Source organism: Schistocerca cancellata, chromosome 4 (genome assembly GCF_023864275.1).
Source record: "Schistocerca cancellata isolate TAMUIC-IGC-003103 chromosome 4, iqSchCanc2.1, whole genome shotgun sequence".
NCBI classification, from domain to species: domain Eukaryota; kingdom Metazoa; phylum Arthropoda; class Insecta; order Orthoptera; family Acrididae; genus Schistocerca; species Schistocerca cancellata.
In genome coordinates, this window is record NC_064629.1 from 518,463,878 (window position 1) to 518,752,235 (window position 288,358).

At 40.7% G+C, this 288,358-nt stretch overlaps 2 protein-coding genes across 2 annotated transcripts; one reads left to right on the forward strand and one right to left on the reverse strand.

Annotated features, from left to right (window-relative positions):
• Window positions 1–28,576: 28,576 nt before the first annotated feature.
• LOC126183450 (transforming growth factor-beta receptor-associated protein 1-like) lies at window positions 28,577–193,972 on the forward strand. The gene is made up of 15 exons (XM_049925444.1): window positions 28,577–28,973; window positions 64,181–64,233; window positions 70,309–70,402; window positions 80,200–80,385; window positions 82,295–82,531; window positions 82,685–82,845; window positions 95,794–95,932; window positions 108,011–108,394; window positions 126,036–126,301; window positions 142,407–142,608; window positions 142,737–142,946; window positions 173,475–173,635; window positions 191,108–191,270; window positions 191,409–191,515; window positions 192,055–193,972. Exons 1-15 carry the CDS (start codon window positions 28,899–28,901, stop codon window positions 192,197–192,199), a joined length of 2,583 nt encoding a protein of 860 aa, XP_049781401.1. The 5' UTR covers window positions 28,577–28,898; the 3' UTR covers window positions 192,200–193,972.
• A 33,680-nt stretch (window positions 193,973–227,652) lies between these two features.
• On the reverse strand, window positions 227,653–258,461 carry LOC126183819 (UDP-xylose and UDP-N-acetylglucosamine transporter). The gene is made up of 8 exons (XM_049926071.1): window positions 258,257–258,461; window positions 254,611–254,724; window positions 252,115–252,217; window positions 251,713–251,844; window positions 238,564–238,639; window positions 236,674–236,783; window positions 232,267–232,415; window positions 227,653–229,396 (listed from the first exon to the last, which is right to left on the reverse strand). The coding sequence occupies exons 1-8, from the start codon at window positions 258,331–258,333 to the stop codon at window positions 229,156–229,158; spliced, it is 1,002 nt and encodes a 333-aa protein (XP_049782028.1). The 5' UTR covers window positions 258,334–258,461; the 3' UTR covers window positions 227,653–229,155.
• Window positions 258,462–288,358: the final 29,897 nt, after the last annotated feature.

Consider the following 288,358-nt stretch of genomic DNA (forward strand, 5'->3'; position numbering starts at 1 on the left):
AAACTATATTGTCCATGTATCACACAGAGCTGGTGTTTTACAGTTTGTTACCATAGTTTATCGTAGAGAAACCTGCAAGATGGATGTATGTCATGTGCTGGAAATATATTTCTTACACTAGAATATTAACAGCGCTGCGTTCCACATGACTGATAGATCAGAAACGCAAGCGATCTAACAACATGTAGTTGATTTACGTGAAATGCTTCGAACTCCATCTGTCTGGAGCTCCATCATGCATAAAAATCACCCGTTTCTTGTTCTTCTTAACCTTGGACTATTTCATCACAGCACTTTCGAATCTGTTAGTATACACCGATAAGGCGTGCTAACCTCCTCGACATGGGTGCATCTGGGTAAATCTTGTGCACTTGGATGGGTGAGGACTCGGCAGACATAATTCATTCACGAGACGTGGAATGTAGCTGTCTATTTCTGGTCAGCTGCAGATTAAATCAGTAATGGTGCTGCAGGGCGAGCTGGTCAAAGACAGTGCAGTGAGGCATTGCAGTCTCTAATTTTATCCTAAGATTCCAAGAATGCTCTATGACTCCCATCCACATAGAGATAGATCATAAATTATGCACTATGCTTGAGGTTTAGAAATATGTAGAGTGCTGTCTGGTATGCATTGCTGATTTATGTGTTTGACAATTAACAATGAATGGACGTACTGCACAGTCATCTACCTTCATTCGCAATGATACTCACAAAGTAGAGAAGAGGTGGTTTAGCTATGATACTGAAATTGGGAAAACATGCTGTCACATCATTGGCCGGTGTTGAAATTATTGTAAAGTTGCTAAAATTGTTCACACTATCAACTGTGATGCTTATTATTACAGCACATCGGCTGTGCCTTTTCTGGGGGTTGCTACGACTGCAACAGTCATCGTGTAAATGACTGCAATATGAGTAATCAGTCGAGATGGAATGCAGAGCCATCACCGTGACAGATGAGTTTAAATGTAGACATAGCCAAGTTGCTCTATCTTCCTTCCAAAATTCAAACTTCCCACCAGTAGGTGCCGGCTGCGTTGGCCGAGCGGTTCTAGGCGCTTCAGTCCGGAACCGCGCAAGTACTGTGGTCGCAGACTCGAATCCTGCCTCAGGCATGGACGTGTGTGATGTCCTTAGGTTGGTTAGGTTTAAGTAGTTCTAAGTTCTAGGGGACTGATGACCTCAGATGTTAAGTCCCATAGTGCTCAGAGCCATTGAACCATTTTGAACCAGTAGGGCTTGACATGGGGTGTGGCACTTTCCCACCATCTTGGGTAACGGTATTCACGTCATCAGCTGACATCACAGCAGCCATCTTGAATGACGTCAATCACATCACAGTGCAACATCTTGGATAACTGTACTTTGGTGAGATGTCCTTGTTGTCTGCGATAGGCCATGGATCAGAACTTCTTAATGTCAGTTTAGAACCTGACACAGCCCTTGAAGTCGCGGCATAAAAAGAAAATGTTTGGCAGTGTACAAAGCATGTTAGAAAATAATGTTTCAAACAACGAGACAGGGCCACAGGGGGCGTCTCTTGCGATTACAGTATAGTCTGCGGGATACAATCATCCTCCTAGAGTACTGGTGATAGAACTTTAAACTGGTCTGTGCAGTTGATCAATACCTGTATATTAAATAGGATCATCACATGTGCTTGATGCCTGCACACATGCAGTATTTGGTTTCGATATATGGGAGGAGAGAGATGAGTTAAAAATCTTATCTATCTCTCTAGCGGATGTAGTTAGTTGAGCTTTTATAGTTCATAATTTTTCTTTGGTGGATGGTGCAGAATAACGAAGATAGCATGTTGGGGAGATAGATGTGAATGGATGTGGATGTGTAGTATCTGAATCCAGTTTGGGGATGCACCACAATGCATGCATTTCCACCAAATGGTGAAAACACGGTCCTGTCGCACTAACTCAGGTCGCTCTGTTTCTACATGGGTTGCATGAGGTGGTAGATATGGCTTTCTCCAACTTCTACCCAGTTCCGACTTAAATTGGAACAATCATATGTGCAAAGCTGCTGAAATGGCAGCCAACACAGAATGTGTAGGGACTAACTAAAACCACATTGGAATTTTACTGTAACAGACAGGTTCGAGAAAGGTGACTCGTTTTGAGATATGAGAGTGCCGTAAATATGATTCACTTGTGGCTGTAATCCAACGCAGGTATGCAGTTGAATGGAAGGACTTGGTTCCAAATAATAGACATCATTTCTAGTGGATAGCATAACACTAGAGATCTGAAAAGTTAGTCTATATTTGTTACGACATCAGTCAGCACACCATCTACTACTGTTTGTGATCCTTGTCAATCAGTCATCGCCTATAGCCCAGTGGATATATCACCAAACCTCTGACATGGGATCGAGACACAGTGCGTTACAAATACTGTACAAATATCTAGCTGCGGTGGCGTGAGGGATTCGCAAATACCGGTTGCATACCACATTCCCCAGCAGAATCACTTTCTAAATTGGGTAATTTTATTACGAGATTGCACCATGGGCGACGTGTAAGCACACACTGTTGGTGGTCGCCATCACGGTATTTGTCTGGGCAAAAAACCACCTCATTCAGAGTTAATGTTGTACCTCGATTTGTAAAGCAGATATAGCTTTTAACATGGGTACTTGTATGTACCTGTAGAACCAAGAGTGCTTGTGACAGTAACATACAGTAGTTCTTGGAATCGGGTTTTTTAACATCTGAGACGATTATGTCTCTCTTTCTAAGACACGGTGGTGGCACTCGCAAGAAAAACTTATGAGACATGTCCACACATCGCTGATTCTTTCTCAGTATTATTTCGTATTGTAGACAATAAGTTATTGACGAAGTATTATACTTAGTAGTAGGGTGCGCATGATAGGTTCGCATTTGAGCATCAGGCTTATAAACTATGTGTTTGTGTTCTGACATGTGCAAAGGAGATGACTGTGGAATACTGTGATAGCAGGGGGAAGAGTATTCAAGTCACAAAAATGGTAGAGATATTTCTATTCCCATAGACACTGCCATCAGCAGGATGTATTTCTAATACTTCGCTCATTGTCAGAAGCCATTCACCTGAAACCGTGATCGTAACATTTAGTTGTAGGTACAGGGATGAAATATATATGTGAACGATTTCATAGGTTCATTCTGCCTATGCATGCTTGGTCTGCAGCGCTGGTGACCTGTGTGGGAATGATTCATGTTTCCCATTAACAGTAGGAACTGTCAGAATGAAGAGGCCTGTTGGAGTGTAGGAATTTAGATGAATTAACTGTGTTGTCCTCTAGATGACTCAATAGCGAACTAATACTTAGTATGTGTGGGGTAGCTTTCGTGATCGATGAATAGGGATGTGTGTTTGCGCTGGACTGTTATTCCCTCCCATTAAAATTGTTCAGTTGACTGCTTCTGCACGTTTCGCGCCTTTATTTAGTTGAGGGAACATGGATTGTGGTGTGTGAATCTAGCAGGTGAAAGACATGTTTGCCAGTTCTCTAGACATGAGAAACACCTTAGTTGACCTTGTAAATTATATGGATGATTTGCAATCTGCTACATCACTGACATTGGTATTCGCGAGTGGAAGTATCAGTTTCCTCTATTCGTTTCGAGTTCCCACGCAAAGGCCTCCACAGAAGGGGTATGCGCTAAAGTTTTGGGTTTGTAGGGAAATAATTTCAAGTCTATATCTTTGGAATTATGTTGCATGAGCGTTCGGTAGGATACTGCTGTGTGCCTGATGTCGAGAAGTACCGTGAAAATGGTATAATATTATCGCAAACCATGCGAAAATACATGTGTTCTTGTAATCCTAGAGTCTGGAGAAGCATGTAGAAAAGCAAGCAAGGAAGCAGGTTCAGACCAGAAACAGTAACGCATTTGTGCTGAGGGTGAATGAGCCCAAATTTGTAGAACAGTTCTGACAGTGACTTCGGTCTGCTGAGGACATTCTGGTCACCCATCGGGCGTGGATGACTGCCGACCTCACAGGAAAATATCTAGTGCTAAAAGGGGTATATATAGTGCTGTCTGTCTTCACGGTATATGTACGAGTGATGTAAAAGGGATGATTTTATATGACGCAGGATACGAATTGTATGTTTACTACATCGAGATGGTAGGTGGTGATATTGTGCTGCGTTGGAGATAGGTTTCACGCTCTAATATTCAAGCACCTGTCCTCAGTGGGAGAACAGTGTAATTGAGTAAGAGTCTTTCCGTATTTGACGATATGTAGTGGCACTCAGCAGGGTTTAATTGTCGATACAATACGGCAATCTGTGTAAAATAGTTTTTTGCCTCTGAAAACCCCGTATGCAGAAAGAAAGAATAGGCGGATGGTGCTTCCACACCAGCGGCATCAGTAATTTCGAGAGTAAGTTCGATAAGAGCCAAACATAATGCTCGATTCATTCACAAGACATCCTTTGAGCTGGGATATAGGAGTTTCTACGTAGTGGTGAGAACATTTGTGTATGTTGAGAGCATTCAGGGTAACACATGATGGACGGGGTGCCACGTTAGGACCGCGAGGAAGAATGCATTCGACGTTATTATGAAATATTTTCGTAAACGGGTTCAGTTAGGACAAGAATTTCTATGCAGAGAAGCTGAAACATCAAGAAAGTGGATGTTCTGGGGCACTATACAATTTCCGAGAGTTCGACTTGGTTCATATTTTAGATAGTGACGTAGTTTGAGTATACCAAGGAAAACGTTGCTAGATGCACTTGCAATGGTATGTAGTTACGCGCGCACAATTCGCGGCGTTGCGTCAGTCACGCTGGGCAGTTAAGCACTGTTAGACATGTCTCGCATGTCGCGCTAGGAACAATGCACCCTGTGCTATTCAGTGACGTCATTATCCCCACGTATCGCATCAGCAATGGAAAAAACATGTGCTGCCCAGAGGTGTCTCGTATGTGGGATTGGTGTGAGCATGCATTGGAGTTCTGTGACGCCAGTACAACACTCAGAGGTCTCTAACTGTATACCCGAAACTGAAGCAACTTTCATCTGCTTGCTACAGATAACAGTGGCAAGAGAGCGATGACTAACGCTGGCTTGCATCCAGCACTGGCTTGCGGTGGCATCGGTGTGCTCTGTGAATAGGTCTTCCCTCCCATCTGGTCGCATGAACAATGGTGCCTGCGTGAACACATATTTCGAGAGGAATTTCTCAGGTAGCAAGTATGAAAAGGATATCGCCGTCTCATGTGTCCGGGACCTGAATGGGCATCTGTGCGTCACTAGACTGGGGTGCATCCCGACTTCTGAGTGCGTGTGTGACAGCTTCCTGTGTGGTCCAATGGAGAAAGGGCAGCGGGCAGTGTCTGTGTACGTTGTTTGCATGTCTGTTGCATTATTTTGCGAGTGGGTCTGTGGGCTGCGCTATGCATTATTTGGACAGTTTACAAGTTTATTTCGTGTCTGCACATCAGTGTACTGCATTATTTAGGAGGAGTCTGCATGTCTGTACTGAAATGATTTCGGTCATTTAGGAGTAGTTTGCGTGTCTGCAAAGCGTTATTTAGGAATAGTTTACAGATCTATGGGATGTGTGGCGTGACTCCAAGCATGTCAGAGCCTGTCTTTTGTATCAGTGTGATAAATATACTATCTCTAATATCCATCCCTAAATAAATTGTTCCAAAATAAATAAAGTACACTAATTCCTTACTCTCTCCAGCAACCCAGCACAGGCTGAGTCATTTTTGCGCCATTTTCCCACTTCAGACCACCATCTTGGATTATGTCATAGCAGACCCTCTGGTGTCTGTACTGTGTACTAGGTCAGTTGGAGTCTAGATCTTGTGGTGGAGACACTGCCTGCAAAATAAAAACTTATGTTCAGCACAGGCAGAGTCGTTTTCCCACCATTTTCCCCCACCCCAGACCGCCATCTTGGGTTACTTCATGGAATGGATGACAACACACTCTGGTGGCAGTACTGTGTACTAGGTTAGTTGGACTCCGGACCCCCTGGCAACCACACTGTTTCCCGCCATTCACCCCCCCCCCCTCATCTTGGAGTACATCATAGAATGGACAACGGCACTCTCTGGTGGTGTACTAGGTCAAGACCTCATGGTGAACACACTGTTTCCCGCCGTCTTGGATAACAGTACTTGCGTCATCAGCTTATGTCATAAACGCCATCTTGAATTACGTCACAGATGAGAGTGGCCTCTGGTGGTGGTACTGTATACTATGTTAGTTGGAGTCCGGACCTCATGGTGAACACACTTGATTGTGGTACTGCATCAAATTGTTTACATAAAGACTGAAAATAAAGACTTATGTCCAGCACAGGTCGAGTCCATTTCCCACGAATCCCTAGGAGGAGGTGACAGTTGGGTGGCTTAGGTTAGTGGAGGTGGCCCAACTGCCCTTTCTTTCCTGCCATATTCTTAGGTTAGTAGAGCCCAATTGACCTATCTTCCCGCCAAAATTCAAACTTGGCACTAGTTCCTAGGATGAGGCAGCAGTCAGATGCTTTCGATTAGTGGAGGTAGCCCAAGTGACCTATCTGCACATGATTTTGTTAGGTTGGTAGAGATAACCATGGTGTGACGCATTATCCTGTTGGAATTTGAACTTTCCGCCATTTTCCTGGGGAAGGGGAGGGGATGATGTCATCGCCGCCATCATGGATACATCTGGCAACAATGTTGAGTGCGGTGGGAAACAGCTTTGTCCCAATACTCCTGCTGGCCTCTCTATGTTCTATGCTCTTTCCTTCTTTTCTTTTTTTCTTTATTTGTTTCTGGATACTTCCACGTTTTACCCTCTTCCAACATCTCTGCTCATCATTTACATCAACTGTATCTCCTTGTAGAACATCGGGACCTCGAAGGATACACTTATGTGATGTTACTGTGAACCTACAAAAATTCGGAGCTATTAACATTCTCATGTTTCACAATAATTTTATGCACAAAAACAAAATACATCCTCTTATAGTTTGTAGCATGTACCTGTTAGCACCCTCAAATATACGCCAAATATACATGCAACACAAGCCTCATCGAATATATAAATGTAGTAATAACAGTGTGCATAAGCAGGTGGATAAATAATGGACTTTGGTTTGTATGATTTTCCAAGTATATATACAGACATAGATAATGCAAGCACCTTACTACAGCATGTCAACATCTTTATTAAGGATGATGCTTAACTTGCCTACCATCCCACTGTCAAGTAAATGCACATAAGCTATGCTAAGTGATTTAACTGAATATTATTTACTTGCTTCACAAAATATGCAAGTTTACCTGATTAGTAACACTTTTTCAAGCTCATTCCCGTTCAGCGACATATACAGGTTCTTTATCGTAGCCATACATATCCACATCATCCTCTGATTTGTGCAGGTTGTTTATGGGAAATATTTTCTTGGCACAACCACAGCACACGTTATGACTATAGACAGCCAAGTTGGAAGCACTTACCATTGTTTACATGCACACATCCTGCTAAAGTCGCCACTAGCTAGAATCTGATTTTCGAGACAGAGCTGTTATCTCTCAGATAACTGTGGAACTTTCAACTAAAAGGAAAACCACATCACTTACTATGTTTTGCATGCAATAACTCGGTTTCACATGGAATGTCACTTACTACTGTTACAGCCATGGTCTTCATATCCACTGTCCTGGTTAAAGCTGTTCTTACACATTCTTATTGCTACCACCTCTTTAGTAACATAAACCCAGTATGTAGAATCCTAATGCAAAACTTTGTTTCGCAGAACAGTACTTTTGTTTATTTGTGAGACTGTGCTCAGCAACTCCTGATTCCTCAGGTTTCCAATCTTTCTAATACGTCTGTGATGTTCTGCACAGTGGTCGGAGATGGAATGGATGGACTGACTGATGTAGTTGCTTCTTCACTCGAGGTGGATATTATAAATCATAGGGACCTTGCGGCCAAGTCTGTCCTTAACTAGGAACGTCATGTCTGTTATCTTCTTAGACTGTCAAAACTAGGTAATATTTCTCACCTTCCTGGGATATCTAAAAATGGCAACATTTCTTCTCACTATGTCTCGACAGTGAACTGGAGGTTTGGGTGCATGCTGTTCATGTGTTCAAGGAACCGTTCAACGATATCGACGCTTGATGGCCAAAACATAAACACGTTGTTAATATGGGTATAAAGTGAAGATGTGAGAAATGGAGACAAATTTAACGCACAGTCCTCAGAATATTCTGTTGGCTACTGCTGGAGACAATGGGGAACCTGTAGCAATTCTGTCTGTCGTTTCATAAAATCTGCCGCCATATAAGAAGTAGGAGCTTGTCATAGCATGCCAGAACAACTTCTACGTCTACATCTACATCTACGTGATTACTCTGCTGTTAACAGTAAAGTGTCTGACAGAGGCTTCAATGACTGTCTCCCTACCGTTCCGCTCTCTAACAGCGCGGGGGAAAAACGAGCACTTAAATTTTTCTGTGAGAGCCCTGATTTCTCTTATTTTATCGTGATGATCATTTCTCCCTATGTGGGTGGGTGCCAACAGAATGTTTTCGCAATCGGAGGAGAAAACTGGTGATTGAAATTTCATACAGATATCTTATCTAAATCATTCTACAATTCGTTTTGTTCATCTGATGACTTTAAAAAGACAGTAACTGACAGTCTGGAACCGCGCGACCTCTACGGTCGCAGGTTCAAATCCTGCCTCTGTCATGGATGTGTGTGATGTCCTTAGGTTAGTTAGGTTTAAGTATTTCTAAGTTCTAGGGGACTGATGACCTCAGATGTTAAGTCCCATAGTGCTCAGAGCTATTTGAACCAAATCACGAATCCAGTCGCACAACTGAGGCGATATTCCATAGGCACGCAGTTTGGTTAGAGGACGCTTGTGAGGAACGGTGTCGAAAGCCTTCTGGAAATCTAAAAATATGGGATCAATTTGACATCCCCTGACGTTAGCAGTCATTACTTCATGAGTATAAAGAGCTAGTTGTGTTTCGCAAGAACGATATTTTCTGAATCCGTGCTATGTGTCAATAAAGCGTTTTCTTTGAGGTAATTTGCAATGTTCGAAAACAGTGTATGTTCCAAAACCCTACTGCAAATCGACATTAGTGATATGGGCCTGTAATTCGGCGAATTACTCCTACTTCCCTTTTTGGGTATTGGTGTGACTTGAGCAATTTTCCAGTCTTTAGTCGAAGCGAGAAAGGAAAAGTGGTGCAACCTCCTACAAGAGACGGACATGAAGCACAGCAGTAGGAAGGCATGGAAACTGCTCAGAAGTCTCAGCAACGACCCAACAGAACCACAACCAAATTACAGTCAAGTTACACCTGATCAGATAGTTCACCAACTGCTCATGAACGGAAAAACTAAAAGGAAAATCAGGAATGGCAAAATCAAAAGAAAATTGAACGAGGAGATTAGCTTCCTAGCTCGCCCGTTCTTCATTCAGGAGCTACAAGACGCCATCGACGATTTGAAAAAAAAAAAAAAAAAACAAAAAAAAAACAATAAGGCAGCTGGCCTCGACGATCTGAGATCTGAGCAAATTAAACATTTTTGACCGAGAGTACAAGCATGGATCCTAGAGCTAATGAATAACTGTATTATAACAATGCAAATTCCTAAACTGTGGAGGAAAGCTCGGGTTGTTGCGTTACTAAAACCAGGGAAAGACCCAGCTGAAGCTAAAAATTTTCGGCCTGTCTCACTGCTTTGTCATCTATTTAAAGTGCTGGAGCGAATGATCCTCAAACGCATAGCTGATTATGTGGACAAAGCCCTCATTAACGAACAAGCTGGATTTCGACCAGGAAAATCATGCTGTGACCAAATCCTTAATCTCACACAGTACATCGAAGACTGCTATCAGAGAGGAGAAGTAACTGGGGTCGCATTCCTGGATCTCAGTGCCGCATATGACACAGTTAACCATAAGTTGCTTACCCAGAAAGTGTATAATGTCACTAAGGAATACACCCTTTTTATGTTCGTGCAATGCATGCTACAGAACAGACGCTACTATGTAACCTTACAATCTAACAACAGCTGATGGAGGACACAGAAAAATGGAATTGCATAGGGTAGTGTCTTGGCTCCAATATTATTTAACATCTGTACGAATGACCTTCCAGTCAGCCACCAGACACGAATGTTCATTTATGCCGATGATACAGCAATGGCCACACAGGATAAAACATTTGAACAAGTGGAGAAGAATCTCACAGGAGCCTTAGAAAAACTTGCTACCTATTGCGAAGGCAATAATCTCAAATCAAACCCTAGTAAATCTCAAGTATCCGCCTTCCATCTTTGGAACAAACAAGCCAAACGGAAACTCCGAGTCATGTGTCAAGGGGAAGAGCTGAAGCATACAAACAGCCCAAAATATCTGGGAATAACATTGGACAGAGCGCTTACTATTAAGCAGCACTGTCACAACACTAAAAACAAGGTCTGTGCCAGGAACAACATACTGCGGAAGCTAACGGGTCCATCGTGGGGAGCTCAACCACACGTTTTGCGCACCACGGCTCTGGCGCTGAGTATCTTAGCAGCTGAATACGCGGCGCCAGTTTGGAGGAACTCTGCTCACACTAAGCAAGTTGAAGTCGACGTAAACGAAACTGTACGTATTGCCACAGGATGCCTCAAAACAACTCCCAAAGACAAAATTTATCCCATCATAGGCATAGCACCACCCACTATCCGCAGACAAGTAGCCGCTGGGATATAAAGATCAAAACAAAAGAATGATCCTCGACACCCGATGCATATGCACCGAAAACAACGTGTCTGGCAGAAATCCCGCAGGAGTTTCATTGAAACTACTGAAGAGCTCGCTACCAAGCCCGTTGCAAGGCGGCTATCTCTTTGGGAAGAAATGGTGCCACACTCCACAATGGAACTACTTGAAGAGGGATCTGCAGGATTTCAACTACCTTTTACAACTTGGAGGTCATTAAACCGGCTGCGCACTGGAGTAACTGGATGCAAATCAAACCTATTTAAATGGGGCTACAGTGATAGCGATAGGTGTGAATGCGGAGCAATACAGGACTTGGACCACCTATTGATTTGCCCAGATATATCTATAACATGCACTAAAGACGATATTTTGAAAGTCAATGACAAAGCAACCTACGTTGCTAATTACTGGGAATGGAAGTTATAATTGGTGCATCCAGATAGGGAAGAAGAAGAGTTCCTATTCTATATAATTTTTCATTCGTAGCTATCGTGTTGTGTACCACATGGTATCACGTTGACGCTACTTCCATTCTGTGGATCTTCAGGCTCACGTCCTTCCGTACTTCCTTCCAGTTCCAAGACGGATACTTCGTTTGAACTGTGCGGGGGTTATTTCTTCTATGTCATTTCTGTGTTATGTCATTGGTGATTAAAAAGGTGTTTCCGCAGCAGGGCTTCATCTACGTCACTTGCTCCAATGTAAAGTTTATGAACGTACTTGAGTTGCAATCTTATTGTGTGTAAATCGACTGGCGGCTTCGTACTTTCTGGACGTATTAACTGGAAGAGCATTGCAGTTATGTTTCGTTGAATATTGTATATTATTTGTGAGGTTCGTTTCAGGAAAAGAGCAATGGCCTTTTTTCTATTCAACTCCAACCCTTCCGATCTTGATTTTGTTAGTGTGCTGGGGTCCAGTTAAAAATATTTCCCTTCCACGGGAACCTGCTCGCTAGTGTCATCTTTCTAGCCTGTAATAAGCTTTTGAAAAAAAATACGAGTATTAATAATCTTCATTTTTTCAATCAAGGACACGGCTCGCCAGTTGCTTTCTACGAGGAGAACCTGCATGCTTGCTGTTATTGCTTTCCAATTTGCGGCCGCCACCTTTAGTGAACGCCGGTCAATTATAGAGCCAAGGGTTTTAACATTCTCGACTTTCTGGGCGCAAAGAAGCTAATGTACTTTTCCCTTCATTAATTATAGCACATGATGCCGTGCAGTATATGTCAATCTCCATTTTAATAGTTTCTTAGTCATCTTCACCGCGTATCAGGACAGCACCATTTTCTACATACACTCTGATAGCGAAACATCCACCCGATGAAAATACGCCCGTTAATTTACACAGCAGTCTCAAGAGGAAGGGTTCCAACGAGAAAGCGAAGAGCATCGTTGAGGGTAGTATCAATCTCCTGAGTGGTATTGCTCTCGTTATTTTCTCGCTAACGTCAATTCTTGCTGTGATACCCAGGAAATGTTCTGGAGTACGTGAACTGCTTTGTGTTCCAGACCAACCCTTTGCATGACTTGCATAAGATACGACTGACTGTATCAAACGCTTGAGAAAAATCGACAAACAGTAAGACATCTGTAATAGTGGTTGATGTAGCGATCGATACAATATACCTGATTTCTGTCATCGTGGACATAGTAGTCTTGCCTGGAAGACATGACTTGTGGTTTTGGATGACTTTTTTTGCTCTAAGTTTCAGTCCACTTTTAACTGCCCTGGCTATAGTCTTACAATCAAAATTGAATAACATTATTGGCTGGTAATATGCCAGAACTTGTAATAAAGCTCTTTAGGAAGACCATCTGGTCCAGGGGATTTGTTTGCTGGCGATTTAGTGATTAATTTTAAAACGCCAGCAACATCAATGTCTACCAAAAATTCCACGTTCACCTCTGCTGTAACGTCAAAATTTAGTGTCTGAATCAGTTCTGTCGCCATAGTGTTGCCGGTTGGGATTTCAGAATATATATTTTCAAAGTAATAGTGAAATTCCTGCAGGATGTCGTTTTGAAACACAACTTGCTTACCAGTTTCAGCAGCAATCACCTTGTCAATGAATGAGTGTACACAACTGGCACGATGTATGATAAGATCGAATAAGGATGCATGCATGTCCAAAGGAACATTGCATCGTAATTCAGAATAACGCAGGCACTGCATATCGTATTTATCCGCCGACACCGGGCAAGCGACGTTGTCCGGGAATATATGTAAGTGATGTACGGGTACAGGTTGTAGAAGCATGGTTGACGATATATGGAAGTTGGGTCCGGCTGTGAGTCGTGCACCGATAGCCAAATGGTAAGGCGACCGATCGCGGTAAGCGGGAAATCCGGATTCAAGTCCCGGCCCGGAACAAAAATAATTGTCATCATTCCCTTCTACAGCTGATGGCTATCCATATTCGCAACTGCGAATGCATTTGATGTATAAGATGAGAATATATTTGTGTTTTTGGCTGACAAGGGAAATATCATGATTGTTCTTAATGCTATTTAGTATCATAATAAAGTAATGTCGCTGTTGGAGGATGATAAGTACAAATGCATAAAACTGGCACTACACTGTCATGCAATAGAAAAGCGGTAGAGCTGCTGAAGAATTCGGGTCTACCAGATGTTGTCGTAAAACATCTCAGAACTCAACTTCCTGTAGTTCTGCAAAGAAGGTCTATACCTCTACAGAGAAGGCCTGCTGTTGGAAGCTTTTGTTAGTGCTACTGGTTCTCCCACCGACAGACTAGCCAAATATTTAACTAAGTTAATGACTAAGACAGTTTGTCACTGCAAATATCACATTCAAAATGCCCAAGTACTCATTGAGAAAATCAAACAAACTAGTGTTGGCCCAAAAGATATTTTACTCAGACTGGGTGAGGTGTCTCTGTTCAAAACGTTCAAATGTGTGTGTGAATTTCTAAGAGACCAAACTACTGAGGTCATCGGTCCCTAGACTTACGCACTACTTTAACTAACTTATGCTAAGAACAACACACACACCCATGCCCGAGGGAGGACTCGAACCTCCGGTGGGAGGGGCAGCGCAATCCGCGACATGACGCCTCATACTGCGCGGCCACTCAACGCGGTGAAGTGTCTTTGTATATGAGAGCATGCTGGAAAGTAATAACTCAGAATTTTTATCTGAAAACTCTGAAAGCTTTTTAAATAAAGCTAACATTATTACATTCCACATCTTTATTCTTCATGTCTATGCACATGCAGAGCTCTGCCACTAGAGGCCTCGAAACTGTTGCATGTACAATGGCGGTGTGTAACATAACTATGGTGATGCGAGAGAAGCAGCATACTATAATCGAATTTCCATCCACACATAGAGTACCCTCTACTTCAGCATGAAAATGCCGATAACTCGCTGACCACTGTAGGCACTGAGATGATGGATACATAAGAGTGCCCAGAATACAAACAAAGAGAGCGTGTGATACTCTGGAATTGCTGGAGAAGATTTGATCTGCATGGTGCCAGACAATTACAAATATACTTATACACGACGAACACCAACAGGTTCTTGGACAAAGCACAGACACAAACTGTCCAGGCCTCACACAGACTCAGTCATCACAAGCAAGTGAATCGGTTGTGGGGCCACTTTTATGACAACTTTGGAATGCAGAAAAATGTCAGAACTATGTGCTGGATTCATTGTGGCCAACGCTGGGAACAGCCATGACAGAGAACACCTGAGAAAATCCCAAATTCCCGAGTTACAGACCAGCCAATACAAGACTGTAAATTTCCACCATGCAGTGGGAGATGTGGTCATCCCATTCGGATTCTCATTGTCAGTTTATGACTTATTATTTTCCTTCTCCATGTTGAGTTGATGAATCAGTGTCGATCAGTGCTTGGGACTTCAGCATGTCTGCACATTGCAGCTTCTTTGTCTGACATCTGCGTCACAACACTGCCGCAACGCTACTTCTGTGAAACAACCACAGTGGCCAGCTGATGCGAAAACAGTCCCATGCCTTGCCAAAAAGCTGTAGAACACAGAAGGTGAAATCTCCCAACTAAAAAATTACCTCCCCACAGCTATGAGACGGTCTGCACGCTGTACCGACCTTGCATCTACTATACATGGTGCCATGCAATGAATGACTACAAAGAATGGAGAGGTGATTGAGCCCCCCTCCTGTATCTCAATAACTGAGGCTTCTCAGCGCCCAGTCAAACTAGCCCTGAAATTTGTCTTTGTATAAAGATATTTTAATGAATGTAAATACTCAATGTCTTAACCCTTTAATTAATCTGTTTGAATTGAATATCAATTATTAGTATTCAAAGCATTTTTGTGCCCAATGTGGGGCGATCTCATTAGTGATTTGTTGATTTACTATCAACTGTTTTTAGTGAGAAGCATCTGGACTCAAAAAGTAATCATCTGAAGAACATGTCCCAAAGGAACGGCTATGACTCACAGCACTCTCCAAGAAACGGAAAAATGAAAATATTGAACAATCACATCATGAACCACCGATTGTGTTCCGTTAATTCTGTGGTGCTACATCTAACAAAATAGTCAGAGTCCTGTGTAAAATATCTATTTGCGAACAGAAAAGAAGATGAATGAGATGCTGAGGCTGGTTAAGTCTCAGCTCCTGGATTCCTGGATTTATAACATCACCTGTGAGTGCAGAGGCAACTACATCAGTTTGTCCATCCATACCGTTTACAAATGCTGTGCAGACTACCAAGGACACAATAAAAACTGGGAATTCGAGAAATCAGATGTTGCTGAGCACAGTCTCACAAATAAGTACAAAATACTGTCTGATGGAAGAAAAGTTTTTCCCCAGGATTATACAGAGTGGGATTACGTTATTTTCAGCCATAATGGCTATGTTTCTGGACCATGACTGTGTGGGATAATTATTTATTTCAAGATTCTGCTATCAGTCACTTTTTATTTTATTTTATGCTTAATCTAACATAACATAACGCGTTTCGAACATGTTCTGTTCATTTTCAAGCGTTAATACATACATACATACATAGAGAAATTTTACTTAAAAATAAACAGTCTTAAACTAGATTAGTCTAAGCACTTTGTCGATTGTTTTTTAATTTTTTTACTGTAGCTGCTGGTGTGGCATTTGGGGGGAAGGACGGGGGCAGTGTATATATAGAAATCGAAATCACTGATGTCTTCTGCTGGTTTTCTTCTATGTTGTTGACTATGTATATTACAGCAATTTCATTGTCTTGCTGCTTCACTTGCATCACTGGTGTAATGGCGGATTACGTTATTCAAGAGATCATATAATTAAGAATGTGCAAGAACAGCTTCACCTGGGAAAATGCAGATATAATCTCAGCCATGGATGGAAGCGATGTCTCGATACTTAGAAGAAACAGCGTAATTTGTGTCTTTTTTTAACGCTCCTACTGGAATGGTGGCGCCACCAACACAGATGTTAGCACCATCTATGGCACCGTGACGTAACTGCTGGCAAATTGCAGTCCGTCCATGGGCTATACCAGGCTATGACAGAAGCAACCATGAGACAGTTGCTACCAATAAAGGCTGTGATGGAAATCGTTGACAACCTGAGGTCTTACCTAGAACTGAAGTGGCAAAAAGTCCAAAATATTTTATACAGCAAAATGAATTCTTATAAAACAGGTGCAAGAAACTGTGTCAGTTCTGCTTAGCATTTCAAAATTCTACTGTGATCCAGACATTCCCAGCTTGAGCTGAAACTGATTCTGCTTAATTTCACTAATGCTTTAATCATACATTACCTTGTCATTCAGAATAATCTCGTGAGATGCAGCAGAAATGGTTAAATTATTACTATGTTAGTAAAAACCTTTAGGCAGATGTAATTTGTAACATAAAGTAACATGAACAATGGAGACACCTCTTCAACATTCCTTGTTCAAACATGCCACTATTAATGACAAAAACTATGGATGAACTAAGTTATTACTCAGTAAGTGTAAAATGGTATTAAAATCTGTAAGGACAGTATCTTCTCAATCAAAATGAAATACAGCTTGACATCTTAAATGATGTATTTTGTATTAGCATTTACGTTGCCATTCACTGTTGTAGAGTGGAAACTTCAAATGAAACAAAGTATTTATCTCAACACTACATTTTATATAGAGTTTTCAAGAAGGTTGTCTGCACTTCTGGGAGCTCCATGTGATCTATTTTGACAACAGGCAACAATGTGACAGGTAATGAATTTCGTCAATAGCATTACAAACCCTGTCTCTTTACTGTAGGGTACACACAGGAAAAAACCAAAGAATATGAAATATTTCTGTAGTACCATAAAATGGTGTGAACAGAAACAGTGGGATGAACAGAGGCGAAACTGCCAAAAAGGTTCTATGCTATATTGTCAGAAGTAAAATGGGAATGTCATTCAAAGATTTGTTTGTCTACATTCATAGTGAACCGGTCTAACTCAAATTACGAGTTTCAAGCTTGATTGACAGTGCTGTTTTGTTCACCCTACAACAAACATCTGATGGGATACTGACTTTGCTTACTTAAAAATGTATTTATAAGTACCAATACTAATTGTGTTGTTTTAATTTAAGTGCATGATAAGCAAATTTGCAATCTCATTTAATTAATCAAACTTTTCGTGTTAAAGTGTAGTTTAATTTGTTGTTTAGAAGGCAAATGTTATGTTGGTATTTTCTAAAAAAACAAGGCCAATTAAATATGTTTATTTTAAGACATAAGAAGTCATTTTTAGTCAAGATATTCGAATTCTCTCTATTACTTACAGGGATATGAACTGTAGACTCAAAGACATAATGTTAATACATGATGTTGGTGACTTAATATACACTCCTGGAAATGGAAAAAAGAACACATTGACACCGGTGTGTCAGACCCACCATACTTGCTCCGGACACTGCGAGAGGGCTGTACAAGCAATGATCACACGCACGGCACAGCGGACACACCAGGAACCGCGGTGTTGGCCGTCGAATGGCGCTAGCAGCGCAGCATATGTGCACCGCCGCCGTCAGTGTCAGCCAGTTTGCCGTGGCATACGGAGCTCCATCGCAGTCTTTAACACTGGTAGCATGCCGCGACAGCGTGGACGTGAACCGTATGTGCAGTTGACGGACTTTGAGCGAGGGCGTATAGTGGGCATGTGGGAGGCCGGGTGGACATACCGCCGAATTGCTCAACACGTGGGGCGTGAGGTCTCCACAGTACATCGATGTTGTCGCCAGTGGTCGGCGGAAGGTGCACGTGCCCGTCGACCTGGGACCGGACCGCAGCGACGCACGGATGCACGCCAAGACCGTAGGATCCTACGCAGTGCCGTAGGGGACCGCACCACCATTTCCCAGCAAATTAGGGACACTGTTGCTCCTGGGGTATCGGCGAGGACCATTCGCAACCGTCTCCATGAAGCTGGGCTACGGTCCGGCACACCGTTAGGCCGTCTTCCGCTCACGCCCCAACATCGTGCAGCCCGCCTCCAGTGGTGTCGCGACAGGCGTGAATGGAGGGACGAATGGAGACGTGTCGTCTTCAGCGATGAGAGTCGCTTCTGTCTTGGTGCCAATGATGGTCGTATGCGTGTTTGGCACCGTGCAGGTGAGCGCCACAATCAGGACTGCATACGACCGAGGCACACAGGGCCAACACCCGGCATCATGGTGTGGGGAGCGATCTCCTACACTGGCCGTACACCAATGGTGATCGTCGAGGGGACACTGAATAGTGCACGGTACATCCAAACCGTCATCGAACCCATCGTTCTACCATTCCTAGACCGGCAAGGGAACTTGCTGTTCCAACATGACAATGCACGTCCGCATGTATCCCGTGCCACCCAACGTGCTCTAGAAGGTGTAAATCAACTACCCTGGCCAGCAAGATCTCCGGATCTGTCCCCCATTGAGCATGTTTGGGACTGGATGAAGCGTCGTCTCACGCGGTCTGCACGTCCAGCACGAACGCTGGTCCAACTGAGGCGCCAGGTGGAAATGGCATGGCAAGCCGTTCCACAGGACTACATCCAGCATCTCTACGATCGTCTCCATGGGAGAATAGCAGCCTGCATTGCTGCGAAAGGTGGATATACACTGTACTAGTGCCGACATTGTGCATGCTCTGTTGCCTGTGTCTATGTGCCTGTGGTTCTGTCAGAGTGATCATGTGATGTATCTGACCCCAGGAATGTGTCAATAAAGTTTCCCCTTCCTGGGACAATGAATTCACGGTGTTCTTATTTCAATTTCCAGGAGTGTATTAACAAACAAATCAAGTTCATCAATTTAATGTTACAATATAGTAATTAGAAATATAACAGTTTTCATTTGGAAAACAGAATAACAAACCACAACTGATGCTATGTTTTTTGTTTTTGTACTGAATAAAAATTTTTGGAGACAGATAAATTTCGTTCCTTACTCTCCTAGATTCAAAACAGGTTTTCAGACATCCCTATTTACCCAAAAGACCAATAAAAAAGAAAAATAGTAAGATTAACACGTGTTTCTATTAGCCCTTCTCTGTAGGGTGAATGGAAACACAGAATTGTTATTTTTTATGTTATAAAAGTGTGATCTACGTCCAAAATCTATTTATAAGTTTGAAGTTTGGCACAATTCCTATAGTTCCATATAATTTTGATTTCAATATTTCCTTTTAAGCTTATCAGTTTATCATTTTCAAGTAAAAAACCATTTCCATTCCCCCCATTTTATGGTACTAAATTTTCTGTTTCCATTTGCAGGAACAAAACCGCAAGAGTGACTGTAAGATTCATGGATTATGTGAAGAAAAGAAGTATTCCTCTACTCAATTAAGAGCAGTTCACACTAGATGTTAATGGAGCATCATGTCACGTGACTGTCACATCATGGTGTATTCACACTGGACGCATGATACACCATGTCACATCACATTGCCTCAGTTCGCTGAAGCCCAGTACCAAACGCCGAAAATGAGGCTATAAGGTACATCTGTGATACACGAAATTTGACTGTAATATTGGAATTGAAGAACTAACAGTGATAATATTTATTAATGGCCACAGCAAACTTCATAATCTATGTTCTTGATCAGTTTTGTGTCGTAATCTCCTGAGAAGTGAAACAACATTTTAAAACATCATATATTTGCCTAGCAAAAATATATATTGCCTTTATTACCAGTTTTTTGTCATTCACCATCCATGGCAGGACAAACAGCGTCAATTTTATAATAATATTACCACATTAAAATTAATAAAAATTTCAATTTGAACTATGATACTAAAGTAGGTACTATAAAAGATATATTTAACAAATAGATTACAATACGCATTACAATTACAGTACAATCATGTAATGAAACAGCAGAGTTGCTGCTGTTGTCATTGGTACTGAATTGTAACTCAGATAGACACTGTTCTGTCATCAGAGAAGTATTCTTTTACACTGTACTAAGGTTGCTCTGTTAGTATACACGAAATTTTAGCCCTAAATTGTTTAATTGGTAGTGACTGTATATTCTTAGGCAGAGCATTAAATAATTTTAGGGCCATCATTGGGAAGCTGTTCTGCATCTTAGTTAATCAACATCTTGGCCTGTCTATACTGTCATTATAGAGAGTGCTGTGTTGATGAACTTTATCGCTCTTTCTGTAGAGCCCATGATTTGTCTTTGTGTGAACAAGGTAGTTGAAAATATATTGGCTGAAAACAGTCAGCACTCCTAACTGCGAAAAAATTGGTTTGCAGTGGTCAGTTTTTTTGCTTGAGGTAATGATCCTCATTACCTTTTTTGTGTTAAAAGCACATTCTTGCAACCTGCAGAGTGACCCACAGTAACAGCTTATAGCTGATGTGACTGTAGAACATTGCATAGTAAACTGTTAATAGGTACTGATGTGGTGCAGCACTTTTTAGTTTCCTCAAGAGGATAGGACCCATGAGAGTTTGCAACATACATGTTCAGTGTGCCTTTGCCAAGTTAACTTTGTGTCAACGAAAAAGCCCAGAAATTTATCAGATGCTGCGTCACCTAGTGCTCCAGTATCACTTAGTCTGCATATCATCCCCTGTGCTTTGTTTACATTGATTCTCACATTGTTCATGATGAACCAGGACTTCACCTCACTGAATAGGACTTCTGCTTGTTGAACAGCTTGAAGAACGTTCTCCTCTTTTGAGAACGAAGTTGTGTCATCTGCAAACTAGAAGGTGTGCCCATTGGAGCCAGTGTCATGAATGAAAATTAATAATAACAGAGCCCTATTACAGATCCCTGTGGCACACCATATTTTAACTTCACCTCACCTGATTCTGCTCCTTACAGTGATACAATCTGTCATCTGTTATTTAGGTAGAACAACTCCCCCAATTCCATATGATTGTAGTTTGCTGAGCAGGGCTTTACATAGGGTACAATCAAATGCCTTACTAAGATCACTGAGTACCAGTGCTATAAATAGACTCCTTGTCTTCAAAACCCTGACGTATATTTGTAACTATGTCAAGTGCTGCTGTTGTAATTGTCTTTCCCTTCCAAAAGCCGTACTGTGTATCATAAAAGAGGCATTTATTTATTACTACTGAGATTGGCTGAGCAATTTCGCAAACTACAGTTTTTAAAATAGTACAGGACATGACATAAATATCAGGGCTCCCTGAGTCTTTGTAGTCTTTTATTATTTTGATTATGTGTTTAGGATACACACTCTTCCACATTGCCATGCTGCAGTTATTTCCAAATTTCATAGTTCTGAAGTCAGGAATATCACCTACTGTGCTTTCTACTGTGTTTATAAATTTTCATTAAATTCATCTGGACTGCAAGAATATGAGCGATCCCATGGTGCCTTGCAAGGATTGTGAGCTTCTTCAGCAGATCTGACATTGCTTTCCATTTTTACTTTCCCTACTTTTCTGTGCATCCTTTTGGCATGTAGGTAATCGCAGTATAGTCTGTCCTTGATGCCAATATCTTCACTGGCTCTGACTTTATCATTTAGTAGTTGTACAATGCATTTTATTTTACCTAATCTAGAGGTATACCAGCTGGTTACTTTTACAGTTTTATGTGTGTATTTCGATTTGGCAGTTAGATATAGCTTGGGTTTTAGTGTAAAAATTTCATCAAATTTGGGTTTAAGAGACCAGAACATGGAACTGAATGTATCATTTGGTGCCAATTCTTCACAAATCTGATGCTAGTCGGTAAACGACATTGCAGTTTTTAAATAATATAGATTTTTCTTTGTAATAACCTTACTTCTGAATACGTAATTCGAATGCCAGCTGGAAATTTGTTGAGTACTTACTTAGTTTGTTGGAGCTTCATAATTACTGCACTGTGATCTGCAATCATAGGGTCAACGACACTTACTTTGTAGTCCCAACTATTTACGTTTGTAGCAGCTGTGTCAAGACAGACATCTCTTCTTGTTGGCAGATAACTTTCCACAAAGTCCGTAGCTGCTTACTAATTTCATAAACGCTCTGTCTTTGTCACTGCCTTCCCCGATATGGATGCTGAATTCTCCAAATAAGACAATTTTGCTCTTCCGTGCACTAGATCACACAGACAACTTTCCAATTTGTTAATGAAGTTTTCAACATTGCCATTTAGGAATGGTACACAGACACAACAATTAAGTCTGGCACCCCTAAGGCAACCAATTCTAGATCCAAGTCCACACAGAAGTTTCTTACATCAATTTTCTTGGCACTGAGATCACCATTTGCGTATACAGACACACCATCATGTATAGAAGTTTCTCTACACCATGCATCCACCATTTCAAGATATTCAATATATCCATAGTAATCTGCTTCTTTATGGGCTAGCCAGTGTTCACATATACATAATACATCTAGTCTCACTTCCTCAGGAAACAATTGTAATGTATCGAGTTTTATCCTAAGGAACTGCACATTTGCGCTACCTATAATTAAGCTTGCATTTTTTTCAGTGGTGACATTCCCTTTTCAGTACATACAAACACATCAGACAACATTTATAAGGGAATAAACGTAGCCTATTTATCTTATCAACTATTTTTTCCTTACATAACTACTATTGCCATAAACATCTGTATTTTTCTTCTTCAGCAGGGCTGACATTTTCACATAAAATATTATTCAATGAAAATTGCATCATCAGTTTCTGTTCTTATATATACAAAATGTATGCATCTGCTCTATTGTGTTATTATAAAATCCAAAATAAATTTCGCTTTCAAATACCTGACTTCGCTTATGTATGAATCCTCAATGGAAAAAATATCCAAGCTGTAGTGGAACATTTGCAGTTTAACTCGAAAACAATTCAAAACGATGAAATAAAAGCTAAGTTGGCACAGAAGCACAATATCCATTATTATTGCGTGAGTGAATATGGAGAAAATAGTTTGAATTTCAGTGTTAGTAGATGACAATACTATCAATACTTCCTTCTCAAGAATCCATGACAGTGATGTGACATGCTGCAACATGATGGTCTGTTGACGGCCTGTGTCAGTGCCGCCATCTGAAATACGCTGTGGAATGTTTTGACATCATGTGACATGACGAGATGTGACAGTAGGTGTGAACTGGCCTTTACACTCAGTAACATATGGTTCACAGCTATGTATAAGTGAACGATTCTTAATATGTGCACACTAATTGATATGTTTTACCTAATTACAACATGGCAGAAGATGCAAACGAAAGAATCTGCAGACACTTAGAAGTTCTACGCTCAGAGATCTAGCCAATTCACATTGACATGGCCATCTTCATCATGTAAGAAGCACTGGCCGTCATGACACCATCACATGACAGCACCGTCATGTTAGATTGTGTTCAACTGTCCTGCACATCATGTCATGTCAAGTCAAATGAAGTCACATGGTATCAACTCACATGGCTGTCGTCAACTGTTTTCAGTCTATAACAAATAACAAAAAAAAAAAACAAAGAGTGTGTAACGAAGATGTAGAATAACAACCGATATCAATGACAAACACTGTGATCAAATGAAAGCAGAATGAAACAAAGTATGGAGGATGGGAGCGTGGCTATGTATCAGAAGGAAATGAGCTTGGGGGTCTTCTGATCAACAACAGAGAATACATAAGCCTTCAAAACTTTGTTCCTGAGAAACCTTGGTGGTGCCATGAGGTGATGTGAATGCCACCATTTGAAATGTATTGTGGAATGTTTTGACCTGCTGTGACATGATGTGACAAAATGCAGTTAGTGGCAGAAATGTATCAGCTGGAAGTGCTATTGGGTGTAACATGTGAAATATCTGTCTCTTCATGATCTTTGTGTATGCTAGGAAATAAACAACCAAATATATGTTTGCAGGGAAGAATATGAATACTATTGCTCCTCATTTCACTCACAGCAATTTGAGCTCACCTCTTAGGTTCTTTCCTAGCCACACATGGAAATCAACACATATTCGGAAATTAACAGCCAAACATTTCACTCCTAGCAATTTAAACTGTCCTCATAACGTCAGTTCACACTGAATGTTGTGGCATCATCACCTCAGAGCACCATCATGTCAAGGTGTATTTACACTGTCTGTCATGTCGTGGTGTGTCAAGTCAATTCAAGTCATGTGATCTCAACTTGGATGGCTGTACTCAACTGTCTTTTCGCAGAAATTTCGATCTTCACACAGTAATTTTCAACTTTTTTATGCACAAAATGCAGATACACAATGTAGTAGCTTATATATGTGGGTGCTGCAGTTCTCATTTGTGGAAAATGGCATTTATTGGACTCGAATAATTTGTAGCTTGTAGGAATAGCTTGTATATTCGAGAAGGAATACAGAAGTGCAAAACAACTCAAAAGAGAGCATGGACCCGAAAAATGTCAATATGTGGAACAGAAGGGGAATTTTAGACATTATACAGAGAGCTCAAAGAAGAGGTATCTGCATCTTCTAAGTATTTTAGCAAGCTGAACAACACTTTTTTTTCATTTGCTAGATCGAACTGCGCCCAGAATTACTAAAAGGAACACACTGTTATGAGCTACTATCACAACCAGTGAAAAATTGGTTCGTTAAATTTTAGTTGCCAGTCCATTGTAATTTTTGTGCAATACTCACATCTCCATCAATAACTTTCTTTTTAAGATTTATAGATTTTCTTTACATCTTGTAACTGGACTCTAATAGTTTAATTGTCTTATTTATACTGGGGTTAGCTAGTGAAACCACATGTATATTGACAACTGACGTTTCCTAAACTGCTTCACACACAATCCAGAGAGCTACTTAACAATAAATAAGCCTGCCATAAACATATATTTAACCGAACAACTCTTAATACATTACTTAGCATACACTGCCACTGTTGCAGGGTCTGAAGACTTCAGTCCATCTCTTTATGAAACATTACAAATCCGTGACAACATGCAAATAAATTACACTTACTAATCAATCTGATTCTACCCACAGTACTTTTTCAGCTGCAAGTTGCATCCATATTGCAATGTATTTCATGTCATTTATTATAAAATTATAAATCTTGACAACAGAAAGGAGACAATAAAACTAACGAACATCACAACTGATATCTGCCATGAAAACCACTATCAAAGGAAATATGCCGATGTGTGCATGATGATGTATCAGGAGGAAATGAACTTGTGGGTTACATGATTAACAGTGGATAGATGACATCCACAGCCAAATCCATGGGCCGGCAACCCAGCCATTTGTCCTGGACAACAAAATTTAAGAGTGCCATTTTGGCTGTCAGTGTGAGAAAAATATTGATGTGTTAAATACTCAATGCCAGGGAAATATTACTGTATGCAAGCATAAAATAGAAGTAGTAGTCATGCAAGTGGTTTCCATTGTGTCTGTTATCTACACTTTCATTATTATGGTGATGTCACCCATTGCACAATTGGAGTGTCCGTATGATCTTTGCTGTGTCCTGAGGTGGCGAAGCTTCTCTGAGGCACCACTGTCATGGTTGTGTGGCCTATATTGTTATGTGGCTCATGCTAAAGTGAGTGACAGCTGTATGTCATTGATGATATGGAACTCTCAGAGCATGAGTCCTATTCACACTTACCCATTTTTTTTATAAGCTAAGTGCATCTATATTTTGATAGATATTAGTTTGCCTTAAATCGATTATCGTATTGAAACAATTGGACTTTTAAAATAAAACAAATATTTAATTTATACAGAGAAACTGTTTATTGAATCAATAAACTATTGCATCGAATTTGAATGTGCTCATTCTGTATAATTACTTATATTTTTGTTTTATAAAAATAATTTTTTGAATCAACAATATAAGAAATTTATTAAGTTCACAGCTTTGACAAAACGCGGTTTACAGTAATATATATGAATAAATGAACTAAATGAAATCCGAAAACCAAGAATTATAAAATTGTTTTTAATGACTATTATCTGCTGAAATATTTGTTATTATAAAATACACATTTAATAACACTAGATTTTCTTTACATTCACAGCATATGAAAAATTTTTTGTAGGCCATAAATATATTTCTCTTGATTTTTTGATTATAATTTTGAAGTTATGTTAATTCTCGTTTTAGCTTATTTAGAAGAAAGAAAAATTATAATTTCTTATATTTCTTTTAGCTTCCATTGTTTATGTGTGTGCCTTATCCAGAATGCCTAGAGATCAGAGAAAACTCTGGTTACCTGTACATAAAAAGGGGGCTGTAAAATGAACCCAAAAGTCAAAAACAAATAAACACATTAACAAATTATATCCAGAGTTGTCCTAAAACAAATGACAACTCTGAGAAACCAACATAAAGCACGGTTATAAAAGAAAGTACAGAACAGTGAAAGGATGAAAATGACCAACAAGTGTTTGAAGTTTCTAAATCAATTGGAACTTATGAGATTCTTACTCAGTCATCACCAAATGAAAACACTGAAAAAGTTGACACGGAAAGCATTCTACAAACTTTGAGTACAGATGCAGCATTGTGGCCAAGAGTTTTAGAAGACTTCCAAATAAGTTTTCAAGTGAGCAAGGTCCACCAAAACCATTGTATGATTACTAATTTCTTTCTAAAGACACTGGTTGACATTTTAGAGCAAATTATTATACATGAATTTAAGCAATGCAGAGCATGTTTTACAAGAATGACTAGTGTACACACTTTCACAAAACTACATTTACTGTTTCTGTTGCAAAATACTAGGCTGTATAGTTAGTACTCTTTCAAATATAGGTTTTAAAAGTTGAAAGGACGTCGGCGAAACTTTAAAAGAGCACGAAGAAATTCTAAAATCATAGTGTGACCTAAAAATCGTGGCTAGCAGTAAACCGAAGGATAAAGTGTTGTAAAACTACAGATGCAGACTCTCAAAGAATTATTAATGTCAAAATAAATAGTTGGAATGAAGTTCTTCTGAGAATCATAGCAATTACTAAAATGCTTGGTGAAAGTGGTCTGGCTTTTCAACGTACAAGTGACAAGTAGTTCGAGTACAATAATGGTAATTTCTTAAAAACAGTCGAGTTGCTATATAACTTTGGTCCCATTGTAGAAGAGCACATCCGTATACCGCTAAAGAAAGAAGAGAATGAAGCTCACTCACTACCTTGGAAAAATATACAAAAAGAGATAATAAATCCGCTGCATCGAAACGCAACGTGTCATATTTCTGATGAAATAAAAAAATTCGAATATTTTTCCAAGATTTTTAACTGTACTCCTGACATTAGTAAGATCGAGCTGATGACTCTTGCAATCATATGTATGTTTCAGGCAATAAAATTTAAGCTGATGTTGAAATTACAATTAATGAAAGCTTTTTAGGTTTCTCATCAGACGAAAGATAAACAGGAAAACAAATATCTGATATTACAACTGAAGAATTTAATGACTTGGTTCAGATTTGCAGAGGGTAGAGTTACTACAATGGGTCCAATATGAGGGACGATATAGCAGGAGTGCATTACAGAATTGAACAATATAATTCCTAAAGATTATGTTCTCTATTTGTTATTAACAATGCTGCAAAAGCATCCATGGATGCCGCTAATTTCTTCAACTTTTCTGTTTCAAAAATATGTATTTATTCTTCTCCACAAAGGGGCGGCAATTTGTTTTTTGAAATAACTACTATTCGGACCCTGATAACTTTACAACTTTCTTCTCCAGAGACCTTGATTGTGCCATGATTTGATAGGACAGTCAGTGTGAATGCCGTCATTTGAAATGCATTCCACAATGTTTTGTCAGGATATGACCAGACATGACAGCCAGTGTGCATTGGCCTTTAGGTTCCTACCAATTCACATACCCGGAAATCGCTGCATGTTCGGAAATAAACAGCCAAATATTATTTCATCCTTTGTTTTCTAACCAGGTTGAAATGTAAATAACATGAATATTGAAGAACATACGAGTACTTATATTACATTAATATATTAAAGTCTCAGAATGTATTAACAACGTTAAGATGGAAAATAAAATGAGCTTATAGCGGAACGTGAATAAACATCATTCGACTCTGCGATTCACGACATTATTTATTATGATATACCAATGGTAAGAACATTTTTGTCTTTTATCTCGGTTATTATAGTATCTCTGGAAAGGTTATATAGTTAATGCGCCTTTGACTCACAATTAATGATAAGGGTAAGGTGTTTGTGCCAAATCTTCGATGCAACATTGTCTTGAAACGGCCTACTGAAAAATATAATACAAAACAGCTTAATACGCCAAAACGAATAATGCTTTTGCCGCATCGAGTCAAAGACGGTACTAGTATGATGTAAAAGTCTGTGGCCCAAAACGGAAGCGGTATAATTCTGCCGTTACGTATATTAGCGTGACGTGACGGCCAATGTGAATTGGCCTTTCAAGACTCTGTCCTGCACAACCACGCGAGTTTAATAGGAAGGTTCTTCCCTATGTACTCTATGACCCCATGAAGACTAGTGTCTGTCTGCAGAACAATTTTTTCTTTTTCCGCTTCTGGTGACTAAAGTTCTTAGTAATGTAAGAGGTAATTTTACCGTAGTTCATACGTTGGCTACCCTGTCATATCAGCTGGCGGTGACATTTGTTTGTGATGGAGGTGTAATGTTGTTGTTTGGTTCGTATGTACAGAACCCGGTGAATGTGTCATTTTGTTCTGAAATATGAGTGTGAAAGCATTTGAGTGTACCTCTGTCATAGACTCCTTTCACGGCCCGGGAGACAGCGAAATTTCAAAGGTAGTGTGTCTGCAATCTGTGTGTCAGTATGGTAGAAATTTCAAAATGCTGTAATAAACATTGTTCTTAATCAGGAGAGGGGCGATTGCTACAATTAATACAGTTTTTAGTTTGAAACAGCCATTAGTGTATGCGGTTACTGTTCATTCAGAATACGCTTCAGCTGATTCCATTTGGAGATGAGAAAAATTTCTGCGTCTTTCGCCGCAGCTTTTGTAGTACACTGCATTAGAATTAGTCTACAAGCCACGTATGGAAACCTTTGTCACGAAATTGATAGTATTTGATTATAAATGTATTACCTCATGAAGGCGAAGAGAAGTTACTGATTGAGGTGGCAAAGCCTTGAAGTTCTGACGCATAGATATATATTGTGTTCATGTATATTTTGAGCAACTTCTTTTTGTTGTATTAAGTTGACAGTTCCTATAACATTGTTGAGATGATCCCTGGATTAGTAAATAAAACCTATTTTTTGACTGCCACCTTCCTGTCCGAATTCTTATTTTCTTAGCTCTCCTTAATCACTTGAAGCAACTGATAAGATGCCACTTCAGTTATTTTCCTTAATGATCAAACTTGAATATAGCATCTTCAGTCATACTGCTGAGTGTGTAAATTTACTAGGATAGATATGAAGTGGAGAGGTTGTTGTCTTTATAAATTTGTCCACCCATGGGTAAATAATTAGGTGTTAGAACCTTAACAGAAATGTACCATGGAAAATATTAAAATTGCAGAATTTTGCTGCGCTGTTGTTCCATAAATGGAATGAACACCCAATTGCTAAGCTGGTAATGGCTGTTACATTATCCCTAAAATTAGAAAAATCGAAAGAGGAAAGCAATTTCTGGGCTTAGCAAACAATGCTATACTGTGCTGGTAGATGTCTCAATGTAGCAGGGTTATTCAGTGTCATATTAACAAGTGCTACAACCTGACCCTCTTAAATTTATTTTATGTTAAATATGTGCGTAGTATTAATAGGTGGTAAACAAAACAGTTGAATTTTTGACTTTCAGAACAGTATTGATTCGTTCACAACTTCTAATTAAGCTATAACAGTGAAACTGAGCTCATGCAAAAGTTCTGTTAAAGAGCTTTCATATGATATAAAACGTAATTGGTCGAATATAACTATACAGTTTTTTGTAAAAACATCATTTGAATTTACTGAATTTTGAAAAACTGTGTTTTTAAAATTCTCAAGTATATGTGAAATATACTGTTTTCCACTACATGTTCAGAAAGCCTCAACTTTCAATGAGTGTGGGATCACTATCAAAAGTAATTTTATATTTGTTATGATTCTGTTAAATGTCAGTTACTGTTATTTTACTACCCATAACAATTTTACAAAATCATAGTTGGATTTATTACTTTTGCTACGAAATTGTTCTTTCCATAGAAATAACTGTGTTTTAAAGTGTAGCACTAGCTAAATTAATAACTCAAAATTAATAAATAGACCTACATATTTAAAATATATATTCTAATATGAGCGAAAAGAAAAAAAGATGCTGTATATAAAAGCCGAGAAAAGGAAGAGAGAGTGAGAGAAGTGAGAGAGTGAGAGTGTGTGTGTAACAGCCAGATAACATACAAACAATGGGTCTCTATTGATTGTACATCTCTATAAACCATCAGAAAATCCTCAGATGACTTCTTTTTAGAAATTAAAATGATTTACACAGCTTTTCTTTGTGGTCAGTCAGCAATCAACCTCCCAAAAATATTGAAAAATGAATTTACGGAACATGAGTTCTTGGGTTACCATTGGCCCAACGCACAAGCAACAATTCATACCTTTGTAGCTTATTACAAAGATGGCGACAAACTAGAGCGTGTCTTATCGTGTCTGAATGCCTCACACGACACTTGCTTTGCCTGTGTTCCAATCATACTTGATCGACTTTGAGCAACCAAATTTAACAGATAACCAAGTAAAATATATCACTTCACTGGTGGAGTGTCAGTTCCATATAAACATAGAAATGAATTCATCAACCTAAGTTGTTATAAAGACTTCCACATTAAAGCCCAGTGGCACTTTCAGCCACCTCTTGTGGTAATGGAGCTAATTGTGATGGTGGTGGAACAGTCAAGTGACTGGCTGCCCAAGCAAGTCTGCAACACCCATACACTGATCAAATCATGACACCCAAACAACTTTTATTTTTTAATCCAACACTGGTAAGGCAAATACAGTTTTTTCACCTGTTATAAGCTATTTGTTTTGATGTCCATGTAGATATATGTAATAACACACAGCTGATGAGAATTAAACCTAATATTTAAAACAAATTAATTTTCAAAAGTGTTTTAAAGCACAATCTTAAACATAAAATTACTTTTAATAGTGATCGCATACTCGTGCCAAGATGAAACTTTCAGAATATGTAGAGAAAAACAGTACCTTTCACACATATTTTCCTTTGAGAATTTTAAAAATCCAGCCTTTAAAAGTTCAATAATGATGTATTTATTTAAGAAGTGTATATTTATATACAACTAATTATATTTTATCACATGAGAGCCATTTAAAAGAGCTTTTAAGTGAACTGTTTCATTGCTCTAGCTTAATTAGGAAAGAAGTTATAAACAAACCAATAATGTTGCGCAAGTCAAAATGTCGATTGTTTTTACATTTTTGAACACCCATTACTCAGTTACCTTTAATCACAAAAATGTGAAAAAAATTGTTGTGTGTTTCTATTTATGAACACTACATGGACATTTAATTTCAAATAAATCCAAGAGGTTCAGGTTGAAAATCACACTTTCATTTATTGATTTGATATAGACGTGAAGAACTGACAAATGGTTCACATTACTAACAACACGTAAACATTTGCAAAATAAAATTCAATGAACTAACGGAAATAGGGGTGTTGTGTATGGAAATGTATTTGCTATTAACATCTTCAAAAATATTTGATGACTTATAAAATTGGACTGAAGTGGGAAAATTCAGGGCTGTAGATGTAACTATAGAATGTGTGATGTATATAAGAGGTATGTCACTACATATTCATTATTTTGCCAACTCACAATTAACATTCACCTTGCAACCTCATTTAGACTGTGGACTAAACAACTGTTCAGTCTGTTGTGACAGCCTCATAAAATTAAAATATGTTAGTCTAGTTACAATACAATCCAAAATATTGTTCCTATCAGTGGATTTCCATCTCCACTAAACATATGTGGGTCTAGTAAATACCACCATCTAAGCTACCAGACACAAGAAATGCTATTTTTAAACAAAACAGAGAAACAAGAAGGTCCCAGATGCCATCTGTGTAACACATGACACTGAACTTTAAACAGTTTACCAAGGGCTTTAATTGTGCACTAAACTCATTGATTATTTTCGAAACGAGTAGCCTATATGACAGCATAGGCTACACACGCTCTTTTTCATCAACAACAACCCAAGTATAACATTACTCTTTCCATACACTCATCAGTTTTCTACATTAACACAAAACTGACACTTTGCGGTGGAAAGGTGCCAAACGGATGCAAATACTGAAATCTTTCAGATTCAAGTGGATGAACTTCCAGGGGACATTACAGCCAACAGTGCCATATGACATTTCCATTTCCATGCTTCAACCATAGCAGCTATGTACTGTATAGTGGAATCTTAGTTGCAGTGAACATTGGTCCCTTCAGTGATAAGAGGCTTTTGTAAACCAAGAATCCAAATATTTACTGCCACCGTTGTAAGAAAAGATGACACAACTTTTTTTTTTACCCAGTGCTTCTGCAGTTGTAACTAATTGAAGTCTCCATTATTTGATAATGAATATTCCAGAATGGAAACAGAAAACAAAAGTGAGGGAGGACAGCCCTTTACCTGCAGTTGGCTGGTGGGTGGTGATGCACAGAAAACACCTTGTAATAACTGCGGGATTAACAGCTCATTCAAGATACGGTGATATTTGCTGAGGTGATATGTGTGCGCTATGCACTGCCTGTCAGTCAAGTGTGGGTGAGCAGTTTCCTTTCTGCATTTTTGCTACTAATCATCCATTCAATTTTTTAACTATACATTGTCATACCAAACAATCTACCAAGTTAATAGAATAGAAATTTAGAGCATAATTTGTATCTAACATTGCACCACAGTGCATGTGCGTGCACCCACACACAGTCAATGTAGAGTATGCCCAATTGCTACTCACTATATAGCAGAGATGCTGAGTAACAGATAGGCACAACAAAAAGACTGTCTCAGATAAGTTTTCGGCCAGCAAGGCCTTCGTCAAAAATACAACCCCCCCTAACGCCACACTGCGAGCAAGAGCACCAGCACATGATGAGAGGAGCGACGGGGTGGGGGTGAGGAGGAGGCTGTGGTGGGAAGTGGGAAGGGGGAGGGATAGTAGGGTAGGGGTGGGGGACAGTGAAGTGCTGCTGGGGAGTGCACAGGGATGACATGAAGAGAGGCTAGGGCAGCTATGTGCAGTCGGGAGGTTGGACAGAGAAGTGGGGGGCGGTGGGGGTTGCAGAAAAGGAGAGAAGTAAAAATATTGGATGCGATGGTGGAATGAAAGCTGTGTATTGCTGGAATGGGAGCAGGGAAGGGGCTGGATGAGTGAGGACAATCACTAACAGAGGTTGAGGCCAGGAGGGTTATGGGAACAGAGGATATATTGCAGGGAAAGTTTCCACCTGCGCAATTCAGAAAAGCTGATGTTTGTGGGAAGGATTCATTTGGCACAGGCTGTGAAGCAGTCATTGAAATGAAGGATGTTGTGTTGAGCAGGATGTTCAGCAACAGGGTGGTCCACTTGTTTCTTGGCCCCAGCTTGTTGGTTGTCATGCCCACATAGAATGCAGCACAGTGGTTGCAGCTTAGCTTGTAGATCACATGATTGGTTTCACAGGTAGCCCTGCCTTTGATGGGATAGGTGATGTTTGTGACTGGACTGGAGGAGGTAGTGGTGGGAGGATGTATGGGACGGATCTTGCATCTAGGTCTATTGCAGGGATATGAGCCATGAGATAAGGGGTTGGGAGCAGGGGTTGTGGAGATATGGATGAGTATATTCTGTAGGTTCGGTGGATGATGGAATACCACTGTGAGGTGGGGTGGGAAAGATAGCGGGCAGGAAATTTCTCATTTCAGGGCACGACGAGAGATAGTAAAAACCCTGGCAGAGAATGTAATTCAGTTGCTCCAGTCCTTGGTGGTACTGAGTTACAAGGGGAATGCTGGACAGTGAGACTTTGGTAGGTGGTGGGAGACTGGAAAGATAAGTCACGGGAGATTTGTTTCTGTGCAGTTGTGAGGATAATTATGGTCTGTGAAGGCTTCAGTAAGATCCTCCATATATTTTGAGAGGAACTGCCCTACCCTCTCTCCACCTCAACCCTGTGTGCTTCCCAGCAGCACTACACTGTCCCCCACCCCTACCCTACTATCCCTCTTCCTCCTTGTCCCAGCCTCCTCCCTACCCCCACCTATTCGCCACTCCCGTCATTCACTGCTGTTCCTGCTCGCGATGTGGCTCCAGTTGCCAGAGGCTGTAGTCGTGTGGAAATACTGAACCATACAATGACAACCAAATGTTTTGCCCCATTGTTCAAAATGGTGGTAATAAGCAATGTCTAAATCCAGTATGCTGTTTGTGATGTCACAAACACAGTAAACATGTAACAGCAATTACACATCCCCCCTGCGGGTCCGGGGATTAGAATAGGCCCGAGGTATTCCTGCCTGTCGTAAGAGGCGACTAAAAGGAGTCCATCCCCCTCACGGGGGTAGTTAGCGCCTGCGTCCAGAGACGGACGGTTCCACGACCTATAATTGTGGTCTTTCTGGTTTTTCACTTCTCGTTTCTTCCTTCCTTTTGTTGGTTCCTTTCTTTGCTCTTCTCCACCTCACTGTCTTCCTTACTCTTTCCCTTGACTTCTCCTTGCCTTCTCATTGCCTTTTTCTCCTTGCCTTCTCATTGCCTTTTTCTCCTTGCCTTCTCATTGCCTTTTTCTCCTTGCCTTCTCATTGCCTTTTTCTCCTTGCCTTCTCATTGCCTTCTTCTCCTTGCCTTCTCATTGCCTTCTTCTCCTTGCCTTCTCATTGCCTTCTTCTCCTTGCCTTCTCATTGCCTTTTTCTCCTTGCCTTCTCATTGCCTTCTTCTCCTTGCCTTCTCATTGCCTTCTTCTCCTTGCCTTCTCTGGTCTCTGACTCGGCGTTTGAGACAGTCTGTCCTCTTTCTCCCTCTCTCTCTTCTTTTTCCTCTTCTTCCTTCCTCCCTGTGCGTGCCTGAAGGCCGACCCACGCGTTCGCACGCGTAGCCGGTGACGGGGTAACGCGTAAGTCCCCGCCCTGGGTAGACATGTAAGGCACGCGCGTACCCCCTGGTAAAGGCCAGGCCCGGGGAGGGGTGATTGCCTGAGCTGATACCTTCTGACCATGCCGATTGGTCCCTCCGTCTGTTTCTCGGGAGGTGTGACCTGAGGTGTAAACATTCACCTAAGGCGGGAGTGCCCTCTGAGAGGGTCCCCACAAGGAAGGAGCGCGTCATCGGAGACGCTGGCAATCATGGGGGATTCCTCCGCAATGGATTCTACTCCATCGCTTTCGAATTCTGCCCAAAAACGGAAACGTGACCAGCCACCAGTGACAAAAGTACTACCGCCTGCCCCACAGTTCCTCGTCGTTTCTCGATCTGAGGACGGAAAGGATTTTTCCTCTGTCAACCCTTTCGTTATCCAGAAGGGCGTAGATGCCATAGCCGGATCTGTCAAATCTTGCACCAGGTTGCATAACGGTACCTTATTACTAGAAACTGAGAGTGCCTTTCAGGCACAAAAACTGCTTCAGGCCACACTCTTGTACACGTTCCCTGTCCGGGTGGAGGCCCACCGAACTTTGAATTCGTCTCGTGGTGTAGTCTATACTAGCTCCCTCGACGGATTGACTGACGAGGAGATTCAATCTTTCCTCGCTGAGCAGGGCGTGACGGCTGTCCATAGGGTCATGAAAAAGGTCAACAATGACCTTGTACCGACCCGGACACTTTTCTTGACCTTCGATAGTGTTAAGCTGCCATCGCGCATCAAGGCGGGCTACGAGGTTATTTCTGTTCGCCCCTATGTCCCGACACCTACGCACTGCTACCAGTGTCAGCATTTCAATCACACTCGACAGTCTTGTTCCAATGCGGCTAAATGTGTCACTTGTGGCAGGGATGCCCATGAGGGTGACTGTCCACCTCCGTCTCCTCATTGTGTGAACTGTCAGGGTGACCATGCCGCATCCTCCCGCGACTGTCCTGTCTATAAGGAAGAACGCTGTATCCAAGAAATTCGGGTCAAAGAGAAAGTGTCCACCTCGGCTGCTCGCAAGCTATTGGCTAGTAGGAAGCCCGCGCTGCTCCCAGCGGGGAAATACAGTACTGTCCTCGCCTCTCCTCGGACTACCAGGGAGGTAGCAACCCAGACATGCGATCTGACCTTCAGCACCACGGTCGTCCGTTCGGCCAGTGCTAAGATCGCGCGGTCGACGTCTCCTCTTCCTCCCATCACCCCACAGACACCAGCCCCTTCATCAGCTTCTGCTAAGACGAAGACCCCGAAGTCAGATGCACGGGCCTTCAAGAAGGAACCATCCCGTGCAGACTTTCTACGTTCCTCGACCTCCCAGCCTTCGACCGGTACTTCCACCAAACGTCCTTCCAAAAAGGCTCATAGGAAGCACAGTTCTCCTTCTCCGCCACGGCGCATTTCTTCTCCTGCGCCACCCAGCGGTTGCCGCCCCAGGCCGTCATCTGTTTCGCCTGGCCGCACCGCTGGTAGCCGTACATCTGGCCGTTCACCGGCGGAGGAAGCTCCCCCTCCCGGCCATCCTCCCGAGATGGCCGATGAACCTATGGACCCAATGGACGATGACTGTCCGCCTACTGATAGCGGCGGCGGTGCTCGCTCGAAGCCATGCCCTCAGCGGCCTTCGAGGTGACCCCTTTTTTCATCTTCCTTTTCTTACGATGGCACTTATTCACTGGAATATTCGCAGCATTCGCTCCAACCAAGAGGACTTGAAGTTGCTGCTCCGCTTGCACCGTCCGCTCGTCGTAGCCCTCCAGGAAACGAAGCTACGCCCATGCGATCAAATTGCCTTGGCACACTACATCTCTGTGCGTTTTGACCTACCCCCTGTGGTAGGTGTCCCAGCTCATGGAGGGGTTATGTTGCTGGTCCGGGATGATATTTACTACGATCCCATCACGTTGCACACCGGCCTGCAGGCAGCTGCCATCTGCATTACTCTCCCCACTTCTACGTTTTCCTTTTGTACCGTTTACACTCCATCGTCATCTGCCGTTACCAGGGCAGACATGATGCAACTTATTGCTCAGCTACCTGCACCATTTTTGTTGACTGGAGACTTCAATGCCCACCATCCCCTTTGGGGCTCTCCAGCATCCTGCCCAAGGGGCTCCTTGTTAGCAGACCTTTTCAACCAGCTCAATCTTGTCTGCCTCAATACTGGCGCCCCTACTTTTCTTTCGGACACATCTCACACCTATTCCCATTTAGACCTCTCTATATGTACTCCCTAACTTGCACGCCGGTTTGAGTGGTATGCACTTGCTGATACATATTCGAGCGACCACTTCCCGTGTGTTATCCATCTCCTGCAGCATACTCCCTCTCCGTGCTCCTCTAGTTGGACCATCTCCAAGGCAGACTGGGGGCTCTTCTCTTCCAGGGCGACCTTTCAGGATCAAACCTTCACAAGCTGCGATCGTCAGGTCGCACACCTCACGGAAGTCATTCTCGCTGCTGCTGAATATTCCATCCCTCACCCTACTTCTTCTCCACGTCGCGTACCGGTCCCCTGGTGGACCGCAGCATGTAGAGACGCTTTACGCGCTCGTCGACGTGCTTTACGCACCTTTAAACGCCACCCTACAGTGGCGAATTGTATTAATTATAAACGATTACGTGCTCAGTGTCGTCGTATTATTAAAGACAGCAAGAAAGCCAGCTGGGCTGCTTTCACAAGCACCTTCAACAGTTTTACTCCTTCTTCTGTTGTCTGGGGTAGCCTGCGCCGGCTATCTGGCACTAAGGTCCATTCCCCAGTTTCTGGCTTGAAGGTCGCGAATGACGTCCTTGTGGCCCCTGAGGCTGTCTCCAATGCCTTCGGCCGCTTTTTCGCATAGGTTTCGAGCTCCGCTCATTACCACCCTGCCTTCCTCCCCCGCAAACAGGCAGAGGAGGCTAGGCCACCTGACTTCCGCTCCTCGAATTGTGAAAGTTATAATGCCCCATTCACCATGCGGGAACTCGAAAACGCACTTGGCCGATCACGGTCCTCCGCTCCAGGGCCTGATTCTATTCATATTCAGATGCTGAAGAACCTTTCTCCTGCGGGTAAAGGTTTTCTTCTTCGTACATACAATCGCATCTGGATTGAGGGACATGTTCCCGCATGCTGGCGCGAGTCTATTGTTGTCCCGATTCCTAAGCCGGGGAAGGACAAGCACTTGCCTTCCAGTTATCGACCTATCTCACTTACCAGCTGTGTCTGTAAAGTGATGGAGGGAATGGTTAACTCTCGATTGGTTTGGCTGCTCGAGTCTCGACGCCTACTTACCAATGTACAATGTGGATTTCGTAGGCGCCGCTCTGCTGTTGACCATCTGGTTACCTTGTCGACCTTCATTATGAATAACTTCTTGCGGAAGCGCCCGACCGCGGCTGTGTTCTTTGATTTGGAGAAGGCTTACGACACCTGTTGGAGGGCGGGCATTCTCCGCACCATGCATACATGGGGCCTTCGCGGTCGCCTCCCTCTTTTTATTCGTTCCTTTTTAATGGATTGACAGTTCAGGGTACGTGTGGGTTCTGTCCTGTCCGACACCTTTCGCCAGGAGAATGGGGTGCCACAGGGCTCAGTTTTGAGCGTCGCTCTCTTCGCCATCGCGATCAATCCAATAATGGATTGCCTCCCAGCTGATGTATCAGGCTCCCTTTTTGTGGACGATTTTACCATCTATTGCAGCGCGCAGTACACGTGTCCTGGAGCGCTGTCTTCAGCGTTCTCTTGACCGTCTTTACTCCTGGAGTGTCGCCAATGGCTTCCGTTTTTCTGCCGAGAAGACGGTCTGTATTAACTTCTGGTGCTACAAAGAGTTTCTCCCACCATCCTTACGACTCGGTCCCGTTGCTCTCCCAATCGTGGAGACAACCAAATTTTTAGGCCTTACATTTGACAGGAAACTTAGCTGGTCTCCACATGTGTCATATTTTGCCGCCCGTTGTACCCGTTCTTTAAATGTCCTCCGTGTTCTCAGTGGTATGTCGTGGGGAGCGGATCAAACTGTCCTACTTCGTCTATATCGGTCGATCTTCCGCTCCAAGCTGGATTATGGGAGCTTCGTATACTCCTCTGCACTGCCATCCATCTTACGCCGCCTCAACTCCATACAACATCGGGGTTTACGACTTGCGATCAGAGCATTTTATACTAGTCCCATAGAGAGTCTTCATGCTGATGCTGGCGAATTGCCACTCACCTACCGGCGCGATATACTGCTTTGTCGGTATGCCTGTCGGCTACTGTCAATGCCCGACCATCCGTCTTATCGTTCCTTTTTTGACGACTCTCTCGACCATCAATACGGGTTGTATGTCTCTGCCCTGCTACCCCCTGGAGTTCGCTTTCGTCGCCTCCTTCAACACCTTAATTTTTCACTCCCTGCAACCTTTCGAGTGGGCGAGAGCCACACGCCACCTTGGCTCCAGGCTCAGGTCCGCGTTCACCTTGACCTCAGCTCGCTCCCAAAAGAGGTTACCCCCGGTTCGGTCTTCCACTCCCGTTTTTTGGAACTTCGTTCGAAGTTCATCAACATGACTTTCATTTATACAGATGGCTCTAAGACCAATGACGGGGTCGGGTGTTCCTTTATTGTCGGGGCACAAAGTTTCAAATACCGGCTCCATGGCCATTGTTCGGTCTTCACAGCTGAGCTCTTTGCCCTCTACCAGGCTGTTCTTTACATCTGACGCCACCGACATTCTGCTTATGTCATCTGCTCCGACTCCCTGAGCGCCATCCAGAGCCTCAGTGATCCGTACCCGGTTCACCCTTTCGTACACCGGATCCAACGCTCTCTTCAGCAGCTGGTGGACGTCGGTTCTCCGGTTAGCTTTATGTGGGTTCCTGGCCATGTCGGTATCCCTGGGAACGAAGCTGCAGATGCCGCGGCCAAGGCTGCGGTCCTCCAGCCTCGGAGAGCTTCTTGTTGTGTCCCTTTGTCCGATTTTAGCAGGGTCATTTGTCGGCGCATTGTGTCGCCGTGGCATGCCGATTGGGCTGCACTTACAGACAACAAGCTTCGGGCCTTAAAACCTCTTCCCGTGGCTTGGACGTCCTCCTCACGCCCTTCTCGGCGGGAGGAGGTAGTTTTGGCCCGGTTAAGAATTGGACACTGCCGGTTCAGCCATCGCCATCTGCTGACGGCTGCGCCAGCGCCGTTCTGCTCATGTGGGCACTTGCTGACGGTTCGACACATTTTAATGTCCTGTCCATATTTTAACACACTGCGTCTAGATCTTAACCTGCCAAGTACTTTCGATGCCATTTTAGCGGATGACCCACGAGCAGTTGCTCGTGTTCTTCGTTTTATCAATTTGACAAACCTCTCTCAGGACATTTGATGATGCTGTTTTTTAATCCTATGCCTGTCAGTCTGTCTTTTATCGTGTTTTCCCTTTTAGTTGTTGTTGTCCACTTGTGCCTCGCGGTGCATTCTTAGAGTAGTCAGGGCGCTAATGACCATTGAAGTTGTGCGCCCTAAAACCACAAGAAAAAAAAAAAGAAAGCAATTACACATTATTTATAACAAAATTATTCTGGCAGAGTGATTAAGAACCAGGCTACTGCTCCAAAGAGCTGGGATTTGATACTTGGACAATCCTAGGATGTTTATCTTTTACTTCTTTCACTTCTGGCAATGTTTCTTGATGTGAAAAATGCCAAGCAGCACTGTGATTCAGAGTATATATTAAACCATAAATCCTTCTCGAATTGATTAGGTAAGTCAATTCAAAGATAGAAGTAAGTTAAGGGCATACCACCCCCAAAAATTAAACCCCATTATTTCTTGAAAATAAACAACATTGAATGAAAAAAGAAACAGAACCAAATTAAATACACAAGGGAAGGCTGAAAATGGAAGGAATAAATAGAAAGACTATACAAAGGAAATTGCTTGAAGGCGGGGAAAGTAAGAAGAAGTAGATGAAGAGCACATGGTACATATGATACTGCAAGAAAAATTTGATTGACCACTGAAAGATCTAAATAATAAGAAGTCATAAAGAGCAGACAATGTTCCCTCAGAATTGTGGAGGTCCTTGGGAGAACATACTGTGGAAAAGTACTTCACTTTTTGTGTGCAAGATGAAAGAGACAGATGAAATACTCTGACATACAAGAAGATTATTATACTTCCAGTTCTAGTGAAAGCGGGTGCTGCCAGGTGCAAATGTAACCAAACTATCAGTTTAATAAGCCATTGTTTGAAAATACTGACATAATATTTGCGGAAGAATGGAACAACTTATGGTGACTTGGCAAAGATCAGTTTGGACTCAGGAGAAATGTAGGAACACATGAAAAAATACTGACCCTGAAACTTACCATAGAAAACAGGCTGATAAAAGGCATGCCTATTTTTAAAGCATTTGTAGACTTAGAGAAAGCTCTTGATAATGTTGACTGGATTACTCTCTTTGAAATTCTAAAGGTAGCAGGAATAAAATACAGGGAGCAAAATGTTATTTACAACTTGTGGTGAAACTGACTGCAGTTATAAGACTCCAAATTCATGAAAGGGAAGTGGTAGTCTGGAGGGGAGTGAGACAGGGTTGCAGTCTATCCCCAGTGTTATTCAATGTGGACATTGAACAAGCTGTGTAGGAAACCAAGGAGAAATTTGGAAAAGGAATTAAAGTTCAGGGAGAAGAAATAAAAAAGGTTTTAAGGATTGCTAATGACATTGTAAATCTGTCAGGGACTGCAAAGGAGTTGTAAGGTCTTTTGAATGCAATGAATAATGTCTCGAAAAAAGTTATAAGATTAATACGAACGGGAGTAAAATAAGGGTAATGAAATGTAATTACATTAGATCAGGCAGTGCTGAATGAATTTAATTAGAAAATGGATGTAGGTTGCAATAATTTTGCAGAGATGAATGGTCTTGCTCAGGATAGACTAGCGTGGAGACCTGCATCAAACCAGTCTTTGAACTGAAGAAGAAGAAGAAGAAGAAGAAGAAGAAGAAAGAAGAAAGAAGCAGCAGCACTCTTCTTCCTCAGCTTGCCATCCTTAGTTTCATCACCCTCCTCTCCCCCTTCAAGAGTTGTACTTAGTGGAGATTTCAGCCTGTAAGCCCATGTCTAGTGCTTTGGCCCATATGGGTCAGAGGATAGCTTGTGTGGTGAGTTGAGTGCCACATACAGTGCCTGAGGCAGTGGGATATTATTCAAGCCTGTAAGCTTACCAGCCCACTGCACTGTGTGCTCTTTTTACATTATTTGCCACTTCAATCTGTTGCCCCCCCCCCCCCCCCCCCCCCAAGGATACCTCTTTTTTTGAGTACCTGCTTGGCCACCACAGGGCCTCAGCCCTTGCAGTGCTACTTCCCTTTCCTTGCTGCATGTCTGTCCTTCTACAATCCTTTTTCCTATCTGTCTTTCCATTGTTGATGGTCTTTCTGCACTGAGTGTGCTTGAATCTGATTTGTGATTTTGGACAATTATTTTCTCGCCTGCAGGCATTCAACAACTTTTTGTTCTTAGCTATATGTTCCCCTGGTTAGGTCTGAGTTGCTACTCCTTTCCGAAATTTAACGTAAGTGCAGATTGTGCAAGAAAGTTCACCCAGCATAGTGTACATTCCACATTTTGTGCCTTTCTCTCTTTGTACCTTTCCTTTCTTGCACCCAGCTCAGTTGTATAAGGTTTACTCAGGCACATGGGGCCCTGTCTGAGTGGACCCTTATTCCTTAGCTGCTCGTGGGACCAAGATGGAACCCTCGAAATCATCTTCTTATCCTCCCAGCGGGAAGAGAGTACTGCCTGGGAGTATTCACACCCATTCATACAAAAGAATGAGAGAGGCTAGTCCTCTTGATGATAAGAATACTTTGGACTGCAGTAACAGGGATCATGGACTCATGAATAACAATGTGTTTATGGTGATAATGAGGAAGGAGGGAACATTTGAAAAAGTGTCCCCCATTTATATCCACAAGGGTTTGCAAGGCCTTGCTGTAACATTAAAATCTATAAAATGATAGCGTAATGGCTCATTGTTGGTCGAAACTAACAGGTCAAAGTAGGTAGACCTTCTTAAGAAATCGCAGAATCTGCATGACCATCATACCATCGTTGAGATGCACACCTCCCTCAACTCCAGTAAGGGCATGGTCACATTCCGAGATATCATGGACATGGACATAGCAGAACTGAAGCAAGAATGGACATCCCAGGGAATAGTCAATGTGGAGCAATTAACATGCAGGAATAATGGGGAAACTGAAAAGATTGCCAGTTTCATTGTCACATTCAATTCTCCAACACTGCCTGAACATCTTACAGTGGGGTTCCTTTGACTTAATGTTTGGCCTTACATTACAAACCCTATGTGGTGCTATAAATGCCAGCATTTTGGCCATACAACCATGAGTTATGGAGGTGAAGTGATATGCGGGAACTGTGGAACAGCCGCTCATGATGCTGGGACTGACTGCATGTCCCCGGCGATCTGCATCGACTGCTCTGGGAACCACCCAGTCTGGAGCCAAGACTACCCTGATTTTGCTGAAGAACACAAAATACAGGAGATAAAAGTGACTGAGAGGATCCCCTATGCTGAAGCCAAAAGAGAATATAAGGCAACGAAACCGCCGTCTTGACCACTTCATATTCTTCCATGGCAGATGCTTTGACACAGACGGCGCCTAGTATGCCTGTATCCACTAGAAGCACCTGTACTTGCATGTGTACATGTCAAAGGAAAAAGAGTAAGGACAAAGCAATCTAGGCAGTTGCACCAGGAAACACCAACAACAGTACCACAGCAAGCGTCCAGAAGGTAAAAGAAAAGCGGAGTGCCCCCTTTCCCCCTCAGCCTGGAAAGGACGGGGTGCAGGGGAAAGCTCATAACATTCAGGTCAAAAGCTGTCCCGAGTGCCATCAGATGTCATTCTTTCCCATCTGACTGATGCGGAGGATATCATGGAGTTAGATGCCTTGAATCCAGGCAGCCCCTCCACTCTCCCTTGCTCTTCAAGTGCTTCACCTCCCTGCTGCAAAGATAGGGGTAAATTAAAACCACACCAATGACATGGCTTCCATACTACAATGGAACATGAATGGGTTCAGGACTCATGGAGGAACTGAAACTCCAAGCATAGGCATGTCCCTTGTGATTTTGTTTACAAGAAATGCATTTTAAAGATACAGATGTCCCTGTGCTACAGGGATATACACTATACCACAAGGATGACCTATCGGGGGAAAGGGCCAAGGGCGGTGTCCCAGTGTTTGTCACTAATGCGCACCACTCCTCTGCCCTCTCCTTGGCTACTGACTTGCAAGCAGTTGCAGTTCAAAATCATGTGTGTCAAAGGATCACAGTTTGCTCACTGTGTTTACCTCTGCAATATGCACTAGAGTCTGAGGCTCTCACGGATCTTATCACCCAACTCCCACAACCATTCCTCCTCCTAGGAGACTTCAATGCCCATCATGTCCTGTGGGGCTTGACCAATACTTGCCCTCGGCGTTGGATTTTGGAGGGCCTCGTGACGTCTCATGAGCTGTGCACCCTCAACACGGGTACTCTTCATTTAGACTTCTCTATATGTACTACCCAACTTGCATGTCGGTTTGAGTGGTACGCTCTTTCTGATACATATTCGAGCGACCACTTCCCTTGTGTTATCCATCTCCTGCATCATACCCCATCTCCATGCTCAACTAGTTGGAACATCTCCAAAGCCGACTGGGGGCTCTTCTCTTCCAGGGCGACATTTCAGGATCAAAACTTCACAAGCTGTGATAGTCAGGTCGCACACCTCACGGAAGTCATTCTCACTGCTGCTGAATATTCCATCCCTCATACTACTTCTTCTCCACGTCATGTACCGGTCCCCTGGTGGACTGCAGCATGTTGAGATGCTATACGTGCTTGTCGACGTGCTTTACGCACCTTTAGAAGCCACCCTACGATGGCGAATTGTATTAATGATAAACGATTACGTGCGCAGTGTCATTGTGTTATTAAAGAAAGCAAGAAAGCCAGCTGGGCTGCTTTCACAAGCTCCTTCAACTGTTTTACTCCTTCTTCTGTTGTCTGGGGTAGCCTGCGCCAGCTGTCTGGCACTAAGGTCCAGTCACCAGCTTCTGGTTTGACAGTTGCAAATGACGTCCTTGTGGCTCCTGAGGATGTCTCCAATGCCTTCGGCCGATTTTTCGCAGAGGTTTCGAGCTCCACTCATTACTACCCTGCTTTCCTCCCCCGAAAACAGGCAGAGGAGGCAAGGCCACCTAACTTCCGCTCCTCGAATCATGAAAGTTATAATGCCCCATTCACCATGCGGGAACTCAAAAGTGCACTTGCCCAGTCACGGTCCTCCGCTCCGGAGCCTGATTTTATTCATATTCAGATGCTGAAGAACCTTTCTCCTGCGGGTAAAGGTTTTCTTCTTCGTACTTATAATCGCATCTGCCGCGAATCTATTGTTGTCCCGATTCCTAAGCTGGGTAATGACAAGCACTTGCCTTCCAGTTATTGACCCATTTCCCTTACCAGCTGTGTCTGTAAGGTGATGGAAGGGATGGTTAACTCTCGTTTGGTTTGGCTGCTCAAATCTCGACGCCTACTTACCAATGTACAATGTGGATTTCGTAGGTGCCGCTCTGCTGTTGACCATCTGGTTACCTTGTCGACCTTCATTATGAATAACTTTTTGTGGAAGCACCAGACAGTGGCTGTGTCTTTGATTTGGAGAAGGCTTATGATACCTGTTGGAGGGCAGGCATTGTCCGCACCATGAATACGTGGGGCCTTCGCGGTCACCTCCCTGTTTTTATTCGTGCATTTTTAATGGATCGAAAGTTCAGGGTATGTGTGGCTTCTGTCCTGTCAGACGCCTTTTGCCAGAAGAATAGGGTGCCACAGGGCTCAGTTTTGAGCGTCGCTCTCTTCTCCATAGTGATCAATCCAATAATGGATTGCCTCTCAGCTTATGTATCAGGCTCCCTTTTCGTGGACGATTTTACCATCTACTGCAGCACGCAGCATACACGTTTCCTGGAGCACTGTCTTCAGCATTGTCTTGACCGTCTTTACTCCTGGAGTGTTGCCAGTGGCTTCCGTTTTTCTGCCAAGAAGACAGTCTGAATTAACTTCTGGCGCTACAAAGTGTTTCTACCACTGTCCTTACATCTTGGTCCCGTTGCTCTCCCATTCGTGGAGACAACAAAATTTTTAGGTCTTACATTTGACAGGAAACTTAGCTGGTCTCCACATGTGTCATATTTGGCTGCCCATTGTACCTGTTCCCTAAATGTCCTCCGTGTTCTCAGCGGTACGTCATGGGGAGCGGATCACACCGTCCTACTTTGCCTATATCGGTCGATCGTCCGCTCAAAGCTGGATTATGGGAGCTGTGTATTCTCCTCTGCACGGCCGTCCGTCTTATGCCGCCTCAACTCTATACAACATCGGGGGTTACGTCTTGCGATCGGAGCGTTCTATACTAGTTCCGTCGAGAGTCTTCATGCTGAAGCCAGTGAATTGCCGCTAACCTACCGGCGCGATACACTGCTTTGTCGGTATGCCTGTCGGCTATTATCAATACCTGACCACCCGTCTTGTCGTTCCTTTTTTTATGACTCTCTCGACCGTCAATACGGGTCTGCTACCCCCTGGAGTTCACTTTCATAGCCTCCTTCAGCACCTTGATTTTTCACTCCCTGCAACCTTTAGAGTGGGCGAGAGCCAAACGCCACCTTGGCTCCACGCTCAGGTTTGCGTTCACCTTGACCTCCGCTCGCTCCCAAAGGAGGTTATCCCAGCTTCGGTATACCACTCGCGGTTTGTCGAACTTTGTTCGAAGTTCATTAATATGATCTTCATTTATACAGATGGCTCTAAGATCAATGACTGTGTCAGGTGTTCTTTTATTCTTGGGGCACACAGTTTCAAATACTGGCTCCATGGCCATTGTGTGCTCTTCACAGCTGAGCTATTTGCCCTCTGTCAGGCTGTTCTTTACATCCGCCGCCACCGACATTCCGCTTATGTCATCTGCTCTGATTCCCCGAGTGCCATCCATAGCCTCAGTGACCCGTATCCAGTTCAGCCTTTCGTGCACCGGATCCATTGCTCTTTTCAACAGCTGGTGGACGACAGTTCTCCGGTTACCTTTATGTGGGTTCCTGGCCATGTCGGGATCCCTGGGAACGAAGCTGCAGATTCCACGGCCAAGGCTGCGGTCCTCTAGCCTCAGACAGCTTCTTGTTGTGTGCCTTCATCTGATTTTAGCAGGGTCATTTGTCGGCGCATTTTATCACTGTGGTCTACACTTACTGAAAACTAGCTTCAGGCCTTGAAACCTCTCCCCACGGCTTGGATGACCTCTTCACGCCCTTCTCGGGGGGAGGAGGAGGTCGTTTTGGCCCGGTTACGGATTGGACACTGCCAGTTCAGCCACCGCCATCTGCTGACAGCTGCGCAGGCGCCGTTCTGCCCATGTGGGCAAGTGCTGATGGTACGCCACATTTTAACGTTCTGCCCAAATTTTAATACACTGCGCATTGATCTTGGCCTGCCATGTACTGTGGATGCAATTTTAGCGGATGGCCCAGTAGCAGCTGCTAGCGTTCTTCGTTTTATCCACTTGACAAACCTGTCTAAGGACATTTGATTATGCTGTTTTCTTTTAATCCCTTGCCTGTTAATGTGCCTTTTATAGTGCTGTCCTTTTTAGTTGCTGTTTTAACATTGTGCCTTGCAGTGCATTCATAATTTAGTCTGGGCGCTAATGACCAACCGAGCGAGGTGGCGCAGTGGTTAGCACACTGGACTCGCATTCGGGAGGACGACGGTTCAATCCCGTCTCCAGCCATCCTGATTTAGGTTTTCCGTGATTTCCCTAAATCGCTTCAGGCAAATGCCAGGATGGTTCCTTTGAACGGGCACGGCCGATTTCCTTCCCCATCCTTCCCTCACCCGAGCTTGCGCTCCGTCTCTAATGACCTCGTTGTCGACGGGACGTTAAACACTAATATCCTCCTCCTCCTCCTCCTCCTGCTAATGACCACGGTAGTTGTGCGCCCTTAAAAAAAAAAAGAAAAAAAAGGTGCTCTTCACACATTTCTCTACTACTATTGGGTCATTCTTTGCCATCAATCTCTCTTTCTGTTCTCCTGCCCTCGCTGACTCTGTTCAGTGGAACTCTTTGACGACCTTCATTCCAGTGACCACTTCCCAATCCGCCTTCACCTACTAAATGGCTCACCATTGAAGCTAAGCCCTCAAAATGGATGGTCAGCAGGGCTAACTGGACACGTTTTAGCAAGCTGGCTGTGTTCAAACACTGTGACGGCATCCAAGGATGGGTGGACCACATCACACTAGTGATTCATCATGCCGTTGACCTCTGCATCCCACCATCCTCAGGTCATCTTAGGAGATGGACAGATGAGTGCTGTTCGTGATGCAGGAAAGGTGTGCGGCTCTTCAACATTTTAAATGCCAACCGACAGCAGGCAACCTTAGGGCCTTTAGAGTTATGAGGGTCAAGGCTCAATGTGTCATTAGGGAGACTAAGAAAAGGTCATGGCAAACGTTCCTGGACTCCATGAATTGTTCCACTTCTTCTATAAAGGTATGGGAAGCCATTCGGAGGTTTTCCGGTAAATGCGGCAGTGCTGAAACAGGGGTGCCTCCAAACAACACCCAGAGACATTGCTCTGGCGCTGGCCAAACATTTTGCACAAACTGCTGCCAATGCAAGCCAGGATCCGGCTTTTTGTCACTATCGTGCGAATGTAGAGAGGGAAAAGTTGGACTTCAGGTCCAACAGTTCTGAGGCCTACAACGCCCCTTTCTCGATGTGGGAGCTCAAATTGGCACTGACTGAGATTTGTGACACAGCACCTGATCACAACCAAATCCGGTACTACATGCTTCGACATTTGCCAGTGGCATCAAAGGAAATCCTCCTCGAATGTTTCATTTTAATGTGGCAGACAGGCAACTTACCCAACCCATGGAGGGAGGCAATTCTGATCCCTCTCCTCAACCAGGAAAGGGCTGAACATCTCCCAGTAGTTATCAGAGTATTGCCTTAAAAAGCTGTGTAGGAAAGACCCTGGAGTGAATGGTTAACCATCGTCTGATCTGGCTGTTAGAGACCAGGCAACTCCTTAGCCACTCTCGGTGTGGATTCCGAAGATTTTGGTCCACTGTCAACAGTCTTACCCTCCTACAGGTGGCTATTTAGCAGGCTTTCCTCTGTAAGCATCACTGTATCAGCATATTCTTCGATATGAGTAAGGCATACAATACTCCTTGTAGACACTGTGTTCTCACACAACTGCATCCATAGTACTTTCGTGGCCACCTCCCCATCTTCATACGATTCTTCCTATCTCAGCGGTGTTTTAGGACCTGAGTTGGTGAGACACTGTTTAATCGATTTGAGCAGGAGAATGGTGTTTCTTAGGGCAGTGTTTTAAGTGTTATCCTCTTTGCCATAGCCATCAACAGTATCACATCTACTGTAAGGAGTCCTGTGCAGTGCTCTTTATTTGTAGACAATTTTGCTGTTTTCTGTTCCTCCTCCAGTGTTGCAATGGTGAGCCATCAGTTGCAACTTACAGTGCGGAGGTTAGACGAGTGGGCTGCAAAGATGGGTATCCAGTTTTCTGCATATAAGTGTGTGTGTGTTCATTTTAATCATTTTCATTGTCTTTTTCTTTGGTCTGCCTTGACTATGGGGGACACCAACCTACATTTTAGAGACACAGTGCGGTTTCGGGGCCTCATTTTTGACTCCTGATTTTCATCGTTACCACACCTGCAAGACCTGAAATCCAGAACCCTGAAGGCACTAAACATCATCAAGTGCCTTAGCCACAAGTCTTGCGGAGTGAACAGGGTGCATCTCCTTCAGTTTTATAGGGCTTTTGTGCATTTGCGACTGGACTATGGTTGCACGGTGTATGGGTCAGCGAGGTCCTCTTACTTTCGGATTATTGGCACTGTCCATCATGAGCGGATTCGGCTGGCCACAGGTGCTGCAACCACCACCAGCTTGCTGAACAGTGTCTTGTTAGCTTTGAGATGATCCACTTCAGTGACTTTCTTTCAAGGATTGCTCCATTCAGAAGGTGACTCCAGAGTCAGAAATAGTCACTGAAATGAAGGTCATCAGTAAATTCCCACTAAGAAGAGTCTGTGGGGTCTGTGGCCCAGTAAAAGAGGTCTTTGGCTGAGTACGACGCAGCAGTAGCGGAGAAATGACTGGGATTGCCCGTGTTGTGGATGCATAGCTCCTCAGAGATTGTCTTAAACTTGATTCCTGGAGTGAGGAGATTTCCCTAAATCACTTCAGGTGAATGCTAGGATGGTTCCTGTGACAGGCCATGGCTGACTTCCTTCCCCATCCTTTCCTAATCCGATGGGACCAGTGACCTCGCTGTTTGGTCCCATCCCCTGAACCAACCAACCAACCAACCTGGAGCAAGTAGAATGAAAGCCTCATAATGCATTATGGACATTGAGGTCTCCCAGTAGGATGAATGGCCCAGGGAGTTGACCCAAAAGATCTGTGAGGGCCTTGGAATCTACAGCTTTCTGAGATGGTAAATACAAAGTGCATACAGTGATCCTTTGATCCACATGAACATCAGTGGCAACTGCTTGCATGTTAGTAACTGGATTTAGAGCAGAGGAGTGGTATGTGTCATTGGCAAACACAGCTACCCATCCCTTGGCCCCTTTCCCACTTGTCATCCTTGCAGTGGATGGTGTAGCCTAGTAGTACAGGGGTGTCAGTTAGTTTAAAATGTGTTTCTTTTAAACACAAGCACAGGGGACATACCTGTGCTAGGAGTTTGGTCCTCCACACATGTCCAGAACCCATTGCTGTTCCACTGTAATATGGGAGCTATTTTATCAGTGACATTTTTCTTCCGCCCCGTCTATCCATTGGTGTAGAGATCCTGCAGAGTATGGAGGCTTGGTCTGGGGGTTAGATGGTTATCCAAACAGACTTCATATTCCATTATATCTGGGACCAAATCATTAGAACCATCAGAGGGAATGAGTTCTGTATGGTCTGACAGTTTATGACCTGTCTTCTTCTTCTTCTTCTTCTTCTTCTTCTTCTTCTTCTGCCGATGCGTGCCATTTGGTTTCTTTGCCAGAGAAGACTTCATAGGAACTTCTGCAGCAGTATTAGTAACAATGCTGCCCTGCTTACTAGAGTCTACCTTTTGAGGTGCTGGAAGCTCTACTATGTTGGCATCTGTGGCCTAGTCTTATGTTCTGGGAGAGCTATGGGCACCAGAATAACAGCACCTTTACAGCATTGACAAACACAGATAGCAGTGCCCACACTATCAACCTCTGTTTGTGCAGAGGCATTGGCTTTTGGAATAGGCTTTGTTAGAGGTGAAGCAAATGAAGTAGTGAAAGTGGGAGGCTGCATGGCCTTATAGGACTTTTTGACCTCATCATATGTGACATGCTTTGTTGTTGCGAGCTCCTGTATCTTCCTTCCCTTGAGGTAGATGCTGCAGTCTCTGCTACAGAAAGATGATCCCAAAGAGAATGACACACTTTGGAGAAGAGCAGACAATGCTTTTGTGGACAGCTTTATCACATTTACCATAAGTGGCTTTTCCCTTATAAGCTACAGAGGTGTGCCCGTAGTGCTGGCATTCAAAACAGTACATTGGGTTTGGAACAGAATGCTGCACATTTAAATGAAGGAAGCCGGTCTTGACACACCCGATAAGTACTGGGCTACTAAAGGTAAGATTGAAGGAATCTGTTTTAACCAGTGCGCCATCTACCCATTTCATTATATTTTACATATCAGTGACACTTTTGTGAGCCCATTCATCTCTCAGTTCATTTGTGGCAATTTCAACAATATTTGTGCATGACAGAACACCTTCACTGTAGTTAAAGATGTTGTGTAGCTCCATTTTGATAACATATTCCACAAGGGATTTAGCTTTCTGGAGCCCCCCAGGGGGTCCACAACTCTTTTGTGGATACGTACGTAGCGAGCACGGGACCCCGAGCTAATTTGGCCTTCCTTCCTTTCCGGGCTGCATACCTTCCCTTTCCGCATCCTTCCCCATCCCCCATCTTCGCCCCTCCTCCCCTCACCTCTGGCTCTTTCCTTCCCTTTCTCCCCATCTGGGAGTATGGTTTGTGCCTACGTCCGGAGACGGACGCACGAAAATGTAACGCATTCTTCGCCTTCTTTGCTTGTATGTCTTCTTCCTTCCTTTGTCCTTCTCTTTTCCTTACCTCTTCTCTTTACCCTTTTCTCCGCTGCGGCGTTTGAGACCTCTCTTCTTTCCTTTCCTTTCTCTTTCTTCCTCCCTGTGCGTGTCTGAAGGCCGACCCACGCATTTTTGTGCGTAGCCGGTGACGGGGTAACGCGTAATTCCCCGCCCCGGGTAGACAGGTAGGACACGTACGTACCCCCTGGTAACGGCCAGGCCCAGGGAGGGGTGATTACCCGAGCTGATACCTTCCGAAAGTGCCGATTGGTCCCTCTGTTCGTTTGTCGGGAGGTGTGACCTGAGGTGTGAACAATCACCTAAGGCGGGAGTGCCCTCAGAGAGGGCCCCCACAAGGGAGGAGCGCGCCATCGGAGACGCCGGTAATCATGGGGGATTCTTCCGCAATGGTTTTCTCACCTTCCACTATGTCTGCTCACAAGCGTAAGTATACTGAGTCTCAGCCACAGACGGTTCTTCCATCGTTGCCACAGTTCCTTGTCGTTTCTCGGTCTGACGCAGGTCACGACTTCTCCACAGTCAACCCTTTCATTATTCAGAAAGGTGTCAACGCAATTGCAGGTCCTGTAAAGTCTTGTTCCAGATTACAGAATGGCACCTTGTTGTTAGAAACAGTCAGTGCCCTCCAGGCACAAAAATTTCTGCGTACTTCACTGCTCCACACCTTCCCTGTCCGGGTTGAAGCGCACCGTACTTTAAATTCCTCACATGGAGTCGTTTATACATGCTCCCTCGATGGATTGTCTGACGAAGACATTCAGCACTACCTGTCTGACCAGGGCGTAACGGCTGTTCATAGAGTTATGAAAAGGGTTGACACGAACATCATTCCGACCCGCACTGTCTTCTTGACATTTGACAAAGTTCAACTTCCATCAAAAATCAAAGCAGGCTATGAGATAATTTCCGTTCGCCCTTACGTCCCAAACCCTACGCGTTGCTATCGGTGTCAGCGGTTCAATCACACCAGCCAGTCCTGTTCCAATCCGGCCAAATGTGTTACGTGTGGCAAGGATGCCCATGAGGGTGCTTGTCCACCTCCATCCCCTCGCTGCATCAACTGTATGGGTGACCACGCTGCTTCCTCTCGAGATTGCCCAGTTTTTAAGGATGAAAAGCTCATCCAGGAAATCAGAGTTAAGGAAAAGGTGTCGACCTTTGCTGCTCGAAAATTATTCGCCAGTCGACAGCCCACCGTGCCTCCGACAGGAAAATACAGCACTGTCCTTGCTTCTCCTCGGCCAACAAAGGAGGTGGCCACGCAGACTTGTGACCTCACCTTTAGTGCCACGGTCGTCAGATCGGCCAGCGCAAAGATCGCCCGTTCAACCTCACCACTTTCGCCTGCCCACTCTATGGCTCACCCTTCATCGGGTTCTGCTAAATCTCGAGCCCAAAAGTCAGACACCAAGACTTCGACAAAAGAGCATACTCGTGAAGATTTTTTATGTACCCCAACTTCACAACCATCGATTCCTCCTTCATCTAAACATCATAATTCCAAGAAGGCTACAAAGAAACCCAGTTCATCTCCTTCTCCGCCAAGGCGTGTCCCATCTACAGCACCACCTGGCGGAAATCGCCCTCGGCCGTCTTCTGTGTCGCCGAGGCGCACTGCTGGCGGCCGATCAACCGGCCGATCGCTGGTGGCAGGAGCTGCTCCTGAACAACCTATGGATCACGATCTTCTGCCTTCGGCTGAATGCCATTCCATGCTGTCGGTCGCAAGCTCTGAGCAGTCGTTGAGTTGACAGCAACCTTGGTCACATTCCTCCATTTTCTGTTCACCCTATGTCCATTAACCACTGGAATATCCGCGGCATTCAAGCCAATCAGGATGAATTGTCGATCCTCCTACGATCCTACTCGCCGGTCATCTTCTGTCTTCAGGAAACAAAGCTGCGTCCCCATGACCGCTTTGTTCTCCCTCATTTTCAGTCCATCCGATATGATCTCCCCTCTGTTGAAGGCACTCCAGCCCATGGAGGACTCATGATTCTTCTCCATGATACTCTCCATTATCACCCAATCCCCTTAAACACTTCCTTCCAAGCTGTCGCCGTCCGTCTTTCCCTTTCTGGATACACGTTCTCTCTTTGTACTGTATACATTCCATCGTCCACACCAATGGCACGAGCTGATCTCCTTCATCTTCTTGGTCAGCTTCCACCCCCCTATTTGCTGGTTGGGGACTTCAATGCCCACCACCCACTTTGGGGATCTCCACATCCTTGTCCATGTGGCTCACTATTGCTAGACGTCTTCCACCAAGCGGATCTAGTTTGCCTCAACACTGGGGTCCCTACATTTTTGTCTGCCTCCACGACACATTTATCTCATTTGGACCTCGCGGTCGGTACTGTTCCGCTGGCTCGGCGCTTCGAATGGTTCGCCCTTGATGATACACACTCGAGTGACCACTTTCCATGTGTCCTTAGACTGCAGCCTCAACTGCCATATATGCGCCCGAGACGCTGGAAGTTTGCCCAGGCCGACTGGACACTTTTTTCGTCTCTAGCGATATTCGATGACCATCACTTTCCCAGCGTCGACGATGAGGTCACACACATTACCGACGTTATTCTTACAGCTGCGGAACGTTCAATACCACGCACCTCCGAGTTGCCCCGGCGCCCCCCAATTCCTTGGTGGAACGAGGCATGCCGTGACGCAATATGTGAGCGGCGACGTGCTCTCCGCATTTTCCGCCACCATCCTACTTTGGCCAACTGTATCCGCTATAAGCAGTTCCGAGCGCGATGCCGTCATGTCATCCGCAATAGCAAGAAGGCAAGCTGGAAATTCTTTATTAGCTCATTTAACACCTTCACTCCCTCCTCGGAAGTTTGGAGTCGGCTTCGACGGTTCTCAGGCGCGCCTAGTTTCTCCCCGGTCTCTGGGCTCACTGTCACGCATGATACGTTAGTGGACCCCGTCTCAATTTCTAACTCATTGGGTCAGCACTTTGCTGAGATTTCGAGCTCTTCAAATTACCCTCCAGCGTTTCTCCCGAAGAAATGTGCCGCGGAAGTGCGACCTCTTGCTTTCTCCTCTCAAAATCACGAAAGCTACAATACTGTTTTCTCCATGCGGGAACTCCAACATGCACTCTCTTCTTCTCGCTCCTCTGCCCCAGGACCGGATGGTATCCACATCCAAATGTTGCTGCAATTATCAACCCATAGTCTGCGTTACCTCCTTCGCCTTTATAATCGCATTTGGACCGACAGTACTTTTCCCAGACGATGGCGGGAAGCTATCGTCGTTCCTGTTCCAAAACCTGGAAAGGACAAACATCTCCCCTCTAGCTATTGCCCCATTTCTCTCACGAGTAGTGTCTGTAAGGTTTTGGAGCGTATGGTGAATTATCGTTTAGCTTGGTGGTTGGAATCCCGCAGTCTTTTAACACCTGCCCAATGCGGATTCCGAAAGCATCGTTCTGCAGTTGACCATCTTGTTGCTCTCTCCACTTATATCATGAATAATTATCTCCGGTAACGCCAAACAGTAGCAATATTTTTTGATCTGGAGAGAGAATACGATACCTGTTGGAGGACAGGTATCCTCCGCATACTGTTCTCTTGGGGCTTTCGAGGTCGGCTGACCCTTTTTCTTCACGAATTTATGGCAGAGCGCACATTTAGGGTGCGGGTGAACACTACTCTCTCCCGTACTTTCTCCCAAGAAAACGGGGTACCCCAGGGCTCCGTGCTGAGTGTTGTACTGTTTGCCATTGCCATCAATCCAATTATGGATTGTCTCCTTCCTGATGTCTTGGGCTCCCTCTTTGTGGACGATTTTGCAATCTACTACAGCTCTCAACGAACCAGCCTTCTTGAACGATGTCTTCAAGGATGTCTCGATCGCCTCCACTCTTTTTCTCCCAGTAAGACCGTTTGTGTTAATTTTTGGCGACGTAAGGAGTTTCTTCCGCCCTCCTTACATCTAGGTCCTGTCAACCTTCCATTTTCAGACGTCGCTAAATTCTTGGGTCTTATGTTTGACAGAAAACTGTGCTGGTCCTCCCACGTTTCCTATCTTTCGGCTCGCTGTCTGCGATCCCTCAACACCCTCCGTGTCCTGAATGGTACCTCCTGGGGAGCGGACCGAGTGGTCCTTCTCCGCCTCTATCGCGCCTTAGTGCGCTCGTAATTGGACTACAGAAGCATAGTCTACTCCTCTGCTCGGCCGTCTATTCTTCGGCGTCTCGACTCTATCCACCACCGTGGATTAAGGTTAGTGTCTGGAGCTTTTTACACCAGCCCTGTGGAAAGCCTTTATGCTGAGACTGCTGAACCTCCGCTGTCCAATCGGCGAGCAGTCCTTCTGAGTCGTTATGCAAGCCATCTGTCTTCCATGCCTGCTAATCCAGCCCATGACATTTTTTTTGACGCCTCCTTTGATGTAGGGTATGCATCTACATCTACATCTACATCTATACTCCGCGAGCCACCTTACGGTGTGTGGCGGAGGGTACTTATTGTACCACTATCTGATCCCCCCTTCCCTGTTCCATTCACGAATTGTGCGTGGGAAGAACGACTGCTTGTAAGTCTCCGTATTTGCTCTAATTTCTCGGATCTTTTCGTTGTGATCATTACGCGAGATATATGTGGGCGGTAGTAATATGTTGCCCATATCTTCCCGGAATGTGCTCTCTCGTAATTTCGATAATAAACCTCTCCGTATTGCGTAACGCCTTTCTTGAAGTGTCCGCCACTGGAGCTTGTTCAGCATCTCCGTAACGCTCTCGCGCTGACTAAATGTCCCCATGACGAATCGCGCTGCTTTTCGCTGGATCATGTCTATCTCTTCTATTAATCCAACCTGGTAAGGGTCCCATACTGATGAACAATACTCAAGAATCGGACGAACAAGCGTTTTGTAAGCTACTTCTTTCGTCGATGAGTCACATTTTCTTAGAATTCTTCCTATGAATCTCAACCTGGCGCCTGCTTTTCCCACTATTTGTTTTATGTGATCATTCCACTTCAGATCGCTCCGGATAGTAACTCCTAAGTATTTTACGGTCGTTACTGCTTCCAATGATTTACCATCTATGGCATAATCGTACTGGAATGGATTTCTGCCCCTATGTATGCGCATTATATTACATTTATCTACGTTTAGGGAAAGCTGCCAGCTGTCGCACCATGCATTAATCCTCTGCAGGTCTTCCTGGAGTACGTACGAGTCTTCTGATGTTGCTACTTTCTTGTAGACAACCGTGTCATCTGCAAATAGCCTCACGGAGCTACCGATGTTGTCAACTAAGTCATTTATGTATATTGTAAACAATAAAGGTCCTATCACGCTTCCTTGCGGTACTCCCGAAATTACCTCTACATCTGCAGATTTTGAACCGTTAAGAATGGCATGTTGTGTTCTTTCTTCTAGGAAATCCTGAATCCAATCACAAACCTGGTCCGATATTCCGTAAGCTCGTATTTTTTTCACTAAACGTAAGTGCGGAACCGTATCAAATGCCTTCCTGAAGTCCAGGAATACGGCATCAATCTGCTCGCCAGTGTCTACGGCACTGTGAATTTCTTGGGCAAATAGGGCGAGCTGAGTTTCACATGATCTCTGTTTGCGGAATCCATGTTGGTTATGATGAAGGAGATTTGTATTATCTAAGAACGTCATAATACGAGAACACAAAACATGTTCCATTATTCTACAACAGATTGACGTAAGCTAAATAGGCCTATAATTATTCGCATCTGATTTATGACCCTTCTTGAAAATGGGAACGACCTGCGCTTTCTTCCAGTCGCTAGGTACTTTACGTTCTTCCAGCGATCTACGATAAATTGCTGATAGAAAGGGGGCAAGTTCTTTAGCATAATCACTGTAGAATCTTAAGGGTATCTCGTCTGGTCCGGATGCTTTTCCGCTACTAAGTGATAGCAGTTGTTTTTCAATTCCGATATCGTTTATTTCAATATTTTCCATTTTGGCGTCCGTGCGACGGCTGAAGTCAGGGACCGTGTTACGATTTTCCGCAGTGAAACAGTTTCGGAACACTGAATTCAGTATTTCTGCCTTTCTTCGGTCGTCCTCTGTTTCGGTGCCATCGTGGTCAACGAGTGACTGAATAGGGGATTTAGATCCGCTTACCGATTTTACATATGACCAAAACTTTTTAGGGTTCTTGTTTAGATTGTTTGCCAATGTTTTATGTTCGAATTCGTTGAATGCTTCTCTCATTGCTCTCTTTACGCTCTTTTTCGCTTCGTTCAGCTTTTCCTTATCAGCTATGATTCGACTACTCTTAAACCTACGATGAAGCTTTCTTTGTTTCCGTAGTACCTTTCGTACATGATTGTTATACCACGGTGGATCTTTCCCCTCGCTTTGGACCTTAGTCGGTACGAACTTATCTAAGGCGTACTGGATGATGTTTCTGAATTTTTTCCATTTTTGTTCCACATCCTCTTCCTCAGAAATGAACGTTTGATGGTGATGCAGGCCGCCCCTCCTCCCTACTACCACCGGGAGTCCGCTTTCGTCAACTGCTCCATTCTCTTTCCTTCCGCTTTCCTAAAACCTTCTTGACAGCTTGGGGTACAGCACCGCCTTGGCTCCGTCCCCGGATCTGCCTGCTCCGAGACCTTTGTCGATTTCCCAAGGATGGTACCCCTTCACTTGTTTATCGTCGGGCATTTGTTGCTCTATGTGCACAAATGACGGACGCCCTATTTATTTACACCGACGGCTCGAAAACATCGTTAGGTGTAGGGAGTGCCTATATTGTTGGTGACACGCCAAATCACTTTCGGCTTCCCGACCAGTGTTCAGTTTATACTGCGGAGCTTTACGCTGTTCTCCAGGTTGTCCACTACATCCGCCGCCATCGGCAGATACAGTACGTTATCTGCTCCGATTCTCTCAGCTCTCTCCTCAGTCTCCAAGCTCTTTACCCTGTGCACTCTCTGGTCCACCGGATTCAGGACTGTCTGCGCTTGCTCCATCTGGGGGGCGTCTCGGTGGCGTTCCTCTGGCTCCCGGGACACGTTGGTATCTGCGGAAATGAGGCGGCCGATATTGCAGCCAAGGCTGCAGTCTCTCTTCTTTGGCCAGCAATTCAATCGATTCCCGTCACTGATATCCGGAGCGTTTTATGTCGTCGTGTTGTTCATTTATGGCACGCGCATTGGTCGACACTTCCCCAAAATAAATTGCGGGACGTGAAAACTCTTCCTTGTGCTTGGACCTCTTCCTCCCGAACGCGTCGTCGGGAGGAGGTAATTTTAACTAGACTCCGGATAGGACACTGTCTTTTTAGCCATCGACATCTTTTAAGCAGCGATCCTCCCCCACTCTGTCCCCACTGCTCTCAGCTGTGGACGGTAAGACACCTTTTAATTGAGTGCCCCTATTTTAATCCATTACGCGCCCGTCTACAGCTGTCGCCTGATATATCGTCAATTTTAGCAGATGACACGCGCTCGGCCGATCGCGTTCTAGAGTTCATTCGTGCCAGTGAAATGACGTCAGTCATTTGAAGTTTTTTTTTGGGACAACCAACGCCCTTCTGTAGTGGATTTTTAAGCCTTCCTTCTGCTTTTAGTTTCTCCAATTTTATGACTTTCGTTCCCACTGCTGCTGGTTTCTGTTTTCGGTTTTTTACTGCTTCCTAAGTCACAGACCGGACGCTAATGACCATAGCAGTTTTGCGCCCTAAAAAAAAAAAAAAAAAAAAAAAAAAAAAGGCTTTCTGGAGGTTTGCCACTTGTTGGAAACTAGAAGTTTTAACCAACATTATCTCAATTCTCAATTGCTTAACAGAGTTTAAAGTGACCGAGCACCATCTCAACCCTTTTGAATGTAGAAAGGTGAAACTTTCTCAAAGCTGCCCTCTTTCCTTGTAACTATTGAAACAGAATTCCAACAGCATGTATTCTGTTATTATACATGGAAACACCCTGTGTTAGGAGGACTGGCTGCATGAGCCATCTTTTTAGGTTGGATGTTGTTATCCACCAGCAATACACACATTCTGCTGGGAATTGAAAGGGATAAGTTCGAGGGTCCCATCTCAGTCCCATAAGCAGTTAGGAAAATAGGGATAGTCCACTCGGAGCAGGCCCGATATGTCTGGTAAGAATTATACAATTGAGGTGTGGCATTTTACCCAGATGTTTCCCACTTACAACCATTCCACCTCTAGTTGAGTATCTCATCGACACGCAGCACACTTTGAGACTTAGGGTTTTATATACGTTTTGACCATACTTACAAACTAGTTGGTTAAGCCAAGATCCCCATTCCATGTGACACACAAAATTTCATCATTGTGCCACATGGTGGTTGCTGAAGCAGGCTCAGAGCTTACAGGTACACAGGATTGGTGGTGCTCACCAGTCTCTCCTAAGGAAACCAGGGTTTGCCAAACCCATACCTAGCAAATGAATGCTGGTGGGGTGCTTGCAATTTAGGACACCTTGGGGCCATGTGTGGCTTTATCACAAATAGCATGGATGCGGAAGGTGATTTAGTACAGCCTTAATGTGTGGTGCACCAGTCTCTTGCCTTACTTAGTAGTTTTTACTCTTCAGTGATTTCATAATTGCTTAAATTTCTTCCTTTCCTATTTCTTGTATCTCTATCGTGTAATTGTGTGTAACTCCAGTTTCTAAAAGTACTGCATATTTGCATGCACAAATCAAATTTATACTTGGCGGTTCTGTAACTCGAATGTGCCTGTCCTACCTATTATAATACAGCTCCTGTTTGCTTTTGTATGGAATTAAACTGCATTTAGCTAACTGAACTGGCTACTTATTACTATATCATTTATGACTGCAAAATTTGTCATGTAAATAGGCAGTCAAGTAAAATAATGAATGAATGGATGTATACATGTGTTATAATCATAGTAAAGGTGCTGAATTATTGGGCACAAAATGGCTTGGGTGGAATAAGCAAATAGATTATGTGAACACAAAATTATATAAGAACTGTCAGTTGCTCCATGTTCCGACATCCTACAATAAGGAGTAAACTGTTGGTAGTAGTTACTATGCATAATCTTAGGCTCACTTAAAGTGTGAAATTACATTTAGTGTTAGCTGCAGTCATACCCTGGCATTCTGTCATGAAGAATCATCACATACACAAGAATCATCAGACATGTGAAGTATATTACACATACATGCCAAAATTAGATCACTGTTGGGTGAGATAAAAGTCAAGAGTGTACAAAATAGTTTATAAATGCAGTGAGATGTATGGTTCATATCATAAGAACAATTTCTCTCCTGCCTCAACATCAACTCCTCACCACCTCACTCTAGTCTGATTAATCTATTTACTAATTTACGCTGGTAAGAGTTTAATATACACTGCAGAACACAATCAAAGGGTCACTTTTTTTGAAACCCCACAACTGTCTCCCATTTTGACACCAAAGTTTGAAATTTGGCTCAAAGGTGCTTACAATCTTCCTCTGTAGTGGTGCAAAAGAATGGCATTCTGCAACATCATCCTCAGGCTCAGCAATGCATCCATATACCAGGATGTCGACATATGCGAAATAAAAGGCCAGAGCTCAGAAGTTCATGTGAGGTGAAGGTGAGTTAATAATGTCACATTGGTATCCTACAATTCTGCCTAATGCCACCATGAACGTGTTACACAGCGGAAAAGTCATCACACCCTCTCTTGCCCACATTTCACTCCTTCCTTTGGTGCCTATGTGATGGAGCTCAGGACTGCAACATCCAGTGTTGAAATCATGCAATTTTTTATGGGTGGTAGGGGAAAACATTTCAGACATACCAGTGCTCAGAATCCCCATGGAAATGCCTCAGGAAATGACGTAAAGGACATCACTGAAACTACCCCTTCCCTAGGGGCATTCATTCCCACACATTTCGTGATCGAAAATGACAATTTGCAGTGTGGTTCTTGACAACTTTGGACACTGCTGAGACCCCAGATGATTCAACCTTTTATTAGGAATGTTGTGGGGCTGGTTTCCCATCGGATGTGATCTGACCCTATTGGAGTGTAGTGCAGCTGAGGGTGTTGCTGAACTGAGTGCTCTTAGAAAGACCTTTTGCCATTTTATTTACACACACTGTGATCACACCACAGGAGGGCACAAAACAGGAGGGCTGAAAAAACATAAACACCATTTTCTGCTTTGGATCACACTCTAATTTAATCAGATGGTTCTGAATGGTCCCTGGCTATTCCACCCTGTATACCCATGCAAAAATTGTAGTCCCACCCCAAAGGGGTCAGATCGCATTAAATGGATTTACAGCACCACAGTGTCCTTAGAAAGGGATTGAATAAATTGGGGGGGGGGCGGGGGGCATCAGCAGTGTTGAAAGTTGTCAAGAATATCAACCGCACTTTGAAATGTCATTTTTGACCACGAAATGTACAAGAATCAATGCCTCAAGGAAACGAGTTATTTCACTGATGCCATTTATTCCACTTCCTGAGGCCTTTTCATGAGAATTCTGAGTGGCAGTGTGTCTGAAGTGTTTTCCTCGACCAGACATGAGAAAACTGTGTGATTTCAAGGGTGGGCATTGTGATTCTGACTTGCATCACAGAGGCGTTGAAAAATGGGATGAAGTGTGTGTAAGAGGCCGTGTGATGATATTCCTATAGTGTGATGTTTGCAGTGGGTTTGGGTAGAACAGTGGTGAGATTTGGAGCCAATATGACATCATTAATCCACCTTACACTTCACATGAACTTCTGAGCTCTTGCCCCTTTTTGTATGTGTCAATACCTAGCTGTCTGAAGCATCGCTGATACCGAGGGTGACATCAGAGCTGCCACATATTTGTACCATTACAGAGGAAGATTGTAGGCACATTTGAGCCAAATTTCAAACTTCTGCTTCACAGTGGGAGAGAATTATGGGATTTTGAAAAAGTAATTCTTTAATTGTGTTGTACAGTGTAGTGTACGGACCTGTGTTTATCAGAAATTGATGCATTGATAGCGAGTTAAGTGTGGCAGTGGAAAGTGAACCTGTGTTGGGACACATTGTCCAATGCCATGGATTGTGGAAGGACCTAAAAAGTCTACAGATACAATCATTCTAATTCCAAAATTTCTAGCAAATTAGTCATGAATATCTGACTTTTCACCTGACACTTTACCATTGGTATACTCTAAGAAATGCTGAAAAATCACTAATGTTCAAATAATTTTGACAATTTAATGTTAAGAGAAGATGACAAGTACATTGTCACTTCCCTCATATGTATGTTCTAAGCCTGAGACATGGACAATGAAGTATGTAATTGTTTGGTACATAGTTTCTTTTAATTTTTTAATAACTTTTGATGCGAATGTGAAACTTCATTTTATGGTGTATGGTTCATGATTTAAATGTTATGGATTTCTCTAATTATACTCTTTAATTTAAAAGGTCTGTAAGTGTGCTTGTAAAAGCATTTCATCACATGTTGTGAAATGGATTACAAGAGATATTTTCATGTATTGCAAATTTGTACTGAGTGGGAAATATTCTTGTTGCCAAAATATTTGCATAAACATGTGGGCAGTTGTTTATTGGTTTTATTTGTGAACTTTGTCATGCAAATGCTCCTATTGGACTTTTGAGATAATTATTGATCTCTTTATTTTGCAGATTGAATCCATAGAATGCTGTGGCAAAGATCTTTACTTGGGCACGACTGATAGGTAAGCAATAGATTTTCCACATTTCAAACCTAGATTCTTCTTGTAACCTCTGCGCCAGTGTGAACAATCCATTACTAGTCCTCGGGTGTTTGCATTTAATATATCTTAATAATTAATTACATTATGTGATATGTATATTATGTATGAAATTTTCAGCTGCACAGGACTCATTCTACCTGTTAATGTAGTGAAGTGGTGGTGAGAAATATTTGTGGTTGTAACAGGCAGAATACAGTACTGATTGAATGTCAGTCTCTGTTTTCCCTACCACTCTCTCCTCAGTGATCCAAAGTACAGAATTCTGGTCTGTGATATTGTGGTTTTTAGATGATTTCTTACATTGGCTTCAAAAACATGGTACCATATCTTCATTTCTCCAAGATTTGTATATTTCAAGATAATCGCATAAAGGAATTTTAAAAACTGCCAGAGTTAAACTGAGTGTTTTTATGTCTTACAGTAATAAAATTAGTGTGGAAGATCGCAGTTGGCTGGAATGCTCATGTATTATGGGCAAGTCTCCTCTCCTCCATCATGTTTACCATGTGCTTATTCTCAAACAGTCCTAATAACCCATTTTGTTAGTTTAAACTATTAGAACAACTTTTTTGTGAACTTCATACAACGTCAGCCATGATAATTGATTGTTTAGCCTACATTTAAGAAAATGCAACATAATTTGAGCAAATAGCAAAAAGGTAGCATATAATTTAATTAAAGCATTATGATAAAACATTTAGCCAGTTACATTAATAAAACACCTTGGCATAACACAGCCATGAAAAGGTCAGTCACCATTTTGAAACTTAAAGAGATTGAAAGGCAGCTGTCAGCCAACAGTGATCATTCAGATGTATGAAACTGACAGCTTACAATGCACTATCTTCCAATATTGTTAATTTCTGATTTGCGTCAAGTCATATAGACTGTAGTAGCTCAAAGAAGACTTTTGTATTCTGTGAAAAGCCATTTTTGAAATTCTGAGAACCTGCCTTCACAGAAGATTCTAATAGTCTGTTATTTCAACACGAACACACATTGTACATGGATCAAAATGACAATGAGAGGAATTAAGACACACACAATTATACAAACTTTAGAGGAGAGAGAGGTGTTCACCACTCTGTTACATTTGATAATCTACACGTGTTCGTTAGATCGTACCAAATGGAAAGCATCCCAGTTCAATTCCCCACATCAGCTTCAGCATTTACTGCTCCCCGCTGGCTCCACCAACTGTGCATCACTTGCCTAGCACATGTACCTCCCACCCCTCCACCCTGGATTCCTAGCTGGGAAACTGGCTGCCTCCATCTGAGCCACAAGCCACCCATCCCCAATCCCTTTCCCTGCCTCCCACCTGTCTCGTCCTCTGTCCACTCCATTGCATTTTAAAAAAGCAAGAGGGACATTAGTAGGAGAAGGAAGGCAAAAGATGATTAAATATGCAAATGACAGAGCAATGTTCACAGAATCAGAGGAATGACTGCAATGTGTGATAGAGAGGACATTAAAAATGAGAAAAGACAGTGGAATAAATGTAAGTACAGGAAAAACCAAAATGATGAAAATTAGCAAATATGAAGGTACCATCAAAGTATCATTCAAAGGAAAATCCTTGGAACAAGTGAAACTTTGAAGTATTTAGGAAATTTGGTGATGGATAGTGTAAGCTGTGTGGTGGAAATGAACAGACTATCTATGGGCAGAAAGCTTTTGAAAAAGATGAAAGCTTTATTGACAGCAAAAAAGATTCCCATTGAACTATGAGACAGATTTGCAGAGTATTTTATTTGGAATGTGGTCAATCACAAACAATTGAAAAGAAGAAGAAAAATGCTTTGGTAACTCTGAACTGCATTTCTGGAGAAAAATACATACAGTGAAATAAGACAAGATTGGACGAGGAATGAAATACTTGAAAAAGGGGAAAGATAAGACAATGAGTGGAAATGATACGAAAGTGAAAATATGTTGCCTCGGACATACAGTGTGAACAAATTGCCTGCAGTGAAGAGTCATCAAAGGTAAGAGGAGAGGAAGGAGGAGGCTGGACATCATCAAAAAGGAGTGGAACAGAGGACTGGAGAAGCAGAAGCTCATAGGAATGACTTTGTTAATACTTATTCAAATAAAAATTCTTCCAATGCTGTTCGTGTGTCGTATCAAATTAACAATTTCCAAATGGGGCAAAGGGCTTTAGACACTCCACTGTGAGCTTTAACTCAAAAGTGTATATTTAACAGTAACAGAACACTATGTCTCTTAGAAAGTGTTCTTGATTATGGAATGAAACTTCATTCAGCAGCAGAATGTGTGCTGATTTTAAAATTTGTGGCTGATTAAAACTGTGTGTCAGACTGGGCTGGAACTGGAGACAGGTGCTCTACCAACTGAGCTATCAAGGAGTGATCCACAACCCACCCCACAGCACTACTTCTACCAGTACCTTGTCTCCTACCACCCAAACTTCTCAGATGCAGGACAGTTACAATGAGGTTTGGAAGGTAGGAGACGAGGTACTGGTGGAAGTAGCACTGTGAGGGAGGGTCGTGAGTTGTGCTTATCTGTGAAAGGCAGTGGTCTCAGGTTTGAGACCTGGTCTGCCACCCAGTTTTAATGTGCCAAGAAGTTTCAAGTGTTCTGGATCGCAAGAAGGATAGACAGATGTATGTCTCATGACCAATGTATGAGCACAGGAAGTTGGAGTTCCTGTACATCACACACAGTGGCAAATGTAGGTTATGTGACTTGTGGTGCTCTTTTTACTTTATTCATTTTTCTTTTTTGTCAAAATCCTGGCCACCAAAATCTCAAATAAGAGCTGGGAGAATGTATGACATTGTTAGTTTACTGATGTCATCCAGGGTGATGGACCTGTTGTAACATGCAGCATTTGTAATGTCTCTGTCACAATTAATGCTAAGTGTCAAAGGCCTTTAGACAGCACATGGCAAGCACTAAGGGTGCCAAGAATAAGAAACTACAATGCGGCAATGTGTGACAGTAGTTGATTGGTGAGACACAGGCATCTTAATGTTCAATAAGTAGAAATAATTCTTTTATGACACAGTGGTGGCATTCCTACTATGTGGTATTTCCCTTCCAAGCTCAGCAATCTCATTATGAAATTGTATTTGGGTGGTATGTCAGAAAGTCTGTTCCCTGTGAGATTACTTTAAGAAAATTGTATCTTCAACCTTTATATGTAAAAAAAGTGTCACAAATCATCTGATGATCTGGTGTATTTTATTCTAGTTGAAACCACTTGCAAGCAGAATAGATATGTAATGAATATTTTAGTGGGACCCCTGAATGGAGAAAAAGTCAAACCCATGTGTCTGTTAATTTGCTTTCATATAAAAACAGACAATACTACCTTATGAATGGTTTGTGTTGTGGCCTGATGGAATAAAATATGATTGAGTATGATTAGTGCTTACATATCATCCTTCTTACCAATTGCTTGCGTTTTCAGTCTAAAGTCTGTGTTCTGTAAGTTAAAACACCTGACCTAATTGTCAAGTTTGCAAGATGTTAAAAGAAGATGACTCATTTGTGAACAAATTTGTATCTTTCATTGAGAAAATCATTATAAAGGAACCTACCAGAATACAAAAGTACATTTGAATTAAAACACTTCCCTTAGCATCTTCCTATATCACATAAGCTTGGGGAAACTTAATTGGAATCAGTATTGTAGATCTGTAATATTTTTCAGGCTATATGCAGATTTTTAGATGCTTTGTCAGATGATTCTTCAGCTGTAAGATAGATGATAGAACTAGTAGGAGTAAAAGAACTGCATGATGATTATTGTCATACACTGACACTCCTTCGTGACTTCAGCCATGAGTACAATGGAGGAGAATTTTGAGAAAGAATCCCAGTGAATCTTAGTGACAGTAATGAAGGATGTGTGTAAAGGTGTTGATAAACAGCAAATCTTAGGCAAAAATTGTGAAGGCGAAGATGTAGCAATTAACAAGAATAGTGCTTGCTGTTTAAAAACAAAATCCACATATATTGTGTCTGTTGATGTAAGACATACCTTTTCTATTTACGAATATTTTCTGAGGTATTGCAGCTGCAATCTTACTCAAAAAATTGTTGAAATGTCCAATTTTGTTTGTTTCAGTAGTTTTTTGAGTGACTGATAGAAGTAAGTCAGTGTGTTCAGTGATGTGTTTCAACAGATTTTTCAGTGCTTGAGTGAACTGTTTCAGGAGTTTTGTCATTCAGTTACTTGGAAAGTGGTAACTGAGAAGGGAGTAAGACAGGGCTGTAGCTTATCCCCAATGTTATCCAATTGTAAGCTGTAAAGGAAACTAAGGAATTTGAAAAGGGCTTTAAAGTTCAGGGAGAAAAAATAAAAACATATAGGTATGTTAATGGCATGGTAACTCTCTCAGAGATGGCAAAGGACTTGGAAAAACAGTTGAACAGAATGGATAGTGTCTTGAAAAAGATGATAAGCTGCATATTAATTACAGTAGCTTAAGAGTAATGGAATGTAGTCAAATTAGATCAGGTGGTGCTTAGGCAATTAGATTAGGAAATGAGATACTAAAAGTAGACAAGTTTTGTTATTTTGGCAGCAAATAAGTGACCAAAGCCAAAGTAGAGAGGATATGAAATGCAGACTGGCAATAGTAAGAAATCTGTTTCTGAAAAAGAGGAATTTATTTATGTTCAATTTAAATTTGAGTGATTCTTTCCTGAAGATATTTGCCTGGAATGGATGATAAACAGTTCAAACAGTAAGAGCTCTTGAAATGTGGGTGCTACAGAAGAATGCTGAAGTTTAAATATGTTGTTGTTGTTGTTGTTGTTGTTGTTGTTGTGGTCATCAATCCAGAGACTGTTTTGATGCAGCTCTCCATGCTACTCTATCCTCTGCAAGCTTCTTCATCTCCGAGTACCTACTGCAACCTACTTCCTTTTGAATCTGCTTAGTGTATTCATCTCTTGATCTCCCTCTACAATTTTTACCTTCCACGCTGCCCTTCAATACTAAATTGGTGATCCCTTGATGCCTCAGAACATGTCCCACCAACCGATCCCTTCTTCTAGTCAAGTTGTGCCACAAACTTCTCTTCTCCCCAATCCTATTAAATACCTCCTCTATGTGATCTACCTTCTAATTTTCAGCATTCTTCTGTAGCACCACATTTCAAAAGCTTCTATTCTCTTCTTGTCCAAACTATTTATCGTCCATGTTTCACTTCCATACATGGTTACACTCCATACAAATACTTTCAGAAACGACTTCCTGACACTTAAATCTATACTTGATGTTAACAAATTTCTCTTCTTCAGAAACACTTTCCTTGCCATTGCCAGTCTACATTTTATATCCTCCCTACTTCAACCATCATCAGTTATTTTGCTCCCAAAATAGCAAAACTCCTTTACTACTTTAAGTGTCTCATTTCGTACTCTAATTCCCTCAGCATCACCCGACTTAATTTGACTACATTCCATTATCCTAGTTTTGCTTTTGTTGATGTTCATCTTATATCCTCCTCAACATAACAGTGTCATAAGTTCATAAAAAAAAAGTCACGATGATGTCCAGAGTTCATTCACAGTAGATTAGCACTCACATGGTTTCACAATGCCACTGAAATTAGTGTTGCTTTTCTGATTCATCCCAGTTGCCATAAAATATTAAATGTTGTCCCATTTCATACGAAACTAATATAAATCAACAATTATTAATGTTCACACCTAATTTCCTTCCTCCAATCTGTGATTATGCACATCACACTCTCCTGCAACTTATTCTGCAGCTTCCCTCAGACCAATACCAAAGTGCCAAATCAATAGGTGTCATCCACTCCTATGTTGAGATGATGAGGCATTGCTGTGCAACCTGTGGGCTTAAGAACTGTATCAATATTTGTAATCTCACAAGTTGTGTGTGTGAAAACATTTTACAGCTGTTTACCCTAATGAATTACATCAATATAAATTGTTTGACTAATTTTTCTAATGAGCTTTGATTCTTGCTTTGTTTTCATTGTTATGTGGAGTGACTGTTATTGAAACTTTCCCATTTAACTCCTTTTGCAGTTGCATCATAAGTTATGTTTTGGAAGAAAAATACCAGGAAAATGGTAACATTGTGTACAACTGCAGGAAGGTGAAACATAGGAATCTTGAACAGGTTTGTATCAGCAACATTGTTAACACTTTCTGTTGATTAATTACTATTTATTTGCAAGCTTTACTATCAGCAGAGGGGTATTAATGTACTGTGATAAACTTTCCAAAACTTTCAGTTGTTTTGTGGCACAAAATATGGACCGTATTGTAGTATCAGTTCTTAGGCCCATACTGTGACAAGTGCTTGAGAAATATGCAGACTACTTAAGCTTTGTGTGTGTGTGTGTGTGTGTGTGTGTGTGTGTGTGTGTGTGAGGAAGTGTAGCAAGAAATATGTTCAGTTTAAATGAGTAGAGACAGGTGGAAAGTAAAATGTTTTCTGTTCAAGAGAAGGCACAGTATTCATCTTGGGACTGGCCAGAATGAAATTCACACATAATGTTTTTGGACTGATCATTATCTCATCATTCAGAACAGTTTTCTACATCGGAAACAGCAATTTCTGGGGGTGTTCAACCACAATGGTGACAACACGTAAACTAGTGTAGTACCCATGACGATACTATTGTGGAAAAGTAGGTTGTATAAGAAGATGTAAAACTCTATGCTACTATAAACCCTAACACTGTGGATATGGAACTTACAGAGGAGTGGATGGGGAAAGAGGGGGGGGGGGGGGGGTGAGGGAGGAAATGCAGATGTCAGTGCAAATAACATGAGATGGACTGAAACTGGTAAATTTGATTAGAGTCCATGGGCACATAATTTTGATTTTTATCAGTAAATGATGTCAGTATACCATTCATCAAGATATCTTTGTACTGAAACAGTAGGAATATCCTCTAGGACAAACACACTGTCCATTAGTACAGCAGAACGTGTTCTGTTTGTTTGATGATCTGACAATGTAATGACTCAAATGTACAGACTATATAAAACTACGAACCTGGAGATGGCAGCTCATCATGCAAATCTGAGTATAACGGAGGACAGTTGTGCACATTTTTGAAGACATGTAGGTGAGTACAGAAAATTGCAGCATCAGTGATTCATGAGTCAGATAGTGTTTAGCAAAAGGCAATGCAGTTCCTGAAAGGAACTCTGTTGAAAATATTAAAATAGACCGTGTTGTCACTTTGTGTAGTTCCAATCGCATCTCCCAGCTGTGGCAACATGTAAAGCAAACTGGACATAATATTAATCTCCCCCCCCCCCCCCCCCCACACACACACGCGTTATATTGTTATATTACACACACACACACACACACACACACACACACACACACATATATATATAATCACTTTGAAAGGGTCATGTTGGAGCACTGTAGGGGTTCTAGAACTCTTACCAGCTGTGCATGTGATACTCCACCTCGATGTGTAACATCCAGGGAAGTGGTTTATATGTGCCAGTCAGTTGTATGGAATCAGTGCAGTAAGGTGTGGAGCCATCACAGAATGAAGCTGTTATGTTTCAGACATGTCTATACCACACCACAAATGAAGTCACCTGATTTGTTAATGTATCAAAGTGAACTGTCAATTGTGTATGAGGTATGGTGTACCAACTGCAGCAATTTAATGTGGCATGAGACTAGGTGCCTTAAAAAGATCCTAATCCTCCGAGAGTGGATAAGAGTGTTACACTTTGTCAGGGACAGTTGGTTTCAAAGCTTATAGGAATTTTTGCTTTAAGTTGATGCATGTCCATCTCAGCTAGTGTCCAAGCTAACTTTGCGAAGGAAACTGCATGCACTGGGCGTTCGGAGTCAGGTACCTTGCAAAAGGCACCTTGCATTGATCACTGCGGTACATTAAGCTGCATGCCTTCAGTGCACAATACAACACAGAAACTGGGTGGTTACTGACTGGGAGCCAGTAGTGTGAAGTGAAGAGTTAAAATTTTGTTCCATTGCAAATGATACAGGGTGTCAAGTGCATCAGTGGCCCAATAGGTGTGGAAGGTGCAGTTCGGATCGGAGTCAGTTCTGTAATGTTTCTTGGGACCACCCATTCATGTTACCTTGAATATGAACCTGGCTGTTTATTTTAAATTCCTTGACTGCCAAGTGTTATCCTTTCTTGCACTCAAAGAAAAAGGTAATTATTAATTTCCTGAAACTGGCATGTCTGCTGTTTTGACTACATTACAGAAGTTTTGCTGGGAAGCTGTAAGAGCTGTCCATACAGTCCCAATCTCTCATGATGTGATTTCCACATTTTTTGAGCCCTGAAGAGAGACATTTGTAGCCGTAAGTTTGCTTCAGGTGAGGAAGTGTGTCTCTTCGTACAACTGGGGTTCTTTATGCAACTGCAAACATTTTTCTACAAGGCATTAACAGTCGTGTCTCACACTGGGCTAAATGTTTTAATGGTTATGGTGATTGCTTTCAGAGTAAAAAACAATTTACTTACTTTTTTCCATCTGCCTCATTTTTATTTGACTGCCCCCTTATACATAAATGCAAATATTAAAAAGAAATGGTAAAATGCCCATGACGGAATATGATATACAATTTACAGAACAGTAGTTAACAATTGTAGGGCGTCAGGTGAAAGATGAAAAAGTCAAAAACGTAATTTTTCAGGAAAGTCTAATAAGCCTTTATTTTTATTGTTATATTAAAAATTTATTTGAAAAGACTCTAATAGTTTACTAACAGGATTCAGTATATCTTTATAATACACATATATGAACGAGGACAGCTTTAGGTACTTTCAGTGCGGATGCACCCTGCAGAACTTCGTGAATGCTATGAGCAGTGGGGTTAATGGGAGGGCCACTACTTGCACATTATGGGTTGAATATTTGTGTCAGCTGTGAAGTGTGTCAGTATGGCTGAGGCAATTGAGACAGCCATTCTAGAGAAGCAGAACACCTAGGTTCGAGTCCAAGTCGGGCATAAATTTTCAGCCTTCACCACCCATTTATATCAGTGCCTGTAGGCAGCTGAAGACCTGTTTCTTGGAAATTGTATCTTTATGGCTACTGTATCACCAGTAGTGTCTGTTCTGTTGGACATGTCGGGCAGAGCAAACACCACATTTCAATATATAACTTGAAGTAACTTGCAACTAAAGAGCACTGTTCTCCCCTCAGTCACATATATAATTCTCAACAATACATGGGTACTTAAGTCACTTATGTAATATCTCAAAAATGTGTGGTATTTACAATATTGATATAATTAATATTTTGTGTTATGTGCATGAAGAAAAATTCATAGAGAATTATTTATGCATGAAAGTGTGCTCAACAGAAAATGTGCGTATTTGACATAAATTGTTTCATAGAATGCAAAGTCTTTGTGTTAAAGTTTGTAAAATACGAATTATTAACAATTGGTTCTGAAATAATTTTCTATTAAACAATGTCTGCACCTAGTAGCTGAGTGGTCTGCACAACGGAATGTCATATCTAACGGCCCGGGTTCAATTCCTGGCTGGGTTGGAGATTTTCTCCGCTCAGGGACTGGGTGTTGTGTTATCCTTATCATTGTCATTTCATCCCCATCAACACGCAAGTCGCTGAAGTGGTGTCAACTCGAAAGACTTGCAACAGGTTACCCGACAGGAGGCCCTAGCCACACAGCATTTCCATTTCCATTTATTAAACAATGTAATTATTTTGATTACCAATAATTACAAATGTTTCTGCACAAGAATTACATTTTTTAGTTGTGGAAGTTACTTTGTACTTTATATTATACATTACTAAACAGTCTTGATATTTCTATGCTGATGTGCTGGAACCTTTAAAATGATAATTTTATATGAAAATAATTGCATTACAAAATTGAGTTAATATTCCTTTAAATTTGACAGTTTGTTTTAGCTAAATGTAAACTTGTAGACATTATTAAAAATTATTAAAATTTGTGATTGTGTTGATGACTGTGTGTTTAGAATGAGTCAATATATAATCTACAGTTCTTCCATACAACATTACATAATGAATAATAAATTTGAAATTTGGCATACAGTAGTAAAATACTCAAAATCAAGAAATACATTAAAAGCTGTGTATCACACAGTCCAATATCATATTAAAGGCTGTTATGTTATACAGTGTCCATCGTCTTTCACCATTCATGGTGAAGTTAAAGCAAAACTAGATAGATTGTAAAGTATGAGAGTAATATCCTTATTTATTTATTTATTTATTACTTGTTATTAGCCAACATTTGTTGAAATAGACAGTTTTGACATTACATTTGATAGTGAATCTAAAATTGGGAAACTATGTACATTCACGTTACATTACATGAGGATAAAGAGCTATTCTCTACATTATAATTCCTTAACATCATAGTTACTCTCTACTACATTCCAATTCCTTTACATCATAGATACACTTATCAGCTAACAATTTGTGCAGCTGCTTCTTGAAGGCATCACCTTGTAGGTCTTTCAGTGATGGTGGTAACTTGTTATATAATTTTAATCCTGTTTGCTTAAAGCTACTTTGGACCTTAGACAGCCTAGTAAAGTCTACATCAAGATTGTTTTTATATCTGGTATCATGTGAATGAACATCTGTTCTGGAAGGTAAGGTATGTATTTGTTTTTTTATGGAAAGAAGACACGTTTTTATATACAGAGAAGGTAATGTTAAGATGCTAAGTTCCTTAAAGTGCTTTCGACATGATTCTTGGCTTTTTGTTGTCTAGCCAATGAGCAACACCCATGGTAGTATCTTAAGAAGCCAAATGGATCACTTTGAATTTGTGACCACTTCAAGTCTTCCATTAATACTCAAGCTAATGTAGGTATTTATCTAATTGCTTGGACAGAGTATTTGTTGACAAAATTAGTTGGGGGCCCTTCTTTCTCCAAGACAGATCTCACTCATGCCTATTTACAATTACCTGTAGATGATCAGACAAGACAGTTTTTAGTGATTAAAACACAATTTTGCAGGTATTTTTATAAGAGACTTCCATTTGGGTTGCAAGTGCCCCGCAATATTTCAGAGATATCATGAACAACTCATATGAGGTATCCCTAATTGTGTTAATGATTTAAATGGCTTGTTAATTACTGGGGCCACTTGGGAGAAGCATCACCAAAACCTGTGAATGTTGTTTGAGCACCTTCTGGTCTATTGTATGCATTGTTGCTCCTTTGAGCCAAGTGTAGAGTACCTAGAACATACTTTTGGTAAAGAAGGGCTCATACCCACACAGGATCATCTGGATGCTATCAATAACTTAACAGCTCCAAAATAACTCAACTGCCATTATTCATAGGTAGAGTTCATTATTATGCAAAATTCATTCCCTTCATGGCCCAGATATAACTGCTTAACCAATTGTGTATAATAATAAAAAAAAGGAAGAAATTAAATTGGTGTGGTCATAAATGTGTGAGGAAGCTTTCTTACAATTTAAAAAGTGCCGTAAGTCTGCCACCTGATGTCGGGAGCAATGTTCAATCCAGGCAAATTCTCAACACTTTGCACTGATGACTCAAATTTTTTCATTGCTACAGTGCTGTCCCATAAAAATGCCAATGGCATTGGAAAGCACATTGACTTTGCATCTAAAACATTAAATGTGGCACAATGAAACTATTCGCAAATCAAGAAAATGGCGTTGGCTATTGTATACAGCATCAAGAAGTTTCAGGTCTCCCTCTGTGGTACCAAGTTTCACCTAATCACTGATCACAAGCCCTTCATTTCACTATTTGGCCCCCACTTAAAACTTCATGATAAGATGCCACAGCAGCTACAATGGTGGGTGTTACTCCATAGTAACTTTAACTACAAGATCCATTATAGGCCTACCACATAGCGTTCAAACATGGACACTTTCCTTCTCGTATTGTGGCTCTTATACAGAGTTTGACAGGCACAAAGCCAATCAGCAACACACCCTTGATGAATTCCGAATTACAGTGTGTAAAGTAGCAACAGAATCAGTCCACAATCTACTGCTCTGCAAGATGTCTGCTGTACAGCTGGATTAAATGCAACTGATGGGGCCATATTGTCAGCCATGGATGAATCTGAACGATGGATGTTAATTCCACTCATTCTCCGCTCCCATGTACTGAAGCTCCTCCACACTGCACAATGGATAACATGCAGAATGAAATTAATATTGCAACATTGTGTCTGCTGGTATGGTGTTGACATCACCATAGAACATATGGCCGGAAACTGCCAGACCTACTCCCACAACCAATTAGCTCTGCTGCAGCATGTCAGCCTTCAACCATGCTCTTACTACCCCTGACAAAGAGTGCCTCTATATATATATATGTCTCGCACAACTAGCAACCATATTTCTCCTTGCACCTTGCAATGGTCTGGAAAAATAAAAATAATAATATATATATATATATATATATATATTTTCCAGACCATTGCAAGATGCAAGGAGAAATATGGTTGCTAGTTGTTGGTACCCTCTCTAACTTCCCATATGTGGCACAGATGGCTATTGCTACCATCACCACCACTGACACTGCTGCCACCGCCATCAGAATGCCTGCCCAGCCCAAATATCAATACGAAAGAGACCATGGAGATACTTGTGCTTCGTACCATAGCTGCAGCTTGCTTCCACTGAGGGCACCATTGCCACCATGTGTATATCATGTGGGCTCATCCACTTATGTGACATAGTCTAATAATGCTGTGCCCCACACTTGTCTGCCAGTTTTCACATTTCTCTGAAGCCTTCAGTATGCACCAATACAGTAACTGACCTTCCCTTTGTTTACGTTTTTCGAACCGGATCACTCCCTCAGCTTTTCCTTTTTTTTTTCCCCCCTCCCACACTTATGATGACTTTTGCTATGCTGTGGACTGTGCTTCTGGCTGGCCACTTACTTTGGGAGCTCTGCTGTCATCAACATACAGGGTGAATCATAATTAATGGCATAAATGTGTAGAGTTGAAAGTACACGATAGTAGAAGCAAAAAAGTCTCAATAAACATAGGGTCAAAAATGCATACCTTAAGAGCTACGAGCAATTTTTCATCTTCGATACTGTGAAGCAAATCTCTTCTACTGCGGGCTCTTTGCTTTCCATATGTTGGGAAATAGTAGTATGTACCAAAACAAGAAAAAAGTGCCCAGCAAACATTTGCTCTAAAATGCATACCTTAAGAACTATGAGCACGTGCTCATCTTCGCTACTTGGAAACAGAACTCTTTTAATGAAAAATTGCTCATAATTTTTAAGGTATGCATTTTAGAGCAAATGTTTATTGGGATTTTTTTTCTCGTTTTGGTCCATACTACTACTCCCCAACATGTGGAAAGCAAAGAGCTTGCAGTAGAAGAGATTTGCTTCACAGTATCGAAGATGAAAAATTGCTCGTATCTCTTAAGGTATGCATTTTTGACCCTATGTTTACTGAGACTTTGTTGCTTCTAGTATCGTGTACTTTCAACTGTATGTGTTTGTACCATTAATTATGATACACCCTGTATAAGTCATATGTTTGGTCTCTGTCTCTGCATCACCACCAGTGCAGGTTAACATAAACTGTGTTACCAAGAGAGGTGGTGCAGTGGCTAGCACACTGGACTTGCATTCAGGAGGATGATGGTTCAATCCCATGTTTGGCTATCCTGATTAGGTTTTCTGTGGTTTCCCTAAATTGTCCCAGGTGAATTCTCTTTTTGTAGTCTCTTAGTGTTGCATACACAGTGTGGCTGTAAAATAATGTGACTGATACCGTCACAGAGTAAGTACACATGTGCCAAAGATGAATGACCAATAGCTGTGAAGCCTTATCAGTCAAATGCAGCATCTCTGGTGTCTGTAGACAGAACACTGTGGCAGTGGCCTTCATCTGTGTAAGAGCTGCTGTTATTTTTTGCCAGAAAAATGGCAAGTGTAATAATAGAGCAACAAATTGTCATTAAGTTTCACGTGAAACTTGGAAAAACTGCTACCAAAACCTATCTGTTACTAAAAGATGTGTAGGGCGAAAACTATTTATCCATACGTGACTTTTTGAGTGGTTTAGCATTTCCAAGATGGCCGAGAAGACGTTGAAGATGACTCCTGCGTGGGATGCCCTTCAGCATCCAAAACAGATGGAAATATCAGAAGAGTGGGTAATCTGAGTCATCTGACCATTGGTTAAGTATTCGGTTGATTGCTGAAACTGTAGGATGACAAAAAATGCATAGGGCAAATCAGAATAGTAGTAACATTTGTAACATGTGATGTATCTTGGTTTTTCACCTATGGTCCAGAACCCAAGCACCAATCCATGCATTGGAAGGTCCCAACTTCATTAAACGATGATGATTGTTTTTTTTTTTCATTATTTGTGGAATTGTCTTTTCACTGGGTTCCTGAAGGCCAGACTAATAATCAACATTACTGCCTTGAGGTTCTTGCTCAATCCGTGAGGGGGGGAGGGGGGAGGGGGGGAGGGGGGAGAAACCTGAACTGTGGAAGAACAAGTACTGCATTTTTCAGTTAAGAGGTTTCTGTCGAAGTAAAACATCCCAGTGTTGGACCACCCACCTCATTCACCTGACCTAGCACCATGTGATTTTATCTATTTCCCTAGGGCAAAAAACAAGATTTCAGTCTGTTGAAGTAGTGAAAGAAAACGCAGGACAAGTCATCACGACTTCCAGCACTGTTTCCATCAATGGAAAATTTGTATGATTTGTATGGAGCATTGTAGGGATGGAAGAGGGGAGAGGGGGTGTATATTGGGGGTGATTATAACTAAATATGTATGTTTTTTAAATAAAATGTTTTGCACCAACAGTTCCCTTATTTTATAGCCACATCTCATATACTCATCTCTTAACCACCCTGCGTGCGCACACACACACCACACACCACACACCACACACCACACACCACACACCACACACACACACACACACACACACACACTGAATGAACCATAGACAAACCCATTTCCCAAAGATTTGTTATTTTACTCATTCCAAATCTCACAGACAGTGAAAATTTCTCACTTTGATGCTGGTGAGTTGTACTTGCACTTGCTTTTGTGTTTCCATTTCATTTTTATGACACTTCATTGATGGAATGTGTGCAGGCACTGAGCTATTGGGCCATGTATTACAGGGTGTTGCTGGGGCTACAAGTATGTAGCATCTCTGCAATATCAATCACTTATTGCTGAGTCATTGTTCTGCAACCTTTGCGTTTGGATTAATTTGGGACATTCTTTGTGAATGTTGTGATTAGTGTATTTACAATATTTTCATGTAATTCTTGATAATAGGTTTGGGTTGTTTGGGGAAGGAGACCAGACAGCGAGGTCATTGGTCTCATTGGATTAGGGAAGGATGGGGAAGGAAGTCGGCCGTGCCCTTTCAGAGGAACCATCCCGGCATTTGCCTGGACTGATTTAGAGAAATTACGGAAAACCTAAATCAGAATGGCCGGACGCGGGATTGAACCGTCGTCCTCCCGAATGCGAGTCCAGTTTGATAATAGGAAATAATTGATAGAAATGATGTGAAATAAATTGATTTGTTTTGTGACATGTAAGAACCAATACCAGAAACTTTCATAAATAGATACGTTGCAAATGTTAGCGCTATTGCCGTTTACTTGGCTCTCTTATTTTATTTCTCTTTTTCCTTCAATTTTGAGCCTTCACATCATTTTATTTGCTGTAATGGCCAGCCACAATAAAATGGCATATTAAAACTTATTTGTTTTAGTCTTTGTATGATAGGTATTTAAAGTTTCAAAGAGAGGTATTGCACATAGGTTGGAATTTATATGTAAATTTTGTTAACAGTGAACACCTGTGATTCAGTGTGCCTTAAATCCGCATTCAAAATTGCTTTTGTATGTACTCCATTATTGATAGTAAATGTGGTTTTCTTGATTTCAGAGGAAGCCAATACATTGCATTAAATCACTGTCAGCAATAAATAGACTGCTTGTTCAATGTGATACCTCTCTGCTACTTTTTAATGTTCCTGAATTGGATATCATTGGCAATGGGCCAAGGATTCGAGGTGTAACAACATTTTGTATGAACCAGAACCCAACATCTTGTCCATTTCCACTGGTACAGGTATGTTTTAGTTTATACTACTTGAAACTGGTATCAAAGTTAACTGAATCTGCATTGAGAATATTTAAGTATTTCAAAGAATTCCTGTGAACCAGACCCAAGCCAGTTAGCTTGGCACACTAACTGTTATTGCTGGTGTTCTAGAAATGTGTTTGAAATTTATAGAGAACTATTTGGTCAAGCTGTTGTTTTTTCTTCTTTATTCTTTCATTTGCTTCATTTTTAGACACTGCAAGCATAATCTGTTTCTTTGCATATGTGATCATTTTAATAAAAGTTTTAAATTGGCAGCAAAGAGTAGTGAATAAAATAGATTCCAGTTAAAAGTTTCAGAAGCAATCAGCTCTTGGTATAGTTACTACAACTGTTCAAAATGGAAAATGAACTTTGAATTGGGGCCACAATAGTGATAGAGAATGTGCTAAAAATAGATTAGAAAAAGTTGTAATGTGCCAAGATGACAACTTAGTTGACTCTAAGCTTTTTATGTTTAGTATCTCATTCAGTTTGGAAGAGTTAAATGGTAACATGCAAAAACTACTCATAATTATTAGTGGTAATAGCAACAATATAGTGACTGGAATGGATAGGTTATTAATGTCAAAAGTACGTAGAAGTGAGAGCATTAATTCCAAATAGAATATACACTGAAGCACCAAAGAAACTGGTATAGGCATGCATAGTCAAATACAGATATATGTAAACAGGCAAAATACGGCACTGCTGTCGGCAACACCTATATGAAACATCAAGTGTCTGGCACAATTGTTAGATTGGTTACTGCTGATACAATATCAGGTTATCAAGATTTAAGGGAGTTTGATTGTGATGTCATAGTCAGCGCATGAGCGATGGGACACAGCATCTCTGAGGTAGCGATGAAGAGGGGATTTTCCCATATGACCATTTCACGAGTGTACTGTGAATATCAGGAATCTGGTAAAACATTAAATCTCCAACATTGCTGCAGCTGGAAAAACATCCTGCAAGAATGGGACCAGTGCCGACTGATGAGAATTATTCAACATGATGGAAGTGCAACTCTTCTGCAAATTGCTGCAGATTTCAATGCTGGGCCATCAACAAGTGTCAGCATGCGAACCGTTCAACGAAACATCATCGATATGGGCTTTCAGAGCTTGATGACTGCATAACACAAAACTTTACGCCTTACCTGGGGCCGTCAACACTGATATTAGATTGTTGATGACTGGAAAAATGTTGCCTGGTCGGACGGGTATCATTTCAAATTGTATCGAGTAGATGAACATGTACGGGTATGGAGACAACCTCGTGAATCCATGGACCCTGCATGTCAACAGGGTACTGCTCAAGCTGGTGGAGGCTCTGTAATGGTTGGAGCGTGTGCAGTTGGAGTGGTATGGGACCTCTGATATCTCTAGATACGACTCTGCAGGTGACATGTACGTAAGCACCCTGTCCGATCACCTGCATTCATTCATGTCCAATGTGCATTCCGACGTACTTGGGCAATTCCAGAAAGACAATGCAACACACCACACGTCCAGAATTTCTGCAGAGTGGTGCCAGGAACACTCTTCTGAGTTTAAACTCTTCCGGTGGCCACCAAACCCCCCTGACATGAACATTGAGCATATCTGGGATGGTTTACAATGTGCTGTTCAGAAGAGATCTCCACCCCCTCATACACTTACAGATTTATGGACAGCCGTGTGGGATTCATGGTGTCAGTTTGCTCTGGCACTACTTCAGACATAAGTCAGGTCCTTGTCACGTCATGTTGCAGTACTTCTGTGAACTCGCAGGAGCCCTATGTCACATTAGGCAGGTGTACCAGTTTCTTTGGCTCTTCAGTGAATATCAGAAAGATACACTGTTGTGCTGTTGAATGGGGTAATACACTACAGTTTTCCTTAATTGTCGACAGATGTGTGTGGCACGAAAACGCCAGTTGCAGGTTTTCAACTTGGCAGATGACAGGCTGGCTCTTGTGAAAGAAATAAATGTATCTGAACCAGTGCAAAAGATGGCAATGATTGGTCCATACATATGTACAGCTCTGCAGAGTCAGTATTTGTTGTATAACTTTGAGACAAATGATATGCAGCAACTGTTCACATATGGTGGAGATAATTTTCTTCCACTTATTTGCTCAATATCACAGGTAATACACTTAACAATAATTTCTGAAATCTCAAATGTTTTGTCAAGTAGAAATTATCTTACACCCAGTTGCTATTATTTGTATTTGTATAAAATTTGGTATGTTCTACATCGCTTCGTTTCAAATTTTTGTAGTTATGATTTCTTTCTGTAGGATGAATTTCTTGTTAGTGCACGTGAGGACTTAGGAATGTTTGTGACGACTAAAGGTATGTCAGAACGTCCTCCCGTGAGATGGCCATGCCCTCCTATTTCTCTGACATACTATCATCCTTACATTCTTGGCTTGAATGAGGAAGTGATTGTCGTATATAGGTACGTAAATGCTGAAGAACTAATTTGTGTTTCTATGTAAATCATATGTAAAAGAATTTCATATATAATTTTAATAACTGCTTTATTTATTTAATATTAAGAGCTTTTGTCTTGTGGTGAGACAGTAAAGACTACCAAAGAAGAGTAAACTTTTAATTTGCATTGACATTAACTATTTTAACCCTTTTGTTTCCATTATGTAAGATATCTTCAGTTTCATTTTTTTAGCATCTGAAGAGATTGATAATTTGCAGCACCTTGAAGAATGTCTTGATACAGATTTTCAGAGGGAACTCAGAGGTCTTTAAACTGAACCGAAGTAAAATTTTTGATAACTAGGCATACAATGACAAGCTCTGACATGTTGCTTCTTGTCCACTGTTTCACTTAAGGTTGCATGTCCAATACTGCTGCTGTATCTTTTAATGTGTATAGAAATTTAAAACTATTGAAAGTATGTTAACAGAAAAGTGAGAGAGCTATCAATCAAACAAGAAGAAGAAAGGATCACTCATCTGACTTTGAAGTTATAAGAGATGGAAGGGAGAACTGAGTGGGATCTTATTGATGAACTATGCAAGTATTTGCCTGTAGTGATTTAAGGAACCTGCAAAAAATTTAATTCAGGGTGGTTCTTATGGGGATTTAATCTTCCCTCCTTCCAAATCTTACTCTAGTAGCTTAACCACTTCTTTATCTTGTTCCCTTGGACAAACGAAGATAATTTCAAATTGTCTAGAATTTCTTCATGAAATTATGGTATTCTCAGTATCAGCAAAAGATAGGAAAAATATTTTTTGATATCATATAGTCCAAATTTTTACTATGTAATTGTTCTTTGTAAGAGATAAATTGAAAACAATTTACAGTGCAACATAAAATCCTCAACAAACAGTATGTTTGTCTCTCTGTCATTCTGACTAACCAATAGACCATAGCTTCCAAAAAGATTTACAGTAACCAGCAACAGGCAGTAAAATTTCTCCAGTTCATTGTTGTTTAATGTTGTAATGCTGCAAGAAAACCCAGAAATATGAAACACTTTATAGAGGGTGGTTAGTTATGCTTAATTGTTCCATAGATAATATACATTATAAATGTGTTATTGGAAAAAATGGAAATGCCAGTATAACTTCTATGTTGTTATGAAGCTGAACAGGTGGAGAAAATGCTATATTGTAGATAGTTTGTGAACAAGCATGATGCAGTAGTTTAGATGATTAGTGCAATGTTACACTTTTTTACACTCATGAAACTAATTAGGGGTCATTCTTAGTAGCTAGATTGTTTTCCTGAAGTGTATCATTGCAGTTGAGCTTCTAAACAATTGCATTGTTTAAAACTAAACTAATTTGGGAGGATGATGGTACAGACCTGTGATCAGCAATTTTGTAGAGAGGAGTATTTATCCCACTAAGAATATTGCTGCCAGCTGTGCTGCATGCTTTGTAGAGTAATGGTGCTGCAGATAACCAGTTCAGATGTGACCACCAGCAAATATTTGTTATTTAGTATTTATCATTTCTGTAAGGTTTTAAAAATTTCTTATGTTTTTAAAATTTTTATATTCTGGAATAGTCTACATTTGTATAAATAGCAGCACTTTCCATACAAGAGTTCAGTTCTGTTCTGTTTGCACATTGGTGTCTGCAATAAACATGCTTCAAGTGCAACGTGTTGTACTCAGTTGAGAACACTGTTTTTGGATTTGGGCTTGATTGTTTGGTGGAGGCCCAGGGTACTTCAAAAACTTACATCACCATGGCTCAAATTAAGTAACATAAAAGCCATCACCTGCATGGACAGGAATTGGAATAAGTGTTTTTTAAATGGTTCATTTGCTGATACGAGTTAAGTGACTTGAGTAAAATACCTTTTTAATGTAGAATAAGCTCTGTTTAATTGCATATGAGGTATTATTTGTGTGGGTGAATGTCGGTCACAGATATGTAAACTACTCAACTGTCTCAAATTATAATTGCCCAAAGTCATTGAGAATGTCATGTTCTCCTTACATCTCTCCCAGGAACCATATATTTTGTTTTATGTAGTTATTTTATTAGAGATTACTAATGGTCTGTGCAAGTGCAATGAATGTCTCTTCCATTGCCTCCAGAGTTCTTGCAAATATATCCATATCAGTGTCATAAATGAGAATCTGTACTGCTTAGTAGGTATCTATCCCTCATAACCTTCTCCAAGGCAACATTAAAAAAAGACATGCCAGCACATCTCTTTGCCTTACACCATCTTGTGTATGTGGTGGATCAGACATCAATCCTCCCATTCTTATACTACTCTGTACCTCATTCTTTGTAATTCTCACAAGTCATAACAATTATCCAGGAGTTTCTAGTGCAGCCCAAGCACACTACAGTTGCTCCCTGTCTGTGCAATCATATGCTGCCTTGAGTAAATTTTCTCATGAGTACACCAAACGAGTGATCTCTTGTACTTGTTTTTTGCAGTGTGCTGTGTTGTAGTCAATAAAGAGGCAATGAATTCCAATCCCATATATAACTGTCTTTCCTAAAATTTACTTTAGAGTGAAGATCTGATCTACAGCTGATTTCCCTGGAAGAGATCCACACTGCTGTGTGTCAGTCTTTTTCTAAACAATTGGAACAGTCAAACACCATGATAGAGAATGCTTGATATCCGAAGTTCAACACCAAAATTCCTTGATAGTTGCTATGGTCTAGCATATCTCCTTTCTTGTATGCAGGGAATATAATTCCTTGTCTTCATTATTGGAACATTTCATATTGAAATGTCCAGCATTAGGATCTTGAAACAGTTCTGCTTGAATATTATCTATTTCTGGTGACTTATTGTTGTTCAGTTTATTCAAAGCAGTTCTCATCTCTTCCAAAGTTGGTGAGCCAGGAATTTTATCAGAGTGATTCTTTCCGTACACACGTATGAGATCTCTTGGTATCATTCTGGAGTAGAGGAGTTTATCAAAATGTTAGCACAATCTCTTACAGATCTCTTTCCCCACCCCTTACAATTTTCCCTATTTTATTCTTTACCAAGCTAGTCCCCCCATGAACTATGGACCTTGCCGTTGGTGGGGAGGCTTGCGTGCCTCAGCGATACAGATGGCCGTACCATAGGTGCAACCACAACGGAGGGGTATCTGTTGAGAGGCCAGACAAACATGTGGTTCCTGAAGAGGGGCAGCAGCCTTTTCAGTAGTTGCAGGGGCAACAGTCTGGATGATAGACTGATCTGGCCTTGTAACTTTAACCAAAACGGCCTTGCTGTGCTGGTACTGCGAACAGCTGAAAGCAAGGGGAAACTACAGCCGTAATTTTTCCCGAGGACATGCAGCTTTACTGTATGATTAAATGATGATGGCGTCCTCTTGGGTAAAATATTCCGGAGGTAAAATAGTCCCCCATTCGGATCTCCGGGTGGGGACTACTCAAGAGGACGTCGTTATCAGGAGAAAGAAAACTGGCGTTCTACGGATCGGAGCGTGGAATGTCAGATCCCTTAATCGGGCAGGTAGGTAAGAAAATTTAAAAAGGGAAATGGATAGGTTAAAGTTAGATATAGTAGGAATTAGTGAAGTTCGGTGGCAGGAGGAACAAGACTTTTGGTCAGGTGATTACAGGGTTATAAATACAAAATCAAATATAGGTAATGCAGGAGTAGGTTTAATAGTGAATAAAAAAATAGGAGTGCGGGTTAGCTACTACAAACAGCATAGTGAATGCATTATTGTGGCCAAGATAGACACAAAGCCCATGCCTACTACAGTAGTACAAGTTTATATGCCAACTAGCTCTGCAGATGATGAAGAAATTGATGAAATGTATGACGAGATAAAAGAAATTATTCAGGTAGTGAAGGGAGACGAAAATTTAATAGTCGTAGGAAAAGGGAGAGAAGGAAACATAGTAGGTGAATATGGATTGGGGGGAAGAAATGAAAGAGGAAGCCACCTTGTAGAATTTTGCACAGAGCATAACTTAATCATAGCTAACACTTGGTTCAAGAATCATAAAAGAAGGTTGTATACCTGGAAGAATCCTGGAGATACTAAAAGGTATCAGATAGATTACATAATGGTAAGACAGAGATTTAGGAACCAGGTTTTAAATTGTAAGACATTTCCAGGGGCAGATGTGGACTCTGACCACAATCTCTTGGTTATGAACTGCAGATTGAAACTGAAGAAACTGCAAAAAGGTGGGAATTTAAGGAGATGGGACCTGGATAAACTGAAAGAACGAGAGGTTGTAGAGAGTTTCAGGGAGAGCATAAGGGAACAATTGACAGGAATGGGGGAAAGAAATACAGTAGAAGAAGAATGGGTAGCTCTGAGGGATGAAGTAGTGAAAGCAGCAGACGATCAAGTAGGTAAAAAGACGAGGGCTAATAGAAATCCTTGGGTAACAGAAGAAATATTGAATTTAATTGATGAAAGGAGAAAATATAAAAATGCAGTAAATGAAGCAGGCAAAAAGGAATACAAACGTCTCAAAAATGAGATCAACAGGAAGTGCAAAATGGCTAAGCAGGGATGGCTAGAGGACAAATGTAAGGATGTAGAGGCTTGTCTCACTAGGTGTAAGATAGATACTGCCTACAGGAAAATTAAAGAGACCTTTGGAAAGAAGAGAACCACTTGTATGAATATCAAGAGCTCAGATAGCAACCCAGTTCTAAGCAAAGAAGGGAAGGCAGAAAGGTGGAAGGAGTATATAGCGGGTTTATACAAGGGCGATGTACTTGAGGACAATGTTATGGAAATGGAAGAGGATGTAGATGAAGATGAAATGGGAGATATCATACTGCGTGAAGAGTTTGACAGAGCACTGAAAGACCTGAGTCGAAACAAGGCCCCGGGAGTAGACAACATTCCATGAGAACTACTGACGGCCTTGGGAGAGCCAGTCCTGACAAAACTCTACCATCTGGTGAGCAAGATGTATGAGACAGGTGAAATACCCTCAGACTTCAAGAAGAATATAATAATTCCAATCCCAAAGAAAGCAGGTGTTGACAGATGTGAAAATTACCGAACTATCAGTTGAATAAGTCACAGCTGCAAAATACTAACGCGAATTCTTTACAGACGAATGGAAAAACTGGTAGAAGCGGACCTCGGGGAAGATCAGTTTGGATTCCGTAGAAATGTTGGAACACGTGAGGTAATACTAACCTTACGACTTACCTTAGAAGAAAGATTAAGAAAAGGCAAACCTACGTTTCTAGCATTTGTAGACTTAGAGAAAGCTTTTGACAATGTTGACTGGAATACTCTCTTCCACATTCTAAAGGTGGCAAGGGTAAAATACAGGGAGCGAAAGGCTATTTACAATTGGTACAGAAACCAGATGGCAGTTATAAGAGTCGAGGGGCATGAAAGGGAAGCAGTGGTTGGGAAGGGAGTGAGACAGGGTTGTAGCCTCTCCCCGATGTTATTCAATCTGTATATTGAGCAAGCAGTAAAGGAAACAAAAGAAAAATTCGGAGTAGGTATTAAAATTCATGGAGAAGAAGTAAAAACTTTGAGGTTTGCCGATGACATTGTAATTCTGTCAGAGACAGCAAAGGACTTGGAAGAACAGTTGAATGGAATGGACAGTGTCTTGAAAGGAGGATATAAGATGAACATCAACAAAAGTAAAACAAGGATAATGGAATGTAGTCGAATTAAGTCGGGTGATGCTGAGGGAATTAGATTAGGAAATGAGACGCTTAAAGCAGTAAAGGAGTTTTCTATTTAGGGAGTAAAATAACTGATGATGGTCGAAGTAGAGAGGATATAAAATGTAGACTGGCAATGGCAAGGAAATCGTTTATGAAGAAGAGAAATTTGTTAACATCGAGTATAGATTTAAGTGTCAGGAAGTCGTTTCTGAAAGTATTTGTATGGAGTGTAGCCATGTATGGAAGGGAAACATGGACGATAACTAGTATGGACAAGAAGAGAATAGAAGCTTTCGAAATGTGGTGCTACAGAAGAATGCTGAAGATAAGGTGGGTAGATCACATAACTAATGAGGAGGTATTGAATAGGATTGGGGAGAAGAGAAGTTTGTGGCACAACTTGACTAGAAGAAGGGATCGGTTGCTAGGGCATGTTTTGAGGCATCAAGGGATCACAAATTTAGCATTGGAGGGCAGCGTGGAGGGTAAAAATCGTAGAGGGAGACCAAGAGATGAATACACTAAGCAGATTCAGAAGGATGTAGGTTGCAGTAGGTACTGGGAGATGAAGAAGCTTGCACAGGATAGAGTAGCATGGAGAGCTGCATCAAACCAGTCTCAGGACTGAAGACCACAACAACAACAACAACAACAACAACAACAACACCAAGCTAGTTTCCCCACTGAAGGGATTTTGAGCAGGATTTACTGTGCTATAAATTTCTATATCACAGTTCTTTGAAGTTTCCTTTCATCCTCTCTCTCTCTCTCTCTCTCTCTCTCTCTCTCTCTCTTTCTTTCTCCCTCCCTTTGTGGTTGATGTGTCCTCTTTTCAGTCCTCCATTTTTCTTTATAAACTTCCTCCAGTCCTCTTGTACAGTTTGATTATATGATTATTTTGTATGCCTCATTTTTTTCCATGTGTTGTCTCATGCACAGTATCAAACCATGGGAGATCTTATGCACCTAGTTCACTCAAGCCCTTTCAAGAATTTCCTGGTATTGGTTCCTAATTTAAGACGATTCCAGGGCTGTTATGTTATATTTGTGTTTATTTGGATTCCTTTTGATGGATTGGATGTTCTAGCCCTCGCCCATGTCCATACCAAAAAGTGGTCTGAATCTAAGCTCACCAGCCAAAAAAATCAGTCACCCCTAGAAAAATTATTACAAGAATAATTTAATACTATGCAGTTCTGTCCCTGGAATTCATAATTGCCTTGATTCAATTAGGTTGCAAGTCCACAAGGTTGTGCAGGTATTTCACATCCACATTAAGCAACTCACGGAAGATTTGATTGCGCAATTCCATCAAATTGCGGGGATGTGGATGTCAGCGTTTTACATACTGTTCCTATATTCCCCATAGATTTTGTATGGGGCTCAAGTCAGGTGATTTTATAGGCCATTTGGGATGTAATAGGATGGTGCAGTGTTCTCTTCCAGCTTGATGAACTGTTCTGTCATCATCCTTCTGTGTTTGTGTGAGTAATGGCCTCTCATGAAGTGACCAACTCCAAACGTTCATTGCATGCAGTTCCCATCACAATATTCTCTCTCTAACAGATTGGAATGGACTTTGATTGACAGTCTTCAGCAATTCCTGTTCATTTGTAAGTGATTTTGATTCACAAGCGGTGAAATGAATCTCCGGACCCTCTCGATCAGTATCTTTTTCTGACATCGTGTTTCATGGCCACGTGTGCTACACCACTGCTTGTAGACATGTTGAAAAGCCCACCATGAATCACCAACAAATCCAGCAACTTCACACACCATATGGCCATGGGCACAGTCAAATGCAGTTGCACCTTGTTGCATCCTTGCATTTACCCATGTTTATGTACAGTGTCCACTTGCAACATAAAAGTCTCACTGATTTCTACTACCTTGTGCTCACATAGAGACAGTGCACATGTGGTTGAGTATGTGACTTCATTGCTGCACCATCTGTAAAGGTTTAATGATTCATCTGTGAGTGCACTCTAGTGTGACTAATTTTTTGTCCAGTGAGCTTACACTTGTGTTTCTGTAGCTCTTCACCTTCAAGAGATCCAACTTGTGTCTTGCATCAGTCAAGTCTGACAAGTGGTCTGACAGTGGTATGGAGTGGGTCAATGTGTAATTATTACAGTGTTGTTGTCAAGATAACTGTGTGTTGTTTGAATAAATTACGTTTTGATACAGTGAAACCTCACTAGTTTGGACTAATTGGGGGCAAGTTCCAGACTAAATTATGAAAAGCTTGAATTATACATAGGTTTACTAAAATATTTACCTGAACATTAGTTAGGAATATAACCCACATTGTATGATGGGGTTAAATAAAAACTGGATGAACAAATAAAAACTTGATGAACAATAGGATTAAAAAAAATTAGAGTTGCAATACATATTCAAAGATTATATTACTATATGAGTTAAAAAAAATGTGTATCAGCACTTTACTGGAAATTTATATGGTGTGTTAACTGAAGGATGATGATTGCTTTACCAATTATTTGCTGCTGTCATCTGGATCTATAATAATATGGTAAATAGCAGCCAAAGAGGCACTATTACCTGGTGTTGATGCTATAGCAGTATGTTCAGCCACAATATCTCTTGATAATGGCATAAAGAACACGTACACAGAATTGTCATTGGTTGCAGTTTTGGCTCACATGCCTGTTTTTTTCCCAACTAGTTTATCTTGTTTTAGTATAAACTCTGAAGTTTTGATGTGGTTTTCTGTAATGTCATAAGAAGTAGACTTGTTAACCCATTAATGCCCATTGTCCTCAGTTGATGACAGTCCATTTTTCTGTCACTATTACAATGTGTGCTACTCCAAACCAACAATGGGCTTTTGTTGTTGTAAAGCAAGCTTTCTGTCAACAATGGATACCATTGTTATCTCTCTACTACAGTTATTCAGTTGAAGACTGTTAACAGAAGTGGAGCATTTTTGGAGAGCCTGCTGGTTATTTCTATTTCTGTTTTAGTGTCTGCATCTAAGGTAATGAAAAATCTCACTTTCTGGCTGCCGCATAATTTAATACTGTGAAATGATTTGGTACTTATGAAGGCAAAATAGTTTATTACATTTTGTGTCCCAATGCATGAAAACTTGCTGTCCTTGTTTGAGGGCACTGGGCATTTCCATGGTAAATTTTAGATTTTTCGGTCTTTTCAGATTTCTTTGCCATGGCTTGCCATGTTTTTTATAACTGTTTTCTGAGGAAATAGGAGCAGAAACACTCACTCTATCTCCAGATGTAGAGGAGCAGACCGATGAGGAAAATATTGAAGATGACCTCTTAGGAAATATGTATTTAAGCGATATTGCAGGTACTACTGAAATTTCACATGAGAGAGACAACAAAGACATTCCACATGTTTCTTCTAAAAGAGGAAGTTAAATGGCATGATCAGGTTCAGAAATATTCATTTCCTGACTTTCGAGAGAAAGCTTCTTGTTTTTCGCATGAACTGAAAGAAAAGTTGTAAGGTCTGTCACGTGTAGGTTTTTGAAGAACTCTCAGCAGAAGAAATTGTAAGCATGGTTGTAGAGGAAACTGAAGCATATGCTAGGGGATGTAAAAACAAATAAATTTTTCAGTTTTACCTGATGAAATTGGTGCATTTGTTGGGTTCTTGATCTTTACTGGGTACCATAAATTGTCCATTGAAAGAGGTTATTGGTCTGAAGAGGACAATCTCGGTGTTCAGATAGTGAAAGATGCAATGACTCATAACAGTTATCTTGAAATGAAATCTGTAATACATTTCAGTTATAATAAAAACGCAAATGAAAACAATAGTGACATATCTTTCAAAATAGAACCGTTAGCAGAGGCTCTGGGGGGGGAAAAAAAAAAAAAATATCAAAAATGGACAGCCTTTGAGGAAAATCTGGCAGTTGATGACATGATTGTGAGATACTATTGACATCATCCTTTAAAGCAGTTTATCAGACTGAAGCCCATACACTTTGGATATAAACTTTGGGCCTTACATGGTACTGATAGCTACTGTTAAAATCACTGACTGTATTGCAGGAAGGACCAGAATGATGATGATGGAAAATCTACCATTAGGTTCCAAAGTAGTTTTGAAAATGTTGTCTATTATTGATGAGCCAAACAGTTACGAGGTGCATTCAAGTTCTAAGGCCTCCGATTTTTGTTTTCTAATTAACTACTCACCCGAAATTGATGAAACTGGCGTTACTTCTCAATGTAATCGCCCTGCAGACGTACACATTTTTCACAACGCTGACGCCATTGTTCCATGGCAGCGACGAAGGCTTCTTTAGGAGTCTGTTTTGACCACTGGAAAATCGCTGAGGCAATAGCAGCATGGCTGGTGAATGTGCGGCCACGGAGAGTGTCTTTCATTGTTGGAAAAAGCCAAAAGTCACTAGGAGCCAGGTCAGGTGAGTAGGGAGCATGAGGAATCACTTCAAAGTTGTTATCACGAAGAAACTGTTGCGTAACGTTAGCTCGATGTGCGGGTGCGTTGTCTTGGTGAAATAGCACACGCGCAGCCCTTCCTGGACGTTTTTGTTGCAGTGCAGGGAGGAATTTGTTCTTCAAAACATTTTCGTAGGATGCACCTGTTACCGTAGTGTCCTTTGGAACGCAGTGAGTAAGGATTACGCCCTCGCTGTCCCAGAACATGGACACCATCATTTTTTCAGCACTGGCGGTTACCCGAAATTTTTTTGGTGGCCGTGAATCTGTGTGCTTCCATTGAGCTGACTGGCGCTTTGTTTCTGGATTGAAAAATGGCATCCACGTCTCATCCATTGTCACAACCGACGAAAAGAAAGTCCCATTCATGCTGTCGTTGCACGTCAACATTGCTTGGCAACATGCCACACGGGCAGCCATGTGGTCGTCCGTCAGCATTCGTGGCACCCACCTGGATGACACTTTTTGCATTTTCAGGTCATCGTGCAGGATTGTGTGCACAGAACCCACAGAAATGCCAACTCTGGAGGCGATCTGTTCAACAGTCATTCGGCGATCCCCCAAAACAGTTCTCTCCTTTTTCTCGATCATGTCGTCAGACCGGCTTGTGCGAGCCCGAGGTTGTTTCGGTTTGTTGTCACACAATGTTCTACCTTCATTAAACTGCTGCACCCACGAACGCACTTTCGACACATCCATAACTCCATCACCACATGTCTCCTTCAACTGTCGATGAATTTCAATTGGTTTCACACCACGCAAATTCAGAAAACGAATGATTGCACACTGTTCAAGTAAGGAAAAGTCGCCATTTTAAGTATTTAAAATAGTTCTCATTCTCACCGCCGGTGGTAAAATTCCATCTGCCATGCGGTGCTGCCATCTCTGGGACGTATTGACAATGAACACGGCCTCATTTTAAAACAATGCGCATGTTTCTATCTCTTTCCAGTCTGGAGAAAAAAAAATCGGAGGCCTTAGAACTTGAATGCACCTCATACAAAGTATTTTTTGGCAATTACTTTATTAGGTGTGACCTGCTCGTCCAACTGGAGGAACTGGGATTCTGTGCAAGTGGACCTATAAGAGAAAGCAGAACAAATAAGTGCCCCTTTCACCAGATAATGTTATGAAAAAGAAAGAAAGGGGACATTTTGAGTTCAGATTTGGCAGAGAGTAGGAAGTTTAGATTATAAAATGGAATGACAACAGGTGTGTTACACTAGCAACTAATTTTGACACTGTGCTTGTTACTGTCAAAGTCCAATGTTGGAAGTTATCCTAAAAAGAAACGAAAGGTCAGTGTTCTACAACCACATGCATTGAATATATACAAGAATCTCATAGGAGGCATCGATGTTCTTATGTTACAAAATTATCTGCCAGATTCTTGTAGAAACATACCACTTCAGTGCTTGTTAAAAAGTGGTACCGGTATCTTTCTACAAGGATGCTAAATTTGACTGTTGTGAATACATACTTGGCTTTCAAAATATGCAATGAAGGAATTTCTCTTTTGGTGAAAGAATTCAGATGACAGATTGTGAGAACATACCTGAAGAAAAGTCTTGAAATGAGGTCAGCTAAGGGAAGACCAACAAAGCTCATCTCATCTTCCAGGAGTAATGTACCAGATATACAGTATGACCAGAAGCCGCATGTCATACAGAAGTGTGAAAAGTGAAGACAGTGCCAGTATGAGAACTGCAAAGGAAAGCTGAGAACATATTGTGAGAAGTACAATGTTATGCTCTGTATGGAAGGCTTTCCCAAATATCATATCAGGCCTTAATGAAATTTCAGTTTTGGAGAGTAGGTTAAAACTTCCGTAAATGTTACTTATTGTAAAATAAATAATAGTTTTGGAATGTTATTTAAGGTTTATTATTACAAATTTCTTTATCCCTTGTCGTTTTTCATAGTAAGCAGTGTAATGACAAAACAACTGCCAAGTGCCCAACATCCTCAAATGGGAACGGCCAAAAATTTCACATTTAGGCAACAAGTGAACAAAATTTCTTCATATTTCCATAAACTGGATTGTCAGGATAAAGTTTTCCAGAAATACAGAATATACGTTAACTAAAAATAAATTGGGCACTAATGGGTTAATGCTGAACTCAGTCATAGCACTGTGGGCAGAAGTTTCGGATTGGTTTTTATAAAGCATTCTCAGTTTATCTTCTAAAATTAATGATTTATGTTTCCTTCTAACACTCATGTTGGTTACTGTATTTTAGTGTAAAACACTTTAACACACTTTCAAACGATCACAGAAATGGAATTTAACATGACTTGTCGTGTGGGCTTCACCAAGCAAACAGAGCAGTTTTTGAATTTGTGGTTGTTACCAATAATGATACTTACATTGCTGTTACTCATTATTAGCCACACATGAAGGAAATGGGAAGGGTGAGGATGCATTCAACATCTTACAACTAATGAGCTAGGTGCAAATTGTGTCAGGTATAGTAAGGCAGTGTTTCACTTCACATGAAATAGAAAAGTCTTAATTATTGCAAATTCTGAATTAGTGAGATCTTACTGTTGTAACTGTTATAGCAAAAAGTAAGAACTCTAATTTGATTTATTGTGTGACACCTTCCCAATCACAGCATGTATGTAGTAAAATGTTACTCAATTACTTATCAGTGACTGAAATAATTTGTTATAAAATTATCTACCAGATTCTTGTAGAAACAAACTGCATAATCATTTTTATGTAGTAAATTCTAGCAGGAGGCAGATTTAGCCTGTATATATAAAAACAGCATAATAATAATCCAATTTAGGATCATAGTAAGCAGTTATTTTTTTTTTTACGTTTCAGTATTCTTGATCAACAACAGAAGCAAGTGATACCTTTTAGTGGTGGCAGGACTATTGGTAATTTTGATGGTAGACTCTATGTTAGTTCTGTCACTTCAGTTAATGCCCTAATTGCAATATCATGGGAAGAACAAGTTGAGGTAAGTCATGTTCTGCATAATTTTCTAGTGTGTGCAAAGTGAATATTTGCTAGTACTATCCCCCTTGGTAATTATCAGCACTAAAGTACATTAGACTTTCAAAACACACACACACACACACACACACACACACACACACGACTATACAGTAGTTCTTACCTCCTCATTCCCTTTCAAATTTCCACATAATGCTTCTAAAAAATTATCATCATTTGAGAGCTATAGTGTTTGCAAAAGGTTCAAAAACATGTCATTAGTGGTTCTGTGCAGAGACAATTATATTAATGCATAACATACCTGTGCAATGAAAAAATTGTTTTGGCAATGTGAGAGATAGAAAGTTTCTCTAAGAAACCTCAGAATGCAGCACACTTTGAGGACTGTAAAACTGTGTTTTGTTGCTTGAACTAGTACAGATTCTAAATCAATATGGGCCCAAATACTTCACCACTTCTGCACCTAACTGTAGAATATGTGATTATGCAGTCTTTCTACAACTTTTCAGTGATGCAGAATTGCTTGTGTGCTTCAGAGTCCCGTCAGTATTTTTCACTTTGTCACACATCTAGGACAATGTGGAAAAAGACTTAATTTATTAGTTTTCTGAAATTACGTAGACAGCAAATTTATCCTCATTTAGTAGCAATGAATGACATAGTTTCCTTTTAAAATAATATTTAAAGCATAGGTATAAAGTGAGCTATCATTAGGACAGACACTGAACTGAAGTTATCATCTGCAGTATCACAGATATAGATGCATGGTGAATAACATAGCGTAGTTATTTTCAGTAAGGTACCTGTATAAAATATGAAATTTTTTGGGAAACTAAACTAACATACTTTGTACGCTGAAATTAACAGAAAAAATCTTCAGGAGCATGTGTATTCCACGTCGAAATCATTTACATCCCATTATTTAGAAACCTGCATATATTTGCATCTATCAAATTATCTTTTTTGTGTACATTAAATTGAATAACAATTTCCACTATTCACATAATAAAATAAATAAAAATTATTGGCTCCATACCTATCGTTTAAAGTTAGTCTCAGCCACTCCCTCCTCCACCCAAAAATATTGAGATGAAAATCTATAACACATTAAAAAGTATTCTAAACCTAGGTCCACTGAAAAAATGGAGGAGATATGCATGATACCCTGCCTTAGAGATGTAAAGACTCTCAGAAGAGTTCATGAGGAATGAATTGATGATTTGTGCAGGATGTGCAGTGCAACATTAGACTGTATTGAGTAGACAATGAAAATTACACTAATATTGAAATACTGCCACCTCTTATTACTTGTATCTGTAGGCCATGAAGTTATGTTATATATTTGGAGTCTCTCCTGTACCCTGATCAAACAATTTGTAAACATAAGTGGATGAATAAATCGGAATTCACTGTTCAATTCAGAGGAAAACTTGATATTTAGAAATATAGAAAATCTGATGCTTAAAAAGTGATGAATAAAAATACAGACATTTTAACTTTATAAAAGTCCAGGTACTTGCATATTTTACCATTTTACTCAGATTTTGAAAGACTGAACTTATTTTTTATGAATGTTTCAGTTTTTTCTGTGGACACTCTACCCTCAAACTTTGATAACCACAACCTTTTAATACCATCCCTTAAGACACTTTTACTATCAAAAATTTGCTATAACTATTTGGCTTTATTGTACCATACATGCATTTAATTCTTTGTGGGCTGAAAAGGACAGAGCACTGTAATTTCTGACATGTGAGAGCTCTCACCTTCCCTTATTGTAAGTTTGTGAAAATGAAGCTGAAAATTTGAGACTTAAACACAGATGGTATGACCTGCTCACAAGACAAGAGTGCACTTACTCATCTCATGTGTAATCCCACCCACTTTGTTCGAGGAGAGACCCTATGGAGAACACCTGCATCTAATCCTCAAGCTGCAGTGGCTGATGACAGATGAGAAGGTCCTGCTGCAGCAATGACTGCAACAGGAGGCTTCCCAGTGTGTCATCTGTCCAATCCAGTGCTGCATCTACATGGAGGTGACAGTAGGAGATTAGAGTTAAATGTCCTGTTGACAGTGGGGTCATTAGAGATGGAGCAAAGATGCAGGTTAGGAAAGGATGGAGAAGGTAAGCAGTCATGCCCTTTTGAAGGAACCATACCAACATTTGTCTTAAATGATTAGGGAAATGGATGTGAGTTTAAACCTTCATCCTCCTAAATGTAAGTTCAGTGTGCATTTCCATGGAGCTCCTGTCAAAGGGCATGAGAGAGATGGTGATGCTCATGATATCATTTCTGCATTTCTAATAGCAGCAGATGCGCATGCAGATTCAATATCATCTGCGGATAACCCCCCTATTTCCACATTAAGTGGAATGTGGTGAACATGTTAAACTGGCAAGTATAAAAATCTTAAAATGGTGAAATGCAGTGAAAATCAGAATTTCCTGTCTAATACAAAAATATTTCCAGCATTTGGAGCCCTACTAAAAATGATGTTCAATTATGAGCTGACTAACTTCCAAATTATCAAAAAGTTTTTATGTCCAGTTGGAGGATACCATTACTCTTAAACACCTTATCAGAGAGCTGAGCATCCTAAAGGGAAATACCGAGCAAGGTGTCAGTGGTTAGCACACCGGACAGTTCAAATCCCCATCTACCCATCCAAATTAGGTTTTATGTGATTTCCCTAAATCACTTCAGGTAAATGCTGGGCTGGTTCCCATGAAAAGGGTATGGCTGATGTCCTCCCCCATCCTTGACACAGTCTGCGCTTGGGCTCCATCTCTATGATCTTACTGTCGATGGGATATTAAACAATAATTCCCATTCACTTCCTCCTCCTCCTCCTCCTCCTAAAGGGAAATCTGTTATGTATCCCACAACTGAGGCATCAGATAGAATTAATTTGAGAGTGAATAACTGTCAACAGAGTTTAAACCATCATGTGATCTTCAACAGGTGTTCACAAGAAGAAATTAGCCATTCAGCAACAAGCAATTATATGTGGATTTTGTAAAAGAATATGGATGTGTGTTTTTGTCCCAGCTTTCTCCTCTCCAAAGTGCTTTGTTCACACTCAGTACACATAAAGGGATAAATATACTACAGATGCATGACTGAAATACCGAAACTAATATGGTTGACAAACTGGTGTTGATGTAGTCTGTTTGTGAGAACCATATTGTAGAAACAATAGGCTCCCACAATTTCCTGCATATATTTTAACAATTATTGGCCATAATGAGACAGTGTCTGTCATTGTCATTACAAATAGGAAGTTCACTGTGATTAAATTCAGGGTGTTAGCTCTGTATGGACATGGCGTGTGCCTCCTTGTGGCAACAAATGTGAATGCAAAATCCTCTCTGTGGCATAGTAGGCAAACTAATGAATGAGATACTAGAGGATGCAGTACAGGAACTGCACTTACTTTTTAAATGTAGAGGACCAACTGAGTACATTTGAGGGACAAGCAGATGTTGCCACTAATATAGCTGTCACTTTAGCGAACCAGATGGCAGCATCTAAGATTAATAGCTGGCAATTGCTTTGGTACCTGACATCCAGTGACCATAATGCAGTTGTCATCAAAGAAGAAAGTGGCAACAATAGAGGGAGACAAGCAGAGGAAAGCACGAGTGAATTAGATATCAGGAAAATGAACTGGTGTAGCTTAATTGCTTACATTTTAGCATTTCCAATGAAATAGCTACTGTTACATGTAGACTTGGGTGTGCAGCTACTAATTGAACTCCTGAAAAGAGTAAAAGACATTTATAGCCCAAAGAAAAAGCCAGCTGCGGTGGCCGAGCAGTTCTAGGCGCTTCAGTCCTGAACCGCGCGACTGCTGTGGTCGCATGTTCAAAACCTGCCTCGGGCATGGATGTGTGTGATGTCTGTAGGTTAGTTCGGTTTAAGCAATCCTAAGTTCTAGGGGACTGATGACCTCAGATGTTGAGTCCCATAATGCTCAGAGCCATTTGAACCAAAAAAAAAGATAAGTAGTTAGGCTACAATTTCATGGTGTTCAGAACTTTCCATGCTGAGGCAATGTTCTAGATGAAGAGGAGCTTATCAATATGACAATATGTCTGCACTGTGAAGCTCCATGAATATAAGGCAATTCAGATGCACTATAAAACATTGATTCAGGAAATCAATAAAATGCACTGGGAAAAGTTTCTATGAAGACAACTGCAATTTGACATTTGGAGAAGACTATATATGGTGTTGATTGAAAAGGTTAAGGGACATACTGTCATGCCTATATTTTGTAGAGGGGATGAGAATATTTGCTAACTGCGCTACTTCCTGATAATGACACAAACACAGATACTGAAATACACATACAACTGTCACAAAAACTGGAAGGATGGTGTCTACCCAGATGTCATGCAGATGATAGGTCCACTGACAGTGCCTTATTTGACAGTATTTGTAAATGAGCCATTGGTAATAGAATCCCAGCAATCTGGAAAACATTTAGGGCAGTAGTGATTAAAAAGGGAAAGGATAAAGACCTGGCCTCACCAAAAAGCTGTAGATCTATTTGCTTATTAAATGTCTTGTCCAAGGCTTAGGATGGTCTGCTTTGTGACTGGTTGGAGGCATACATGGAGCTCTTGAGTCTGAATGAATGCCAATATAGATTCAGAATAGGGGAGTCTATAGACAGTGCAGTTAACAGAGCTCTTCAGGTAGTAGAAAATTTGATTCCAAAGCATGCAGTTCTGCTGATGATTGGCATCACAGGTGCTTTTGATAATATTCGGTGGCCTGCGATGTGCACAGATGGCTGCACAAGAGCTTCAGTGATTACTTTAGTGGACATAGTGACCAGTGGCTTGCGGGGAAGAGAAAAGTAATCAAAAAGATTACGAAGGTCTGTCCCCAAGGCTCTAAAGTGGTCCATTGTTCTTGGTTCTTAGTAATGGACACCTAATACATCTCTTAGACATGGAAGATACTGTTGAAGGCAGTGTTGCATAAAGTAGTTTTGTCTGTGGACACCAGGACGAGACTTGAAGAAAATGGGTCAGATGCAGCAGTTGTGCATGGGCAACGGACTGACTGTAACTGTTCATAAAACCGCATACATACTTGTGAAGGGAAGACTTTCTCTCACCAAAATTCCTTCCCCGGGGCTTGATAGAATCCCTACAAAATGCAGCACTGTTTGCAGGTGTCTAGGCATCCTTCTAGATGAAAAAAGCAACTTTCTGGAACTTGTAAAACCCATTACTCGTAAATCAGCTACAATTACACACAAGATTGCCTGTCCTGGCACCGGTGATCACCATTATATGTTGTACAGTTGTATCACAAAGCTATCTTCAGTGCTATTGTGAGCTGTGCAGCCAGTGTCTTGATGCATCATCTTTGACTGGAGAGCTACAGAACAATACAATGATGATTTTAGTGGAGCAAAGTTCTCAGGTTTACTGGTGCATTTTGCACTACACCTTTTGAGGGTTTACAGTGATTCTTGGGATCTATATGATGGATACCTTATAGGACAGCATTGTATTGGTTGGGGTGTGAACAATATGCTTGTGTGTATGAAATCACAGGACCTAATATTACTGATAAGACATTTATGAAGCTAGAAGCTGGATGAATTGCAGTCTGACTGGGTCAATAGAGAGACTGCCAGATAATACAGCATATTACTGAGCATCAGAAGTGGCCCAGATTGAGTGACATTTTCCCTACCCGATGTATGATGCACCTATTAACAGCTCACGGTTTATACCCTGTATCAAATGGACTGTAGTAACACACCAATCTGTGAATACGGAGAGGAAGGTATTGTGAGCAGAGTCTGACATGGTGTGGAAAAATTCAAGAACCAGCAGAAACAGGTCAGTCAATCGAGGGCTGACAACAAGAAGTCGCCAAGTGTGGATAGGAGGACAACGAGAGGAAGATGGACAGTGGAGATGGCACAAGGAGAATACCTAGTCAGAGCAAGTATCAAGAATGAAAACCTAAGGTGTAGTGATCCAGAGAGTAAACAATATGACACATGAGCACAGCTAGCTTTATAATGCAGCCATGAGCACCAGTTGGCCGGCAAGATAGTGTGTATCTGCAGCTGGCACTGCTGTGCAAGGCTAGTACTCACAGATGCACAGATGTAGCAGTCATTGGTTCTGTGCTGTCTGGCGAGCTTTCAGAATCGTTGGGCCACAATACCAGATTCCTCCTCAAATGGGCGCACAAGGCCAGAAGTGCACTGAATGATGTTTTGGAAGGCAAACTGGTGGCACTGTTGGTGTTCCAGCACTTAAGCCCACTGGCTGGTCTCTCTCTGGGGAGCCGAGAGTGGAGAGGGTGTCTCGAGACCACCACATCCATGGAAACTGTTGCATATGTTCTGGAGCACAAGTTATACTCGTGCGGACGTGGGACTGGCAATGCCGAACATTCCATGTCTGATTGAGTCGTCGACAGAGGTGCAGTCGGTGGGGTTGGTTGATACTGTGGCACTAGAAACTCCTTGGACCATCAAATGTTGTAAGCTGCTGCCCACAGTTTGCTCCCCCCTTGTTTGTGTATGCTCAAGGTCCTCTCTTAACCCAACCTGATATGGGTTACATATTCTTGACTAATATTTAAGTATGGGCCATACAAGTGTTCTGAATGAAATCTCTTTTGTAGACAAACTGCACTTTCCAGGCACAGCATGCTGTTTGCTTTGCCTATAACAGAGCCTAAGTGATTATACATACCTCTTCACATTTCTACACACTGTTTTTCTCAAATACTGTATGACATGGTTGTCCTTAGATGAGATCCATTAATCTGTCTTCAATTATAATGACATATGACACAATGATACCAAGCTTTTACATTTTGTGGAGCGCAGAACTTCGCATTTCCGTAAATTATGATCTTTTTATCATTCTTTGTACCAGATACTATTTTTTTCAGGATTGAAAAGGATGTTACTGCAAGTTTTAGTAGAAAGAACTTCCTCATAGATGAATGCATCATCCATGAAAAGTCTGAGATTTGGACTTACACAGTTTTATACGTCATTAATGTGTAAATGAACAACCCCCCTCCCCAATTACACTTTCATGGGGCAAACCAGATATTGTAGGCAACTATGCCAGCTCTCTGGTGGTTTTGTGTGTGTGTGTGTGTGTGTGTGTGTGTGTGTGTGTGTGTGTGTGTGTGTGTGTGTTTTTTTTTTTTACGGGTGGAAGGCTGTGGCCAAAAGCTATATGTAAGTATCTTATAGTTGTGCCTGTCTACAACTTGACATGGCTTCTTTACCATAAGTGGCAATCTGTTTCTTTGGTGCAGTGTTGTGTTTTGTTTAGAATGTGTTGATGTGGTATTGAACTAAAAGCTTTTTGAAAGTCTAGTAATACTGAATCAACTTTTTTCCTGTATCTGTGGCACTGAGAGTTAGTTGAGTTCTGTGTGATTGATGTTTTTGGAACCTGTGCTGATTTCCAAGAAAAAAGTTGTTATATTCCAGATAGGTCATAAATTTTAACTCAGAAGGTGCTCTAGCAGTCCACTATAAATGGCTGGCAGTGATACAATATGCTGTTTCTATGAATCAGTATTACTAAATGTCCCCACCCACACTTTGTATATCGCTTTGACCTGTGTTTCCAATCATGATAATCATAGCTTTGCTCAAGAGATTGAGCAAGATGTTGCAGCTTTGACACATTGGACTCAAATTCAGAAGGGCAGTGGTTAAAATACTTGTCCAGCCACCTGAATTTGTTTTCTTTTTCTTTCTTTCTTTCTTTTTTTAATGTTTCGAAAAATACTTAGGCCTTAAGGCAAAGCTGGCACAGTTTCATTGAAAAGGACAAGGCCAATTTCCATCTCATTCTTCCCCAGCTCCATCTCTAATGAGATTGTCACTAGCAGGACTATGGACACTTAGTTTTCTTTCTTTTGCTCAAAGAAATTTCACAGGAAATCATGAACAAGAGTGAAGCTAATGTAGTCATGAATTCTCCATAGAACTTGACAGGGTCTCTATTGTACCATGGGATCTTATTGAATTTTGGCAGTTTAAACTGTTTCTTGACACTGTTCGTACTGATTACATTGTAGCTCATCTTGGCAGTATTACTGTTAAATGATCATGACATTGAGTTCACTGTGTAAAGGAACATTTGAAGACAGATTTCAACATTTCAAATTTTGTTTTGCTATTTCATATTTCAGCTCCTGTTGTTTATAAAAATGTCTGGATGTTGTTTCTTGTCCCACTGACAGACTTATCATACAGTAAAAAATTTTTGGAATTTTGGGACTGGTTCTGCCATAATATTTTACTATAGCAGTTATTGAAGGATTAGTTTATAAAAGGTAATGTCTTGTTCACATGCTGCTTTGTTATTGAGGCTTCATGTGAACCCTTGAGGTATGTGTTGTCAGTGATGCTGTCCTTTCTTATCCGTATTTTATACTCCAGTGTACATGTGTAGTGTGTGGCTTAGTGTGCACAGTGCTGCACTTGATAGAGCTCATGCTTGCACTCTGGGTTCAGCCTCAGGAATATCCATTACCATGAGGTTATAGTTGTTGTGACAGTTGCTTTTGGTCACTTAAATTTGTATGTGTAGTAGAGAATGAAAAATTAAATATATATTATAAATTCACACAGTAGTATTCTCAAGAGAGGTGCACCCTGTAAGGTGCACAATGTAAGTAAATTCAATGGTCTCAGTTTTTATGCCTCATTCTGTTATCCATTACTGTGTGTTTAATGACAGTTTGAGATGGAATGTCGTAAAGCTTATCATTTGCTTAATTACAAAACAAATATAATCAGTGGTGGCTGCTGTGTAAGAGCACATGAACACCCTGACTTTTGACAGTTTGTGGGTTAATTAGTAATTTTTCTTTGAATTCTGTTAAATGTAACATAGATGCTGCAATCTGAAAGATATGGCAGTACTGCACTACTGCTCCTCTAGATTCAGTGAAACTTGGCAACAGGGTTGCGAGCACACCTCCAGTTGTGCATGTTTTAAGGAGCTTTTGCACATGTGCAGCTTGCGTGACAATTTCCTTATGGGCCAAATACATACTGATTGGTAAATAATGTGCGTGGTTCACTACATGCACAACTGGCCCTTGCCACTCAACTGGAAGTTTCCGTCAGTGCCACCAGGTGATAGCACACTACAGCAGACTTTTATCCCCGTTCTCTCAGCATAAATCCTGCTAGTTGATAGCAGACTCCTCAGATGTGCTAATTTACTCACTGTGTACTGTGGAGAAATTAGATCAGACTTCAGTATATGTGAAAGTTGTACTGACAGTAAACCTATTTCGTGAGTTTCTGAATGAGTTGTAGTATGTTAAGTTATGGATTTTGTCATACAGTAATCCATTGGAGGTGCTGAGAATCATAAGGATCTAAAGCACATCACTGTCGATTGTGAGACTATAGCATTTATTTATGCTTCTGAAATCTGTTGATCTTATGGTGAGTCAGGTTTATCTGTGCTGTAGACCCACACTGCATATATGAAAATTCACGAAAAGCTGTATCACTAGTTTCTCTGAAATTTACTTAAATGTGCGACCAACGACGGTGTGCTTTAGGCCTTTATGGATCTTGACCCCTCATTTGTATTCTAGACAAGTGACCATGTTGGTAGACATTACTACTTGAGTTTAATCATTTCCACAAACGGTACTTTGTATTTGAAGTTGGTTGTTTACTGTGCAGGTATCGGCTTTCACGTGCAGGGTAAACATGAACTGTGTTGAATCTATTTTGAGTGCTAACAGGAAAGTAAAGCTGTGAGGACAGGTTGTAAGTCATGCTTGGGTAGCTCAGTCGCTAGAGCTCTTTCCCATGAAAGGCAAGGGCCCCAAGTTCGAGTCTCGGTCCGGCACACAGCATTAATCTGCCAGGAAGTTTCATATCTGCACACACTCCACTGCAGAGTGAAAATCTCAACCTGGGAACAGGAAAATAAATTACCAGGAAAAATTAGCTGCAAAGGAACTAGAGCCTCCGAGAATAGATCCTTTGATTGAGAGAGTGACGAAATCAAATAAGTGTGACTACAAGCGAACATTTAACAAGGAAGTGTACAGCTATTACAAGTTGTGGGGCTGCAACATAAGAATAGATGATTTTCAGCCCAGAAGGAAATTTGTTAACTAATACTCTCTTAGCAATCTTGTACCAGGTGTACCGGTATGAAATGTGTCTATAGAGACCATTTGTTGTGAACGAGCCTTAATTTTTTTTTTGTTTGGTTGGTATGACATCTGTCAAAGATATTTAGTATACATCAAGTCATGGAACAAACATCATCATATGTTTTCATTGTGTTAACAATATCAAATTTTGTACCAGAAAGTGATGGTTTGCAGAAAGCATTAATTTTTTGTTTTCATTTGAAAAAAAGTGCTGCAGCGTTGCATTGAATGCTTGTCGGGGCATATGGTGATCATGCTCTATCAGAAGCAACATGCAAAAGATGGTTTCAACGGTTCAGAAGTAATGATTTTGATGTAAGAAATGAAGAACATAGAAGACCACCATAAAAGTTCGAAGCCGCCAAATTGCAAGCAATATTGGATGAAGATGATATTTTGAGTCAGAAGCAAATGACAGAAATGCTAAATGTTGCACAACAATCAATTCCTGCCCGTTTGAAAGCTATGGGAAAGATCCAAAAGTGTGGAAAATGGGTGCCACACGAATTGAATGAAAGACAGATGGAAAACCGAAAAACCATTTGTCAAATTTTGCTTCAAAGACATGAAAGAAAATAAATTTTGCATCAAATTGTTACTGGCGATGAAAAATGGATTTATTTTAAGAATCCTAAATGGGAAAAATCGTGGGTTAATCCGGGACAACCATCAATATCGACTGCAAAACCAGATCGATTCGGCAAGAAGACAATGCTCTGTGTTTGGTGGGATCAGAAAGGTGTGGAGTATCATGAGCTTCTAAAACCAGGCGAAACTGTGAATACTAATCGCTACAGACAACAAATGATCAATTTGAACTATGCATTGATCGAAAGAAGACCAGAATGGGCCAGAAGACATGGCAAAGTAATTTTTTTACACGACAATGCACCTGCACACAAAGCAAAACTGGTTCAGGATACAATCAAAACACTTGGCTGGGAGCTGCTACCCCACCCGCCGTATTCACCAGACTTGGCCCCTTCTGACTACCATTTGTTTTCATCAATGGGACATGCATTGGCTGAGGAACACTTAGATTCCTACAAAGAAGTGGAAAATTGGGTGTCTGATTGGTTTGCTTCAAAAGACGAACATTTCTATTGGCGTGGTGTCCACAAATTGCCAGAAAGGTGGTCAAAATGTATAGAAAGCAATGGTCAGTGCTTTGAATAAAATGTTTTTACTTTTCAGTTCAAAATTAGTGTTTCATTTTCACAAATAAACTCTCATTTCATACTGGTACACCTGGTACATATGTCTGAGAAAACGGAAAAGCATGAAAACTGTCACTTACACAAAAATGTGAAATGGAGTTTCAAACGCTTACACATTATTTCATTACTGGCCTAAACTGTATCTAATTATGTACAAAACAACAAAATTCCACAGAAACAATTCCTTCGTGTGTCAGATAAGTTATGCATATTATTATTATTATTGTTGTTGTTGTTGTTGTTGTTGTTGTTATTGGCAGTGGCTGTAATTGTATAAATTTGTTGATAAGTGTAACTTTTATAGAGCATATGGTATTAATTTCACACTCTCAAATTTATTTTTATTTATTAGTGAACACTCAGAATGTTTACTCACGAGGTGCCACTAAATATAGTTATTAAAATATTTTAATAATTGTATATGATGTACATAACTCCACCTATCCTCTCCCCTCTTGTTACACCAATTCCTTTGATTCATAGTTCAATGCAGTTCATTACTTCACATCTGCATTTTTCCTAGTTTCCCCTGAAAATTAATAACCTGGAACTTCAACTTCTGTTTGTGTTCTACAGCCTTCATATTAGAACAGTGAGCACCCAAGCTGTGGCTGCAATACTGCTGCTGCTCTGGTTAATTATGTTTTATTGCTGTTTCAGGGGTTGTTGCAGGATTCAAGAGTTAATGAAGCCCTCCAGCTAGCACAGAATTCTAACATGAGTGGAATGACAAAGGAAATGTTTCAGATGAAGCTAAGGAAAATTGAGCAGAAATGTGGATTTATTTATTTTGCTAACTCTGAGTTTGATAAAGCTAGAGAAATGTTTGATAGTGGCGGTATCGATGTGCGAGAGGTTATATCGTTATTTCCTGGATTCTTACCATCATCATCCAATTTCATAAGATCTGTGCCACCTCTTCATGGGATAGCAGATGTCAACCAGTTGTTTCATGGAAATGAACATAAACTGAAGACTGCTAAGTCGTTTTTACTGCATTTTTTGCGAGATCTTCGTGATTCTTCATCTACTAAACATGCTCTGGTAAGAAATTATTTTCCAAACTTCACGCAATGAGGGCCCTGCACCCACACAAGCATGTGTGTACACACACACACACACACACACACACACACACACACACACACACACAAGATGACAACATTGAATCTACAATAAACTGTAATATGATGTGTAAAGACAACAAATCTTTTTATTAGTCTATGTGTTACACAAGATTGCATGAGAGTGTCGCCAGATAAACTACATAGAAAGCAAATGTTCACATTTGAGATGTAATTGTGGACAGCCAACCAAGGAGCAGCTAGCTGCTTTGAAATGTTTGGAATAGAAATATTGTTTTATAACTAATAGTATCTGATATCTTCAAGAACTCCTGTCTGTACAAAGGCGTGAGTTCAATTTTATCATTCCCACTTAGATTTCCATTAGTTTATTGCAGTAAGTGCTGTATTGGGTTTTTTACACTGCAGATATAATCCAATTCAATATTTATGTTAGCAAATCTGCAATGACTTTACTTCTAAAAGCAAAAGTAATTTCTCACAAATAAAAGAGAAGTATAAATCTGTTGTTTGTCCATTGCACAGAGTTCCATATGGATAGTATAGTAATATGCATTCCTGGTGTAGAGAAACAACTGAAAAAGCTCAAAACAAATAAGTTTTCAGTTTCAGATGGAATTCCATTTCAGTTTTACAAAGAGTACTTCACGGCATTGAATTTTTACTTAGCTTGCATTTATTGCAAATCTAATGCCTAGTGCAAGATCCCAAGCGACTGGTAAACAGTGCAAGTGGTTCCTGTGTATAAGAAGGGTAAGAGAACGGACCTACAAAATTACAGACCATTATCTTGACATCATTTTGCTGAAGAACTCTAGAATATATTTTGAGTTCTAATATAATAAATTTCCTAGAGACCAAAAAGCTTATGTTCATGAATCAGCACAGTTTTAGAAAGCATTGCTTATATCAAACTCAGCTGGCCCTTTTCTCACATGATATACTGTTAACTATGGATGAACATGTTATAGCAAGAACTAACATTGTGTATGGAACATAGTACTTTATAGAGCGAACATAAGATACAATGAAGTACAAATTGTGCATGGGCGCTGAATACATTGAATGGACAACAGTAATATAGGTTATAGAGTAGGCTGAGCACTTGTTTGTGATTGCTTAAATAATACTGTTTCTTCGGTGGCTCATCAGAGTGCACCAGGGGCCAACCCAGGTGCCCCTTATAAGCAGATCTGTGAACTGTATGGACATGCAATCATGCGCGTCATGAGTGACGGTACGTCATTTCTCCCATCTAGGAGGTAGGAGAACCACATAAATATATAAAAACAATAGATGCGGAAAACAGCATGGTACAGAAAAATGGTGTGGCACAGAAAAAATGCATGGTACAGAAACAAGCATTGACTTCACAAGGCACTGAGATTACTAGTAATGGAAAACATCAATGATGGCACTGATGTCCATTTCATCGCCCAACAGTGGCAGCTGCTGCAGCATGTGGTGGGCAGGCACTGGCGAGTAGGGGCGGAAGTGATGAGGGGACAATTTGGCACGCTGTCTGGTCTTTTGTGATAGCCATAGAGCAGGAACGTGTGTGGCATCTCCATAGGGATGTTCTTGTCGAGGTCAGTGGGGAGCGTCAGAGCCGACAGCCGCACAGGACCCAGCAAGGTAGGTGGCGGCAGCTGCAATGTCAGGTGCAGTGGGGGCAGCACTGGCAAAGGCAGTCGAGGAGTGGGGGTGGAAGCAGGGATCCCAGACAGTGATCTGCCAGGCAGCAATCCCCGCTGCAGGTGAGGGAGGTGGTGAGCCCATGGGAACAGACCCCATTGTGTATGGCTGCAGCTGGTCAAAGTGATGGGACATCCGCCCTTCAGAAGTGTGGACAAAGCTCAGTCGCCGGCCCCGGCAACTCTCAATGATGGCAGGAACCCAGTTCTTTTGGCGGCCAAAACCACGAGCCCAGACAGGTGCACCTCGCCAGAACCAGTGACACCAGTGGACGTGCTGTTGCATGCAGCAGAGGAAGGAGGGTCCGTGGGTGGCACCCCTGTAGCAGCGTGGCTGGGCTCTTGTACATCACTGGAGTGGAACAGTGCAAACCCAAAAAATGGTCTAAAGCAGTTCCAGGGGACCTACCAGATACATACTTGTGCATCTGAGTTTTAAATGTCCAACCCATGTGTTTGGCCTCAACATCAGATTGAGGATGAAATGAGGGAGCTGTGAGATGGCGAACACCACTAGCCTGAAAAAAAAGATGCAAATTCTCGAGAATGAAACTGGAGGCCAATATTGGTAATCGTGGAATGTGCAAGTTCCTCAACTGAAAAAATCTTAGACAGGGCTAAAACACTGGCTACCGCAGACATGGACAGACAACTGGCTACATAGGGAAAGTTGGAATAGGCATCCAGTACAGTGAGCCAAAACTAATTTAGGAAGGGCCCAGCAAAATAGACATGTAGACACTCCCATGGGTGTTGCAAAGTCAGCCAGGGGGAGAAAGACACCTACAAAGCTGCATGTTGCTGAACACAGTGAGTGCAAGCAGTGATAAGCAAGATAATGTCCTCATCTATGCCCAGCCAATACACATGCCATCAGGCCAAAGCTTTGGTGCAAGAGGTCCTCCAATGACTGACATCTAGAAGCCGCAGTACATTACTGCATGAGGAAGCAGCAATCACAACCCAGGGAGCAGCGTCCTCTGCTGTTAAAAAAAGAACCCCATCGAACACAGAAAGGCGGTGCTGGAGGGAGAAGTAATTACAAAAGGGATCTAAGCACGGCCTGGGGGTTTTTCCGGCCAACCGTGCTGCACAAAAGAGAGGACCTGACTAAGTACAGGTCCATGGCAACAGCTGATGCTATTGTGGCACTAGTGAAAGAAAACTGTTGAGTGCATTCTGGCTCTCAGTATCTAAATAAAAACAAAGCAACTTGTCCTGATCGAACACTGATTGAAAGGCAAGATAGGGCATTGGTGTTGGCATGTCCCATTGTCAGCCAGTAATGGATCTAATAATAATGGGAGAGGAAGAGAGCTCTTTGCTGCCTTGTCTGACATGGAAGCCAAAGGGTTAAAAAGAACAACCATTAGCTTGTGATCCTTGATTAAATGGAACTTAGAACCATACAACAAGCTGTGAAATTTCTTGAGAGCTAACACAGTCCCTAAAGACTCCTTTTCAATCTGAGAACACCACTGCTGAGCAAGAGTTAAAGTCTCAGAAGCATAAGCAGTGGGTCGTTCAGACCCGTCCACGTATTTGTGCGCCAACATCGTGCCAAGACTGTGCTGAGAGCCAACACAAGATGCTGACCTGACTGAAAAGTGACCAGACATGGGGCAGATTGAAGCTTAGATTTAAGCAAACGAAGGCTGGGTCACAAGTAGAGCACCAGAAAAAGGGCAGATATTTGTGCAAAACCACATGCAGAGGCTGAGCAACAGTGAAAGCATCTGGTGAAAACCTATGGTAGTACGCAACGTCTCCTAGAAACACCTGCAGTTCCTTAAGAGAGGTCGGCCGCAGCAAAGCCGCAATTGTGTCAACATAGTGACACAAGGCCTGATCCTTGTGCAACAAACATCAAAACCTAGGTACTCAATTGATGGCTGAATAAGTTGAGATTTTGTAAGATTGCACTTGAGACTTGAAAGTCTACAAAACAGAAAACAACGCTTGGAGATTGCTAACGTGGTTGTTGGTAGGAGAAGCCGAAATAACAGTATCATTGAGGTAACTGATGCAGCCAGGCTCAGAAGCTCTCAGCTGTTCTAAAAGATGCTGAAAAATTTCAGGTCCCACTCCCCCCCCCCCCCCCCAACCCCCTCCCCTCCCTCCCCAGGGGGCTAGGGGAGCTCACAGTTATTTTGTGAGTTCATGCATGGTGCACACGGGGCCCTAAGCTATTGCAGCCCATTTTTCCTTCCCTAGCTGCATTTCCTTCACTCTGCCCATCCCTCTCTATCCTCACTCCTTTCCCCCTGTCCCCTGCTTCCCCTCTCTTGGTGTTCCGGTTTTGTCGACCTGTCTACCCACCTGGTTCCATGTATTTCTTGCAGTTTTGTTCCTCCTGCCTGTTCTCTTTCATCGTTTACGGTGTTCATGTCCCCACTTGAGGTTTGACCTTCGTTTCTAAATTTTCTGCTTTTAGTGTGAGCCATTTTGGGAAGAACTCTCTCCCCAGTGTCTATGGTGTGGATTCCTCTCCCCCCTTCCTTCCCCATCGTAGCCCTTCTCTACACTGCTAGGTCTTCAGCATGTGTAGCCAGTTCGTGTGGTGGGGCTGTTGCATACCCATCTGGCTGACTCCTTCACAACACAGGAATCGTGGTACTGATACCTGAGCTGTTCCCTCCCCCTATATGCCCCAAGGAGTGGCTGCCTGTCTTTCTGGAGCATCAGAACTCCTGGCAGTGGCCGCCGTGCCAGGTGGCCCGTGCTGTGGCTGAGTGGCGGCCATGGGGAGAGCCCCTGATTGGAGTGGGTGGTATCAGGGCAGATGCTTGGTGCATGAAGCATATCAAGCTGCAAAAATCTGGTTGTTCTCAAACGTCCGTCTCTTCAAATGGTGAAGGATCATTGAATGCAGCATCATATGACCTGGCAGCCTTCCCTTCCCTGGCTACACCCTGGGAGGAGGGCCAGGCTTGCCATCTTGGGACTAAACATTTCCCCACTACCTCATCTGTATTAGGATGGGCAGGTACATATTTACTGCCACAAAGCCATTGTCTTTTGTTGAGAATATCAAGGACAAGTTTAGTGAAGTGGAGTCTCTCAGTAATATGCTGTTGGTCACCCTGTTGGTCAAAGTTTATTCAGCTGCCCAATTGGCAGCTCTTCGTGATTGTGATTGTCTTGGCAATGTCTCGGTGACTATTACTCCTCACCAGTCTTTGAATGTGGTCCAGGGAGTGACTTTTCATAGGGATCTCATCCTGCATCTGGTCTAATCTGGAGTGACGCAGCATTCATTTTGTTCAATGAGTGCAGAAGGGTCATAAAGACAACTGCTCCGATACTGGCACCTTCATTCTGGCTTTTGAGGGGGATACTCTTCCAGAGAAGGTCAATGTTATTTGCTACGGATGTGACATGAAGCCGTATGTCTCACCACCTGTGAGGTGCTTTCGGTGTTTGTGTTTTGGGCATATGTCTTCCTTCTGTATGGCGGACCCTCTGTGTGGTGACTGTGGACACCCACTCCATGAGGGATGTGTCTGTGTTCCGCCACCTGTGTGTGTGTCAATAGTCATGACCACCACTCTCCTCACTTGCCAGATTGCCCAGCTTACAAGAGAGAATAGAAGATATGAGACACAAGTCGCTTGATCGCCTGTCTTATGCTGAGGCTCGCCAAAAATGAGACACTCCATCCGGGGTCACTTTCTTCAACTTTTACCTCTGTTACATCCTTTCCCCTCCCCTAACTTTTCCTTACACCAGCCTCATCCCCTTTTCTCCTTCCCCTCCTCTGCAGTTCCTATTTCCTCCTGTCCAGGAGCCACTCCCCCTCCCTGGCCAAAGAAGTGCCGCCCGTCTTTGGCACCTGCCAGTGATTGGGCTTCCTCCTGGGACCCTTCTCCCCAGCGTCTCTCAGGCCAGAAGACTCCTATCACCACTTGGCTACGAGATGCACCATCGGTGTGCCCCACGGTTGCGCACTCTCTTTGGGTTTCAGGACAAAGCCTCCCCAGTGCCCCTGGAGGTGCCATCTCTCTCCTCGCAACCTGAGTCTGACATCTTATTTATGGATGTCTACCCCCCCCCCCCCTCTCCCCCCTTGTCGGTGATGACCACTGAGTGAGTGACATGACCTGCTCTCGGCTTCTGTATGTTTAACCTGGACTCTCGCCACACGATAATCCAGTGGAATTGAGATGGATGCTATTGTCACCTACCAGAAATACAGTGTCGTGTTTCCTCCTACTTTGTGTTCTGTGTAGCTCTTCAAGAGTACTGTGGCAATCACAATTTGCAGTGTCTGCCTCACTCCAGGTAGACCACTTTCTTATGTTGAACTGTCTACCTTAATATAGCAACTCCCACTCTTATTTCTCCTCCTCTGGGGCTTTAGTGCACACCATCTCACGTGGGGGAGTGCCACTTCAATAGGTAGTGGTCTCCTAACTGAGCAACTTATTACAAACTCCAATTTGTGTCTCCTCAATGATGGTTCCCCTATCCACTACAGTGCCACTCCTGGCCCCTTTTACTGCTATCTATCTATCGTACGATCTCCTCCCTTGCTCTTGTGGCTTCCCTACATTAGTTGCCCCATGATGATCTTTGAGACAGTACCACTTTCCAGTGATTCTGTTGTTCCCCTGCTGCTGCCAGGCAGACAGGCCCCCACGTTGGGCATTCTGCAGGGCCAATCGGCCTTTATATGCGTGTACTTTGCACTTTGACACCTCTCTCTCGAATTGCATTGATGCGGTTGTGCAGGGCATATCTGCCACTATTCTTCATACTGCTGGCACTGCTGTGGCCTTATCCACAGGCCCCCTTGTCATTGACCAGTACCGTGATGGACTGAAGACGTAGTAGCGGTTTCTATCCAGGACCGCCTATGGGCGCTGCAGCAGTTTAAATGACACCCTTCACAGACCAACTTCCTTGCTTTTAAGCATCTCCATGCTGAGATGCTGAGGCAGAGTGAAAAGTAACACTGGGAGTGCTATGTCCACCCCACCCCCCACCCCCTCCCAGGGATGTATGCCTCTTCCTTGTATGTTTGGTCCAAGCTCTGTAGCCTTCTGGGCTGCCAATGACTGTCAACTGTCCAGGGTCTTATCCTCAAAGGTTGTCTGTGTATAGATTCATTGGTCCTTGCAGAACACCTTGTGATGCACTTTGCAACTGCATCAGCATCCTCTTCCTATTCCACTACCTTTCTCCGGTATAAATGCGGAGTTGAACAGACCCCCTCTGTTTCATCCTGCATCATGTTGAGCCCTATAATAATCTACTACCTGATTGGCCTTACGAACGTACTTTGTAAACTGCTCGAGAGGATGGTTAGCTCCCAATTATGTTAGGTACTCGAATGTCGGAGCCTTTTGCCTCAATCAGTGTGGTTGCCAGGAAGGATGACCTCCAGGTGACTATTTACTCAAATTGGAAACAGCAATCTGACAGGATTTTACTTACCTCCGGTACCTTGTCGCAGTCTTCTTTGACCTACATGGGGCATAAGACACGGCTTGATGTCATGATGCAGGCTTACAGGGGCCCCTTCCAACTTTTATCTGCGTGTTTTTATCCAACTCCGTGTTCAAGTTGACACTTCACTCAGCACCCCTCAGATTCAGGAGAACGGTATCCCACAGGGTTCTTTGTTAAGTGTTACACTCTTTCTCATAACCATCAATGGGCTTGTAACCCCTGTTGGCCTGTGATTACCCTGTCATTGTACGTCAATGATTTTTGCATCTGGTGCAGCTCCCACTCAGTAGCATCTGCCTAGCTTTGGACCCAAGGTGCCATCTGATGGACCTCTGTATGGACCATCTCCCATGGCTTCCAGTCAGTTTTTTCCCTGCAAAGTGCGGGTTATGCATTTTTGTCATTGACCCACAGTACGTCCCGGTTCAGAACTTTATTTAGGTGACCAGCTCATAGATGTTGTAGAACAGTCTCGTTTCTTGGGCCTTCTTTTTAATAAAAATCTGACATGGTTGCCCCATATTCACCACCTGAAGACTACAGGCATGCGGAAGCTTAATTCTCTCCACCTCCTGGCCCACACATCTTGGGGTGCAGACCATACCACTCTTCTCCATCTTTACTGTGCTCTGGTCTTGTCGAGACTAGATATGGTAGTCAGGTTTATGGTTCAGTGGCTCCTTCCACTCTGAAAATACTTGAACCTGTTCACCATTGTGGGGAGCGCCTTGCTATTGGTGCCTCCCTCCTGATAACCGCCCATGGGTGGCATTGTTGGTTGCAATGCATCTCACTTCCCTCTGTCAGGATCTCCATCTCCACTCATCGGAATGCATCCCATGTATTTCCTCCCCCCACCCCCACCTCCACCCGCCCTCCCCAGGATCGTAAGGTCTCTGTCACCCCCATGGTCTTCCAGCATCTTGTACGTTCCATCCTTGGAGAGTTCCAGGGTGCCACCATCTACTACACTGATACTTCTAAGATGATAGATAAGACAGGATACACTTTCACGTATCCTACTGGCTTAGAACACAGTTTATTGTCGGGATCATGTAGTGTGTTCACAGCAGAGCTTCTAGCCATTCACAGAGCCCTCCATTAATGTTTGCCTGAAAACCAGTAGTACATCTGAGCCCAGGGGAAAACAGTGCTGAAAACTCAGAGCAGAGGGATTCCAGTTGCGGGTGTGGAACTTGATCTGAAACTAAATTTACCTCATTGGCACTGGAGAAACTGAAAGCATTAAATGCATCTAACCTAAACAGGTCTGCAGTACGGAAATGATCCACAACAAGGAAGGTGAGAGGGCAAACAACAGATTTGTAAGATACAGGAGTGGAGAACTGACCTAGGATTGGAATTTGCTGTTTATTGTAGCTAACCAACTTCCGTGAAATCTGTATGAGGGTAGGGGAGCCCAAGTGCACGTATGTTTGCACATTTACTAAAGTCACTGCAGCTCGTGTGTCTGCTTATATTTGTTGTGGTTTATTAAACACACACAAGACAGTAATCAATTTGTTTGGCAAGACAGTCATTGTAGAGGTACAGTTTGTGTCCATCGGTACCACTGTGTCCACCACATTTGAAGAGCTACACACCGATGCAATGTGCCCTTTCTTTCAACATTTGTTGCAGGCAGCCCAATGCTTAGGGCACACAGCATGCTCATGCTGGACAAAGCAGTATGGGCAAGAGAGAAAGGGGGCATGCAGCTGCTGTTGTGACGTGGCCTGTTGCTGCTGTGGTCATAACCGACACTGCTCCATACGACGCGGAGTCGAAGGTTATACTGCTGCAATGGTTTCCCCTTCATCCTGAACACTTGCATCAGGCCTAACAGGGATTGACTGAGCAATTTCCGATACCTCCTGCCACACAGTAATCTGATCACCTGCGGCTCTTGATACTTCAAAGGACTGCTATATTCAGCACATCCGTAAGTGTTGGATTCTCACATTGAAGTGGTTTTTTGTGGACTCCCCTGTCTGGGACCAGGTGAATAATATCGTCACGCACCATGTGATCAATGTAGGATTTGTGATGGGTTCTTGTGATAGATTTACGATGACAGTTCAATCTGTGTAATTCTGCTGCCAAGGCTTTGTAAGATTGGTTTGGATTTTTCTGACAATTCTAAAATTCTACACACATTGCAGTGACATGAGTTCTGTCACAGTAATAGGTTGAGAGAAGCTTGCAGATTTTGTCAGATGATAAGCTGGCAGGTTCTTGCAAAGGCACAAGTTGGCACAACTTACAAATACACGGTGAAAGTCGGGAAAGAAAGGAAGCCCTACACAGGTTTGCATTGTCTGTGCAAAAAACATGGAAATTTTGGTGTAACCATATCTTGCAGGAGTCCCAATCTTCAACTGATTCATCACATGCCAGAAAGGGCAGCAGTTGCACTGATGGAAGAGTAACTTGCCGCTAACACGCAGATGCCACTTGATTGAGAATTGTGGTGAGAGCCTACTGCTGTTCTGCGAAAACTTGCTTCTGGGTAATGATACGGCAGAGTATTTCTTCTGTCGAGATATTTGTCGGGTGGCCTAGCACTGACTCTTAGCACACAGAGAAAACATAACCCTCACTTGTCGCCAAGTTTGTTATAGCAAGAACAAATGCAATTTATCGAACATAGTACTTTATAGAGCCAACGTAAAATACAATGAAGTACACCTGCATAGCACTGAACACATTGAATGGACAACAGTAATACAGGTTACAGAATAGGCCAAGCGCTCATTTGCGATCACATAAATAATACTGTCTCTTTGGCGGCTCACCAGTTTGCGTCATAAGTGGGCCTACAAACTGTATGGACGCAGGACCTCTAAAATCGTGTGCAACATGAATGAAGGTACATCAGAATGACAACAGGCAGATTTCATATTTCTAACATTTCTGAAAAGCATTTGACACTGTACCCCCCTGCAGGCTGTTAATGAGGGTACAAGCATACGGAATAGATTACCAGATGAGTGAGAGGTGCAAAGACATCTTAAATAGTGGAACCCAGTATGTTGTTCTCGATGGTGAGTGTTCATCAGAGTCAAGAGTATTGTCAAGTGCCCAGGGAAGTGTGATAAGACTACTATTATTTTCTGTGTACATAAATGATCTGGTGGACAAGGTGGGTAGCAATCTGCTGTTGTTTGCTGATGATGATGAGGTGTACGGAAAGGTGTCGAAGATAAGTGACTGTATGATGATACCAGATAACTTGGACAAAATTTCTAGTTGGTGTGACGAATGGCAGCTGACTCTAAATGTAGAAAAATGTGAGTTAATGCAGATGAGTAGGAAAGACCAACCTGCAATGTTCAGATACAGCATTAGTAGTGTCCTGCTTAACAGAGTCACTTTGTTTAAATATCTGTGCATAACGTTGCAAAGTGATATGAAATGGAATGAGCATGTGAGGATTGTGATGGGACAGGCGAATGGTTGGGTTTGGTGTCTTGGGAGAATTTTAGGAAAGTGTGGTTTGTCTGTATATAGAAGGCTAGAGCAACCTATTGTTCAGTGCTGCTCGACTTTTTGGGATCTTCACCAGGTCTGATTAAGAAAGACATCAAATCAGTTCAGAGGTGGGCTGCTAGATGTGTTACTGGTAGCTTCGAACAACACACAAGGGTTATGGAGCTGCTTTGGGAACTCAAGTGGGAGTCCCTGGATGGAAGGCAATGTTCTTTTCAAGGAACACTATTGAGAAAATTTAGAGAGCTGGCATTTGAAACTGATTGCAAAACAGTACTACTGCCACCAACATACATTTCGTGTAAGGACTATGAAGAGAAGGTAAGAGAAATTAAGGCTCATTTGGAAGCATATGGAAAATTGTTTTTCTCTCATTCTATCTGCAAGTGGAACTGGAAAGGAAATGACTAGTTGTAATACAGGGTACCCTCCATCAGGCACCATATGGTGACATGCAGAGTATGTATGTAGATGCAGAAATACAAATCCAGCTCTATCTCACTTTATGGTCATAGTGACAAGTAGATGTATTTTGTAATTTCAAGAGGGGTAGTTTGAACCACAGTATCAGTAAGAACTACTTTAGGGATTTGTTTCTGTAAAAGGTGTAGTTTTCAAGCACAAAATAAAAAGTGTTTGCCGTCGACTATCTGAAAGTAAAAAAACATCATTCTTACAGAACTGTTGTTGACAACAGCATAAGCTGAGGTATTAATATTCCTTGTGAGCAGTTTCATATAAATTTCAGCAACTGTAAAAGCAGATTTTTTTTTCCCAATTATAAAACTGGGGGAAAAGCGACTTGCTCAACAGTGGTGCGTGCACCCCCCCCCCCCCCCTCCACACACACACACACACACACACACACACACACACACACACACACACACACACACACACACACACACACCTCAGAGTATTGGAAGAAACAGGAAGTTTGGTCATACATAAAATCAGCTAACAGGGTGATATTACATATTTGTTCAGCTGTTGACTATACAGGGTGATTCAGGAGGAATGTCACATAATTTGTGAGGTGGTTCTACATGTGGAAAAAAAAGTTCTATGAACATGTGTCAGATTTTTTATCATTACGGAACTGTAAATTCAGAACACTACCCCGTGTACACATAACATCAGAATGTGAGGCTGTCCAGTCAGTTGAGGAAAAAGAGGACATTATTGCAATGGAGTCCCACCACCAGTAAATGCTGCATTAACCATCAGCTCAATATTCTACAAATGCAAGTGTGACATACACTACATTCAAGGGGCTTGTGCCGATTCCATGTACAGCTCGTGCAACATCTGCCTACAGGTGACTCAGTATGCAAACAACAATTTTGCAAATGGTTGGCTGTACACAGAAACGTTGTGCAGTACATTTTATTTACAGATGAAGCTACATTTACATGCATTGGTATCATAAACACCAGAAGTTCTCATACATAGTTGATGGAGAATCCACGACTCCAGAGAAACAAGATTCCAAGTTAGGTCCTAAGTAAACATTGGTGTGATATGATTGATGACCTGGTGATAGGGCCTGTGTTCCTGCCAAATTGAGTGACAGCTGCAGCATATCTACGTTTCGTGCTAGACGACCTACCTGCACTTTTGGAAGACGTGACATTAGAGCAATGAAGGCAAATGTACCTGCAGCATAATGAATCACTGATTAACTGTACCAGACAAGTATCCCAGTAACTGAATAACACATTTCCTCAGTGCTGGATTGGCACACTGCAGACTCATTAACCAGACTGCCAGATCACCCAGCTGAACCCCATTAGACTGTTTTTGGGGCTGGTTAAAGGGGGTGTATGTATACTACCCGCCAACGTGTTGATAAGTACATTGAGATTGCGGGGGCAGGGGGGACTTTTAGAACACCTCTTTTAGGATGACTCAGTCATCTATCCTGCCATTATTCTGTCAACCACAGCACCTACACTGCATTTCAGTAAGTAATAGTCACACTTGTTTTCATAATCATTCATCGTTGTGTGTAGTCTTCAACCTGCTCCAGTTGCATAACAGCGAAAATCAGACACATGTTCATAGGACTTTTTTGGTTTATTTTCACATGTAGAATCGCCACATAAATTGAGATGTTCCTCCTCAATCACCCTTTATAATCACAGAGATGGAAGAGGGTTGAAACTTTGAATTATGTCTTCTGGAAAGGTATCATTTAATAATGTAATACTGGAGCCCATGCTCTTTGATCATAGCATCGATATGAAAATGAGAGAGAAAGTTGGGTAAATGGTTGGTCTTGGCCACTCGATAGTGGCAAGGACACTGAATCTAATATAATACCAGTTTCATTGTATGATATTTAATATAACAAAACTGGTCTTTTCTAGAAACAGTTTGCCAAAAGTTCTAGCAGCAACAAAGCATCCAGTGTAATTAGGAAGGAACAGATGTTGTTTATGTTTTTGTGTAGTATCATAGAATGGATGCTCAAAAATACAGACCAATATGAATCTGAATTTGTTTTATTGTTGCGGAATACATTTTGTGGTTGTGAAACAAAGCCTCAGACACAACCAGTAGAAGGCCATGATACAGTTCCAATTGCTGTGTAGTAAACAAAACATATGCTCAAGTCATTGGATTTAGAACTTGCTGGTAGATAGGATCCAATATGTCTCGCTCAGTGGAGATACCTTCATAAAAAAAGTGCCATTTGGTATGTATAAAGGAAGTGCAATAGGACTGTTGATTTTCACAGTCACTCTTAGCTGCCTCAGGAGAGTGAGACAACCTAGAAGCATGTTTATCATTTTTCAAGGTTTTTAATTGAGGTTATAATGTTTATTTTAGATCTCATTAGTGTGTTCTGCGTCACTAAACTTGCTGCATTGTTAGAGAAATTAACATGAAAATTCAGCGTTTCATTTTCTTATGTACAAACTAAACGTGTTGCTTGTATTTTAATTTGTTAGTCTGATATTTCTTGCCATTATTCCTATGCGAGTTCAATTATTTAGTATAACTTGGGGATGTAAGCTTATAGATCGAATTAGAAATACCCTATTGTAATTCCAGTTTCCAGGCATGGGGTAGGCAGGAATTTGTGTGTAACTGAAAGCTTCTTTGACCAGTGTCAAGCAACTGAAACTTGCTGCAGATGGTTATGATAACACTCAACTCTGAAAAGTACATGAAATACCAACAATACCTCAAATACTGTCCAATCCCATAGATATGGATTTTTCTGTGGGGAAAAAAGGAAAAAAAACCTGGCCTGCAAACTGTGCATCTTTCTGATTGTAAGAGATATGTTAGTGGCAGGCCTTGGCACTTTGCATAGCAGAAGCAGGGTACTAGGGCAGGAGATGGTGGTAGAGGGGTGGGTAAGAAGGGGAAGACATCAGGGCACTATACTCATCACCTTTACCAAGCACTGATTGAAATGGAGAATATAATGTACTTATTCTGTTTGACAGCCTACATCATATTGTGCCAGGTCAAAGTAGTTTGCAGAGGGCCAGTAATTGGTGGTAGTTGTTACGATGTATCAGTGAAACTCATAATCAGTAGGATCACATATAGAATTGGTTGTAAACATCTGGTTTTACCCAAGTGCTAAACCTCAATCAGAGACTCAGGCAGTTCTGTGATGTCTTAGGGTTTGTGATTTCCTCGACTTGAATCATAGGATAGAAAGATTTAAAGTCCCACTAAATTGCTCAGGGGTGCATTTCACACCAGAGGAAGCTACCAATGTAGCTGATTGCTTATGGAATCTACACAAGGGTGGTTTCGACAAGGTCTCTATCAAAAGAGGGTTATTATTGTGTCAGACAGCTCTAAAATTCTCATATCCAATTTCAAGAAATGGTCCCAAAAGTAGAGAATATTGAGACAAAAGTGATCAACTGCAGAAAAATTCTCAGAAAATTGCTAGTTTGAAGCACTGTTGAAAAGCTATAGGTCTGACATAGTACTTGCTAACAATAGTTCGTGAGAACTGGGAATTGATATAGTGAAATCTTTGGGATGAAGCCAGATTTTTCCTGAACGGGCAGTCTCAGTGAGAGGGGAGGTGGTGTCTTCACAGCAGTAGATCAGCATCTTAAAATAAATTGTGAGAGAAATTGAATCAGCTTGTGAAATGGTTCGTACAAGAACAGCTTTCAAGGACAGGATAAAGGTTTTGGTTCAGTCAATCAACTGGCCTCCATTCTAATCTACAGAAGTAACTGAGAACTTCAGATAAACCCTCAGTTCAGTAACAGTAACATAGCGAAAATTACAAACTCATAGTAATGGGCAGAACAAAACTTCCTGCAAAACAGCTATCAAAGATTTCTGTTAAAATTGCACAGAACAAATATTTTGGACCACTACCCATGATAAAAATACATTAGATTTGTCATCAATGAGACTTGGACCTATGGAGGATGTTAACATGGAGCCAGGTATCAGTGATCATGAGTTGGTTGAAGTAACAGTGATCTCTAAAGTTCAAATAAAAACAGAATTAGAAGAGAAGTCTGCATGTTCTGTAAAATGTATATGGAAGGATGTACCCCATTTCAGCAAGGAAAACGTGGATATTCTTCAGACTTGTACATACCAGTACCATAGAGGTTGCGATGATAAAATTATACTAATTACCACTCACACAGAGGTATTCAATCAATAATTCTTGCTCTGTGACATCTGGAATAATAAGAAACCGTAACATGTGGTACAATGGGAAATATCCTTTGGCATACAGTCCGTAGTGAGTTGCAGAGTATAAATGTAGAAGTACATTTATGTATGTAGATAAATGACAAAGCTGGGAACATTACTACTACTGAGACCATATGGTGGTGATCTGTTTAGTACAGAGAGTTGGCATGATGAGAACTTTGTTTCTAACCAAGGAAGTCTTGTGTATGATCAGAACTTAGCAGCTTACCCTCAATGCAAGCAGCTCTAAACACAGTACAAATAGGTTCTGTGTTTTGGTTCTATTACTTGAATGCACCATTGCTGATATGTGATTATTCAGAGCAGTCAAATGTTTAGAGGCTAAGCGCAATTACAGATTGAACAACTATAAAGTGTAGTTATTGATGATCCATGCAGAGTTTTTTGTATTATTAGAAACTATAACTTGTCTGTGAAGGATATCATTTACAAAATGTTTGTCTGCTCCGTTGATGATGATTGTTGCTCTGGTTGGGATTCATATCAAATTGAAAGACAGAAACAGTGGTGGGTCACCTCAGAAAAAAATCTGTGGAACTGATCGAAGATTTGTTCAGTGTGAAAGTATTACAAATTTGCTTGACTCTACTGGAAGACTCCAAAACAAAGGTGATGAATTCTGTGAATCCCCATTCTGAGAGGAGATGAGTAATGTATTGTAACTTTCTACTCACATATCATATAATAATGATGGCATATTTAGAAATATTATGACTTTCTGAGAGCTATAAGACAAGGGTTATTCAGAAACTAAGGCTACAAGGCATGTAGCTTTGTTATGGAATGTTTGTGGGGCAAGTTGGTACCACTGTTGTGTAGCTGAAGCCAGTGGAAGGAACAAGTATTCCCAGTAATCAGTAGCTCATCAATTAGTGTTGTTGTGACTGATATAAATGAGCATCCTCATTCTGGTTTCCACCAAGAGCAAAGCACATGCTGTAATTCGCTACCTAAATGCTAAGGGCATGAATGCTGATGTTTTTCATCAGGAAGTTGTTTCAGTTTATAGAGAGGACTTAATGTCAAAGCAGCATGTGAAGAAATGAGTATGGAATTTCAATTTTGGAAAGACAGAAATTCATGAGGGAGACTGAAATGGAAGGCTGTTTGTCTTGACTGATGATGTGGTGCAGAAAATTGAGGAAATTCTTCTCTGTCACCACTGTTTGACAACTGATGACCTGCATGCAGTTTGTCCAAACATTTCCTAAACTGTTGTTGATGAAATCGTAACTGATTGACTAAATTATCCCAAGTTGTGTGCGTGGTGGGTCCCCAAGATGCTCGCCAAAGCACACAAAATGAACAGATTCAGTGCTGCTCATGAATTTGTCAACCATTTTGAGACTGAAGGTGAGGCTTTTCTCAACTCTGTAGTGACAGGAAATGAAACTTGGACTTACCACCATACTCCATGACACACTTTTCCTGTCCGTCTGTATGCTGCTGCAGGACATAACTTGACAGTAGTAACAGCTTAGAAATCCTTTTCTGCAGTTAAATACATATTGAGCATGACCATGACAATGAAGTCAACAGGCTCATAAGTAGGGGCTGCCTTACTTAGTTAGGCACAAGCTGCTTTTCATTCTTTCTCATTCTCAAATCATACTCAAAGTTTGAAACATCAAACAATTTTTTCTTGTAAATAGTAACAATTGCATAATCAGTAACCTGAATAAACAAGGTAATGTGTTATTTAGGGCACTGAATTCATATTCAGGAGGACCAGGATTTAAATCTGCATACAGCCATCCAGAATTTGGTATTCCCTGGTTTCCCCAAATTGCTTCAAGTCAATGGCAGAATGGATTCCAGACAGTTTCTTCCTTCATTGCACTAATTACACTAGATCAGGAAGACCAATATGTTCAGTATGTATGGGTTTAGGGTACATTGTTTGGGTACAATGAATTGCTGCATGGAAATGGCCAATTGTCAATAAAGTAAATGAACATTGGCTCAAAACAGTGTGTAGAATTGAGTATTGCATTTCACTGTGAAGTTCATAAATAAGAGTATAAGGTTTCACGTAATTTTAGCAATATTATAGTGACTTTAATAATTTGTCATAACTTGCAGCATCCATGAGAACTACTAAATGATAAAGATCAGTGATTCAAAGTAAATAAATAGGAAGTTTTTTTGAGACAACTAGTACATAACTACACAAATAATAAATCTAAGATTGTTTTTCAGTTGTTTTTCTTAGTAATTAGAAGAACATTTTGCTAATAATAATTACTTTTTCAGGAGGTTGACACAGCTCTGTTAAAACTGTATTCAGAATTAAATGCTGCAGAACTTGAAGCCTTTATTGTTGCGGGAGAAATTACTTGTGATGTGAAAGACTGCAGCAGTTGGCTAGAGCGTCATAAATGTTACCATGCACTTGCTCTACTGTACCGTCACTCTCAGGATCATGAAAAAGCTCTCTCAGTATGGCTTAAAATTATTTGTGGGGAATACCAGGACAGCAGTTTCCCAGGACTTCAGTTTTTTGTGGAGTGTTTAGCAAAGTAAGATTTGATTTTCAGCATTGAATTTTATTTTTTTGTGTCTTTGATTAAGTGCAGTACTTCTGTAATTCAGTTACAAGGCAGATGAAACATGGTGTCACTTTGAATGATCTATATTTTTCGAGCTCCTATGACAGTTCAAAATAATACGAAATAATATTTGTTAAGCTTCTCTGTATAAAAGAACTATTCATAGTAAAATATCCAAGTTTCACTAGCAGGATTAATGACCTGTATTCCTTTCAGGTATAATTTTTCAGCTGATCACAATGGGAGAAAAGAAAGTCAATCATTCAACAATAATGTGAAGTAGGAAAAACTGAACAGTGCATACTTTTCCAAGTTTTATGAATATTTTGTTTTAATTATGGGTGGTAATGACTGACATACACACTTTAACACATTGAATGACCTAATGAGACAAGGGGAGTGATTACCTAGGAGTAGGAGATGTATAAGGGACATTAAAATGATGCAATCAGGATCGAGTGTGTAATAAAGTGGTTAGGGAGGACTAAGTAGGAGGAGGTGGGGTGATAGCCAGATATCGGTGTGCATGTTGGAGTTCTGGAAGACATGGAGGAATGCAGGAAAGTGCCAGGCAGGAGAGTCACTGTGGTAGGCAAATGAAATGCGACAGAGAAACTGCATACACAAGACAACAGACCAGAAGGAGGACAAAAAGTCTCTGATGGTTTTATGAGAAGGGTGGGTTTTTAAAGGCAAATTACACATAAAAGTAACAGAGATTACTGAATGCTCCTCAGAGCAGTGCAAAGTATTGTAGGTAACTGTTTCAGTCAAAATCCAGTTCACACAGTATCAGAGTTCTGCTGGTAATGAACAGAGTCCAAAAGATAAATGCCATAAACAAAACCAATAGTACACAACGTGCACACGTCAGGGATCACGTTACAGTTGTCTTAGACTGGTTGTTGGCTGGCTTATATGCAGGATTTTTGCATGGTCTAATGAAAGGGTATTCCAGGCAACAAGTGCCATCAGAGTAGTAGTGCCATGGTGATTGACAGTAATTTTGTACTAGCAGCTTGGTTTCCATGGTGACCCAGGGTGACACAACTATGGTTGAAGAAGGTACACTGATCAGCTAGAACATTATGTCTGCCGACCTACTATCAGTATAAACCCATCCAAGTGACATCAGTGTCACCTGGTGAAGAATGACTGCTAGTGAGACATGCACGGTGCATGTAGTGTCAGTGAGTGTACTGTCTGTATGTAGAATGGGGAAGGCACATGATCTATCTGAGTTTGACTGATGGCAGATTGTGGTGGCCCCAAGGCTTGGCATGAGCATTGTGGAAACTGCTCAACTTGTCGGGTGTTCGAGGAGAGCTGTGATGAGTGTCTTTAAAATGTGATGAAACCAAGGTGAAACAATGTGCAGATGTCATGGGATTGGGCAGCCACACCTCATTACAGATTTTGGATATTGTAGGGTGGGCATATTGGTAAAACAGGACAGGTGGTGAACTGTGGTGGAACTAAAATTAGACTTCAATGCTGGGTAGGGTATAGGTGTGTCTGAACACATAGTGCACTGAACACTCCTAACGATGGGCCTCTGCAGCTGATGACCCATGCATGTGCCAATGTTAACACCACAACATCGGCAACTATGACTCAAATGGACACATGACCATCGGCACTGGGCATTGGCGCAGTGGCAGAGTGTCGTGTGGTCTGATGACTCCAGAAACCTTCTTCATCATGCTGGTGGGAGGGAGCAAATCCATCATCTTCAAGGGGAACAGCTCCTTGGCACCTATACTGTGGTATGGAGACAAGCTGTTGGTGGCTCCATTATACTTGGGGGAACATTCACATGGGCATTCATGGGTACAGTGAAGGTCGTGCAGGGCATCATGATGACCAAGGAGTTTTGTGCATTGATTGCAGACCATGTACATCCCTTCATGACAATTATGTTCCCTGATAGCAGTGGCATGGTTCAACAAGATAATGCACCATGTCACAAGGCCAGGAATGTGACGGAGTGGTTTGAGTAACACAGTGGTAAGTTCCAGTTGATGTGCTGGCCCCCCAACTCTCCAGATCTGAACCCAATAGAACACATCTGCTATGTGATTGAAATCGGCATCAGAGCTCATCGCGCCCCCCCCCCCCCCTTTCCCCAGAATTTACTGGAATTAGATGACTTGTGTGTGTGTTTGCAGACCTTCAGAGACCTATTAAGGCCTCATTGCTTCCATGCCATGAAGCGTCACTGTTGTTATCTGTGCCAAAGGTGGACAACTATTAGGTAGGTAGTCATAAATTTTGGATGATCAGTGCAAATTGCCAAGCACATTGTTGTGTGTGAATCGGTTGTACATCTGTTGAGCTGCTGCTTATTCAGGAAGCAAATTTGTTGTATTAATGTATACTATGAGGCAAAAAATGCAGCATCTTTGTCTGATGACACTGATATTTTCACAAGACTGTCTAAGTTTGATTGAATGGATGATACTTGTTATAACAAGTGCAGTTGGTGTCGGAAATGTAAATCGCTAGGATATAAAATGAGAAAGCATACAACCTCGGGTTACAACGTAATGGAGTGCCAGCATATTTCAGTATTAACGTGTGAACATAGGCGATTGTGGACTTTGGGAAACTGGAGAGACTGAGTGAGAATATGGTTAGAATATTCACTTGTTGTAATGTCCCATGATTTCTTTCTTTGGGGGGGGGGGGGGGGGGGAGAGAGTTCCATTTCGAGATTATGGTGTACATTAATACAATTGACAATGTAGCTGAACTCATTGTCTGAATCAGCTGTGCATTTCAAGAAGTGAAACAGAATCCTACCATGCCCAACAGAGTTAGACTGTCATTGCTGCAAAGGGATCAGGTGTGTAATGAGGATCAGGGCCAGCTATTTGAACATGTGTGTAATAAAATCTAATTTGTGTTCAATTGCTGATGCTTAATTTCAGTTCCTTACTTGACATATCATATGCTTGATGTATAAAAAGTGGGTTAAAAGAATGTGTTCCTTAACAATAAATGATCTGCTGTATGTGACATGATGTTCCTCAAACTTCACTGGAGATATCCTGACAAATGCTGGATTTACACAATATAGGAGACAGTTGAATTCATAACAGAAGAGATCACTGAATACTTAAAGATTTCTAAAGTTGGTTCACTGCACTTATTGTGGTCTAATTGAGGACACATTGAAATAATGCAGGAGATTTTGTTTGTAGCTAGGCAGTTCATGTATTTTTAATATTTGAAAGATGGTTATGACCATTACAGTCTGCCTAAGATGTTCCTTGTACTTGGATGAATGTCTGCATTGAGGTAACACCAACTAATTCAGAAGAAAACACAGTATGTTAAATTTTTTTGGCTGGTGTAGCTAGATGGTCTGCATCATGGAGCAATTTCCACATATAAGTGTGATATTAAACCCTAATTGTCATTATTTGTTTCATTGTGAAATGTAGAGTGATGTAAACTGAAGCATACAGTAAGATGCAGCTGTTGCTAGAGCCTGAGATATGTCTTCTGGTGTAGATGACATCAGTTGCTGCAGATTACGTGAAAAAATTGTTGGTGTTAATTTGCTATGAAAAGAAAATTTAGCAACATAGTCTGTCACTGAGGTGACAAAAGCCATGGGTTACACCTAGATCATGTTGGAACTCCTTTTGCCCAGTGTAGTGCAGCAACTCAATGTGGCATAGACTCAACAAATAGTTTGAAGTCCCCTGCAGAAATATTGTTATGCTGCATCTATAGCCAGTCATAACTGCGAAAGTGTTGCCACTGCAGGAATATCATGCATGAACTGAGCCCTCAATTATGCCCCATAAATTTTTGATGGGATTCATGTTGGGTGATCAGGGTGAACAAATCATTGACTCAAATTGTCCAGAATGTTCCTCAGACCAGTTGGGAACAATTGTGGCCCAGTGACATGACATCATTGTTCAGAAACATGATGTCTATGAATAATTGCAAATGGTCTCCAAGTTGCTGAACATAACTATTACCAGTCAACGATTGGTTCGTTTGGATCAGAGGACTCAGTCCATCTCATATAAACATCTCCCCCCCCCACACACACACACCATTATGGAACCATCAACTGCTTGTACAGTGCCTTGTTGACAACTTGAGTCCATGACATTGTGGGATCTGTGCCACACTCGAACTCTATCATCAGCTCTTACCAACTGAAATCGGAACTCATATGACCATGCCACAGTTTGCAAGTCATCTAGGGTCCAACTGATACAGTCATGAGCCCAGAAGAGATGCAGCAGTCAATGTTGTGCTGTTAGCAAAGAAACTCATGTCAGTCATCTACTGCCACAGCCCATTAATGCCAAATTTCGGTGCACTGTCCTGACGAATATGTTCGTCATATGTCCGACATTGATTTCTATAGTTTTTTCATGCACCAGTGCTTGTCTATTCGCACTGGGAACTGTACACAAATGCTGCTACTCTTGGTCATTAAGTGAAGGCTGCTGGCCACTGTGTTGTCCATGGTGAGGGATAATGCCTGAAATTTGATATTCTCGGCACACTTTTGACACTGTGAATGTTGGAATATTGAATTCCCAGATAATTTCTGAAGTGAAATGTCCCATGCATCTAGCTCCAACTACCTTTCTGCATTCAGAGTCTGTTAATTCCCACTGTGCAGCCATAATTATATTGGAAACCTTTTCACTTGGATCACCTGAGTACAAACGACAGATCCGCCAATCCTCTGCCCTCTTATACTTTTTGTATGCACTTCTACCACCACCTGTATTGTGCATATCGCTATCCTGTGACTTTTGTCACCTTAGTGTATAGTATCTGTGAATAGGAGGTACAATAATTACCAAAGAGAGACCAAGGAGCAAATGGATTCTGTGCACATTGGTGAGAGCACATTTTACGTAGGGAGCTGAGTATGATGGTAAATGGGTATGAATGTTTCCAGTTTCTTGTCAGAACATTGTTCTTAGCATTGAACTATTGAAGTCTGATTAACTGAATTTTAGTTGACATGTGGAGACAAGGACAATCAAAGTTGACTATGTGATGGGACAAGTATTCCACAATTACCACAGATATGAGGAAATATTTGTATCTATGTGCGATTGTAAGTGCGGTGCTTGTTCAGAAGGGTTTTTGTGTCAGTTACATCACCAGATATGGAACTTAAAATAATAGTAAGTTTCCTTTAATCACAAAGTATATACTATTGAAGAGTGACTTGCTTAAGAAAAGTGAGGTTAACTCTGACGTTAGAAACTCCCATTAAAAAAATCCTGGAGGATATTTGCATGAAACTGAAAGAGAATTTTGCAATTGTTTTATGTAATTTGACACAAAGTTTAAGCTTAAACACATATATCAGGTAGATAGAAAACTACTGGAATAGCTTTACAGTTTAAATTCCATTGTGAATTTAGAGAACAAAAATGAAGAGAGATTTGTTATATGTGGAAAGTGTGTACAAGGTGTTTGAGAAGGCAGTTCCATCATTTATATGTCACACATGTTTTTATCACATCAGTATCGAATTCTGTTTGGGGAAATAAGAGAAGTAGCAAACATATCAAGTTATTAAACTTTTCTCCTCCTCCTCCTCCTCCTCTTCCCCCCCTCTTCATCTTAATCTTTTGTGGCTTTACAGTTCCTTGTAAGATTTGGCTTCTTAAACAGTTTCCCACCATTTATGTCAGCCCATTGTAAGAGCTGTGCAATTTCTGTAACCCATTTTCCAGAGATCCTCAATGACTCCATCCTTGAATTTGATCCTTGGCTGACCAGACCATCTCTGTCCTCCTGGATTTTCTTGTAATACCTTTCTGGGTACTTCAGCATCACCGATCTGGGCTATATGCCCAGCCCACCTCATTATGGATGATTTCACTATTCTTCTGGTATGTGGGCATTTGTAAATGATGTACAACTCATGAGTGTATCTTTTCATCCATATTTCTTTTTCACAAATTGGGCCATTGATGCTTTGAAGAATCTCTCTTTCGAACGTGTGCAGTATTTTGATGTCGTTTGCAGTTGGCTCCAAGTTACGGAGGCATATGGAAGCACTGGTCTTATAAGAGTTTTGTAGGTGAGTAACTTGGAAGTACAGGTCAGGAGCCTTGATGATAAGAATCTTGTTAGTGTAAAATATTAGTCTCTGTTTGATTTTGTAGGCAGTGGAATATGAATAGGTGACTGTTGAACACAGATACTTGAACTGCTCAACTAACTCAAATGTAGTTTTCCACTGTTATTGAGACTGATATGTTCCCCTTGTGTACCTCTCTGGCACCCATGTATATTGTGTTCTGCTGGTTGATGTTTAATCCAGTGTTCCTACTAGCCCATTCAAGGGCAATAAAAGTCTCTTATATTGCCTTTTGGGTTCTTCCCACTATATCTATATCATCTGTGTAAGTGAGCATTTGCTCTGATTTATGGGAGATTATCCTTCAGCTCAAAATGTTTGCATCTCTCACCATCTTCTCTAGGGCAGCATTAAAAAGGAAACAGGCCAGTGCGTCACCTTGCTGTACACTGTTTTCGATGTTCAGTGTATCTGAGACAACATTCTTCCATTTCTTATGCTGCTTTGTGCCTCGATCATTGTTAGTCTCACTAGCCTCACTGTTTTGCTGGGGATTCCCAATTCAGCCAGGGCATGATATAATTGCTCTCTATCTATATTATCATATGTAGCTTTAATGTCTATAAAGAGCTGATCTGTGCCAATCCCAAATTTGATCATCTTCTCTAGGATTTACTTTAGAGTATAGATATGATATACAGTTGACTTTCAATGGAGAAATCCACACTGATATGTCTCTATCTCTCTCTGAATTGTAGGAGGAAATAGTGAAATACTATATTGGAGAAGAATTCTTCATACTCCAAGTTAAGTAATGTGATCACCCAACAGTTACGCATTCTAACTGATCTTCTTTCTTATACATGAGACATATTATTCCTTCTTTCCATTGCTGAGGCATTTTCTCCTCTTCCCATACTGAAGTAGCCATCTTTAAGAAGATCCATTGAAAGGCTACCTCCTTGGTGTCCTGCTGTGATGCAGTCTGTTCCTGCTCTCATGTTGTTTTTCGGTTTCTTCATGGCAGTTCTTATTCCTCATAGGTTTGGTGGATCTATGCCATAAGCATCTTTTTCTTCATGTACCCCTGTTGGGCTTCTTGATGCTAGTATTCTGGAATGAGTAGTGTTGGAAACATCTTTCACATATTACTTTCCGCTCACTTAAAAATTTTCATCTTTTATCAGGCTTGTTTTACAACCAAAAGGTTTCTATACTACATTTACTTCTCTGTAAAACTTTGTTGCCTCATCCTTATTCCTCAGAAACTATATTTCTTCTCTGGGGAGTCTTCTTTCCAGTCCTCCAATTTTCTTTGTAATCTTCCACATCCTTCATACACTGTGATTGGTTCCCTTTTGTATGCCTTGTTTGTTTCTTCCATTACTATTCTGCATTTGGCATTGAACTGTGAGGGTCTTGTGTACCTTGCTTCACTTCCTAGCATTTCATTTGCTGATGCCTTGTATGTGTCTTTAATTATTCTCCATTGGTATTTGATTTTACTGCATTCTCCACCATTTTTGAGTATCTGTGTTATCCTCTTGTGGTACTCTTCTCTAATTTCAGCTGATTCAAAAGCTGATATATTGAGGCATACTGGCTCATGTTCCTTGCACTGCATCGGAGATTGTAGCCCCCCCACTCGTGCCTGTACCAAAAAATGATCTGAATCTATATTTGGGTCTCTACGGCTCCTCACATTCGACAAATCTGATTTTTACCTTGCGTCTTGCAGCACGTGATCAGTTTGATGTGATGTTTTCCATGTTCCTTTATGTATGTCTTGATGTGGGAACGGTGTTGGGCCTGCCACCATGCTTATGAAGTGAAGTCCATTTTTTGGTTTGGAGATCTGTTCTTTCCCCAGTTGAGCATTTAGGTCAAAAACTGTTATTTTAATGGTGCATTGTGGACAGCCATTGTATGAACTTTCCAAAAGTTCTTTCTCTTCTTCTTTGGATTCTTCTGTTTGATGCATGGATGTTAATTGTAATTAAATTTTCACTTACCACTTCAGTCTACATACATAAAATCTATCTGTGTGAGACCAATAAAGTCTTCAGAGACTTTTCTGTTCTCACACAGATATGATTTTATGTATATAGATTAATGTGGTGAGTGAAAATTTGTACTAAGGCCGGGAATCGAGCCTGAGTCTTCTGCTTACTAGGCAGGTGGCAACTAAGCCACCTTGGCACAGCAGTTCACACAACTGCATGGATTACCCTGGCATGCCTTGCTCCTCGATCCTAATTCTAACTGCCACCCCAGTCACTGCCACCTTGCCCCTAGTAAGCAGGAGACCTGAGTTTGATTCCTGGCCTTGGTACACATTTTTGCTCACTGCTTAAGTCTATATTCGTAAAATCATATCTGTATGTGACCAGTAAAGTCTCTGAAACTGGAGCATCTCATTTATGTAAGTAACAGCATCTGGGTTTCAGGCTGGATCCACCGTTTACATTTGATGCGGAGGTACTATTCCAGAACATGGAGAGCTTTGGCAGTTCTGTTTGGGTGTAAGGGGAATTTAAAGTAGACTGGTGTGGCACTGAGAATGTGGATCGAGGAGGGAGGCGTGCCAGAGTAATCTGTTCAGTTGTGGGAACCGCTGTGCCAAAGATGGCTTAGAGGCTAATGCACCTGCTTAGTAAGCAGGAGATCCGTGTTTGCCTCATGGATTTGGTAGAAATTTTCACTCCCTGCTTTGGTCTATATACGTAAAACTGATTACCAAATGTTTTAGTTGTTGTTGGACCATGAACCATGTGCCAGACTCATGCTTTCTCTCACTGCAGCTGTAAAATGTTAGTTTCTTTCTTTTCTAGATTCAACCTTCCAGTCCACCTTACTTCTTGCAGCACTATGATGCTCTGAGTAAGTTTCATTGTTCGATGAAGCAACTCTCTCAAGGTTCCTGGATGTCATGTAGATCTCACATTACAGGTTCCCATATATAAATCTGACTTACACTTTGTGTGCCTTTTTTTTCTTCCCCAAGTCATTTGTCCATTGCTGTCAGTCCTTTCCATGCTTAGTCCATCTTCCTTAATCTGTCAGGCTTTCCTTTGTTGAAGTTTCACAACAGATTTTTTTGCAAAGCAGGTTATCAACCCTATGTCCAACTTCTGCCACAGGACGGGGGTGATTTTTAATCACGGTATTCTTCCCTTAGCCTCTGGAGAACAAACCACAGAAACTAAAATGCATCAGCTTGTCTCTTTATTAACCCCAGCTGCCTTTCTAAAGTACTTCTTTCCCACCAAAGCTGCCATTGGGATCTTCACCTTGTTCCTGGCTAGGGGCCCTTATAAGGTATTATCATGCGGGCCAGTTGATCCAAGTTTTTTTAACACGGTGTTACTCCACTAGCTCCTTCTTCCCCACTCCTTGCAGGTCCTCAGGCTTGCCACCTGTTTACCAGAGTTCTTAAATTTTTCACAGTCATCAAAGCGTTAACTCATTTGTGTCAGATTAATTTTGGAGGCTGCTGATGTGTTTACATGATTGGTGAAAGAACTCTTGCTTACTGACTCGCTCTTCATGTTAAGTTTTTACAGTTAATTCAAGTCTTGGTTTTTGTGGTGACTACCGTGGTGTGTCGCAGAAGAAAATATACAGACAAGAATATCGCTTTGCTGTATCTATCAGTAGCTGGATGTCAGCACATATGTTGGAACCCAGGAGAGAAAAAAGTGAAGCCGCAATGAGGATGGGTCACCTTTGGAAGAGAACACGACACAAAGCAATAGCCAAGCTAAACACGGCTGACTGATGGTGGATGGGACACAGACAAGGACAAGATCAAAGCAACCTATGTAAGAACAAGATGTAAAGGGAAAACCTTCACCACAATAATGTCAACAGGCCAGGAAAAAAAGAGAAACAATCCAAATATCCAAATCGTGATCAGAGGGGGGGGGGGGGGTGAGGGGGGGCGGAGAGAGAGAGAGAGAGAGAGAGAGAGAGAGAGAGAGAGAGAGAGAGAGAGAGCCAGGCAAGGTTGTTATCAAATAATCTGTAATACAGTGATGATAGTAATGACAATATGAGACATGAGTATGGAAATGATTGACCATTAGCTGGACAGTTGTATTTATACCGGCTGCGAGAAACACTGTTGGCTGGTTTATACATGTGGTGAGATGTGTGGTATGCTCACTGTGCGAGCACAGCACTGCTGCAATACTATGCCATCTGACAGCCTCCTAGGTCCATTTCCTACCACGGAGCCGAATGCCAGACCTTTTTATGATAATTAGCAGTGAATCTATCGTTTCTTAATATGCTGAAGTTTGTGGAGATCAGTTAGCTTTTTTAAGGTTTGATTCCACAGTAAGTAGAAATTATTTCAAATGCTACATTACTTCTACTTGGACTAAATATTTTGTCAATAATAGTGTTTATTTGTTCTAGTATTGGTCAGTTTTGGCTGTAGAGCAATTACCAAGTTGATTTGACTGTACAATATCATGAATACAAGTCATGTGGAAATCTCATGTTGATTGTAACTAATCATGGACCCACTCATGCAGGTGAAGGATAGGATCCTATCTTTAGAACTTCTTTTCATCTTCCTTTTTTGTATTTGAAAAGTTAATCTGAATATGTAGAGATTGAGATCTAGGAATGTTTACATGGTTCTTTTGAAAGCCCATTAGGTGAAAAAAATTAGTTTTCAAAATCACACACAGTCATAAGTGATAGGTACACACAAATAAGAGGCAAAACAGAAAACTACTGTGATTATATCATTTCCAATTAATAACTTCAGTTCTTAAGTACATTGCATGCAGTAACATAAACCCAGACACCTTGAAAGTTAGTTTTAGTTTTTTCTTGTTCTGTGAATCATATTCATGACAAATCATCATTACACAGAATGTATCAATAGGTTCATAAATAAAATATGTTTTCTCTGTGAAAGCATGGCTACATGCTGGCCATTTACAGAACTAGATTTCTCGCTTTCAAAATTTGAGACACACAACCCAACCACATGTATAGAGATTAGACAAAAATATGGAAACGCTGTGAGAAATGCATGCCTGAACATAAATGAAATGCTATTCAAGCCTTCATATTGTGCTGTTGTATTTGACCATGAAATGCATCTGCGGAATGTATTAGTCATGGTCAGAATAGTGTTGTATGTAGTTGTGAGTGGATTATATTGGAGCTAAGTGAATTAGAATGTGGACAAATTGTTACTGCTCATATGGTGGGTGCTTTCATAACCAAGATAACCGATGTGTTTGGCATTTCAAGAAGCATCATGTTAAAGGTTTATACTGCATACAGAGAAAGCAGAACAACATAATCTGCCAAGTCACAATGCAGACATAAGTGTGTTTTGCTTGACTGTGATGGACGATTGTTGAAGAGGATAGTGACAGAAAATCTCCATAAGTTAGGAATTGCAAGGTGAGCTGGAATTCCAAAATGACACATCAGCTATGGAAGTGCCCATTTCAGGAAAACATACGGAAGCCATAACACCTGGACTATGGAGCACTGGATAAAAGTCATTTGTTTGGATGAGTCTTTTTTCACACTGTTTCCAATTTCTGGCTGAGTTTATGTCTGGCATAGGTTGCCCCAAGCATGCAGTGCAGGCTGCTTGCTGCCAAGAGTGAAACATGGTTTGTGTTTACTGATGACTTTGGCAGTCATATTATAGCATTCCTTGGGCTCCATGGTTATCCTGCAAGGTCACATTACTGCCAAGTATTATGTGACCATTTTGCGTGATCAGGTCCATCCCATGGTACAATGTGTGTTCCAAGATGAGTGGGCCCCTGCTCACACAACTGTCATGATCCAGGACTGGTTATGTCAGCACAAAGACACCACAGTCACCAGATATCAATAACATTTAGCTTTTGTGGTCTACTTAGGCAGGAAGGTTGCACAGTCACTATCTGCGTCCGTCATTGTTACCTGAACTTGCCACTATTTTGCTGGTAGAATGGTATAAGAAATACAGAATGTGTGTTTATCCATTCTGAGACAACAGGAAGCTGTTTTCATTGCCAAGAGTTTTCTTGGATTATATAAGGCATGGTAATGTGTTGTGTATTTGATCTGTCCATATCTTTATCCACCCCTAGTGTACTATCTACTCATAAATTTATATATGGAATAGAAGGAGGTGTCAAGCAGAAATTATTTGAATTTGTTTTTAAAACTTTCATTATATTCCAGTACCTTTAATTAACTAGTGAGTTGATCAAATGTTTTTATGGCTGCATACTTTGCTTCTTTATGTGCAAGAGTGAGGTAATGTTGTGTTTGTTATATTTAACTTGAAGGAAGACAACTTGTGAGTGAAGATTGTATTTGCAAAACCTTTATTTACAATGACTGGTTTTGCTAAAACAGAGTTACCGTCATCTGATCTTGGTATAGGTTAATGCAAGCACCCAGTTAGATCTATAAATGTACTCCATATCTTAATTAGCTGGATAGTTGATGTAAGATATATCCAGGTTGAAACCAGTATTTATAATATGTTTTGCCAAGTGCATCTGTCCCATATTACAAGCCACAGAGTTTTTAAACAGTTGCCCACATGAAGTTCGAGGATGGACTGTAGATATTATACTTACAGCATGCTTCCATGTAACGCGTACTGTGGAAGTGCCCCACACGATTTGTCCGTATCTCGTCAAAGAATGAAATAATGCAAAGCAGCCCAATTTTCTGGTGGTTTCATCACCAAAACCAGCAATTACACATAGAGCAAATGTTGCTGAACTTAAGTGTTTGAGAACACCTATAATATGTGATTTCCAGTTCAAATTATGATCAGTATGCTCACCCGTAAATTTTGAACATTCTGTTTCAAACATGTCTTTAAAAATTTCATGTGTTGTCTGTTCTGTTGGGTGTGATTATGATGCTTGTATCATAAGCAAGGAGCAAAATTCTGCTTTATCACTGTGAGATGGGAGGTCATTTATATATAGCAATACCAAAACTGAACCTTTGAATTGCCAGTTATAAGTTGCCCCCACTCAGAAGAAGATTCATCATGAGAGCTGAGGTAGCTATGTAACATGCCCCTCTGCTTCATATTAGTTAACCAAATGAGGTGATGCAGTAGCTAGCACACTGGACATGCATTTGAGAAGACAATGGTTCAAATCCGTGTCTGGCCATGCAGATGTAGTTTTTCCATTATTTCCATAAATCACTTAAGGCAAATACTGGCATACTTCCTATGAAAGGGCATGACTGATTTCCTTCCCCATCCAGCCCTAATCTGAGCTTGTGCTCCATCTCTAATGGCCATGTCAACGGGATGTTAAACACGTATCTTCCTTCTTCCTTCCCTATCAGCTGAATATAAAGTGAAAGACTTAAACATTATACCTTGAAAGTTATGAGCTTTTAAGTTTCTTTGAAAGAATGTTGTGATTTGCACAGTAAAATACATTAGACAAATCACAAAAAATTACTGTAGGTGAATCTTGTCATGTAGATATTTTAATAAATAGTCAGTGAAAAGCTGGAAGGAAAGTTTAGTGGAGAGGCTGTTCTTTATATCAAATTGCGACTGACTCGGATTATTATATTTGAAGACATGCCCAACTATACTTAAAGACATTATCTTTTCCAAAATTTTTGAGAAGGAAGTTAATAATTATATGGTTGATTGGTTTTAATATCTGTCCTTACTACCTTTCTGAAAAGAGGGATCTTATAATGGCATACTTTACTCTGTGTGTAAATATACCCTGTGAAAGTGATGCATTAAATTTATGATTGTTAACCCTTGAGTGGGTTGCGCAGTGTACTTTCTACACATATAAAGAATAGCTATCTTTATGTTACCGAGGAAAATGTGTATGAGCATAATCACAGTTTAATCTTAGTTGGATTAAAAATGATAAAATAAACTTTGTTATATGAGCTAAATCACTGTTTAATTAAGCAGTAATAAAATTAACTTTTGCTGTATCACTCTCTTGCCACATACATGTGTTACCTTGGGGCATTAAACAGCATAATTGCATCAGATACCTGCCAAAAGCTTATTTGATTACTAATTGTCTCACAGACAACTACCTCATTGTGGGACTGCGCTGCTAGCCCAGAATCTGGGTCATTTTCTTGCACAGATTGTAAATGTTTTCTCACCTAACTCACTGTTTCTTTTATATTACTGCTGCTCACTTGGACATATGACAAGAAAGCTTATCACTGTGTTAGCTGAAGCAATGATGAGAGAATAGGTATGAGCTCACATTGTCAAACAACATCAGTACAGTACAAGACAATGTTATTTGAGGTTGGCACAATTTATACATCGGCGTGCCCACTAGAGTGTTAAAGAGGCTTGTTACAAGTTTGGTGTTGTGGAACATTTGGTCATTACCTTTAATTCAAAGAAAACTATGGTAATTACTTAATGAAAATTCAGAAACATAGCAAATACTAAATTAATTATGCTACAGTGATACAAAAACATTCTATGTGATGCAGTTGGGCAACTGGGGAACATTCTGCTTTTCTTGTGCTGGGCTGTGATGCAGTCTTGATAGTTGAACAGTCTAAAATCAACCTAATGGCACTGCATTGATTATGTTTGAAGAAGTGAACGTTCTTAAACTTCAGGAATGATAAAATATTTAGGCTACATATTATTGACATTTCCACTGGTTTTATCATTGGTAGACATTGATAGCTGTGCACCAATGCACACTCAGATATCACCACTTACTTGTGACCTTACATAAGTAGAATTGTATTTTTGCTTTGTTCTGTTGAACCATAATACCCACAATATGTGTTATGTTATATAATATCATTATACATTTAGTTGGCTGTAAGTATTAAACAAAAGTAAATGTGGAAAATTTACATCCAAATAAAGGAGAAATTATGTCACTTGTGCAGCTGCGGACTCCAGTTTAAAGAAATTGGTAAAAAATCTCTCATAGTTTTTTGGGAATGATTCCATGTTGTTTTATTGAAATAATCAATGTAATCAATACCAACAAAGAAAAATTCCCATCTCCCCCCTCTGCCACCCCTCTGCCCCCCCCCCCCTCTGCCCCCCCCCCCCCCCCCCTGCCTGCTCTCACTGTCTTTCAAACAAACTGATCAAGTAAAATGATTTTGTGGCCAAGATGATAGACTTGATTTCAGAGGAGTGGGCTTCAAATATCAGTATGGCCATCCAGATTTAGCTTTTCCATCATTAATATAAACTGATAAAGGTGATGGCTAGGATGGTTCCTTTGAAAAGGATACAGCCAATTTCCTTCCCCACCCTGATCTGATCCAAGCTTGTGCTCAGTCTCTAATGGCCTTGTCATCACGTGAAAGATAAACTTCTTTTTCTTTGACACATTAAAAAATTGTGAACACGATTGGGTGTTGTATGTTTGAGACCTGTCTATATAGGCTTGTTTGTGTTTAATATTCAACAACAGATATGCATCAGTTCTATTAGTTTGTAGCAATTATACACTGTAAATAATCTATCATGAAAACACAGAATTCTTCCTTAATAATTACATCTTTATCTCATAACACAGGTTAATATTGGAACCATAATGTTTTGCCTGGTGGCACATTGTTTTCCAAGGGCACAAGCACTTGAACTTGATTAAATTATTCCAGTGAATCCATTAGCAGTGTAGGAGAGGGAGAAGACAGCGCACTTTGCAGTGAATTTTATTGTCCCTCATTTGCAGCATGACAAGATTGTTAAAGACTGGTTTGTTTGCACCCTTAGTCTTACATCAGGCACAGGTTACATTTACTGTATTGTGTAACATTATGTTCCCTCATATTTGTAATAAAAATATATTAACTGATATATTATGATTTCATTCAAAGCTGCATGCTCGTTTTGCTAGTACTGGTGTTTTTAATGTTGTTTCACACTTGTAGTATAGCTTTTATTTAATAAAATTCAGAATTAAAATCACATAAAAAAGAACATTATATTTAAAGAGTAACTACTGTGTTTTTTTTTTACAGTCTTAAAGATACTGATCTTATATGGAGGTATGCAGACTATGTCTTAAGCCAAGATGAAGAAATTGGTGTTGGTGCTTTCACACTGCGTTCACAAGATACTCACCAGGCTCTGAAGCCTGATGTGGTGTTAGAATATCTTTACCGTTACCCAAAAGCAGTGATAAAGTACCTCGAATATATAGTACTAGACAAGAATTTGCAGGTAACTACAACACCATGTATCTGATGATTCATGGCAGTCACAAAATAGTCAAAGAGAGGCTTTGCTGTAATGCAGTGGAAGATCAGTCATATTTTGTCCCTTTAACTAGTATACTGTTTATTTTTCAGGTTGAAAAGTTTCACACTCAGTTAGCTATTTTGTATTTAGAAAACATTGCCAAGCTCCAAAAAGATGGAACTTCACCGGAAAATATTAAAACTATTAGACTGAAACTTCAGACATTGCTTCAGACTTCCAACCTTTGTCGCACGCAGCTCTTGTTGGGGAAAATGCTTAACAGCAACCTGCATGAGGAATGTGCAGTATTGTATGGAAAGGTATTTTATTACTTAAATATTGTGTTGTTAATTTTTACAATTGCTTGTATGTTCAGCCTTGCACCCCTAATAAGGAACTATACAACATCCTTTCAATGCCAGTACTAAAAAGTAGATAATTAGATTGACATAAAAAGCAGCAGTTCACAACAATGGCTCCTTGTTGTATAAATATTCTATCTCCAATATTAGCATTACTTAAGATGATTTTACATAGAAATTTTGAAATATTCCACAAGAGAGCTAGGTTCAGATCTTGTTCTGAGTGTCTTGGTTCAAGTTTCCTGCATTTCCCTCCTCTTAACTTAAGGATAATGTACTGGAAAACTTTCTTCAAGTTAACATTCCAGTGCAAAAAGTTTGACTGTTTTGATGCGTTTGGACTGTCTTTCGATACAGTGCACTATTTTGAGAGTTTTGTTGAAGCAACTGAGTTTCATTATGAGGTGCATTCAAATGAAACCCAGTCACTAGTGTAAGGTAACAGTCATTATTTTATTAACTCAAAAATGTATTTATATACTGTACACATACTCAAAAATAGTTGCCAAAACTGTTGGCCCATTTATCCCATCACAACACTAGCCAGTTGATTCCATCCTTGAAGAAGCTAGTAGGCTGCTGTCGGATCCAGGCCTGGACCCAGTCACACACTTAATCATCTGTTGTGAATCGGCCACTAACAGCTTGTTTTAGAGGTCCAAACAAATGAAAGTCACACGGTGGAAGGTCGGGCCTGTATGGTGGATGTTCCAGCATTTCACACTGAAACTGCTGCAGTGTTGTCGTCTCCGCATTGGCCGTGTGTAGGCGAGCATTATCATGCAGGAGGATAATAACATTGGACAACATGCCTCGGTGTTTTGGCTTGATGGCTCATGTAAGGTTCCCTAAAGTGGCTTGATAACACTGGGCATTGATGGTGGTTCCCTGTTCCAGGAACTCGGCAGGCAGTGGGCCCTTACGGTCAAAAAAGGAGGACATCATGACCTTACCAGAACTGGTGTGCATGTTGTTTGATTTCTTTGGAGGTGGTGAAGTAGTGTGCTTCCACTGCTTGCTCTGATGCTTGCTTTCCAGTTCAAAATGGTGACACCATGTTTCAGCACCTGTGACAATATGCAACAAAGCCTTATTTCTCCTCATGATAATGTTGCAGATGACTCAAAGACAGCACCATTTGAGTATTGTGCTGTTTAGCAGTCAGTTGGTGGGGAATCCACTGCACACAGATTTTTCGAAAGTTCAAGTGTTGATGCATTATGGTGTGGGCAGTGCTCACGCTAATACTCTGTAACCGATGGATCTCGTCCATGGTGATTCTGCGGTTGTCCAAGACTAAAGCATTCACTTCCACAACCATTTTCAGTGTGATGACATGATGAGTCTGTCCAGGATGAGCATCATCTTCCAGTGACTCGCATCCCTCAAGGAATCATTGGCACCATTCCATAACACTTGAATGACTCGGACTGTACTCACTGTACACAGCCTTCATCTGTCGATACATTTCACGGCCTCCAACTCCCTCCGCCACCAAAAATTGAATGACTCCTTGTTGTTCCTACTTACTCACATGTTTGGTAGTGGACGATAACATGTGTGAGCACCTTCTCTTCAGTGTGAAACCACACTGGTGGTATGCAACATCAAACGGTGTGCACACGTCAGTCTCTCTACCAATAGATGGCGCCACCGTACCCATAATTATGTGGTGCCACCTTATGTGTAAGACAAAGGTAGATGCACCGACCTGGTTTCATTTGAATGAATCTCATAGATAAAATGTTATGTGGGTGTTTTGATTTTGTGTCTAGTGTATTCCATCTAATATTCTGTAATTGGTTTAAAAGGAAGAAAAAAGATTTTGGTAAGTGATAGTTCCCAAAGGGACAAGTATTTTGCAGTCTATCGGATATTGACAACTTTTTATGTAAATAAACATTAGAGCAAATATTTTTTTTTATGTAGTTATGGGCTTTTCTTCCAATAACACCGTAGAGTGATGGAAAGAATGATTACAGTGATATAAGTTGCCTATGTTTTACTCTTAACTTTGGGCAGAATGTGTGCTGATTGTACCTGTAATGTCGGGATTGCTAGGATAGTGTCATTTAACCTCCAAACATAGAATAACATGACAGAAATTGAGAAACTGTGCTGTCAGGAGATGCTGTTTGCAGACATTTGTGAAACACAGTTGTGTTGTTGTTGTTGTTGTTGTTGTTGTTATGAGTCCTGAGACTGGTTTGATGCATCTCTCCATGCTACTCTATCCTGTGCGAGCTTTATCATCACCCAGTACCTACTGCAACCTACATCCTTCTGAATCTGCTTAGTGTATTCATCTCTTGGTCTCTCTCTACTACGATTTTTACCCTCCACACTGCCCTCCAATACTAAATTGGTGATCCCTTGATTCCTCAGAACATGTCCTACCAACTGATCCCTTCTTCTCGTCAAGTAGTGCCACAAACTCCTCTTCTCCCCAGTTCTATTCAGTACCTCCTCATTAGTTATGTGATCTACCCATCTAATCTTCAGCATTCTTCTGTAGCACCACATTTCGAAAGCTTCTATTCTCTCCTTGTCCAAACTATTTATCATCCATGTTTCACTTCCATACATGGCTACACTCCATACAAATACTTTCAGAAACGACTTCCTGACACTTAAATCTATACTCGATGTTAACAAATTTCTCTTCTTCAGAAACACTTTCCTTGCCATTGCCAGTCTACAATTTATATCCCCTCTACTTCGACCATCATCAGTTGTTTTGCTCCCCAAATTGCAAAACTCCTTTACTACTTTAAGTGTCTCATTTCCTAATCTAATTCCCTCAGCATCACCCGACTTAATTCGACTACATTCCATTATCCTTGTTTTGCTTTTGTTGATGTTCATCTTATATCCTCCCTTCAAGACACCATCCATTCCGTTCAACTGCTCTTCCAAGTTCTTTGCTGTCTCTGACAGAATTACAATGTCATTGGTGAACCTCCAAGTTTTCATTTCTTCTCCATGGATTTTAACACATACTCTGAATTTTTCTTTTCTTTGCTTTACTGCTTGCTCAATTACAGATGAATAACTTCACCTTCAGAATTTGAGAGAGAGTACCGTATTTACTCGAATCTAAGCCGCACTCAAATCTAAGCCGCACCTGAAAAATGAGACTCGAAATAAAGGAAAAAAAATATTTCCCGAATCTAAGCCGCACCTGAAATTTGAGACTCGAAATTCTAGGGGAGAGAAAAGTTTTAGGCCGCACCTCCAAATCGAAACAAAGTTGGTCCATTGTAATACGAGACACAATTTAGGTCGAATGAAAGACGATACAGCTACAGTAGTTTGGTTCGAGTCGTAAGCTTAGCAGTTAAGCTTTACCAGGTAGCCATTGCTATGTGTCAGGCGCTCCGTCCGTATTTATACGGGTACCCTTCCTTTTTCCCGTGCTTCGTCTGGTTTGAATCGATTGCTTATTTTGCTTTGATCTGATAAGTGCCGTTTTCTTTGTTATAGGTGTTTACGTCACTCTAAGCTGAAAATGCATTACTGTACTGTGTAATGCATTGTTTGTCGCATTCTGATAGTGCGTGTGTACGGCCTGTCGCCGCTCGCGGCATGACTTACCGCCGCTTTTTTTTAAAAAAAAAAAAAAAAAAATACATGTTCTGAATGAGAGTTAGGCGCAAATTTTTCTCCGTTTGAAAATCTTTGCGGCCGCTTCTTTCGTACATCAAATTCTGCACAGAAATTAGTCATCTTACATTTAAAATCTAGTCAGTTGCCGTGCTTCATTTCTGACTATATCACTATTAGGCATAAGAATAACACGAATATAAACATGACACGATACATATATTCTTCCGCGTTTGCTGTTGTTTCACTCTAGTTTCGTAGTTTATTAGGCAGACAGGATTTAAATGAGAGCAGCAAACACGAAAGAATACATGGAAAAATGTTTATTTTCGTATTATTCTTATGGTGAAGAGAATACTGCATGTGATTCACATTTCATCAGGTTCCTATTAGCAACCATCTCTTCTCACGGGTAGGAAAAAACTCGGAACGTAGAGTTGGCCATATTGACAAACATCCCTAACAGTCTTGCCAGTCGGATTTTCGTAGTACATTGAAATTCTGCTACATTCGAAGATGAACAATACGGAATTTGTATTTACTTCGTTGGACAATGTATGAAAATGCAATGGTCGAAACTCGGGGCGGAGGGGGGGAAAAAAATACGGTATTCCAGTCAACATTCTCAAAAGATTTCTCTAAGTCTACAAATGCTAGAAACTTAGGTTTGCCTTTCCTTAATCTTTCTTCTAAGATAAGTCGTAGGGTCAGTATTGCCTCACGTGTTCCAATATTTTTACGGAATCCGAACTGATCTTCCCCGAGGTCGGCTTCTAATAGTTTTTCCATTTGTCTGTAAAGAATTCACGTTAATATTTTGCAGCTGTGACTTATTAAACTGATAGCTCGGTAACTTTCACATCTGTCAAAACCTGCTTTCTTTGGGATTGGAATTATTATATTCTTCTTGAAGTTTGAGGGTATTTCTCCTGTCTCATACATCTTGCTCACCAGACGGTAGAGTTTTGTCAGGGCTGGCTCTCCCAAGGCTATCAGTAGTTCTAATGGAATGTTGTCTACTCCCGGGGCCTTGTTTCAACTCAGGTCTTTCAGTGTTCTGTCAAAGTCTTCAAGCAGTATCATATCTCCCATTTCATCTTCATCTACATCCTCTTCCATTTCCATAATATTGTCCTCAAGAACATCGCCCTTGTATAGACCCTCTATATACTCCTTCCACCTTTCTGCTTTTCCTTCCTTGCTTAGGGCTGGGTTTCCATTGGAGCTTTTGATATTCATACGAGTGGTTCTCTTTTCTCCAAAGGTCTCTTTAATTTTCCTGTAGGCAGTATCTATCTTACCCCTAGTGAGCTAAGCCTCTACATCCCTAAGTTTGTCCTCTAGCCATCCCTGCTTAGCCATTTTGCACTTCCTGTCAATCTCATTTTTGAGATGTTTGTATTCCTTTTTGCCTGTTTCGTTTACTGAATTTTTTATATTTTCTCCTTTCATCAATTAAATTCAATATTTCTTCTGTTACCAAAGGATTTCTACTAGCCCTCGTCTTTTTACCTACTTGATCCTCTGCTGCCTTCACTACTTCATCCCTCAAAGCTACCCATTCTTCTTCTACTGTATTTCTTTCCCCATTCCTATCAGTTGTTTCCTTATGCTTTTCCTGATACTCTGTACAACCTCTGGTTTAGTCAGTTTATCCAGGTCTCATCTCCTTAAATTCCCACCTTTTTGCAGTTTCTTCAGTTTTAATCTACAGTTAATAACCAATAGATTGTGATCAGAGTCCACATCTGCCCCTGGAAATGTCTTACAATTTAAAACCTGGTTCCTAAATCTCTGTCTTACCATTATATAATCTATCTGATACCTTCTAGTATACACAGTTACGAAATGAAATACCCTTCTTCAGACACAGAGCTTACTACTTAAAAGCTGGACAAAAAAGAAAGAAACGAAGGAAATCAGGACAAATTGGAGCATACAAATTCATTTGTAATAAATATGATATCATTTGAACTAATGACGGAATTTCTTGTGCACTGATCGGAACATAAAAGAATTTGAGTAATATGGACATTTTGTTAAGATGCATAATGTTATTTCCATCTGAGAAGTCTGCCAGCATTAAGACTGTGAAGCAATTTCATGAGTGGTGCACACAGAGTGCTACTTAAGAGCTGAATCTGACTAAGTGACATAAGGTGACAGTTATTGCCACAAATTATGCAGGTGCAGTAAGTTGGGATAAATGTAAATGTGGAACATGAACAAATTGTTCTTTTAAGGAAGAGACGAAAGACAGGACTGAACAGGGCATGACATCACATATAGCCAGGTGCCATGAGAATATTGTGACATTTGAAACAGTGATAAAGGTACAAAATATGACACACAACTGAGCATAGATTATGGGTTACTTTTACCGAACAGTATGTCATTTCACTAGTGGAATACAAAACTTCAGCACAGGGTGCTACCTCCTCAAATGACAATAAGATACCTGCCAACATCCAATATTATGGGTAAGACAATCCAGCATCTGCCTGTACCAAGCAAGGTGGCGAAATGGTTAGCACACTGGACTCACATTCGGGATGACAGCAGTTCAATCCCACATCTGGCCATCCTGATTTAGGTTTTCTGTGATTTCCCTAAATTGCCTCAGGCAAATGCCGGGATGATTCCTTTGAAAGGGCATGGCCGACTCAACTCAACTCAACTCAACTCAACTCAACCCAACCCCATCTGCCTGCAGTCTAGGTTTGGGCTGGTGAGGGTAGTGCATGTCTGTGAAGATCTTAGTAAGACTTTCAGAATACTGAGCATAGGGTTTCTCATCAGTGCAGCTGCACCGTCCACAGGTGGCCAGACTATATGGGAGTGACTTTGTCTTGTGGAAGGAATGGCAGGTGCCAAAATCCAGTTACTGCTGATGGGTTTGATATGGATGGAGGTTTGTTTGTATGGAGCCATCAGAAAGGCAGAGGTCATTATCTAGGTAGATGTCACACTGGGCTGAGGAGGACCAGGTGAAGCAGAGGGGTAAGAAGGTGCTGAGACTGCGGAGAAATAAAGACCAGCAAAAAATGCTGCTGTCAGACCACAAAAAGGTGAATAGTTCCTCTTAAAAAAAGTCTGACAGAAAAGTGGGTAACCAGCTGCCTCAACCCCCATTCTGCCATCCTCACCAAATTTTTGGCGTGCAAAGATATTCAAGTTCTTTCGACAAAGAAAATTGTAAATCATTTACCAAGTCTGTCTTTGTAATAAAGCCTTCATACTCGGCATCTCCTTCCACTGTCACTGTCAATATTTCTTTCTTTCTCCACTGTCTCTTTTTCTCCCACTGACACTTTCTCCTGTCGGTCTCCCACTGTCAGTGTCACCATTCCTTTATTGGGCTCTCCCTAACCACGGTGTCCTCTGCCACTTTCACTGTGTCTCTGCCCCACTAACATTGCCTGTGTCCTGTTCTTTTTTTCTCCCATTGTCACTGTCTCTTTCTTCCTTTCTTACAGTCTGCTGTGCTTCTCTTCAACCACCATTGTCTCCTCTCCACCCGTGTCCTTGGCGAGGGTGTGCGTGGGGTTGTGACCCCTAGACAAGGAAATTTCAGTGAGTGAGTATTCTCTTTCAGTGCCATTGTCTCTCACCATCACTATCTCCTCTCTCTCTTTGCCTTCCACTTCTATCGTCTTCATCCATGTCTCTTTCTTTTTCACTGCCATTTTCTCCCCACTACACCATCTTGTCTCTCTTCTGCTGTCACTGCCTGTCTGCTACTATCTGAAGCATTAAAAAAGTGCAAATATGTTCGCATGTTAAAATTTTTGGTGAGGTAGGTGGAATGAGGATTGAGGCAGCTGGTTCCTCACTTTTCTGTCAGTGTCTTTTAAAGAGGCACGTACTTGCCTTTTTTGTGGTCAGGCAGGAGCATTTTTCCACTGGTTCCCTCCTTTTCCCCACTACAGCAAGATGTACTGATGATATAAAATGAAGTCAGTACACATTCATGTACTTTGACACATATAAAAAAATAAATAGATATGCATATTAGAAGGTGAACACAGAATGGAGGATGGTTCTTTTTGCATGAATGGGAATTGCCATTTGTTTCATCCAAATACAAAATATTGAGTCCTAAGTTACATTCAATGAAATGTTGAAACTGCTGTCTGAGAAATAAAAGAAAAGGTTTTAAAGCGTTACAACAAAGGTACCGTGTAAAGTGACAACACATAAAATATGTGCATCATATAGTTTAAAGTGAGTGCAGGACTTCCATTCAACCCAAGTTCACTTTATACTGAAACTTTTCTTTATACTATTTTACATATAAATGCACAACATTTTAGGGTACACTTACAGTATACAAAAAAAAAAAAAATGTGGTGTTTGATTCGCAAGTACAAAGAGTTTTATGTGACAAAATTTTATGTAAATATTATGAAAAGGATAGATTTCTACTCACCACATAGCGGAGATGTTGAGTCACAGGCAGGCACAACAAAAACACTACTAAACACACAAAGTTTCAGCCAGAACGCTTTCTTCTGAAATAGACAAAACACACAAACACACACACACACACACACACACACACACACTCTCTCTCTCTCTCTCTCTCTCTCTCTCTCTCTCTCTCTCTCTCTCTCTCTCTGTCTCTGTCTCTGGCTGCGGGGTCTGGCCCTGAGACAGAGAGGGCGGGGCGGCATGGCACATTGTCTATTTTGGAAGGAGGTCTTCTGCCTATATAGGCATGAAGTGCTCATTATACAGAGACAGCAAGCCATAAAGTTTTATTGGTGAAAAAATGGCAACTAAAAACATGGTTTGATGACCTCAGAACCCCAGAACCCTTGCCATTGTTCACAATGTCAGTTAAAACTAAATTTACCCCTCAGACTGAATATTACTTGCATGATAAATTTGAAGCTGTGGATCTCAGTAATGGATGGTGATATAAAAAAAGATTTAAAGGGTCTCTGAGAAAATAATCTTAAGAGCATATGGTAAAAATTTTGGTGATTTTCCATGAATGAAAATGATAGAAGGGGCCATCCCCACAATTGGTACTTTTGGTACCCAAAAATTGTGGTTTTTATGGTATGCTTTGATAATGAATACAGATAGAAAATGCGTAAATGGCATTTCTAGATGAATGTCTAAAGAATGTACAGTTAAAATTTAAGCCATTTGGTATCACATTTCTATGCACCCCTTTTTGGAACATATTGCTACTGTGTGCTGTTGTGCATAGACCGATAGAGTTTCTTGCCCTGGGTTCAGGTCATGAAGGTATTGTTAGTGAACCTGAATCAGTAAGGGGTTTGGACTTCTGGGTGGTTAGGAAGGTTTCCTATAGATGGCCTGCAAACAGTTTGGCACAAAGGGGATGCCATGTAGGTGCCCATGGCAGACCATGGATTTGTTTGTAAATATTCCACTCAAAGGAAAAGTAATTACGTGTGAGGGTGTAGTTAGTTAATTAGTTAGTTAGTTATACAAGGAATAAGGTGGAAGGTGACCAGGTGGTAGTTAGATGGCGCTAGGGGATGGTAATGGTAGGATGAAAGTATGAACTGGGCAACCAGTGTTCAGTGTTGGATTTTGGATGGTTTTGGTTGGAGGGATTAGTGGAAAAAACTGTTTTGTCTGTAGAGTTCAGGAGAATAAGAGTAGGTCTTTGATAAGTCCAGCATGGTTGTAACTTGGTGTAGGGCAGATGGTGAGGGCTTTGGATAGGACTAAAACTTCTGTAGGTTTCAGGTTTTTTGTAGACAGATTGACAACAGTGTTTTGGGTTTCTTTAGGTAATGGGTTTTGTGGGCTGTTGGGAGGGAATTTTTTGAGAATATAGCTGCTGGAAAAGGTCAGCAAGGCATAGTCTGGATGCTATGAGAGATGGACTTGGGGGTTCACTGGGGGCAGGTACGTTTCAGTGGACAGTGGTGCTCTGTGGCCAGTGGTGGCTGATACCACACAATATAAAATATTTTCTGTGATTGTTTGAAAGAAAATATTAAGTGTATACTCATAGCATTTTAGTTTCAGACACTATTTTGTTACCTGAAATGCAGGTTTAACCATGCACAATGCAAAAGCACTACATGCCACCACCACCACCACCACCACCACCACCACCACCAGAAATGCCTTAACACTAGAATCTGCATTCCATGGAAAGTATCGTCAAAATGTTCATATATGCAAAATCCCCATAGCCGTGTTGTCATTATATGAAGATAAAAATTAAAACAAAGGGTATATAAATTTTATGATCACTTGTCTTGTAGCCGGCCAGTGTGGCCGAGCGGTTCTAGGCGCTTCAGTCTGGAACCGCGCGACCGCTGCGGTCGCAGGTTCAAATCCCACCTCGGGCATGGATGTGTGTGATGTCCTTAGGTTAGTTAGGTTTAAGTAGTTCTAAGTTCTAGGGGACTGATGACCTCAGATGTTTAGTCCCATAGTGCTCAGAGCCATTTGAACCATTTGAACTTGTCTTGTAACCTTGTCCTCATCTTAAAATGCAACCTGTCAGTAACTGTAGTTCAGAGAAAATAAATTGACATATGCGGATTGTGAATCTTGTTAGTGTCACAGAGATAGTCATTTGTGTACACAGTCTCTTTTCCTCCAGGAAATGCACATCCTGATTTAAACAGATGTGTGAAATGACCTTGAACATCTTGTGCACATAATCAAGGATTCGGACACTTCCACTAAGTATCAATGATATCAAACACAGTGTATGGAAATTACTGAGATTCTTAATTATGTCACATACACTTCATGCCTCAAAGTCACCCTTATCACTTATATAACTAGTATTTGTAACAGTTCCACAAAATCGGAAAAAATGTTATTTCCATTGTGCTTAAACTTTGTCCTGGGAAAGATAATAACATGGAAGGAATCCATGAAAGGAGGAGTGGAAGAGATTTGCTTTGCTCCAAAGAAACAGGTTTTGAAGATGGAGTGGGTAAACACTCAATGATTTTGGCATTGTTAGCCAACAGTAGAGAACAAGCTCTAATAATGCTGATGAAACTACATGAGATAGCAGAAAGAACAGGACTCATGATATTTTATGAAAAAATGGAATACAAGGAGTACAAACACGATGGAGAAATCCATCTGAATGCAAGGTTCGGAAAAATCAAGAAAACAGATACAGTCAAGTATCTTGGTGAATGAATCCAACTGAATGGGCTTGATAAAGAAGCAAAGGATGAGCAAGAAAGATACACTATCATACAGGTTATTACAGAATAGATGTAACAAAAGAACCATTTCTTGCAATGCAAAGATTTGACACATCATCATGGTTATTAAGCCAAAAGCACTTTACAGTGTAGAATGCCTGATATTGAATAAGAAAGGTGAAATGGAAGCACCAGAGGATGATGAAAGAAAAATGTTTGGAAGATCCTCAGACAGAAAAAAAAGAAATGATGATATATGGAAGAAGATGGGAAATTGATCTGTATAAACAAGTGGAGGCGATCACAGACACTGTATGCAAGGCTGATGTTTTATGGCTACCTCTTCAGAATGAGTGAATGTAGGTTGACAAATAAAATCAATTGCATCATCAAACTGAAAGCAACCTGAACAAAAGAATGAAGAGATTCTGAGAGGAGAAAAAAAGACTAAACGGCAAACTGGATGTTTCCCATAATCTGCTTTAGGCTGAAGTTGGGGGATGTTCATTTAATATATTTTTATTTTTTGCACTTTGCACTGTAATTTCCAGTTGTTTTAACAGATCCAGTTTCCTAAAATTATTTCACACGTGCAAGATTGTGAAACCCTCTTCAGTTCCCAACAAAGCGTGGCCAGTTACAGAAATGTACAAGGACACAGGTACCTTTTGCAAATTATTGAGCTGAAATGCATTCTTGTGTGAACTTTATTCTGTTTTGAAGGACCTGCCAGTTTGACCATTTTAATTTACATGACAAGTGTTGCACTGAATTTTGCAGTCACCTGCTTTCTTAATCTGACCAGTTTTCTGTTTTAAGAGTTTATATGATAACACATTGTTCATATCAAATACAACTTGAATCTTAAACTGCTTAAAATGTTATCTGCCTTCTGTAACAAGTTACTAAAATATGGAATTAGAATTCTCTTAACATTGAGTTTAGCATTCCTGTTTTGTGCTTTGCATCTTACATATTAATTAATTCACCATGTTTTCTTGGTGTCCACTTCCTTTGGATAACTGTAGTAATAATCAGGCCCATATTCTTTACCCATAAAAATTCTGAGTTCTCTGTCTACTAGACAATAACAAAGGGCAGATTGTTTTCCATTGGATGAAAAGATTTATTGTGTATCAAAATATCCATTGTTGTTGACTTCCGTACGCTCTATATGTGCCTACTTTCTTGATTCTCAGTATTCAGATCAAGGAATTACAGTTCACCATTATTTTCATATTCAGTGGTAAATTCAGTTTTATCATGCAAAATATACACTAAGGTGAGAGATAGATAGATAGATAGATAGATAGATAGATAGATAGAGAGAGAGAGAGAGAGAGAGAGAGAGAGAGAGAGAGACTATGAAGGACTATACAAGTGGGATGGAAATCGGTAGACATGACATACATGTACAGACAAACAACTGATTATAGTTTCAGAAAAATTGAATGATTTATTCAGGAGAAAGAGCATCACAAATTGAGCAAGTCTACAATGTAGTCTACAAAGGAGTTATTCAGTTTGGCATTGATTGACAGAGTTGTTGGATCTCCTTCTGAAGGATCTTGTGCCAAATTCAGTCCAACTGATGCATTAGAGTTAAAAATCCTAGCTGGTTGGATGGCCTTGCCCTTGGAGGGCCTAGCCCATAATGGTTCAAACATTCTCAGTTGGGGATAAATGCAGTGATGTTACTGGTATAGGTAGGGTTTGACAAGCATGAAAACAAGCAGTAGAAACGCTTTCTGTGTGCAGGTGGGTGTTATGTTGCTGAAATGTATGCCCAGGATGGCTTGTCATGAAGAGCAACAAAATGGGGCATAGAACATCGTTTATGTACCGTCGTGCTGTAAGAGTGCCACAGATGGCAACCAAAGGGGTCCTGCTATGAAATGAAATAGCACCCCTGACCATCACTACAAGTTGTCAGGCCGTTTGGCAGGTGAGTGTCTGGTTGGTATCTTGCTGCTGTCCGGGGCATCACCAGACATGTCATCGCTGGTTATTAGAGCCTGGAATCTCATTGACTGGAGTAAAATTGTGTTCAGTGATGAGTCCCACTTCGAATTGAGCCCCAATGACGAGCGAAGACATGTCTGGAGACACCCTGTACAGTAGTGGGCTACCAACCTGACTGTCACTCACGATATGGTCCGACAAGCAGGAATATGGTCTGGGGTACCATTTTATTTCGTAGCAGGACCCCTTTTGCTGCCATCTGTAGCACCCTTACAGCACAGTGGTATGTCAATGACATTCTTTGCTCCGTTTTGTTGCCCTTCGTGGCAAGCCATGCTGGGCTTACATTTCAGCAAGATGATGCTCTTGTGTACATGGCGAGAGTTTCTACTGATTGTCTTCATCCTTGGAAAACCCTATTTTGTGTAGAAAGGTCACCAGATCTCTCCCTAATTGAGAATGTTTGGAGCATTATGGGCAGGGCCCTCCAGTCAACTCAGGATTTTGATGATCTAACATGACAATTGGACAGAATTTGGCAGGATATCCCTCAGAAGGACATCCGACAACTCTATAAATGCTTGCCAAGCTAAATAGCTGCTTACATAAAGGCCAAAAGTGGACCAGTGCATTGTTGACTTGCTCAATATATGAAGTTCTTTCTCTCGAATAAAACATCGAATTTTTCTGAAATTGTAATCATTTGTTTGTCTGTGCATGTATGTTACATTTACCAATTTCTGTCACATTTGGATAGTTCCTTCATGGTGTGTCACTTCTTTTGTCTTAGAGTGTATTAAATTTGTTAACAATCTCCATAATATATCATTCCCTGCCATCTACTAACAACAGAGTATTGTCTACAGAGTGCTTGTAGTACCGTCAAACGGGGTGATTTTGGACACTGGGGCTAATTCGGACATTATGGCTTATTTGCTCTTTGTTACTGCATAGAAACAAAGAGTTACTTATTTTTACATCCATGCACCAGTTATTTTAAGCACAAGACTGCATTTATCACTTTCCACAACTTTTATCTTGAGTCAATTGTTTCCCTAGATGAATAAATGACGAACAGTCTCAGTGTTAAAGATCCATGCATTATCGTAAAGTGGAAACTTTCTATTGGTGCGCCAAACGGGAAGTTATTGTATCCGTAATTGTCGACGTGCTCAGTGGCTAACAGCATTGAGACAATTTCTGTACAAGTTTGTCGAGTTTCTCGTGCAAGGTTATCAAATAACGACGGTTTTTGTAATACTGTGTACTGTGTGGGGTGATTTCGGACAATGCCAAGAATGTATAAGAGTAGGAGAGGTGCTACAGTATGGTGTAATTACGACCTGGAACTTTTAGATAAAGCTGTTCGTGATATTCAGAGTGGTAAATTATCGTACAGAAAAGCATGTGATTTGTATTGTATACCTAAATCAACCCTACAAAATAAAGTGCAAGAAGCACATCTGAAAAAAATGGGAGGACAGCCAGTGCTAAATAAAGAAGAAGAAGAAGAAATGATGTTGAAGTAAGGTATCTTGAGGGCTGCATATTGGGGATTTCCCTTCACTAAATTGGATATTAAATATTTAGTTAAAGGCTACCTTGATAAATCTAGCTGAAAAGAGAAGAAATTTCGTAATAATTAGCCAGGAGAAGAATGGGTGCATTTATTCTTCAAACAACACTCAGAAGATCTTCCTGTTCGCGCAAAAATATTAAATGAGCTCATGCAGAAGTGAACAAAGAGACTCTTTATTTAAATTCTTGCAAAATAAAAACTTATCTGTAATATATAAAATTCATTATATCATTCCATATCACTTATTTGTAACAAAAGGCTGCCTTAAAAATGTGCAAAATGTCACAAAAATCAAATAAAAAGCATGCAGAATTTAAAAAAATGCAGTAACTGTCTGAATTCGCCCTCTATATACAGTAACTTCGGACAGAGATTTAAAAAACACGTGTGTCCGAAATCACCCCAATCCATGAGGTGACTTTGGACACTTTATTTAACTGCCTCAGATAAATATACCTACACATACACTTTCTGGTTCTGGGATATTTTATTTGTTACACTTATACCCTACCACTTCCATAACAATCAATTTACTCTAACAATATATACAAAAGTTACAATCAAAATAATGACAAAACCATCCGAAATCACCCTATTTGACGGTACAAAATTTTACTGACCAAATGTAGCGCATTCATCAAAATGATTATGAAATGCATAAAAATTAATGTTTTTGCATTGTGAGGTGTGGAACATACATTTCAATTTGCAAATTGAATACAGCCATGACATCACATTTAATTATGGATAAAGTCAAACTTACAATTAGCATTGCAATTATGTGGTCAGGTGGTAACCCACAGCCCATTTCTTTTCATGTTGGAGTTAATTGTCACTTAACTGGAAGATGAAGTGATTAAAAAATTTCTTAGGTTTTTGCGCTATTGCCAATATTGATAGGTTTGTTTTCTTTAGGACAGACCTCAGGGACATACATCTGAATTAACATCAACCAGCATTTAATGGTTCCTCCATCCCTCTATCATAGCACCGAAGCCACATAACTTATAAAAAATTTTCACATTAGTTTACAGAAAAAAGCACATAAAAGACATTACAATACAAATTATTTACTTTCAGTAAGGTTCTTAAGACTACATTTAAGCTCACAAATCTGTGGTACGTGTATGAGACCTGTGAGACTACCCAGTTTAGCAAATGAATGGGAAGGTATGGCTGCAGCTGCTTTTGTCAACACTTGTCAACTATCTAAATTTGTTTCAAAGAATAAATAAAAAATTGTTTCTGAAAGAAGAAAAATTTGAGCTTAATGCAGTCACAAATATGTGTTGGTTTGATATCATTACCTTAACTCATCATATTTGAACAGAATAGCTACTCAGACTGGTGGCACTAATGTGCATTTTGTGCAGCTATTTCAGCATCATGATAGGCCTCATCTTAATGTGGCTGTTAGGTGTGTTAACATGTGGCTGGAGAAGGCACTGATGGCATAGGGCATGGGTCACATTGCAGTGGTGCCAGTTAAATCTACCAGTAGATCGGGTTTCACAAGTCATGGCCTGCACTTCAATAGGTATCGGAAAGGGGAGGCTGGCAAATCTTACAGGTGACAGTGTACTGGGTGGTAGTATGTTAACCCATGGAAAAATTCCTGTAGTAGTTAGTGTTAGAGCTGCACGTTTTTTAGATTGAAGTCAGCTGATAGGTATGCCTGCTTAAAGAAGTCCTTCTAACTAAGGAATCACCTTCAGGGGTGGTCAGGTATCCAAGTAGAGAAGGAATTAGCATATTTCATCAAATTATAAGAGGTATTAGAGATAAAGTTAGTGAACTGCTTGTAGATGTTAACTCTGAAATTATTGTTATATTGGAGCACCACTTAAATAATTTGACAATTCAGAGTCTTCCTCTACCAGGATACTGATTAGCTGGCTGTTTTTCAAGAGTTTCTTGCGGGGTGGGGGAGTGGCTATGTACGGAGGAAAAAAAAAAACCAGTATTCCATTTGAGCCCATAGACGTATCATGGCACTGCAATGAACAGATATGTGAATGTCATGCTGGGGCAGTTGAAGTTAGTGAAAATAAAGTCCTAATTATTGTTGTTGTTTATAGGTCCCCTAACTCTGACTTCAGAGCATTTCTGCTCTAGCTAGAGAGGGTTCTTTGTCCACTTTATAGGAAGTACCAGAAATTAGTTATCTGTGGTGACTTCAGTATTAATTTTGTTTATGATTGTGCAAGAAAAAGGATGCTGGTAGATCTCCTAAGCTCATATGATCTGATGCAGACTGTTTTTTCTCCAGCTATGGTGCAGGTGAAAATAGCACAGCTGTAGACAATATTTTTACTCATTCCTCATTACTGGGTGGAAATTCTGTTAGTAAAAAGGTGAATGGCCTTTCAGATCATGATGCACAAATTTTAGCACTAAAAGGCTTTTGTACTCAAACAAATGTCACATATAATGACGAACTGTGTAGGAAAGCTAATCCAATAGCAATTGAGAGTTTTTTAAACCTCGTTAAGGAACAAGATTGGCAGGATGTTTATAGTGCCAGTAACATAGAAGACAAATATAATGCTTTCCTTAACACATTTTTCATGCGTTTTGAGAGTTGCTTTCCATTAGAACATTCTAAATGGGGCACTGGCGGTAAAAGGCAGCCTGGCTGGCTGACTAGTGGGATAAGGATATCGTGTAGAACAAAGCAGGAATTATATCAAAATGTTAGAAGTAGTCACAATCAAGCTACAGTAGCCCATTACAAACAGTACTGTAAGGTGCTTAAAAATGTTATTAGGAAGGCAAAGAGTATGTGGTTAGAATTGCTAATTCACAGTATAAAATTAAAACCATATGGTCAGTTGTGTGTCTGGCAGCAGCACAAGGTCGATGGTATAAAGTCAGATTGTAGTAAAAATGTTTCTGTTACTGATAAGTATTTAACAATCATTTTCTGAGCATTGCTTGTGAATTAAATAAAAACTTAGTTTCTACAGGGAATCATATAACTATCTTGGAAAATGCCTTTCCAAAATTGATGTCTGTAATACTCCTCTGTGATACTGACAAAGGGAAGATTGAGTCAGTAATTAGATCACTGAAAACCAAGGACTGTCATGGATATAATGGAGTGCCTAATAGAATATTAAAGTACTGTGCTGCACAAGTTGGCCCTGCACTTAGCCATATTTGTAATTTTTCCTTTAAGAATGGTCAGTTTCCTGAAGATTAAAGGACCTGGTAGTAAAACTGCTTTATAAAAAGGGAGAAAGAGATAATGTAGAAAATTTTCGACCTATTTCTATGCCATCGGTGTTTGCTAAAGTTATTGAAAAGGCTGTGTATATAAGGATAATTGATCATTTTATATGACGTAATTTGCTATCAAATGTAGAGTCATTTAACAACTGAAAATGCTATATTCTATTTTCTCTATGGGGTGTTGTATGGATTAAACAAAAAGGTTCTGTGCTAGGCATCTTTTTTTATGTAACTAAGGCATTTGATTATGTTGATCACGAAATATTGCTCCAGAAGTTTGACCATTACGGAATATGGGGAGTAGCTCACAATTGGTTCACCTTTTACTTTAACAACTGACAGCAAAAGGTTATTATTCACAGTGTGGAGAGTGGCTGCGATATGGGGGCTGAGTGGGGTATGTTCAAATGGGGAGTGCCCCATTAGTGAAACTAAAGTTCTAATTGTTGTTGTTTATAGGTCCCCTAACTCTGACTTCAGAGCATTTCTGCTCTAGCTAGAGAGGGTTGTTTGTCCACTACTGTTCCTGATTTATATAAATGATATGCCATCTAGTATTATGGGTACTCTAAAATATTTCTGTTTGCTGATGACACTAGCTCGGTAGTAAAGGATGTTGTGTGCGACATTGGCTCTGTTTCAAATAGTGCAGTTCATGGCATAAGTTCATGGTTTGTAGAAAATAAACTAACCCTAAATCACAGTAAGACTCAGTTTTTACAGTTTCTAATACACTATTAAAAACCATTTTTTAATTCCACGCAATGGGCAAACTGAACAGTTCACATTTCTAGGTGTTCAGACAGATAGTAAACTGTCATGGAAAGCCCACATTCAGGATCTAGTTCAGAGACTTAATGCTGCCATTTTCACTATTCGAATGGTATCTGAAGTGAGTGACTGTTTTAAACAAAAATAAGTCTACTTTGCTTATTTTAATTCACTTATGTCTATGGTATTATATGTTGGGGTAACTCTACCCATTCTAAATGGATATTTCTGACTCAGACATGGGCAGTTTGGGAAAAGATGTACGTCCACGAACCTCTTGTCAACCCCTGTCCACTAGTCTGGGTACTTTGACATTGCTCTCTCAATGTATATATTCTTTACTGTCATTTCTTGTTAACAGCATCAGCTTATTCCCAAGAGTTAGCCGCTTTCCCTCAGTTAATACTTGTCACAAATCCAGTCTGCATTTTGTTTGAATTTCCTTAACTCTTGTGCAGAAAGGTGTGCAGTATACTGCTGCATCCATTTTCAATAAACTATCACAAGAATTAAACAATATTAGCAATAATCCATGTACTTTCAAATCGAAACTGAAGAGTTTCCTCATGGATCACTCCTTCTATTCTGTTGAGGAGTTCCTTGAAAAATTAAGCTGATTCTTGTTATATTGTTGACTGGATTTACTTAAACTTAAGGCTTGACTTTTTTGGGTTCATAAACATTTTACTTTGTCTGTTATTACTTTTATGTTGTAATTTCCTGGAGTGACACATTCCATGATCTTGGAGATTTGCTTCTCAATTTGGTCCCATGGAACTAGACATTTAAATAAATATCTTTTATGTTCAGCTGTTTTACTTGTGGCTATATATACTTATCATTCAGTGCACTCTACCATTGTCTGCTGTCCCTGATCTGTTTTTTACAGTGGGCTGATATTTTATGTAGCTTCCCACTTAAAATAAATTTTTGTTTTTTCGCTTTATTTTGTGCATTCTCCTAATTTCTTTCTACATCATGTGTGTATGGAGGATTAATCCTTATTACTGTACCTCAGTATTTTGCTCGTGGAAGTTGGCATCATAAAATGTCACTTGTGGGGTAGTTTTCCCCACAATCAAGCAAAATGTATGATCATGAATTTCTGCTTCTTTCACCTTTATGTGCCTCTTGTGATAACCTTCATTAATATGCAAACTAGAGAAAAACTAGGCACCACTAGGGAACATTAAGCTAATAACATTTAATACTTTATAAAGACTTCCTGTCTTCCTTTATATACAGCTCAACTTATTCATTGATTAGAACCTGTAGAGCTACCAATTTGCAGGATGTTGATTGGTATATTTTACCCACTGTTCCAAATAGTCTCTCAAATTTTCAGTGTGGGATTGGGTGTTTTAGTGGTCCAGTCGAGGTGGAATAGGGTGCCTGAGTGTTTGTCAAACCAGAAAAATATGTATGCAGTCCTTTGAACACAGTTGTTGTTATCCTGGAAGACAGGAGTATCTACAGCATACTAATAATGAAGATGTAGAAGAAAAGGTAATGCTCAGTCACCAAGAAAGTTTAAATAAATGTCCTGGCTCATGTTAACAGTAACCTAAATAAGTGCACCCAAATTATGGTACAAGAAACACCCCCAAAACATCACTAAACCACCTCTTGCCTGAACTAGACTTTCCACATACTGTGGGTTAAATGTGTCATTGGGCTGCCAGTGCACTCAGTGATATGCACAAACTTTTGTAACCACTGACTGCTACACCCATTGAATGAGATTCCATCAAAGCTGTGCTTGGGTACAAGTTTACAACTACTGAACACCAGTGTATTAGCTGCCAGATGTAAGGGTTATATTCAGAGTTCTTATCTGCCTGGAGATGGAGTTGGTGACTTTACATGAGAAGTTTCAACGCAATTATTCTGTAAACACAGAAAAGTCTGTCAGCAAGAGAATGCAAGCCACTCAAAAAATACAATACAAAATCCAAATTCACTGGACTTGTGTAGCATGTTCCAAACAGCTTCATATACTTGAGTGATTTATTCTGGTGTGCATTGTGCTAGACTTTATAGACCACTTGATGCCAGAGAGTTTGTCCTACATAGTTAACATATGCAGTGGCTTCTTGTTCTGCCCACAGTCTCTACACTGTGCAGATCGTATCAATATCTTCACCTGATGGTAGTTCAAACATATGTGTCTTCGTCACTGGTGGATCAGGATACCATATTCCTCTTTCATTTAACTGGCACATAGGACAAAAATTGTTCAAACAGTGCTTTGCTGGTGATGCTGGTAATGCCACTAACAGCTCTGCTGTCATGAGAGGAGAGACAAGATAGTGATATCATCTACCATGTTTAAGTGAGATAGCAGGGGCAGCACATTTTCTGTGTAGTCAGTGCTGGTGCCTGCCTCCACAAGTTTGTCTGGCTTTCCGAGGTGTGTGCAGGGACTGAGATCATGGGGCAGTGTAGGGTGCGGTTCAACCCTCATAGGTTTGCTTCATGTGGGTTGTGGTTACAGTGCTGGACAAGCATGAGAACAGAAGTCTTGTTGCCATATAGGTGGAGATCGGGGCGATGGCTGGCTGCAGCTAAGCGCTCAGTGATCAAAGGGCTTATGTTGCTGTTAGGGGGTGTGGTGGTGTCCTGTTGTGGCCACGGGTGTTGATGGTGGCAGACCAGTTGGTTTTGCCCAGCCTGGATTTTGAAAAATGAGTGTCCCCTTTGTTCACAATGGTGCCTATGGTCCACACCAAGTTGCAGCCAAATATATGAGCCCTTAAATGGGAGCCCACATGATAATACAGTGCTGTTCTGGACTCTATGGATTGGCTGCAGAAGATCTAACAGTGGTACAGGTGTTATGTTATTTGTTATGTGATTTATTCATCTCATTATGTACAATTTTCAAATAATTTAGATTTGATGTACAGGAGACATATCAAGGTTTACAAAAAGAGACTTTTTCCTCTTTTTTTAAGAGCAATACAGAAGTTTACATAATATTTTACATTTCTAAGTTACAGCTACACAAGTACATAAACTAATACATGTAATACAAGCCCTGTGTTCAGACTGTGAAGCTGTCCTCAATGAATTCTTTGACGTAATAACAACACTTTTCCATCCGAAGAGTAAAGAGCAATCTTTCCAATGAACCAAGCTCCATCTTAAATATATTACTGCCCTTTATTTTATTGAAAATTTTTAACCCCAAATACTCTGGCATTTGGGCATGAAGTTTTAAACGATGTGTTGGAAGTTTGAAATTATCTCTGTGGCAAGTGCTGTAGTTGTGGTAAAAACAGAAAGTGTCTAGTTTATGTTGATTTTTATATAAGAACACCACCACCTCATATATATAGAGTGAGGGGATGGATAGTATTTTTAAATTTCTTAACAATGGTCGACAGGATTCCCATTATTTAGCAACATACATGTTTCTAATTATCTTCTTTTGTAATACTAGGAGCCTAGTGACATTTGCTGAATTTCACAAGAAGATTATGCCATAATGAATAACTGACTCAAAGTAGCAGTGATAAACTATCTTTTCGGTATCCATGTTTGTGGCACCTGACAAAATACACATTGCAAATGGCAAGCTGTTCAGTTTATTTGCTAAGTAATCTATGTGTACCTTCCAATTTAAATTTTTATCAAGATTTAGGCCTAAGAACTTCATGTGGTTTGCTTCTGTGATATCCTGATCATTGCAAGTTATCTTTATTTCAGTCCTTTCTACCAATTTAGCTTCAAGTTGCGTCATTTTGGTTTTAGTTACATTTAGTTTTAGTCTGTTTTCATGGAACCAAGATTCGAGTTTTTCTAAAGTATTTTTGGCTTTTTCTGGAATACTTTCAGATACCCCATTTTCAATTAGAATTGATGTATCATCAGCAAATAACACTGAATGAACATCAATAGCAAGTGGTAGATCATTTATATAAAAAAGAAACAGGTAGGGACCCAATATTGAACCTTGTGGGACTCCTTGGGGAACTGTTTTCCAGTCTGAGGAATAATTGGTTCCATTTGAAGTTAAAATGACTCTTTGTTTCCTATCTGACAGGTAAGAGCTAAACCATTTTAAAGCCTGTGTTGCAGTTCTGCTGGCCTATGGCCATTGATGAGGGCTGACCACCACCTCATGAGGAAACTTATGTAGGTTTCATAGGAACTAAGTTTGCATTGCCTTTCTTATCTAACTTTTAAATACCCTGACCAGCCAATTTGATGCTGGTTGGAAAGGAGCAGGTGTCATGTTGAATAATATGTTCCTCTGGCAGTAATCTTTGAACCCAGATGAAGGTTTTACATTGAGAATATCTGGCCATATTTGGGAAATGGGAGAGAGCACCACCAACAGCCACATTGCACCTTTGAACAGTCTGGAATAACCTGTGGGTGTTCTGAGATAAGTGTTCAGCAGTGCCTGGCTGATTTTGGGCACAGGCATGACAAGTGCAGACCATTATTTAGATTTCCTTACCTATGCCTGGCCAGTTGCACTAATGATTTGATGCAGCTCATGCCCCAGTGTAACTGATGGAAGCAACTTTAGACTTCTTGGTTGGAGAATGAGAAGAATGAAGACAAGACATTCTGTAGTCTCTATGGCCAACAAAAAACCACCCTTGGCACTAAGGTGGTCTCGGAGGGAGAAGTAGGTGTGAAATGTGGGTCTGCTCCTTTTGATAACTGTCTTAACCAGCAATGTTGAACTGGCAATGGTACCCTGTGAAGAAGCATATCCCACTCTCTTTCTGTGGGAAGGTGGGGAAATCATTTAATATTTGCTGCATATGGTTGTCAAGTTGAAAACATAGTGCCTCCTATGTATTAAACTCTTTGGTTGACACCATAGTTAGTTGGGACAATGCATCCATGTTAGTATGCTTAGAGGTGAGCATATAATGGACATCATAATAGTACTGGCTAAGAACAGTGCCCACTTCGATAGTCACTGTGTTGTCTTTTCTGGGAGCTTTGAGTGGGGGATGAATAAGGAAATCAGTGGCATTTGGTCCATGATAAAATGAAATTTGGTGCCATAATTGGTTGCCACATGCTGTCAGTATTTTTGTGGGATAGTACTGCTGTGGTTCCATATTGCGATGTGTCAATTACTAGCATCGGCTAGTTTGTAAAGCAGTGAGCAGATTGTAAGTACCTTTTTAATTGTTGAAAAGTTGTGTTGGAGACCATTTAAAACTAACACCCTTTTTGCATAACTGGATTAATGGGTGAGCTACTTGAACCATATGGTGTATGAATTTGCCATCACATGATACTTCCCATAGGAATAATTGTAATTCTTTCAGATTTTTGACAGCAGGTGGATTATTTATTTCTTCAACATGCTTAGCTGTTGATTTTACCTTAACTTTACTTGATATGTGCCCTAAATTCATGACAGCGTTTAAGGAAAAACTACATTTATCCAGATGACAGTTTCACTTGTTTGACTGGAGTCTACCAAAAATACTTGTAGGTTTTGAAGATGTTGCTCTCTTATGGCCCTTGGGACGCTAATGTCATCCAGGTTATTTATACCTTGAGGAATTCTCTGGACGAGTTATTGCAAGTATCTCTGAAATAAGGCGGGTGCACTTGTGACACCTAAAGGTGATCTATTGTACCTGTATAGTTCATACAGTATAATTGCCACTAAGAGGTTCTGGAACTTAACATCTAATGGTAACTGGAAATATGCATCCAATAAATGTATTTTCCAAAAGTTTTGCCAGTAACTTATTTGGCTTTCGAATAGCATAGAAGTTAGTATTGTCTGAACATTGATAGTAGCCTTAAAATTGACACAAATACACACAAACCCTGTAGGTTTGCCCATTGACTATATGTAATGGGTTTAATAACCCCTACTCCTTGTAACATGTCTAGTTTTGCCTTTATCTGTTCATCCAGGACGTACGGAATCGGATGAGCTCTGCAAAACTGCAGCTGAGCCAAGAATTTGAGTGATGGATGAGCTACAAATTTGTTTTCACCATGTGGATCAGTTCAAACAATTGCTTATGTTTACAGAATGAAAGTCCACAGCAAAGTTGTCATCATGTAGCTAGTATGACATCTTCTGCACAGCATCATAGAGTAGAGTGATCTGTTGTGCTTTACAGTGTGGTGGACTTTATCAGCATTGTGATGTCAGAGGGTTTGTTCAGTGCAGTTGGCATCTGCAGCTGTCTCTAGTTCTGTATGCGACCTATGTTAGGCTCTACCTCCCAATAACATATCTTATGCTGACCATATTGATATCCTCATCCAGTGGTAGATAAAAAAATTTGGCATATTCGGGATTTATGCATGAGGATACAACAAAAATAGTCAAAATGCTTCCTATCAGCTACTGTCCAGTTTCTGCATTGCTTGGTCCATAAAATACATGCAACTCTATGTGCTGCTGTGAGCAGTGGCTGTTTGCAAAGTGCAAGCATCCATTGCATGCAGTTCCATTTGCAGTGTTCACTTGGGATCTGTTTGAGCAGGACCTATATTTGTTGGCCTATGTTTGTTGGGTTTGAAACTGATTATAATTGACAATGCATGACACTCGTCTGTACCCTGTTGGTCAAGGTCTTCTTACAACCACTGTTCTTACACCGTGTTACCTGGTTGAGAATGGTACACCATCTATGTAGATACATTGGACAGTCTGCATCGATACACCGACAGATTAGATGATTTCATTCACTATGTGGTCATTGGCAAATCCAAAGACGATAGCTCCTTTCTGCCCTTGTCATGTCTCCACACCTTATTGGACTGATTCCGTACAAGCAGCTGCCACAAACACACTACTTCACTGCCACATCTTACATCAGTGAAGGGCAATGGAGGGTCGCATGACCATCTGGAGTCTGTTCTATATCAGTATGCTCTTTTAAGTGGGTGACAAATATCTGGACTAGTGATGTTAAATGGTTAATAAACATTGTCACAACCTCTGTGGCTTCAGTACATTAAATTAATAATGCTTTTACAGTATACATATTGCTGTGAGTCCATGTGTCACTAACTGCCCCCCCCCCCCCCCCCCACACACACACAATTTGACAAATTAACAAGAACCCTCAGAAGAAAACTTATTATTTCCAGTTTTTTTCTTTACTTTTCTACTGCTGCATGTGTTTCTCTCTCTCTCTCTCTCTCTCTCTCTCTCTCTCTCTCTCTCTCTCTCTCCCCTTCTTCTTCTTCTTCTTCTTCTTCTTCTTCTTCTCCTCTCTGTCAAGTAACACAGTTCTTTTACGTGCACCTCTGGCAGTACTTGTAATCAGAAGTTTCCACACAAAGGACACCATGTAAAACATTGCAACTTCTTACCCAGTTTTGCCACTAGATCTGTAGTGGTATTTGTTGAGTGGTAACCTAGATTGTAGCCTACAGGGCATGTTGTATTGGATCAAATGTAACTTCTAAATATGATTCACAGTCTGCTACTGTGTCAGTGAGTGACCACTCAACTGGCATTCCTCAATAGATATTGTACATCCCTCCAATCTGAATGCTACAGGATCTTGATATGTGTTACTTCAGAAGTAGGCTATGGCATATGACTATTGCAAAATAGTAATGAAGTCCCTGGGGCAGCACATACTTTATTGCAACAATTCAAAAAAAAGCATGAAAACAGTTACACTCAGCACAACAACAAATAATTTAAAAAAGTGGCTTCTCCATATGTGGCATCACGTCACATCTTTCCAAGAATGTAGTTCAATTCAGTAAATCAACAACAAAATTACTTTCTGTCATCAGTCAAGCATTTTGATGTCCACTTTTCTTCAACATTGTAAACTTCAAACATTTTCATCATGAAATTCACACTTGATCATACTGTTCAATATGAATGGCCTTCCTCACTAAGCACTGTGATCACAGGCTGTCTTTACCTGAAAAGTCACTTGCAGCTTCAAATGTCAGTGCTGACTATCTGCAGCAAATACATCTTGTAGATCCCATGCTAAGTATCGAACTCGTGAAGTGAGCCAAGTCAAGCTTCTAGCTATTCACAGATTCCCTTTGCACCTGCACACAAGAGGTGCAGTCCCTAGGTAAATGAAATTCTAAAACAGAAATAATTAAGCATTTGGAAGATTTAAAAGAACAAAAACTGTTTAACCTGATATAAGAGTTTACAAAACTGTCAATCTGCAATTCTACATCTACATTAATACATATGGCAGTTAAAAGGAGCTCAAACTGGCTTATCTGCTGTACTCGAAAGGTAAAAAGTCCACAGCCTGACACAGTGATGATTTTGATATCAGTGAAATTTTCTTACGTTGGTACATGTGTAATAATGTGTGTCTAACAAGGGAACCTCCCCATCGCACCCCCTCACATTTAGTTATAAGTTGGCACGGTGGATAGGCCTTGAAAAACTGAACACAAATCAATCGAGAAAACAGGAAGAAGTTGTGTGGAACTATGAAAAAATAACCAAAATATACAAACTGAGTAGTCCATGTCCAACATAGGCAACATCTAGGAGAATGTAAGCTCCGAAGCGCCGTGGTCCCGTGGTTAGAGTGAGCGGCTGTAGAACGAAAGGTCCTTGGTTCAAGACTTCCCTCGAGTGAAAAGTTTAATTTTTTATATAATCAACTTCGCTCCACAAAATTCCAGAACATGTTCAGATTTGCTTGGACATATGCAGGATTTGACGGTCTACACACGGAAATTTTGGAAACGTTAAAAATATATGTTTTGACAGAGCACAAGGAAAACTGTGTGACTGTGAAACTGTTGCATTCATTTGTTGCAGTTTATGTGACAAACTCTTATGTTTTCATCACTTTTTTGGGGGTGATTATCACATCCACAAGAAAACCTAAATCGGGCAAAGTAGAAGAATCTTTTTACCCATTCGCCAAGTGTACAAGTTAGGTGGGTCGACAACATATTCCTGTCATGTGACGCACATGCTGTCACCAGTGTTGTATAGAATATATCAGACGTGTTTTCCTGTGGAGGAATCGGTTGACCTATGACCTTGCGCTCAAATGTTTTTGGTTCCCATTGGAGAGGCACGTCCTTTCGTCTACTAATCGCACGGTTTTGCGGTGCGGTCGCAAAACACAGACACTAAACTTATTACAGTGAACAGAGACGTCAATGAATGAACACACAGATCCTAACTTTGTGAAAATAAATAAAGTAAAATTTTCGCTCGAAGCAAGATTTTGAACTTAGGACCCCTCGTTCCGCAGCTGCTCACGCTAACCACGGGACCACGGCGCGCATGCGGTGACACTATCCTTGATGTTCCCTATCTTGTGCATGGACTACTCAGTTTCTATATTTTGCTTATTTTTTTCATAATTCGACACAACTTCTTCCTGTTTTCTCGATTGATCTGTGTTCAGTTTTTCAAGGCCTATCCACTGTGCTAACTTATTATTAAATCTGAGGGGGGTGCGATGGGGAGGTTCCCTTGTAAGTGCCAACTTTACCTGTGGAGTGTTTTTGTTTATTTAGTCACATTGTGTGTGTTTCATTCAAATGGACATCCTGGAAATACATGCTACCATAAAATTCTTTGCTTGATTTCATTGATTGCCAACGTAAAGTCACCTAAAACTGATAAAGATCTGTAAGAAATTTGCTTATTTATTTTTAACAGTTGACAAATGGGTTGCTGAATTTGAAAGTGGAAGACCTCATAAAACTGCAACCACAGATGAAAATGCAAATAAAGTCCACGACTTGGTATTGGCGAAACAACCACTCAAGGTTTATGAAATAGCTGATGCTACAGGCACAGCAGAAAAAAACTTTTAAATAAGAGTTAACTATGAGAAAGCTTCATGGTAAATTGATGCAACTATTGAAACTTCCTGGCAGATTAAAACTGTGTGCCCGACCGAGACTCGAACTCGGGACCATTGCCTTTCGCGGGCAAGTGCTCTACCATCTGAGCTACCGAAGCACGACTCACGCCCGGTACTCACAGCTTTACTTCTGCCAGTATCTCGTCTCCTACCTTCCAAACTTTACAGAAGCTCTCCTGCGAACCATGCAGAACTAGCACTCCTGAAAGAAAGGATATTGCGGAGATATGGCTTAGCCACAGCCTGGGGGATGTTTCCAGAATGAGATTTTCACTCTGCAGCGAAGTGTGCGCCGATATGAAACTTCCTGGCAGATTAAAACTGTGTGCCCGACCGAGACTCGAACTCGAGTTCGAGTCTCGGTCAGGCACACAGTTTTAATCTGCCAGGAAGTTTCATATCAGTGCACACTCCGCTGCAGAGTGAAAATCTCATTCTGATGCAACTATTGTTGAACAGTAGTCAAAATGATATGCAAACAAAGATTTCTCAGGAATTATTGGGACCATTTTGAAAAGCCTTAAACATAGTTTCGCACCAGTATTTCATTATGTACAAGATTTGGTCTGTACCTCAAACTAATCAGTAATCAAAGCAGAGGATGGAAACTTATGGCCCTTTACCAAAAAGGTGATTTTATTTCATCTGCTGGAAAGTTTGTGAACAGTGTTGTCCAAGATGCAAAACAGGCTCTTGTTAGTGTAAAACTTAAAAAAATTTTAAAAAATAAACTGCATAAAAGCATACATACAACACGGCTCTGTTTGTGAAAGAAAACAAGTCTTGCATCTAATCTCCATCTGCTACCATAGCCAATAAAATTTGTAGCTGGAAAACAGTTTTAGTTGTCTAAAAAGGTCTTGACATCCATACTTCAGGGCTGGAGTCTACTTGATGGGAAAAAATGGAGTGTGTGCACTTATGCCAAAAACGTGCTTTTTGGCCTAAAAAGCACATTGTTCAGTTTCCAGTCCCAGAACTTTTCACCATGCCTTTTTACTGAGATCATAACATGTGACTAGTTGTTGTAAGCATACAAATAAGGGAATAAGACAAGCTGTGGAAAACAAACTATCCAAAACACCCCTGCTACAGAAATCCTAGGAAATGAGAAGTAGCCTAACTGGGCTCACTGAAAATGCACAAACCAATAAAGGAATTAAAAATCACAACTGACCACAAACTAAAGCTAGTACCTGTTCACTTACACATGGAATCATGTAAGAAAGAAGCTAAACTAAACCCACTGCACAAACAAAGTACGATGGATGTTGTTAGTGGTGTTACTAATTATGGCCAGTTGTGAGAACTGGCACACTACTGTATGTACTGCCAGCAGACACACATAAAAGCAGAAACAACTATCCTAATTTTTGGAACTGTTTAATTCCTTCCTCAGTGAGAAAAGGGGGATGTATTGGTGGGGATTGGGTTGTTCAGGCCTCAGCTTTGGAGGGTACCACTTGTGAAGATGAGGGGAGACAAAGATGAAGTGGAGGTAGGGGAGAGAGGAGGGATGAGCAAAAGAGTGAGAGTAACAGAGTAAATAAATAGAGACTACCAAAACAATTACTTTGTGATTGAACCTCCCCGTTCCCAAAAATGTGTGATATTAATTCTTTCACAAGATTTTTGCAATGGTTAATTAAAAATATCACTTTAAGTGAAACATTTCTATTTTGAAAGAATACGATAAGATGAGGTTCTAGGCGATTTCATGTGCTGTTCACTGAGTTTATGGAGAACTGTTCTGTTCAGCTGTTTGAGTTTCATTTATTAATGGAAATACGAGGAAAGTGTGGAATAATGTTCACCTATGATCACTTCTGGGTCACTTGAGTTTGAGGAGTGTCATATTCGTTCAGTGCCAGCAGTTTGTCATTGTTAGGGCTTCTGTCTTGTGGGAAAATTGTTACTATTCAGTTATTGTGTTACCATGTCAAAATGTTTGGAGCCATCACTCCATAGTGTACTCATTTACATCTAAAGTACTGATGCGGTTTCTTCTTCTTCTTCTTCTTCTTCTTCTTTTTTTTTTCTGTCGAGTACCTATAGAACGTTTGGGCATGGTTTAAATGTGCAAATAAATAGTAGCCATTCTTCATTTGATTCTGAGTATGAGTATGATTGTGATGTGCAAAAGTATTGAGTCTTTACTTGCTCGCATGTAGTAGTGCATGTATGCCTCATTCCAGCTCCTCATCCGCATCTACTGACATTTGAGAACACTTAATGTCTTCATGAAATTGACATTTCTTGTGGAACATTGTAATATGCCAGTAATTGTAAAACAAATTCACACATTAACCTTTTTTTTAAAGCCTTTCTTCCTCTTTTTTTTGTGTTACAGATTGAAGAGCACGAGAAAGCTCTTGATATTTTGGTGAACCAATTAAAGGATTTTAAAGCTGCAGAACTGTATTGTGATAATAATGCACAAGGAAAGGAACAGAAGTATCGAAATGATATTTTTTATACTCTTTTGAGTATTTATCTAAACCCTAAAATAGAGTAAGTATTGTGTATGTAAAAGCTAATGTAAATTGTAACATTGTGTAGTCAGGCTTAGCACTCTATTTTGCCTAGGGCTCCTTGTTCCTTTGTCTTTGATCATGTTTGCTAAACCGTAAGTTCTGAAGTTCTAATCCTAAACATTCTCATTTGTAACATCTCTCGTACTAAATATGTACCAACTAGCTGAATCCATAGGAGAGATGCACGAAGATGATTGCAGGAGGACAGTGTATATGAAAATTGTAAATAAGTGCCGAAAATTAAATTAACATTAATATTTGTAAGATTTCTGTTCTGAGAGAAATATTTTATTGGAGAACTAACTGTACAGTCTTAACACCCATCAGCTACCATTATACTGCCATAGAGTTGTGTGATGTGTTACGTCATTTAGTAAGCCGGCCGTTGTGGCCCAGCGGTTCTAGGTGCTTCAATCCAGAACCGCACTGCTGCTATGGTCGCAGGTTCGAATCCTGCCTCAGGCATAGATGTGTGTGATGTCCTTAGGTTAATTAGGTTTAAGTAGTTCTAAGTTCTAGGGGACTGATGACCTCAGATGTCAAGTCCCATAGTGCTCAGAGCCATTTTTGAACTGTCATTTAGTAATAGACTTGGAAACAAAAGTCTGTAGCAGAAATATGTTGTGAAAGCACACATTCTGAAACAGATATTTTAGTTGTTCATGAACTTTAATTAAACATTTGATAAATGGAACCCTTATAAGAAATAGATACAAAAGTTGTGCATTAGAAGTAATAAAATTCAGTATACATGTGAGAATGTTATGATATAATTGTTTCAGTGATCAGTGATTTCGTTACAAGGAATGAGCAATCAGTTGCTGAGGAGATTTCCTTTATATTGCATTATGTTAAAAAAGAAAAAAACTTATCTATTTATAGCTCAATTTATGTATGGGCATATATTCTTTTTTTCTGTTTGATATTTAACAACCATTGAATGCTGACTTCTTTGAAAATGGAAGATTTGTTCAACTGAGCAAAAACAAAGAAATAAGTAAGTTTTGCTATTGCAGAAGGAACAATTCGAGCATTTGCTGTTAAAAGTATAGCTGAAATTAAACAGCATAACAAGTACCTGTTGGTTTGATATTTTGAGTCATTAGTTTGGAGTATCAGCAAGAATATATCTGTTATTGTGGACTTCAGACTGAAGACTGGTTTGATACAGATCTCCATGCTACTCCATCCTGTGCAAGCCTCTTCATCTCAGAATAACTGCTGCAACCTACATGCTTCTAAATCTGCGTACTGTATTCATCTCTTGTTCTCGCTCTGTGGCTCTTCCCCCAGTATCTTGTTTCCTAATCTAATTCCCTCAGCATGACCTGATTTAATTTGATTTCATTTCATTATCGTCATTTTGCTTTTGTTGATGTTCATGTTATATCCACTATGTCCATTCCATTCAACTGCTCTTCCAAGTCCATTGCTGCCTCTGACAGAATTACAATGTCATTAGCAAATCACAAAACTTTTATTTCTTTTCCCCGGACTTTAATTCCCACTCCAAATTTTCCTTTTATTTCTTTTGCTGCTTGCTTAGTATACAGATTGAATAACATTGAGGATAATCTACAACCCTGTCTCACTTACTTCTTAACCACTGCATCCGTTTCATGCCCCTCAACTCGTATAACTGCTGTCTGGATTCTTTACAAATTATAAATAGCCTTTCACTCCCAGTATTTTATCCTTGCCACCTTTAGAACTTGAAACAGAGTATTCCAATAACATTGTCAAAATATTTTGTTTAAGTTTACAACTGCTATAAACATAATCTTCCTTTCTTTAACCTATCTTCTATGAAAATTTGTAGGCTCCCTATTGCCTCTTGTGTTCTTGCATTTCTCCAGAATCCAAACTGATCTTTCCCGATGTTGGCTTCCATCAGTTTTTCCATTCTTCTTCTTCTGTAAAGAATTCGTGTTAGTGTTTTGCAACCGTGACTTACTAAACTGATAGGTTGGTTATCTTCACACCTGTCAGCACTTGCTTCCTTTGGAATTTGACTTATTGTATTCTTCTTGAAGTCTGATGGTATTTCGTGTGTCTCATACATCTTTCTCACCAGATGGAAGACTTTTGTCATGGCTGGCTCTCGCAAGGCTATCAATAGTTTGAATGGAATGTTGTCTACTCCCAGGGTCTTGTTTTGACTTGGGTCTTTCAGTGCTATGTGAAATTCTTCTTCTTCATATTCTCCCATCTCATCTTCATCTATGTATTTAATATTTCCCTCATGTACATCTCCCTTGTATAGACCCTCTATATACTCCTTCCACCTTTCTGCTTACTTTCTTTGCTTAGGACTGGTTTTCCAACTGAGCTACTGATATTTGTACAGTAGGTTCTCTTTTCTCCAAAGGTCTCTTTAATTTTCCTGTAGGTAGCATCTATCTTTTCCCTAGTGATGTCTGCTTCTAAATCCTTACAGTTTTCCTCTAGCCATTCCTGCTTAGCCATTTTGAACTTCCTATCAATATCATTTTTTGGACGTTTGGATTCCTTTTTGCCTGCTTTATTTTCTGCATTTTTATATTTTCTCCTTTGATTAATTAAATTCAATATCCCTTGTCTTACCCAGGGATTTCTTCCAGCCCTCATCTTTTTAATTACTTGATCCTCTGCAGCTTTCACTATTTCATCTCTCAGAGCTACCCATTCTTCTTCTACTGTATTCCTTTCCCCTGTTCTTGTCAATCATTCCCTGATGTTCCCTCTGAAACACTCTACAACTTCTGGTTCTTTCAGTTTATTCAGGTCCTATCTCCTTAAATTCCTACTTTTTTGCAGTTTCTTCAATTTTAATCTACAGTTAATAACCAATAATTGTGATCAGAGTCCACATCTACACATAGAAATGTCTTACAATTTAAAATCTGTTCCACATATCTCTGTCTTCCCATTATACACAAATCAAAAAAGTTTTGCATCACCTCGGTTCTAAGAGTTCTGGAACCTGTGCAGAAAATTGGAATAAAGATCAACATAAGGATCATTTCTGCCCCTTTTATTGCTCATGAAAACCACACATTGCATGTTGTACCACCATACAGCAAGACCTTTAGTGGTGGTGGTTCGTATTGCTGTACACACCGGTACCTCTGATACCCTGTAGCATGTCCTCCTACATTGATGAATGTGTGTATTCATTGTGGCATACTATCCCCAAGCTCATCAAGGCACTGTTGGTCCAGATTGTCCCACTCCTCATCGATGATTCGGCGTAGATCCCTCAGAGTGGTTGGTGGGCCACATCGTCCATAAGCAGCCCTTTTCAGTCTATCCCAGGCTTGTTCGATAGGGTCGCACTATCGGTCGTAGGATGGCATTCAAGTACCGTACAACCATTACGGTGCCTTCCATGACCACCAGCGGCGTACATCAGCTCCATATAATGCAAGGCCGAAACAGCAGGGAACCTCCACCTTGCTGCACTCGTTCGACTGTGTGTCTAAGGCATTCAGCCTGACAAGGTTGCCTCCAAACACGTCTCTGACAATTGTCTGGTTGAAGGCATATGCGACACTCATCGGTGAAGAGAATGCGATGCCAATCCTGAGCGGTCCATTCGGCATATTGTTGGGCCCATCTGTACCACTCTGCATGATGTCATGGTTGCAAAGATGGACCTTGCCATGGACGTCGGGAGTGAAGTAGCGCATCATGCAGCCTATTGCACACAGTTTCAGTCATAACATGACATCCTGCGGCTGCACAGAAAGCGTTACTCAACATGGTGGCATTGCTGTCAGGGTTTCTCCAAGCCATAATCAGTAGGTACCTGTCATCCACTGCAGCAGTAGCCCTTGGGCGGCCTGAGCGATGCATGTCATCGACAGTTTCTGTCTCTGTCTCTCCTCCATGTTCGAACAACATCGCTTTGGTTTACTCTGAGACGCCTGGACACTTCCCTTGTTGAGAGCCCTTCCTGACACAAAGTAACAATGCGGATGCAATCAAACCTCGGTATTGACCGTCTAGGCATGGTTGAACTACAGACAACACGAGCTGTGTACCACATGACTGGAACTGATCAGCTGTTGGACCCCCTCCGTCTAATAGGCACTGCTCATGCATGGTTGTTTACATGTTTGGGCGGGTTTAGTGACATCTCTGAACAGTCAAGGGGACTGTCTCTGTGATACAGTATCCACAGTCAACATCTATCTTCAGGAGTTCTGGGAACTGGGGTGATGCAAAACTTTTTTTTTATGTGTGTATAATCAGTCTGAAACCTTCTGTTGTCTCTAGGTCTATTCCATGTGTACAACCATCTTTCATGATTCTTAAACCAAGTGTTAGCTATAATTAAGTTATGCTCTGTGCAAAATTCTTCCAGGCGGCTTCCTGTTTTATTCCTTTCCTCCAGTCTGTATTCACCTACTATTTTTCCTCCTCTTCCTTTTCCTAGTAATGAATTCCAGTCCCCTATGACTATTGAACATTCATCTCCTTTAACTATCTGAATAATTGTTTTATTTCAGCATCTATTTCTTCAATGTCTTCGTCATCCGCGGATCTAGTTGGCATATAAACTTGTACTTCTAGGGTGGGTGTGGCCTTCATGTCTATTTTGGCTATAATAATGCGTTCAGTATGTTGTTCATAATAGCTTATCCACATTCCCTTTTTTTATTCATTATGAAACCTATTCCTGCATTACCCCTACTTGATTTTGTATATATAACCCTGTATTCACCTGACCAGAAGCCCTGTTCCTCCTGTCACTGAAATTCACTAACTGCCACTATATCTGGCTTTAAACCATCCATTTCCCTGTTAAATTTCCTAATCTACCTGCTTGATTAAGGGATCCAACATTTCACACTCTGATCTGTAGAATGTTGGTTTTGGTTCTCCTGATATCAATGTCCTCCTGGGTATTTCCTGCCCAGAGATCTGAATGGGGGAGCACTTTATCTCCAGAATATTTTACCCAAAATGATGCCATAATCATTTAACCATACAGTAGATCTGCATGCCCTCAGGGAAAAATTATGACTGTAGATTTCCCGTGCTTTCAGCTGTTTGCAGTACCAGCATAGCAATGCTGGTTTGTTTGATGTTATAAGGCCAGATCAGTCAGTCATCCAGACTGTTTGCCCCTGCAATTACTGAAAAGCCTGCTGCCTCTCTTCAGGAACCACATGTTTGTCTAGCCTCTCAACAGATCCCCCTCCATTGTGGTTGCACCTATGGTACAGCTATCTGTATTGCTGAGACACGCAAGCCTCTCCACCAGTGGCGAGGTCCCTGGTTTATGTTGATTAAAAATATTTCCTACATCTGGTATCGGGCACTGCAGAGTTTGAATGCCCGTCAGAGGAGATAGATTTAGTCATTATGGGCACCACAACCACACAGTTCTGTGCTCACATGGTGAGAGCACCACTGTCTCGCCACATGAATAAAGCAGCTGGTAGCACTCCATGCCACTGGTATTTAGGCAGCTGCACAGTTACAGCTCATCAGTTTAGTGCTTGTGCTTGGTATTGTTGGTTCTATCTACGCTGTACTGGGATTGCTTTATAGTTACTTTGTTGGTCACCTGGTTACTTTCTTTGCTCACATTTTGGATTTCTCTCTCCACTGTCTGGGCCTTGTCATCATTGTTGTGGCGAAGGCTCCACGTAGCACCTCATTGTAATCTGTGTTGCTTGACCTTGTTCTTGTCCTGATCTGTTGTTTTGACTGCAATCTCTCTCTTGTGTTTCACTCGCCTTCTGTCAGTTTGGTTTACTGTCCTGCCTGGCAGCTTCCTCCATTTCTTCATTTCTTACGGAATTCACACACACACACACACACACACACACACACACACACACACACACACACACACACACACCAATACCAATACCCAGCTACCCACGGATATAGCATTGGCAATCAGGAAAAAGGATGTTATTTAGTAACATGGATGTCCAACTGGTTTGCCTGCTGGAGCAACAGCAAAGTTAATTCTGCAACAGCAGCTCCAGTTAGACTTGTTACAAAAATCACTTCAGCTTCAGGTGAACAGACTCTGAGTACACAAGGCTCAATTGCACCAGGTCTGAGCGCCTTTTGCCACTGGCTCCCCAAAACATCTTCTGTCGTTTCCACCTTTCAGTGATGATAAAGGAGCACTGGGACACACACTTGCATCATCCAAAACAGCATTTCACAGTGTTTCATACCATGCATGATTCATTGCAGTGATCACTGTTTTTGTCTTGAGCTGTACCAGACGCATCCTTTCTGCTCTGGAAGTTGGCCTCTCTGTCAGACCCTGTCACACTCTCCTCTCAGGGGATATGCATTGTTTTGACTAAGAACTAGTCCCAGAGATACCATCTGGTTTAAGCCCCTAGCACAACATTCCAACTCTGATGCTTTGTCATGTCTACCCACTAGCCGTATTCTGATCTCAACCAACAGAAGGTCCTCTGCTTCCACATTTATACTGCAGATCAAGATACGTTGGTCAGTTCCCTATTACGGCTGCAAAGTGTGCACTTGGCACCAAGCTTCATCCCCTCAATCATTTGTACCCTGGCCTACACCCCATCCATGGAATCATATTCACCTTTATTTTGCAGGTCCACTTTTGGGATCAATGGTATTGTGTATACCTACTCAGAGTACTCATATGTGTTACATATTGCATCCACCATGACTGGTGTCACCCTCACTGCCTTGGCCCAGGTTTTGGCTGTCAAAGGGTTACCTCATGTTTCAGTCTCTGGTACTGGGCCTCAATTCACAGTGTCTGCTTTTGAAGAGTTGTGTGGGGCCAATGGCATAAAACATATTCTCAGCCCTCTGTTCCATCCTTCCTACAATGGGGAAGCAGAATGTCTCGTTCAGACATTTAAGCAGAAAATGAAGATGGGTGCCAAAACCTCTGCCACTGCATTGGCCTTTACCCTCTTTCTGAGCATATATTGCACAATGCCGATTCTAGTAGCCCTATGGAGCTGCTCCACAGGTGGCAACCGCAGACCCTACTTCAACTTTTGGTGTTGCCTCCTTCTGCACCCTGCTCTTGGCCATCCCAGCATTGCACATCGGGCGTGGCTGTGTGGATCTGCTCGTATGGGGATACTATGACTTGGATGCTTGTGATGGTAGTAGAATCCCACAGGCAAAGAGTTACACACATGCAGACACAGAAAGGACTCGCGTGCCACCACCACAGCCAGCTCCGGCCTCGAGCAGAGGCATCAGACCTGTCGCTACCCCCTCTCCCTCACCTTTTGCTCTCTGGTGACCATGAGGCCCCAGGGCCAGTACCACTGGTAATTGCTGTCAACTCCCCACAGGTACACCAGCACTACTTTCTGCATCCACGAGGATTGGGGGAGGGGAGGGGGGAGGGACCCTCTGGTGCCATCACCTTCAGCAATGTCATGATGGACACCATGACCACTCTCACCATCCAGTGCGTTTCTGCCTGTACGTGTTTGTTTAAGGGGGGAGGGATCTGCTATCGGATGCGGCGGATTTTGAATGCCTCTCAGAGGACGACGACTTAGATGGTTGTTAGGGGCCATCATGCCCACACAGCGCTGTGCTCATAGGGTGAGAGCGCCACCATGTTGCCACATGAATATGGTGACCAATAGTGTTCAGTGTGGTCAGTATACATGCAGCCACCCAGTGCATGGCTGGTCAGTTCAGTGCCCATGCTAGATACTGTTGGTTCTTTCTTTGCTGTACTAGGTTTGCTTGATAATTACCTCTCTTGTTACCTGGTTACTCTTTTTGGTTGCATTTCGGATTTCTCTCTCCACTGCTCTGCTCCTTGTCATCATCATTGTGGTGAAGGCTTCACTTAGCACCTTGTTGTTGTCTAGATTGTTTGTCCTTGTCATTATCTCTGTCCTGGTCTATTGCTTTGCCCACAGTCTCACTGTCGTGTTTTGCTTGCCTACGATTAGTCTGGATATCTTTATCACAGGCACGTCTCCAGCCTGGTGGCTTCCTCCATTTCTTCAGGAGCTCCAACATGTGCACCGATATCCGGCTACTTGCAGATGTAGTAATTATTGTGTTTTTTATACTGTTATTTTATTTGGTAAGGCTTGAGTCATGAGACCTCATTTTATGTCAAGCCATATGTGATCGTAATTGCATTGGACATTGCATATTAATTGTAATTTAAAGCAAATGCGGCAGTACACTGTTATATGATGAAATGTAAGAATAAAAATATTAATTAATTAAGAGAGCCGAAATATAATTATAATGGCAAAAAGGTTATTACGATTAAAGTTACATTGTCCATAGTGCACTAGTTACATCGAAAGAGAGAAAAAGTTAATACAAAGAACAAAGTAATATGTGGACAAAAGTATTACATAAAGATACAGAAAAAAGGACGCAAGAGGGTAATATAGAGAGCAGAAAGAAAGTAATAAAAGAAGAAAATGGTACGTAGGAGGAAAAAATAAAATCACAGTGTAAATACTCGACAAAAAGCGGATATTAGTATATTTAAGTAAGAGTTTATTATTTTTGCACATGGTCTTGTGTATTCCTAAATGTGTCAAATTTGCCACAGTGTTAAGTATGAAGTAATTTATGTTTATATGTCCCACCATTTCATTATTTCAACTGAGGAAAATGGCACAGTTGTTGAGTCACTGCACTTCCATTTCGAGGGGGTAGAGTTCAAATCCCCAATCAACCACATTTTAAAAAAATTTCTAAGTTACTGTAGGAAAATTGTTTGAGATTGGCACATTAGTCATACTTCTTAACTTAATATGGATTCTGGTACTGCTTCTTACCATTAAATGGAGTGTAATATGACAAATCATTGGCAGTACTACAAGAAGTAATGTAATATAAGCCACAGTTTTTTGTGTGTAGGTAGCTGTTTTATGTAAAGGATTATCAGTTTAGTTATAAAAATGTGAAGGTTTTACTGTATATACATAACAGCTGGATGTAAACTGGAAAATCTGAAACTTTTCTGCTAATTAAGATTTTTTTACAATAAATTTAAATGTTCTAGAATGTGGGCATCCCCTTCTTGAATAACATAAACAGACTAACAACAAAGAAGTTAACTGTTGGCCTAGCTTAACTTTGTTTGCAGCTCGTGGTCTAGTGGTTAGCGTTGCAGCCGCGGGATCACAGGGTCCCAGGTTCGATTCCCAGCTGGGTTGGGGATTTTCTCTGCCTGGCGACTGGGTGTTTGTGTTGTCCTCAGCATATCATCATCATCATCATCATCATCATCATTTGTTATAGTGGCTAGATTGGACTATGTAAAAATTGCGACTTTGTACAGGTGCTTGATGACTGCCCCACAAAGCAAACATTATAATCTAGCTTGACTTCACTAGTTCTTCACTCATTTCATCTATTGAAAAGTTCACAATTATACTGAGACCTGTATAACATTATTCGTGAGTTAGTGAATGGGGGTTTTGTATCCTTGATAATCAAAGGAATTGCTTGCCCCAAGGGTAGGAGGCTGTAGCTGAGAAGAGTTGGATTTTGCATGCTATTTGATAATGGTCAAAAGTCATTAGTGATGTATGATATGAGTAAAGAGGTATCCCTAGGCTTGTGTTTCAGTAAAACTGAAGATGATTGATATATGAACTTAATTTACATGATGTATACATAGCAGATAAAGTTGCTAATATACAGGTGAAATAATAGAGCAGTAACAGTGGTCTGTGCAATTTAGAAAATAATATGCTTCAGAGATGACTTAAGTTCACAGAATACTGTTTTATCTGTCTGTAAGGTGGTTCTTGAACTACTTTGGCTTGCTGGTGTAAAAGACTAAGCTTGTTAATCTTTAAAGAACCATGTTTTAAAGTTGACAACATCATGTACATATGATTGCTGTTACAAAAACCTGATTGATACTTACCTTAAAAGTTTAAGATGCTCAGGTGGTCCACCAACTGCCCTTGAACAGTATGGATCAAAACTTTGAACAGAACAGCTAGGATACTCATTTTGCTGTCAGTTGTAGAGCCGGTGCTCATCTCACTTGCACAGAATAAATATAAATGTATTTGCCATGGAGAGTTGTGAACTTATAACGAAGCTATTGAACAATTAGTCAAATACAACTTTGAAAGCAGCACACTGTTATGCAGTAACGGGAGGTGCCACCAAGAAATGTTAAGAGTACCTCAGCCACACATCAGTAGCCATGCAACCCATTGCTGAGATAAACAGTGGTTCACTGCTACAGGCCAGCAGTTTAGCTCACACCAAGGATGCCAGACAGTTATGCATAGGGCTGGATTATTGACAGTGACTTGGTTGTTGTTTAGGGCTCTGATGAATTGTATACTTGAATTTGTTGTGCATTTTCATTGTGGATGTTGGTTGTGGACTGGGTGGAATAATTGGCTGGCATTGAAAGACAGATCAGTCATTGTTAAGAAATCAACTAGAGGTGGAATTGTGTATGTATGAATTTGTAATGGTCAAAATACAAAATTTTTGACAAGTTGCTTCGAACACTGTTGTGCAATAGAAGTTCCAGAGTGCATCACCATGGATCCAGTTTTTGCAGTATCTTGAGAAGAAAGGGAAACATTTTGAGAAGCAAGAGAAACAGTTGGAGAAGATAAGTGAATGTTACCAGTAGCAAACTGCACATTTTCCAAAAACAGCACCAAGAGGAACTACACACATTATTGCCATTCCTGCAACAGCACCAACTAGTACAAGTGTTCCCCAGATGTTTATCCATGCAACCAACAGAGCTACCACCATTATTCAGATCCTTCCTGGAAGATAAGGAGGACTGGGACAGTTATGAGAAATGGCTTCCTCACCATCTTCAAGGGTGCCAGGTACTGGACCCATAAGCTCAAAAATCTCTCTTTCTTACTCCATTCTCAAAATCTACAGCTCATACGGAATTTCTCTCCACTCATCAATCTGTTAGTGCTGACATTTGATAAAATTTTTAACCTTTTGTGTAGTCATTACCATGTTCAGACTCACATGGTGGCTTCCTGCTTGCAACTATATACCTGACACAGAAATAAATTCTATTGTCCATACATCATCAATCTAAAAGGATTAAGTCAGGTTGTGATTTAACATGTGATGGCTATTAGAAATCTTAAGCAGGTTCTCTTATATAGGACATTGTTGTCCAGATTTGCTCATGACCCAGAGATTTGGTGAAATACACTTAAGCTTTCTATCCCCTCATTAGCAGAAGTCCTCCAGACTACTCCTGCTTTTGAAATGGTGCACTTGGTCAACTTGCATCTACCAGTGTGTCCCAGTCCATATGAAGTTACTGGCATTCAACTGACACCTTGTATGCCAGCACAACCCCAGTCACATGTCCCCAGTTGTCAACAGTTTTCTCCCTTTACAGGCAACAAACATGAACCACTGTCTGATGGACATGGCAGTTAAGGAAATACTATTGTACTTCCCAGCATTGGAGTGTGTATCCAGTTTTTCCAGATCTTTTTCTAGGACCACCGCAGATCCCAATGCCCATACTGCATCAAAACCTGTCTAGGTTGACATGGTAGAAGCTTGTAAAGGCAAACCACGAGCCCATGATGTTGACATGCCAGTGGATGTCCATGCTGTTACACCAGTGATGTGTCCAGAATCAGATACTCCTGTGCATTTTTTTTTTCTGCAACTTGAAATTAACAAGCAGCAGGTGCATTTCCAGAGTGATACAGGTGCAGTCATTTCTCTCATTAATCTCAAGATGTAGAATTGGCATGGTTTGCTCACTACAGTGGTACACACCTCTTGAGCTTGTTGCATATCACAAACAAACCATTGTCATGCAAGGCATGATTGTTGCACAAGTGACATACCAAAAGGTCCGAGGCTCCTTGGATCTGATACTTATTGAAACCCCAGCAGCTGCAGATATGTTTGGATTAGATGCATTTTTGCTCTTTGGTTTCTATATCTCGGACCTTATTAACTTGGTGTCTGACATCATTCCATAAAAAAAAATATTTAGGAGAGCTGTTGAAAATATGCATTCCTTTTTGAATCTTGGTTGGGCTCCACTAATGATGCCCTAGCCCTAATTGGAGATTACTGTGGATTTGAGAAAAAACACACAATAATCTCCAAATTTCTTTCTGTGGGAGCAGAACTCTTCAAGCTTAAACCTATTCTTAAAGCTGAAATTTACTGCTTCCAGGCATTTGAAGTAATTGAATCCATCACCGCTAGCTCTTGGGCTACACTTGTCATGGTGATAAGGTCAGAAAAACTTTGGGTGGATTGCACCTATGCGGGGATTTTAAGGCCACCATTAATATTCAAGCCATCATCAATTCGTATCATATCCTGTGGCATGAGGAACTGCATCCAAAGTTGGAATCGGGGAAATACTTTACTATGGTACAGGCAGATGATTACCTACAACTTCTGTTGGACTTAACGTCTCATCTTATTGTTCTGAGTGCACCTTTTGAATTATGTCACTATAAGCACCTTCTTTCTGGCATCACATCAGCCCTTACCATTTTTCATTGTTATCTGGAATAACTAACGGATGATAACCCCCTGTGCTGTGCAAACTATTGGATAACACTGTTGTCTGAGGCAAACAAATTATCAGAGACATTCAAAAAATCTTCACGTTATGTTTTTTTTATCTGCAGGCTGCTGTCTTTCACTGTAGCCTGCATATCTCTCTCTCTCTCTCTCTCTCTCTCTCTCTCTCTGTGTGTGTGTGTGTGTGTGTGTGTGTGTGTGTGTGTGTGTGTGTGTGTGTGTGTGTGTTGGGTGGAGTGGGAGTTACAAAACTGCATTGAATACTGGACAATTTCCTCATGAAATAAGTCATTACATTGACAGGTCATCATGTCATCATCTCAGTGCTGTCGACCATATAAAATGATCTACCAGCTCTTTACGGCTGCAGTCCATTTTGGAGAAGGTTAAGTTTTATGACAAATTGATCCCCAGCGCAGCTCAGATCGCACACCCATTAAATCAACTTCAATGAAAAGAAGTTAATTTTGAGTGGCTTGCAGTGTGTAAGCAAACTTTCCAAGCAAGCACCGAAATAAGGCCGTGGACTCTGCTGTGCTTAGTACCTTTCATGTCAAATCATCCAGCTATGACTGCAGTGGGTATGTCAGAGTACAGCATCAGTGCTATTATTTTTCATTGCTGTGTAAATGACATGGAACCTCCGATCACATTCATCTCCAAAACTTTAATAGAGGCACAACACAAATGAACTCAGATTGAGAGAGTCACTTGGTATAATGTTTGCTGTCACTAAGTTTTGGCAGTAAATTAGTGGCTCCTGTTTTCAATGCTTCACAGACCCCAAAGCTGTTGTGATGACTTTTGGTCTATGCAACAACCTATCTGAATGCGTGGGTCAGAGATTACAACATTGGGCCTTATATTTAAGCATCTACTACTAAGAGACTCACTATCACAGTACTGCACAGTATGCAAATGCAGACATATTATTGTTCCTTCCATGTGGGTCCTATGCATCATTCAATGAGAAAGAGATCTTATACCGCTGCATAAAAGAGTAATTCTGATAAATCCATGATGATTTTCTATGTGCTGCAACAACAGGTGCCAAAGCAGTACAGGCTTTACCCCTTTGTATCAACAGTTTTAATCTCTGTACAGCATGGGTGGTTTGCATGCATGCTATTGTCAGCATTTGCACATCCATTCTCCATCAATCAACACCATTTTTGAAGGCTTTATAGCATTCCCCTTTTCACCACAGAAATAGAAATTATGTGTGTAATGGTTCCTACTGTGCCCCAGCAGAAAGTTTTGCAGCTATTAAATCCATCCCACTGTGACACTGTGCATACTGGTCTGCTGTCATCTCTACTGGCATGCCATCTATGATGATTTGGAAGTCATAGTTCACAACTGGCCCCAGTGCACTACACATGAGGCCACACTGCTGCCTCAGTGTTTTGCACCATGGGGCTACAAATTCAGCCATGGAAATGTTATCTGTCTGAACTTGGCTGGAGCATTCTTCAAACACACGACTGATCATCACTGAAGCTATTTCAAATTTTCCATTTGTAATCTCAATGTTGTCTACAACCATTGAAGCTATATTGTAGGTGCTAGTCAAAATATTCCTCCATTGAAGCTCTTCCCAAAGTCATCATCTCAGAGAGTGGACCATAATTTACTTCAAAGAAATTCCAGGAATTCTACCAACACAGTGGCATTCCATCCTCAAAGTAATGGGGAGGCTGAAGATATCATCATCATCATCATCATTATTATTGTTGTCTTCATGGGTTGGGCCTTTTGACCTGTTTCACCTCAGAACTGTTCATGCCATCTTTTTAATAGATGTTCAGTGCTCCTCTTGTCAGTTGGGTTATGCTGTGTTGCCAATTTAGTTATTCTATCATTAGACATATGTTCGGCATGGTCTTTCCAGTTCAGATGCTATTTTTCAGTTATGTTTGTAACATTTAGTTCTTCTCTAATAATGGCATTTCTTTTATGGTCCAGCAATGAATATCCCGCTACAAAACACAGGAACTTCATTGCTGATAATTTGATTCATCGCAGTTGATTAGATGTTAGGTTCTAACATTCACTGCCATACAGAAGCAAAGGCTATGCTGTTTCTGGAAAGAGTTTAATGTTTCTTTATATTTTGATGTACATTGTATAGTTCCACAAAAATGTCTGAATCTGGCCAGTTTGAGCTCTGCATTATCTGAGTTGGGAAGTTTTAAAGCTGCATCATAAATATTTAAATCCTATTACTTGTTCAGTTATTTTTGCATCTATAACAATTTTGGCTCTTGTGAGTTTCAGTCCTTGAAATCGCATCACTTTTGTTCCATCTGTTGATTTTCTCAGTCAGTATTTAGCAGCAATTTGACTCAATTTGTCTACTGAAATTTGAACCTTTCTTCATATTTTCCAATTATAATCTAATCATCAGCAAATAGCATCATCATACAACTAAAATTATCACTTCTTAATGTTTTATTTAATCAATGTAAACATTAAAAAGAGCGGAGGACAGTGGGTGGCCTTGTCTGACTTCTTGATTGATATTGGCAGATTCCATCCCATTTTGGACAGTATGGATCCTTATATTATTATTATTATTATTATTATTATTATTATTATTATTATTATTATTATTATATAATGACTGAATTGCTGTAATCAGATATGCTGCAACTCCCAATTTCTTAAGTGATTTCCATAGCATTTACCTTGTCAACCATCCTTTCATAATCAGTAAAAACATGGTAAGTCGGCAATCTAAATTCCAAACATTTTTATTGGCTGAGATCCAGCAACCGTACGTTATTTTGTTACAGGATGTGTATATAGCCACGTTAGTTGCACAAAATTTTTGTCAAAATATTGCTTGTTACTATTCTGATGAAGAGTACCCTATGCAGTTGAAACCGTGGTCAGTTTGACAAAAATTTTGTGCAACTGTTGTGGCTATGTATACATCCTGTAGCAATCTAAATTCCCTTATTTTCTCAGTTACTTGTGCCAAAGTGAAAGGACAACCAAAACATGATTTACCTGTTCTAAAACCATGTTGCACCTCTAACATATGCACTTCAATTATTGGTACAGATCTCTTGTTTATAATTTCAGCATACAGTTTGTGACAGGAATTTAGTAGACTTATTCCTTGGTAATTTATGCAGTGTAGTTTATTGCCTTTCTTGTAAATAGGGCATACCAAAGCTTCATTCTATTCGTTTGGCACATGTCCGTTCAGCCAGCAAACGTTCATAAAATTTAAGAGTCTATGCTTTGGATGATCAGATCCATATATAATCAGCTCCATGTTTTGTACTATAACTGCCAGGTGACTTTTTGTTTTTTTTGATCACATTTTGCAGCTCTTCCATTGTTATCAGATATTATCAGAGCCAGTTGACTTTTCTGTTTTGTTTGTTTGACCACATTTTGTAGTTCTTCCATTGTTACCAGATCTACAGAGTTGCTAGTATTGGTGGTTGTTTCTGCCTCTCCTTCATTATCAGTCCATAGACATCTGAAGTATTTTAACTATTCCTTTTTGGATATAACATTTAATATTAAAGTATCTCATTCTTGTTTATTCAAGTGCTTCATAATTTTGAGAGGTATGTTTTGTCTTCCTTGAATATTGTGTTTTATATCACTCACATATCAATCCCAAGTCAGAGGGTTCTTATGATTGGCAACAGAGTGATTATGTAAAGGCTCCATTTTTACTGATTGGGCTACAGAACCTTAAAAAGGAATATTCTGATGGAATATGAGCTGAGAGAAACCACAGAAAATGTTTCCCAGAAGTGAGGTGATTGTGTACTGTGGTTAGGTTAACTGAGTTGGTCACGTGAGAGAAAGAGAAAGAGAGAGAGAGAGAGAGAGAGAGAGAGAGAGAGAGAGAGAGAGAGAGAGAGATAGAGATAGATAGAGAGATAGAGATAGATAGAGAGATAGAGATAGAGATAGAGATAGAGATAGAGATAGAGATAGAGATAGAGATAGAGATAGAGATAGAGATAGAGATAGAGATAGAGAGAGAGAGAGAGAGAGAGAGAGAGAGAGATAGATAGATAGATAGATAGATAGACAGACAGACTCATGTCTCGTGATGACAAAATTATAGTTTCATGAATTGAGAAAATGTGTGTTGAGTGCACTGTGCAATAATCACAGCAAGTGGAGGTAATTTTCTGCATGTCTGTGTTATTCAATAAACTCTCCACATCCCAGGAATCATGCCAAATAGCACACGTGTAAGGGAACTCTGCTAGTTGGGTGCTGTTTAGCACTGCCAGACATCTATAGTAAATACTCCACATGACTTAGTGACCACTGCTTGACATCACTGAACATTCTATTTCCCTGGGAGTAAGCCCAGATTGTGAGGATGGTACAAACCTCAATTTTAAAACATAATCCAACTAAAAGTGAGTTACATACCAATGGGTGTGGATGGGTGTTGAACGCTTGCCCTGGTATGTGGAGCTCTGTTTGAGTTAACATGTATACCCCTAGATGATCTTGGGACTGAGATGGATACTTTTAAATTTTCTATCACAATCACATGTGCCGCTGGTGAGTGAAAACTCCAAAACCAACTAGAGAATGCGTCAATAAAAATTTTGCTAATAAAAGTGGCATAATTTTTCTTGTAGAGTAAAATTAAGTGATATTGTGGAGTTAAAAAGTAAGGTAGTTCTATTTGGGTAAAAAATGAAGTTGATGTCTTTATCTTGGTGATTAATAAGGTTAAGACGTATTGATCATCGATATATAAGCCTTTTGTGACCTCAACAAGATAGCAAAAGTTTATTAGAACCTTTGCTATACCAAATGATATTTGCGATGAGAATGTTAGGTTACTCAGTCTGTAGACAGAGTATTAGTATTTCATGCATTCTATTAAAATTTGCTGTTGAACTCATAATCCACTTATCTTTTTATAATCTAATGCTTTTAGGTCTCCAAAGAGGGAAGAATTTGCAGTTAATGCAATAGAATTGTTGTGTACAAGAGCTGTCGACTTCGATGCTACCCAGGTTTTACAGACAATCCCATCTGCATGGTCTATTGCTGGTGTTGAAATGTTTCTTACATCCAGCATAAGAGGTTCTATGCACAAGGTTAGTTCTCTCTCTCTCTCTCTCTCTCTCTCTCTCTCTCTCTCTCTGTGTGTGTGTGTGTGTGTGTGTGTGTGTGTGTGTGTGTGTGTGTGGTTTTATTTCAAAAGCAAACTAAAAATATTTTGTTTTTCCTTCTAGTATCGCATGAGAAAGGTGGAATCGTCACTAGCACGTGGTGAAAATTTATGTAAAGCATTTGCAAGATATGATGTAGAACGAACATCATGTGTATTGCAGGAGACAAGGTGAGTAATAATATTTCCTGAAATGCTAAAAAATATACATTTACTTGACTTTGCATCATCATAAATTTTAATTGCAGTATACGTGTTACTTATTAGCCAACCAATGTACTACTTTATTTCATATTGTGTAAACCATAATTATTAGACAACTTTGATCATGCAGTAGAACAACAAAATATTTAGAAATGTTAAAGGATGGCAGAGATGCATTTAATATTCACATATGTAAATATCTGTAGCCCTAATTTTACACTCCTCCTTGAACCCTGTGTTTACGTCATAAAACTGTTGTGGAATTACTCTACACAGAAGTACCACATGTCAACAGATGGATATTAGTTTTGGTTCCTCCTAATGTAACTCCTCTTTTGTGTGTTACTAAGTACTGTTGTGATTATAAATGCCACAGATTACAGTGAATAGAGACTTTTAGTTAAGTAGATATGAACCAAAAACCTTGCATAAAATTTGTACAAAAAATTAAGTTATTGATATTGTTATTTCTTACAACTCAGAGTAACAAATACTTTGTTTTGCAGTTACTGTTGTGTGTGTAAGAAACCATTCACAGACAGTACTTTTGCGAGACATCCAGACAGTGTTATTACTCACATTTCATGTGATAGAAAAGATAATGATAGTTCTATCGCAAGCAAGCATCATAATATCCTCGAAAGCAGATGATTTTTGTGTGTGTTAGAAGTCCTGGAGTAAGCATACCTAGTCAATGCAACTGTATATGTCGAGATGTTTTTGTAAGTATCCTCTGTAATTGTACCAGAGCTGTTATTCAAGATGCACTTTATATCTTATACTATTACTGCATTTTCATCTGTTAATACAGTGTTAGTACATATACTGTATCTACTGCTATGAAAATGATAAGTCGTAGTGCTTTATATGTAGGAGATTTGATGATGGATAAAGTGAGAATTGAGAAACACAATTCACCCTACTGTAAATGTGAATTTTTGTTTGTTTATGTTGACAGCAATGTTGTTGTTATAAGAGGCGTCTCTTAGTTTATTCATTGGTTTCTGTGGACTTAAGAGATGTGCTCATCTGCCAGCAAGATGTCATTTCATTTTATAAGTTAATATATTTCTGATATATTTGTTTAACTGGACTTCAGCATTAGCTTATTTTGTTTTTTGAAAAAAAATAGCATTTTTGAATGTGGAATGATCTATTAATACATAGACTCCTGTAACCATTATGTAACTGGCAAGGATGCACGCCAGGCAATCTGAACATTGAGATATGTTACAGTTTTCTTTGTTCCTTGTGGTGAAGATAGATATGTTGCAAATTGAGTATATTATCTTTTCCAGTATTACTGGAATATGTTTTGCTCAAGTGTTTTGGATTATGGGATGTAACTTTGGACAAGAGAAGTGGGCTTTTGATGTTTTTTGTCTCATAATGGCAAAAAGCCATTAATTGGCACTTTCTTCAGAGTAAAATTGTTATTTTAAATGTGACATAATTGGTACAAAGAAATGTATGGACATTTTATTATAAGCTTGTGATTTCCACCATAGATACTCAGTAAGCTCACCAGACAAAAACATTAATCACCTAGTGTGTCAAAGTCAACATGTGAAAAGTCGTCCTCTAAAGAAAGTGTACCACAGTACAATGTCATAGAGGTTTACCTGTATGTAGCAGACATAGCCTACTAATCAATATGGGATTCACATCAGACTTGCAGCGAAAATACTATCATGGTGGACTGGGACTGATTGTCGTAAAATGAAATCGTGGTGAACTGGGATTGATTGGTTGTGTTCTGGTTTGAGGCTAAAAATCTTTGCAATGAGCTGGAAGTATGTGCAGGACATCAACACAAATCCTTCTCAACCTTTTTGTGAACAAACACACTGTGTGAAGTCACCATGTATGAACATTTGAAACATTGTTTTGAACAAGAGGCCTTTGCTCTCTTCCATCAACAGTGTTGCTTCTTTTGCAGTGGGTGAAGATATAGCAACAATGATGTGGAGGACTGAAATTGTATCTGTTCAAATGAATCATTCTTTTGCATATATCTCAACTGTATTTGACATTGTGTTCATCATAACTCAAGAGTAGCCTGTGTCTGCTACATATTGGTAAACCTGTATGACACTGCTGCTCAGTAAGCAAAAATGTTTCTTTCTAGATATCTTGAATCAGAATTACAACACAAAGCTCTCAGACAACCAGGTTTTCTTGTTTGTACACTATCTTAATGAGGACTGCAAAGTTTGATTCACAGTGGACATCAGGTCATATAATAAAATGTCATGTCAGAACATACCTAATGTATATCAAATGGAGTCAATCACACCAACCTCTCAGGTTTTCATGGTTTGATTGATTGGTGGTATGCTTCTGGACATTTAGCTGAGTTGTTTAAATTTTATGCACAATAAATAAACATGTCAGAAAACCTAATAAACAGGGATGGAGGTTTCAGTTTAAGCTGTAGCTGGGAAATGCTGAGATAATGTGCATTTCACAGAACACATGAGCAGGCTCTGAAAAACAAAAGAGCATCAGAGGGTTTAGTGGGCAACATTAACAAACTCGGCTGTAAACAGCCACATGAGACCAACGAAAGTTCAGTCTGGTTGGAGTCCATGCTGTGAGTACACCCAACAGCACAATTCAAAGCACCTGGTTGTCGAAATATTGCACATAAACTGGAAACAACAACTTGGCTGAACACCCAGAAGCACAACATTAATTAACACCAACTGTCAATATAATGGAAAGGGATGCCAACAGCTGAAACTTCATGATTCTGTAGAATAATGTCTTTATATTGTTGGGACAGTGGATCACATGACTCCTTGGTTCTTTGCCTAGATCTGATGTTAACCTATTTTCACTGCACTTATGTATGTGAAATCTCCATTATTTCATTCACACTTGCACAGTAAATATGTATTGCCATAACTAGTTTAGACTATGTCAACTTAAAATAGGCCCAAATCCAAAGGAAGTCTATGGTAAACATGTATCATTTAGATTTTTACTGTTTTATAATGGAGCCTGATGTGTAATTTTGTGCTTTTATGCAGTATTGGAAAACTGGTATTGTGTGTTACTATACATGTAACTTTCCTGAAACAGCACTAAGTAGCAGTAATAGGAGGTTCTCTTTTATGAATATTAGCCCCATATGGGTGAAGAGTAACCTTATCTGTCAGTTGGTGTGAAGCAGAAGTAGTATGAAGACATTTGTGATTATGAGAGACATGGTGTATAAGCTGAAAAGCACATTAGTTGTGATTTGAGGTACACATTTATTTATGTTATTTCCTGAGACTTCCTTTATCTCTAGGGGTATAAGAAGACATTTTATTTATAGTGAAAACAAGTTTAACATAAACTATCACTTGCTATGTTCTTTCTTTGCCAATCATAGCAAACAGGAACAAGCACTTACTTATATTAAGATGTGGATTTTGTACTTCTTAAACTTTGCTTGCCCCCACCTCTCCACAGCCCTTGGACACGTTTTATGAGGGGTGAGTGTTTTTTTCTGATAGATAGTCCTAATTATTGAAAAAGGAATCTTATTTAGATTTTACTATACATAGCCTATTAAAAAGTCCACTTATGTCTAAATAAAATCATAAATAAACATCCTGCAAAGCAATCTTCATCACAGTGTTTTAGCACAAACAGACAGAAGGGAAAAATAATGTAAAACAAGCCTATATTTGACTGTTAGAAGAAAATAAGATGCAAAGGATAAAGTAAAAGGATACTGTTATGAACACTTGTATAAATTTTCACAGTTAATATTTTAGGGTTGATGTCTCACCGTGTTTTTAAGACCTATTCTGTTGGTTTCAGTCCCCTAAAGTGTGTAGAATTTATCACATAAGCTTTGTCGAAAACATTCATTGTAAGTTTTGTTTAGTCTTAGGTTGGTTGACTTCTGGGAAGGGCTTTGTTTTATCTTACATAAATGTGACTGCTATCATTTAGGCTAGTTACTTAATTCTGAGACTATCTCATGACTTTTCAGAAGGTGGACAGTTCTCCATAACCTAACTTTCACTGTTCAGAACTGGGCTATGTGACATGATGCTGATATTTTGTGCAGTGTGAACGAAATTGCCATTTGAGGGCTGTTTTCATTATGTAATATGACATCCATTGTGAACAACCTGAAAGTTACCAACCATGTCTCCCTTTGGGCAAAGCCTGTATGGCACGAGGAACACTGAGCAGTCGTGGCACATCTGAAATTCTGGAACTATGTGCCAAATATCATGTCTCTTTCTGATATTCACGTAGCTCCCCGAGTTTATCCTTTTGTTCCTTTACCTTCATTTCCAGCTCTTTGAGCTTCTTCATCAAATTGGCCTCTTTTTCTAAAAACTGTTCACGTATTTCGAAAGTACGAGCAATCAGGCTCTGGCACTTTTCGGAGCAATCTGCAGTTCCATTCACTGACTACTGTAGAGCGCGAATGTGTCAGCGTTGAATGGCAACCTTGCAGTCTGACTTACCTGTGAGTGTTGTGGCATGTTTGTTGAACATTGATATCTTATAGGTCCAGGAATATGTACCATCCATATGATACTGAGTCACAGGTGTTACTGATTTGCATGAAGGCATTGGATTATTAAGATGAAGGTGACCAATTTTTGTGTGGCGAGCTTTTTATTTAATGTGCTATCTGAAATATCTCCTTACAAAGACTTCAGTTACAATTGTGCTGTCATTATTCTTCAGTATTAAACTACCCAAAAAACAGGAAAATGTACACAGAATATAATTATTTAATTGTTGAATGTTTCAGCTGTATAAAAGTTTTTACATTTTATGAGAACTCTGAAACTGACTTGTTGAAAAATAAATGAGTACTGAAAGAAATGCAGTTTATGTATTGCATGATATTTCATAACTCGTGCACTAAAATAATTTGATATGAAAAGTTAATCTTCAGTGCTGTATGCAATAGGACTATTGCAAAGATTCTGTAGTTTTGTTTATTTTATAAACTCAGTGACAATGTAGGTCAAATAACAAACAGCTGAATCTTTTTTTCAAACCGGTGTTGTGTTTATATCCTCATTTCAGTCTTCACTATTGTCAGTCACCATAAAGTATAAGTGCAACTAATCCTTACCAAATATGTCACTTTTACCTTTAAACAAAATTGCCATTATTAGTAGGGTACCTGAAATACAGAAACAGTGTAAAAGAAAGATTAAATAATGGATGGTTAATACTACTGTGATGAACTACAGGTATGTACTGTAGTGAAACTTACTACAATGGAAGGTACTGTATGATTAAGAGCTCAAGCCATCACTTTTTAAACGCAAGATTAGATGCCAGTGACGGAACTATAAACTGTGTTCATATTTAATGAGCGTTCGACATAGTTTCTTTTATAAAGGTGCTCAGAGAAAATTAATACTGTATTTCTCTTTTTTTCTGTAACAAATGTAAGTCATGATGCTACCTTTCTAAGTTTGTATAAAGCTATATGTGACTTCGTGAATTGGGAAATGTTTTCCTTGCTGCAGATATTGTACTAATGTTTATTTTGAAACTTCCTGGCAGATTAAAATTGTGTGCCATACTGAGACTCGAACTCGGGACCTTTGCCTTTTGCAGGTAAATGCTATAGATCAATGTCCCAAGTTGGAGTCTCGGTACAGTACACAGTTTTAATCTGCCAGGAAGTTTCATATCAGCGCACACTCTGCTGCAGAGTGAAAATCTCATTCTGGAATGTTTATTTTGTTCTCTCAAAAATAGCAGTTGAGACTGAATTTCTCAAGCTGTTCTGTCTCCTCTTCTCCCCTCCCCCCTCCCCCGCAAAAAAAGAGTCATTGGAAAACTGTGAAATTAAGCACATACATAAATAATTATGGTACAAGTAAATATTGTAGTTTCATGTTACTGGCATTTGTGATGCTACTGTGAGCTGTTACAAGACTTTCTGTACATTACAGGTAAGCCATACTTCAGCTATTGATGAGAGAACTGGCAAATGTACATAGAGTATTACAAGATATTACAATAAGTTGCAGGAGCTCAAGTCTGTTGGCATACTCCTGGTCTGGCTCTGTCACGTTGTGACCATAATGCATGATGCACCTCTACTACGCAGCATATTAGTTCACCCACATGAATGAAGCAGCTATTAAAATCACATGAGTTAAAGGTCACTTGGCAACTGTACCATCAGTGCCATTGAGTTGTAGACTCTACTTGAAATTATAATTGGAACATTGCTCTATAAATGCTGAATAAATCACTAGCTTAAATGTCATCAGCTGGTGAATGAGTATGAATGACTTAATATTATATATTTCAGTATAATCCATCATCAGATGTCAGGTACATCAAGTTGTAAAGATGAACTTAAGTTACATGCTACATACATAACTGTCAGAGGCAGGCTGCTTCCTCGAGACTTTTTGTCACACCTCCAACTACTTGTAATTGCCTGGCAAATGCTGCCACTTATTTGATTCTTTGATACAACAAATACCAGATAATCTTTGGCTTGTAACAAAAACTAATTTTGTAGTTGGAATATAGTTGTAGTAATACGCTGAGGAGACAAAAGTCATGGGATACCTCCTAATATCATGCCGGACCTCCTTTTGCCTGGCACAGTGCTGCAGCTGGATGTGGCATATACTGAACAAGCCACTGGAAGTCCCCGGCAGAAATATTCAGCCTTCCCGCCTCTATAGCCATCCATAATTCCAAAAGTGTTGTCAGTGCAGGATTTTGTTCACAAACTGACCAACTGACCTCTCAATTATGCCACATAAATGTTCAATGGAATCATGTTGGGTAAACTGTGTGGCGAAATTGTTCACTTCAATTGTCCATAATGTTCTTCAAATTAATTGTGAACAATTGTGGCCTGGTGAATTGCTGCATTGTCATCCCTAAAAATTGCATCATTGTTTGGGAACATGAAGTGCATGAATGGCTGGCTGCAAATGGCCTCCAAGTAACTGAACATAACCATTTCCAGTCAATGATTGGTTCAGTTGGACCAGAGGATGCAATCCATTCCATGTAAACAGAGCCCATGCCATTATGGAGCCAACATCAGCTTGCACAGTGCGTTGTTGACAACTTGGGTCCATGGCTTTGTGGGGTCTGTGCCACACTGGAACTGTACCATCAGCTCTTACAAACTGAAATTGGGACTCATCTGACCACGTCACAGTGTTGCAATTGTCTAGGGACCATCCGATATGGTCACGACCCCTGGAGAGGCACTTCAGGTGATTTCATGCTGTTAGCAATGGCACCTGTGTCAGTCATCTGCCACCATAGCCCATTAACCCCAAATTTTACTGCACTGTCCTAACGGATAAATTTGTCCTACATTCCACATTGATTTCTATGATTATTTCATGCACTGTCACTTGTCTATTAGTACTGACATCTCTACACGAATGCCGCTGCTGTCAGTTGTTAAGTGAAGACCATCATCCACTATGTTGTCCATGATGAGAGGTAATGCCTGAGACTTGGTATTCTTGGCACACTCTTGACCCTGTGGATCTCAGAATATTGAATTCCCTAACACCTTCCGAAATGGAATGTCCCATGCATTTAGCTCCAACTACCACTCTGCATTCAAATTCTTTTAATTAACATCATGCGGTCATAATCACATCAGAAATCTTTTCAGATGAATCACCTGAGTACAAATGACAGCTCCGCCAATGCCTTGTGTATGCAATACTACTGCCATCTGGATATGTTCATTTCGCTATCCCATGCCTTTTGTTACCTCATTGCATGAACCATCTATTGCAAATATTCATTTATATAAATATTAGTCATAACTAGAATGAAATACAAGCTTTTCTGAGTGCTTCTTTCGAAGTTCTACAATTTATTTTTCCAGCACTTGGCTTTTTGAACTTTTAATGGACAAGTTACGTTTAATGATAAGATGCTACCATGTTGGTACTTTGTGTTGATAAAGTGCCTTACCTCAAATATCCAGTTGTGTATTTCCATGAAGATAGGAACATAAACAAGAACTGTAACACTGTAGCCCAACTTTCAAATTTGCGTTCTTCTGAGAGCGCGCGCACACACACACACACACACACACAAACACACACACACACACACACACACACACACACACACACACACACAGACAGAGAGAGAGAGAGAGAGAGAGAGAGAGAGAGAGAGAGAGAGAGAGTGGGGGGGGGGGGGGGCACACCTGCATATCATGAAACATCTGCATATAGAGAACATCAATTAAAGTAGTGAAGAGCTTAACAGATTCACTTGTAGGCTTTGAAAGTGCATCAGAAAGATTACCACTTCTCCACTAAGGTTTTGGAAATCAGATGTATAATTTAATTAGTATTCAACCCCCAGTAAATGAATGTTGGCAAGAAGGGAGTTAAAGTTTTGGGAAGAGTTAGAGGCCCTTTACCAAAGTACTGAGAGGAGTATTAGGCTGCCAGTGGGTCATTTAGTAAAAGTAAGGAAATACAGAAATAATGGGACACTACACAGAGCACATAACTAAAAAGAGGCTAGCACAATGTGTCAGGTTTCGGAATTCCAATTGAGGATAACAAATTACAAAGAAAATCAGACCTATGGGGATCTGCCAGTCCTGTCTTGAAGAATATAAGCTGATTGTGTGGCAATTTACAGAGAAGCAAAGGTGAAAATGCATTAAGGTGGGAAATAGTAAGGGGCGCAGAAGTACGCACCAGTTAGGTCTTGATTAACCCTCGCATTACCAAGCGAGGTATTCTGACTACCCCAGGTTGATTTTTTCCCTATAATAATGTTATCTGAAGGGCCACATGCCTTTGGTTTCATGACTTTGTACTAAAATGATTGACGTTGTATTCACACTCACGACTGTCTAATTTTTTTGGCTTTATCATTGTTATTCAAGTCAAGACTACCCCGCTTGGTATGAAACGTCTTATTTTCTTATTTGTAGAAAAAGAAGATTTTTGGAAATATATTTGTCAGTCATCATCTTTATTGAGTTTTGCCATAGATCCAATGTTTGTTATTGTTGCTGGTTACTATTGTTGAGTTGAATTTGACGTTCACTGTTGATCTGACATTACATGAGTCAGTATTTAATCTGCAAGTAAGGATGTCCAAAGGACTTTCTAGCAAAGAGATCATGGAAATACTATACAATTCTGATGTCAGTGACAATGAAAATGAATGGGACATTGATAATGAACTGAATGAATATATGGAACCTCTTGACAAAGACCATACCATAGCATCAGATGAAGCTGATGATGAAATATCAGAAGACACTACACATTCATGAGAAGAGGAGGAGGAGGAAGAAGAAGAAGAAGAAGAAGAAGAAGACACTGGAGATTTGTTTGTTTCTAGAAGTGGACTACAATTTTCTAGTGAACCACCAAAAGGTGTGCGGCATGTCGCAACATTTTGAACGTTAACACCTGGCCCAGTGAATGATGGAACAACAATCAAAACAATAACAGAGAAATTTTTATTATTTATCTCACCAGAAATCGTGAGTATCATTGTAGAAGAAACGAACAGGGAAGCCAAACAAGTAATTTCTTTGTGGAATGTAGCTCATTCTTTGAACAAAACGACATAGAGAGATATAAATGCAACTGAAGTGTACGCTGTATTAGCAATTCTAATAGGAGCTGGTCGAACTCATGGACATAGCACAACTGCTTCTGATAAGTGGGGAGGTAATGTTGCCTTTCGGCAACCATTATTTTCTGCTGCCATGTCAAGAATCTGATTTTTGTCTATACTGAAATTCTTGCGATTGGACAACAGAGACACAAGAGCACATAGAACTGAAGAAACCAAGGACAAGCTACAAGCCATCAGGGTAGTGTTCAACAAATTTCAATCTAACTTGTGCAAGAACTTCTATCCTTATGAATATGTGACTATTGATGAACGAATAGCAATGTACCGAGGAAACTGCCCTTTTAGGGTTTATATGAAGAGCAAGCCTGGCAAGTATGGCATTAAAATTTGGGTCTGTCCTGATGTGAAGGCATCTTACTTATTACGGATCCAAATTTACACAGGAATGGTGGACAATACTTGGGAAGTGAATCAAAGACAGAGAGTTGTTTTGGATCCGATGGAACCGTTTCTAAATAATGGTCATAGTGTAACAACTGATAATTTTTTCACCAGTTTTCCATTGGCTGCTGAACTACTAAAACAAAACACAACATTGGTTGGTACCTTGCGTTCCAATAAGAAAGAGATTCTGAAGGAATTCTTGCCAAACAGAAAGAGAGAATTTCACTCTTCAATGTTTGGTTTCACAAATGACTTGACCCTAGTTTCCTATGTTCCATAGAAGGGAAAGGCCGTAAAACTACCCTCTACTCAGCATAATAAGAGACAAGTGAGTGGTGAAGAAAGTACACAAACCCGAAATCATACTGTACTATAACAAAACCAAAGGTGCTGTAGGTGATGGGGACAAAATGACAATAGAATACAGTTGTGTTAAAGGAATGAGGTGGTGGCCACTAAGAATCTTCATGGAAATGATAGATATTGCAGCACTGAATGCATATATTCTGTACACTCAAAGATTTTCTGAATGGCAGAAGAATAACCGAAGCCAACGTAACCTCTTCACGACTGAACTGGCATTTGGACTCAGCAAAGGCAACATGGAAGAAAGAGCCAAAAATATCAACGGTCTTCATAAAGATGTACAAGACACACTGAAAGCTTGTGGTATTGCAATTCCTACAGCAGTGATCCAGACCCAGTTTTCCAAGTTACCAATGCCACAATGATGTCAAGATTGCAAGAGAAACGAAGATCTGAAAATGAGTGTGACTGTTTAACGTGCAAGAAACCTTTTTGTAATATACACAGAGAAGAAACTGTTACTGTGAAATGCATGCAGTGAAAAAATGTACCTGACTGAAAAGTTAAAAAAAGTCTTGTGTTATTTTACTGCAGTGACTGTTGAGGTACATAGATTATTAATTTTCTGTTCGTTGAGCACTGAATTTAGTGAAAGATATAAAAAAAATGTAATTTGTATCTGTGATCTGATTAAATACTTCTAATAACCTGAAAAGCTGTTTTTCGATACTAAATAAACCCATTCAATGGAAATAATGAAATCTGAGAACAAATATTACAATGAAACACAAAACTCTTTTGGGGTAGTCCAAATACCCCACTTGGTAAAATAGAGGTGTGAAAAAGCTTGGTAACAGGAAGGTTAAAGTCAAAATTACATTTATGCTCACAATAAAAAGATGGAAATGCAAAAATATCTGGTGATATGATGAGACAAGTTGTTAATTTATGGGAGAGAACATTTCTGAAGCAATTGTACTAATGGTGTCAATCTGCACTAGACACACTGGACATGACTGGGAAAATTTAGAACAGAAAGAACTGTCTCATAACTGACAGACACAGATCACCAATCAATTTTAAGAGTGTTTTAGTGAAAGTAGACAGAAAAAAATGTGATTTGGAAGTAAAAATTTTCTTATCAGTATCTGCGTAAAAGACTTATGGGCAGAGGCATGAAGTAAACAGGGAAGAAATGGCCAAACAAGAAGAAACAGAACTAATTTGCATAAGAATGAAAAGTTATTGCATATCAAAAGGAAAGGCATAAATGATGGAGAAAATGCACAAAACTGTGAAATGAGTTCCTTAATATGTTGAACTAAGAAGAAGTATCTTTGTAAATTTGAGAATAGGAAGTCATGAGTGGAAGGAGTAAAGAAAACATCTCACTGTATAGTTGAGCAGTTGATAAACAAATAAACAAGACTGAAAGCTTTGCTAAGTGTTCGGACGATGTCATCCTTCAGTGCTTCTCTCTCTCTCTCTCTCTCTCTCTCTCTCTCTCTCTCTCTCTCTCTCTAGTAGTATTAAGCTCTGAACAAGTACATAGTTTGAATGCTTAGCAGTGTTTTCAGCCTTTTTTAATGTGCCTGTCAACCTTTCAGAGTTTCAATTGTGTTTCTTTGTTCTTACTCAAATATAACAATGACAATTGGGTCAGGACTGCAGGAGATAAAAAGTTCCATACAGAGTATCTTCTGTCACAATGGAGAAAATAATACAGCATCCAAACTGTAAAAACAAAGCATCCACTGCGGAAAACTATCAAAACCCATTGTCTATGTCACTGTCATCTTGTTACCAGTTGCTCCAGTTTTGTGATTGTCATGTAGACTTTCACATGGTTCAGATACAGTTTTATGTTAGCAAAACAGCTATAGCTGGCACAGGGTAACTGATGTAAAATGCCATCTATCCACTACTGTGAGCGTCAACATATAAGTCAACTCGTTTGAAATCCATCCCATGTTCCTCCCGGGTTTCGGAAGACAACTGCACCATAACTACTCTACCATCTGGTGAGCAAGCTGTATGAGACAGGCAAAATTCCCTCAAACTTCAAGAAGAATATAATAATTCCAATCCCAAAGAAAGCAGGTGTTGACAGATGTGAAAATTACTGAACTATCAGTTTAATAAGTCACAGCTGCAAAATACTAACGCAAATTCTTTACAGACGAATGGAAGAACTGGTAGAAGCTGACCTCGGGGAAGATCAGTTTGGATTCCGTAGAAATGTTGGAACACGTGAGGCAATACTGACCCTACGACTTATCTTAGAAGAAAGATTAAGGAAAGGCAAACCTACGTTTCTAGCATTTGTAGACTTAGAGAAAGCTTTTGACAATGTTGACTGGAATACTCTCTTTCAAATTCTGAAGGTGGCAGGGGTAAAACACAGGGAGCGAAAGGCTATTTGCAATTTGTACAGAAAGCAGATGGCAGTTATAAGAGTCAAGGGACATGAAAGGGAAGCAGTGGTTGGGAAGGGAGTGAGACAGGGTTGTAGCTTCTCCCCGATGCTATTCAATCTGTATATTGAGCAAGCAGTATAGGAAACAAAAGAAAAGTTCGCAGTATGTATTAAAATCCATGGAGAAGAAATAAAAACTTTGAGGTTCGCCGATGACATTGTAATTCTGTCAGAGACAGCAAAGGACTTGGAAGAGCAGTTGAACAGAATGGACAGTGTCTTGAAAGGAGGATATAAGATGAACATCAACAAAAGCAAAACGAGGCTAACGGAATGTAGTCAAATTAAGTCGGGGTGATGCTTAGGGAATTAGATTAGGAAATGAGACACTTAAAGTAGTAAAGGAGTTTTGCTATTTGGGGAGCAAAACAACTGATGATGGTCGAAGTAGAGAGGATATAAAATGTAGACTGGCAATGGCAAGGGAAGCGTTTCTGAGGAAGAGATATTTGTTAACATCGAGCATTGATTTAAGTGTCAGGAAGTCGTTTCTGAAAGTATTTGTATGGAGTGTAGCCATGTATGGAAGTGAAACATGGACGATAAATAGTTTAGACAAGAAGAGAATAGAAGCTTTCGAAGTGTGGTGCTACAGAAGAATGCTGAAGATTAGATGGGTAGATCACATAACTAATGAGGAGGTATTGAATAGAATTGGGGAGAAGAGGAGTTGGTGGCACAACTTGACTAGAAGAAGGGATCGGTTGGTAAGACGTGTTCTGAGGCATCAAGGGATCATCAGTTTAGCACTGGAGGGCAGTGTGGAGGGTAAAAATCATAGAGGGAGACCAAGAGATGAATACACTAAGCAGATTCAGAAGGATGTAGGCTGCAGTAGGTACTGGGAGATGAAGAAGCTTGCAGAGGATAGAGTAGCATGGAGAGCTGCATCAAACCAGTCTCAGGACTGAAGACGACAACAACAACAGCAGCAGCCAAAAATAATTAAATAATACTAAAAATTTATTTTGTTTGTGATCTATGTTGTTGAGAAATATGATACGAAGTCAAACGCTGCACTTTTGCAGCTTTCCACTCTGACATTGACGCCTGATAGAGGGTGGTGAGGATGGGGGGCGAGTGTGCACTTGCGTAAGAGAGAGATTGGTACACTTGCAGGAGCACCACACATGAGTGGAGTTGTTGACCATCCCTGATATTGACAGACATAAGAAACAACAGAGGATCGAAAATAGAATCGTGTATGATTGTTTAATATTGTGAATGACTATTGTTTTCTGCTATCAGCTTCCTTATCCCACAAATAAGAACCATGAATGGGAGAGGGAGAGTGAAGTGGGAGGCAAGGAGAGGGATTGGGGGTGGGTGGCTAGTAGCTGGGAGGGAGGCAGCCAGTTTGCTAGCAAGTAATGCAGGAGAGAGAGGTAAACAGGCTAGCTACAATATGCATGGTTGTCAGAGCCTGTGGAGAGTGGTGCATGCTGAAGTTGACTTGGGGGCTGGAATTTGGAGGCAATGACAGGAAGGAGGAAGGGCAACTGTTGGGTGAAGGGTGCAAGGACAGCAGGTTGCTAGATATTCAGGCCAGGGCTATTACGGGAACGAAGGATGTGTTGCAAGGATAACTGCTATCTGTGTAGTTCACAGAAGCTGGTGGTGGAGGAAAGGATCCAGACGGCCCAGGTGGTGAAGGTGATTCACCCTGGTGGACAGTTAGTCAGTGGAGATACTGACATAAAAAGCTGTGCAGTGTTTGCTACAGAGTTGCTATATGACATGGCAGCTTTCACAGGTGACATTGCCTCTGATGGGATAGGATAAGCCCCTGACAGGACTGGAGTAATAAGTACTTGGTGGGTAAATTGGGCACGTCTTGCACCATGGTTAACCCTTCTGACAAGGATTTGGGAGTGGGAATGGCATAGGGATAGACTCCATGGTTTTTTTTTTTTTTTTTTTTTTTCCTTCTTCTTCTTATTGGGTGGGTGATAGATCTGGATCTACATGCATCACTTTTGATGCCACCACCGTCCCTCATACCCACGCCCTTGCCACTACCAAACACTGCCTCTCCCAATGTCCTTCCATCTCCAAATCCACACCTCATTCCTTATACACTTTACAAACTATAGATGGTCTCTAAACTACTTCTCCTTTGAAGGGAAGTTATACAAACAAATCTGCAGCACAGACATGGGCACCCACTTGACACCTTCCTATGCCAACCTATTTATGTGCCATGTAGAGGAAACCTTCCTAGCTTCCCAGAAATCACTCCCAATCCCTAGTCTGGTTCAGGTTTATTGATAATATCTTGTTGATTTGGATCCAGGGGCAAGACACCCTGTCCACATTCCTTCAAAGCCTCAACACCTTCTCCCCTATGCACTTCATCTGGTGCTCTCAATCAAACATGCGACTTTCTTGCACATTGTACATTGACATCCACCTCTCTGTGGCTCCATCCACACCTCTGTCCATATGAAACTCACTAACCGCCAGTGGTACCTGCATTTTGACAGCTGCCATCTGAGTGAACAACACCAAAAGATCTCTCCCACACAGACTAGCTACCTGTGGATGGCATAACTGCAGTGGCAAGAACTCCTTGCCCTGTAAGCTGAAGATCTCGCGAAGGTCTTCACAGACAGGCACTGCCCCCAAACCTAGTTCACAAACAGATTTTCCATGCCATATCCCCACACACCTATAACCACCCCACTACTCAAAAGAACCAGGTGGAAAGGAGTACTGCATCCTCATCACCCAGAAGTGGAGCAACTGAACCATATGCACCATCATGGCTATGTCTCATCATGCCCTGAAATGAGGGAATATGACCCAAGATCCTCTCCACCCCTCCCCCCATGCCACTCCCACTCGCACTCTCAACCCCTTGTCACAGGGGTGATATCACTGCAGTAGACCAAGGTCCAAGACCTGTCCAATCTACCCACCCAGCACTGCCTACTCGTTGACGCAAGCTTATCCTACCCCATCAGAGGCTGGGCCACCTGTGAAAGCAGCTATGTCATATACCAACTCTGTTTTAAGTACTGCACAGCTGCCAACCAGTTGTCCATCAGAAATGGAAGGCCAGTGCCAAACTGATGCTAATAACCAAGTTGACCACTTGACGGCACAACATGGAACTGAGCACAACTTGCTCAGTTTCAATGGCTGCTTCACAACCCTGGGCATCTGGATCATTCCCTCCATCACCAGGTTCTCTGAACTATGAAGATAGGAGATATCCTTGCAACATATCCTTCATTCCCTTAATCACCCTGGCCTCAATCTCTGGTAGTCTGCTGTCTCCACACCCTCCACCCAACAGTTTCCCCTTCCTACATCCTATCAGCTCCTCCCAATTCAGTCCCCATGTCACCTTCAACGTATGTCACTCCCCCCCAGCTCTGAGAATTGTGCATCACATGTCTAGCCCATGTATCTGCCACCCCTCCCTCCCACATTCCTAGCCAGCAACTAGATGCCCACCCTCAATCCCTCGCTCTGCCTCCTATCTCTGTCTTCATCTATCCACCCTACTTGACACAAAGGCTAGCAAGTTTCCTTTCTTTTTGTGTGCACCTATCAACAACTCGACGTTTATGCTTTTCGGTAAGTGGTCTTAATAGATCCTTAACTGTAGGAAATACACTGACTTTGCGGTCTCAGTGTTTCTTTACAAATGTTGTCAATACCAGTGCTGCTAGTTATCTTAACTCTTTTTGCAAATTATATTGGAGAAGTTAGGTGCAGTGTACAGAGAAAGGATGGAGCAAGGATGTGGTGTGTGCAGGAAATGGACAAAGCCCGCTAGAGCAAAGTGTTCGTGCTATGAATAGCATCAAATATGTCATCTTCATGATCAAGGTATTGATGCAATGGATCTTTTACAACTTGTAAATGTTTAGCAGTGATGAAAATATTGAGTCCATTCACTATAATTGTAAAAGAAATATGGCATATTAGACAGTGAAGGAAATGAACAATTAATCTATTTATTTCCACAAAATTTCAAAAAAATTCTGTATTGTCACACTAAGAGGAGGGCAGCATTCAGACAAAAACCCAAGTGAGAGGAGGTATCTAACCTTTTCTGTACACCATGCAGTCTGTCCAACTGCATTGATAGTTTAGAGAGTACACACAAAAGACTTAAGGCACAACAAAAACTAGAATATACCTTTTGTAGATCTTATGGTCTGCTGATGTAATTTTATAGTGAACATAGATGACTATGGAGCAACATCCATTTATGGGCTTTGTAACAAAAACATGTTCATCTGTCAGAATTAAGTCCATTATCTGAAGAAATGTAATTTCTGACAGGAACTGATTTTATTGCATTAAACTATGTTACAAAGTTAACTAGGCCTGAAACTTGCAAACTCTCTCAAGTGGTAGCAATTAGTAATAAGATTTCATTATCCCTGAGACCATGCAGTGCCACATTTGAACCGTGTTATGAATATGGCACCCCACATTTGGTCATCTCTGCCAAACATCACTTCGGAGTATCGTACATTGTGTGATGGAAGAAGGGATATGTCATTGGCACACCACCACTGTATGTTTAGTATAGGGGGTGACTTGAAACAGGACCACACTACCTCTTATGCCCCTTCAGTGTGCATTGTACATTACATTATATGAAATACCAGTTGATTCCTGTATAGCTCTAAAAACTTTAAATTATCATCTCGATTTAGTACTGACTGATTCTGTTTGGAGGGTGACATGCTTAATAATGCCTCAAATTCTTTTATAAATAACTCAAATTGATTAGATGGAGCCCTTTATATTGTGACTATTACTGTTAATTTTCTATAAAATTGTACTTCTGTGGGACAAACTTCTCAATGCTAATCACTAGAGCCTGGATTTTATGTAATTATATATTCTGTTCCTTTATATGTTGTCATGAGAAAAACTAAAATGTCGACAAATCGCACTGAAAGAATCCTTATTTCAAAGCTTTAAATTACACATTTTGAGGTATACTACATATTTCACATTACATACCGGTGATTTTACATATTTGGATATTATTGTTGAGTTGTTACACGTGTTCATAAGTCCCATACATTTTTATTACAGCGTAAGAAAACAAAAAAAATTAAGTTTTATTATTGTGTTTCTCACATCATCGCCAATACTGTTTAGCTTTGAGTTTAACTGCCCAAGTTTGATATGGACCACAATGGTACATTTTAAACATTTACTTCTTGTTCTCAAATGCTTCACAACATGTAATAGTCAGCTGCATTAAGTTACCCACGGCACCAGTTGTGTCTTCATTGTCATCAAAGCTGTAAACAGGTATTTCTATTGACAGTGCTTTAACCACTGATGGCAAAATAGTTCTCTCCCAAACTTGTCGTCAGGGTTGCCACAAGTTCCCCCTAGTGAAATTACCTGATTTTTTTCCCTGAAAAATTTTGAGTCTCAAAGGTAAGTTAAGATGTTAGATGACAATCTGTCTTTGTAGCTTCGGTACCAGAAACAATAATGCAAATGAGGAAATATGTAAAATAAACTTGCAAGCAGATGGCGTTTCCCAAAGTGAGCAAAAATCTTTAGTACTAACATCAACATCTTTTCTAATGAACTGTTTTTAGATGGAGAAAGCAAGCCAAAAGGTGTGTGTGTTTCATTAAGACCACTGATGTTATTTTATTTAAATAAAACGAGACACATTTGGTGAAATAAAGTACGTATTTCCTTGGAGTTGCAAGACAGATTTAAAATACCTTCACTGATTTCAGAAATAACCTCAGAAAAAAAATAGGCCTCTTGAAAAAAGTGTATAAGGCGGGGAAGAATTGTGTAAACCAGCACTGTAGGCGATGGTTGGTTCTACTATGTTCGTTATTGTCGGTTATTACCCACTGTGTTATATCTGTTGCTTTACAGTTATTGTGTGATTTTTCTTTCGAGAAATATATGAGAACTTAGCATACAAACCATGATACTTTCTAATATATAAACAGCTTTCGAAGTGCCAAAATGTGTTAAAAGAAATAAAATGTCTATAAATTGCCACACTGTACAAGGTACTTGTGATGAGACGGTCCCAATTCCTGAACATTCTCCCCCTGTGGGTCTGGGGGGTTGGAATAGGCCAAGGTATTTCTGCCTGTCATAAGAGGTAACTAAAAGGTCTCTCTCACATTTCGGCCTTTGTGATGGTCCCTGTAGGGTTTGACCTCTGTTTTTCAAAATTTTCCTGAAGAGCGAGCCAACTGGGGAAGGGTGCCTTACCTGGTGCATCATGCGCTGAGACCCATTGCATCCTTTGTTGACGTGGATCTGCACTTCTGCTCATTCTCCAACTGCTGGGTGAGGTCACCCTCCTGGGTGCGTATTTTTCCATCAGCTGTGCAGTATTGTATTCTATGCTGACGATGATAATGGACTTGTTTGCTTGGTTGCACCCGATATCCAGCACGGTAGCCAGTCTGTTGTGGTGGGACCACCATGTACCTGTTGGTTGTAGCCCCCTGACCACACAGGGATTGCTCTGCTGATGCCTGCACTGTTAACTCCTCACATATGCCAAGGGATAGATGCCCATCCCCCTGCGGCATCAGGACCTCTGGCAATGGCCATCCTGCCCAGGTGGCCTTTGCTGCGGCTGGGTGGCGCCTGTGGGGAGGGCCCCTTGGCGGAGTGGGTGGCATCAGGATGGATGACACGCAATGAAGCGTAATACATCATCTTTTGTTGGTGGTCAAACACCAGCAGTCTCTAAGCATTCACGGGCTCAGTTCAATGCACAGAAGTATGACCCCAAATCGTTCCCCTCCCTGGCCACACCATGGGAGGAATGTCAGGCTAAGGATGGCAGTGGCTCTTATTCGCCATGGTACCTTGTATGTTAGAGAGCTAATGGGGAATCTTTCATGATGATGAAGCCTCAGTTTTTTGTTGAGTATTTAGAGGACAAGTTTGGGGAGGTGGAGGGCTTGTCCAAAATGAGATCTGGGTCTATCTTGATCGAAACAGCAGCCTCTGTCCAGTCACGGGCATTACTCACTTGTCACAAGCTGGGGGATGTTTCTTTAACCATCAGGTCCCATAAGATCTTAAATATGGTCCAGGGACCTTCTTTTGCAGTCTGACAATGAGCTGTGCGCCAATTTAGAATGGCGAGGTGTACATTTTGTTTGGTGTGTCCACTGGGATGAAAGGGACAATCAGGTTGCAACCGGAGTCTTCATCTTGGCCTTCTAGCGGGATACATTATCTAAGAATGTCAAGGTGATAGTCTACCGCTGTGGTGTGAAACCCTATATCCCTCTCCCAATGCGGCGCTTTTAATGTTGGAAGTTCGGTCATATGTCTTCCTGCTGTACTTACAGTGTCATGTGTCGAGATTGCGGACGCCAATCACATCCCAATACTCCATGTGCCCCGCCTCCCATCTGTGTCAACTGTGGAGAGCACCATTCGCCTTGCTCGCCAGACTGCAGGATTCTCCAGAAAGAAAGGAAAGTCATGGAGTACAAGACCCTGGTCCGACTGACCTACACTGAGGCAAAGAGGAAATTTGAGCGCCTACATCCTGCATGCATGACACCATCTTATGCCGCCACTACAACAGTTCTTGCCCCATCGGCTCCGCCAACCACAGTCACTTCTCAGAGCCAGAAGAATACACCTGCCCCCTTGATGTTGGGGGCACTTTGCTCCCTGTTGCTCCTGCACCACATACTTCAGGAGCAACAACCCCCAGCCATTGGCGACATCTGTCCCCACTTCCAAGCCACAGAAGTGTACAACTTCTTCAGCTGCTCTCGCTAGGAAGGGGTCCCTTGGGTCACTCCCTTCCCAGGTTTCTGCTAGTTGGAAAGATTACACCCGCCAGTGACTCAAGAGCCCAAAAGTAGCTGGTTGCAGGGCTTCACACTCACCCTCAGTGCCGGCGACTGAATCAGTGAAGCCCTCCCAGCCAGGGAAACCCAAGGACCAGCTAGAGAAATACAAAAAGAAGGTACCCAAGACCAAGAGAATTGTGGTGACACCCACACTGCCGCTACCTCCAAGCTTTGCATCTGCAGATGATGTGGAGATTCTGGCATCTGCTGAAGACCTACATCTCGCCAGACCCTCAGACAAAATGGATATAGACTGCTCAGGCAAAAGGTCAGTGGCAGCAGGTGACCCTGAGGTGTAAACTGCCTCATTGAATGTTCCATGCCTTCCTGGTCTTACAATGACGTCATCCTCCATTGGAATTGCAGTGGTTTTTTCTTTTGCCTGGCTGAGCTGTGGCAGCTGTTAAGCTTTATACCTGCTTTCTGCTTTGCCCTCCAGGAAACCTGGTTCCCAGAAATGGGAACCCCTGCCCTCCGCAGCTATAAGGGATACTATAGGAACCATAGTGACTGTTATCGAGTGTGAGGTGGGGTTTGCGTTTATGTCCTAACTTGGTCTGTAGTGAACCTGTGCCACTTCAAACCCGTCTTGAAGCTGTGGCTGTCAGAATAAGGAAGACGGAGGAAATGCAATGTATGTCTTCCTCCAGATGGTGTAGTATCCTGGAATGTATTAACTGCACTGATTGATCAACTCCCTAAACCTTTCCTACTTTTGGGAGATTTTAACACCCATAATCTCTTCTGGAGTGGCACTGTTCTTACTTATCGAGGCAGAGATGTCGAAACTTTACTGTCTCAGTTCGGCCTCTGCCTCTTAAATACTGGGGCCGCCACACATTTCAGTGCGGCTCAAGGCAGTTACTCGGCCATTGATTTATCAATTTTCAGCCTAGGACTTCTGCCATCTGACCACTGGAAAGCGCATGACAATCTGTCTGGTAATGACCAGTTCCCCATCTTCTTGTCACTGCCCCATTGTCAAGCCCATGGACACCTGCCCAGATTGGGCTTTAAACAAGGCGGACTGGGAAACTTTCTCCTCTGTGGTCACCGTTGAATCTCCCTCACACAGTGACATCAATGTGATGGTTGAGCAGGTGACTACAGCAATTGTTTCTGTGGCAGAAAACACGATCCCTCACTCTTCAGGGTGCCCCCAGCGAAAAATCAGTCCCTTAGTGGTCACCGGAAGTCACTGCAGCAATTAAGAAGCATTGGCGAGCTGTACAGTGGCACCCTTCGCTGGAGTACCTCATAGCCTTTAAATGGCTCTGTGCCCGCGTTCGTCAACTTATCGAATGATGGAAGCAGGAGTGTTGGGAGAGATATGTCTCCACCATTGGATGCCATACGTCACTTTCCCAAGTCTGGGCGAAGATCAAACGTGTTTTTGGGTACCAGACCCCAACAGGTGTTCCTGGAATTAACATAAATGTGTTATCTACCGATGAAAACACGATTGCCGAGCACTGTGCTCGAGCCTCTGCATTAGAGAGTAACCCCCCCCCCCCCCAGCCTTTCACACACTCAAACAGCGGCTGGAAGGGAATGTCCTCTTGTTTACTACACATTACAGTGAATCCTATGACGCCCCATTTACAGAGTGGGAGCTCCTCAGTGCCCTTGTCCATTGCCCTGACACAGCTCCTGGACGGGATCAGATCCATAGTCAGATGATTAAACATCTCTCATCAGACTCCAAGCGACATTTCCTCGTCATCTTCAACCAAATCTGGTGCAATGGCGTCTTTCCATCGCAATGGCAGGAGAGCACCATTATTCCGGTGCTCAAATCCGGTAATAACCCACGAGGGTCACTCTACCACTGATAATCTTGTGTCCCTAGAGTCTGCCATCCGAACAGCCTTTTCCAGATGCCAACACCTGGTTGCCGCTTTTTTGATTTGCGACACGTGTATGACATGACCTGGCGACATCAAAGCCTTGCCACATTATACGAGTGGGGTCTCTGAAGCCCACTCCAGATTTTTATCCAGAATTTCCTGTCGCTTCGTACGTTTCATGTCCAAGTTGGTGCCTCCCATAGTTCCCCTCATATCCAGGAGAATGGGGTCCTGCAGGGCTCTGTATTGAGTCTCTTTATTCTTAGTGGCCATTAATGGTCTAGCAGCAGCTGTAGGGCCGTCTGTCTCACCTTCCCTGTATGCAAACGTCTTCTGCATTTCATACTGCTCCACCAGTACTGTTGTTGCTGAGCAGCACCTAGAGGGAGTCATCCACAAGGCGCAGTCATGGGCTCTAGACCACGGTTTCCAGTTTTCAGCTGCAAAGTTGTGTGTTATGCACTGCTGTCGACATTGTAGCATTCATCCAGAACCAGAACTTTACCTTAATGATGATCCACTCACTGTAGTGGAGAAGTATTGATTCTTAGGACTGGTTTTCGACACCTGATTGAGTGGGCTTCCTCACCTTTGTCAGCTTAAGTGGAAGTGCCTGCAGCACCTCATACCCTCTGCCTGAGCAACACCAACTGCAGTGCAAATCATTCTACGCTGCTGCAGCTCTACAGAGACCATGTACAATCCCGCCTTGACTATGGGGATTTGGATTATGGTTCGGTGGTGTCCTCAGCATTGTGTTTACTCGACCCAGTGCACCACTGTGGTGTTCGCCTAGCGGCAAGAGCTTTTAGGACAAGTCCGGTGACCAGCATCCTTGTGGAAGCCAGAGTACTTCCATTTGCAGGTTAGGCATGCATAACTGCTGGCCTGTTTCGTAGCACATGTTCATAGTTCTCCTGTGCATACAAATCACTGTCTCCTCTTCCCATCCATGGTGATTCATCTCTCACATCGACGGCCCAGGTCAGGGCTTCAAATTGCAGTTTGTGTCCGATCCCTTCTTTCTGAACTGGAGTCCTTGCCTTTACCACCTATACTTGAGGTCCATTCACGTACACCTCAATGGTGTACACCTAGGCTGCAGCTTCACCTGGACCTTTCACATGGCCCTAAGGACTCAGTTAACCCCATGGCTCTCCGCTGCCACTTCCTCTCAATTGTTGACAAGTACCGTGGCCACGAAGTGGTTTACACCAATGGCTTGATGGCTGATGCTCACGTCTGCTTCACGTACGTTCATGGAGGACATATTCAACAGCATTCCTTGCCCAATGGCTATAGCGTTTTCACTGCTGAGCTGGTGGCTATATCTAGTGCTCTTGAGCACAACCGTTCCTGCCCTGGGGAGGCGTTTCTTCTGCATACTGACTCCTTGAGCAGCCTACAAGCTCTCAACCAGTGCTACCGTCGTCATCCTACGATAACAACCATCCAGGAGTCCATCATTGCTCTGGAACGGTCCGGTCATTCAGTGGTGTTTGTCTGGACCCCAGGTCACGTCGGAATCCCAGGCAACGAACTGGCCAAACAGGCTATGCGGAAACTGCTTATGGAGACCAGCTTCTCTGCCACTGACCTGTGTTCAGTACTATGCCGCAAGGTTTTGCAGCTTTGGGAGATGAAACGGCATAACCTCAGCGTGCACAATAAACTGTGTGCCTTTAAGGAGACTACGAATGTGTGGCAGTCCTCCATGCGGGCCTCTCGCAGGGACTCTGTGGTTCCCTGCCGGCTCCACATTGGCTATGCTTGGGTGACACACCTCAGTGTCGTTGCAGCACCTGGCTGACAGTGGCCCATATCTTGATGAGCTGTCCTCCTTTGGCTGCCCTGCGACGGACTCTTCAGCTACCAGACTTGACACCATTAATTTTACCTGACAACACCACATCGGCTAATTTAGTTTTACGTTTTATATGCGGCGGTGGGTTTTATCATTCTATACAGGGTGTTACAAAAAGGTACGGCCAAACTTTCAGGAAACATTCCTCACACACAAAGAAAGAAAAGATGTTATGTGGACATGTGTCCGGAAACACTTAATTTCCATGTTAGAGCTCATTTTATTACTTCTCTTCAAATCACATTAATCATGGAATGGAAACACACAGCAACAGAACGTACCAGCGTGACTTCAAACACTTTGTTACAGGAAATGTTCAAAATGTCCTCCGTTAGCGAGGATACATGCATCCACCCTCCGTCGCATGGAATCTCTGATGCGCTGATGCAGCCCTGGAGAATGGTGTATTGTATCACAGCCGTCCACAATACGAGCACGAAGAGTCTCTACATTTGGTACCGGGGTTGCGTAGACAAGAGCTTTCAAATGCCCCCATAAATGAGTCAAGAGGGTTGAGGTCAGGAGAGCATGCAGGCCATGGAATTGGTCTGCCTCTACCAATCCATCGGCTACCGAATCTGTTGTTGAGAAGCATACGAACACTTCGGCTGAAATGTGCAGGGGCTCCATCGTGCATGAACCACATGTTGTGTCGTACTTGTAAAGGCACATGTTCCAGCAGCACAGGTAGAGTATCCCATATGAAATCATGATAATGTGCTCCATTGAGCGTAGGTGGAAGAACATGGGGCCCAATCAAGACATCACCAAACGTTCACAGAAAATCTGTGTTGATGACGTGATTGCACAATTGCGTGCGGATTCTCGTCAGCCCACACATGTTGATTGTGAAAATTTACAATTTGATCACGTTGGAATGAAGCCTCATCCGTAAAGAGAACATTTGCACTGAAATGAGGATTGACACATTGTTGGATGAACCATTTGCAGAAGTGTACCCGTAGAGACCAATCAGCTGCTGATAGTGCCTGCACACGCTGTACATGGTACGGAAACAACTGGTTCTCCTGTAGCACTCTCCATACAGTGGATCACGTTGGAATGAAGCCTCATCTGTAAAGAGAACATTTGCACTGAAATGAGGATTGACACATTGTTGGATGAACCATTTGCAGAAGTGTACTCGTGGAGGCCAATCAGCTGCTGATAGTGCCTGCACACGCTGTACATGGTACGGAAACAACTGGTTCTCCCGTAGCACTCTCCATACAGTGACGTGGTCAACGTTACCTTGTACAGCAGCAACTTCTCTGACGCTGACATCAGGGTTATCGTTGACTGCACGAAGAATTGCCTCGTCCATTGCAGGTGTCCTCGTCGTTCTAGGTCTTCCCCAGTCGCGAGTCATAGGCTGAAATGCTCCGTGCTCCCTAAGACGCCGATCAATTGCTTCGAACGTCTTCCTGTCGGGACACCTTCGTTCTGGAAATCTGTCGCGATACAAACGTACCGCGCCACGGCTATTGCCCCGTGCTAATCCATACATCAAATGGGCATCTGCCAACTCCGAATTTCTAAACATTGCACCGACTGCAAAACCACGTTCGTGATGAACACTAACCTGTTGATGCTACATACTGATGTGCTTGATGCTAGTACTGTAGAGCAATGAGTCGCATGTCAACACAAGCACCGAAGTCAACATTACCTTCCTTCAATTGGGCCAACTGGAGGTGAATCGAGGAAGTACAGTACATACTGACGAAACTAAAATGAGCTCTAACATGGAAATTTAGCGTTTCCGGACACATGTCCACATAACATCTTTTCTTTATTTGTGTGTGAGGGACGTTTCATGAAAGTTTGGCCGTACCTTTTTGTAACACCCTGTATAAGTTTTAGTGCATGTCCTTTGTCCCTTTGTGTTCTCCACTCTAATGCTTTTAGGGTGGATGTTTTAATGTGTCGCAGAGTGGTTGGCTTTTCCTTTTTCTTCTCATGGTTGGCTAGCGACGCTCATCTGCTCCCTTGTTCTACCTGTTTCTTGCTTCTCTCTATGGTTTTCTTTTCCTGTTCTTGTCCATAATAGTATTGGTTGTCCTTCTGGTTCTTCGTTTCTCTTGTTGTTGTGCTGTATGTCTCCTTTATTTTCTTCTTTCTGTTATGTAATTATTTTACTGGGAACAAGGGACTGATGACCTTGCAGTTTGGTACCTTCCTCCTCCCCCCCCCCCTCCCTCCCTCTTTTAAACAAACCAACTAACCAACCAATTCCTTAAATCCATCGCCTGTGGCCTCTGGCCTGCCGAGGAGCACTGCAGTCCTCTGTCCATGGATAAACCACGAATATCCACTGCATTACGCCACACACAAATAGACCCAGCCTGTGGACTGATCAGTGAGACTCGATCCGATGGGCAGGGCCTGCACATTGGTGGGAAATGAATGGCTTCATGATCAGCAGACCCAATCCATTGCAAATACCTGCAGAAACGGCCTCCTGTTTTGGTCTGTCATAGAAATCCATTTGTGTGGCCAGCTATTCACGAGCCACAGACAGCATGTCGATGAAATGAGACTGCGGTGATCAATCTGTGCAACAGATAACTTGTTCAAATACTCTGAGAATCAATAATAGTGAGGATAGGTAGCAACTCACTGTAAAGATGATTGGTGAGCCACATACAGGCTCATAGAAAAGACAGTCACCCTCTCACAACTAAATTTTCTGCCCTAGCTTCACACACACACACACACACACACACACACACACACACCAGCTGCTAGGCTAGTGACAAGAAATGGCGGCACAGCACTGACTGCAAGCTGAGGGGAGTGGTAGGAAGAGGAGAAGCAGTAAGAATGAGGGAGAAGGGAAACAGTACATGTACTCAGCTGCATCCAGCCAGTGATGATGCATGACACCTCAATAAACAAACCATTTCATCTACTGAGACAAAAAATGAGATTTTTCCAGTGTTTTTTTTCCAAATTTCCCTGGTGTGTTTGAAATTCCCTGATTTCCAGAACCTGAGGCAACTCTGGTGATAGACATATAGGATGTATGATGAAATCTCACACTGATCTACTTTTTCGAAGCAATCTACATGTTAGAAATAAACAACGGATTTGTTTAAAGAAACAGGTTCTGCTTACACAGTTGCATGGACAGCCTACCTCATCTAATAGTGATTTTACAAAGAACTGTGTTTTGTATTGGTTACAGGGAACAAACTACAGGTACCCGAATTTAAACATTTCCTCCAGAAATAGTGCAACATTCCCTATGAGTTCACTCAATGGAAGAATAATCTTGCTATGTTGACACATCACCTATATGTATTTCTTCTGATAAGACAATGGATGCTTTAGGCTGTTTCATTGCTAATCTAATTGTGGGCAAGTTGGACTCTGAGGCTACAGCTAAACCCTATTTAATTTATTGTAAACCTTTTGAGTCAGCAAACAGTTATAAAATTGCTAGATTGATTAATGATGGACTTAAGGTACTATGGTGAGATGGTGTAGAGGAAGAGAGGATCCTATTTGTGTACGCAGATGCCCCTCCATATATGTTGAGAGCAGGGAAGTTGCTTGACGTATTTTCTCCAAACTTAGTGCATGTTACACATATGGCTCATGCATTGCAACAAGTGACAGAGTGAGTTACACATCATTTTCCAGAAGTAAATATACTGATAGCTACAGTGGTGGTTTTCTTGAAATGTCCTCATTATGTACAACGCTGCAAGCAGCAGCTACCTGTTGTACCTCTGCCTCTGAAGCCAGTGGTAACGAGGTGGAAACATGAATTGTATTTGTGATTTTCTACAGTAAGCACTCTGAGCCTCTGAGACAGTGATGGAGAACTTTCCTTCTGATCCTGCAGTGTCTGTGAGTGAATCCCTATCAGCATTCAATAGTTCTAAGGTGATCTGTTCAATTTCATACATCACAAGTCACTCCATGATGGTATCAAGGAACTGGAAACTTCAAATATGCCTCTCCATGAGGCTGTGGGAATAATGGAAGATGCAGTTTGCATTATCAGTGTTGTACCAGGTCAGCAGGTGGTGTCACTTTGACATCACCACTGGTCCTCCCTTCATGGGAACAAGCTCTGGGGAATTAAGCCTCTCAGCCCTCTTACCATGAGGACATCATTTTAGCTACGTTGTGTTGGGCACTGTCTTTTTAGCCATCGCTATTTAAGTGGTGCTCCCCCACCACTTTAAGCTCATTGCCCTCAACCTCTGACAGTTCGTCATTTCCTGATGGAATGCCCTTTTTTTTTTTAACCATATACATTCTCATTTATGTTTGCAGTCTTGAGTTATCAGTGATTTTAGCAAACGACGCACGGGCTGTCGACCGTGTTTTACTTTTTATCCTTTGTAGCACTATGGCAAAGGACATTTAATCTTTAGTTCATGACCTCTGTTCTCTGTGGTGCATTTTATGGACCTTTCTCCGAGTCCCTGTTTTTAGCTATCTTTCCTTCCATCGATTGGGCTTAATGTGTAGTAGTTTTTAACTTTTTTTTCCCCTTCCTTTGTGTTCTATGGTTCTGACATGGGTGTGTGCATCTGAGCCTAGTTGTCTTTGAGCCCTAAAACAAAATGAGTGTTGTTCGAGGTGAAGTGGGTGGTGCGGTTTCCACTAAACTGCGATCTGTACTCAAATTCTTGTTATTCTGTCTCACTTATTTAACGGTGAAATTGTAAAAGCCCCTGAGAATATTATTCCTTGCATAATCCCTTTGTATAAATATGCAATGTTGACTTTTTGCAAAGTTGAGTGATTTATCTCTATTTATAAAAACATATTGAATATAATAGAAGGAAACATTCCACGTGGGGAAAAAAATATATCTAAAAACAAAGATGGTGTGACTTGCCAAACGAAAGCGCTGGCACGTCGATAGACACACAAACAAACACACAAAATTCTAGCTTTCGCAACCAACGGTTGCCTCGTCAGGAAAGAGGGAAGGAGAGGGAAAGACGAAAGGATTTGGGTTTTAAGGGAGAGGGTAAGGAGTCATTCCAATCCCGGGAGCGACAAAGACTTACCTTAGGGGGAAAAAAGGATGGGTATACACTCTCGCGCGCGCGCGCGCCCACACACACACACACACACACACACACACACACACACACACACACACATCCATCCACACATATACAGACACAAGCAGACATATACAGAGGCAAAGAGTTTGGGCAGAAACATATTGTCAGACAGAAGACTGTGCATGGCAACAGAACATTTGAAAAGGTAAATTATAATTACTTATGCATCCCCTTACAGTGTGGCTTGAATAGCAGACACGTGTACTTAAGCACTTTGTAGTGGAAGTGAACTGATTAAGAATTAATGTATATATTTTGACTAGCCTACCTGTGAACTTACATTTTCTAGAAAAAATATAAAATTTTGGATTTTATGTATCATTGTTTCATTACATATTTCATCAATTTGTAAAATCACTCCAAATTTTAAGGGTATCAAAGTTTTCTTAAATATAGGTGACAAGTATTTCTTGCTCGATACCAGACCTTCACTAACTCAATGCTGTGGTATATCCACTCTCATACTACGGCTTTTTTGTAGGATGCAGTTCACCTAAAAAAAATCAGTCCATTTGTTTTATTTTTTAATCCTATTTTGTTGCAATAAGTTTACTTTATTTTCCTTTTTATCTTTGTCAGATTTAGTCACTACTACTAATAGCCCATATCTGAGTTTACACTTCCCACCTGTTACTATAAGGATACCCTCCTGTGTGGCAATGTCCTCCCTTCCCCCTCCGGAAAGATTCTGCTATCGATCCAGCCAATGTTGCTTTCTTATTGAGATGTAGGCCCCAAGTCATAAACCCTATCTGATAATAGAATTACCAACAGAAACAAAATTAATGTTTGAGTAAATAACTGATATAAGCATTCAATGTTGATATGACACACACAACTTTCCAGCTGAGGCTGGTAACATCTCAAAAGTGGAACAATCTCAATATTGTAGCACTGATACGTCTCAATACTGTTTTCTGCACCATTATTTAACTGAAGTTGTTGTAGTTGTTGTGGTCTTCAGTCCTGAGACTGGTTTGATGCAGCTCTCCATGCTACTCTATCCTGTGCAAGCTTCTTCATCTCCCAGTATCTACTGCAACCTACATCCTTCTGAATCTGCTTAGTGTATTCATCTCTTGGTCTCCCTCTACGATTTTTACCCTCCACACTGCCCTCCAATGCTAAATTTGTGATCCCTTGATGCCTCAGAACATGTCCTATCAACCGGTCCATTCTTCTTGTCAAGTTGTGCCACAAACTTCTCTTCTCCCCAATCCTATTCAATACCTCCTCATTAGTTACGTGATCTACCCACCTTATCTTCAGCATTCTTCTGTAGCACCACATTTCGAAAGCTTCTATTCTCTTCTTGTCCAAACTAGTTATCGTCCATGTTTCACTTCCATACAGGGCTACACTCCATACAAATACTTTCAGAAACGACTTCCTGACACTTAAATCAATGCTCGATGTTAACAAATATCTCTTCCTCAGAAACGCTTCCCTTGCCATTGCCAGTCTACATTTTATATCCTCTCTACTTCGACCCTCATCAGTTATTTTACTCCCTAAATAGCAAAACTCCTTTACTACTTTAAGTGTCTCATTTCCTAATCTAATTCCCTCAGCATCACCCGACTTAATTTGACTACATTCCATTATCCTCGTTTTGATTTTGTTGATGTTCATCTTATATCATCCTTTCAAGACACTGTCCATTCCGTTCAACTGCTCTTCCAAGTCCTTTGCTGTCTCTGACAGAATTACAATGTCATCAGCGAACCTCAAAGTTTTTACTTCTTCTCCCTGGATTTTAATATCTACTCCAAATTTTTATTTTGTTTCCTTTACTGCTTGCTCAATATACAGATTGAATAACATTGGGGAGAGGCTACAACCCTGTCTTACTCCTTTCCCAACCACTGCTTCCCTTTCATGCCCCTCGACTCTTATAACTGCCATCTGGTTTCTGTACAAACTGTAAATAGCCTTTCGCTCATGTATTTTACCCCTGCCACCTTTAGAATTTGAAAGAGAGTATTCCAGTTAACATTGTCAAAAGCTTTCTCTAAGTCTACAAATGCTAGAAACGTAGGCAATGTCCTCCCTTCCCCCTCCGGAAAGATTCTGCTATCGATCCAGCCAATGTTGCTTTCTTATTGAGATGTAGGCCCCAAGTCATAAACCCTATCTGATAATAGAATTACCAACAGAAACAAAATTAATGTTTGAGTAAATAACTGATATAAGCATTCAATGTTGATATGACACACACAACTTTCCAGCTGAGGCTGGTAACATCTCAAAAGTGGAACAATCTCAATATTGTAGCACTGATACGTCTCAATACTGTTTTCTGCACCATTATTTAACTGAAGTTGTTGTAGTTGTTGTGGTCTTCAGTCCTGAGACTGGTTTGATGCAGCTCTCCATGCTACTCTATCCTGTGCAAGCTTCTTCATCTCCCAGTATCTACTGCAACCTACATCCTTCTGAATCTGCTTAGTGTATTCATCTCTTGGTCTCCCTCTACGATTTTTACCCTCCACACTGCCCTCCAATGCTAAATTTGTGATCCCTTGATGCCTCAGAACATGTCCTATCAACCGGTCCATTCTTCTTGTCAAGTTGTGCCACAAACTTCTCTTCTCCCCAATCCTATTCAATACCTCCTCATTAGTTACGTGATCTACCCACCTTATCTTCAGCATTCTTCTGTAGCACCACATTTCGAAAGCTTCTATTCTCTTCTTGTCCAAACTAGTTATCGTCCATGTTTCACTTCCATACAGGGCTACACTCCATACAAATACTTTCAGAAACGACTTCCTGACACTTAAATCAATGCTCGATGTTAACAAATATCTCTTCCTCAGAAACGCTTCCCTTGCCATTGCCAGTCTACATTTTATATCCTCTCTACTTCGACCCTCATCAGTTATTTTACTCCCTAAATAGCAAAACTCCTTTACTACTTTAAGTGTCTCATTTCCTAATCTAATTCCCTCAGCATCACCCGACTTAATTTGACTACATTCCATTATCCTCGTTTTGATTTTGTTGATGTTCATCTTATATCATCCTTTCAAGACACTGTCCATTCCGTTCAACTGCTCTTCCAAGTCCTTTGCTGTCTCTGACAGAATTACAATGTCATCAGCGAACCTCAAAGTTTTTACTTCTTCTCCCTGGATTTTAATATCTACTCCAAATTTTTATTTTGTTTCCTTTACTGCTTGCTCAATATACAGATTGAATAACATTGGGGAGAGGCTACAACCCTGTCTTACTCCTTTCCCAACCACTGCTTCCCTTTCATGCCCCTCGACTCTTATAACTGCCATCTGGTTTCTGTACAAACTGTAAATAGCCTTTCGCTCATGTATTTTACCCCTGCCACCTTTAGAATTTGAAAGAGAGTATTCCAGTTAACGTTGTCAAAAGCTTTCTCTAAGTCTACAAATGCTAGAAACGTAGGTTTGCCTTTTCTTAATCTTTCTTCTAAGATAAGTCGTAAGGTCAGTATTGCCTCACGTGTTCCAACATTTCTACGGAATCCAAACTGATCTTCCCCGAGGTCGGCTTCTACCAGTTTTTCCATTCGTCTGTAAAGAATTCGCGTTAGTATTTTGCAGCTGTGACTTATTAAACTGATAGTTCGGTAATTTTCACATCTGTCAACACCTGCTTTCTTTGGAATTGGAATTATTATATTCTTCTTGAAGTCTGAGGGTATTTCGCCTGTCTCATACATCGTGCTCACCAGATGGTAGAGTTTTGTCATGACTGGCTCTCCCGAGGCCATCAGTAGTTCAAATGGAATGTTGTCTACTCCCGGGGCCTTGTTTCGACTCAGGTCTTTCAGTGCTCTGTCAAACTCTTCACGCAGTATCTTATCTCCCATTTCGTCATCTACATCCTCTTCCATTTCCATAATATTGTCCTCAAGTACATCGCCCTTGTATAAACCCTCTATATACTCCTTCCACCTTTCTGCCTTCCCATCTTTGCTTAGAACTGGGTTGCCATCTGAGCTCTTGATATTCATACAAGTGGTTCTCTTCTCTCCAAAGGTCTCTTTAATTTTCCTGTAGGCAGTATCTATCTTACCCCTAGTGAGACAAGCCTCTACATCCTTACATTTGTCCTCTAGCCATCCCTGCTTAGCCATTTTGCACTTCCTGTCGATCTCATTTTTGAGACGTTTGTATTCCTTTTTGCCTGCTTCATTTACTGCATTTTTATATTTTCTCCTTTCATCAATTAAATTCAATATTTCTTCTGTTACCCAAGGATTTCTACTAGCCCTCGTCTTTTTACCTACTTGATCCTCTGCTGCCTTCACTACTTCATCCCTCAGAGCTACCCATTCTTCTTCTACTGTATTTCTTTCCCCCATTCCTGTCAATTGTTCCCTTATGCTCTTCCTGAAACTCTCTACAACCTCTGGTTCTTTCAGTTTATCCAGGTCCCATCTCCTTAAATTCCCACCTTTTTGCAGTTTATTCAGTTTCAATCTGCAGTTCATAACCAATAGATTGTGGTCAGAATCCACATCTGCCCCAGGAAATGTCTTACAATTTAAAACCTGGTTCCTAAATCTCTGTCTTACCATTATAAAATCTATCTGATACCTACTAGTATCTCCAGGATTCTTCCAGGTATACAACCTTTGTTTATGATTCTTGAACCAAGTGTTGGCTATGATTAAGTTATGCTCTGTGCAAAATTCTACAAGGCGGCTTCCTCTTTCATTCCTTCCCCCCAATCCATATTCACCTACTATGTTTCCTTCTCTCCCTTTTCCTACTGACGAATTCCAGTCACCCATGACTATTAAATTTTCGTCTCCTTTCACTACCTGAATAATTTCTTTTATCTCGTCATACATTTCATCTATTTCTTCATCATCTGCAGAGCTAGTTGGCATATAAACTTGTACTACTGTAGTAGGCATGGGCTTTGTGTCTATCTTGGCCACAATAATGCGTTCACTATGCTGTTTGTAGTAGCTAACCCGCACTCCTATTTTTTTATTCATTATTAAACCTACTCCTGCATTACCCCTATTTGATTTTGTATTTATAACCCTGTAATCACCTGACCAAAAGTCTTTTTCCTCCTGCCACCGAACTTCACTAATTCCCACTATATCTAACTTTAACCTATCCATTTCCCTTTTTAAATTTTCTAACCTACCTGCTCGATTAAGGGATCTGACATTCCATGCTCCGATCCGTAGAACGCCAGTTTTCTTTCTCCTGATAACGACGTCCTCCTGAGTAGTCCCCGCCCGGAGATCCGAATGGGGGACTATTTTACCTCCGGAATATTTTACCCAAGAGGACGCCATCATCATTTAATCATACAGTAGAGCTGCATTTCCTCGGGAAAAATTACGGCTGTAGCTTCCCCTTGCTTTCAGCCATTCGCAGTACCAGCACAGCAAGGCCGTTTTGGTTAATGTTACAAGGCCAGATCAGTCAATCATCCAGACTGTTGCCCCTGCAACTACTGAAAAGGCTGCTGCCCCTCTTCAGGAAGTTACGACACCATTTATTTCAGTTAACACGTGTATAAATTAAAAGATTTTACTCATGGAGTTCAACACCACCTATTACAGATCAAATAATATTTGCTCCTACAGATGTGCTCTCTGCATTATGTGCTGAGGGCAGCTTTTTATTTTTTATGGCTGCATAGCTTGCTAAATGCTGGTGCCTGAGCTGATAGATGCTGTTCCATCTGGTATGAAATACTTATGACCTGATTTTTCGGAGACTCGTGTGAAATTTTTTTTGCAGATTTTACAGTATTATCTTTGCTCATAAAGAACTGAATATATTTTTGTTATCCTTCATACTTGCTGTGCTTCATCAAATTGAGAAAATCATTTTAAAGATTTTGCAGAGATAAAAATGTACTGGGTAAACTTTGTGTATGGTTGATTTAGCTCATACATTGCAATAATTGAAATGTAGCTCATATATCTAAATTTTATTTAAAATTGAGAACAGAACGATATCTCACTGGGTTTTATATCCAGCCCATGTCCGTGGGCATCGCGAATTGTGTGGTCATACCTCAAGCGATTCAAGGTACAGAAATGAAGTGGTTTGCTAATGATAGCGTGCAATGAGGCAGTTACGTATTCTGATAAATACTCAAAACTTATTTTACTCACCAAGATATGGAAGTAACTCATCCACAGTAGTAAGATGTTGGCAGCTCAAGACGTATACTGACATCCACAGCAATGTAGGAAAACCCAAGGGTGTACGTATACATGACCACAACACCTGGGGAATGGTGTAGTACAACGTCTATGCACACCCATAGCAGCGAAAGGCTTAAGCCAAACTTCTTTGTCAAGTTATGTAGAATGTAAATTTTCACTCTCCACAGCCAATCTTCAGTAGTGAAATGGAACAGTATGTAATTTTGAAGCAGGAGAAAGTGTTTATTGTAGGATTTTTTCCTTAGGCTATAAGGCAAATTAGTGTATGTGGTTCGCTAAATATTGTGATCTGATATTAGGCTGAATTGCTCTATGTTATTTTAACACACGCCCTACTGTCAGAGCAATTTTTCGTATGTCACTGTGTATATGTTTCAACGTTATCCCCTTCCAGTTAGAAAGAGATGCAATTTGTGTGACATAGAATTTTTATAAATGAATTTCAGCATAGCATGTTGTAGTGATATGAAAATTTTATTTTAATGATTATATATATAAATATATTTTTGTTTAACGTCAAATATTACAAGTTTGAAAATATGGTATTGCTTTATTTTTCTGATTCTTCTGGCCTCCTGTAAGGAAATAACTTGAACAAACTCACTTTGTCACACACAGCAGAAAATAAAGTAAAATTCTCAAGACTCAGTTGCATTCTACTTTCATCACAGACATATTAACATGAGTTCTTTATATTAAAGCATATACAACAGTTCTGTGAGTACTTATGCATTTTAAAGTACTCTACAAAACTCACCATTAACATCAGTGTAACAACAGAACCCTAACACACACACACACACACACACACACACACACACACACACCTTTTGAAATGGGAGGCCACACACTTTAGAAACCGGAGTACCACATAAATGCTCTTCAAAACTTCGAGATCATGTAATTCACAATGACCACTAGTTAGTTGCACACTATACTAGGTAATAAAATCAACAAACTATGAACTTTGGAATAAATTTAAAAAAAGACAAAATGATAAGTATTCCTGAAGTCGTGCCTCACTTTCCTAAACATATTTTCTTTGGAAAGAAACACCATGTACATAATACTGCACAGAGTTCTTAACTTAAATAATCTGTATAAAATTAGGCATCTAAGACATTGAGTTCTGTTATCTTTCAAATCTCAACTTACACGAAACATTTGCAGGTACACTTCAGTACATGCCGATAAAATTGACAACTCTGCCATACAGAGATGTAAGCATTTCCATAATTTAAACTGGTACAGCAATAACCCAGTTACAAATAAGAGTTCTATTCCACAATTACAACCAAAGTTTTAAAGCAGTTTTGCTTCATTCTAAGTCAAACACCAGAACTGGAAATATCCTCCCACATATTAACAGTATGGTGCTCCCAGCTGCTAATGTCTGGCTGCAGAGAGCAGATCTCTAAAAACATCTCACATTTAGTAAATTCTGCATGTAAAACTTAATATTTACAAATGTTAAAGGTACGAAATTATGACTGTGGTCCCTGAAATTTGTCAAAAATTTAATACATAGTTCTCTTAACAGTTGATACCCTTCTAAGAAATCCAGTACAAGCTGAATTGTCCAAATGACTAGTTTAAAATTATGAGCAAAATTGCTGGTCAGGAGGCATGTCCGTAATACTAACCTAGCTTTGAGAATTAACAGTTCCTTCCTTGAAGAGGTGATGTAGACTGTGGAACGTTGAAGAGGAAGGGCAGGTTAGTTACTCAGACCACGGGATGAGATGAACTGACATGCTGGCCAGCAACTCTGTTCCACAATTTTATAGTTCTCGTTTTCTTTTCATCCAATAGTATACAGTTTATCAGTTACTGTCAGCTGTTAAAGCATTTCATCATCACTACTGAAGTCATTCACAACAAATACCAAAATTTAAAATTATCATTTTCTCTCATTTGGAACCTGTATCTACACAGCTTTACCACTTTTTTTATTATTACTAATCTTTCTTCTTTGAAACTGGTGTCAAAGCACCTCTGATTCTTGGTACCACTTCAGTGAATATGATTGTGCCTGAAAAGACTAGTATAGTTCCAATCCAGTGAATGAGGGTGAAGTCATTTTTGAAATAGACAATTGAAAATAACAGACTTATAAACTTTCGTAAAGTTACAACAAGGGTGACAGTAAGAGATGAGCATTCTGTAGTCAGGACATAGACTGAGCTGATGCACATGTATCTGGTCAAACGTTAAGGATTTACTTAACACAATAATGTGAAACACTTAAGTTGTAATGCACAAGAAACTGAATTATATTTTGGATTCTCTAAATACTAATTCATGCTCCCTAGCAGCATTTACACTCCACTTGCATTTTTTTTATTAGTTCAGCAACCAGAAATCTTGAACACGTGAATGATTACATATAGACAAGTGAGACTGTCACATTGCTGTGGTGGATAAAATATTATTAAACATTTTTTAAAAAAATTTGATGCCCTGTGGATGTGCAAAGGGAGTAAAATCATTACACAGGTGAGATGTGTAGATGATATGACATGTGCAGTCTGCAAAGTAGTTATAAAATTTTATTGTAATCAAATAGAAAACTTAAAAGAACATCATTTTTCAACATAGTCTCCTTGCATTTCAACGTACTTGGTCCATCGTTTTACAAACTTCCTAATGCCCTCATAAAAGAAGGTTATCTGTTGAGCTGCGAGCCAGAAATGCACCCCTTCTCTTTCACTGCTTCGTCCGAGGCCAATTGATGGCCCCTTAATACCTCTTTGAGTGGACCAAACAAGTGATAGTCAGAAGGGGGCAAAATTGGGACAATATGGAGGATGATAAAGTACTTCAAATTTGAGTTTCTGGAGCATTTCAGCAGTGTGGGCAGCAGTGTGTGGACAGGCATTGTCATGCAACAACACAGCACCTTTTGACAGCAATCGTCGGTGTTTGCTTTGAATTGCACGTTTTAGTCTGGCAGTAAGCATCTCACTGTAACATACACTCTTTATTGCTGTGCCCCTTTCCCCATAATGTTCCAGCACTGGACCTTGTGCGTCCCAAAAAACCATAAGCATCAGTTTTCCTGCAGACGGCTGGGTCTTGAACTTTTTCTTGCACAGCGAATTTGGATTTTCCATTCCATACTCTGCCGTTTACTCTCCAGCTCAAAATGATGGATCCATGTTTTGTCACCAGTAATGATGCTGTCTAAGAAGTTGTCCCGTTTGTTACCATAGCGAGACGTCCAAGAGCATTTGTTTATGCAACTGTGTGAGTTGTTTTGGGACCCATCTTGCACAAACTTTATCAAATCCAAGTCTGTTGTGGATGATTTCATAGGCAGAAACATGACTAATTTGCATACGATGTGCCACTTCGTCAATAGTCAATTGTCTGTCTACAAGAATCATTTCAGGTGAACGCTCCATGTTCCTTTATTTGTGGCAGTAAACGATCGTCCGGCTCCTCCATCGTGCGTAACACTTGTGCGACCATTTCAGAATTTTTCCAATCCATTTATAGACACTCTATTGTGGCAAAACACCCTTCTCGTTCTGTACCAAAAGTCTTCGATGAATTTCGGCCCCTGGTATGCCTTCCGACCACAAAAAATAAATCGCTGAACGTTGCTCTTCTTTTGTGCAATTAGACAGCAGAGCAGCCATGATTAACAGCACGGCAACGATAATGAAACTAGCCTAGCAGCTTGAAAATTGCAAATATGTAACAACAAATAAACAAAGCATGCATCATATATGTACAATGACAGTACTACCAAAATAAACAATAATATAACTAAATTGCGGATAATACTTGACTTAACCTTGTGCAATAAACTGTCTCATGAGTGATCATGCAGCACTGGATTAGTATTTCAGAAAGGTCATTAGAGTATTGAAACCATACTGTGCCTGCCCTAGCATCATAATTTAGAGCTCAGGGTGCTTGAACACACTAAAGGTGCTTTTCACATTACTGAACTTGCAGTACCAGGGGCTATGCGGGTCAGAATTCCAATTGGTGTCTCTTCACTTCATTCCATGGTTGCTGACTGAAGAGAGAAATTACTACTCACATACTTATCATATCATAAGATAAGATAACTTTCTCTGGAAAAAATACGTGTGACAAGATATAGGTGTACTGCATTCTGAAATTCAGAAAGCAGCAGTGCCGCTGTATTGGGAGTGCAAAGGTTTTCTACTTGGAAATTGCCTACAGGATTGCTGAGCCATTAAAACTGCCTACCATGCTTTGCATAAATCCACAGTTTAAGGTGCAATACTGTCAGTCAGTCCTATGATTACTTTTTTTATCTCACCTCTGCAAGTTGTGTGTTAAAACAAAAAATGTTGAATTGGATCATGGTTGCAAGACCACTTGAAACTGTAGGTCCCCTTATAACTATTTGGTATGTCAATTCAAAGGTTAGAGGAAGACAAGGGCCTCCAATAGGACTCTGTGGTGATCAAACCAATTTCCAGCTTGATGTTTCTTCACTAACAAAAGTTGGAACAGTGCGCTACTCAGTATAGTGCAACACAAGGATCAGGTTTGCGTTGCTTCTCCAGGGCAGCACCCGACTCATTACAATAACAGTGTAATTTCTTTGGCTAGTATGTAACAGAACATACACCCCCCCCCCTATATCCCATGATTTCCAGCAACTTACATGTAAACTGTTGCAGCTATTAAGGTAAGTGCCTTATTTTTACACTTAAGAAAAGATGAGTGTTTTACTTTAACACATTTGGATTTCAGAACCCAGACATTGCAACAAGACTAAAAATGTCAGATACAGATGGTGAACTGTCAAATTATGAAAAATTGTAACATACAATGAATGTGCCACCTCCAGCACTCAATTACTAAAACCTGGCACCTGGTAAATTTAATTTTTGTCTTGACTGCCTTGCTTTAATACTGGCATCTCATTATCTTACTAATTTTATGAAAACACAGATTCAAAATTTGATGAGTACCACCGCACATGCTTAGATTTGTTAAAGATAAATTCCACTCAAATTACACACAATCAGCACTGATAAAAGAAAATTAAGTATTTCACATGCAGCAAATTTGATGAAGGATACTGTGTCAGAACATTTCCAGCAAGATAAACAACCATCTTTGGTATAGCACCCACTATTGGAAGAACCATAGGAGCACTTTCAAAAACAGATATTATATGCTGATAAATATCATAGCCAACTATTAGGAATCCTGGCAGAGGTAACAAATGCTGAAAGAAGAAAAGAATGGATTGTGATTTCCTTTAGTTAACTGTACATAAGTTTATAAATATTTTACACATAAAATCAATCTCTCTCTCTCTCTCTCTCTCTCTCTCTCTCTCACACACACACACACACACACACACACACACACACACACACAAAAACCATGAAGCAGCTAACTTAAAATACTGAAGACTAGATAAATGCACATGAATGACAACTTAAAAATGAAAAACACATATAACCTGCTTACCGTTAACAAAAAGTGGTTGAACCTGTGTAACATCCTTCCTAAATTCATAATGCTTGCCTCATTTTCACCTAAATCATACCGCACATTCCCTACACAACTCGAGGAAGTGTTAATCTGTCTATAATTTGATGTTGACGTGTGACATAAGAGACAGCTGTGCAACAGTGGACAGTACCCTGTTGGCAGTGAGATTTCACCTTGATGGATGGCCAGAGTCAGAATTGTTTATCCACCTATTCAGCTTCCCATTGAGAAGTGGTCTTTTAGATACACAGTGTATTTTGCAACATACTCCGTTGCATTCCTCTTTGGGCCCTGCCTTTGTTTTCTAGTTCCGCTAGACTCCCATCCCAGCTACCCAGCAAAATGTAACTTCATTTCCTAGTACCAATGTCAATGAATGATCCCCTTTCTTTGAGATACTTTTGTGGCTAAACTGTGTAGTGGCATTTCACAGTACACTGTGTGTGTTTTCCTTATGCATTATGAACATAAGATCTGACACAATCTGATTCTGGAAAAGTGGAATGAAGACAAGTTCATGCCAAATGATGGCATCTGTTTTACCAGACTAGTGACCACAAAGTAGTTGTAGCTAGACTGAATACCATAATATCCAAACCCACCAGAAATATATGCAATGCGCGTCCATTAAAAAAAAAAAAAACAGATAAAAAATTCACTTGACACCTTCCTAATAGACAGTCTCCATTCCTTCCAACATGACTATGTAAGTGTAGACCAGATGTGGTTTAAATTCAAAGAAATAGTATCAATGGCAATTGAGAGATGTGTACAAAATAAAGCAATAAGAGATGGCATTGATCCCTCCCCTCCCTGACTCTACACAAGGCAGGTCCGAACACTATTGCAGAAGCAATGAAAAAAAGCATGCCAAATTTAAAAGAACACAAAATCCCCAAGATCAGCAAAGATTTAGTGCGAACTTCAATGCAAGATGCTTTTAATAGTTTCCACAACAAAACTCTGTTTCCACAACAAAACTCTGTCTCAAAATCTGGCAGAAAACCCAAAGAGATTATGGATGTATGTAAAGTACACCAGTGGCAAGATGCAATCAATACCTTCACTGTGCGATAACAATGACGGTGAAATTGATGACAATGCCACTTTAAGTAGTCACATTGAAGTCCACACTAAATTTCAAACTTCTGTAAAAGATCACCAATCTTGGTGAGTTTGCATTCGTTTAAATTTGGCATGCCTTTTTTTTCTGCAACAGTGTTCTGGCCCTTTTTGTGTACCAAGGGGGATCAGCTCATTGTTTTTTACTTTATTTGGTATAAATGTTCTTGAATTCATGCCGCATCTGGTCTACACTTACATTGTTAATTTGGAAGGAGTGGATATTGTCTCTCAGGAAGGCACCAAACAAATTTTTATCTGCTTTTTTGAACAGGTATATTTTTCATTTATTTTTGGATGATTTGGGAGTTATGGTATTCAGTCTCTTACGACAACACTGTATTTACTAATCCCTGTGTCTGTTTTGATGCTTGTTATTAGCTCAGGATTATTTGCTGCTAAGAGGTGAAGTGTGGTTTCATAGCCACTTACTATACGAGTGGGCTTGTGAACTAATTGCTCAAAATAATTTTCAGATAATGCATTTAGCACCATTTTGGATTATGTCTTGTGAGTACCCCTGGATTTGAACGTGTATTTTTACCAACATATGAAGGATCAATTGAAGTCACCACCAACTATAATTAAACTGTACGAGTTGGGTACATTTTTGAAATTAGACTCAAGTTTTCTTTGTATCTTTCAGCAATTGTATTATCTGAATTGGGAGGTTGGTAAAAGGATCCAATTATTATTTTATTCCAGTCACCAAGAATGACCTCTACCCATATTAACTCACAGGAACTATCTACTTCAATTTTGCCACAACATAAACTACTACTACTACCAGCAACAAACACGTTACTGTCACCTGTATTTAGGCTATCCTTTCTGAAAACCATTAGGTCCTTCGCAAAAATTTCAGCTGAACTTATCTCTGGCTGTAGCCAGCTTTCAATGCCTATAACAATTTGATCAGGACTTTCTATTAGCACTTGGAGCTCTGATACTTTCCCAACGCAGCTGTGACAATGTACAACTACTGTTTTACCAATGGTTCCTAGATCTATGTTCTTCCTGTGTTCAACCTGCACCCTTTGAGGCAGAAGCCCTTTCTGCATTTCCCCTGAGACCTAAAAAACTGTCCAGCCCACACCTCACAACCCCTGCTACCCACGTAGCCACTTCCTGCATGTAGTGTACTCCTGATCTATTTAGCAGAATCCAAAACCCCACACCCTATAGTGCAAGTTGAGGAATCTGCAGCCTACACAGTTGCAGAACCGTCAACCTCTGATTCAGACCCTCCACTTGGCTCTGTACCACAGGTTCAATCCGTCCTGTCGACTATGCTGCAAATGGTGAGCTCTGCTTTCACCTCGCAAGACTGGCAGCCTTTATCACTTTTGATAGCCACTCTAAACCAGAGAGAATCTCTTTGGATCCAAAGTGACAGACATCATCGGTACTGATGTGAGCCAGCTAACTGCACCTTGCGCTCATCATGGCGTCTGGAAGGACCAGTTCCATGTCTGGAACAGCTCCACCCAGTGTGCACACAGAGTGCGCATTGGCTTTCTTAGCCTCCTTGGTAGTTGTGTTACCAATCTGAAAGTTAAATTCTTGTTGAAGTGCCAAAGATTTAGACTCACAGTGCTGCACTGAAGTTCAACAATGGAGTTGGTGTTGTTTGGGGCAGACTGCGTGCTTATCACAGCCGAAACATACTGATTCCACAGCTATGCTGGATCACAGTGTTACACAGATTTTTGTCACCAAACAGTTACTTTCCAAATATTCGTAAGTAAAGGTACGTGATTTTAGCAACAGCTGTAGTTTTCTACCCCAATACGCACTATATCAAGCAGAATCATAGCATTTTGCATTTGATTTTATTGATAAGAAATGTATGAAAACCTGCTAGTCAATAGAAAAGGGCTAAGCACAGGAGATAGATCGCAAAAATACTGTCCAGTTTCTGTAACTTTCCAAAGCTAATGAGAGCAAGAGTGTTCTCACAAAGACTTCTGAACATGTCTTCCCCATTCTAAAAAAGTATATTATTCACATTTAAAATGTAAAAAGAGCACAGCCATGGTCTTGGCACATGGATGCACATTATCCAATGACAGAATCTAAACAGGAGTTCAAAATGAGAGTCAATCATTGTGAACAGCATGAGGGTATCATGAATATTTCTCATAGTTTCCTCCACTGGGTTCATCTGTTTCACAATCTGTATGAATAGATGGAGGAGAATTCACAATGCAAGCTAATAATACAGTGGAATATTCAGTGCCATCCCTCTGTTTAAAATGACCAATGTAACCTATAGTAAAGTTGTAGTATTAAAAATTAAGCAGAGTAATAAATCTTTTTTTTAATAGATGATTACATAAGTTCTTTGAACTCAAGTAAATGTTGCCAGAAGAAAAAGAAAGAAATTAACATGAAAAAAAAGAGGTAAAATGTGCTGATAAATCAGTCTGAAGTGTCTATCATATGAGGTGAAGGTCAGGGAAGTAATAATGAACTAAAGATCAAGCACAAAATAAATGATTTCTTGTAATTGAGTGGTGAAATTCTACAGCAATAAATAGGTACAAATGGAAACATTGGATAAGGAAAGACAGAGAAAAAGAATGGACAACAATATTTGAGTCAGGCAGTGGCAGACAACAGTGGTATTTCTTTGTGTGTGTGTGTGTGTGTGTGTGTGTGTGTGTGTGTGTGTGTGTGTGTGTGTGATGGGGTGGGGGGCGCGTGTACACTAGTTACAGTCACTAAAGCTAAAGTCATTGGACACCACCACCTATATGATGAATTTTCACACCATTACCATAAACATATCGCAAAAACGCATGTAAAATCGTTCAGTAATGCACCTGTAAATAATTTTACAGCTGACTTGAAAATGTACTCACAGTGTAGAACAAAGCTTCCTTTGGGTGCTTCCCATATCTAGCATATAGAGTTTCTTGGTATATTCCCATCCTTGCAGACACAAAAAGGGCTACTGTCAGGAGAGTAATACCTGGAAAAGAAACATTACAGGTTTGTCACATTTCATTAACCACACTATTAAACTATGGACAATTTTCATTTGTACCTTCAGATTTTTAAAAGCCTACAAGACTTCACTCTATAACAGCTAAAACTTCATATTTTGTACTGCATTTTATTGACACTGTAATAACATTTGATCACTCTTCCTAAATGTCATGTCATCTAAAAAGGGGGTCTTTGTGTGTGTATGCGGGCGTGCCATGCAGAGGGGGTGGGGGGTCCGATGCCAGGTATCCTTATGTTGTGCTGATGACAGCAGGCATAGTTTCATTAACAACTAAATTCACTGTAGAGCATGTCGCACACTGTATCTGATAACAATCCTATATTACATATCCGATGAATTCTATTCTGTTTGTTGAAGAAACACCATGACACATCTAACCACTGCTCCATTTCACCCAGTATCCAACAGTGAAATGAAGGGGATGGTCCAGGTGAATACAATAAGGATTATTCACACACTGCTTCACTTCTTACTTTTAAACCTCAGTGAAAACAGATCCCTTGGCCAAGCCAGCACAGGTTCACTGATGTGGACTTGCACATGGTGCTGTACACGGGGGTTGGCGCATGGGGTTGTCGCTGGTCATATGAAGTGCCACCACACAGAAACTTGGATGGCAACAAAATCAGTCCTAACAGCAAGAACTTAATGACTACACACTCCCCATAAGATGACATCAGGGCCAGGGTAACCACAGTAGATCATCACCACTGTCAGTTTTGAAGAAGAGCCAGCATAAGTTCACAACAATGCCCCTAATTACACAGTACATGATAGCTGTGGACAATCCTTAGACTCCTGCAAGTCCTAGGTACTAGCTCTGCCCACACAGAAGGTCCACCCCACAGAGCCACTGGCAGACCGTAGTTCAGCTAAAGGTGGGAACTGGCAAAGGGATGACATTAGTGTGAACCATGGAAAGAGCCATTAGTATTTTACAGGAAATAAAGGCAGCAATACAGCAGTGAATTGGCAGACCGTATCTGGTTATGAAGCCTTTCTTCGCCAACATTCTGTTATTGATTCTGAACTTTCTTGGACCTGGGCTTGAGTATGGAACTACATATTTGGAGTTGTGATAAACATTTCTCAGCTCTGTACTATGAAGTAGATTGGGCTAGCAGCTGCATGCTTACCATCATCCGCTTTAAGGATGCTGGACTAGGCACTTACCACAGTTTTCTACACTTTCTTTCGATATTAATGGTGCTCTATATTTTGTAGTGGCTTGAATGACAACCTACTATGTATTAGATGGAATCCTCATGTTACAACTTGGGAAAAGAACAGTTTTGTGACACATGTAGGACTTTACCTAGGATTATGTGGGGGTGGGTTGTGGGACATGCATTTATAATGATTGTAAGAAATACTGAAGAATATCTTTTCCTATCAATGCTCTTACTGACTGAGGCTATTCAGGCTTTGATACAACACAAATTCACAGTTACTACATCAGGGAGAATCAAAACAATACACGTTATAGTACAGAGTTGAAGTGTCATGTCATTCTAAACAGGCATTATTAAGCTCTTTCTTCCAAGAGTGACTCCAGCAAGGTCTGCAGGAGAGCTTCTTTGGAAAGCAGGTGAGGAATAATGGTAGAACTGAGATTGTGAAGTGAGTCCATGAGTTGTGTGTAGCTACTGCACTAGTCAGACCAACACATTCAAAAGGCGAGGGTCACATTTTGGCACACAGTTTTAGAGGCAATAGAATTCACAATTTTAAATGTACTCACCTACTGTCCACCAGAAGAACACCTCTAAATGTGATGCTGGTACTTCTGGCTCTTTACCTACAGCATATGTTGCTTTCTAAAGAACAAAAAAAGTAATAAGAATATATTTTCAGGTGAATACAATATTATTATATACATACAGGTCATTCCAAGCCAAATGAACCAGCAGTTAACACATGTTCATCTACAACTTCAATGAAATTTTGCAGTTATGTTCCCTACAGAACCTACCGAATAAAACTAAGCTGGTCAAAATGAGATTATATATATTGATTCAAGGTTTTATGAGTTATTCAATGGAGGGCTGCAAACTGTTGTTGAGCTCTAGCTAAGTTTTGGCCAAATTTCAGCTGGCAACTAATAGTAATGTGAGGTATGCGGATCAGATGCACAACTTTTTGTGCTCTTCACAGTGTTAAAATATCAAGGCTGTGTCAGTCACTCTTTTCATGTTACGTGAGGAAAAGTTGCAGGAAAAACAAAACCATGATATTTTTTAACTATTTTATGCCTGCAATAATATGTAAACAAAGTGCACTGAAGGCTCTTTAGTAGCTCCACAAAGAAGTTCCTGTTGTCAGTTCTACCAACCTGTAGCAATAATTTGCAAGTACTGTACTCAATTTATTGATACGTAAACATGCTAGTCACATATTTGCATTTGATAATGTCATATTGCTAAATATTATCACCTATTATTTTTTACTATTGTTTCACTACTAAGAGCAGATGGTTTGGAGTTCATTTTGTAGATCCTTTGGACAAGGATTAAAAAATATCTTGAAAATACTACCATCAAACATTTGGAAACCCATCACTTCAACATGTGCACTTTGTATAAGCTAAAAAGGTTAGTATAGTAGTTATATTCTTTAATCAGAGTATGACATACAGCTTTTGTTTTGTCTACTTAATGCATTCTCACAAAAATACACCATCTTTGAAGAAAGCAAAAACCCTGCCTTTTATGTCATCAGAAAGGATGTATCCATTCCTCTTGTGAGCACTGGTAGTCTAAAGCGAGCCTCTGGTGACAATGCTTAATACATTCATCAAGGAATATCACAAGCAACACAAGGGAATTATCAATATTTACGTCACTTGCAGGAATGCATGACTGGTATTAACATTTCCACCATTTCTCTACAATACAAATATGCTGGACTTCCGACACTGTTCAAAGGTTACACAAATAAACATTAAAATATTTTTAAAAAAGTGTCAAAAGAGGTCCAAGTATACACCAAAACTACTTGGCAGTTTAAATGATTCATTCCGGAGGAGGCAGATGGTGCGACATTGAAGATTAGGGTGGCCATCAAGAAGAAAACTTCAAATCTGTCCTGTCACTGCCGCATAGAAGACAACTGTGCATCCCAAATCTGACTTACTAACATGGGGAAGAGAGAAGGGAGCTCATGGTTTAATCTCCTGTCACTGGAGGCTGATCACAAGCTTGGATTGGACAAAGACATAGAAGAAACTTGGTAGAGTCTTTTTCAAAGAACCATTCTGGAATTCATATGAAATGATTACATAAACCAAGGAAAATCAGATTTCAGTTGGTACATGGGGATTTGAACCTTGCTTCTCACAAATGCAAGTCCAATGTGTTGCATCATCATGCCAGCTCATTTACTCTGGAGAAGAGCTACACATCAAGGAGTAGCATTTTTTCAAGACCCGATTCTTTGCTGCTGTGGTAAAGTGTACTAGGAGAATGATGAAGTATCCTCATGGGAATTAAGAAATTATGAATGGCACACTCAATTTGGGTGTGACTAGCATGGTAGAATGTTAGAATTACAGATTGGCTTGATTAACCACTTTAAATATATTGTATCTCATAAATCTGAAATCATCAATAAGGACTGCAACAGTAATTACACCAAGGTGAACACATGATAGAAACAAACATTTAGGTGGAACTTACGACCAACTAGAGCCTCACTGAGCAATATGAGACTCTCCCTCCACTATGACTGTGGTCTTCTTCTGTTCTGATAAAAGTAACAATCACAAAATGATCACACTACATGCAATGGTGACATCATCATTCATCTCTATGCCACTAGATTTCATAATGTTTAGGTACTTCAGTACCTGGTAGATCAAAAGGCCTATTATATGCTGTCAAAACTTGTTACAGTTCTGTTCTTGGTTATGTTATTCAATTTTTAGAACCAATTTACATATACTGGTATGGGGTTTACACAAAACTTTTGTAGAATTAGTTCATATAAGGTCAGATATAAGTGGAAAGAACCATCAATAAACTATAGTGCAGGTGATTGAGTAACTAACAACTGGGAATTCACAAAAGGCATTTAGTCAGCAGAGAAATTGTAGAGCTTGTTATTTTTCACTTTCGTGGCAAAATTATTCAAGGAAGAACAGAACTGGACCTTCACAGACTGGCAGCCACAATAAGCTGGTATCCCTAGTTCATTCTCTGAACTTTTACATCTACATACATGCTCCACAAACCACCAAATGGCACTTGGTAGAAGGTGTCCTGTACCTCACTAGTCATTCCCTTTCCTATTTCACTCACAAATGCATCAAGGGAAAAGGGCTGTCTATATGTCTCCATATGAGCCCTAATTTCCCTTAGTAAGTCTTCATGGTCCTTAGGTGAAATGTCTGTTGTTGGCAGACGAATGTTCTGCAGTCAGCCACAAATGTCACTTCTCTAAATTTTCTGAATAGTGTTTTGCAAAAAGAATGTTGTCTTCCCTTCATGGATTTCAATTTAAGTTCATAATACTCTTGTGTTGAATGAACCTACTGGTAAAAAATCTAGCAGCATGCCTCTGAATTGCTTTGAGGTCTTCTTTTAATCTGACCTGCGGGTATCCCAAATACTTTAGCACTACTCAAGAATTGGTTGCAGTAGTAGACCCGTGGTCTAGGGGTAGCGTCTTTGATTCATAATCAAAATGTCTTCGGTCCCGGGTTCGATACCCGCCACTGCCTAAATTTTGATAAATAATCAGCATTGGCGGCCGAAGACTTCTGGCATAAGAAGTCAGCCTCATTCTGCCAACGGCCTTGTCAAAGAGGGTGGAGGAGCGGATAGAGGTTCAGGGCACTCTCTTGTCCTAGGGGTGGGAAATTGCCCCTAAAGACGGAAGAATCAGCAATGATCAACGACATGAGGATGCAGAAGGCAATGGAAACCACTGCACAAAGACACGTAACGTGTATCCACAGGACATGTGGCCCCTAATTGAAGAAGTGTCATGATGATCTCTCCATTGGCAAAAGACTCCGGAATAGTCCCCCATTCGGATCTCCGGGAGGGGCTTCCAAGGGGGAGGTTACCATGAGAAAAAGATTGAATAATCAATGAAAGGATAACATTCTACGAGTCGGGGCGTGGAATGTCAGAAGCTCAAACGTGGTAGGGAAACTAGAAAATCTGAAAAGGGAAATGCAAAGGCTCAATCTAGATATAGTAGGGCTCAGTGAAGTGAAGTGGAAGGAAGACAAGGATTTCTGGTCAGATGAGTATCGGGTAATATCAACAGCAGCAGAAAATGGTATAACAGGTGTAGGATTCGTTATGAATAGGAAGGTAGGGCAGAGGGTGTGTTACTGTGAACAGTTCAATGACCGGGTTGTTCTAATCAGAATCGACAGCAGACCAACACCGACAATGATAGTTCAGGTATACATGCCGATGTCGCAAGCTGAAGATGAACAGATAGAGAAAGTGTATGAGGATATTGAAAGGGTAATGCAGTATGTAAAGGGGGACGAAAATCTAATAGTCATGGGTGACTGGAATGCAGTTGTAGGGGAAGGAGTAGAAGGAAAGGTTACAGGAGAATATGGGCTTGGGACGAGGAATGAAAGAGGAGAAAGACTAATCGAGTTCTGTAACAAGTTTCAGCTAGTAATAGCGAATACCCTGTTCAAGAATCACAAGAGGAGGAGGTATACTTGGAAAAGGCCGGGAGATATGGGAAGATTTCAATTAGATTACATCATGGTCAGACAGAGATTCCGAAATCAGATACTGGATTGTAAGGCGTACCCAGGAGCAGATATAGACTCAGATCACAATATAGTAGTGATGAAGAGTAGGCTGAAGTTCAAGACATTAGTCAGGAAGAATCAATACGCAAAGAAGTGGGATACGGAAGTACTAAGGAATGACGAGATACATTTGACGTTCTCTAACGCTATAGATACTGCAATAAGGAATAGCACAGTAGGCAGTACAGTTGAAGAGGAATGGACATCTCTAAAAAGGGCCATCACAGAAGTTGGGAAGGAAAACATAGGTACAAAGAAGGTAGCTGCGAAGAAACCATGGGTAACAGAAGAAATACTTCAGTTGATTGATGAAAGGAGGAAGTACAAACATGTTCCGGGAAAATCAGGAATACAGAAATACAAGTTGCTGAGGAATGAAATAAATAGGAAGTGCAGGGAAGCTAAGACGAAATGGCTGCAGGAAAAATATGAAGATCTCGAAAAAGATATGATTGTCGGAAGGACAGACTCATCATACAGGAAAGTCAAAACAACCTTTGGTGACATTAAAAGCAATGGTGGTAACATTAAGAGTGCAACGGGAATTCCACTGTTAAATGCAGGGAGAGAGCAGATAGGTGGAAAGAATACATTGAAAGCCTCTATGAGGGTGAAGATTTGTCTGATGTGATAGAAGAAGAAACAGGAGTCGATTTAGAAGAGATAGGGGATCCAGTATTAGAATCGAAATTTAAAAGAGCTTTGGAGGACTTACGGTCAAATAAGGCAGAAGGATAGATAACATTCCATCAGAATTTCTAAAATCATTGGGGGAAGTGGCAACAAAACGACTATTCACGTTGGTGTGTACAATATATGAGTCTGGCGACATACCATCTGACTTTCGGAAAAGCATCATCCACACAATTCCGAAGACGGCAAGAGCTGACAAGTGCGAGAATTATCGCACAATCAGCTTAACAGCTCATGCATCGAAGCTGCTTACAAGAATAATATACAGAAGAATGGAAAAGAAAATTGAGAATGCGCTAGGTGACGATCAGTTTGGCTTTAGGAAAAGTAAAGGGACGAGAGAGGCAATTCTGACGTTACGGCTAATAATGGAAGCAAGGCTAAAGAAAAATCATGACACTTTCATATGATTTGTCGACCTGGAAAAAGCATTCAACAATATAAAATGGTGCAAGCTGTTCGAGATTCTGAAAAAAGTAGGGGTAAGCTATAGGGAGAGACGGGTCATATACAATATGTACAACAACCAAGAGGGAATAATAAGAGTGGATGATCAAGAACGAAGTGCTGGTATTAAGAAGGGTGTAAGACAAGGCTGTAGCCTTTCGCCCCTACTCTTCAATCTGTACATCGAGGAAGCAATGATGGAAATAAAAGAAAGGTTCAGGAGTGGAATTAAAATACAAGGTGAAAGGATATCAATGATACGATTCGCTGATGACATTGCTATCCTGAGTGAAAGTGAAGAAGAATTAAATGATCTGCTGAACTGAATGAACAGTCTAATGACTACACAGTATGGTTTGAGAGTAAATCGGAGAAAGCCGAAGGTAATGAGAAGTAGTAGAAATGAGAACAGCGAGAAACTTAACATCAGGATTGATGGTCACGAAGTCAATGAAGTTAAGGAATTCTGCTACCTAGGCAGTAAAATAACCAATGACGGACGGAGCTAGGAGGACATCAAAAGCAGACTCGCTATGGCAAAAAAGGCATTTCTGGCCAAGAGAAGTCCACTAATATCAAATACCGGCCTTAATTTGAGGAAGAAATTTCTGAGGATGTACGTCTGGAGTACAGCATTGTATGGTAGTGAAACATGGAAACATGGACTGTGGGAAAACCGGAACAGAAGAGAATCGAAGCATTTGAGATGTGGTGCTATAGACGAATGTTGAAAATTAGGTGGACTGATAAGGTAAGGAATGAGGAGGTTCTACGCAGAATCGGAGAGGAAAGGAATATGTGGAAAACACTGATAAGGAGAACGGACAGGATGATAGGACATCTGCTAAGACATGAGGGAATGACTTCCATGGTACTAGAGGGAGTTGTATAGGGCAAAAACTGTAGAGGAAGACAGAGATTGGAAAACGTCAAGCAAATAATTGAGGACGTAGGTTGCAAGTGCTACTCTGAGATGAAGAGGTTAGCACAGGAAAGGAATTCGTGACGGGCCGCATCATACCAGTCAGTAGACTGATAACCAAAAAAAAAAAAAGTGTTCTATATGCAGTCTCCTTTACAGATGAGTTACTCTTTCTTAAAATTCTCCCAACTGACCAAAGTCTACCATTCACTTCCCTATTACTAACCTCATGTGCTCATTTCATTTCATATTGCTTTGTAGTGTTATGCCTAAATATTTACTTGACATGGCTGTGTCAAGCAGAACACTGCAAATGCCATATTCGAACACTACACAATTGCTTTTCCTACTCATTTGTATCAACTTACATTTTTCTATGTTTAGAACTAGCTGCCATTCAAACACACCAAACAGAAATTCTGTCCTAGTCATCCCCTACAGTCATTCAATGACAACACTTTCCCGTACACTACAGTGTCATCAAAAATTCACAGATTGCTGCTCATCAATCTGTCAAATTGTTTATGTACAGGGTGGTTACATTTTAATTTTTGTAAGGGATCTTGGTGGCCACACAGTTTGGCACCATCAGTCAATGATTTGGTTTTCTCCAAATGTGTTACAGACTAATTTAGAGACTTCACGGGATATGTGAGGTGGAGCTCTATTGTGCATCAAAACAGTTGAGTGCAAAGCCCCTCTCTTCTGCAGAGGAGGGACCACACATTGGCGAAGCACATCACAGTAACATTTGCCGTTCACACTGCATGTCCTTGGTCTTTGAGGTCCCAGTTCCTCAAAGAAAAATGGACCAGTAATGAACTATGCCATGAAGCCACACCACACAGTTGGTTGGTTTGAGGTATAAAGGGATCAAACTACAGGGTCATCAGTCCCTTTTTTTCTGATGCAAGCAAGGCTCGAGGTACAAAAACACCCAACACCACACCTAAAAAGAAAATGAATGGAACGAACAAAAATGGGGAAACATACACCACAAGGAAAAGTAGAACAAGGTACTAAAAAACCATAGAGCATATGGTCTGGGCTGGATGATCACAATAATAAAAATAGGATGAGCCAGCCACTCTGCGACACATTAAAATGTCCACCCCAAAAAGACAAGGTGGGCTGAACACATGTAGGGGAAATGATGACCACCAAGACAAACAAATGCAAAGAAAGTGCAACAGAGTTTAAACAGAGGGAGGGCAGCGACCTCAGAGAGAAGGCTAAATGGTTGATTGGTTGGTTGGTTGGTTTGTTTGTTTGTCTAAAGGGGGGGGGGGGGGGGGGACCAAACTTCGAGGTCATTGGTCCCTTGTTCCCAGTAAAATAATTACAAAAGGGAAAGAAGAAAAGAAAGGAGACGAACAGCACAATAACAGGAGAATGGAAGAACCCGAAGAATGACAGAAGGACGATCAACACTACTATGGACAAAACAGGAAAAGAAAACTGCACAGAGAGAAGCAAGAAACAGGTAGAGGGGGTAAAAACAAGAGAGCAGATGACTGTGGCTGGCCAACCACGAGCAGAAGAAGAAAGCCAGCCACTCTGACACACATTAAAACATCCACCCTAAAAACATTAGAGTGGCAAACACAATGGGACAAAGGACATGCGCTAAAACATATAGAATGATAAAATCCAGCATCACGTATAAAACGTAAAACTAAATTATCTGATGACGTGTTGTCAGCTAAAATTAATGGCAAAGAGTCAGGTATCTGAAGAGTCTGTCGCAGGGCAGCCAAAGGAGGACAGCTCACTAAAATAAGGGCCACTGTCAGCCAGGCGCCGCACCGACACTTAGGTGGGTCATCACGGCATAGGAGGTAGCCCTGTGTCACCCAAGCGTGGCCAATGCGGAGCCGGCAGAGAACCACTGAGTCCCTGCGAGAGGCCCGCATGGAGGTCTTCCTCACATTCATAGTCTCCTTAAGGGCACACAGTTTGTTGTGCATACTGAGATTATCCCAAAGCTGAAAAACCTTGGGCGTAATAATGATGGCAGGTCAGTTACAGGGATGCCGATCTCCATAAGTGGTTTCCGCATAGCCTGTTTGGCCAGCCTGTCAGCAAGTTCATTTCCTGGGATTCTGAAGTGGCCTGGGGTCCACACAAACATCATGGAACGACTGGACAATTCCAGGGCATCGATGGACTCCTAGATGGTCACTACCAAAGGATGGCGGGGGTACCATTGGTCGATAGCTCGTAGGCTGCTCAAGGAGTCAGTACAGAGAAGAAACGACTCGCCAGGGCATGAGCAGATGCGCTCAAGAGCACGAGAAATGGCAGTCAGCTCTGCAGTGAAAATACTGCAGCCATCTGACAAGGAGTGCTGTTCAGTATGTCCTCTATGAACATACACAAAGTCAACATGACTGTCAGCCATCGAGTCATCAGTGTAAACCACTTCATGGTCCCAGTACATGTCAAGAATCGAGAGGAAGTGACAGCAAGAGCCATGTGAAAGGTCCAGGCAAAGCTTTGGCCTAGGTGTGCACCATGCAGGTGTACGTGAATGGACCTCAAGTATAGGTGGTAAAGGCAAGGACTCCACTTCATACAGAAGAGATTGGACGCAAACCACAATCTTAAGCCCTGACCTGGGCCTCCGATGTGGAAGATGAACCGCCATGGATGGGGAAAGGAGACAGTAATTCAGATGCTCAGGAGAACGATGAATGTGTGCAACATAACTGGTGAGCAGTTGTGCACACCTGACCTTCAATGAAGGGACTCCGGTCCCCACCAGGATACTGGTCACCGTCATCCTAAAAGCTCCTGTTGCCAGTCGAACGCCACAGTGGTGCACTGGGTTGAGTAAATGCAATGCTAAGGGCGCCGCCGAACCATAAACCAGATTCGCATAGTCAAGCCGAGATTTAACAAGGGCTGTGTAGAGCTTTAGCAGTGTAGAGCCATCTGCACCCAAGTTGGTGTTGCTCAGGCAGTGGAGGGCACTGAGGTGCTGCCAGCACTTCCGCTTCAGCTGATGAAGATGAGGAAGCCATTTCAATCAGGTGTCTAAAACCAATTCTAAGAATTGATATGTCTCCACTACAGTGAGTGGATTGTCATTAAAGTAAAGTTCTGGTTCTGGATGGACGGTATGACGCCGACAGAAATGCACGACACATGACTTCACAACTGAAAACCGTAGGCCAGAGCCCATTACTGCGCCTTGTAGCAGATGGCTCCCTTTAGGCGTTGCTCAGCAACACCAATACTGGAGGACCTGTACGAAATGCAGAAGACGTCTGCATACAGAGAAGGTGAGACCGACAGTCCAACAGCTGCTGCTACACCGTTAATGGCCACTAAAAATAGACATACACTCAATACAGAGCCCTGCGGGTCCCCATTCTCCTGGATATGGGGGGGGGGGGACTATGGGAGGCACCAACTTGGACACGGAAAGTAAGGAGTGATGGGAAATTCTAGGTAAAAATCAGGAGCGGGCCCTTGAGACCCCACTCATATAACATAGCAAGGATATGATGTCTCCAGGTTGTGTCGTAGGCTTTTCGTAAATCAAAAAAGATGGCAACCAGGTGTTGGCGTCTGGAAAAGTCTGTTCGGATGGCAGACTCAAGTGAAACTAGATTATAAACAGTAGAGCAACCCTGGCAGAAACTGCCCTGGCATGGAGCCAGTAGGCCACGTGAATCCAGGACCAAACACAACTGCTGACTTACCATACATTCTAACAGCTTACAAAGAATGTTGGTGAGGCTGATGGTGCGATACCTATACAGATCAAGCGAGTTTTTACTGGGTTTGAGCACTGTAATGATGGTGCTCTCCCACCACTGCGCTGGAAAGATGCCATCGCACCAGATCTGGTTGAAGATGACGAGGAGATGTCACTTGCAGTTGGACAAGAGATGTCTGATCATTTGGCTGTGGATCCGATCTGGCCCAGGAGCTGTGTCAGGGCAGTGTGCAAGGACGCTGAGGAGCTCCCACTCTGTAAATGGAGCATTACTGGATTCACTGCAATGGTTGGTAAACGAGAGGGCTTTCCCTTCCATCCGCTGTTTGAGGGTGCGAAATGCTGGGGGTAATTCTCTGACGCAGAGGTCCGAGCATAGTGCTTGGCAATTGCTTTTGCGTCTGTAGATAACATGCCACTGATGTCAATGCCAGTAACACACATGGGGTCTGGTACCTACAAACACATCTGATCTTTGTCCAGACTGTGGAAGGTGATGTATGACACCCAATGGTTGAGACTTACCTCTCCCAACACGCCTGTTTCTGTCTTTTTATAAGCTGGCGAACCTGGGCCTGGAGCCATTTAAAAGCTATTAGGTGCTCTAGGGAAGGGTGCCACTTACGTCACTGTAGAGCTTGCCGATGCTCTTTATTGGCCTCCGCAATGGAAAATAATCCCCTGGACCGTGTAGAGGTTTTTATGGGGAGTGACGGAAACAGGAATATCACCCAGCCGGTCACAAGCGAGTCACGCCCAGGATTGGGCTGGGGATGCTGTCTGGATCCAGACTGCACTGCTTCTCATCTTCGACAGTGCTGTAACTTCCCCAAACTTATCCTCAAGATGTTCAACAAAAAACTGAGGCTTCATAGGTAGAAAGGAGTCCCCGTCCATTCTGCTACAGACTAAATACCGAGGTGAATACGGCTCTCATCATTCTGTAGCCCTACATTCGTCCCATGGTGTAGTGAAGGAGGGAAAAGATTTAGGGTCATACCTGTCAGCATTGTACTCTATGTTGCCCTACTTAGAGGCTGCTGGCGTCGTACAATCACCAGCAAGAAATGACTTACTCCGCTTCATTACGGGTCATCTGCCCTGATGCCACCCACTCCGATCAGGGGCTCTCCCCACGGGCGCCACCCGACCATAGTAAAGGCTACCTTGGGTGATGGCTATTGCCGAGATTCCTGATGCCCCAGGAAGACAGGCATCTACTCTTTGGCATACGTGGGGAGTTTACAGCTCAGGCATCAGCAGTGCGATCCCTGTGTTGTCAGGGGGCTACCACCAAATAGGTACATGAAAACCCCACCACAACAGACTGGCTACTGTGCTGGATATTGGGCACAGAGAAATACAATACTGTCATGGGGGCGAAAGACGACAGGAGACAACGGAAGAAGATGACATACTCCAGAAAGTGTCCTTGCCCAAATAATTGAATTGCAGGTGGAGATGCAAAGTAATGACAAGAGGTTCAGAAGATTGAATCTAAGGGCACTGTGGATAACTCAAGCACCACGCAAGGTGTCCTTCCCCATATGGCCCGCACTTGGAAAGTGGCAGGTCAAACCATAAACTGGGACCTAAATTTATAGGGTCCAAAAGTGTGAGACTCCTTTTAGTCGTCTCGTATGACAGGCAGGGATACCTTGGGCCTATTCTAACTCCCGGACCCGCAGAAGGACACCACACAGTGATACGTCCCTATGCAGAAGAACTTCACGAACGTTCATGGACAGTGACGATCCCCCAATAAGACAATTGTGTGTTCTCTACCCCAGTGAGAATAATATGTGCTTCATCACTTCCCAAATTTTTCCAAAGCCACACATCATCAACTTCAACTTCAGAGTCTTCTGGAATGTCTGTCACGTGGCAAAGGTTGGCGAGTAATGAGAAGTTTGTATGGATAACATTTCACAACTGTTTCCAGCAGTTTTAGAATGGTGGACCACAGAATGTTCAGCTGTCAGCACAAAGCTAATGCACAGCTTGAAGATCGCATGTTACGCCCAGCATTCTCAGCCATGGCAACAGTGACTTTTTCAACAATTCATGGCACTGTTGGCTGACTGCCTCTTCCAGGGGCAGGAGCAATTTTAATTCACACTTCTGAATAGCATTCTTCAACTCCACTGCAAAAAGAAGACCTTTCTGCATTCCTTTAATGCACCAATATTTGTGAAAAGTGGCAGTCTGATAAAACAGCTTTATGAGTAAAGCTCTGCTCACCTTGTCCAGACCGATGTTGACTGACTTCTTGTGTTTCAGCCCAATCTCCCCACAGTAGTACCAGTGCCTAAAGGCACATCTTGACACTAACAATACTAACAAAACAAATCTTGCAGCGAGTCTGGACATCATTCCCATAAAGCTGTGTACCCAAATGGTAAATAGTTTTCCGTCTAAAGTGGCTAACATAGTGAAAGTACAATTACTCATGCTCTGTACTGAGAACAAGAATGGTCCCATCACACTTTCCTGCGGCACTCCTGATGAAGCTCTTGTCTCTGATAATGTATAACTAATTCTTAAGTTGTGCAAAACAAGCCTACCACAGTCCAGTGCCCAAGAATAATCAATAAAATTCTGCTTATCTGGTATGCATACTACTTCCTAAACATTATTCCATGTGTCTTCTGACTGCTGCACACCTCAATTTTTTTAAACTTTGTGTGTCTTAATATCAATTACTTTTCAGAAACTAACGCGCTGGATGAACTACACATAATAAGATACAAGACATCAGTCGGTGACAGAAAAACATCATAATGCAGTTAAAACACTGAAGGAGTTGATTAGAGAAAACACTACACAGGTAAAGTACTGAGCGACACAAAATAATGAAGTAGTATAGGAAGACAGATGAAAACTGAATACCTAAAGGAAAGTAGTTCCTTGATACAGCTGTTTTGGAGTAACAATTACAAAATGAAACAGCAAAAGGTGATGAATGCTCCTAGTAAGGTAAAATAACCTGGGAATTACTGTTCTAAACAAACCCAGCATGAAAAACAGAAAAAAAATCTACGTAGTATATGGTGAAGTAATCTACCAGTGAACAATAGCATTGCATTCAGCAGGAAATCTTTTGGCCATGCTAAGAATTTCTTATCCAAAGATGCACAAATCATTAATTTAATTTAAACTCTGCACATTATCACAATAATGGGTTATTTTGTAATATAAACAACTGTTACCTATTTTATTATCCCAATGAAAAAATGTGTGGCTATAACTTTCCGCAAAAAAATTACTTAAAACAGCAGAATATATACATAAACATTTATCTCTACAACAGGATGAAACTTACCACCTCCTTACCAGAAACCACTGTGCACATAACTATTCCAAATGTAATCATGAAGACAGACAGATATTTTGAAAATGTGTATTTTTTCTTCAAAATTATAATTCCCATAATCATGTTTGCTATCAGAGAGCCCTGTAATATGAAAAAAAAAAAAAACTATATAAGAATCCATGCATGAATGTAACAGTAATTACTAGGAAGGAAAAATCAAACAGTGACATTAATGAATTATGAATATAATCATCATTGAATCTTCAGAGAAGAGAAATTTGAGGAGAATGCAAATTTAATTTTAATAAGTCTATTAAAAATGGTGGATTTTTTTTTTATTTCAGCATTTAATTAACTGGAATATTGCAACAAAATATTAAAACTAAAGCTAAGGTCTGTGTCTTTACTTACAGCTCTAAATATCATGTGCAAAGGCATGGGAATGTTGAAATTAAACGCATAGTTGTTGCAGAGGTTGGCAATGAAAAACATTGCAACTAGAATACTGTAATCTCTGAAACAAAAAACAAAGAAATTAGAAAATCTAAGGTACCCTAACACTTAGAAAAGTAAACCAAGACTATAATCACAAACACCAACTGCTATACAAATGGTAACATTACACACACTAGTGATTTCTGTAAATGATGTTGCCACATACAATACCACAGAATTCTCATACCTTTCAATCTACTATGTGTGACAATGTATTCTATTCTATCTTCCAAAAGTGATTTTACAGGATGGTCACTCTTAAGGCTCTGAAAAACTAATGAATCACAGGTAAGTTTCTGATCATACTGTTTTAATAGGGAGAGACTTCAATTAACCAGTCACAAAATGGGAGTCGTGCGATTAAAAGTGGTACCAGAGGCAGTGATTCATGTAAGATTATTCTGAATATACTATTGTGAAGAATACTTCAAGCAACAAAGAACAAACCTGTAAGGGAAATGTTTTTAACCCCCAATCAATAAACAGATCCACACTTTCGAATCAGTTAATTGGAAGAGTGTATCAGTTGGCACAAAGCCATTGTAGCATTGATGACAAAGTGTCACAAGACAAGTTAAGACAGGTAGGAAAATATTTTTGCTAAGTAAGGAGGACAGGAAACAAATTGCAGAGTACCTGAGCAGTCAACATATAATATTCAGCTCTGGGGATGGAAGTGTGGAGCACAAATGGATGAAATTCAAAAGGATTGTACTATACATTTCAGATCAGTACGTACTGAGCTAATGTTGGGAAACACCCACATTGGCTCAACAAAGGTGTTAGAAAGTTTCTACAAAAACAAAGAATGTAATCACAGATTTAATCAAAGTCAAAGTCTTTTTGGCAAACAAAAGTTGATCGCATAAGAAGTGTAAGAAGAGCAATTCTAATAAAAAATCCCAAGAAGTTTTGGTCTTAAAAACAGCCAAAAAATGGATTAAAATCATCTATTCACCTCCTCAGTGCGCAGTTTGGTACCAAAATAGAAAACACATAGAAAACAAAACTCTTAAATTCGGTCTCCTGAAATTATTTTCATAAGGTTCCTCATTTAATCAGTGCATGAACACTGAAATGGCATTTACTGAGATTAGCGATCACAAATTAGAAAATCAACTAAAACTGTTCAATAGAGGAAAGGGATCTAGAGCTACCTGTATGGTTAGCAGGGTGCATTAATGCACCACTTGCACGACATGTGGAGGTGAGCCTGACTCTATTTGAATCCACTTCGCAGATTAACGATGAGGGTTGGTGAACTGGCCAGCCTGGATGTGCTTTTTAGGTAGTTTGCCATGTGCCAGGAGGTGAATATCAGGGTGGTACCCACATTCTGCCTCTGGTACATGCTACACAAACATTTAGAAATTGTTCTCACACTTTCCAGAATGAATTTTCACTCTGCAGCTGAGTGTGCACTGATGTGAAACTTCCTGGCAGATTAAAATTGTGTGCCAGGTCTCAACTGCGGGACACTTGCTTTTGCAGGCAAGTGCTCTACCAACTGAGCTACGCAAGCATGACTCCCAAACCCTCCTCACATATTTACTTTTACTTTTGCCAGTACCTCATCTACTACCTTCCAAATTTCACAGTTCTCTTCCATAACTTGCAGGACTAGCACTCCTGGAGGAAAAGATACTATGGAGACATGGTTTCGCCACAGTCTGGGAGAATGTTCCAGGGCACTTGCCTGTGAAAGACAAAGGTCCCATGTTCGAGTCCCAGACTGATACACAGTTTCAATATGCAAGGGAGTTTTATTCTCACACTTGCACATAGAATTTATTCTAGAAACAGAGATATGAGTACATCTATTTCACACTGGAAAGGGGGGAGGGGATGTGGAGGGCATTAACAGGAGACTGATGACCCTAGGTGTTTAGTATTCTTAAACCTATCAGCAGCAGCAGATCTGGAGCTGATTAAGTACTTGTAGGATTTGACAATCTGTGTGGAAAAATTTACTCCCTATAGCAGCAGTTTATGCCACCTTACAATCCTATGTGGCATTTGGCAAATTAAGTTTCCATGATAATGATGGCCAAAACTGATTATGATGGTTATAATGTTGTGTGATTGTGTTCAATGTTGTCTAGAGTATGGTACTGGACCTGGACCTTGCTTTCATCTCTTCCATTACATAAATGTCAACAGGAGAGATCTGAAAGCATGACTGCCAGCTATCCACATTGCCATATATGTGGAAAACTACCAAGTGTCTATGTCTTAAGAAGGAATTTCTTCTTTCTAAATAGGTAAAATTGATACCTTAATTAAGAAACACATTTATATAGAGAACTACAAGGAGCATTTTGGTGTATATTACCAGTAGGTTTATGCATACATCAATTACAGGAGACAGGTTTAAACACACATCTAGTATACTACAATATATTATTCACTTACTTTAAACCAATACTTGGCTTCTTTGTACCACATCTTGATGTAAATATAAAACCTTCTAGAGCAATAAATAAGAACTGAGAAAATGTAATTATATTCCCAGAACTTGGATCCTCCCTGAAAAATAAGTAAAATGAAGAGTCATATATATGCATTCTAGTTGCTACCATTAAAAATCTATTAAAGCTGTCTGATCACAACATTTTTAAGACAAATGAAAAATTTGAACATTGATATAGCAGAATGATATTGAACAGTTATGGATCTACACTCCTGGAAATGGAAAAAAGAACACATTGACACCGGTGTGTCAGACCCACCATACTTGCTCCGGACACTGCGAGAGGGCTGTACAAGCAATGATCACACGCACGGCACAGCCGACACACCAGGAACCGCGGTGTTGGCCGTCGAATGGCGCTAGCTGCGCAGCATTTGTGCACCGCCGCCGTCAGTGTCAGCCAGTTTGCCGTGGCATACGGAGCTCCATCGCAGTCTTTAACACTGGTAGCATGCCGCGACAGCGTGGACGTGAACCGTATGTGCAGTTGACGGACTTTGAGTGAGGGCGTATAGTGGGCATGCGGGAGGCCGGGTGGACGTACCGCCGAATTGCTCAACACGTGGGGCGTGAGGTCTCCACAGTACATCGATGTTGTCGCCAGTGGTCGGCGGAAGGTGCACGTGCCCGTCGACCTGGGACCGGACCGCAGCGACGCACGGATGCACGCCAAGACCGTAGGATCCTACGCAGTGCCGTAGGGGACCGCACCGCCACTTCCCAGCAAATTAGGGACACTGTTGCTCCTGGGGTATCGGCGAGGACCATTCGCAACCGTCTCCATGAAGCTGGGCTACGGTCCCGCACACCGTTAGGCCGTCTTCCGCTCACACCCCAACATCGTGCAGCCCGCCTCCAGTGGTGTCGCGACAGGCGTGAATGGAGGGAAGAAAGGAGACGTGTCGTCTTCAGCTATGAGAGTCGCTTCTGCCTTGGTGCCAATGATGGTCGTATGCGTGTTTGGCACCGTGCAGGTGAGCGCCACAATCAGGACTGCATACGACCGAGGCACACAGGGCCAACACCCGGCATCATGGTGTGGGGAGCGATCTCCTACACTGGCCGTACACCACTGGTGATCGTCGAGGGGACACTGAATAGTGCACGGTACATCCAAACCGTCATCGAACCCATCGTACTACCATTCCTAGACCGGCAAGGGAACTTGCTGTTCCAACAGGACAATGCACGTCCGCATGTATCCCGTGCCACCCAACGTGCTCTACAAGGTGTAAGTCAACTACCCTGGCCAGCAAGATCTCCGGATCTGTCCCCCATTGAGCATGTTTGGGACTGGATGAAGCGTCGTCTCACGCGGTCTGCACGTCCAGCACGAACGCTGGTCCAACTGAGGCGCCAGGTGGAAATGGCATGGCAAGCCGTTCCACAGGACTACATCCAGCATCTCTACGATCGTCTCCATGGGAGAATAGCAGCCTGCATTGCTGCGAAAGGTGGATATACACTGTACTAGTGCCGACATTGTGCATGCTCTGTTGCCTGTGTCTATGTGCCTGTGGTTCTGTCAGTGTGATCATGTGATGTATCTGACCCCAGGAATGTGTCAATAAAGTTTCCCCTTCCTGGGACAATGAATTCACGGTGTTCTTATTTCAATTTCCAGGAGTGTATATTGGCAGAGATGATACTTAGAAAATAAATTATCAAGAATATTGTTGTGACCTTCAGTCACAAGCTTAATTTGGTGCAGCACTACAAGCTAGTACATCCTGCACAAGACTTTGCATCTCTACACAACTGCTGAAACCTCCATCTACTTTAACCTGCCTGTTGTAGTCAAGCATTAGTCTCCCCCAACAATTTTTAACCCCGACACTTGCTTTTATTACCAAATTTACTACTGCCTATTCCTTGATGCCTCAGGATGTGACCCACCAATCAATCCCTTATTTGAGTCAGGTTGTGTATCAAGTTTCTCTTCTCCCAAATTTGGTTCACAACCTCCACATCAGTAATGCAACCTACCCATCTAATCTTTCATATTCTTCTGCAACACATTTCGAAAGTTTCATTTTCTTTTTGTTTGAATTGTTTATTGTCCACAGACTTCCACTGAAGGCTACATTCAACACAAATATCTTCAGAAAAGACTTTCTAACGCTTAAATTTCTGTTTGATGTTAGCAAACTCCTCTTTTTCAGAAATGTATTTCTTGCTATTTTATAGCATCGTAAGTTACTTTACTGCAAAAATAACAAAACTTACCTACTACTTTGATTGGTGTCCTTCCTAACATAATTCCCTCAGCAGCAGCCGATTTAATTTTACTACATGCTGTTACCCTTGCTTTGTTTTTCATAATATTCATATTACATGCTTTTCCCACCCAACAGTCTATCCGTTCTATTTACCTGCTCTTCCAAGTCCTTTGCACCTCTAACAAAATTACAATGTCACTGGCAAACAACAAAGTATTTAATTGTGCTCCCTGAATGTTAATCCCATTTGCAGATTCCTCCCTTCACAGATAGACTACAACACTGTTTCACTTCCTTTTCACCTTCTGCTCACCTTTCATGAACTTTACTTCTTATAACTGCTGTCTAGGGTCTGTAACAATTGTAAACAACATTTTACTCATGCTCCCTTCACAGTTTTAAAGAATTGTCAAAACCCTTCTCTAAAGCTGCAAATCAGTAAAGGCAGGTTTCTCTTTCTTAATTCTTGAGGTTTTAATTACGTACTCAAAATAGGGCAGTTATTTCATAAAGAGAGAAGTGGAATCAACCAATACAATCTTAATGCTATTTGTGATATCAACAATATGAATAGAGGCAAACTTCTATGGGACAACTGTCAGACAGGCCAACTGAAAGGTACATCACAAATTGTCATCTGAAAATTGGTGCAGTGCTAAGAAAGTTATGTATAAACCTTTGATGATGAAATTGTTCATACAGGCACTGTTCCCTCAAATTAATGTTTTACAGGTGCCAAAACTTTCTCAAGGCCAAACAATAGCAACTGCACTCATACACAACTATAGCATTACTCTATATCTTTTAACATAATTGCCTTTTGTAACCCCACAGATATGCTTTCCCAATACTCAGATTGTTTCTTTTTATGTGAGCAATATGCAATTAAATGTCAGTGCCTAAGTTGATAAGAAATATGTGACAGATACTACTAAATCACAGATTTTTTGAGGTGGACACGGGTGGACGGAGGTAGCTTCATTTCAATTTTGAAATCAACGATACAAGGAAGAGAATCGAGACAAATGAAAATAGTAATCACCTTTGATAAAACTTGTTTTATTAACTGTGAATCAGTTCGTAGAGTATGTCACAGAACTGTCTTTAGAGTTACCTTGTCCTCCACCGAATTAGAAATTAATTACAAAACTACAAGCAAGAGAAGATTCGCGGGCTATGAAAATGCTCTCAGCAGCATAACCATCATCAAAGTGCCGGGGACAGTAGGGTTACCGGAAAGTATTTTTGATTTGTACAAACAGGTTACCCCATGATAACAGCAACCAATTTTTCTATAATGTCAAAGCTTATTTACAACGTTTTATGAAAGCTAATCATCTCTTACAAACTGTAATGTGGTTATGCTTACTTAATAAGAAGCTCCAAAAACACGACGTTGCTACAGCAACCAATAAATACAAACAAAATTGCGAGTGCGGCTTTCATCTTCAATCTTACTGCCAAAACACGCACACGTTAAGGACCACACGTCACATCTATACACCAAAACTCCACACAGCAGAACACACACGCCACGACTAGTTTAAACACAGCTGAACCATAGTGTCTATACCCATTGCCTTCTGTTGCGTAATTCATGCCAAAGATGTCAGTACTAACAGTCACACAATCTAACATTAGACTTGGTCATACATTACATTTTTGTGCAAACAAAGTAAGAATTCTATTGTTCACATCAGAACCCAGATATTCTTACCCTGTAGGCCTGTATTGATTTGTTAAGAGATACTTGTGAAATTGTTGATTTTTGTCTTTAATGTTTATGGGTTTATAAATAATACTGATGACTTGAATTAATGGTGCTTAATGGGCTATTCACACAGTACGTCAACAGAAAGTGAAGGAACAGCGAGCGAAGTTGCTGTAAAATGCCGGTGTGTTCAAAATAGACGAAACGTCAACACAACATCACTTTCCTTAGCCCAATACCGAATGGTAAAAGTGAGGTTATAATATACTATCTGAGATAACAAAAATATCAGAACATATTACTTATGAACACATTAAACAACGTTTAGAAGACAATACATAGAGCCTTTTTACCTTATTAATTGTATTTTCTTTCTAAGTAAAAATAACGCAAAAACTATATTTTTCTCCTTGAATAGTGCTGAATTTTCACTGTCGAGAGGTGGTTATTAGTCAAAATTGTTTCATCAATTTATATGCTTATTTATGCACAGTCTAAACTTTTTCTTTTTTCAGGTATTGTGAAAACCCAAATAGTTTTTTGCTTTCATTTATCTGGCCTTTTTGTGGAAGAACATTCATCGGAAAATATCCAAGGCGTTACGGATAATTTTAAATGTGTCACGAAAATAAATCAATTAATAATTAAATCACATGCTTAGAAGACACAAAAACACAAAATTCACTACTCTAATGTTAGTAGGCTCGACGAGAGGGGGTTAACTTCTGATATTAGCAGACTAAGTTACCACCCTCCACTTTCCCAACCCCGTCACACCTCGCCAACGTCACCACTTTCTTGTCGATAAATCTTGACACTGACAAATTATTCTGGGCAATCTTGTTCTGTTCTGTCAAGAGTTAACCGACTTTAAACAAACTCTCTCCTTAAAATTATATGTAATTACTGAACTGCTTATGATAATCAGAAATAATAAGTTGTGAAAATTCAAGGATATACAAAATTATCTGAGGAACAGGTTTTCAGCAGGACAATACGGAATAGTTGAAGTAATATGAGTGTAAGATTCTGTTTTGTTGCAGCACAACTGCGAAATGAATTTCAACCAAGGACTTCGATACTTGGAACACGCTCACGTAAATGTGCTTAATTGTTTTTTTCTTATGCATTTAGATGTGAAGAGGACTAGATGTACTGTAACACACTTGTCTAGAATGGAATATGCCTATTATGTGGTGCAAGTATATAGGCACAAGGTAGATGTATTGTGGTGAGACCCACCACCAATAAGACAAGAATTATAGGTATTACTACATTAAATTCAATAATTTCTCCATCGTAAGATTTGTAGCAAATAGAGTTGTATCAGTGTAAGAAATTTAGCACGCATTTTGTTTATTTCATGTTATTGTGGGTAATTGTGAAACATAAAAAGTAATTTCTGAATGAATTTTTCACATTGCAGTGACATGTGCACTGGTATGAAACTTCCTGTCAGATTAAAGCTCTGAGCCAGACAGGCACGAACTTGGGACTTTTGCCTTTCATGGGAAAGTGCTCTAGAATCTGACCTACTGAGCGCAATTCCTGGGCCATCTTCACAGCTTTACTTCCGCCATGAGTTTGGAAGATAGGAGATGAGGTACTGGCGGAAGTAAAACTCTTAGGATAGGTTGTGAATTGTTCTCAGGTGGCTCAGATGGTAGAGCACTTGCCTGTGAAGGGCAAAGGTCTCGAGTTGAGTTCACAGTTTGTGTAGAAAGTGATATCCATTCATTGTAGTATATAACAGTGCATTTCAAAACCATAAATAGTAGCAGCCAAACACATGTATAATCAGTGGCAGCAAATAATGACAATCCGCATGTGACAGAGAATAAGTGAACAATTTGCGAAACTCAGTTGGTTACAGATATTTGGGCAGACATATCAATGGCACAACTCTTGTGCATTTACAACAACAGTAAATGTTTTCTGAACTTGAAATATCCCATAATGGAATATTATGTCATGGAGCTATCATATTCACCAAATTTAGGAAATGATAACTGACCATCAGACTTGCAGTAGTTACCATCACCATCAACCATCTGACATCTTCCAATAGAAGAATTCCTCCTTTAAGCTTTCACATGGATTACTGACTTAAGCTGTATGTATTGATACTGTGTCTGCATCTTTTCGAATGTCAAACATCCTCTTTCCACTAGATTGTGGTGTTTGTGGTTTGGTATTTATTGGAACTCAATAAATAACTTCCTTGATCCATTTACCATACATTCATATGTCGAGATATTTCATCTACCTCCACCTGATTTTCGTTATGGTCATAATCACATCTTCCGATCTAGTCTGTTCCCTGATTTATTTCTTTGTTTTACTGTCAGTTAGTTTTAATTTCAGTTTTTTTCGTGTTCCATGGATTTACAAATCGCCATGATGTGAAACGAGCCAGCAAATTCACAAGTACGGTACATTTCTTATGTAGAAATATAGCTCCAACCTTTCAATTACATTGTTTTGATCTTTATCGAAAAAAATTGTCATACAAAACTAAAACACACACAAAATATTTCCTCAGAAATTCATTAATGGAGTAGAAGGAGTTGTCAAGTAGAAATTATTTCAATTTGTTTTTAAAACGTTCATTAAGTGGAGGATACTGCTGTTCCTAGTTTTCTATTTATGAATGCTGCTATTTCTTTCAATTAAGAGTGGAGGCTGTTTTTTTTCCCATAGAGTTATGCCATATGAGGTCAAGTAATGTGAGAGTGTGAAGTAAGCTATTTTTCTGATGCTTTCATTGCCAAAATCAGCAGTTACACTTAAAGCAAATGCCACTAAATTGGAGGCTGTTTTTGTTCCTAGAGTTATGCCATATGAGGTCAAGTAATGTGAGAATGTAAAGTAAGCCATTTTTCTGATGCTTTCATTACCAAAATCAGCAGTTACACTTAAAGCAAATGCCACTAAATTAAAGAAATTTGAAAACATCTTTAATATGTGAGTTTCAGTTCAGGTTATGTTCTATATTAATATCACTATGGAGACCCATGCTGTACTGTTGTTAATGGTGATATATCATACCTTGTATAGAACTGAATGAATTGAATAGGACAAAAAATGACTGTATGAACAGGACAAAAAAATGAATACCACTGAAGATACCTAACATGAATAGGCGAAACTTGTCTGGTTCTCAAGAATAAATTCCAGCTGTAAACGACATAAGTTTTCTTACCTTGATTATAAAATATAATTGAAGCTACAATTAGCAACTAGGGAAAACGAATGCAAATATGCTGAGGTGACAAAAGTTAGGGGACAGTGATACATACATATACAGATGACGGTGGTATTGCATACAAAGGGTACAAAAGAGTAGTGCATTGGCAGAACTGTCACTTGTACTCAGATGATGCATGTGAAAAGGTTTCTGAATTGATTATGGTCCCAAACAACAGGAATTAACAAACTCGTTGGAGTTAGATGCATGGGACAAAATGGGAGATACGTCAATGGTCCACATTCCACAGTGTCAGAATTGTGCTGAGAATACTACATTTCAAGCATTACCTCTCGCCTTAGACAACACAGTGGCCAACGGCCTTTACTTAACTACTGAGAGCAGTGGTGTTTGCATATAGTTGTCTGTGCTAACAGACAAGCAACACTTTGTGAAATAACCAAGAAATCAATGTGAGGCATACAACGAACGTACCCATTAGGACGATGGAACGAAATTTTGCTTTAATGGGTTATGTATGGCAGCTGATGGCCGATGCGAGTGCCTTTGCTAACAGCATGACATTGTCTGCAGTGCCTCTCTTGGACTCATGACCATATTGGTTGGACCACAGACGACTGGAAAACTGTAGCCAGGTCAGTTGAGTCAGAATTTCAGTTGGTAAGGACTGATGGGAGGGTTCCAGTGTCGTGCAGACTCCATAAATCCATGGACCAAAACTGTAAACAAGGCACTATGAAAGCTGGTGGTGGCTCCCTGATGTTGGAGGCCACGTTTAGATGTAGTGGACTGGGTCCTCTGGTCCAGCTGAATGATCATTGACTGGAAATGGTTATGTTCAGCTATTTAGAGACGATTTTCAGCCATACATAAACTTCATGTTACCAAACAACCATGGAAGTATTATGGAAGACAATGGGCTATGACACTGGGACAAAATTGTTCGCAATAGGTTTGAAGAATATTCTGGACAATTCGAGCGAATGATTTGGCCACCCAGACCATCCGATATGAATCCCGGCGAACATTTATGGGACATAATCGAGAGCTCAGTTCGCGCACAAAATTCTCCGCCAACAACATCTTTGCAATTCAGAATGGCTACAGAGGCAGCATGCCTCACTGTTTCTGCAGGGAGCTTCCATGCTATATCGAGTTGCTGTACTACACTGTACAAAAAGGGGTGCAACTCGATATTAGGAGGTATCTCGACTTTTGTCACCTCAGTGTATTAACAGTATAAATGAACAGGGTTTCTTCTGAGTTAAGTGACAGACAATTTTACAAGAATCAGTCAATACTATTATTAAGTGTTTCACATGTGAACAGCCGGATGTCAGTGTCCAATGAGCACAACATTTCGGCAAACTACCACACTGCCAGCATCAGGTGTACAATGGCAAGGTGGTCGTTAGCTGAAATATTGTGCTCATTGGACACTGGCATCCAGCTGTTTACCTGTGAAGTAGTTCATCATGAATTATACTGGGAGATGTTGAAGAAACATGATCAATATTACTTTTGTATATTTCAGTTACTGCTTATTGTGCTGGGTTTCATTATTGTGCTTGCACCATTAGTAAAGAGAAAAATTCCTGCTTTTTCAGTGTAATGTGGGAGATTTTATATATATATATATATATATATAATCTCCAACATTACACTGATATATATATATATATATATATATATATATATATATATATATATATATATATATATATATATAGCAAAAAAGGCATGGTCCCAGAACTGATACCTGAGAAATGGCATTAGTGGTTTGTCCCCATTCAGAAAAAGAGTCACCATGAGAGCTGCTAGAGCTATCTAACATGATCCTTTGTTTCTTATCAATTGAACTTTAAGTGAAGCACTTACTCATTACACCTTGAAAGCTACAATCTTTAAGTTTTTCCAAAAGAATGTTGTTATTTGTACAGTTAATGGCTATTTTCAAGCAATTCCCATCATTCCATGCAGAGGAGTCCTCAGTTTTTAAATAAAAAGAAGTCAATGCTTCACTGTCAAAAATTGAAACTGGTAATACAAAGTTCGAAGCTTAGTTTAGAAAGCTTTATTTAGATTTCCAAAAATACACCATAAATACGAAAACACAACTGATTCTATGAACTGAAAGTTAATTTGTACATTTTCCTTTTGGTGGGTTGTTTTTGTTGTATTTTAATTGATTTTCACGTGTGGTTTTAAAATTTCTCTCTTAAGTTTTTCCATAAAATGAAGATGGTTCATGTATGCTATATTAATGTACAGTCCTTGTCTGTATATCATATCAACTCAGACTGTAAACAAAGGTATCAGTTTGAGTAGCTACCCTGATATGTGAGTGGCTCAAAAACTTCTTAAATAACAGAACCCAGTATCTTGTCCTAGACTGCAAATGTTCATCAGAGACAAGGCTATCGTCAGGAGTGTCCAGGGAAAGTGTGACAGGACCGCTATTATTTTGTATATATGATCTGGTGGACAGGATGGACAAAATCTGATGTTACTTTATATGAATATGGTGTCTGTTTTTTCGGACATGTCCAAAAGAACAGACACCATTGATGACACATTTTCACCTGTACCCATCGATATATATCAACGCCCGTCAGCAGCTGAAGGTATTAATATATAATTCTAATTTCGTTCTAGACGGCTGCAGGTCATCAATGGTGTCTGTTATTTTGTGTCTGAAAGAACATACACCATATTCATATAAAGTATATAGTTCTGGCAATATCGGCCATGACCTTTCTCTTCTGTGTGGATGCACACGTATTACCCAAACTCTTACAGGACTTGGTAAGAATGTCTTCCACGAGTAATGAGTGTGTTGGGTAGGGACACTACAAATGTAGCGTGTGGACATATAAGGTGAGAATGTGGGTCTCATAGGAGGCATGTGTGAGATAGTCCCTGAAGTCGCACACTCCTTGTGCCCTTGGTGGCTCAGATGGATAGAGCATCTGCCATGTAAGCAGGAGATCCTGGATTCGAGTCCCGGTCGAGGCATACATTTTCACCTGTCCCCGTTGATATATATCAACGCCCGTCAGCAGCCGAAGGTATTAATATATAATTCTAATTTCGTTAACTCTTTTGTTTGCTGATGATGCTGTGGTGTACAGGAAGGTGGGGGGCACAAGGTGAATTAGACAAAATTTCTATTCAGTGTGATGAATAGAAGCTAGCCCAAAATGTAAAAAAAATGTAAGTTAATCCAGATGAGTAGGAAAAACAAACTTATAATCTTCAGATACTGCATTACTGGTTTCATGCTTAACACAGTCATGTCATTTAAATATGAGGTCATAACATTGCAAAGCAATATGATATGGAGTGAGGATGTATGGACAGTATGGACAGTAAATGTCGACTTTGGTTTACTGGGAAAATTTTAAGAAAGTGTGGTTCACCTGTAAAGGAGACCTCATATAGAATGCTAGTGTGACTTCCTCTTGAGTACTGCTTGAGTCTTTGCGATCCAAACCAGGTTGAATTAAAGGAGGACATCGAGGCAATTCAGAGGTGTATTGCTGGGTTTGTTACAAATATGTGCAAACGACATGCAAGTATTACAGAGATGGTTCAGGAACTCTGCTGAGAATCCCAGGAGGAAAGGTGACATTTCTTTCGAGGAACACTGTTGACGAAATTGAGAGAACCACCACTTGAAGCTGACTGCAGAATAATTCTACTACCATCAACATACATTTTGCGTAAGGACCACGAAGATGGTTCATGTCGAGACATACAACCAGTCGGTTTTTCCTCAACAAGAAAGGGAATGACTTTTAGTGGTACAGGATACACTCTGCTGCACACTCTATGGGGGCTTGTGGAGTATGTACGTAGATGCAGATCAAGTAATCTGAAAACCTCTCCTAGTACTACTAACAAATCTTTTTGTGATATTGGACCATTTTGTCGAAGTATTCTTTCAGTTCTGAATTTTCAGTACCACAGTGAATATCACATAACAAAAGCCGTAGCAGTGATGTATAAATTCTTCAGTAAATTTACATGGGTTGAATCACTGACTTGTTTATCAAGGACGATTAATACAGATTTCATTGAAACCAAGTGAAAATCTTTCTCAATACCTATGAATCTGTGAGAAAGTCTTGATTCATATTCATTGTTCTAGTTTATATCTCTTGTCCATTGTGCTATGACTACATATGAAGCCAGATTATTCCTTTGTCTGATTAAAATCTAATGTTTTCCTTTGTGAATCATGATAATTGTACTGAATGTGTTGTAGATTTTCCAAAAGGTGGTGACGGATCTATAATTTTCTTATTTGCTTCTTTCTTGTGAAGGAAAGTAGTTACAGCATTGTTCCAATTTTTGAGGACTGCCTTCTTTCACGAACACTTTGTAAATAACTTCAGTTATGTTTTATCATAACGATAAGAAAACTTCTGTCTTTTGCAACTGAAATTTATTCTTGAGTACCAGACATGTTTCGCCTGTTCATGTTAAGCCTCTTCAGTGATCTACGATAACACAAAATTATTTAATTACACGTATTTTGATATGAGATTTGTAGTAATTCTTTTGCAGTTTGGTTAGATCTAGCTATTTCTATTTACAGTTATATGTTTGTGGTTTTTGCTTACATTCATTTTTGTCTCCTATTGATGCGCAAAGTTTTTGTCCTGTATCTGCTAAATGCTCATAGCATACGTTTTCTCCAGTAAAAATATGTTGCACATAACCTATACGGTTGAAAACTGCATGTTTGCACTGCTCTTGGTAACATGCTTTAGAACTGACTGAGAGATCATGGGAACAGATTGAGGGATCCTTGGAGAGTTGAGTGGGGTGTTGGTGAAGGGATAGAGGAAGGTTGGGTGGTTGAGCACTTTGCGTGTGTGTTTCTGGATGAGTGAGCATCTCACTTGAACAAGTGGAATATTTGAGAAGGTGTGTTATTTGATTCACATGTATTTCAGGCGTTTGTTTATAGTTGTAGTGCACATTACCTGGTCACAAAATATTGCACACTGAGTGATTTGAAACACAGGAGAAATATTCATTAACATAAAATGATAAACCAAAAGTTTCTTAGTGTATCAATATCTCACCCCTCCCACTCTCTGTGTATTTTCATGTGTGAACATGTGTGTGTGTGTGTGTGTGTGTGTGTGTGTGTGCATGCGCATACATAGGTAATTCATCTAATGTGTGTACTTAACATTGTTACATCAACATACAGAACTAGAAGCTTCATATAGGCAGATGTGGAGACGTGTTTCAGTGAAATATGGCTGACATCGAAATAAGTGTCCAAGAAATAGAAAAGCAACTGAAATGACTCAACAGAGGAAAGTCCACTGGACCTGATGGGATACCAATTCGATGCTACACAGAGTACACGAAAGAACTTGTCCCTCTTCTAACAGCTGTGTACTCCAAGTCTCTAGAGGAACGGAAGGTTCCAAATGATTGGAAAAGAGCACAGGTAGTTCCAGTCTTCAAGAAGGGTCGTCAAGCAGATGCCCAAAACTATAAACCTATATCTCTGACATCGATCTGTTGTAGAATTTTAGAACACGTTTTTTGCTCGTGTATCATGTCATTTCTGGAAAACCAGAATCTACTCTGCAGGAATCAACATGGATTCCAGAAACAGCGATTGTGTGAGACCCAACTCACTTTATTTGTTCATGAGACCCAGAAAATATTAGATACAGGCTCCCAGGCAGATGCCATTTTCCTTGACTTTTGGAAGGCGTTCGATACAGTTCGGCACTGTCGCCTGATAAACAAAGTAAGAGCCTACGGAATATCAGACCAGCTGTGTGGCTGGATTGAAGAGTTTTTAGTAAACAGAACACAGCATGTTGTTCTCAAAGGAGAGAAGTCTACAGACATTAAAGTAACCTCTGGCGTGACACAGGGGAGTGTTATGGGACCATTGCTTTTCACAATATATGTAAATGACCTAGTAGATAGTGTCAGAAGTTCCATGTGGCTTTTCGCAGATGATGCTGTAGTATACAGAGAAGTTGCAGCATTAGAAAACTGCAGCGAAATGCAGGAAGATCTGTAAAGGATAGGCACTTGGTGCAGGGAGTGGCAACTGACCCTTAACTTAGAAAAATGTAATGTATTGCGAATACATAGAAAGAAGGATCCTTTATTGTATGATTATATGATAGTGGAACAAATACTGGTAGCAGTGACTTCTGTAAAATATCTGGGAGTATGCGTAGCAACGATTTGAAGTGGAATGATCATATAAAATTAATTGTTGGTAAGGAGATAGAGAAGATCCAAAGAAGAGCGGCGCGTTTCGTCACAGGCTTATTTGGTAATCGTGATAGCGTTATGGAGATGTTTAGCAAACTCAAGTGGCAGACTGTGCAAGAGAGGCGCTCTGCATCGCGGTGTAGCTTGCTGTCCAGGTTTCGACAGGGTGCGTTTCTGGATGAGGTATCAAATATATTGCTTCCCCCTACTAATATCTCCAGAGGGGATCACCAATGTAAAGTTAGAGAGATTCGAGCGCGTTGGGGGCTTTCCGCGAACCATACTCTACTGGAACAGGAAAGGGAGGTAATGACAGTGGCACGTAAAGTGCCCTCCGCCACACACCGTTGGGTGGCTTGCGGAGTATAAATGTAGATGCAGATGTAGATGTAGATGAAATCCTTACACTGACCTTTTGGAATCCTCTTGTAATATACTGAATAATAATGACCTATTGTAGTCTTATGTGTTAGGAAACAATAATTAGGTAAATGATTAATTACGTTTTCAGTAATACTGGTGTTACACCAACAGCGAGCCCAGAATGATCACTACCATTATTTAGAATACTGAAAAAAAATTTCCTGCAATTCGACTGCAATGATTAAGGGAACCTGTGATAGTCCCCATTTGCCTCAACAGCCGAAGAGGAACTGAAATTATAGCCTGCTGGTAAGCCAGGTTAATGTGTTGGTGTAAGTGACTAACAAAGGAACCAGTGAGATGGGAAAACATATGATATCACCAGAAATGTAAGGGAAACAGAGTTGAAAGGTCAGTCCATTTACATAGTTGTCGCTTACAAGATAGAAAAGAGATAAATCGATAGAAAAAAGGAATAAATATAACATAAATGTAAAAGTAAGTTTTAAGCAGAACTATGTACATTTACATGTATATTATATTCATTTCTTTTTTCTGTCTTTCTATTTCTTTTCTATCTTGTTAGCCACACAGATGTAAGTAAACAGACCTGTCAGCCCTGTTTTCCTTCAATTTTCTGCCATACCCCATGTTTCCTCATGTCACTGATCCCTACATTAGTCGCTTGCACCACCACATTCAGCTGTTCTGCAGCAGGCTGCAATATTCAATTCCTCATCGGCTGTCAAGGCAGGTGCCCTGGTTGCTGTACCTATTCTTGAGTACTATTATTTATGTATTATTGTTTTTATTTTCATTTGGACCTCTCACTCTACGTTAGTGTCTTTGTTTCACACCTATTTGTTGTTTGCCATAGTCTAGATCATTTGTGATTGACGGTTCTCACTGCCACACCTTCATAATTTTGAGTAATGCCATTTTCATGGCTTTATCATGTTTTGTCGAGTGTCAACACCATAGTTCTGTAATCTAGTTGCTCCTCTTCTTGTTCTCAGCTGATGGCACCTGATGATGGAGCTTTAATTTTCTGAAACTGGTCATATAACAAATAAGACTAATTACTTGCCACCAAAGTGGATTTTTGTTCTATTAATATGCTCCTTGGTTGTTGATGTTCTCCTGATCAAATATTTTGAATACTTCTTCAGTTTCATTTTTCAGTAGACCATACTTGTAGTAGGTGACCATGGCAGCATAGGAAAAGGTTATTAAGATGCCAAATTCTCTCCTCACTTAAGATTTCAAAAGGAATAAACCATTTTTTTAAAGAACAATCAAAATCCAAACAAAGTGTAAATTACGCTAAACAACAATACAGCTCATTTAGTGATGTGTGATATTGTTAATGGTATTGGGCTTAAGCTTCATAGGAACTACTACCAAAGATTGCTTCAGCATGAGGGTACTTCTGGCAGACACACTTACTGTAAACTCTCAGGTTTCCTCGGCATGATTGATTAACGGTGTACATCCAGGTGTTCTACCTAACTGCAGTACCTGAAGACTTCGACTGGATCAGTTGTCGAAATATCATGCATAAAATGGAAAGAACAACTTGGCTGGACACCTGGAAGTACACCATTAAACTTGCTCGCTTTTCTTCTGTCTTGATTCTAGTGACTGGTTCAAATGTGTGGGAATTCCTGAGGTCATCGGTCCATAGACTTACACACTACTTAAACTAACTTATGCTAAGTGCTAAGAACAACAGACACACCCATGCCAAGGGAGAACTCGAACTTCCGGTGGGAGGGGCCGTAGCGACTGGTTTGATGCAGCCCACCACAAACTCCTGCAATGTATCACTCTCTTCATCTCAGAGTAGTTATTGCACCCAGCGTCCTCACTTATTTGTTGGATATATTCCAGTTCTTCACTTTCTCTATAGTTTTTTTCTACTCTCTACAGATTGTTCAAGTACCATGAAAGTTATCACTTGATGTCTTAACATATCATCCTGTTCCTTCTTCTTGTCAATGTTTTCACCAATTATGCAGAGAATCTCCACATTTCTTAGCTCATCAGTTCACCTATTATTCAACATTCTTGCAAAGCACCAAATCTTAAACTTTTCGAGTCGCTTCTTTTTTGCTTTCCCACAGACTGTGATTCACTTCGACAAACGATTTTCATAAATTTCTTCCTCAAATCAAGGCCAATGTTTGATGTTAGTTGACTTCTTTTTGATGTTAAGTTCATCGCTAATCTTATATCTGCTTCTCCTTATTACTTCTGCCTTCCTTAAAAGTATCATTGAGAGGTTGTCTGCGAGTAGTCTCACCCTCAATTTTAAAAAGACGCAAATTTTTCAGTCCTGCATATCTAGGAGCACTAAACTAACGATAAGTGTAACACATTGTGAGGAAATAATAAATAGGATGGAAACTTCAAAATTCTTAGTGATCCATATTGAAGAGAATTTAAACTGGAAAAAGCACATTTTGGAACTTCTTAAATAATTTAGTTCAGCCACATTTTCAGTTAGAACCATTGCAAATCTTGGGGAGAGACAAATCAATAAGTTTACATGTTCTGCATATTTTTCTTCAATAATGTCATATGGAATGATGTTCTGAGGTAACTAATCTTTAAGAAAAATGTCTTCATTGTTCAAAAACGTGCAGTAAGAATAATATGTGGTGCTCACCTGTTTAAGGAATTGGGTGTGCTGACTACTGCTTCACAGAATGTTCATTCCCTCTTGAAGTTTGTAATAATTAACCCACTGCAGTTCAAAAGAGACAATGATGTAAATAATTGTAATACCAGAAGAAAGAATGGCATTTATTACTACACATTAAGGCTGATTGTAGTACAAAAAGGGGTGCACAAGTGTGCATTAAAATTTTTTTATCACTTATTGAGTGATGTAAATATCTAAGAGGTAACAAAGTTAAATCTGAAAACAAACTAAAACAGTTTCTCCTTGACAAACCCTTCAATTCTGTAGAAGAATTTCTATTTTTGTAACGTGTGAGAAGTGGTGAGTAGGAAGTAATAACACACAACTGTATTACAAAAATTGTAAATGGTCAGTTTGTAGCCATATTTACAAATGAATGTACGATGTGAGTGTAAAATGACTTGTGTTACATCATTAAAAATAATTTCACAAATGATCTGTAGAACATGAAACTAATTACGTTCAATATCCCCTGTTAATCTTGTCTGGCATGGATAGCACACACTTGAGTAATATTCTATGATGGCTCACACAAGCATTTTGTAAGGTATCTCCTTTGTAGACTAAATGTATTTCCCCATTATTCTACCCATGAAAGCAAGTGTGCCACCTGCTTTAACCATGTAAATGTGTGAAAGATGCTGGACAGGAATGACTAACTCACTTCTGTAGATGTAATAACAAAAAATTAACAAAAATAAAAAGTTATGAATATTCAGCATGTAGCCATATTTAAAAATTAATTTGCAATCTAAATGTAAAATGAATTGTTCCACATCATTACAATTTATCATGCAAATGATCCATGGAACATGAAACTAACTAACTGAATAACTAACTAACTAAGTAACTCTGGTTTACTCTCAATCCATAGTGTCTGCTCATTAGACATTTTATTCCATTTAACAGTTCCTGCAATTTTTCCTTACTTTCACTTTGGGTAGGGACCTCATCAGCGAAACTTATCGTTAGTATTCTCTCATCTTGGATGTTAATCCCATTCCTGCATCTTTCCTTTATTTCTATGACTGCTTCTCCCTGCCTCATAACTCTCTAAACCGAGAGCTTCGATCTTAGTCTTCCATTCTTATTTTTCCGCTTTTCATATAGCTTACACCTCCTTTGCTGAGAATTTAGTATATGAAGCACTATTTTACATTGTCGAATGTTTTTCTAGGTCGACAAATCTTAACTCTTGCATCCATTATCAAGAGCTTTGTCTGAACTTTATCTTTCCTACAGCGATACTAATCATCATCTAACATACTCTCAGTTTCACATTCTTCTGTCTGTTATACTTGTCAGGAAGTTGGATGCATGAGCTGATTAGCTGATTATGCAGTGGTTCTCGTCCGTATCTGCTCTTGCTGTCTTTGGGACTGTTTGGGTAATATTTTTCTGCAAGTCTCATGGTGTGCTTCCAGGCTTGTTTTTTCTACAAACCAACTTCAGTAGTCGTTTGGACGCTACTTTCCACGAATGTTTTAGAAATTCTGAATGAATGTCATCTATGCCTTCCTCATTATTTGATCGCAAGTCTTTCAAAGCTATGTAATACTTTGACTCTACTACTGGACTGCCTGTGCCACCCACACCAACTCTCATCCCATCTTCTTCTCTCACGTCGTTAGACTGTTCTTACTCCTTGAAGATTATCATTTATTACCATATCTGCCTCATTCACTAGCTATGGCTGACAGACTGCCAAGGATTTACAATGGTAATAAATTATAGTAAAAACAACATAAAGAATATAACTAGTTTAAGCAAATTAAACATTTTAAAGTAGATTACATTTATGATCAATATATATTTTATTAATAGGTTTATTAAATGTGACGAAAGTTCATTAGATCTATTCACTGTCACCAGAAACTCCCGTATTGAGTATGGTGGGCGTAGTTTTAGGTCTCTCATAATATTTTCTTGCACTTCTGCAGCAGTAAGATCTGCACTACCTAGGCTAGTGAAGTAAACGTTGTCAGAGCAATCGTTGGGAAGCTATCTCTTGTTTTTGGCAGTCATTATATCGCATCTTATGATAATACTTCGAGTCTTCTTTTGCAGTAGTGTCATGTTCTTGCAATCTGACACATTACTCCACAGCTGTAGCCCATAGGCTACATGAGTGTGTTTCATAAACTGCCTGAGCAAAAAGTGAAGCAATGTAGCTTTGTAAACATACACGCAATGAGAGGGTATATAAATGATTTAGAGTTGCAATTCTCTGTGACAGGCAGAACTGTCACCAGTTTGCGTTAGTGTTGTCCGTGTTCAGTGTTGTTATGAGGCCTGGTAGGGTATATAAGGATCGTGAACAGCGTCAGATGTTCAGTGATCACTATGAACGGCATGAAAATGCCACATATTCTAGAGACAGCGTCCTCAGCACCTGAAAGAGTTTGAAATAGGCATTATTGTGGGTCTCCGTTTACCAACTGATAATATTCTAATTAGTGGGTCATTCAGATGTGACAGGGCCCGATGTTGGAGTGCATGGGAGTGTGAGAGCAGGCATACTCAGCGCCAAAGTTCCAGTCCACTACCTCTGACCACCACAATGGACGATCGTCATATTGTGCACCAATCATATTGCAACACCTTGACATTTGCGCCTGCCGTCTGAGAAGAAGTAATGGACTCCCTGCAACATTTTTGTCATCCTGCAGCATTGGTTGTGGACTAACAGCAGTCTTGACTACGGAATTAACGTCTCATACATAGGCTGCCTTTAAATTTGCAACACAAACGACTGTGGTTGGATTGTGTCACGACCGGGAAGCCTGGACTGCCGACGAAAGACATTGTATTGTGGTAAGTGATGAATCACTGTCCCATACTATGTCGGATGACTATAGTCGGTGAGTACGGTGGCTGCTTACGGCGAGGTCCCATTCTTCCAATGTTTTAGAGATGCGCAGCGGTGTTAGTCCTGGAATTATGGCGTGGGGAGCCATTGGGCATGACTTTAGATCATGGCTGGTAATGGTTGATGGAACTCTGACGACACAATAGTATGTCACGTACATCCTGTGTCCTCGTGTGTTACCTCTCATGCAACAGTATCGTAGTGCCATTTTCAGCTACACAATGCTCGTCCACTCACTACATGTGTCTCTATGAACTGGCTACGTGATGTTGACGTGCTTCTGTGGTCAGCAAGATCCCCAGATATATCCCTGATAGGACGTATGTGGGGCCAGTTTGGACGACAACCCTGTCTCAGAGCAAGTATCCAGGATATCGGGGACCACTTTACCACAGCTGTGGGCCACACTGTCTCAGGAGAGAATGTAACGGATTTTACACTGTTTCCAATCGAATTAGTGCATGCATCTGGGCCAGAGGGGGTGCAACGTCATACTGATAAGAGGGCTCATGGCCTCTAGTTCTTTTTAAATTTGACTCGATTTTGTAATCACTGAAATAACGTGACATACTCTCTCAATCCGTGAAGTTTCATTTCGTTTCGTCATCTCCTTCCGGGTGCGTCACTTTTTTTGTCAGTGGTAACATCGGTTCTCGTCAGATCACCGAAGCGCTGTCGGACTTGTCTTGGATGCATGACTGTACGCCGAGCGCTGTTGGCAAGCGGGGTGCACTCAGCCCTTGTGAGGCCAGTTGAGGAGCTACTCGACTGGAAAGTAGCGGCTGCGGTCACGAAAACTGCCAACGGCCGGGAGAACGGTGTGATGACCACATGTACACATCTAGTGAGGATGACACGGCGGTCGGGAGGTGACGTTGGACGTTTAAGGTTTGTTCGCACGATGTTTAGTGTTTAGTTTTAGTGTAGTTAATAGACGCTAGCGTTTAGTTACTCTTTTCAGTCCCTTTAGATGGTACGTTACATGTGACAGTTTCTTGCATACATAATCAGTGTGTCCATGCTTTGGAAGTTTGTAATATTTTATATAACCCAGCAATTTTGCCATTTCTAATTGTTATTTTTGCTGAGGCTGCACACTATACGCTGCGTTGCTCCTTCATTTATTTTCATCTTATTTGGCATGAGCCACTCAATGGCCTTCTAAATAGCAAATCTGATTCTACGACTGCAATAAAAGCGGTTTCGTCGACAAATTGTTGTGTGGCACCATATTGACTTCGATCATTTACAGAAATGAGGAAAAGAATGGGGTTGTGATAGAACTTGGTGGCACACCGTGTTATATCATCTGCTCCTGAGATATTGTTCTGTGAACTGAAACAATCTGCCACCTGTTTCCTAAGTAGCACTGCAAAGTAGATAGTACAGCACCTACCACACCATAGTATTTTAATATTTTGAATAAGGTCTTGTAGGGGATTCAGTCAAACACTTTGCTGAGATCATACAGTGTGAGTTTTACAGACTCTCTTTCCTCAAATAGTCAGTTCACCGGGGATTTTGGTTACTACTGTTGTGTCTCGACACACCACTCCCCTATCTGAGCCGACTTTTCGTGTGTTTGATCGTCAGAATCACTGAGACCTGTGTCGTCAACAGCTGGAGTTGCACTTCGTGGCCTACGGCATCCAAGGTACGCAACGCAGTGCTCATTTCCTTGCCAGTACAGATGCACAACACAAACCGTTCGTTTGCGTTGTTAGTTTTTGCTAGCTCTCGTCGTCTGGAGCAGAACACTATTAATTGTTAGGGTGGGGCCACACGAGTGGAGTGCCTCCGCACGGGAGACGTATTGCGGCGAGACGCACAGTCCTGTAGACAGGAGGGTAGCTGCGGAACGAAGTGCGGAGAACCAAATATCGAATCAGCTGCTGTGACTCTAAAAAACTGTTTTATGTAAACGAAGCAAAGCTACCTCCTTCTATGCAGTTGGTTTCTAATTAAAACTTTTACTTTTCCAGTAAAAAAATTAAAAACCACTGTTTGCGGGTTCACGGGTGTGGTGCACTACGCAATCTTTCTCATTCGATTCTGAGGAAACTATAGTATAAAAAAATATTTTTTTGTCTCTTACAATCATATATCGCAGCTTTATAATGAACTGGCTCTCTTTTCGTAATTGCTCATACTTTTCGTGCTACTCCGAAAATAAGTAAAACGTCGCGCGTCTTTCGAAAAGTTCACAGTGAAAAATGTAGTTGCTGGACAGTTGACGTTTGGTTCATTTTAGGTTATACATTCCTGTGTACTAATTGTAGCAAAGATATTGACATCGTTTTTAACGCTGGAAGGAGAGCCATATCTCTTTAGGGCCCCGAGTAAGTAAGTGATGCCCGCCCGGCTAGCCGTGCGTTTCCACTTCACTATCACGTTGGAAATAGTGGACGAAGGGATGTTTAGGTGTGTGGAAATCTCGTTTACAAACATATGACACAAGTGACACCCAATCACCTGACCGCGTTCGAACCTCATGAGTTCCGCGGAGCACCCCATTCTGCTCTCTCACGACGTCTAATGACTACTGAGGTCTCTGATATGGAGTACCTGGCAGTAGGTGGCAACGCAATGCGCCTAATGTGAAAAACGTATGTTTTTGGGAGTGCCCGGATACTTTTGTCCATATAGTGTACATTCAGTGAAAATGTTGCCCAAAACTATGATGTCCTTTGTTAGACAGAACATGAACTGTCATATGTATCTCCCTTTACAAGTACCATTTTGGTAATTCTGTTCTTCTATACTGATTGTTATTTTCGGTTCATGGGCGTAACTACACTCATGCTCATAAATTAAGGATAATTGCAGAATGTGGTGCCACACAACGTGGCACTACACAAAACTGGCGCTAATAGCATAGGAACATAGGGAACACACACGACACAGATCTGTAAGTTCACGGTATTGGTGATAAGTTGAGAAAACCGTCCCGAAACACATGTGCTACAAAACGCGGCTGTTCCCTGCGCATATACCCCGACATCAATATGAGATATGATCACCATGCACACGTACACTGGCCGCACAACGGGTTGGGATACTGTGGATCAGGTGGTCGAGCAGGTGCTGGGGTATAGCTTCCTGTCGGTCGTTGTGGTCGAGCGGTTCTAGGCGCTTCAGTACGGAACCACGCGGCTGCTACGGTCGTAAGTTCGAATCCTGCCTCGGGCTTGGATGTGTGTGATGTCCAGGTTTAAGTAGTTCTAAGTCTAGGGGACTGATGACCTCAGATGTTAAGTCCCATAGTGCTTAGAGCCATTTGAACCATTTTGGTATAGCCTCCCATTCTTGCACCAGTGCTTGTCGGAGCTCCTGAAGTGTCACAGGGGTTTGAAGACGTGCAACGATACGTTGGCCGAGAGCCGTGCTCGATGGGGCTTAGGTCTGGAGAACAGACAGGCCACTCCATTCGCCTGATATCTTCTGTTTCAAGGTACTCCTCCACGATGGCAGCTCTGTGGAGAAGCTCTCAGGAGGAAGGTGGGACCCACTGCACCCTTGAAAAGGCGGACATACAGGTGCAAAATGACGTCCCAATACACCTGACCTGTCACAGTACCTCTGTCAAAGACATGCAGCGGTGTACATGCACCAATCATAATCCCACCCTACACCATCAAACCACGACTTCCATACAGGTCCCTTTCAAGGACATTAAGGGGTTGGTATCTGGTTCCTGGTTCACGCCAGATGAAAATCCGTCGAGAATCATTGTTCAGACTATACCTGGACTCTTCTGTGAACACAACCTGGGACCACTGTTCCAACGACAATGTACTGTGTTCTTGACACCAGGCTTTACGGGCTCTCTTGTGACCAAGGGTTAGTGGAATGCACCTTTCAGGTCTCCGGGCGAATAAACCATGTCTGTTCAGTCGTCTGTTGACTGTGTGTCTGGAGACAACTGTTCCAGTGGCTGCAGTAAGGTCCCGAGCAAGGCTACCTGCAGTACTCCGTAGCCGTTTTCGAGCACTGATGGTGAGATATCGGTCTTCTTGTGGTGGTGTACACTGTGGACGTACCGTACTGCAGCGTCTGGGCACGTTTCCTGTCTTCTGGACTTGTTGCCATTATCTTGAAATCACACTTTGTGGCACATGGAGGGCCCGTGCTACGACCTGCTGTGTTTGACCAGCCTCCAGTCGCTCTAGTATTCTACCCCTCATAACGTCATCAATATGTGTTCTTTGAACCATTTTCAACACACAGTCACCATTAGCACGTCTGAAAACGTCTGCACACTTACTCGCAGCACCGTACTCTGACATGCACCATCACACCTCTGCGTATGTAGACTGCTACCAGCGCCACCGTGCGACGGCCGCAGTTGAAATGCACTGCATGGTCATACCCTGAGGTGATTTAAACCCGCAAACCGCCCACCAAAGCGTTGTTTCACCATGTACCAGCATTATCCTTAATTTATGAGCATAAGTGTAGTATGAATAATGTGCCAATCTCAAAAAATTTTCCTACAGTAACTCAGAAAAATTTAATAATGTGGTTGGATAGGGATTTGAACTCTACCCCCTCTGAATAGAAGTGGAGTGACTTAACAGCTGTGCCATTTTCCTCGGTTGAAATAATATAAAATGGTGGGAGGTATAAACAGAAATTACTTCATACTTCACATTGTGGTAGTGTGTAGCAAATTTGGCACATTTAGGAATACAAAAGACCATGGGGAAAAATAATAATCACTTACTTAAAGATACTAATATCCTCTTTTTGTCCAGTATTTAGAGGCGGGATCTTATTTTTTCCTTCTACATACCATTTTCTTCTTTTATTACTTTCTTTCTGCTCTCTATATTACCCTCTTGCGTCCTTTTTTCTGTATCTTTTTTCTGTTCTTATATATGCATAGAATTTTTGTTCAGTTCAATACACATGGAATGCAATGTTTTGTAATTGTATTTTTTGGTCAGTTCCCAGGCAAAAGTTTTTCCTTTTGGTGAGTGTCTTGCTGATCGTTCCAGTTCCATGGACAGTCAGCAGTGGCGGTGGGCTGCCTCCCGCACGTATTTGATATGCCAGTACCATCTTTTTTAAAGGGGAGAGGGATGTTGTATCCACCTGGTAGTCGATTCCTCCACAGGCCATGCGGGCAGCTGCCCCGCCAAGGGGCCGTGCGAAAGCGAGTCTCATCATTACCAAGACATTTTTCATGTATGGTCAGGGCTGGTTACCACGGAGTTGCAGGTTACCTCCACAGCGTCTGGGGGCACCAATCTCATCGACAGGTGGTCAGCTGGGCATTACTCTGCTACCCCATGTCATGTGACCTCATGGCACGACGCGGGTATCCGTCCGTGTCAGACAATTTAGGCCACTGCAGGACCATGCTAAGTCAGTTACACTCTACGCCTTATGTCGACAGTACCAGCACTTCATTCCCACTGCTACAGGTTGGCAGTACTAGCAGTCTCAGCACTCAAGCCAGTACAAGGATGCTTCACCCTTCTCCTTTCAAAACACGTAATAGAATTCCGAAATCCACCAATTGTGATGGTGACAGGAGTGAGTGTATCCAGTCTGAAAACAGGGCTGAGAAATGAGCCCTTGTCAGTACTCATCATTGGTTGTCACATTTTTTCGAGTGTATATATGGTCTCCATCCACCTAAGCCAAGTTTCCACATGCAGTTTAAGTAACATCATAGCAAGTAACATGCTCCCTGAATCTTCAATAGTGATATGACCCACCATTTGCATGTACCACAATCAAAATACTCATGTCACTGTTTTCGATATGGTACCAGCCGAAATCATATTGGCCACCATGACTGTCATTATGCAAGTCATGGCAGTAAATCTGTACAAAGACCTAAATAAGAGGAACAGAAAACACAAATGTTGGGTCCAAAGTTCGATGACACACAGAAATAACACATTGGTCTCAAATACACCCATGTTCAGAGATATTCATTTATTATCTTGTGTCATTTCTGAGATATTATGTTTTATTCAAGATGTTGAATTCAGAAATTCACACCTTAACATTCTTTCTAAGTACTTACTAATACATATATACACAAGTTTGGTATTTAGACTTTCGTGTTTCAATAACAGATTATTTAAAACAGCGACTGTAGACTACAGACACTACTCTTGTGATCTCAATATTCAGATCTTTAAGTGCATTTATGACCTAATAATGTTGTCATTACAAGAAACTGCATAAAGTATTAGTGGTGAGTGAAATATTCTCATTAACAATAGATGTTGTAATTTCCCCAGTTCAGGAATGCGCTTAGCTGCTAGGAAAGTACAAATGATCTTTTGTTATTGATTAATAAATTTTTGCAGTTAATCTCTAAATGTTTGATTCCAAAGTTCCTTGAAATTTCTTGAAAGCCGATGTTTTATCTGCTAGGACAAACTATTTGCCTAAATATGTCCATATTCAAATTGCTATTGGCTATGTTCATACTCTATAGACCGAGCGAGGTGGCGCAGTGGTTAGCACACTGGACTCGCATTCGGGAGGACGACAGTTCAATCCCGTCTCCAGCCATCCTGATTTAGGTTTTCCGTGATTTCCCTAAATCGTTTCAGGCAAATGCCGGGATGGTTCCTTTGAAAGGGCACGGCCGATTTTCTTCCCCATCCTTCCCTAACCCGAGCTTGCGCTCCGTCTCTAATGACCTCGTTGTCGACAGGACGTTAAACAACACTAACCTAACCTAACCATACTCTATAGATATTTGTAAACTTTTCCATGCAAACATACAGACACAAAAGAATTAGTGTGTGGTCTGTAGAGAAATGATAAAGTTTGTGAGAATCAACAAGTCTATAAACGAAATGTGGAAAGGCAGTTTTATGTTTCTGTTATTCTGTATTCTATTACTATATAGTCATGATTACTGGAATATGATTATACAACCTGAAATGTTCACAAATTTAATGTATCGGCTGTTAGTACAGTAACAACAAATTAGAAGTTTATCCAACCCACAGAAATTACTTTACTTAAATGTTAATAAACTTCTAATACATATAAAAGAAAGAAAAGGACAGAACTATTTCTGAAAATATAATCTATTTTGCATATAACTAGGCTTATACAAAACAGACGTATTTAGATTGTGTTCGATGCTATTCTCAATAAGTCACTCATTCATATGTTGGTTGTGGCAGTCGACAAAAACAGAAATACACTGCTGCTCCCTCAAAATGCTGCCTCCAGACAATACTCAAAAGGCAGTAATCGATGGTTGGGGAATGTTAGTGAAATTACAGAGTTAAAAAAATTTAACTTTCTGTGGACTGGAAAAAGAGGCGTCACTTCAGTGTAGCGACTGAAGTTCTGTTGAGAAAAGTTAACTTCTGAACATTTAGCTTTTACTTTCAGTAAATACTTTGTGTCTAGGGACATTCTTGATCAACTCAAGTTCTCAAAAATTGTGCCAGTGTTAAAAAAGAGTGATATACAACTCCCACAGAAATACAATACATATTTTGCAAATACTTTCGAAAACATTTGAGTTATTAATGTTCAATCAAGTAAGTAATACATTTGAGTAGCATAATTCTACAGCTATTTCAGGGACTACCGATGAAGCATCAACAGCTTTTCGAAGAAGAGCTCCAAATCACATGTTTTTTGCGGTATAAACAAAGCATTCGACTGCATTTCACCCGAAATTTTGCTAGCAAAACTGGAGTTTTATGGCATATATAATCCCACACTGGCAGTAATTACTATCTACTTGATTAACAGAAGATAGCATGTATGAATCAGAAATAGATATTTCTGATCAGTCAAGATTAACACTGGATTTCCGCAGGATTCTATTCCTAGACCCTTCCTTTTCACTTTTAAGTTAATGATTTGCTCCATTATGTAACTCAGTCTGTTATAGGCTGTGCTGGTGACACAACACTGCTTACATTCATGAGAAAATTGCAGCTTTGGATCAGATAACAAGGGAATCACTTGAGTCTGTGTTGATAGATGTATTACCAGTAAATTCCTCTGCAACCCAGGCAAAACTCAACCCCTTGATTGGGACTGTCACAGAATTTCGAAACTAAATCTGTGCAGCTCACAGGTGTCCATATACACACAGAAGTCCACTGGAAGAATCATATAGACCATGTTTATGAAAAGATACCCCAGGTGACTTATTTCAAGTGAAAACTAAGAAATTCAGTGAGTAGTGATTTTCTTCATGTGGTTTGCATTGGTCTCTTCCAACTACATATTTATTGTGCCCTACTTATGTGTGACCATTCAACTCACACCATTAACATGTTTAAAATACAAAAACAATTTGTTCATGTAATGTATAAGAAGTATTCTGCAGAATTCTGTTATCCTTTTACAAAGATGAGAATAGTGACAATTGTCAAACTCCAAATTTCTGACTGTACTGTTTAAATCAAAAGTATAAGGGGGTAGTTTGTGTTGTTAACCCGGATGATGATTAGGTAAAATATTTGTCAGGATTTGTGAGAAGTGGTTCCTTGAGGTAGGGCAAGACGCGAACACCGAGAAGTAAGTTTAAACAGTTTTATTAACAAAGGCTGATTATAAAACACACACACTATGCGCACCCATGATCACTGTGTCTGACATCCTAATACCGGCTAACTATAGTCGTATCGAAAGGCTCCATGGTGAGCTAAGAAAAGAGACATATTCGCACCCAAAGCCGCGCTATTTAATACGGCGTGCTGCGGACGGCGGCCAGTGGCATACTCGCGTCGCATTGCGGCTCGACAAGTGTCTGCTGACCAAGCAACTGTCACCATTCCAGACAGGTCGTCTTCCGAGCGGGTGTTATGTACCGTATGGCTGCGCGCAATCCATAGACCCTTACATCACTCTCCCTAGAGAAAAAAAGCAAGCACAGGTGGCTCAAAACGACCTCCTGGGCATTATGAATCTATTTCGCCATTTGTGGCATCAGAAGGCATTACATCATGTATTTCATTTGCACACACAGTAACGTTCGGTACAGAGAAACGTGCCTTCAGTATGACAATTTCATACAGAACAAATGCTGATGACAAAAGACAAATTAATAAAAGCAATAAAAACACAATACCGACAATCAATTATGCATTAACATTACTGGATGAATCGAAGGACTTAATTCTATTCGTTGCTTCACTGATGTTTAACTCATTATTGGAAGAGATTACTTTTTCATGGATGCCAAAAATGATTCAAATGGCCCTGAGCACTATGGGACTTAACATCTGAGGTCATCAGTCCCCTAGACTTAGAACTACTTAAACCTAACTAATCTAAGGACAGCACACACATCCATGCCCGAGGCAGGATTCGAACCTGCGACCGTAGCAGTAGCGCAGTTCCAGACTGAAGGGCCTAGAACCACTCGGCCACAACGGCCGGCTTTATGGATGTCCTTAATTAAATTATTGTCTTCAGATAAACTTGATAAGTAGTGCTTTCTATATGTTAATATGTATGAATCATTGTAATAAACAGATAACATTCTCGTTAATGGCAAATATCCTGTTGCATGAAATGTAGTTGACAGTTCACTAGGCATATCAAATAGTTCACCTGATAAATCACAATGTGTGGCATTCAAGATTAATCCTCTATTATTCAATTTGAGTGTAAAGGGTAGCCCAGGTGTATCATAATTTTTGCATGTAAATGTGACATCAAGGTTGGAGTTAAATGAGAAAATTATACCTTCAGAATATCGTTTAAGAAATGGATGACAAAAATGCGTTAAAATTCTAGGGCAATCATCTCTTGGGGGATGATTCATAAACAATTCTTTCTCACAGCTGTACACTCTACTATCTAAGAATGCGGCCGGTCCAGGGCAAATTATTTTATGACTAGGTTTACACATATGCAAATAATTTTCATTTGTGGACACAAAATGTCGTCGACACTTGCTTATCAGTAGATAATCATTCAGTACGTACTTTACATGAGTACCTGCCTGTTTCCATTTCACAGGGTAAATATAAATCTTATACATTTCAAAATTATGCTTTGATCTAACAATGTGTATAGAAGCAATAACAGTTAATTCATCTTCAATCATTAAAGAGTGTGTGGTGGTTAACTTGTAGTAAGCATATAAATTGTAAGAGTTAAAAGGGTAAATCATAGTATATGTTGCATCTACCTTTTGTTCAGTTGATAGTAGGATCTGTAAAAATTGTCCTGGATGTAGCAGTACACTGCTCAAACAATCGTTTGAACTTATTTCTAAGGCTGTTCTTAAGTTAAGGGTATCCATTCTAGAATCATTAACAAAAGTGTGTTTAAATCTAAGTGTGCACTCACAGCATTTAATCCTTGGAATAATCCATGCATATTTGCGTTCGTTTCATTATTCTACATTAGTAGAATACGCTATCATAACAAACATTAGAATAAAAATGAACATGGTTAATTAGTTCTAAATACTTGGGCTAACAATGAACATAAAATAAATGAGTTTCTTCTGGTAACCTGTGGAATAAAAGGATTGGTTTCACTTGTGCGCTTGTGCAATAGCTTCGATTCTAAATTTTCACAACACATTCACATAAGCACGTGGCTGAAATAAACACACGCATTGCACTCTCACACACTGCACAAGTTTACACAGATTGTAGGGGTGTCTTGAAGAGGATCGCTCGGAATGTGGTGATGCCTCGGTCTCGAAGTCTGGACTGCGACCTCGCGATTCTCGCTTCCTGGGTTTGAAAACAGCAGGTCTGCCTCTCGGTCGGTCCTCGTCGTCTTGTGATACTACAGGAAATCTACCCAGAAATGGCTTTACACGATTGACAAGCGACATTCGAAAGAAAGGGCAGTTGGAGCTAAAGGGTGACTGGCGACAACACCTCCAAGATTCGATATGGTCCTTTCCAAAATTTCTTAAACTTTTTGACTTGTGTCTTTAACACCACATTGCTCAGATACACAAGATCTCCAACTCGATACTCTGGCACTGCTGCTTGGTGGTCGTGTTGTCTCGCTTGCTGAAGAAAGGATTGATGATTTCGCTGTTTCACTCCCCTCCATGCTTCCTTTAGCTTGCGTGCTAGATCCCTTACGTGTTCATTGCTGATTCCGGCAGTCGATCATCCAAAGTCCAAGGATGAATGCATTCTTCTTCTGTAGACGATCTCATATGGACTTAGGCCAGTTGAGCTGTGCATTTTGGCATTGTAACAACTTACCAAGTACGGTAAACAACATCCCAATTGTGGTGTTTTCTGCTCACATAATGGCTAACCATTTTAATAATTGTGCTGTGGACTCGCTCGATTCTTCCATTTCCTTCATAGTGTGCTGGTGTAGTCCTTAACTGAGTTATTTGCATGAGCTTACAAGTCTGTTTAAGTAATTCACTCATAAAGTTCGTTCCCTGATCACTAATTATACTTAATGGTAATACAAACTTAAGAATCCATTCTTTTACAAAAACTTTAGCTATAGTCTCAGCTTTCTGATCAGGTATTGGTATCATGAGAAGGTATCTAGAGAAATGATCTAACATTGTCAATATGTATTTGTTTCCACCTTTAGTCTTCGGCAACGGTCCTACGACATCTAGTCCTACTCGTTCAAATGGTTCACTTGTTTCTGGTAGTTCTTGCAATGGTGCTCTACTTTTTCCTACATTATTCCGTCTGTTACAGGCATCACATTGTGAAACAAACTCGAAAACGTCAACTTTGCGGCTCGGCCACCAAAAAATTTGAGCTCATTTAATGTTTGTTGCTTTTTTACTGCAATGTCCTGATAATAAAGAATCATGCTGCTCTCTCATGATTTGCTCTTTCATGCTTTATGGAATAACTAGGCGGTTTCCTTTACTAGTGATTTTGTACAATAATCCATCTATTTCGACAAAACGTTGATCATTTTTCCATAGTTTGCATTGTGTATCTTCTTCTTGAGCTGCCTTTAACTCTTCTTCTCGACTTATTGTAACACAAACATTGACTTTTCGACTCATTGCATCAGCATTCACATGTTGTTTACCAGGTCGTTGAATAACTTTAAATTGGTACTCACTCAGTCTTAATGTCCATCTTGTTAATCTGGAACTTGGATCCTTTAAGCTCAGTAACCATTTAAGTACGTAATGATATGTAATAACTGCAAATTCTCTTCCTGTTAAGAAACATCTGTTATGCGTTATACCAAAAACCAAAGCACAAAGCTCCTTCTCAGTAATAGTATAATTACATTCTGCTTTGTTTAACTGAATAGAAGCAAATGAGATTGGATGTTCATGACCATCAACTTCTTGAGACAAGATGGCACCTATGCAAAATTGGATGCATCTGTTGAAAGAATAAAAGGTTTACTGAAATCCGGATAGGCTAAGGGGCTGTGGTTAGAGCAACTTTAAGTTCTTCCAATGCCTTTTTGCATTCTGTTGATCAATTAAATGTGGCTCCTATCTTCAGTAGCTGTGTCAATGGATGTGCTATATTCGCATGACTGGTTATAAATCGTCTATAGAAACTTGACAGTCCCAAGAATGATTGTAGTTCTTTCAAGTTATGTGGTTCAGGAAAATTCATTACATCCTCAATTAATTTTGGATCAAGTCGAACACCTTCACTGGTTATAACATGATCAAGTTAGTTAACTTTACTTTGTGCAAAATAGTATTTATCTATTGATAAAGATAGGTTTGCGCTTCTTATATGCTCAAAACGGCTTGTAGTCTCTCAGTATGCTGCTTCATGTCTTCAACAAAAATTATTACAACATAAAAGTAAACAAGTGCTTGTGTTGGGGTGAGCCCTCGCAAAAATGAATCCATCAGGCCTTGAAATGTAGCTGGAGCATTACGCAGTCCAAACAGCTTGCAAAGATACCTGTGTAATTCTGTTGCTGTTACATTAGATTAGATTAGATTTACTTTCATTCCAATTTATCCATAGTGAGGAGGTCCTCCAGGATGTGGAACATGTCAGAAAAACAACAATACATGACAAATATTTACAACTAAAACAAATAAGCTAATGTACCATTCCACAGGTCCCAAGTGAAATGATCGTCATTTTTTAATGAACACTAAGAGTCATTTTACAAATACTAATGCACTGAATTTAAAATAAAAAGTTTTTTATTTATTTATAAGGTAATAAACATGTAATACAACTACTATAATACTTATTTACAATGAACACATTACTACACTGAAATGGTGCAGAAGTTAGATTATACTTACACACACACACACACACACACACACACACACACACACACACACACACACACACACACACACACACACATACACAAATTTTCAGTGAACACATTACTGCACTGAAATTGTGCAGAAGTTATGTTGTATTTATATACAAATCAGTTGGTTTTACTAAGAAATTCATCAATGGAGTAGAAGGAGTTGGCCAGCAATAAATCCTTTAGGCTTCTCTTAAACTGAATTTCATTGGTTGTTAAGCTTTTTATGGCTGCTGGCAAGTTATTGAAAATGTGTGTTCCTGAATAATGCACACCTTTTTGTACAAGACTAAGTGACTTTAAATCCTTGTGAAGATTATTCTTATTTCTAGTACTGATTCCATGAATTGAGCTGTTGGTTTGAAAAAGTGATATATTTTTAATGACAAATTTCATTAAGGAATAAATATATTGGGAAGCTGTAGTTAGTATCCCTAGTTCCCTAAACAGGTTTCTGCAGGATGTTCTTGAGTTCACACCACATATAATTCTTACTGCACGTTTTTGTGCCCAGAAAACTTTAGCTTGGCTTGATGAATTACCCCAAAAAATAATCCCATATGACATTATGGAATGAAAGTAAGCATAGTATGCCAGCTTTTTCATTTTTATATCCCCTATGTCTGACAAAATTCGCATTGCAAACAGAGATTTGTTAAGACGCTTCAGCAGTTCTGTGGTGTGCTCCTCCCAGTTGAATTTATTATCAAGCTGTAATCCCAAGAATTTAACACTGTCCACTTCTTCTATCTTCTTGTCATCGTATGTTAGACATATACTCTTGGGACACCCCTTACAAGTTCTGAACTGCATGTAGTGTGTTTTTTCAAAGTTTAGTGACAAAGAATTGGCTAGGAACCAGTGATTAATGTCCACAAATATTTTATTGGCTGATCTTTCTAAGACTACACTTGATTTGCTATTTATTGCAATGTTTGTATCATCGGCAAACAAAACAAACTTGGCATCTGGTAATGTTACTGATGAAAGGTCATTGATATACACAAGAAAAAGTAAGGGCCCCAAAATGGAACCTTGTGGGACCCCACATGTAATTAGTTCCCAGTTGGATGATGCCTGATAGCTTGATACATGTCTCTTTCCTAATAAAACCCTTTGTTTCCTGCCAGAGATATAAGA

Excerpts from the sequence above, each read along its gene's own strand:
- LOC126183450 (XM_049925444.1), top strand. The coding sequence starts at position 28,899 with ATGAGTGTGAAAGCATTTGAGTGTACCTCTGTCATAGACTCCTTTCAC. Across the intron at positions 70,403-80,199 it reads AACATAGGAATCTTGAACAG|AGGAAGCCAATACATTGCAT; the intron begins GTTTGTATCAGC and ends TCTTGATTTCAG. Across the intron at positions 80,386-82,294 it reads GTCCATTTCCACTGGTACAG|ATGTGTGTGGCACGAAAACG; the intron begins GTATGTTTTAGT and ends AATTGTCGACAG.
- LOC126183819 (XM_049926071.1), bottom strand. The coding sequence starts at position 258,333 with ATGAAAGCCGCACTCGCAATTTTGTTTGTATTTATTGGTTGCTGTAGC. Across the intron at positions 251,845-252,114 it reads TGCACATGATATTTAGAGCT|GGCTCTCTGATAGCAAACAT; the intron begins GTAAGTAAAGAC and ends TTCATATTACAG. Across the intron at positions 236,784-238,563 it reads GTTCTTCTGGTGGACAGTAG|GTATTACTCTCCTGACAGTA; the intron begins GTGAGTACATTT and ends TTTCTTTTCCAG.